This window comes from Lissotriton vulgaris, chromosome 6, assembly GCF_964263255.1.
Source record: "Lissotriton vulgaris chromosome 6, aLisVul1.2, whole genome shotgun sequence".
NCBI classification, from domain to species: domain Eukaryota; kingdom Metazoa; phylum Chordata; class Amphibia; order Caudata; family Salamandridae; genus Lissotriton; species Lissotriton vulgaris.
The window spans coordinates 652,158,563-652,408,184 of NC_141694.1; the positions used below are offsets into that span (position 1 = coordinate 652,158,563).

The 249,622-nt window shown below is 47.3% G+C and overlaps 1 protein-coding gene across 1 annotated transcript; it reads left to right on the forward strand.

Moving 5' to 3' along the window:
• The first annotated feature begins 10,987 nt into the window (after positions 1 to 10,987).
• On the forward strand, positions 10,988 to 179,172 carry UBE2J1 (ubiquitin conjugating enzyme E2 J1). Its single transcript, XM_086926656.1, has 8 exons — positions 10,988 to 11,308; positions 42,502 to 42,575; positions 84,364 to 84,495; positions 84,605 to 84,689; positions 90,207 to 90,312; positions 99,134 to 99,263; positions 139,169 to 139,306; positions 178,147 to 179,172. The coding sequence occupies exons 1-8, from the start codon at positions 11,278 to 11,280 to the stop codon at positions 178,417 to 178,419; spliced, it is 969 nt and encodes a 322-aa protein (XP_086782782.1). The 5' UTR covers positions 10,988 to 11,277; the 3' UTR covers positions 178,420 to 179,172.
• Positions 179,173 to 249,622: the final 70,450 nt, after the last annotated feature.

Below are 249,622 nucleotides of genomic sequence, written 5' to 3' on the forward strand. Positions count from 1 at the left end.
TTTAAACTTAGTTAGGGACCTCCCATAGATGGACACTGTTGGGCACAGCCAAACCTGGGACCTAAAGGCTCAAAACCTGACCTGTCCCTCCAGTAAGCCAAACAGAGGGACTCAGCCTCCAGCTTTAGGTAGCCAGAGGTTGACCCTGAGAGCTCACAGCAACTCAGTCCTGGAAAGAAAGGCACATATGGTGGATAGTGATTGGAGGAAGTTGAGCCCAACATTAGTGGAGTCTTACTTCAGTACTCCATCCCAGCACCAGCCTTCTACTTTGCCAAAACACACCACAGGTAGAGATTCTCTATGGTGGAGACCCTCAGATACCCTTAGGGTGAGGGATTGCTTAGTGGACCATGAGATAGGGGGTAACCATGCCAGTGCATATACCACCTCATATGGCGACTCAGGCAATATAGGCTTACCTGGTCAAGGATAGCCTTATCTCCTTTCGTTTGGGGGGGTTATGTAGGAAGGTGGATATTTGACTATGGTTGCCCCCAACTTTTTGCCTGGTGTTTTGCTGGTTTTTCGACTTAGTTGACCTGGGGCCCTGCTATTCAGGACCCCAGGCCCACTGCGCTCTCTATAAAATGGATTCCATGTACTCTAGGTACATATCTAATTGGATACTGAGTCACCTTATCAGCTCCTGTACAGTGTACCTTAGGTGCCCAGGGCATAGGTGCACCCAGGGCCTACCAGGGGCTGCAGCATGTATTATGCCACCCCTGGCTGGCCATCCAAATCTGACACAACTGGCTGATCAATCAGCTGGGGCAAGGTGGTGTAATCACCCTTTGCTTTAGATATAGTATCCCTATATCTAACCCTAAAATGGACACATATCCTCCTATCAGTCACTCCTATGGCAGGCCTTATCAATCCTGAAGGCAGAGTGCTTGGAATTATGTGAGATGGTGCTCGAGCATGAGCTGAGCCTGTCTGCAGCTTTCGGAACCAAGTCCTTTAGCTGTTTCCATGATAACGCTATACCATATACTCTTAAGTGCATTATAATCCTCGCGGTTATTGCCAACTTTGGTATAGCATTATCAAAACATGTTGAGTAAGGTGTCATACGAATTGGAATACTACCCCCTCGCCAATTCTGGCGACGGGGGTAGCATTCCACCCTTCTAGAGGGACACGACATGTATGTAACTGTGAACCCCGGTTAAAGTTAACTTGAGCCTCAGCATCACAAAATGGATGCTGCCACCACAGACACAAGTCTGACCTCCTGCTGCTGGGAGTCCGTCCAGCGAGGGAGGCTATGACAAAGGGTTTCCTGCCTTGGGAGGTGCTAGCACCACCCCAGACAGGATTTTGTGTATTAGGTAGGACAGGGCTGAAAGGAATAAGACATGCCTGGGGCACACAAGGTGTCCCTGTGCATACACCGGTCTAAACCAGTTCCTGGGGAACCCCAGCCCCAGAGCTGGCGCAAGACCGGACAAAGGATAGGGGGTGTAACCACCCCCCTTCCTGGTCCCACCCAGAGGAGGGACCTAGTCGTAGTACAGCCCCCTTTAGCTGGATAAAGGTAGGAGCTGGTCCCATTCCAAATTAGATTATCGTGAACAACTTTACAAGAAGAAACTCTGGACTTCGACGTTCTGCTCCACAGAAGACTGAAGAAATCTCCCTTGTGGGCAAGGAGTGTCCACCCTGCACAAGCAGGCACCATCAGCGTCCAGCGGCTTCCCTTTGTCGTCTTCCCTCGAGGATCCAGACTTCAGAGCCTGACGAGACCCGGATTCCCAGACCTCTCCGACCTCTACCTACATCTGCAGCACAGCTGAGATCCGTGAGTGCGACGAGACACGTGGGACCGGCCATCTTGAAAGAAGCAGCACTTCGCTCCAGCACGACTTCTGAGGTAACCTCGTCCAAGTGCTTTGGGGACTGAGAAGCCCCGACCCCGAGCAGCTCCTGCACCGAAGACCAGCCCTCCAGCTTCCACGAGATCTGCGTGGGGCCCTTCTGCCCGTTTGCTGCTTGACGCGTTGTCTGGTCACTTGCCGGCTGGCTAGTGACCTCCTAGACGACGAACCTTGAAATCTTCACTGCTGGTCTGGTTGCTCCAGACTGGCCCTTGCTCCCTTCCAAAAGAGGAGCACCCCGGACCCTCCTGGTCCACTCCAGACGCCGTTTCCACTCACCGCGTGGGTTGCCTTTGCCAAGGCCTGTTGACTCCGAATCCGAAGCCGACACCGCCGACAGCGAGAGCCTGCGTGGGACAGCTCGTGCCTCCATCCTGGTCGTCGAAGACACCACCTGGTCCACGTGGCTGCAGAGACAAGCGTCCACCCTCACCTGATCGCGACGACGACACCTGGTTCCCCTCCTGGTTCCACTCCAGTCACTGCCTAGTGACTTTGAACATTGTCCCCTCTGCTTTCAGGTTCTTCTCTTCACTGATCCACTCTTGGATCACCCCGGACATCTTCCTCCTGATCGCCTGCAGCATCTTTTCTTCCAGGCTCCATAGACTTCGACGCCGGAACCCGACACGACTTGGCACCTTTGCACCCGCAGCGTGTGGGTGAGGTAACACGAGCATTTTGGTGCTCAATGGTAGCTGGATTCTCCTAGTGTCCAGTTCCACAGTCGTTTTAGTTCTACCTAGTCAGGATTGTCCGTACTCACCTTTTTCTTGAACTGTACTGTCCATAGACACTGTTACGCATCTCGCGTGTGAGTTCACACTCTGCACACGCGTTCCGTGGGCCTCCTATTACCTACCTAGAGTTAGTATAGCGTGGTCCCAGCGATCCTACAGCCTCTGGACAGCTCCATTCCTTTTATCGACTTTCACATTCCACTTATTTAGTATATGGTCTGTCGTGCCCCTAGGGCACCATTGTAATTTGTGCAACCTAAACGTATTTTTCCTAAGAGATTGCCATGTGCTTAGCCCTCTGATCTCATAAAGAGTTCAGAGGTGTATGTTAGTTAATAAATATCTTGTTTATTTTCATAACAACCTGTGCGGTGTCCTTTCACTTGGTATTCAAGGGGTTATATGTGGTAAAACAGGTTGACTTACAACCAATCACCATAAGGGTTGTTTGGACTGATACAAGGTGATCACTAGAACTAGTGAGCATCATATATCAGGCTAACTTCGCACAGTCATATAACAACAACAAGGTAGCTGCTTATTCAGTATAACCACAGAGCTTCATAACAGACTTCAGGATACATTGCTGAGAACCTCACAGATTTTTTTTATTAAAACTGCAAACAACTAAACAAACAACTTAACAGGTCACAAACAAGCAGCATTCAAGAAGAAATGTTATGATTAAATGTATTGTTCACTTTCTGTAGACAAAATCTAGAGAAATAGTCACTCTGCACTTCAAAAAGTGTTAATGTTTATATAGCAGGAACGCAATCCGAAAGTATTAGCGCAGCTGGCTTTACATAAGCATGCCAGTCAGTACACACAGAGGACACAATCGGTATGAGTCAGTGTCCTCCCTCAAGTCCTCACACACAAAAAGTCAAGCACTGACTGGAGCAATCATGAAAAGCCAGTCGCGGTAATACTTTCAGGTCGCGTTCCCACTCTATAAACATTAACACTTCTTGAAGCACTTCAAAAAATGTGTTAACAAAAAAGTATGTAGTTCGTTTCATCATGGACTTTGCGAACTCACTAACAGTGTTAACAGTGAGTTTGCAAAGTCCATGATGGAACGAACTACACAGGGACTCACTGGAAAGAACTACATACTTTTTTGTTAGGCACAGGAGATGAATGATTTTCCCCAATCCCCAGTATCACAGGATGTTGAGCCAACGAAGCCACGCCAACCTGCTCGAACCACACGTCACCAATATTGAAAAAAAGCGGAAGAAAGTTGTATTTAAAACAATCTGTTCAAGAATCATTTGATGCAATCAGGGCAAGACTCTACAGAAAAGAGCTGGTCTTATCAGGGGGCCCCCCGAAAGTCTGGGGCCCTGGGCCGGAGCCCACATTGCCCATGCCTCAAAAAGTCTCTGGATGGCATCTGACAGTCTTTTTCGGTGCACCCTCCCCCATTTCTTCCTTTTCCATGAACTCCCTCACTACCACTCACCAACAATGCACCTCATCTCTCTATAGCACCTTTCTGACAAACATTTCAATTTTTTATAGCGCTACTCATAGTTTACTCACACTCAGTTCTGTGATGTGCATGGTACACGCTCTTTGTAGCAGGCACATTAACCCTCTGCACTTTGTGGGTGGTAGGAGTACCCATATGAGTGCACTGTGTGTGATGCAACAGTGTGAGAGTAGGGTAAGAGGAGTGACTGCAGGGTGAGTGAGGTGACCATATGAATTTGGGTGCGGATGTAAGTGCAGAGTGGGATGGAAGAATGCATGGTTAGTGACGAGCTTGTTTAAGTGAGATTGCAGATTGAGCAGTGAGGAGGACAGGTGAGTGAAGTGTGACATAAGTGCAGGGTGAGTAGTGTGTTTGTGTGGCTGTAGGATGAGGTACAGGGTGAACAGCGCAAGTGCATTGTGAGTGCAGAGTGATCACTACGAGAGCAGGGTGAGCAGGTGAATGGTGGGAGTACATGGGGATTAAAGTAAGTGCATTGTGATTGCTGTGAGTGCAGGGTGAGCGCAAAAGTGAAGGGCGAGAATGAGGAGTGAGTTGTCTGAATGCAGGGTGCCTTCCCAAACACTTGAAGTAACTCAGCAGGTTATTGACGGCGGCGTAGGGTTTTCAGATATAAGTTAAACTATTGCTATTATGGCGCTAATCAGGGATCGAGGGTGGAGGAAATAAATAATGTGCTGATCCTAGAACAAACTTCCAGTCTTATGATTAGGGTTGCCAGCTCATTATTTTGAAGTCCCAGAAGGGGCAAAAATAATCGTCACCTAAAGCCGTATTTCCAGCATTTATCTGTGCATACTTCGAACAACAAATATAAATAGAAAGCACTTTTAAGTGAGTGCTAGGGCTGCCTGAAGGATCCATGACAGATAATTAAAGTCAAGAAAGATAGAAAAGTCACATAACAAATCAATACATACTTTATTTACAACCCTATTTGGTGTCAAAACTTCAAACAACACATTGCTGGCATTTTTCTTTTGGCAACCTTAATTTATATTCCTTTTCATGAAATGCATTCTCACACTACAGCAGTAAATATAGATTTCAAATGTAAGGAATAGGCAGAGAGGCAGCCCAGGGGGTACTGGCACCAGAAAAGAACTAAGCCTCAGTAACTAGTTTACAAAGGTGTGTAAATATAGAAATGGTCTCTGGCCTCAAGGCAGTTGCCTTCAACCCCCTTGCTACTGGGCCTGGAAGCTGAGGTCACCTGCACCCACCGCATGAAATTTTTAAATTTTAAATTTGAATTTCAGTATCTAAGAACATTTAGCTGAATTGCTGAATGATGGCTCTGTTTCTAAAGATAGACTTATCCCAAATATCTGATAGATAAGTTAATAAATGACAGCCCTTCCAAGTTGCACTCAACAGGCGGTAAACTAAAACAAATGCATTACTATCAGCACCTTCCCACAATAAAAGAAATTGTCATGCAGTTCAGAACATCAGCAGTTGATTAATGTATTCTTCCCACACACATTTCTTGCCAGTGTTACAGTGAACATGGAGACCTGTTCAGGCTGTGTTCATCCAGTGTTCATCTTCCACTGCGGCACTGTGAATATACCCAGGGTAGTGCAAGGTATATTCAGGGTTATTGTCAAGCTTACGGTTTGCCGCCGAACTACTGACAACACATGTCCAGGTGAGGTACATACAGGTGTGGCGGATGCTTGAGGGGATGTAGTGAGGCACCCAGCTTGTACACAAGGGACGTTCACCCCCTACAGATCGGCGCAGACAAGGGGTCAAATAAACCGGAGCGAACCGCTTGTGGTTCTTCACTCAGACCAGGGCAAGATCCTTTTATTGCTGTGCTGTTCACGCTAGGGCAGGGCACATTACAATGCAGACTAGGATGGGTCGTGGCGAATAGTGCCCAAAATCACTGGAGTGCCAGCCTCTCTCCCAACTCACCCATGCAGCAAACCATGGTGCAAGACACAAATCTCTCCTTTCTCGGTGGCCTCATCAGTGCGATGCGCTGCCACGCGCATTTTTAATTGTGCCGAGTGCGATGCGCATGAGAATTGTCACCAGGCCAGCCCCACTCTAAGGGTGAAGACCGTGCAGCCGTGGACGTGGTGGAGACATCTGCGCACCAATATGAAAAGGCCACGGTGAGGTGCTGTCAGCTGGTGTAATGAACGACAGCGATGCGCGTAGGCTGTAGTCTTTTAATTTTCAAATAATTACCTGATGAATCTGTAGTGACACTGCTTGCAGGCTCCGCTGAGGGGGCCCCAGGAGCACGGGGCCCCCGCAATGCAGGGGCCTGTGTTACACCCCTGCTTTATATCCTCCCTTTCTTCCTTCATTCCATCTAGTCCAGCCCTAACTGCATCCTACCTTCCTGCCCAAAACCAGTCTTTACTTTTTCCTTCCTTCATCCTTCCTTCCTTACCATCTACTCTGCCTTCCTTCCCTCCATATTTCCTCCCGTCCTCTCTCCCTCCCTCTATGTAAGTGCTCCATTCCTTTGTCAGTTCTTATTCCCAGAAGTCAGTCCTCATTCCCAGAAGTCAGTCCTCCTCGCTTCCATCTTGCTTCCCTTCCTTTTTTTCGACAGCCTTCTCATCAAGTCCTCCATTTTTAGCCCTTTGTTTGTTCATTTGTTTATTTGCTCCTTCCTTCCTTTCTTGGGTTCTTCCTTTACCGAGTCCTCGTTTCTCCAATAGCCCAGTTCTTCCTCTGTCCTTTGCTATGTCAGTCATCCTTCCTATAGTCCAGTCCTCCATTTCTCCTTAATTCGTCTAAACATACCTCCCTCAATACTTCTTTGCATTACAGTGCTCAATGTCATTGCACCAGTCCCTGAAGCATTATGCTGCAAGAATAATAAACTACAAACCATCACTGCTAAACGATTCTGTTGCAAATCATAAAAACGCTCTGTTCTTGCTTAACAACTTCCCCTTTAGAAGTCTCCCCAGAAGTTAAAAAAAATAATAATCTTAGTCCGAGCACGAGACTGGCTTTAAATAATTAATACTCTTGGGTGCGGATTATTTGTGATAATACCACGATAGTTGTAGAAGTGTGTTGCATCATGGCTGCTGCTGTTCTGAGATCCGAATGCGCTGTTACCTACAAGTGAGTGAGGGATGGACTTGGCAAGAAGAGGGAGAAATAGGAAATACAAGTTTTATAATCAATTTGCTAAATGCCAAGGCAAGACTGTGTTAAGAAGAACGTCAGCGTTTAAATACTACTTCGGCTCATAGGAGATGTGTCTTTGTTCCTTTGCAAAGGTTAATGATATACCTCATGTAGTACCTGTTAAAGCTCTTGCTTGGTTACGACCACTATAAAGTCTATGCCTAGCCTCTGTCTCTGAAGCTAAGGGCCCGTTTTAATAATGGCCTACCGCCCGTGCAGAGAGCCAGCAATTGGAGTCCACGGGCACAGGCCATTGTCATTATTATGACACTCTTCTGCCGAGGGGGCCCCTAGGACCACGCCCCCCCGCACCGCTTGGGCTGCGGTGTTACGCCCCTGAAACAGACCTGGGTTACGATGGGGGGGAAGAGGGAGATTTCCTTGCACCTGAAAGGGCCTGGTCTGCCTCTGACAAAGCTGTCTCCACCTCTGCCAGGAATTCACACCAGAGAAGGTCCAACTGGTCCTGGCCGGACATCGACACCCTCTGCCTGGAACATCAAAGGATTTTTGTGTACAAATACTAGGTCCCAGACCCCTGAACTTTAGAACTCATCTGGATCAAGAAGACTGCACAGAAGAAGAGCCGGAGAAGCTTCTAAAAGGAATGATCGCTTTGCTGCGTGCTTTGCTGGGCTGACCTGCAGTGGCTGCTTCTGTCTTGGGCAGTGAAAGGTCTGGACTGGACTTTCTGCCACCGAATTGGTGAGACTCTCCAAGGGCTGAGGTAGAGCTTGCCCTCTGTTCACGAAGTCACAGGAACAGCAAAGATTTCAGGTTCTTTGACCCGCAGCACTGTGCGTTTTGTGTTGCAACCCGAAGAACGCCACTTGACGACGTCTACGACGACCCTGCCGAACCCGTGTCCTGGAGGCCCTACAGAGGGCATCGCCGCAACGCAACCCTGGTCTCACCGACGACGCTTGCTGACACCATCACCAAGCCGCTGCTCGCACCGCGACCTGTAGGCACTGCACTCCGCACAGCCTTGCTTCACTCTGAAGCTTTGGCACTGCAGTGGGCACCGCCGCCATGCCGCGACCCTGGTCAAACCGACGACGCCTGCTGACGCCATCACCGATCCGCTGCTCGCACCGCGACCTGTGGGCGCGCACTCCGCACCACCTCACTACACGACGACGCCGTAGCCTTCCTGAGGCCGCCACTTCCCGCCAAAATCAACGCCGCTGCTTGCACTGTGGTTCGAGGGCACTGCTCATAAGTCACACGACGCACCGCCCGCACCGCAGCCTTGGCCTACCGATGCCGGTGCCATTGACACCCGTTCGTCAGCTGACGAAAGCGCTTCAGCAACGACAACGCCGCTGCTTGCACTGTGACCTGCTAGCACCGTGACGAGCACCGCCTTCATCTCTCACCGCAACCCTGGTCTCACCAACGACGACATCTGATGCCGCCACCGAGCCGCTGCTCGCACCGCGACCTGGGGGCACCTCTCTCCGCACCGCTGCATTTCACACCTCAGAACCTGATGCCTGTGGGCGCCAGTGCTCCGGATCCCATCAAAAAGGAGCTCGACCTGCATTGCGAGTGACTTCAATGGCCCCATCGTCCTGCATCTCTGAAAGGTACTGTTTGCAGGTCTTCCCGACACCGTAGTTGGCCTGGGACCCCGCGGTCAGCCTGAACTGTTTTTGGATTTGTGTGCCCACGATGCTGTGGAAGCCCGGATGGAGTTATCCACACAAGGAACTTTTTTTAATCAACGTATTTTTGAACTGCGAACTTTTAAGTATAGTTTTTGGTCTTGTTTTAATTGTATAAAAATATTGGATATTTTTCTAAACTGGTGTGGCGTCCTTTTGCGTTGCAGACACACTGTTTTACTGTTGGTTATGTGCAAATGCTTTACACACTGCCTCTAAGATAAGCCTGGATGCTCATGCCAAGCAACCAAGGGGGTGAGCAGGTGTTATTTTAGAAATGTAACTCCTTTATTCTGACTAGAGAGGTGGTTTTTGCCTGGCTCTGGCCAGCGCTTTAGGCTACTAAATATCCAATTTCTAACACTCCCGGTAACAAAAACGGCCCCCCAGGGGCCCAAAACCGGCCCTCATCCTGGCGGCCCACCAGGAAAACACCCAGTGCCCGCTACGGCCAGTCCGGCCCTGGGTACAGACCCCTAAGTTTCATGTATTTCCGCAAGTGTAAAGCTTTATGCTAAACATGTATTCCCATTCAGAAAGAGTTCTACTGGAGTCTTCATTATGCTGACACCTTCTTGAATTTCTGAATTTCCTTAAAACCCCACTCTAGAAACCATCCTTATTCTAAACTTAGAACCTTGATTAGATGACTCTAGGGGGTTGTAAGACGGGACAAGGCAGGGAAGTACTCTGCATGCCTTTACAACAAATGTTTTAGAAAGCATATGCTGTAACACTGCATGCCATTACCATGTATTGTTTTTATATATATAAAAACAATGTATTTGTGGGGGGAGATCCCCCACGCCCCCCAATTTACCTTAAATGTGTGGTAAAAAATTGCGTTGTAAATTCATATACATGGTAAAAAATGTGTGGTAAAGGCGCAATGTGGTAAAAACCTGGTGGTAAAGGTTCCCCTCTAGAGCTTAGTAGTGTTTAGGAGGGAAGATCAGAGTTTCTTTATGCAACATCCATTTCTTGTAATCTGTATTGTCGTGGCTGGGATTATTTCATACCTTATTATTCTGAGTCTGAACCTACTGCGAGATTTTGAGTTTATCAACTGTAATTCTGAACCTCTTTAATATTCCTTCGATATTGTATATATTGTTTTGACCATTAATTTGCAATAAACCATTTAACTTCGATCACTGACTCCTGGTCCTTATTGTGTGGCCAAATGAACTTCTCAGAGGTTGGATTGTTTTATTATTGTTAACTCCTTTGTTGTTTCAGTCAATTTAAAAAGTCCCATCATAGGAGAGATTTTCAATCACAACCCTGCACACTCTCACTCCCAACCCCCTCGGCAACCACCACCGGTCCGGTAGCATCAATGCAGCCCTCGGGCACGTCACAGGCCAAACCTTTTGGCCCCTGGGAAAATGTTTGCGAATACACATGGTTCAGAACCTCAAATATGCAAATGGCTTCCAAATTTGTATGCAAGGAGTTGCACGACCTCCTCTCCAATAAAGCTAACTGAAGCTCTGGGGTCTAGTGGAAACCACTTGTAACTGGTCTACCGCAATATCCACATGGGAATGTGTCCCTTGTATTTGCAAAAGCTATTAAACATACATCATGTGGTTTGTTAAGCTACGAGGTCGTGGAACTAGAAGCATATTTAGGATACCAGATGTTCAGGTGGTTTAAATTAAAATCATAAAGTAAAAGAAAGTGAAAGCGCAGAGAAGCGTCCAGAAATAATGCACATAACAGTATTTGTATGTTGCAGTCATCAAGCACTATAAAAATACGTATTTGTTACATAACTTTCATTAGGATACAATATACCAAAAAAGCCCTCATAGCCCTATTATAAAAATATTATGGGTACTTGAATACTTACTTGTAAAGCGGCAAACATATTCGAAAGTCAATTACAATTATGATAGCGCAGCCAGTAGCGATTACCTAACGCCAGATGCATAATAAAAAAATCCCAATACACTTTCGAGGCGTGAAAAGTCTGTTTTGTCAATTCAATGATGAACAGTACTTGAAGAGGAAACCTCCTTCTCATAAGATGGCCTGAGTGTCTGCGCGCTCGAGGCCTCCGCCCACCCTTCCTGCAGTTTCGCTTGCACTTTCTTCGCCGCTCCAGTCCCTTTTCTATGTCGGCGCTGCATTGAAGGACACAGTCAGCGGCTGGATCTGACGTCACCTCCCCGGGCGCCGCAGCTTGCAGTGTTAGTGTGAGCACCGGGGCAGGGCCACGAACTTGGTGCCACGTCAGGGCTAAAGCTGAGGCGGCGGAACACCGACATGAACCCGGCACACAGCGAGCATCCGTGAGAGCAGCAGCCGCAGGAGCCATGGAAGCCCGCTACAATCTGAAGAGCCCCGGTAAGGATAAGCAAGCCCCTCCCTCACTCATTGTGAGCCTGGCAGGGGGCAGCTGCCCGTGTCACCCAACCACCGCCCTGATAGGCTGACCTCAGGCCACTAGGAATAGGGAGTTTGGGATAAAACAGGATTTAAAGCACTACAGCCCCTTATCTTGATGTACCTCTTGAAGAGATATAACGCTGTACCCCACCTATGATGTGTTGTGAAGTTTCATCTTCTCTTTTCATCTCATTCAGGAAGTAAATTAACACCCCTCGCTGGCCCCCCAAATTAGAGGTAGAGCCCTAAGCGACAGCCTTGAGAAGACATAGTTCCAAATCAGATATTACTCCCTTTCAGATAGTACTCCCTTTCATCAAATCCCTTACTACAATCACGAGTTCTAGTCCTCTCCATATCCAGTACTACGTTATAGATTCGCAGACCCCTTATCAACCTTCACCCTGCAAACCTTTCAAGGCCAAAATGAGGTTCATATTGCTTGAATTTCTGAACACCTTCCTAGAGTCGACACGCCCTGCCCCCCACCATGGGCACTTTGAACTAGTGGCATATTAAATATGTCTACCATATGTATGTACGCAGTATCGAGCCCTGGGTTTTACTTAACAATTAATTGTCTCAAGCGTACGGCCAGTTTTGTTCAATAAAAGCAAACCAAAGTCTCGGACCGGATATGTTGTGTTCATGCTATGGGGCCATGTTGCGTTTTATAAAGACTTGTATAAATCAAGATTTTCCATATACCAATCGGACTTAACTTTTATTTTAAAGAACTATCCAGCAGTGTAGGGATTGTTAACACTGCACACAAAGCAGTGGATATGTATTTCCCACATGTGATGTCTCTTCAATTTCTGTTGAGAACGTGAACATACATACAGGTGATAATCCCACTCAGTTAAACTTAGCAAATACTTAAGCAGCAGTCTACTTATTGTGTTTTCCTTAACACAAGAAAAAAGCTACAATATAAACAGTAAACATGTAGCATCCTTAGGACTTCCAGCTGTTGATACCTAGAATCAGGGCTTTAAGTGGGCCGGGTCTCAAGGGGTCTGAGCACCGGCAGTTTTTTTCAGGGGGCCTCGAAACGGGTCTCTATCGGGCTCTGTTTTGAGCCCTGACACAGGTAGTCCGTTTTTTTCCCAGACTGCAGTGACAGCTGTTTGCTGTCACTGCAGTCCGGAAAAAGTGCCAGGGCGCAAAACAAAGCCTGATAGAGACCTGTTTCGAGACAGCAGGCACATGGATGTGCTCTGCTCACACTGCTCACTTCTCAGTAGTAGAGAAGTTACAGCATGACGTTATGCCAGGTGAGCGTTGTGGGGGAAGGGAAATCCTTTAAGAGTCATTTTCTTTCTGGATTTCCCTTCTCTTTCTGAAACTCAGGAGCAGAAACATTGTGGTAGGTAGGGTCACCAGGGATTTAATTGGAAGCGTTGTCAATATTATATACAAGTCCTAGTTACAGCTTATTTATCTTCTGCAAGTAATAACCATTGACAAAGCCAATATCCCTTGCTTAATGTAGGTATGATGATACTTGTATCAAATATCTGGATGCAATGACAGAAACAGCAAAATACCAGTCGGGCAGCACACTATGCTAAGCACAGATTTTTTGCGCAAGTGATTTTAAGCCACGCCCCGAATTACACTGACCACGCCCCTTTGAGAGACCCCCCAGTTTTTTCATCCCACTTAACCCCTTCGCTGCTGATGACGAGCTCAGCTCGTCATCAGCCATGGGTGGCGTGTGCTAATGACGAGCTGAGCTCGTCATGTAACGCGGTATTATGAAAAAAGCCGCACAGCGCAAAAATCGCCGCAGCAGCGATGCGGTTAAAGCCCTGCCTAGAATATGTGTTACGTTATGAAGATTTGTAGACCACACTAGAGGGTATGCTGGCGCTGAGCAGGTGTGAGTCTAGTCAAACAGACGCCTAGCTGGACTATTCCAAAAGACAGGATTTCAGCTTCCTGCGGGATTCAAGGAATGAGGTGCTGTTTAGCATCAGCTCTTCCCATGCTTTAGAAGCGCTGTAGGAGAAGGCACAGCCACCAGATCTGGTTTTCTGTATGCAAGGAATATTTGCAAGTAGGAGTCAGAACGAGTCGAAGGGTCTGGAAGGTTTTTGAAAGCAGATGCAATTGTTGAGGTATGCTGGGCCAGTGTTATGAATTGCCTTGAAAGTGTGAGTGAGGAGTTTGAATTGTGCTCTTATGTTTATGGGGAGCAAGTGGAACTCCTACAAGTATGATATGATGCGAGCGCAGCATAGGGCATTGAGAGCGACTCTGGCTGCAGAGTTCTGAATGGTCTGCAGCCTTCTGGAGAGTTTTTTGTCGATTTCGGCATAGAGGATGTTCCCGTAGTCAAACTTGCTTCTAATGAGGGCATGTGTGAAGGTTTTCCGGATGCTGATTGGGAGCCATTTGAACATTTTCCTCATCATCTTCAGGTTATGGAAGCATGAGACGGTGACAGCGTTGACTTGAGTGGTCTTGTTGAGTTTTCTGTTGATGATGAACCCAGCGTTCTTGGTATGGGAGTAGGTGTCATTCCCAGCTCTGTTGGCCGCCAGGTGGAGTTCCATGGTGAAGTGCTCTTCCCAAAGGTTACGATTTTGGTCTCATCTTCAGAAGGCTGGGCTTCATCCAGTGAGCGATTTCAGTCATCTAGGCATTGAACTTGATTGGGTACTGGGTATCTTGTCTGTGAGGGAGAAAATGAGGTGCATATCATTGGCGTAGAACAGGACTTTGATGTAGAGAGTCCGGATGATGTTGGCAACAGGGATCATGTATGCGTTGAAGAGGATCCTTCTGGAAATTCGCAGATGAGGTTGCCGGCATTCATAGTGTATGGTGCCAGGCTGACTGTCTGGGTCCTTGCAGTCAGGAAGGAGCAGATGCATCAGAGTGCGTGTCCTTTGATTTCGATGTGTAGGCGTTGGATGAGGATAGGGTAGGATATCATTGCAGGAGCTGCAGAGAGGTCCAGAAGGATGAGGGCTACTGTAATTGCTCTATCCAGAGTTATGTGGATGTCATCCGTGGTAGCGATGATGGCAGTTTTCATGCCGTGGTTGGGTCTAAAACCAGACTGAGTGTTGTCAAGTAGTCATCGGTCCCCGGCTCCGGCGGTAGGGGTCTGCCAAGCACCATGTGACTCCGGGCAATAGCTCATTTAATCTTCTCGATGGCCCCCAGTGCCTTGACACCTTCGGGTAATTGTTCGCGCTTTACAAATACTGGTCATTGGTCATTAAGGTATTCAGTGAGGCATTTGTTCATAATTTTCTCTAAGACTTTGTCCGGGAATGGTAGCAGGGTAACGAGCGATCATTGAAGGGTTCCAGTGGCGTAGTTAGGGTGGGAGGGGGAGGCGGTGGCGGCACAACTTTTTTGGGCAGCGGCCGCCCCCCCCCCCCCCGCTCTGACCTGCGGCCGCATAAATTGGCCTCACCCCCAGCCGGGCTTAATTCCAGACGACGCAGCTGCATGAATAGCCCCGCCCGCTCTACGATCAGACCGCCGTGGGCAGCAAGCGCAGAGGCTACCACAGGTGGCCTAAGGCCTAGCTATGCTACTGAAGGGTTAGCTGAAGTTTTCTCTAATACTAGGAGGACAGTTGCATGTTTCCAAACATCTGGGAAAGTTTCAGAGGAGATGGATGCATTCAGAATAGGTGTGAGCATGAAGCTGACCAGTTGCAGTCCTGTGGAGTAGGTGCAGGAGTCCGATAGGAGCCCCTGAGTGGATAGACCTCATGGTTGAGGGGTTTTTATCTGGGGTGATGGTTTTTAGGGCTCGCACTGCGACGCAATCGCGAAGCGATTGTCGCTGTGGAGCCCTATTGTAATCAGTTTAGCTTTCAAGGACTAACAAGACTTGGGACCAGAGACTGGCGCACGCAGCCTGCCGGAATCGGATCAGGTCGCGCGTGTGAATACGCGCTCCGATTCCGGCAGGCTGTTCACAACACATGCGCAGGCAGGCACACACGCAGGCACACACAACACACACACAGACAGACACACGCACAACACACACACACACACAACACACACAGACAGAAAGACGCACACACACACAGACGCACACACACACACCCCCCTCCCCGCCGCCCCCCACTCACCGGGCTCTTTCAGCGTGTTCCGTGTCCCTGTCTCTCTCGGCAGTCTCGAGGTCCCTCCGCATTGCTGGTCTTCACCCGGGCCCCCTCCTGGGACCCGGGACTTCAGATGCCGCACTCCGCTTTGGCGCCGGGGCTCGGAGCGTGCATGCGCAGGCAGCCCCCGCCCTCTCACTGTAAGCCCGGCTGCTTTTGGTTTCTCTGGTCACGTGCCCGTAGCCACGACAACACTCGGCGCGCGCCTGCAGCGAATGGAATGAAAGCATACTCGGATATGTGTAAAATGCAAGATTAAGGCACCTGTTCTCTCTAAGAAGCTCTCGGGCGCAGGAGCGCTCACTCTCTGAACGGATCGCCTCGGCCGGCATAAGAGGGAGCCCCCTCCACGCACACTCACGCCCCCTCCACGCACGCTCACGCCCCCGTCCTGGTTGTCCATCACTGCCAGGGAAGCTGCCGGTGATTAATGGCGGCGCTGCCATCCTGACCGAGCGAGCAGAGCCTGGCATCAGCCCCCCCCAGGAGCCATCGGGGCACCCGCTGCCCCAGCAGCAGCTCCCCTCCCGCTGCAGCAAAGCACCCCCTGCTGCCCCAGCACTTACCCTCCCCATACCAAAACACCTCCAGGGCTTTCACATTGCCCCCAAGGGACCTCGTTTGTCCTAGAAATTACTTTTCCCTGGCCCCCCTGTATCCTCTTACAGCTTCTCCAAGCATCCAAAACCATTATCCGCTGGCACCCATCCGCTGCCATAGCAACCACTCATGTGCTATAAAAACATGGGTTAACCCAATAAGTCACTGGGACCTGGGTGAATAAGTGGTATAGACAAAGTGGTCCCAAGTACTATCGGTGCAGTCCCTCTTGTGAGTATGACTCTCTGATTACAATTACAACAGATGTGTATGTATCTATAGCGCCTAATGTCACCAGCTGCATGCATTATAACAGGTTCGTAGTATGTGCAGACCAACAGCTCGGTGCAGTCCCTCTTGTGAGTATAAATCACTCTCTGATTACCACTACAACAGATATGTGTGTATAGCGCCTAGTGGCGCCAGCTGCATTCATTATAGGAGGTTCGTAGTATGTGCAGACAACCACTCGTGCAGTCTCTCTTGTAAGTATGACTCTGATTACCACTACCACAGATGTGAGTAGTGCACACTTTTCCACCAGGCAAACACACCAACAGCCTTCAGTGCACGCTTCCAGACACACACACCATCAGCCTTCAGTGCATACTTTCGCGGGGCACAAACGCCACCAGCGATCAATGCAGGCTTCCACCACACACACACACAGCACCAGACGTCAGTGCACGCTTTCACCAGGCACAAACACACATCACCAACCGTCAGTGCACACTTTCCCCAGGCACACCCCATCAGCCGTCAGTGCACGCTTTCACCAGGCACACACACCACCAGTCGCCTGTACACGCTTCCACAAGGCACACACGCCACCATCTGGCAGTGCACACTTCCATCAGGCACACACACCACCAGCCATCAGTGAACATTTTCTACAGGCACACACACCACCAGCCATCAGTGCACGCATCAGTTGTTAACACATCCACAATTAACTATTGTAGCAATCCCATATGGCGCACTTTACTTTTAAACATGTCAGTGCACGCTTTTCCACCATGCACACACACCACCAGCCATCAGTGCACACTTTCATCAGGCATACACACCACCGGCCGTCAGTGCACACTTTCAACAGGCACAAACACCATAAGTCATCAGTGCACGCTTTCACTGGGCACAAACGCCACCAGCCGTCAGTGCACGCTTTCACCGTGCACACACCACCAGCCGCCAGTGCACACTTTCACCAGGCACAGACACCATCAGTTGTTAGTGCACGCTTTCACCGGGCACAAACACCACCATCCGTCAGTGCACGCTTTCACCGGGCACAAACACCACCAGCCAATACCGAGTTTGCAAAAAAATTCATGCAACACATTGTCATATACAATGCCAATAACTCAAACTTGAATGCTGCGAGACCTATTGCATTGCAAATGCTTGTTTCTGGGGTGATCATGGCCATGTGGGTAGCATTGGTTCATTGAGGAAGAGCTACATATAAAGCTATATATGCCACCGTTTGTTTTAAAGTTAGAAATTTTTAACAATAAAAAATAGAATATTTCCTGCCAAGTTCACGATCCCTTTCCAGTAAACATAATACCTGTAATTTAATTAAAGTCACTTTGCAGTGGAAGACGGCACTTTTTGATTTATGCATTGCAGCATCAGCCAGGTTTCCAGTGAATTTCATTTGTTTGCAGACATCATGTTCTAGGCATAGAGTATCCTTGCAAAACAGAAATTTCAGGCTGTCCCACCGAACACTCATATTACCCTGCAACTCGAAGAGCTCCACATGCTTCAACTTCAAAAAACAAGCATTGTTAAATGCAATAGGGTTCACCTATATCATTAACACCTTGCCTGCAGCGCCGATTCTCCCCCGGTGCTGAACATTCCAATCGTAGGTGTGGTCATGACGGAACGGTTCCGTCATGAGCACAGCGCGACCGATGCTCATGATGGAACCGTTCCGACATGAGCATCGAAGGGGTTAATAATAAGCTGTTGTATGAAGACAAGCACAGGAGATGTGAAAATACAAACCTGTACAAGAAATGCCCTTATGCATGCCTGTGTACGAGATGTCCTCATGCACGACAGTGCTGGAGATGCCAATATGCATGCAGGTGCAGCAGCTGTGCAAAGCCCCAGTACACATTGGAGCATGCTGGCTTGGTCTTTGCATAGGTTTACAGAGTCATACTCTTGTGGTTCAAGTCACCCTGTGAGAAATCACAGCGCCACAGGAGTTGGGAGGCAGAAGGGGGCCAGGCCCATCCTGCTTTACAGAAGATGTATAATGTACCACTTAGCATGTGCATGTGTTACTGCAGCGCACTTCGATTCTCGCCATCTGCTCAAAATCATGTGAAGGAAATAACTTAATCTTCCAATACAAACTAACAAAAAAAAAGAAAATGAGTGTCCCTGTGTAATGTAAGTGGTGCACATGTAAAGCACTCCCAACACCTTCAGGTCGCGTTTGTGCTACACGAAAGCTTAAAACAATTAAATAAAAGGCCCTGAATGGAGGTTAAAATTTGAAAAACAAGCATTTGCAATGCAATTGGTCTCGCAGTTGTGAGAGTTTGAGCTATTGGCATTGTAAATGGCAATGGCTTTTATTTTCGTCATTTCGTCATTTACAATGCCAATAGCTTAATCTCTCGTAAATGCAAGGCCTATTGCATTGCAAATGCTTTTTTTTTTTTTACACCTGTTGCACAGCAGCGCTTGTTGCTGTGCAACATGCCTTAAAGTATAAGGAGAAAAAAGAGTTGTGATGCAACCAGCATTGGCCACCTCATACCGCTATTATTTTCTTTACTTAAAGCCATGTTGTCCTGAAGCCCGCGTGTGTTAGGGTCGAAATAAGAGACGAACAATTGTTGCTGGGAAAATAAGAACGTTAATTGCCATTCCATACAACCCACGACGGAGGATGAAAGGAAAGGAAGCTCTGGTAATCTCAGCAGCTAGGAAAAGAATGCTGTTCCCGTGACCAGAGAATCCATCCTACATTCGCCTTCCAGGATGCAATGATGCCATACATGCAAAACTGTACACAATGAATAATACAGTAACATAGCTGTATACATAACTTTACCATAATAAATAACATAAACTATATACATAACTTTACCATACTACACCGTGCAGCTGTACAACATGCCTAAAAACATTGACAAAGTCAATCGACATTGCATAGGCGAAACCTTTTTATTGCCTTTGCCATTACTTGTTCAAATGGTAGTCAATACTGTAAAACCGTGTTAGACCTTGCCTGGTTGAAAACACATGCAACTTACTCTCCAGTCCCAGAATGCATATGGTTGCTAAAGAAAATAACTGCCCTGGAAGAGGCTCGTGTCTCAAGACTTAAAAGTATCAGTCATCCTTCCAGGGTACTAGAAAATACCAGAACTCAAATGGCAGGAATCGGAAACAGGACGTAACCCCTGCACCCCCCACCCCGCCTACCCAAACTTTCTTCACCGCTCTTATAGCCCTTGCCCCGTGTACTCACAGAAAGCAGGCTGCCGGGTCCAGCAAGAAAAGCGGCACAACTCCCCACTAGGGTGCCCGTTTTACCAAAAGAAAAGCAAGTACACCGCTAGCCGGACATACTCCGAAGCCGCTCTGAGGAGAGGCTGTAAGCGGCTGACACAGCCAGCCCAGCACCGCTCACTGCTGCAACTTCCTGGTCACTTTTGACCGGTACGAGATACTGCGTGAGAGCGAGTGAGAGCCTCCAGGAAAGGAAGCGAGCATGTGACCAGAGGCCCGGTTTTATTTAAAAGGGCTCAACCATCCATTAAGTGCTAAGCGAGGCTAACAGGCAGGAGGAGGATTGCTCATGGTGGGCACTATGGGGCCGGCGCAATGGGCTTGAAAATAAGTTTACTGGTTCAGCGCTATACAGCCCTGTCGTCTGTGCTTGTTGGTAATTCAAACCCACAGTCACGTTCTAAACTAAAGGTAAAAACTACACGTCCCAGAAAGCAAGAAGTTGTCGCACAATGGATCTTTGCAGAAAATTCTATACCACATGGCGGCCGTGCAGGTAACCGACACCAATAGGCCATGGGCGGAGCAATGCGCCCGCCTTGGGCCAATTGCGTGCTGTCTTTGTTAAAAAGATGCACGCAAAGTCCAATAGCGTGGGACGAAACGAAAAGCACACTCACAAGCCTGTGCAATTCTTAAATTAGTTTTAGAAACCCCTACATGAGGTCTCTCGCCAGAACAGCGCATGCGCGCTGTTACAGGCTCAACCTAACAAGGGAACCCTATAGTGTATATGTGCAATGCATACAGACTAGTGGCATTGCATTCCAGACTGAATGGATGGAAATTGGGCCTAGTGCCTCCGTGAGTTTAGTAGTGCACCACCATAATGGGGTGCCGTACACCCCTCAGGCCTTTGTCCTGGTGCTTTTGCACCTGCTGCACTAGTGACAGCTACACACCTGACAGGCAGCTTCTGTTGTTTTGCGTAACACACACACACACACACGAAGAATTCAATTGTTTCTAGGAAAGCTTCTCAGCAGGAGACCGTCAGACCAGAGGAAGAAGGAAAAGACATCTGAGAGGTCTGTGGGGGCTTTGAGAGAGGGGACAGAATGATTTAAAGAGACTGTTGGAGATGGGATGGCTGTATGTTTTATTGCATTGAGTGTAATATGCACCCTCCAAACTTATCGCGCAGTAGGTGTGTGTGATTCTCAGGAAAAGAGTCGGTCGGCAGAGGATGTGAACAGGGATGTGAAGAAAGATCCAATGTGACATGTAGTTTCCACACCAGGCATGTCCTTGCTAAAGCAGCAGGCCTTTTTGTGATCTCTGTATTGGCCATCAGCAGCCTTTAGTCAGTTTTGCTGTCATTACTTTTCCAGTATACTCCCATCCTTCAAATTCCGAATGCGGGATTCTTGAGCGGTCTGTAACCTTCTCACTGACAACATCAAAGCTAACATTCTCAACTGCACCACGGGTCATGACAACTTTCAGGAAGCTGAGGCTTGCAACAGAGTGTGATAAAAAGTGCGCTCCATCCGCGATAAGGAGTCCGCCGACGGTTGTAACGACTTCGTACCTTGAAGGGCATCTTGGAGCTGATGTTTAATGTCACCCAACTTGATAAACAACAGATGGGCCCAGTATAAGTTTCCTTGGACGGTGAACTCCATTAGAAAAGCACTGCCCCTGTTTCGACGGTGTCTGGCGCTAGAGATAGTGACGCGTATATTAAACATGGTGTGTGTATATATATAAAATGTGCCATGTAAGGGTGTACAGAGGCAGCCTGTAGCATTCTCGGGCAGAGCCCAATGTGCATTAAATGCATTAAAACAAAAGCAGGAAAGTGCATGTACTTTGAAATATGTTAACTATTTTGTCATTTCCAATTTAGGAGTAGTGTAAAAACACATGCAACATACAAGGGCTCCAGCTGTCACCCAAATGCACCCTTGGCGAAGAACGCATTGACAGTTTTATCACTGTGACAATGAAAGTCCATAATTGGTGATGTACGGTCAAAGCTGAAAAGACTGTCCTGCAATAGTCTGCTCTTATATTGGAGGCAATTCAGTGCTTTACTTTTCATCCCAACAATATGATTGCGTATGTGGCGCTTTCCTTTTTATCCCAAGAAATGTCTGGGTTTGTGCTGGAGAGCAGCATAACAGCAAATCACAAACCAGCAAGGATGGCGGAAGGGGTAGAGGGACGTTGGGGGAGATTGTCAGCAACACAGAGAGGTAGTGGGTGGGAGGGCAAAGAAGCAACCCAGGCAAACCAGCGCACAAATGAAAGTGAGCTGCCAGGGAAAGTTAAATAAAAGCCTAATGAAAGTGTCGGAGAAAGAAAGAAATGTAGCTGTGCGTGCTGGCATGAAAATAATTCTTCATATGTGTCTGGAAAGTATGCAAATATAAGTGAAAAAGAGTCCGATCCCAGCACGCAAACAAATGTGTGCAGCCAGGGAAAGTTAAATAAAGTCAAAATGAAATAATGAAAGTGATGGACAGAGAGCTGTGCCCCACTAGGGGACAACAGTTCCATGGTAGTCATCACCGACTAGAGCAAAGGATCTTATCTAACAATGATGAGTCAGTTGGTTGGAGCAACAGCAGAGTCTGATACTAAACATGCAATGAAAGATGAGGCAAGCAGTTTGCAGTTATTGACAGAATTTCATTTTCCTAAGAGTCTGCATGGTTGGGCTCAGCCTGCACCACGCCGATCTTTAAGCAGCATAGAGAGAAGCATGTGGCCGCAACTCACCAGTAGTGGTCCTGTGAGGATAGCTGCAAGACAAATCATAAACATGTTTCGAAACCTGCAGGTTTAGTGATTTAAATAATCTACTCAACCTAATTATAATGCTCTTGACCCACACACTGGTTTCAAATTATGTGATCCTGGGAAAACATTTCAATTCTTTATCACATATGAGAGCACCTTCAAACGCACAAGTTCAGCATGTCTGCTGTACAAAAAATACTTTTGTTTGATTTAATAGACTAAACTTTTGCTCCATATATAATATAAATCTAGCCACATGTAGGATACACATGACCGCTCACTTGCCTCTTAGTTTATTAACAGCATTGCCATCAGGGCTGGGCAGGAATGTTTCTCAAATCCATATTTAAAAACGATCACTTTTAATAAATACATACCTAAAGCATGAAGTAGTAGTACTCATTTGCAATCAGCAGATTTTCCATTGAAATGGTCTCAGAGTTCCCCCTGACGTGCGGTTTTACGGAAACAATGTTTAGAAATCGAGTTTCTGCAAATATTTGTCATTTGCACATCACTAAGTAAAGTTTTCTTATTTGTTTTGCGCCTATTTAAATATTTGTTTGCATCCCACTTCTGAATTACCCCAAAAATGTGCTTTCGTAATTCCGGATATAATTTGAATTATTTGTACCATTTATTTACAAGGTGTTAAAACGTGTTTAAAAAATCCTGACATCTTGCAACCTTTTCTTTCTCAATGATTGTCAGATGGCTCACTTGACAAAAACCTTTAACTGTAATAAGTGAAAGAAAAGTAAACCCCATTCTCCAGGATTAGCAGCAATCAGTAAAAAGACAAACTATATAGAGTTCTTTCTGTGTCATCAGAATGAAAGAAGGTCTACAATCAAGGTTCCCCTTGCCATTCGAAAACAGGACTGTATTGATGACAATTCTGCCTTCACTATATACCAACTTGTGTTACTTATATTTGTCTGGATTTAGTGTGCTAATTTTCTGCCTGCACACGTTTGTACATTAAAATCGGGCCTGTTGTCGGTGTCTGCCCTTACCGGGACCTCTGCACTGAAACTTCTTCCTTGCTAGAATGTGCTTAATCTCTCTGCCCTTCTTCTTAAAGTTACCCTAAAAGATCACCTTTATATTTGGTGAATCCTCACTTTCATCTATACAGGATCCTCTCCTCGCCAAATCTTTCTCTGTACACGATTTCTTGTTGAGATGCTTTGTTTGGTGTAATAAGTAACTAAATAGCGAAGTTACAGTTGGTTTCTTTCTTTCTTTCTTTCTTTCTTTCTTTCTTTCTTTCTTTCTTTCTTTCTTTCTTTCTTTCTTTCTTTCTTTCTTTCTTTCCAGCACATATGCCAGGTGCGCTCTTGGGTCTCTTTCTGTTGTTCTGCTGCACCTGTTTCTCAAAACACTATTTCTGTACATCGACTAACCACATTCGGTCTCCCCAGGACTACTCTTTTCTCATGTTTCATTTCACTCAACTTCGTCACTTGATCCACGTGCTTCTTTTTTTATGTGGTTATTTCTGTTAAGTCTGTTGCCATGTGACTTTTAACCACCTTGCACACTTGCTTCTTTTGAAAACATTTCCCCACCTTGCATAAAATCTTTCAACGCTGGCATCCATTTTCTCTCCTCTACTCTCATTTTCAGCTGCGGTAGCCTTCTATTAATCTTTGTTTACTTGGAGGCCCATATGCTCTACATCTCTGAGTAGTCCTCTCACAGGTCAGTCTCCCACATTGCTTTTAACATGTTCATTAGTCCTGATGATAGCTGTTTGTGACCTCTGCCCCTGCTCGTTTTCTCATTTTTGCTCTTTAGCTTTTCCAAATAGGTACCCTTTTGATAAGTGAATATCTGAAAACGGGGCCTGATCTGGGAAAATTGTTGTTGTCTATGTTCTCCACCAAACCCAGAAGCCTATGACATGGATGGGTCTAGTGTAGAAAGAAGAAGAGTTGAATCTTGCTGAAAGGCGGAGCAAAACAGGCTGTGGTAGCAGTGTGTGTTGGTGGGGATTTGCTTGAGGAGCGAACGCGGGATCTAAAGGGAAAAAGCACATTTGGGATTGAGCAAGAAACCTTCAAGAGAATCGAAAGAAGATCATGAAGGAGGCAAGGCGAGCTGAGAAATAGCATCTTTAGCGTTAAAGTAAATCCATGCGAGTGGGTCTCTCCTGAGCAGAAGAGAAAAGGTTTGAGCAGACCAAGAATCCCATTGGATGACTCGAAATAGGACTCCAAAATACATCTAGGTCCTTTTCAGTTAGTTTTTCTCTAATCTGGTGTCTTGCAAGGATAATTGTGCTGGGTGGAATTGAACTGTGGTGCATTTGGGATTTTGTGATTGGTGCCCCTTTATATAATATGTATGGATTGTGTCTCCACCGCATCGTGAATCCTAAGGGTTAACATAAGTGGAGCCCATTTCCGCTTTTGCTTAAATATCTAGGGCTCAGTATTTGAAGAGACGGATTCTGACTCACGAGGCTGGCTATTTTTATCTCAATAGCATTTCTATTCATTAATGATAAAATGAATTCACTGCTCCGGATAAAATTGATTCACTGCTGCAGTTTGTTCGAATAGGTTCTTTGGCATTGAATGGGAGAGCCATGCAGCATGGTTATCTAGTGTACATTTAGCCTCTTGCTGAAATGCACGAGTTAGTATATTTGTACCCCCAGGCACTGGAAATATGTTCAGTAAACGCACCACCTCTTTTTTTTCTGAAAGAATGGTTGTAGTTTATAAGCATTAGTGTTTTTTTATGGCAAAGAAACTACAATGCAGTTTCTATTTTAGCTATTAAAAACAGAATGCAAACCATTTACAAATTGGAACAGGCAGATCCTGACCTACCTACAACCATGAACAGAGTTCTTCAACACATCCACGTGTATGTAAAAAAAAAAAGAACAAAAAAACCTAGATTACTTTTAGAATCTTAAACGACTGCAGCAGATTGTTAAAAATGTAGGCATTGTCTGAAGTAAACAATCCAGGACTAATTAGAATTGTATAAAGTACAAAATCTTCTGTATTTATAGTGGGTGTATGCGTATGCACGTACATTTTTATGCCATGTCACGCCACAGACAGTTTCAGGGAGCCTAGGGGCTGGAAGGCCGCTAAACTTACATAGGTTTATGATGAAATAGAATAACTTAAGTACAAAGTGCCACTCTGATTATTAATTGAATTGCAAAGCATTGTTCTAAGAGCTGGGCCTGAAGTTCAGAGCAAACTAGCAGCAATACCTTCCAGTTCACAGGCATTGTTTAGATGTGATTTGTCTACGGCCAGAGGTTTCAGTAATGCAACATGGCCCTCCAGGAGGAGGAGCTTGGAGCTCGAGCAATATGGCCGCGTAAGCACTCGGCTCCTCCGAGCTTCGTCTGCTGGCCTACCATCCTGTCGCTTATCCTGTCCCCCGAGCCCAGGGACCGCTGTCGGAAGCTGCGCTGCCCGTCGGGGGCCGATTTCGGAGCTTCGAGACGGCCGATGGCCGGAGTTTGGCCCGTCTCGATTTGAGGCCTTTGGATCGCCGACGCCGGGACCTAGAGTTGACGCTCCGCCCGCCACCGAGTTGTATAACATCGGAGACCCGAACCGGAAGTCGACGGTTGGGTCCGTCGGAAGGGTGTTTCGGAGCTGCAACAGCCCCCGCAATTAAAGCTGGTGAGGAGTGATTATACCACGTAACGGTGGTGCAGAGCGGGGGTTGGCAGGAGGGCTGGCCCAGTACCTCCCAGATTGCCTGTACCGGTGCCCACGAATGGGGAAGTCGGTGTGACTGTGTGGCCGGGGGGAAGGTCGGATCGGACACTCCGAGGAGCGCACTGATGCTGGAGTAGAACGATGACTGTTTGAAGTGTTTGGAACACTCTATGGCATAATACGGATGGGCAGGGGCTTGTGTTGATTCCCCCACTGGCGCAAGACCGGCTCTGCAGATCCTGCCAGAGATGAGACTGCTTCTGGGATATTGAAGCGCCCTCATTGCTGGCGCTACGTGGCGGGACCCAAAACTGGGCTGTGTGTTCGCTACACGTGAAGGGACGATTTGGCAGGGTGAGGAGAGACATTCCTCCGATGGGCGACTTGCCCCGACTTTTGTGTGGTCCATTGGGTCTCCGGGAGTGTTTACCTGCAGGCTGGGAACTAATGTTTTGAACGCCCGAAAACCCCCCCCTATCCCAAAGATGGCGGTTAAGTTGCAAGACATCATGGCGGCCATAGCTGATGTCCGAATCTCTCTGGATAGGCAATTCGCAAAGCTGAATACTGCACTGGACACAGGATTCATTGCACTCCACCCGACAAGGGCTGTTCCCACCGGGGTCGAGCCCCAGCTAGTAGTGCCATGTGTGCTTGTTGACGGCGTGGTTCAGACGCAACTGGACATGTTCCTACCTACATCTTCCCACGGTCTTGTTCACCATGAGCACAGTAACTATGTAAGCGGGGCCTGGCGACCTGAAGAATGTTTCTTGGGGGTCCCCCAGGGATCACAGGGGCCGATGTCGGATTTATTGTCTTCGAACTTTGCGCAGGTGCTTTGGACATCTTGTCGAACAATCTCCGTTAGGTGTTGTGATCTGCTGTTGCTTATGGCTGGCTTGGAGGGGCAGCCCACCGATCTATTCTGGTTACCTTTGTTGCCCACGTCGACTAACATGGCGGCTGGCCGGTTGATCTCTGCTGATGTTTTAGATCGCACGGGACAGGGTTGAGGTCGTGTCCTGGATTGCTGGAGTCTGATTTCCTGGTGACTATGTGGGACATGCCTTATGTTGATTGAAACGATTGTCGCCTCGGAGCCGAATTGAGCGGCTGGGGTTCGGAAGGGTGGGTGGCTGGGTGCTAGTAAAATACTTTTTTCTCCTCCTCCACTTTCTTTCTTTCTGTCTTACTATATTTCGGGTCTCTTATTTAGGGCGACAGGCACACTGCTGGGGGGTGGGGGTAGGCCATGCCCTTCTGCAGGGGTGCGGGGTGGGGGGTTGGGGGGGGGTTTCTTTCTATTTCCTTGTTTCCTCCTTGGTTCTATGGCCCTTTTATCTTTTCTCTTTTTCTGTGTTCTCGTTCCATAGGGTTCCTGTAGTGTACTCAGTTTTTGTGGGGTGGGGCGTTGGCTTATCGTGTAAAGTGATTGTATTGAGGACTACATTGTTTTGTATACTTCGCCCCTCACTCCCACTCTGATTGAGCTGCTAGCTGCCTTTACACCTTATGCTGGCCAACTGTAGGTCCTGGAACGTTTGCTTGGTATTGATCCTGTGATTCCTAGATTTAAAAACGAACCTTCATTGATCCTGAGTGCCTACACGCACACTTGAATACGTGTAATATCCTGATTTTGTTGGACCACCTGACCGTGGGCTGCTATGTGTGTTTATTAACATTGACTGTTGACATCGTGATTCGTTTAGTGGACGGCCAGGATGGTTGTAGGCCTCTGCCTGTATCTGATTTTGCGACTAATAAAGGTTCTCCAAAAAAAAAAAAAAAAACATGGCCCTCCAGATGTACCACAGTAATCTTTCACTGTTGATGGGAAAAACCTCTATGTCCTCCAAGAGAAAGACTAAAGAAGCACGTTCTTTGGACAATGTAGACTGCAGAACAGGAGCACAGATGTCAGACATTTCAAAATGCAAACATGCACAGCCGGATCAAGGCCACAGAGGAACTTCTCATTGACTCCTTCAGCACGACCACTGCGCCAACGGATGCCAACACCGCAGCATGCAGCCTCTACTGGTGGATTACCAACTGTGCCAACATCATGGCACCTCTCAAGAAAAGACAAGGCAAGCAACTCTCCAAGAAAGCCAACTGGTTCACTCCCGCCCTCCATGAATCCAGACGCACCTGCAGACGACTCAAGAAGAGATGAAAAAACAATAAAACCCCAAAAACCCACGCTACCTTCAAATCCGCCTTCAACACAGACCACCTGCTCCTCAAAACCACAAAGAAAACGGCCCTCCAAGACAGAATCCGCGCCAACACACACAACAGCAAAGAACTCTTTGCCATCATCAAGGAGTTCACCAGGCTCAACAGCGAGACCACAGACATTCCTGTCTCCCAAGACCTCTGCAACAAACTCTGCACCTTCTTCCACCACAAGATGAGGCAGGTCTACAACCCCTTTGGCACCCTAGACCCTGCCACTTTGCCCGCCACCACCGCGCACAACCACAGTGCACCCCAGCAGACCGTGCTCTGCTGGACCCCGCTTACAATAGAGGACATGCTCAAGACCGTGAAGAGCATCCACTCAGGAGCCCAGTCAGATCCTTGCTGGCACCATATCTTCCACAGAGCAGCTGCCGCCATCGCCCCCCCAGCTTTGCCGCACCATCAACTGGTTCATCGAAGCCGCCACCTTCCCCGACGACTGGAAACACTCCCAGGTCAACCTCCTGCAGAAGAAGCCGTTCTCAGACCCGACTGACCTCAAGAACTTCAGACCCATCTCCCTCCTCCCCTTCCCAGCCAAGGTCATAAAGAGGGTAATCAACGCCCAACTCTCCGCGTTTCTAGAAGTAAACTACGTCCTGGCCACCTCCCAATCCGGCTTCCGAAGCAACCACAGCACGAAGACCGCACTCCTTGCCGCCACCGAGGACATCCGCTCCCTCCTCGATTGGGGTGAGACCGCATCCCACATCCTACTGAACCTCCCGGACGCCTTTGACGCTATCTGTCACCGCTCCCTAATCACGAGACTCCATGACGTTCGTCATCTGCGACAAGGCACTGGACTGAATCCACTACTTCCTCAATGGCTGGGCTCAGCGAGTCAGACTACCCCTGTTCCGCTCAGACACTATGGAGATCAGCTGCCGACTTCCTCCAGGGTTCCTCACTGAGCCCCACCCTCTTCAACGTCTACATGGCCCCCTCGCAGCCATCGTCAGAAGCCACGGACTCAACATCATCTATGCTGACGACACCGTGCTGATCCTCTTCCCTCACCAACTAACCCAAAACAGCCAGAACCAACTTCCACAGCGGAATGAAGGACGTTGCTACCTGGATTAAAGATAACTGCCTCAAGCTCAACTCGAACAAGACTGAAGTACTCATCCTGGGACCCACCCCTTCAACCTGGGACGACTCTTGGTGGTCAGCCACTCTGGGATCCCCTCCCACCCCAATGGACCTCGCATGCAACCTCCGCATCATACTGGACTCATCACTCACAATGAAACACAAAATCAACGCAGTTTCCTCAGCCTGCTTCCATACGTTCCACCTGCTTAGAAAGAAATTCAGATGGATCCCCACAGAATCCAGAAAGACGGTCACACATGCACTCCTCACCAGCAGACTCAACTACGGCAAGGCACTCTATGCCGGCGTCACCCAGAAACAGCTCAAGAAACTACAGGACGTCCAAACAATGTCGCATCCAGACTGGTCCTCTACATCCCTTGCCGCAGCCACATCACGCAACACCTCCGACAACTCCACTGGCTCGCAGTCAACAAATCTCTCCATGACGAAAGACCAGCCAGCATACCTGAACCGTGCCACGCATTCCACCCACCCGCCAGACCACTCCGTTCTGCCCAATTGCCCTAGCCTCCGTCCCCAGGATCCACAAGACCAGAACCAGAGTAAGATTATTCTCCTACCTCGCCGCAAACACCTGGAACACCCTGCCCCTCCACCTCCGGCAATCTGCGTCGCTGACACAATTAAAGAAGGACCTCAAATCCTGGCTCTTTGAAGATCCTACACACAAAAGGGCCAGCAAGCCCCTCCTCCCCCAGTGCTTTGAGACCCACGCAGGTGAGTGTCGCGCAATAAAATTCCCGATTTATTGATTGACGCAGTCCCGAATGCAAAGCCATACAGGACTGTGGCGTTTCTGAGAATATGGCAGCCATGCTGTTGTCCCCACGCTGGTTGAAATTCACACTATGCACGCTGCACTAATATGAAACCTGCTGTGCAGTTCAGGAAATTTATGTTGAGGTACAGATTAACAAAGGATGACTTCTGATCTTGTGGTTTGGTACCTCTGTGATCAGGTTTTACTCTTCTTTAGTTTCATCTCCTTCATTATATGGACATCAAAAGGATGAGGGCCTACTCTGCCTTGTTGGGATTTCAACCTGCACACAGATTGCCACAGCGGGGCACTTTAATTCACTCTACTTTACTATTTGTGTTTTTAGATCTCGCCTAGCGTTGCAGTGCGCGTTCGCTGCTCGCTCTGCGAGATATACTGTGAGAGAGGAGTTTTCAGAAGGGGGATTGAAGCCCCACCTCTCATTTTCATTGGATGGCGTCATTGTTTATGGTAAATGGTGGCCTCCGATTGACAATGAGGCTTCTTTGTTACCGCCCTTTCTCCTTTTGGGACGGCCCATCTGGACTGGATCATTTGCTTCACGGCTGTCGTGATGCAATTTCTTATCTAAAGGAGGAGTGTTATATACACAAGCTATGAAGCAAAAGATCCAGTCCGGATGGGCCGTCCCACAAGGAGACAGGGCGGTAACAAAGAAGCAATGTTTGGAGAGCTTATTTATTAGTGCTCCCCTAGTGCCGCGAGACACCGTGAGAAGCGAGGACAAACAAATGTGGGACAAATGAGAACATAACAAACTCTGCTAGTTTTGCTTGTTACAGTACCTGGCTCCAGAATTTTGCATTAATGAAATCACATGCTGGTCAGATTAAATGTTGTGGATTTATTTTTCTGATTGAGCTTTCGAGATGAATAGTTGGCTTTGTCCATGTTTAGGAATATGCAGACTAACCGTTTGCAGCAAAGCGCTAGAAAGAAACATAATTTGGCTTGGTATTTTTGTAATGTTATATTATTGCTGCATGATCACAGCTCTCCACGCCTCATCGAGGTGCTGTGTGAAGAGAAGGCGCTGCATACGCCTTCTTTCCTCCCCTCTAAGATGCATTGGGGGTCGAAAAGATGGTTAGTGTGTCAGAGAGCCGACATAGGCAGAGTCCTTATATGATGGTCCCGCTGTGCGGGTGCTCAAGGCGAGTCCGGGGATAGATCGAGATTCTGCCCGACAGAAAGGACAGTGCCAGCCTCAGACAGATGTAAGGATGTCCCTGAGAGATCGTGGGGGCGGGTATACCTGGGCCGCTCTGATGAAGGAGCAACCCCAAAGATGCAGCCCTGCCCCCACCTCCTCTTCCTTGCAGTGAACAGACCACTCCAATGTCCTCGCAATATCATAACTGACTCACAAGCCCGGGCGGGTCCCTGAATACAGCAGCCCCCACCTCCCACCGATTTAATCGATCTGGATGTAGACCCCAGCCCTCGCTTCCGGTGTGCCAGGTTTTCAGTGTGGACGATTGTCCCTCCCCCCCACCATGGAGCCCCCAACCTACTCTGACTTTTTCACAGAATCGAGGAGCGAGCTCCTCCAAACCGTGTGACGAAGCTGCATTATTAGCAGGTGCTCGGTTGCTGCATACTCGTAGATGAGCGCCGGCTCTGGTCTCTGTGCCCCAGCGCACAGCAAGTTGGGTGACTGGGAACAGTAGGTAGAGCAGGGGAGCTGCACTGGGGAGAAGAGGGATCTTGCACCAGGTGCAGCGTGAGACTTGCAGAAAGAAAGGGGACAGCCTGCTCAAGGTACAGTGAGAGACTTCATAGAACAAGCATTTGCAATGCAATAGGTCTCGCATTTGCAACAGTTTGAGCTCTTTGCATTGTAAATGATAATGCCTTTTATTTATGTGATGGTTTTTAAAACATAAATAAAAGGTATTATAATTTACAATGCCAATAGCTTAAACTCTCGCAAATGCGAGACCTATTGTATTGCAAATGCTTGTTTTTAATGCTGCAACAATTGCACAGCTGATATTCGCATGACTTGAAGTCCATAATAGATATCCACCTTGTATTTTCTAAGACATGGCATTGCTTGAACCGTTGATAGACGTTTGAAAGTAGTGCCGATTTCCATGATTTACAAGTACCCATAGGGCTGCCGTAACTCTGGTGTTTGTTACGGGTGCTGCTTCTACTAGATTCTACAAGTCTGAAATGTAAAATGTCCAGTTTTGTTGCGACAAACGTGGTGGGTCACTCCGCACCAGATAATGTCCTCCGCATGTCAGTAATTCGGTTTGTTGTGAAGTACTTTACAGGAAGGCATAGTTGTTATATTTTATGGGGCATCAATGTGGTGAGGATGGATTGAGGATAAATTAGAGCCCATGTTAAAGATGCACTCAAATATACATACAGAAAAGACTGCAAGTTAAAGTTGAATTATGGTAAGCTTTGATTATCACAATTTAATGTAGATTAACAAACTCAGAAATTCACCAATAAAAGGTTACAGTTACTAAACCAAATCTAAAAATATTTTGTTTGCTGATATCTTTGGTGTTGTATCACTGACCTGTATAAAATTAGGCAGTCCCTTAGCATGTTTAGCTAACTCCTAAAATAGTGAGTTTCATGCAGACCAGTTACACCGGTGGGGGCAAAAAAGTATTCATTTGCTAGTAACATTGGCACTGGTTAAGGAATATAGGTGCTGCTGGCTAGGCTTTTAGCAAGTTGTACCCAGAGCAATCATCTCAGGTTTCCATTTGATCTGACATGGATTGACCAGGCACCATGGAGCACCTGTGGGACTGAAGGCTGTGTGCAGCAGCATTTGGCTACAGGCTTTTAGAAAGTTATTTTCTTACAGTGGTTGCCTTTATACATCAAGCATTTGCAATGCAGTTGGTCTCGCATTTGCGAGGGTTTTAGCTATTGGCATTGTAAATGACAATAGGCAATGTGTATGAAGGAAATTTTGCGATCGCAAATGCCGAAATTCGCATAATTTCTGCGTTTGCGATCGCAAAACAGCAGTGTCATATGTACCCCTCGCAAAATAAGGAATCGCAAATTTTGCGATTCCCTATTTTGCGATTGCATTTATGGAATCGCAAATTGCGATTCCTTAAATGTAATGTAAGAAGCACAGAAAAAGTGCAATTTGGACTTGAGGAATGGCAAATTACCACCAGCTTCAAGTTGGTGGTAATTTGCGATTTCCTTGAAAAATTTACTTTTATGCATTTTTCAAAGTGCCAGGTGACTCACATACATGCCCTTAGGGCATGTATGTGCGCCACATCTGCACCCATGCTCATTTTCTGGGTGCAACAGGGTGCCTTTTTGACACCCTGACACCCTTGAAATTGCATTTACTAATAGCGAATTGCAAATTGAGAATGCGTTTCCATTCATTCCAATGGGCCTCTAGGCCCATAGGAATGAATGGGGAGGTATTCCTTAATTGCGATTCGCAATTAAGGAATATGTAGGATTCTCAAAATTATTTGCAAATCCTACATACATAGGGGTTTGCTATTCTCAAATAACGATTCGCAAAAAAACGCTATTTCAGAATCGCAAATGGTACTTTTCATACATCTGGCCCAATGCCTTTTATGTAAGTGTTGCTTTTTTAAAACAGATAAATTAAAGACATTGTTATTTACAATGGCAATAGTTTTAACCTCTCGCAAATGCAAGACCTATTCAGATGGGAATGATTTTGCAACACAACTGAGTGTTGCAAAGCATTTAACTTGTGTCCCTGCTGTAGCGCTGGGCAGTGGAAATGCGATCATGCGTGCACTACATTTTCATGTGTATTGGTGGTAAAGAAAGTGTGCGCCCATGTTAATGAGAAAGTGGGTGTCCATGTTGTTAATCTTAAATCAATCAATCAACCATATCATTTGTAAAGCGCACTACTCACCCGTGAGGGTCTCAAGGCGCTGGGGTGGGGAATGCTGCTACTGCTCGAAAAGCCAGGTCTTGAGGATTTTTCTGAAGGTCAGCAGGTCTTTGGTCTGCCGTAGGTGGATGGGGAGGGTGTTCCAGGTCTTTGCGGCAAGGTGGGAGAACGATCTGCCGCCTGAGGTCGCTTTTCGGAAGTGGGGGACTGTAGCGAGGGCGAGGTCGGCGGAGCGGAGCTGGCGGGTGGGGGTGTAGAAGCTGAGTCGTCTGTTGAGGTAGGTTGGTCCGGTGTTGTGAAGTGCCTTGTGTGTGTGGATGAGGAGCTTGAAAGTTATCCTCTTGTTGACCGGGAGCCAGTGCAGGTCTCTCAGGTGGGGTGTGATGTGGCTGCGGTGAGGGATGTCGAGAATCAGGCGTGCAGAGGCGTTCTGGATGCGTTGGAGCAGTCGCATGAGTTTGGCCGAGGCTCCTGCGTAGAGGGCGTTTCCATAGTCCAACCTACTGCTGACAAGGGCCTGGGTGACTGTTCTTCTCGTTTCAGTGAGGATCCACTTGTAGATCCTACGGAGCATGCGGAGGGTGTTGAAGCAGGAGGAGGAGACGGCGTTGGCCTGTTTAGTCATGGAGAGGGTGGAGTCGAGGATGACCCCTAGGTTGCGTGCATGGTCGGTGGGTGTTGGAGCGGTTCTGAATGCGGTCGGCCACCAGGAGTCGTCCCAGGCCGAAGGGTTGGATCCGAGGAGGAGGTCCTCCCGTCTTGTCCGAGTTCAGCTTCAGTCGGCTGTTCCTCATCCATTCAGCAACGGCCTTCATTCCTTCGTGAAGGTTGGTTTTGGCGGTGTGGGGGTCCTTAATGAGAGAGAGTATCAGTTGGGTGTCATCGGCGTAGGAGAGGATGTTGAGGTCATGCCGATGGGCGACGTGGGCGAGCGGTGCCATGTAGATGTTAAACAGAGTTGGGCTGAGGGATAAGCCCTTGGGTACGCCGCAGATGATCTCGGTGGCTTTGGAGCGGAAGGGGGGAAGGCGGAAGCTCTGTGTTCTGCCGGAGAGAAAGGAGGTGGTCCAGTCCAGGGCCTTCTCTTGGATCCCAGCGTTGTGGAGGCGTGTTCGTAGTGTGTGGTGACAGACCGTGTCGAAGGCGGCTGACAGGTCCAGGAGGATGAGGGCCCCCGTTTCTCCGTTGTCCAGCAGGGACTTGATGTCATCGGTGGCGGCGATGAGGGCAGTCTCGGTGCTGTGGTTGCTGCGGAACCCGGACTGGGAAGGGTCCACGATGTTGTTCTCCTCGAGGTAGCAGGTCAGTTGTTCGTTGACGGTCTTCTCGATGACCTTTGCCGGGAACGGGAGCAGGGAGATGGGCCGGAAGTTCTTGAGGTCCTTGGGGTCCGCCTTGGGTTTCTTGAGTAAGGCGTTGATCTCGGCGTGCTTTCAGCTCTCCGGGAAGGTTGCTGTCTCGAAGGCATTGTTGATGACTTTCCGGAGATGGGGTGCGATGGATGTGCTGGCTTTGTTGAAGATGTGGTGTGGGCATGGATCTGACGGAGATCCGGAGTGGATGGTGTTCACGATTTTGATGGTGTAATCGTCGTTGATGTTGGTCCAGTAAAGCAGGCGGTTGGTGCGGATGGTGGTCGTGGGGGCGGAGGTCTCAGTGGTTGTCGGGGTGGTCGTGGCGTTGAAACTGTCGTGGATGTCTGTGATCTTGCGGTGGAAGAAGGTGGCCAGCGAGTCGCACAGGTCTTGCGAGGGTGGGACGTCATTGGTGTTGGAGCTGGGGTTGGAGAGTTCCTTCACGATGTTGAAGAGCTATTTACTGTTGTGCACGTTGTTGTCTAGGCGGTCTTTGAAGGAGGTCCTTTTGGCGGATCTGATGAGGTGATGGTGTCTGAGGGTGGCATTCTTGTGAGCGGCGTGGCTGTCTTCTCCAGCTTTCGGCAAGTTTGCTTGGAGGCCTGGAGGTCTTCAGTGAACCAGCTGGCTTTCTTGTTGGTATGATTGTTGGAGGGTTTCTTGATCGGGGCGAGGGTGTTGGCGCAGTCGTTGATCCACTGTCTGAGGTTGTGGGCGGTGGTGTCGGGGTCGGTATGGTCGGCGGGTGGGCTCTGGGCGAGGGTGGTGGTTAGCTGGTCTTCGGTGACTTTGCTCCAGCAGCGGTGAGGCATCTGTTGGGTGCGGTGGTGCGTCGTGGGTTTCTTGAAGGTGAAGTGGGTGCAGCGGTGGTCGGTCCAGTGGAGTTCGGTGGTATGGTTGATGGAGACGTGGGGGCTTGCGGAGAAGATGGGGTCAAGCGTGTGACCGGCGGAGTGGGTGGGTGTTGTGATGAGTTGCCTGAGTCCGAGGTTGGCTAGGTTGTCGATCAGGGTGGTGGACATCATGCTTAAACCTTAAGCGTGACACCCGGGGGCAGGATGGAGATGAGGGGCTACGAGGGCCATTAGTGAGTTTGTGTTAATTTGGGGCATGTCTTAACAGCCGGTGCAGGAAAGTTGTGTCAGTAGGAGGACAAAATAATTAAAGAAAAGTGCTTATAAGCCATAGAGACCGAAACATCAACTAGTTCATCGAAGTCCGTTGGCTCATCTTCAGGACAATGAATTAAAAGTTAATAGTTGACCCTTATATCTGGTCAAGTAATATATTTCTTGGACCAGCTGAACCGTAATTTATTTGATAATTCCAGATAGCTAACGCCGGAGAGGAAATAACAACTCCAAGCTAGTTGAAGAAATCATTAACAGTAATCCAGTGGATTAGCTGTGGATATTGTTTGCTACCGTCGAGCAGTGTACGGACGGCGTTGCTCCCCTCACTAACCGTTGTCACCACAAACTGCATGCTTGAGGATTGTGGTGACAACGGTTAGTGAGGGTAGCAGAGAAAGGAGGGGAAAACAGGGATAGAGATTGGATGGAATTGCAGTCGACCACAGTGCCCAGGACACTAAATTGTACCTGCATAGATTGTTTGTGTAGTATTCTACATAGTGTGCGTTACTTTCTTTTCTTTCTTGAAAGTAAACCACTGGGTTGGACACTTAGTTATTGGGTTCTTGTGTGATTAGTTTCAAGTCTCAAGCTCGAGCACCCCTACAACACCTCCCTGAGAATCCTGTGACTGCCCGCCTTCACTACCACTGAGGGTTAAGTACTGAAGAGGTTGAACCTGGCCCACTTTGTATAGCCATATTATGACGAACGATGGAACATCAGAGGCAAGCAACCTCTATCCTCATGGTTATGGCTCCATATCCCTAGCTCACCTCATGCCCCCAAATGGTGTCTGACAGCTAAGTCCTACAAAACGACAGCTAATTCCTACAAAACGACTTCATGGATTAACTCCAAAGCCAATGCATTTAATTCAGTAAAGTTCTACTTTCATGCTAGGTTTGGTGTAAATTTTCTGCATAGAACAACAAAGAATCATGTGGGAGTTAAAATGGGAAATATCAATGTCCCCTTTTTGACCCCTGCATTGGATCGTTGTGTGATCAAACCACCTATAACTGAACTTCGTTGGAACCAGGCCCTACCACCACATGAGAAATGAAAGCCAAATATTTGTTTTCTACATTTGCTAGGCACAGAAGAATGAGAGGGTCCTTGGGCACAAACGTGCTCAAATTGTTGGCCTCTTTCAGGCTAATTGGAGTTGGTGAATTCTGGGACTTTAACAGTTGTGTAATGTCCATTGGTTGTGAAGTTTGATTCTGTTTATTATTCTCTCCTCATGCATGAGGTGTATATGTATAGCACAAGGCAATATCCCTTAGAAAAGGTGCAAGGCTATTGCTCATGTCCACAACCCTGGTTATTGCCATTAGGCTGTCGTACCGTTTCCACTTTCTCAGTAGAAACTGTTTGTTTTTTGGACAACATAAACATTGGGATGGTGTCAGACTGATTCCATGCACCCCCTCAGGATATGTTGACTCATAGACCTGCTAGCTCACAGTGCCACCATACGTAACCCTAAACCTAGCAAGGTAACAAAGAATTTAGGCAACCTCAGAACATTACCACCCTGACTCCCCAAGGAATCTTGGTAACAGATCTAGAACCTTTTCACTCAGTCAGTCGTGTGCACTCAGAGAGATACACAAGAAATACACAAAGGGGCATTTTCAATATATATTGAACCATCATGAATCTTGTATAAAATATATGCGCTGCAATGATTAATGGAAACGGGTAAAAGTGATAAGCAGTATTAGGACAGTGAAAAGAACGAATGATTCCACCGTTGTCCTAAAACAATGTATTTAAGTTGGCATATAATTCCTAAGTATAGTGTACTCCTACGATGCGCTCCCTAACCTAGTTGCCTAGGGCAGGTGTTCTGCCAAGAATCCACTACTGTATGATCTAGCTCCCCATTACCTGAAAGCAGTGTATGTAGGTCCCTGTCTTGGTCACCAATTGGATATCTCTCCTTGCAGAGGGTAAACCAGAATCAGCTGGGCAGAGACGTTGTTTATTGTCTTTGTGATAGCCCTGTTGCTTCATGGACGAATATTAAACAACAACATTTTCACAATGTGTGTTCACGCCTTGTATGGAATGTTCAAGGTGTCGTGATGGTGTATTTTATTTATTTATTTATTTATAAAGTTTTATATAGCGAGAACAAGATCCCGAAGGATATCCGAGCACTTTACAATAGGCAGAAAGAAACAACAAGGGGGTAGTATAAACAACAATTGGGAAACCTCCGCAAAAAAGAAAAAATTATAATAATACAGTAAATAGGTGTACACATGTGGAGAAAAAAAAAACACAAACAGAAGAGATGATCCATTGTAGCTGGAGGTACCATGGTGAAAAGAACAAAGTCAGATGAATAGGGTGTGCCTCCTCCCCTTACGGTAAGAATTTGCACATTAAGAATCTTTTGGCTTCCAATTTGAAAGCCGTCGTCGAGGAGAGGCTTCGCACTTCAGGTGGCAGAGAGTTCCATATCTTTGAGGCAGCCACGGAGAAGGCTTGGTGACAAGTTCTTTTTTTGTTAAGGACAAGAGGTTTCAAGAGGAATGTAGAGGCGCTTCTTGATGCCCTCTCACCACAAGATAGTTCAAGTTTTTGCATCAGGTACATAGGAGTATTGAGGTGAAGGGCTTTGTGCGCCAAGACTGCAATCTTTAGCTGAATTCGGGTTTCAAAGGGTATCCAGTTGAGAGATTTAAGGACTGGGGATATGTGATTGTTTCTTTTTGCACCTGCAACCAATCTAGGCGCGGTGTTCAGTGATGCCCTAAGTGGAGCCAAGGCATATTTGGGTAGGCCGCATAGAGTAGCACTGCCATAGTCTAACCTTAGCAAAATGAGCGCTTGGACCACCTGCTTGAAATTACTTAGAGGCAGGAAAGGTTTGATATTTCTGAGGGTTCTCAAAAAGTGGTTTGCACCCTTACACACATTGCTGATATGAGTCTTCATATTCAAGTGCTTGTCAAAGGTGACTCCAAGGGATTTGGCTGAGTCAATGATGATCGGAGTGCAATTGAAAGCAGTGAGGTGAGACAGCCAGAGATTCAACTTGGGGATGTGGTTCGGGGGGGGGGGGAAGGAGCATGAACTCTGTTTTGGAAGCGTTGAGTAGGAGATGGTTCTCAGTTAACTCGAAACTCCCGTTTAAGCAAAATTGGTTAAGTGAGATGATGCTTTCCGGGGATGAGATTTTCAGATAGAATTGTGTCGTCAGCATACATGTGGAAGAGAATGTTTGTGGAGTTTAGTGCGTTAGGTAGAGGTTCCAAGAAGAGGTTGAAGGGGATCGGTGAAAGGGCGGATCCTTGGGGGACCCCCATGTGTACTTGAGAGGGCTGAGAGAGAGAGAGTGATTTGCCTTGACTCTTTATATTCAATGCCGAAGAAAGGATGAGCACCATTGAAGCACCCGATCCAAAAAAACCCATTCTGTTTTGTAGGCTGGATAGGAGGATGTCATGATTAACCATGTCAAAAGCTGAGGAAAGTTCAAGGAGGATCAGTAGGCAGGATTCATTTTTGTCTAGTATTTTCCAAATGTCATCCATAACGAGAGTGAGGGCCGATTCAGTGCTGTGTCCCTTCAGAAAACAAGATTGTGCTCACATATAGACTTACCAACTTCTTGACCAGTATCAGAGTTGGGATTTCACACATTTTTCAAGGAGTTTCGCAAGAGTGGGGATATTGGAGTAGGACGGAAATTATTAAGATCAGATTTGTCAGCATTGTGTTTTTTTTTAATGGGCGAGACTTGGGCTGCTTTTAGGCAGTCAGGGACCGAGCCTTGAGATAAAGAAGCATTTCCACAGTGGCCGCATTTAACAGGCTAGTGACACTGCAGGAAACGAGGGAGGTACTCATTGATCTAAATGGTGAAACAGCCTAGCTATGGACTTCTGAGGTAGGTTATGAGCCCATGCAACTCTGTCACCCAGTGACTATTATCCCCTGTAAATGAATGCAACAAGCATGAGAGTACTACAAGTACAAACATGCAAAAAGGCTTAAGGGTTGCTGTGTAAGGATGCAGATACTCCAACATCAGGACGCAAATGCGGATGGCAGGTGTGTACAGGGGCTGAGGTTAAGGAGGTGAAAAAACAATCCTGCACCTTTCCATCTTATTTTCTAAACATTCTGTAATGTTGAAATACATTTGAAAACAAATACAGAATTTAGCTTTATGTACTGCTCTCGTCAGTTATGGCTTCAGAAAATCAGATTCGTGTTTCTTGAATCACAGATTGAAGTGGAATTGTAAGCAATGTGGTTTTAGATAAACTAATCATGCACGGTCATGTAAGCAAATGTGTGTCAAGTCATCGTGTGGAAAAAAAGGTAACTTAAGAAACGCGTACATGTAATATGGCATTGTTTCTTCCTGGGCATAACGTAGCACGTGACCAGGCATAATTTACTCATTTGATAGCATCTCTGCCTTGTTCATCTTGCCAAATAGCTTACTAGGTCCTCTGTGATTGTTGCCCCTCTTTTTTAATGTACGTGCAAATGGCTATAATTATAATTTGTACGCCTCTCACACCGCCTCCATCATTCTTCTAGGCTCTGCGCCCCAAGGCAAGATAAGAACTCTCCTCTAGTTACTCACTTAAAACACCAAAATACCTCCCACCTCGGATCACACAAATAGAGTCGAGAAAGTGTGCATAGATACAAACTGTTGATGAACACGGAAAAAAATAATTAGATGTAAATATGTGAGTGTGATGTGCTTGAGTTCAATTAAATAAAGAAAAATGTTGGTTCATGCTGCCAAACATACTGGCTTAATATGACTCAAATATTTTTACATTTGACTCCGCTCTATTGCAGTTTTCTAACCACAAAATATGTGTTTTTGGGGATGGACAGTTGACTTTGGATTCAGCCTCTGCAGAGTTTGAATATCTACGCCTACCCTGCACGGTTTCAACTGTTGAAGTGTAGAACTGTTGAACTTTATGTGGTTAGCCTTCTTTGGTTCTTAGGCTGTCATGGGAAAGTCCCAGAGTACGCATGTGTATCTGAGCCCTAAGTACTGGTGCGTGATTAATTCTGTAACTGCATCCAGATGTTCAGCAGGCCTTCAAAGTACAAACACCTCTATAGATGTTGTAAAGGTTAGACTTTTTCAGAGTGCATTTAACCCTTCATTTAATGGCATCCTTTTTGAATATGAAGTCCCAGCTAAAATGTAAGACAGAATAATTATGTGCCTGATAATTGTATTATGGGATGGGCATGAAGGAGAAACATTTTTGTCCATCTTGCTTTTGTTCATGCCCACTTCCCTGTGAGTAACTGTTCATGCTGTAATCCATGTGATACTAGTCAGTGGCACAGGATATGTGCATTGACACATAGATGAGCATGCGCACATGTTCTCAGGCCAAAACGTGAAGGCCCAGGAAAGAGACTGGAAGGAAGAAAAAGTGAAATGTACATGTAAGATACGTGAAAACAAAGACATAACATGCATCAATATTTACTAATCATTTAAGCTCACAAGGTATTAATTTGTACATGGTTTTCGGTTTGTTGACCAGATAAGTCCTTGGCCGTTGGCCTGTATTTTAAAAAGTTAGTGATATCTTTTAGGAACTAGACCTTTAACAGTTCAGGGTGTTGCTAGGTTTGTGGACATAAACAAGGAGTGTTTACACGTCTATGATGAGGGCCTTGTAACATCTATGAAGCGAAGAGCAGTGTCACTATTAGTGTAAACTTGTTGTTCTCATCCACGGTTGCAGTTGGGTAAAAACCATGTTTTTTTTCTGTGAGCTACAACAAGAAAACTGTTTTTGCGTTTCTTATTTCCTGCATATCTCTGTCAGAAGCTGCTGTTGTGATGGATATCTGAAAAGATTAATAGATTCCTTCTTTTTTTAATTTTTATCTCTTAGCTGTCAAGCGCTTGATGAAAGAAGCTGCAGAACTGAAGGACCCTACTGACCATTACCATGCACAGCCTTTAGAGGTCAGTAATCCCCACTTATAATGAGTTAAAATGTTTGTTATAGTTTTGGCAGATTGTATTTTAATTTGCGTTTATATAGCGCTTACAACCCCAGATGAGGTGTCGAAGCGCTTTTTCGTCGAGTAGCATGCTACTCCGAGACCCATAAAAGATTTGTGGTAAATTAGTATAGTGAGATATGAAAGCAGTTTGAGTGGTGGATATGTTAGTCGGTTATTTGGATTGAGAAAGATAGTGGAGGGACAAAAGTTGAAAGATTTGGGATTTATTCACAGCTGTCAAGTCAGCCGGCTTAAGGTATGATGAACCAAGTCTTTTTATTTATTTTTGTAAAATCTTTATTTATGGTTGTTTTTACTTTGTTCATTATCACATTGCAATTCAATGTGGATACATATAGTAGAACATGAACGGGAATAATGGAGACTGCGAATGTCCAAAGAAGAATAACGCAAACATGGATGCTTTACAGTAATTTAGGTTGAGGTTAGTACAATACCTCGGTTTTGAATGTATCATTCCCCTTCAATACAAAGCAGTCTCAGGTGAGTAGTTGGAGTCACGTCACTCCAAACCAGATGTATCCGCTATCGAGCCCTCACCAGTTGGGTCTCCCAGGGCACCTTCCATGTATGATGCATATGATCATTGGGGGGAGGGGAGGTGACAATAACCAATGTCTAGCAATACATGAATTCACTCCTAGAATCATTGAAGTGTTACAGAAACCATAGTCGTCTTGACCCTTTTTGTTATTTTTAACTCCCGAAAGCATGGTATATTACTTAAAGGTAAGGTGCTGGTCTTTCAAACGGACTATAAACACTTGTAACTCCTCCCTCTGCACCCTGGTCGGAGCGGAGGTAATATAGCAACCATTGTGCCTAAACCAAGCACCTTTAATGCAGTCTTGTTAACACGTACACATTTAGGTGCACCATCTGGGTCGTTCTGAGCCGTATCTGTGTTGTAGTTAGCAATTCAGAGTAAACGAAGACACATTCTGTAGTAAACAATGTGTTAATTTCCAGACAGATATGTCTTTAAAACGAATGTCAACTTTTTAGCCTTCTGATCAGGACTTAAGATTGGTTAATGCATTCTGCATATACCATTAACTGCTGTTAAGGGGCGGCTAAAAGCCTGAGCCAAAGGTGCGTATTTGGGGGCCTTTATAGGTTTGAGGGGGAGTTACATCTGTTAATGCTCATCTACATTTTGTCAGGAAGACGGCTTCTTATCAGTAAGCCTGTGAGATGCTACTCTTTGAACATGGTCCCACTATTCCCTTTAACCTGACCCAATATCTGAAATAAAACATCAGTGTAGAAGTTCAAAGGGGTTGGGGGGTGTCTGGTCACCTCTATTGGTGAAAGAGACATATATATCCCTCTGTTGTTGGCGAGTTTCTCCCGAGCTGCCAAACCGTCAGTGGTGCGCAGTAACAGCACTTTGCCGCCCGCTTTATGAATAAAGTTTAAGGGCTCCTCCTCTCAACAAGGACTCCAAGGCACTATGGGCAAGGCAAAAGATTTTATTCTGCCAATGCGTTTCAGTGCACACATGCACCTTGGTCACGACGTGGAATATATATATATATATATATATATATATATATATATATATATTTCAAGCTCCGCAACTCTGCTACCGGAGACCGGCAGCAGAAAGCAACAAGACGGCACTCGCAGCAGGTATAAACCAAGTCCGGTTTATTTAGCGCAAAAAGAATAGGATCAGACGCGTTTCAGCACTTGCCTTCGTCAGTGTCAGCTGGCGTCGGCAGTGCAGCAATAGATAAGGCAAAATTCATTGAAACAAAGAAAGGTTCAAAAGGTCAAATGAAAGCGCCATCTTGTAACGATGAAATCGCGCTATTTACAATTTACATTTCACATTTTCTCATTTGCAAGCAATGAAAGTAGATAAACTGAACATTCATAAACATTCTATTAACGTGTTAGTAACTGATTGAGCCCTGGATGGGCTAATTGAACACAAATTCCTACTACAGTGAAACTGTTCATTGCTTTCCTCATCATATCGTGTTGTTGGTATACAGTAGAAATAACACAATCCCCATAAGTTCTTAGTCTATGGTAACAATTGAGGCCTGGATGGCCATACACACAAATACCAGTATTAACAGAACCACACAACATAAACCCTAACTAAAGGAAAGGGGTGTGGAGTGGGGGGGTGTTTGTTCTTCTGAAACCAAGTGATGACTACGCCTTATGTAAAGTGAACGAAGGATATTACTACAGACAGTAACGTGGTTCAGAAACAAGTAGAAGTGTTCATAGGTGTGATAGTAACTCCTCCCCTGCATTAAGTCCTCCTGGTGACTTCGTTTGGAGGCCGATAATATATCGAGACTCCAGACGTCTGAGTCGCCTCTTTAAGTCTCCACCCCTAACATCTTGAGGGATGCAGTCTAAGCTGAAAAAGCTGAGTTTTGTCCTGTCGCTGTTGTGGTGGCTAGCAAAATGCCGGGCCATTGGATAATTTTCATCCTTATTCGCAATGGCTCGTTGGTGCTCCAAGATTCTCAACTTTACTGCTTTCGTGGTGCTTCCTACGTACATCCGTCCGCAGGGGCACTTCAGACAGTATACCACGAATGTGGTTGAACAAGTAATAAACTTGTTGATTTTAATTTTTGAGTCCCTGTGTGGCACTTGATAGCTCAATACCCTCTGACTGTTACTGCAGGCTTTGCATTTCCCGCATGGGTACGAGCCATGCATCGACTGCAGTTCTCCTTTGGATCTGCCCTTCGGTAGATGACTAGTGACTAGTTTGTCTTGTAAAGATCTTAATCTCCTAAAGGTAATCATGGGGTGTCGTTGTAGATCTTTTCCAATTACATTATCGGATTTCAAGATCCCCCAATTCTTAGCCATGATGGCTCTAACCTTGTTAGCTGCCACTGAGTAGTTAGTGATCAGTCTAATGATACCACTTCCTTCTTTTGGGCTGCCTATCTTCTTATCCTGTAGGAGGGTATCTCTGTTGACTTTCTCTGCCTTTTTCTCAGCTTGAAGGAGGGTAGATACGGAGTAGCCGCGAGATTTAAAGCGTTTAACACTTTGTTGAGCGGCCTCTGTGTAATCTCTCTCCAGAGAACTGTTGCGCTTGATCCTCAACAGTTCCCCTTAGGGGATACTTTTAACCAAGGAGGTCGGGTGGCTGCTGCGTCCGTGGAGGACAGAGTTACCCGCCGTCTCTTTTCTAAAGAGGGCGGTCTGGATTTTGCCTGCATCAACGAAAACTCTGAGATCTAAATAGTTAACCTCACTCTTGCTTATTGTACAGGTGAAATGCAGGTTAAGGTCATTCTGGTTCAGAATCTTAATATAATCCATAGCTGAATGTTCCGACCCCCTCCAGATAAGGAAGAGGTCGTCGATATACCTCCTCCAGCATATCACCTTCTCCACCCAAGGGGTTTTATCGTCTGCCCAGGCCACCTGCTTCTCCCACCAGCCCACGAATAAATTCGCGTAACTGGGGGCGAAGCAGGTGCCCATCGCAGTCCCCCTTACTTGCCTATATCGTTGGTTCTGAAAAACAAAAATATTGTTATTCAAGCAAAACGATATGAAGTCCAAAATCATCTGACTGTGTTGCAAGTAACGGGCGGGTCGCAGATTCAAGAATGTCTTAACAGCTGCAATGCCATCATGATGACTGATGCTCGTGTAGAGGCTCGAGATGTCCATAGTGATCATCAGGAAATCCTCCTCCCACTCCACGTCTTGTATCTGCCTCAAGAAATCCTTAGAGTCCTTAGTATAGGAGCTCAATTCGGTAACCCAAGGTGCCAAAAATGAGTCGATAAACTTCGACATATTCTCAGTTAGCCCACCTATAGATGACACGATGGGCCTCCCTGGTGGTTGCGTGGAGTGTTTATGAATCTTGGGGAGGTGATAAAAACTCGGTAGTCTCGGTTGTTTGTTCTGTAGGAATGAGTATTCCTCCCTGTTTAGTATGCCCTTTCCATACCATTGATCAACTAGGGAGTGGTAATTCCGGATACTCTCCTGATACTCTCGTTCCGTTGCCGGCATGTAGTTATTACAGTCTTGTAGTTGAGAGAGGGCTTCCTTGCAATACTGTTCACGATTTAGGATAACAACGTTCCCGCCCTTATCTGAGGGCTTTATTACTATAGAGTCATCTTGTTGTAGACTCGTAATTGCTGTACGTTGTTGGAATGACAGATTCCAATGTATATCCTTCTTCCGTGCTTCTTCAGTTTGCGAAAGCTTTTGTAGGTCCTGGTTAACGGCGTCTGAAAAGATGTCCAAAGCATCCATTGGTGTCTGTGGGAGAAAGCGGGAGGTTGGCTTGAAGTGGCTTGGTTCTCCAATCTGGGTTATGCCCATGGACATGCCTCTCCCAACGGTGTCAGTTGGAGGAGCAGTTTGACTTAGTCCTTCTTCCAAAAGGTCTTCAAGCACCGCTAGGCCCTCCAAGTCATTGATACTCATTTCCGTGGGATCAATTTGAGTTGTAGCAGACTCCCTTGGTGGACCTTGTGCCTTCTCCTTGAGTGCTTTCTGTTTGAAATATTTCCAAAGTTTAAGTTTGCGGATGAACAGGAATAGGTCTATTCGTGTCTGTACATATTCGTAACGGCCTGTAGGGCAGAAAGAGAGTCCTAACTTAAGGACATTTTCTTCGTCCTTCGTAAGTACTCTATCTGAGAGGTTGATGATGTTAAGATCTTCCATCAGTTCCTCTTGGACCTGTTTTGCCGAGACCTCTGTTTCCTGATTTCCCCTTCTCCGCTTCCTCCAGCCGCGTCTTGTGATGCGTCTCCGCTTTTTTCTTTGGTGATTTCCGGGGGGCGCTTCTTCCCTCCCCTTAGCCAGTTGGAGCGGATTAGATCGCATTCCTCGTGAAAAGAAGCCGATTCTTCAGCTTGTGCGCTTTGTTGCGCTCGATTCTGTGCCTCGTCTTCAGATTGCTCTGCACTGGTCACCTCAGATTCAGAGGTTTCTCGTTGCACTGTTGGTTTCTGCCGTCTAGCCTTAAGAGCTCGGCGAGGCGCGTCGTACTTGCGTGCAAAGGTCAAAATTCTTCCCTGCTCATAGTCGCGAGCATCACGTTCAAATTTCTGTTGTTTTCTTAGTTGGATCTTCTTTTCGTAGCTTGTTAGCCTTTTTTTCATGGACTCCTTCTCTGTATCCAGTTGTCCCTGGTCTGCCAGGTCTACAATCTCTTTTTCCAGCGCTTCAATATCTTGTAGAGCCTTCTCCCTATCTTTCCAGGCAAATTTGATTAGAAGGCATAACATCCCTTCCGAAGAGTGTGCTGTCAAGGTAGCCCATTCACTCAATAGTTCTGGGTCGGGATATATATCCCTCCACAAGCAAATGTCCCAGACGGGGGGAGCGAACTCCTAGCTGGCGCTGGCGGCGAGAAGTGGGACAACCTCGCTTTGTTATTTCGAAGCAAACACTCCTCATTCAAGAAGACGCCGCGCACCACTTCAGGATGGTTTAAAGTGCTTTTATTTTACGGAAATATTCTCCCACCTACGCGTTTCGGACTATCAAAGTCCCTGGTCACGGTGTGTAAACATTAGTCTTTCATTTGTGTTGCAAATTTATACAAGCATACCCACATGGCAAATTATGATGCATTGTGGGTGTTGTAGGCAAAATGCAGTTTCAATCGTGTTAAGACACGTGTCAATTGCTGTAAGTCTAAAAAGATTTGATCCATGATTATTGAGGAGTTGAGTAAGGGTTACATTTGCACCCATACTGGTTTATTCGTTCAAATTAGAACAATAAAAAGAGATTTCCGTAAAATAAAGGCACTTTAAACCATCCTGAGGTGGTGCGCGGCGTCTTCTTGAATGAGGAATCTTTGCTTCGAAATAACAAAGCGAGGTTGTCCCACTCCTCGCCGCCAGCGCCAGCTAGGAGTTCGCTCCCCCCGCCTGGGACATTTGCTTGTGGAAGTTTACTAACAAGGGGAGAGACCAGCATTCATCTTTGAATTGAACGTGCACGCGATTGTTCCAATCGGCTCTGTACATCGCCTGAGCTCCGGATAATACGGCGTGTCCTGAACGAACTTGAAAAGCGACCGCTGGCTGTCCAAATCTGCAAAAGCTCAACACGTCGGAAAAGATAACAATTACCAAACAAGGCTGGGAAACGGACCTGCATGCAACCGGTTGAGCGCCGGCTGAGAGTGTCGGAGGACACGAACAGTTACGGGAGTCTCCTGGTAAGTGAAATACGACTTTGCATATGCATGTCCAAACCATTACTTGTCTAGTGCAATGCTGTAGCGAGTGACTTTTTAAATCCCGAGAATCTGACAAACAATCTGGGGATTTACTTTTGCTGTCATAAAGCTTAAGGAACACTCACTTCTTAGTGCTATCGATTGGAGAGAAAAGCACAAAATTAAAAGCCTCATTCACATGAATGTTAAACTTGTCTCCTACAATTAATCACGAGTCAGTTAAATAAATCGAACCACATTTGAGACTGTATCCAAGCTCTATTAAACCCACCAGTCAAATCCACAGCTAGACATCATGAAGAAACGAGCCGCAGACCGTTTGCAAAATGCAGAAAATATGTTTAGCAAACAACAAAGCCAGAAGCAGGGTACAATGAAAACAACCATTGGCACAACCAAAAATGCCACAACCAAACAATTATTCCAGCAATTGGAGAAGCTACTTCGGAAGGAAATCTCACGTGGGTGGGAAATTATCACATTGGAAAAATACTCAGAACTTGGATTAGTACCCAGAGGATTAAGAATCTTTACCTTGCCCAACCATCCTGACACAAGCCCGGAAATGCTTGAAGAGTGGGGCCAAAATAACATGGAGTGCTCAAAAAGGATGATCCATATCATAATAAAGTATGCCAAAAAAAACGTAGATGAGCTACTGATCAAAATTAATGATTTGGAACAACAGATTCAAACCTCAGGTGAAAATGAAGATGTAATCAAAAATCTGAGAATGACAATGGATAAAAATCTTGTTAAACACGATGCTGAAATTCAAGAAAGAAAACAGCGCAAATTCAGGCGCGATGAATCCGATTTTGAAAATGGCACTATTTTCACTTTTGCAAAACGTTTTGAAGCTCTATAGAAACAAAAAATTACAGCACCTCAGAGCTCAGATAGCACAACATTGGTGAGTGAGCCCGAATCAGAAGTGAGTGATGGTGAGCAAATGGCTGCGGGGTTTAGAAAGTTTTCTTTTTTAGAGGAGATGGAGATCCTCTACAAGGATCAGCAAACACCGAAAACAGGAGGAAGAGGTCGAGGAACCCAGTCGACACAAGGAGGAGGAAGAGGTCCAACAACAAATTCAAACCAAGGAGGAAAACCAGGAGAAGTAGGAAATCGAAAGTATCCGTTACGCAACAGAACAGCGTCAAAGAAATACTGAACAGAACCAAAAAATCTACAAAGATGAATCCCAAAGTAATTGTCAACTTATCAGATCATGTTTTGACGCAACATGAAACTTCAGTCTTAAGCAAGGGATTATCTTTTTGCCCTGATAAACACCATGATGATGGCGAAACAAAAATTGACGTATATAAATATATACGTAAACTCAAGTTAAAAAAATTCTTCTCCAAGAAAAACAAAGATGCTAATGAACCCATCACATCACAACAGGAAACCTTTACGGTAGCTGATGCAAACAGTTTGGAGATAGCCTATCAATTGACACATCAGATCGAAGAGACTGACATGACTAATACACAAATGATAAGTGACATGGGAATCCACATAGCCTCACATTCAAAAACAAATTTCAAAAGGAAATCCAAATTTTGTCCAATAATTCATCCAGGCAACCGCATTGATGTCTACCATGATCTGGTAATTGCGAAATTGGAAGCAATGTCAAATGTGAATAATACAAAAGAAAATGTGAGCAAACAAGAACGTTCAGCGCTAAAGGCATTACAACTTAACCCCCTTATTGAAATCAAATCAGCCGATAAGGGGGGAAACATTGTGATTCAAAATAAAGCAGACTATGTTGGAGAAGCAGAGCGGCAACTAAACGATCAAGACAATTACAAACTACTAAATAAGGACCCTGGCCTGGAAGTGATGCAAACGCTACACAAGAAAATCGCTGGCTGGTTTGAAAAAGGCCTATTGAATAAAGATGAAAAAGATTTTTTAACAGTTTTGCATCCAATTACACCTACAATGTACTTCTTACCAAAGATCCACAAGACACTAAACAACCCGCCTGCAAAGCCTATAATATCAAGTTGTGGATCTTTATGTGAAAACATGGCATCTTATGTCGATTACTTTTTGGCACCAATTGTCCCCTCCTTGAGTTCATATATAAAAGACACTGGTGATTTCCTTCGCAACATCATGGACACCCACTGGCACAAGGATTATTGGTTGGCAACTATAGATGTCGTATCTTTGTATACGTCAATCCCGCATGAAATCGGATTAAAAGCGACAACCTATTTTTTACAACAGCGTCCGATTTCTGAGTTAAGGCATACAAATATGCTGATTGAAATGATAACCTTTTGTCTGACAAACAACACTTTCCTTTTTAACAAAAATCTATACACTCAAGTGTGTGGATGTGCAATGGGTGTGTAGTTTTCCCCAGTGTTCAGAAAAATATGAACAGTATACCACGGATGTGGTACTCTGGTTGAGATTTATTGATGATCTCTTCGTCCTCTGGAAAGGTCCTAAGCAGCAACTAGTTGAATACATTGAAGCGTTGAATCAGAATGAAGTTGGCCTGAAATTTACATACAATATTCAGAAGCAGGAAATTGACTTTTTGGACACCAAGGTCTATGTTAAAAACAATAAATTGGAAACAACAGTTTTCAGGAAAAAGACCTCCACAAACAGTGTTCTCTTTGGCTCAAGCTTTCACCCCATGTCTTTAAAACGCAGCATCCCCTACGGGGAATTTCTCCGTATGCGACGCAATTGTTCAGAAGAAGCGGAGATGGAAACAAAATTCACCGAAACAAGAAAACGCTTCATGGAGCGAGGATACAATCATACTGATATTAGACAAGGGGAGCAAAGAGCGAGAAATAAAACAAGAACAGATACATTGATACCCAAACCGAGAGAAAATCCAACAAGTGATAACAAACCACGCATGATCCTGACATACTCGAAAGAAAGTTTTAAAATAAGACAAATTCTAACAAAATACTGGAAGGTGCTTAAAAAAGACTCCGATATTGGAATGTTAATAGGAGAAAGACCATTGATAACTTTCAGAAAAGCCCCTTCAATACAGGACATAGTCGTGAACAGCCATTTTCGAATAACAAAACCATTGAGTTGGCTGGAAAGAAAACAGTTGGGCTTCTCAAAATGCCTAACATGCAAGGCGTGTAAAATTGGTAAAAATATGAAACGTCTGACAGATCCAAGAGGTCGGAAATTTGAAATCAAAAGCAAAATCACTTGTGAATCTCAATTTGTAGTATACCAACTGCAGTGTTTTTGTGGAAAAAAATATATTGGATCAACAACATGTGCTCCAAAAAAGCGGATATTGGAACACATTCGCTCAATAACCAATCAAGACTACAGCTATGCAATAGCTAAACATCTAAGATTGCATCCAGGCAAAACTTGGAAAGATGTGACTTACTCAGGCATAGCTATGATCGATGCGAATGAGAGAGGTGGAGATCGCACTACAATGCTACGCCGTCTTGAATCTAAATTGATTATCGGATTCAAAACAAAGGCCCCACTGGGACTGAATGGGGACGATGAGATGTATGTCCATTTATAAAACTTTAAATTGTAAGACATACATAAGAGACCTTGGCAAATAACACTATGATGACAACGCAAGATTTATGAATTTACATTTACAAATTGAACAAAAATATGTATTCATCGGTTACAGTTTAACTCAATGTGGTAGATAAGCAGAATTAGAATTAAATAAATGTTTTTTTGTTCATATGCTATAAGTCTGTAAGAGAAATCCTAATTGAGGTTAAAAGGCACTCAGCCATTAAACAAACCCAAACATGAAGGAACGTATAAAACAAATTTTGTTTCTTCATGTAAATCTCTTTATTGTAATTTGAACAAATAAACCAGTATGGGTGCAAATATAACCCTTACTCAACTCCTCAATAATCATGGATCAAATCTTTTTAGACTTACAGCAATTGACACGTGTCTTAACACGATTGAAACTGCATTTTGCCTACAACACCCACAATGCATCATAATTTGCCATGTGGGTATGCTTGTATAAATTTGCAACATAAATGAAGGACTAATGTTTACACACCGTGACCAGGGACTTTGACAGTCCGAAACACGTAGGTGGGAGAATATTTCCGTAAAATAAAAGCACTTTAAACCATCCTGAAAAGGTGCGCTGCGTCTTCTTGAATGAGGAATCTTTGCTTCGAAATATATATATATTATATATATATATATATATATATATATATATATATATAATCAACACAAAGGGTAGCCCCGATGAAAGGAAGCATCAGGCAGTTGCAATAAGTCCATTTTATTGAGGCTCGACTTGCCAGCAAAGTACAACGTGAACAAAAAGCTTCCAAGTGTCTCTTGCCAGACACATTTCGGGAACTTCGGTTCCCTTTCTCAATGGCTTTGAAACTGCATCAAGTTCGACTATCAACGTTGCTGTTGGCTGTTCTTCATTGAGGCTTCCTCTGTGTGATTGATATATATATATATATCAATCTCCAAACTGCTTTCTGTCTCTCCCACACGGCACCACAGAAATAACGGACCACCAGGCAGCATAGAGTATTGGGGTAGGTTTATTATCCCTCCTTTCCACTCGGCATGACGCGTTTCGGGTAACAAGTACCCCTGTTCACATAGAAGGCATGCAGTACATATCGGCATATATATACTCATTATATATATATATTCCAAGAACTCCACTGCCAACAGGCCTCTCATAAATTATTTTCCAAAGAACATGGAGCACGGACCCAATTTGGTGCGCAGAATAGTCTTTATTCAGTCGCTTTCTTGTCGGCCATTACGCGTTTCGGCACTGGATATTTTTTTTTTTTTTAGGAGACCGAAAGATGAAACGCGTCTGTCAGGGGGGGGGGGGGTTCTGCACAATAAACACCAGTAAAAAATCAATCTGCGTGTGCTCTCCGTTTTTTTGTTGCGGAAAGGTTGCGGAATATATATATATCTATCTCCTTTAGGATGTCGAAACCCACTGCCCATCATAAATGTGGGCAAGTGAGTCAACCGTGAAATGAATGCATTCTTAGTGAACGCATGTAAAGATGTAGTCTGAGTCACTTAATCTGCAGCCTAAGCATTTGAGCGGTGCAAAAGAGAGCAGGTGCTTCATAGTCATCTTTCCAGAGGGGTCCTTGAGATCTGATCTGTCACACAATGTGGCTGCAGTCCAATTTCAGTTCTGACAGTCCGTTCCTAAATACATAAAGTCTGACACACTCTTACACATACAGTGCTTCATGTTGGGGTTGTGATTGCCTGGGTCCAGTGTTAGCACAGCAGGAAGGCAGTAATAAGCAGCACTTACATTAATGCTGATCCACAGCTCCTGCTCTTTAGGAAGAGCAACTCATGGCTTTATGTCTTCTACCACCATTACCACATGCTCTCTGGCTCTGTTTTATGAATGATCCTTTTCATTGCTTTAATGGTTCTAATGGTCTGCATTCTTTGCAGCTCCACCACTAATTATCATATATGCATATGACACCAGTTACACCTCAGAATGATGGAAAAGTAGTTGCAGATTGTGTTTGGAATATCTATTTGTAGATTACTGCTACAGGACCCCTACTGATCATGTGACCATCTGCAGTGAGCCAGCAGTCTTCTACTGTCTCAAAGCAGTTAGACCGAAACATTTAATGGCATTCCAAATTGACTTGTCCTTTGTGCTGTAAATCCATGTTGCTTCCAGTGTGTCCTTTTTCTGTATAAACCTTGTGAGGGGAATTGTCCTGTTGCCCCTCAATATCGTTATAGGAAATCTGTCTTTTCTGCTTCGTCACTCCAGATTTTTCACCTTTTGCTGGACACTATATTTTTGCTGACTTTAGACCTCTCTGCAATTTACCCCTGCTAACCAGTAGTAAAGTGCCTGTGCTTTACCTTTTTAACATGGTTGAATTGGTGCAGTCCTAATTAATTATTGTTTTTAACTTGCCCACACGTCCCTAGTATATGGTACAAAATGTACCCAGGGCCTGGAAGTTAAATGCTACTAGTGGACTGCAACACCAATTGGCCATCCATTATAATGGCTGTGCAAATATGACTTTAAACCTCCCGTTGTAGCCTGACTGCATAAGTTCAAAACATGCACTGCAACTTCTCAAAGTAAACTTTCTTCCTTTTAAATATTGATAAGTAATCCCTATGTAGGTCTTGTAGCCGACAAAGGGTGCATGTAGAAATTTTATGTTAACATGTTTTCACATAGACTGTCACCCAAAAGCTATTTTTAATGTAGGTGGGCCGGCTGGCCCATGGAGCATCATTAGGAAGCAATATTAATTACCAATATTATATTTTGTGAATGGGACCACCTAGAAAAATAATGAAACAACAATTTTTAATAGTTATTAAACTCCAATTTATTACGGATAGTTTTTTAATAAATATTGAGGAATCCTTGCCTGAAGGCTAATTTGTAAAGGCTCTCTAGCTTCTCCCAGCCAGTGACTATCTTTGAGTAAGTGTGAAATGCCTCCCAGGAGCAAACATTAGGCTGACCTGAATGGGCAGACTCATCCGAACTCCTCAGAATATGTAATGCAAAGGGTGTGGTAATTCTTTTTGACATTACATTGTTACCTCTACTTGAAAAGGTGTTCTGCGTTCACACAACATTTGGGGCACACTTGCAAGGGAGAGACCAGGATGCCAAGACAAATCGTTGTTGAAAGACCCAGTTTCTGTCCTCCCAGACATCTGCGTTTTTGTGGATACAGTACCTGCTTCAAAGGTGGATTTTAGTTTTAGATGTAGGGGTTTGTTAGGATTACCATAGTACCCTCCCCACACACACTGAGTCCTCGGAGCTCACGTTTTTTGTGGCTGAAGTCTTTCCCCATTTTTAAAATGCCTTGAAATATTGCATTTGGGGCCTGTTTGCACTAAGGCAAACAGGAATTACTGATAAACTGGGTAGGGTTGGTCCCGGTAACTTTTACTCCATTCGTTACGGTATGTCCAGGAATCACCCCACTGTCATAACTGTAACCAAGCATAAATATGGCACTACCAACCACCCACTTCAGAATACTTTCTGGATCTGCAGAAGATCATAAGAAAAATTGATAAACTGTGTTTGACTTGAGAGGAGTCCTGAAGGACGTTACCAGCGCCCTCTTGTACCCAGTACAAAGACGGGGATTCCAGGGGGCAGCTGGCTCCAGTATGGCTACATAGAGACAAAAACCTACAAGAGATATTTCCCTGGAAGTGCCTAGCTGACTATTGACAACTAGACCTGGACTGGACCCTCCAGTTGGCTGTTACCTGACATCCTGTTAGTCTCTAGGTGCCTCCTCTGAGGTCCAGTGGGCTTTAGAACTTTATTCCTGTGGAAGTTTGGGACTCAAAAGATTAAGTCAGAAGGTAAAATCTTTTACCAGGATAAACCTGGTTGATGCATGTGACCTACGCTTCATCGTGGTCAGCATCAAATTGTGCCTAAGTCCCGGTCTACCGCTACCATTAGTGCTTTGTGTCATTGGCGCTTTGTGCTTTCTAATGTTATTTTCCTTTAAAACGTTAAAAACTTTTATTTCCTTTTCCCCCGATTGGATTTAAAAAAAAAAAAAAAAAAAAAAATATATATATATATATATATATATATATATATATATATATTCTTTTAAATTTTTCTTTATCATTTTGCCAAGATAAACACGAAACAGCAGTGCAGCACAGCCAGTAGGTGAGATGCATAACAGTGGTATACAGTAATACAGGTATCACTTCTTTTGCAAAAACATAGGTAGGCAACAAAAAGAACCATCTGTGGTTACAATAACATACAGTACGGTTCCTTCCAGTAGTCCAATGCGATCACACTAAAGAGCACAATCACCCAGGCTGCCCTGAGGGACTGCACCCCCTTAATCAAGTTGCATACGAGTTCCATTATAGTCTATATTAGTGCACTAATCAGAGTCCAACCCCGCAGCCATATATGTAGTGTATGGCCGCCAGATATTATGAGGTCTGGATTTCGCTGGCAATTCCTCATAGTAGCAGGTGAGTTGATCACGGCAATATGCCAAGTCCGTCAGCCAGCCTTTCAGAGCAGGTGCCTGTCTCCCTCCCCAACAAACAGCAACCTTACGCTTAGCCAGTTGAAGCGACAGTGTCACCAATGTACGCACTCCAGTCGGTATCTCAGATACCAGTCCCAACAAGCATACCTTGGGATCATGCTCAATCTGAACATTCGTCATGCCAGTCAGCGTCTCGACCACATCGGACCAGAATTTAGATATTCTAGCACACTCCCATGCTAAATGCATAAAGTCAGCAGCTTCAGCCCCACAGCGTGCACAATTATTAGAATCACGCAGCCCGTATCTGTGCAGTTGTGTAGGAGTGTAGTATAATTGATGCAGATATTTATAGTGTATAAGTTTGAAATTGCCATTCGCTGCAAACCTGCCAGTCATGGAACAGCTCTCCTCCCATTCGTCATCTGTCAGTGGCTGCGGGAGCTTATCATCCCACTTATGTTTTGAGCAAGGTACCGCGGCCCCCTCGTCCCGCTGTGACGCCCGATACAAGCGGGACACTAGCTTTGTCCTGTCTTTCGACTTGAAGAGAAGCTGCAGTGCCTCTAGCGTCTCTGGCTCCGAGGGGAAGGACGGAAACAGGCTGCACAGTGCGGCCCTGAGCCTGGCATATATGAACGTGACCATGGCTTCATTACCTCCCTTAGCCAGGAAGGCCTGTAGCGTGATAAACCTTCCGCCCGGAAAGCCGTCTCCCATTTCTTGTAGCCCTGCAGTTTGCATAAGGCGAAGTACCCCGGCCTCACACGTCACCGATATGCCCGCATGGTGTAGGAGAGGCATTGCCGGCGCATATAAGGGAAGTTTTCCCGCCCTTTTCCCCAGTGCATTCCAAGCTCCAGCCGTGCACCGCACTGTGTCCACCTCGTCCTGCTCGTACACCGAATACGGATTTACTATCATGGACCGTAGCGGCAGTGGTGAACCGCTCCAGCCTCTATCGCTACGTGTGGCGCAAACGGCGGGGCCGACTGCCAGTAGGAGGCAAAGTGTGCCTGCGCTCGTACGGCTTCGTCCATGTATCCCAACCCAGTCGGGGTTTCTTGCCTCCCCACGCCAATGTAAGTAGTGGTGAGCGAAGCGTGATGAAAAAATGTGTGGAGCGCGACGGTATGAACCCAGACTGGTCCGGCAGTACCATGACATTGAGTAGCAAACGCAGCCGCGTGGCCAACACCTTAGCCAGTATTTTTACGTCGGTATTCATCAGCGAGAGCGGCCTATAGGACTCACACTGGTTGTGGGGTTTTCCAGGCTTAGGCAGCGCAACAATTAGCGCCTCTCTGAGTGTGGCAGGTAGTCGTTTTTGTTCAAACGACTCCTCATACATTGCCGCAAGGTGCGGTAGGAGTACGTCAGCATATTCTTTATAAAATTCATCGGGAAGGCCGTCAGTGCCCGCTGCCTTCCCGTTCGGTAAAGCACCAATTGCATCTTTGAGTTCGTCGGCCGTCAAGTGATGCATTAAGAAATATTGCTGACCCTTGGAGAGCCAAACTAATGCCACATTATCTAGATATCGGCCTATCTCCTCCTCGCTGGCCGTTGCCCTGTGTCCATACATGCCCGTATAAAATTGAACAAACTGGCTCATGATTTCTCCAGCGTCTGTCACTGGTCGATCATCCACAGTGAGCTCCTGCACATTGCAATATTTAGCCCAAGGTTCAGTGATGGGCTCCGCCAATGCGCGCCCCGGGCGTCCACTCTCCCCATAATACCGGACTCTACGCCTTTTGGACAAGTGGCGCACCTCCTGCTCTGCTAAATCATTATATTCCTCCACTCTTGATCTGATGTCAGCCAAGAGTGACTCAGTTGGGGCAGTGTGATAGCGACTCTCTAGCCCCTTTAGGTCCCGTTCCAGTTGCCCCATAGAGGTTCGCAGCGATTTAAGGACCCCAGCCTGCAATCCTATACAGACCCCTCTTATAGTCACTTTGAAAGCCTCCCATACAGTGCCCATATCATCCACTGACCCCACATTTGCTGTGAAGTAATTTTCTATTGCGTCACGCACTCCTTCCTTAAACACCAAGTCTAGAATGGCAGTGGGTTGCAATTTCCAAGTGAATGGGGCAGGAGAATATGCTGGAGGCACCGTTTCCCGCAGGACTGGACCGTGGTCTGACAGTGTACAGGATAAATGCTCAACTTTAGTAACCCAAGCGTTAACATCACGAGTTGTCAGCCAGAAATCTAAGCGGGACCATGTGTCGTGCGGGCATGTATAGCAGGTGCCTTCCCGTGCCCCCGGGTGTCTCAGGCGCCATACATCCACCAATCCCAGATCAGTCATACCATCATGCACCGCTTTCGCAGCCCTCTTCTCATGCGCAGGGTGACCAGTCTTCCTATCCATGCTCTGTTCCACAACCACATTATAATCCCCCTCGCACACAATAGCAGAAGATGGCAGTGCATAGACCTTATTCCATAACATTGTATAGAAACCCGGGTCGTCCACATTGGGCCCATATATATTCACCATTGTGACCAGTGTTCCACACAACTTCCCTTGTAGTATTATGTATCTCCCCTCCTTGTCAACTTCTTCACTGTTTGGCACAGACGTCACTGTTTGCGATGTTAAGTGAGTTTCCAGGAAGAAAACAACGTGTACATTATGGCGGTTCAAGTACCCTATCACCTTTCTGATCTTTTTGGGACTGTTGAGACCCCGCACATTCCATGTAATCCAAGTAAGCCTACTCTTGCTGGACATCAACCGTAATCAAGCATTTACCTGTGACGTAAAGTTATATAACCCATCTCAAAGTGATTGTGATAGAAGACAGAAGCACCCATACCTTGGCTGTGCACACAAAACTTACCCATCCTGAAACTGGAGAACAATGAACAAGCCCATGCCCTGCCCCTCCCCCATCAGCCCCTCACCCACTTCAGCACACCAAACTTGCCAAAGCCATCCCATAACCTCCTCCGACCTCCCCCCCCCAGTCAACAGTTGGGGTACACCCATTGGAAGGTGCATAGAGGCGTTGCCCTCCCGTAGAAAACAAAACAGGAGGTGATCAAGCATCAATGGTATAACATCCCAGTACAAGCAATACAAGCTAGCGCCAACTGAACTTTAGATTAGGTTCATCCAAGCTCCAATCCAGATGAGAGCAATCCCCCCCTGCCAGCTCCCGTGTAGCCGTAACCCTTAGTGTGGAGCAGGTAGACCACATTCAAACAGCATAATAATATAGGTAGTGTAGACCGGGCTTGGAGCATGCAGTTCCCATCCCCAGGCTCCATGTGGCCCCGAGCTCCAAAGCCCAGGCCAATCCGATGATGGGAGTGAACAGTGTACAAAAATGCCACAGGGCCAAATCAGTCAACTAGTAAACGTAAAGCGTCAAAGGCCCTGGCAGGCAGCCTAACTCTCCTCCTCTGCCAGGTATTCCTCATCGGGCATTCCGGCGGAGTCCCGCTTTTTACGTTTCAACTTCTTAGCATAATCCATTGCTACTTTTGGAGTACTAAATATTTTATTATCTGCAGTAGCACCAATTCGAAGTCTAGCAGGATATAACATGGCATACTGTATGTACCTCCTCCTTCCGTTGAAATTGCTTAACAGTGCCAAATTCTTTCCTCGCCGCCTGCACTGCTACTGTAAAGCCAGGGAAGAACGCCAGCTTGTTCCCTTAATGCTCTATTGTGCCCTTCTCCCTCGTCCCGGTCTCTGTAGTTCAGGACGCGAGCTATTATAGGGCGTGGCGGAGCTCCAGGCACCGGGCGAGCTGTCAAAGACCTATGGGCGCGCTCAATGATAAACATGGCCGACAATTGCTCAGTCCCAAAAATGTCTGTGATAAGTCGTTCCATATATAGTTCCATTTTCCCCACATTCGTAGATTCCGGCAGGCCCGTGACGCGGATGTTATTGAGTCGCGAGCGCGCCTCCAAATCCTCATTCTTCGCTTGGATAATGGAGAGGACCTTTTCCATATTGAGCGCCTTATCAGAGACCGGCGTTAAGCCGTCTTCTGTGGCTGACACCCTCTGCTCCACCTCCCCCATGCGGGCGTTATGCTTTTCTAGCTGTGTGGACATATGATCCAGCCTGTGATTGACCGCTGACATGGCACCTTCGATGGATTGCAACGATTTTTGCATGGCCAGCAACGTAGCCTCTAATTTTGGCATGCCCCACGTCGCTGTCTCTGTGTCCGAGTCAGATGTATTCTTTTGTGTCGTTTGGCCGGCCTGCGGGATTCAAATGTAATTTTTGGCTGCCCCTTATCCAGCCTGCCCATGATGAAATGTGGCTTGTGGGCCCAGCCGATATGCCGCAGATGTCCCTGGGGCCCAGAGTCGTACAATGAGTCGCAAAGCTCTCCGACCTGCCCGTATCACTTCTACCAGCCAGTGCCCCAGGCCCAGAAGGGTAAAGTCCACTCACTGTACCAATTAGCGTGACCCTCAAATATAAAATCAGCACTCTATTAAGGCTCGGTCGGCAGCTACACGCCTGAAGTGAGAGGAGCGCTGCCTCGATGTGCAATAGCGCTTGCTGCGGCAGTATTACACAATTGCCGTTCTCCGTTATTTCCCCATGGCTGGTACTCTAGGTCTGGGATCTGCGGCCTACTCCTGAATCGTTACCGCAGCTGCAGGCAACAGTTGGACGCCCAGCGCAGGCCTTCAGTGTCGGCAGGTCTGGTCGATTCCCCGCCCGTCAACAGCAGCCAGCCCCGCAGCCCGCTCCGCCCGGCACCGACTGCAGCTCGCAGGGGGTATCTCCGTGCGAGGCCCGGTACTGCCTACGCGTCCCCGGCCCACACCAGACCCCAGACCCCAGACCCCAGACCCCAGCCCCCAGCCCCACTCACCGCAGCCAGCAGCTAGGACGTCCCGGGGGGAGCTGCCGCTTCCTTCCCTGGTCCTCCGGTCACAGAAGCAGTACCAGTTTTGTATCCTCTCCGTCGCAAACTGCCAGGTTGCCTGCGTTGTGTCCAGCAGCACAGCCCGGTCACCGGCGCAGGCAGTGCGCGTGGTCAGGCGCTCCGGGGGGGGGGGGGGGCTGGCAGTATAACCTCTTCAGCTGCTGAGCGAAAATAGCTCCCGCCAGTAAAGTGCCGCCACTTCCCATGCATATGCCAGTCGGAGGATGCCGCTCTCCAAAAATGTCCAAGGAGTCGCCTCGGGGACCACGATGGCTCCGCATCCCAGTGGCTCGAGAAAATCATCTTGGATGTTCAGGATATTTGACGGATATTAGCTTGATCCGACAGAGCCTCACAGAAGTGCGGCTATCTTGTCACGCGCCCTCTAGCACCAACCAAAAATATATATATATTTTTAAAATTTCTATCAACATAAATATTTACAACTGGTCACCAGCAGTTTTGTGAAACAAAGTGAGGCAGCAAATCAGCACAGTTTTCATTTACAGGTCTCGTGCATCTCCCCTCTGCTTCAAATTGGCACCACCTACTCTGCTCTATCAGCATTGTTCGTTTCCATTTGTTTTTTATTTTATGTGGTTATATGCAGTCCTTCATAGGTTTTCCAGTTCCCCCATATTTTTGTCTTTTTTCTAGGGCATCATATGCCTTCATAAGCCTGCTTCTCTACCAACATGCATCAATCCATATCTTCCTTCTAGGTTTCCAGAACCGGCGGCTCCCTTGCTCTCCAGCACTTGGCAGTATTGTGTTTTTCTGCTACCATATCGAGTACCCTTCACATCTTTGTATATTTGGGTATATCCCCTCGATTGGATTTTTGATGTTTTGTTGTCATTTTGTTTATTAAATTTTAGTCTGTTTCTCATTTGGTTTGGGATTTTTATTGTTGTGCATTTTTAATGTTGTTACTGATTTGGAACTGTAAAAATACTTAGCCAATGGCTGGCCTCCTAAAAGGCGGCCAGCCATTGGAGAAGAGATCTCAGTGACGTCATTCTCTCCATCCAAGCCCCTTCCTTTTTGGATTGGGGGGCATGTTTTTTAGTTTTGTTCTACCCTTTCCTCTATTGGCTGGAATGGTAAACAACAGTCAAAAACACGCCCGTTGTTTACATTACAGCCAATGGAGAAGAGGGGAGGAAGAAAAACACGCCCCTCAATCGCAAAAGGACGGGGTTAGTGACAAATGGCGAGCGCTTGTTATTTGCGTTAAGAGCCTGTCTGCATCTACTGTACTCGCTTGAGGGGCACCCCTGGTGTATTGCTTGTTTTAATCGGAATTTTGGGCCAAGTTAAAGTTTATAATGTCAGCGCGCTCGATTCTCATGAGGATGGGCTGGGCTCTGCGGACACCTATTTGTCTTCGTGGTTGGTTCGCGCAGTGACGAATAGTTCGCCACAGCAGAGCACGTGCGCCGCTTCATTCCGAGCAGCCGCGTGCATGGTGAGGGGCTCAAGGCCAGCGCGGGTCTCTAATCCCTGCCTGGGGGATGGACGGGAGGCAAAGGGCGAAGAAATGGTAAGAGTGGAACAAGGCCCACGAGGTGCCGATGGTTCTGCGGATTACAGGCACTTCAAATGCGCCATTTAAGGAAGCTCCGCAATCGGAAATGCATGGAGAACAGTCTCCTGGCGAGTCGGGGGGCGATGGAAGATGCGAGCTGGGTTGATTATGTGGTGTTGAAAACCCTCCCCTTAAATGAACCTTCCCCGGGAAGCCTGAAGTCTGCCGCGCTTCTGGCAGCCCCCGTCAGTGCGGCCCTGCAGGATCGTGGCTCATAACATCGAAGCCTCTCACCGGCCTATAGTGGGGCCCCTCGCCGTCCGACCAACTTCCCGGGAGACCGTCATGGCTTCGCTGGGGCCGGTGAGCTGATGCTCCATTCCAGCCAGGGTAGTTGTCTGCCCCCTCTGCAACTGATTGCCCCCACTCCCCAGAATGGTGTGGGCAAGGCAGACTGCGATCTCCCAGACCCCGGGGACAGTTACAGGGCCCGCGCCCTCCTTGGCCTCGGAGCTTTCTCGCTCCAGTGCCCCGTCTTCTCCACAGCAGTCCTGGGGCCTTTGGTTCTCCCCCTCTTGGCAGGGGCTGTGTGTGTGCGTGTGGGGCTCTGTGTGTGTGTGGGACTGTGTGTGTGTGTGTGGCTGTGTGTGTGTGTGTGGGGCTCTGTGTGTGTGTGTGTGTGTGGGGGGCTCTATGTGTGTGTGGGGGGGGGCTCTGTGTGTTTGTGTGGGGCTCTGTGTGTGTGTGTGGGGGGGGCTCTGTGTGTGTGGGGGGCTCTGTGTGTGGGGCTCTGTGTGTGTGTGTGGGGCTGTGTGTGTGGGGCTCTGTGTGTGTGTGGGGCTCTGTGTGTGTGTGTGGGGGGCTCTATGTGTGTGTGGGGGGGCTCTATGTGTGTGTGGGGGGGGCTCTGTGTGTGTGTGTGTGGGGCTCTGTGTGTGTGTGTGGGGGGCTCTGTGTGTGTGTGTGTGTGGGGGGGGGCTCTGTGTGTTTGTGTGGGGCTCTGTGTGTGTGTGGGGGGGCTCTGTGTGTCTGGGGGGGCTCTGTGTGTGTGTGTGGAGCTCTGTGTGTGTGGGGCTCTGTGTGTGTGTGTGGGGGGCTCTATGTGTGTGTGTGGGGGGCTCTATGTGTGTGTGGGGGGGGGCTCTGTGTGTTTGTGTGGGGCTCTGTGTGTGTGTGTGGGGGGGGCTCTGTGTGTGTGGGGGGCTCTGTGTGTGTGTGTGGGGCTCTGTGTGTGTGTGGGGCTGTGTGTGTGGGGCTCTGTGTGTGTGTGGAGCTCTGTGTGTGTGGGGCTCTGTGTGTGTGTGTGGGGCTCTGTGTGTGTGTGTGGGGCTCTGTGTGTGTGTGTGTGGGGGGCTCTGTGTGTGTGGGGCTCGGTGTGTGTGTGTGTGGGGCTCGGTGTGTGTGTGTGTGGGGGGCTGTGTGTGTGTGTGGGGCTCTGTGTGTGTGTGTGGGGGGCTCTGTGTGTGTGTGTGGGGGGCTCTGTGTGTTTGTGTGGGGCTCTGTGTGTGTGTGTGGGGCTCTGTGTGTGTGTGTGGGGGGGGCTCTGTGTGTGTGGGGCTCTGTGTGTGTGTGTGTGGGGGGCTCTGTGTGTGTGTGTGGGGGGGGGGGGCTCTGTGTGTTTGTGTGGGGCTCTGTGTGTGTGTGGGGGGGGCTCTGTGTGTCTGGGGGGGCTCTGTGTGTCTGGGGGGGCTGTGTGTGTGTGTGGGGCTCTGTGTGTGTGTGGGGCTGTGTGTGTGGGGCTCTGTGTGTGTGTGGAGCTCTGTGTGTGTGGGGCTCTGTGTGTGTGTGTGGGGCTCTGTGTGTGTGTGGGGGGCTCTGTGTGTGTGGGGCTCGGTGTGTGTGTGTGTGGGGCTCGGTGTGTGTGTGTGTGGGGGGCTGTGTGTGTGTGTGTGGGGCTCTGTGTGTGGGGGGGGCTCTGTGTGTGTGTGTGTGTGGGGGGGGGGGCTCTGTGTGTTTGTGTGGGGCTCTGTGTGTGTGTGGGGGGGGCTCTGTGTGTCTGGGGGGGGCTCTGTGTGTGTGTGTGGGGCTCTGTGTGTGTGTGGGGCTCTGTGTGTGTGGGGCTCTGTGTGTGTGTGGAGCTCTGTGTGTGTGTGTGTGGGGCTCTGTGTGTGTGTGGGGCTCTGTGTGTGTGTGTGTGTGGGGGGCTCTGTGTGTGTGTGTGTGGGGCTCGGTGTGTGTGTGTGTGGGGCTCGGTGTGTGTGTGTGTGTGGGGCTCGGTGTGTGTGTGTGTGGGGCTCGGTGTGTGTGTGTGTGTGGGGCTGTGTGTGTGTGTGGGGCTGTGTGTGTGTGTGTGGGGCTGTGTGTGTGTGTGGGGGGGCTGTGTGTGTGTGTCTTTGTGGGGCTGTGTGTGTGTGTGGGGCTCTGTGTGTGTGTGTGGGGGGGGGCTGTGTGTGTGTGGGGGGGCTGTGTGTGTGGGGGCTCTGTGTGTGCATGTGGGGCTCTGTGTGTGTGTGGGGCTCTGTGTGTGTGTGTGGGGCTCTGTGTGTGTGTGGGGGGCTCTGTGTGTGTAGGGGGGGCTCTGTGTGTGTAGGGGGGGCTCTGCGTGTGTGTGTGTGGGAGGCTCTGTTTGTGTGTGGGGGCTCGGTGTGTGTGGGGGTGCTCTGTGTGTGGGGGTGCTGTGTGTGTGTGGGGGGGCGCTGTGTGTGTGGGGGGCTCTGTGTGTGTGTGTGGGGGGCTCTGTGTGTGTGGGGGGCTCTGTGTGTGGCTCTGCGTGTGCATGTTGGGCTCTATGTGTGTGTGTGGGGCTGTGTGTGTGTGTGGGGCTGTGTGTGTGTCTGTGTGGGGCTCTGTGTGAGTGGGGGGCTCTGTGTGTGTGGCTCTGCGTGTGCATGTTGGGCTGTGTGTATGTGGCTCTGTGTGTGTGTGTGGCTGTGTGTGTGTGGGGGGCTCTCTGTGTGTGTGTGGGGCTCTGTGTGTGTGTGGGGCTCTGTGTGTGTGTGGGGCTCTGTGTGTGTGTGGGGCTCTGTGTGTGTGTGGGGCTCTGTGTGTGTGGGGCTCTGTGTGTGTGGGGCTCTGTGTGTGTGGGGCTCTGTGTGTGTGGGGGGCTCTGTGTGTGTGTGGGGCTCTGTGTGTGGGGGGCTCTGTTTGTGTACATGTGGGGCTCTGTGTGTGTGGCTCTGCATGTGCATGTGGGGCTCTGTGTGTGTGGGGGGCTCTGTATGTGTGGGGCTCTGTGTGTGTGTGGGGGGGCACTGTGTGTGTGGGGCTCTGTGTGTGTGGGGCTCTGTGTGTGTGGGGCTCTGTGTGTGTGTGGGGGGCTGTGTGTGTGGGGCTCTGTGTGTGTGTGGGGGGGCTGTGTGTGTGGGGCTCTGTGTGTGTGTGTGGGGGGCTGTGTGTGTGGGGGGCTGTGTGTGTGGGGCTCTGTGTGTGTGTGGCTGTGTGTGTGGGGGGCTCTGTGTGTGTGGGGGGCTCTGTGTGCGTGTGGGGGCTCTGTGTGTGTGGGGGACTCTGTGTGCGTGTGGGGGCTCTGTGTGTGTGGGGGCTCTGTGTGTGTTAATGTTAATGTTATATGGGCTTGTATAACGCGCAGCTGCCCCAGCCAAGGGGCGTCCCGGCGCTTTCTGTATGAGGAGTGGACAGATGGTGGGATCGGGGAGGTAGGAAGGGAGAAGAAAGTTTAGCAGAAGAGGTGAGTTTTTATAGCTTTCCTAAAGGACTGCAGATCCTGTATCCCTCTGATCGGATCAGGGAGGTAATTTCAGAGCTTGGCGGGCAAGTATTTGAAGGAGCGGCCGCCCATCCTGGATAGTTTGATACGGGGTACTGTTGCGAGATTTTGTCCTTCTGAGCGTAGGGTACGTCGAGGGACGTAGTTTGACAGAAGTGGGCAGAGCATGGGTGGAGAAGCCATCTTTAGGATTTTAAATGCTAAGCACAGTGTTTTGAAATGAATTCGTTTCTCCATTGGGAGCCAGTGGAGTTTGGTGAGAGTACTGGCTAGGGACGCATGGCGGGGGATACCTACCAGCGCCCTAGCGGCGGCGTTCTGTACTCGCTGGAGTCTAGCTTTTTCAGCTACGTTCGTTCCCAGCAAAAGGGAGCTGGCATAATCCAGCCTGGAGAGGATGGCTGCTTGTACTATCGTCTGACGGGTTTGGTTGTCGAAGAATCCTAGGATGGGTCTGAGATTCCTAAGAATGCCGAAGCAGGTTGCTGCCACTTTTTTTGTGTGCTGAGTGAATTTAAGGGCAGAGTCTACCCAGACTCCCAGGTTTTTGACACAGTCCTTGGGTTCCGGTAGTTGTCCTAGGTCTGCTGGCCACCAGTTGTCCCCCCAAGTGTTAGTCTTTTTACCTACCACCAACACCTCGGTTTTGCCGGCGTTAAGCTGTAGGTAGTTCGCTGTCATCCATTCTGTGATGTCAACGAGAGTGCGTTGGAATTTTTGGGTGCTAAGCCCACTTTCATCGTTTAGTGCCACCACCAGCTGAGTGTCGTCAGTGTAGGATACGAGCGGCAATCCGTGTCTCCTGGCCACCTCAGCCAGGGGCTGGACATACACATTGAACAGGGTGGGGCTAAGAGCTGAGCCCTGGGGTACGCCCTGTTCAATGGGACATTCCCTGGAGAGGTGGGGGGGGGGGGTGTAGACTCGGAAGGACCGGCCTGATAGAAAGTCTCTGAACCAATCAAGGGCTAGCCCTGATATCCCGACCTCTTTTAGCCTGAACAGCAGAACCTCGTGTGACACCGTGCCGAAGGCAGCACTGAGATCAAGTAGAATCAGTGCTGCCGTTCCACCAGAGTCTAAAATGGTGCGGAGGTGTTCAGTCACACTTAGTAGAGCTGTCTCAGTGCTATGACCAGCCCGGAAGCCATGTTGTGACCAGTCTAAGATGTTATTAGATGCCAGGTGTTTGGTCAGGATGGTGTTTACATGGGCCTCTGCTACCTTGGCTGGCCAAGGGAGGAGGGATATTGGTCTAAAGTTTTCGGGTTTGTTAGGGTCCAGTGTAGGTTTCTTAATGATTGGTGATATCCGGGCTTGTTTCCACTTGGAGGGGATTATTATAGCAGTAGAGAAGGATTTGTTAATGATCTCTCGCAGAGGACCCAGAACAATTTCGTCAGCTTCTCTGAAGGTTTCATGTTTGAGAGGGTCTGCTGGTGAACCGGACTTGATTTTATTGCAGATTTTAGAAAAGTCTTCTTGGCTAAGGGCTGGAATGTTGGCGAGGTTAGATTTGTTAGGGTCATTAGAAGGGGTGAGTTCTGAGGTGGGGGAAAAGTGCTGTAGATTTTTCGAATTTTTTCTAAGAAAAAAGAGGCCAAGTTGTCGCATAGTGCAGGTGAGGAATTTAGGTTAGCCGTTGTTTTTTTTGGTGCTGAGTTCTTTAAGAATTTTAAAGATGGTTTTTGATGCATTATGGCTATTTTTGATCTCCGTGGCGTAATAGGCTGCCCTGGTCTTGCATATGCTACGATGGTAGGTTTTTTGAGATTTTGTATATAAGATCTTAAGGGCGGGGTCGTAATTTTTTCCCCAGCATCTTTCAGCTTTTTTGCACTCTTTTTTTAGTGCTGAAAGTTCTTTGTTATACCAGGGACTGGATTCATGGGTACGTGCTTTGATCCATTTTGTTGGGATCAAGGTGTCTAGGCCTTGGCTGATCCAATTGCAAAATTGGTTGTATCCATGATCAGGGTTTTCACTAGGTGGGGGGGCGTTCCACGTAGCAAGGAGGGCGTGGAAGTCCTCAGCACGGAGCTTCCTCCAGGGTCTTTTCCGGACCTGCTGGGTGGGTACATTGAGCAGGATGTTTTTACAGGGAATTGACATGGTTACTAGATAGTGATCAGTCCAGGTCATGGGGATGGGCATTTCGACCTGTGCATTGGTGATATTCGAAAAGATGGGGTCCAGGAGATGACCACCACTGGCTCTGTGGTGTGTGGGGGGGGCTCTGTGTGGTGGGGGGGCTCTGTGTGTGGGGGGGCTCTGTGTGTGTGGGGGGGCTCTGTGTGTGGGAATCTGTGTGTGTGCGGGGGGGAGGCTGTGTGTGTGTGGCTCTGTGTATGTGGCTCTGTCTGTGTGTGGCTCTGTGTGTGTGGCTCTGTGTGTGTGTGTGGGGCTCTGTGTGCGTGGGGCTCTGTGTGTGCGTGGGTGTTATACGGGGACCCGGAGGGTCGGCCGAGCAAGGGGGAGAGGCCTCCTGGCGAGGGCCCTCTCCTTCAATCGTACGGACGAGCAACTACCCCCCCAAAGATGGACGCCACACAAAGATAGGTTCTGTACACTTTTATCGGTATTCTTAGGCAGGTTAACTTGACGATACAGCAGGACCAGGATACGATGATCCCGTCAATTCTAGTCTCTCGGGAAAGGGGGTAGCGGGATAGTCTCAGTACCGGTCCGGTACAGGGGTAGCTGGTGTAGAGCTCTCAATCCTCGAGCTGGAGGGTTCGCAAGTGGGGGCCGCAGCAGCGCCAGCAGGCCTTCAAAGATGGTTCACGAAGAGGATGAGCCGCGGCAGCGCCAGCAGGCCTTCACGATGGTTCACGAAGAGGATGAGCCGCGGCAGCGCCAGCAGGCCTTCAAAGATGGTTCACGACGAGGATGAGCCGCGGCAGCGCCAGCAGGCCTTCACGATGGTTCACGAAGAGGATGAGCCGCGGCAGCGCCAGCAGGCCTTCAAAGATAGTTCACGAAGAGGAGCCGCGGCAGCGCCAGCAGGCCTCCAAGGATGAGTTCGTCTCGGTGTCTCTCGACTCCAGGATACAACTGCCTTCCTGCTCTGGAGCTTCCCCAGTTATAGGTCTGGCGCCCTTCCGGGAGGAGGGAGTCCAGACACCCAGCAGGGGGGTGGAGCCAGCGCCCAGGGAGGCTGGGGGTGATCGAAACCTGGCGGAGGGGAGCCATCGATACTCCTTCTTCCATTGACTCGCCAAGTGGTCTCTTTACCCCCTGGGTGGATGGTGGTGCCTCGATGTCGGGGCTTGGCTGGGCCTGAGGCTGAGGTCGACCCTAGACCACGAGGCCTGGTCGTGGAGGGTCCAAGATGGCGGCTGGGCCGGAGACGGTGGTTCGGGAAGGGACCCGGGCCAGCCGAGAAGGTTATTATTATGCACCGGTGTTCCGTCGGGGAAGAGCTGGGGGTTGACCCGGCAGGTTGCAGGTGTTGTTCTTGTCCGGGGAACAGGGGTAGCAGTAGTCCGCGACACGCCATGCGGGGAGGGGTCGGGCCTGCCACGAGGCCTGTCCAACAGTGGGGCTCTGTGTGTGTGTGTGTGGGCTCTGTGTGTGTGGGGCTCTGTGTGTGTGTGGGGCTCTGTGTGTGTGTGTGGGGCTCTGTGTGTGTGTGGGGCTCTGTGTGTGTGTGTGGGGCTCTGTGTGTGTGTGGGGCTCTGTGTGTGTGTGTGGGGCTCTGTGTGTGTGTGGGGGGCTCTGTGTGTGTGTGGGGCTCTGTGTGTGTGTGGGGCTCTGTGTGTGTGTGGGGCTCTGTGTGTGTGTGGGGCTCTGTGTGTGTGTGGGGCTCTGTGTGTGTGTGGGGCTCTGTGTGTGTGGGGCTCTGTGTGTGTGGGGCTCTGTGTGTGTGGGGCTCTGTGTGTGGGGGCTCTGTTTGTGTGCATGTGGGGCTCTGTGTGCGTGTGGGGCTCTGTTTGTGTGTGTGTGTGTGTGGGGCTCTGTTTGTGTGTGTGTGGGGCTCTGTGTGTGTGGGGGGGGCTTTGTGTGTGTCGGGCTCTGTGTGTGGCTCTGTGTGTGGCTCTGTGTGTGTGGGTGTGTGGCTCTGTGTGTGTGTGTGGTTCTGTGTGTGTGGGGGGGCTCTGTGTGTTTGGCTCTGTTTGGCTCTGTGTTTGTGTGGCTCTGTGTGTTTGTGGCTCTCTGCGTGTCTGTGTGTCTGTGTCTGTGTGTCTCTGTGTCTCTGTGTGTGTGTGTCTCTGTGTGTGTGTGTGTCTCTGTGTGTGTCTCTGTGTGTGTGTGTGGCTCTGTGTGTGTGTGTGGCTCTGTGTGTGTGGGGCTCTGTGTGTGTGTGTGGCTCTGTGTGTGTGTGTGGCTCTGTGTGTGTGTGTGGCTCTCTGTGTGTGGGTGCGGTGCAAATGCAATAGGTCTTGTATTTGCGAGAGATTAAGCTATTGGGATTGTAAATGACAGTTCCATTTATTTATATGTTTTCAAAACCAACACATAAATAAAAAGTTTGTCATTTACAATGCCAATAGCTCTAACTTTTCCGGAGGCGAGACCGTTTTTTTTTTTTAGGTTTAGTGTTGGCCAAGAGTTTTGATCACATTAAATTTCAGCCATCCATTTTAATCCATTAGTCTGTTGTTGTGTCATTCATAGTTTTTATCTTCCACAACAGCATACAGCATGGGGGCAGCGCACTCTCGCCAGTGGCTAGCTTCACTGTGGGTGATGGCATTCTGTTCTTTAACAAGAAACACCTCAAGATTCAAAATAGTTCTTTTGGTGCCAGGGGTCTGCTGTAGCAGTGCGCACTTGTTGAGACCAAAAATTATTTTAGTTTTTAAATATTGGCAAGGTCCCAGCAGCTCCTCCAATAATAACGTTTTACAAAAAACATGACTAAACAAGTACTGATGAAGCCAAAATGCTGACAGTCAACTCGGACATATCTTTCATTTCTTTGTAGATCCAAAATGTAGCAGAACGCAAGAAAGCAACCGTTTGTCATTTCTGTTCTACATACTTCCTCTAATGAAACTGTGGACTTAATTATTCTCTACTGGCATATTAACTGCTCTATGAATGGTCTCTCAAGGGTAGTGTTGCGTTACCTCGCAATAGATTTGAGGGTTGCATTTGAAAGACGCTGTACATTTTTAATAATGGGCCAGAAATGCCATTGAGGTCGAAGGAGTAGATGTAATGTAGACTAATTCCAGACAGGGTGTGCAAAAATATTAGCATTTTACCAGGAAGAAGAATTTTTGTTTTTGTCCTCAGTACCCTCAGGCACATACCCCATAATTCCTAGCTGAACCCTCTGTTGTGGGGTAGCCTTGCGCAAGGGTGTACTTGGTTTTCTTCAAACATACACCGGTATTTTACCGGCAGCACAATACAAGGGGTTTTTGGAACTCACGAAGTTACCCAAAAACATTTCGAGATTCCGTGGAGTTCCTCGAGCAGCAGAATAGTTGTATGTTGCACTGCTCAGGTTGAATTTTAGCATCTGGAACCTGTCCCGCTCTGTAAAATCAGTATAAATAGCACATCGTGGTACGCCAGAGGGTTGTGCTTCTTTCTGCTGCTTGAGTAGATTTTCTACTCCCGCATCAACTTTCTCACCATGATTCGCTGCTGTTCCAGCAGCTCTTCCAGTTTATCAGAGTACCCAACCAAGTTGTTTGTTTTGTGGACCCAGTTTATTACCTGTAAGTACTTGAATTTCGATAGCTTCTGGTCCGTTATCTCTTAGAGTTCATTCCATCTAAGGGGTACCCCCTCGTTCTCAAGTTGATCCAGCACTGTATGCCTGCATTCTGCATAGGAAGGGACAGCATGTCTTTACCCCATCCCGTTGCACCGAGGGAATCCCATATAGGTGCCACACTACTGTAGTGTGACAATTTAGTGCTCTCTCTGATTTGTGCCTATAGGTTTAACATCTTTAGCCTTTATCTTCTTGTAGTATTTAGTGTCACCAAAGTTATACAAGACGTGGGTTCCCACTTCCCTAACATCTTTTAGCATAGCCCTCAGAAGTCTGCCAATATCTTGTTGAGAATCATTGTTTAATTTTTTAACTGGAACGCCTAAGCATAGAATGGTATGTCCGGTAGTGTCAAGAACCCCTTATCACGCTTGCTACAAAGCTTTTTCCAGGAAATCCTTGCTCCCTTCTAGGCCCTTATAAAGCTGCTGATGATACCCTGTAGCTCCTCTAACCACTCCTTCTTCTAGAGGAATTGTATTAGAGGAGAGTGAATTTAGGTAAGATGACCATTTTTACCACAAATGACTCCTAACAAAAATAGTTAACAAGGGGTGGCCCAGCTCTTTAACAGTTTGCTCTCCTCCGCCGTGGCTGTAGTAAAGTTAACGTCAGAGAGCTTACTCAGTCTAGTGTAATTTTTAGCCCTAAATATTTCATCTAATTTCTACTATGAATATCACCTGTTGACACATTCCAGGCCATTATCTCTGTTTTTGAATTGTTGACCCAGTATCCGGCCACTTTTACGTACTCTGTCAACTGCTCTATAGTTGGGAGAGAGGCCTGTAGGTCAGAAGCATAGATCATGAGGTCAACTGCATAAAGGGAGACTTCTTTTTTGCCCACACGATACAGGTAAAAGGCACAATTGCAGACTCCTGCCTAATCTTACTTGCCAAGGGCTCAATATATAAATTGAAAAGGCGTGGAGAGAATGGACATCCTTGTACCTCTAGTTATTTGAAAAAGCGAAGTCAAATTACTGTTTACTTCTGGCACTGGGGGCTTGATATATCAGATATACTGCTTTGCAGTAGTTCTCTCCCAAAAATGTACTGTTTTAGCACTCTTGGCAGGTATTTCCAATTTACCTTATCAAATGCTGTGGATGCATCTAATGTTAGTACTGCTAGTGGAACTTTAAATGTGGTGACCAGGTCAGTTGAACCAATAAGGATATGCGTTTGTTCATGGAGGAATCTACCCCTTTAGAGCCACTTTTGATCCCCATAGATCATGCTGAGGAACGTTTGTAGGTGGGTAAGCAAGGGCCCCGTTGGCAAGGAAACCAAGATAAATCTCCCACTGATACGAGATGCTGCAAATAGATTAACTCACAAAGCGCACTCAGTAAAATACACTACCCAGACAAGCATAGTAAAAGGCCCAGCACCTGACTCCTTCCCCCATGAAAGTCAGAGTCAAAGAGCCAGTTGGGCACCCAGCAGAGAGTAAGAACTACCCCTCTTTAAGAACTTGTTTTAAATTCCTACCTAAGTTCACACCAAGAGTCCCAGAGTCTCTGGTAGATGCACAATCCCCGCTATACAGCCCAATGATAAGGCAGGGTCTCCAGTTCAGGAATTGGTGCTGTCAAAACAAGGTTCCCATAGATATCTGCCCTTGGAAGGTATGGGTGATGGTAGGACAGCAGTAGGCGAGAAGCTGTGGTGGTTGCAGCAGCTGAGCTACAAGAGGTGCAGGAGAGCTCCTCAGCTTCCGATACAAGTCCGATGGGAAGGGAAGGAGGGGGCAAAAGTATAACCAATATGAGGAGCACCTCTGTGGAGTCCATGATTCTAGCCCTGGCAACAGAAATGATAAACCACTTTGCCACCTCAGAGACAAACCAGAGGGGGATACAAGGGCTTGAGAGAGCTTAGAAAGAAAGTTTGATGCTCTGGTGGTCAGGACACAAGCCGTATAGCAGAACATGAAGGAACTGAGGGATCTGGTAGAGCTAACTAAGGTGTAGATTTCAATGTTGAAATCTGGCAACTAGGAGATGCTAGAAAACCTGAAAATAACTCTAGAGATAATAACCTGAGAGTCCTCAATGTACCAGAGGGGGCAAAAGGAGAGGATCTCAAGGCGTTTGTTGTAAGTCTACTAAAAGCGGGCTAGAATTAGAGGATACCCCCAAGATATTGTGGCGGACAGAGAAAGAATCCATTGAGATCCTTTTTGGAGTTTTCCTTTCAATGTCAATTAAAGTAAACCCAGGAAGATTTTAGTTATTTTTTTCATGTATTCTAGAGTGACTACTGTTCAAAGCACTGTAAGTGATGACCCTAAAAATTAACGGGCTGACCTTCGAAATAAGCTAAGATATATGTCCAGGGCAATCGTGAACTGGCAATGGGAGTTAGGAAAACTTGAGGGATTAGAAGAGGTTAGGAGCAACTGCCCAGCTCCCATTTCTGGCTACACTTAGGGTGATGCATAATAACAAGATGTATAATCTGAAATCTCATAAGGAAGATGAGGACTTGGTTGAAAGCATCAAGGCAGGTAGAACCGCAAAGGAGTAAAATCTGGAAGCCGCCTAGTCATTCCTCCATTTTTTCTTTTAGTATTTATGTCTAATTAATCCTTTTTTCTTTCTTTTTACCATTAGAGCCAGGAAAATATTTTATTTTGTCCTATTTATTTTCCTTTTTATGAAAAAAAACCCCTTTCCGGATTCATAGTATTTTTGTGTGTGTCCCGGGAATGTGCTCATATAGAGACTTGGATAGTCCATGAGGAAATCAGAGAGGGTTCTTCTAAGGAGGACTAAGGTGAGAGGTAGTGGGGTAGGGAAGCACATAGGGTGGGGAGCATTCAAGGAGAACATTTTTAAAAAAAACAGACACTCAGGCATGTTTCCAATACTATCGAAAAGCTAATCGTAAGGGAAATAAGTAGGGGCAAAGGCAATAGACATAGGGCAAGGCCAACACAAATTCTCAGTTGGAACGTAAACGGGTTACGCTTTAAAGGTAGGCAAATTAAATATTGCTGTTTTTAAGGGAGGTGCAGGTGCAAATAATTATTCTATGAAAGACCTATCTGAGTAAACAAGAATGCAAGGACATCTTTAACCGCATCGCTGCGGCGGCTATTCCCGCTGTGTGCTGCAGATTGCAAAAACCCGCGTTACATGACGAGCTCAGCTCGCCATCAGCATACGAGCGCCGTAGATGATGACGAGCTGAGCTCGTCATCAGCATCAAAGGTGTTAAGACATAAAAATGGATTAAACAGATGGTCTGCACAGATCATACTTTTTACAATAAAGCAGTAGCAGTCCTAATAAAGAAAGCCATAAATATATTAATCAAAGATAGGATCACTGATAAACAGGGTAGACGGATTCTTATGAACTTGCAAATTCAGGATCAAAATGAAACACTAGTTGGATACCAAGGGCCAAATATAGGTTAGGTTGAGACTTTGACAGAAATCTTTTTAAACCTTTGATTTTTTTCTCCCTCCATTATAATGGCTAGGGATTTTAACACCAGAATGAACATTAAGTTAGATAGATCAGTTGGCAGCAGATTGATAACTGCCCCTAAAATGCAAGCCTACACCAAAATTATGATGGCCCAGTTGGGCCTCTGCAATGTTTTGAGAGAAAGGGCCGGAAGTTGTCAGGACTATACCGTACACAATTAAAAAATATGATCACCACTTATGGATAGATTTTTTTCCTAATACAGCAGAACATAATGGGCCAGGTCCAGGAAGTTAAACGTGTACTGGCGTACCTCTCAGATCATTCTGCAGTACTATTACAACTTAAACCTTGTGGTAGCCCAAAGTGATTGCTGGACCCTGGATCGTACACTATTGTTGGATCAAGAAGTGGTAAAAGACATCCGGGCAGAGGCTGAAGAGTTCTTTAAAGGTAACAAGGGTACTGCTCCCCTACATTTGGTATCGGACTCTTTTAGGGCCAGATGTACGACCATTTTAATTTGTGCCTCGCAAATTGCGACTTAATTGCCAGGCACAAATTGTGAGGCGCAAAATAAAATGTACACCAGTGTGTTTAGCACTGTCTGCTATTCCCAATGGGGTCACTAATTGAGAGGCTCATTAATATTAATGAGCCTCTCGCAATTTGCAAGCCCATTGGGAATGACAGGCCCTCCCAGGGATGGTGGCCTGCTCAGCATTTTGTTTCATTTTTTAAGGATTAAAAATTATTTTCGCATGCATTTGCAAAAGGGAAGGGGTCCCCTGGGAACTCCTTCCTATTTGCGAATGCATTACTACCTACTTCAAGTAGGTAGTAATTGAGAGTGTTTTGCAACCACAATTGCGGTTGCAAAACATTAGTACATGGTTTTCAGACTCGCTATTTGGAAGGGAACGCCCCTTCCAAATAGCGAGTCACAAAACCTATTTAGCGAGTCGCAAATAAATTTAGACTACCTAAATAGGGTTTTTACATGGCCCATGATGATTTTGCATGCGCAAACGGGTTCGCAAACAACGCAAGATATCTCACACATCATATTTCAAAAATAGACAACACAGAGAGGAGGTTAAAGCACTTGATGCGGAACTATTGGAAGCACAAGAACAGTGTTCAGCACAGCCTATACAGAAGAATGAGAATTTAGCCCTAGAAGGAAGGTGTTTGGAACTGAGAGAGAAACTTAACCTTGTTTTGGAGTCTAGGGTAAAGAAAAGGTGGGAAGCCGGTAAGGCAACATAATTTGAGTATGGAGAGAATTGTGGTAAGCTTTTGGTTTGAAATAGTAAAACTGAATGGGACAGAAACACAATCAGGGAAATTAAAGAGAGCATGTCTACTCCTGCATTAAATAGCAAGGATATTGAAAAGGCCTTTCTTATGTTTTTTTAGTGATCTATATACAGAGGATGTGATAATAACGGAGGAGCTGAATAACAAATGGCCAGGCCTCGAGCACACTAAGTAAACTTAGTGAGGATGAAAAGGGGGACTTAAATAGCGGCATTACACAAAGTGAAATTAGAATTGAAATAAGAGCTAGTAAGAAAGGGAAAGCTACTGGCCCAGAAGGGCTTTCAGTGGAATTATACAATGCATTGGAGGACATAGTCTCACCAATAATGCGTGGAAGCAGATTATTGTAAGAGTTAAGCTTAACAGGTGGAAAACCCCAGTCTTTGTTGCTATGACTACAGCAAACCACAAAAATGTGATTGACATGATTTTGAGTCGTCATCCATGTTTAGGTCTGGCTTGACAGCACAGCTGTCTATGTATGTATTGTTACCAATGATTTAAATATACAAGTAGGGTGGGCTTTGGCTGCACCCAGAGTAGTATTTTCCTCTCACCTCATGCTAATAGCTGTTTAGTGTATCACTCTGCCTCCTATGGAGAGCTTATATTGTAATCCGAGTGACCGTTTTACATCTCCAATGTACACTGTATTATCACATATTAAACTATTTATCTCATACATGTGTTCTACACAGAAAGCAGTCATATGTTGTAATATCACTTTAATTAGGTTGGTTTCACATTGGTTGTGCTCTTTTATGAATTTTCCATCATTTCCGTTTTCCTCTTATCCTTTTTTCATCCTCCACCCTTTTTAAGCAAAAACAATACTTTTACCAAGACTATTTGCTCTGGCTTCAAGGATACCAAGGCTATTTGCTCTGGCTTCAAGGAAGCTAGCATAGGTGAATGCAAGCATGTGTAAGTGCTGTTTTTTTGTGTTATTACATTAAAGCCAGGCTTATTGGCTGTGCCAGTGTTTATTTTAGTCTGCCTTCTTAATGTATGTTGGCTAGTTATATTCCAGAGAGACGTGCCCCAGAGATGAATAAATGCAGCAGATTTAAAGACTAATCGGGCTCAAATATCTGACACCCTCATTGTAAAGCCTCTCCTTGGTCTCCCAGTCACCATACATTTTCCTCACTTGAAAATGAGTGAAGCATGGAGATTCATTCTACTAGCCTTTGTAAGTGATTTAAGTGATAATCTATGAAAACGGTAGTGCTCAGGTGCAGATTAAACTGCAGCATTTTCAAGTGCGGCCATAAAAATGAATCACACTACTTACCTCTTCCACTGTCCCAAAATGCACACTTGACTTCTGTCACACCCTTTTCCCTTACTCCACTATTACCTTATACCTGTTCTCTTATCTCTCTTGGAATGCCCAATATCTGTTGCGTTCCAATTCTCCCAGTGCAACACTTTTCTTGAAACATTCGTATATATTTGAATGAACTTAAAATATTCAGTACATGCAGTAGTAACCCACTTAAAAGAAGCAATGGCAAACAAGCATTGGGAAAGCAAATACGTCTCTCCTTTGGGACTTTTGGCAATGCTCTTCAGCATCAGCATGATACTGTGCAGGATGGAAACAGAAAAATGACACCAGCACCATTTTCTGACTTTTTTAGGTCTCGGCGTCAACGCGCGGAAGCGCGTCTCCGCCGAGATCTTTTGTCAGCGACTATCATTCCCAGGAGACAGTCCTGGCCACGCGCATCCTTCCAGGCGATTTGTAACTGGAACGCGCGCTGTGGCCAGGCGCTGTCTCCTGGGAAGCGCAAGCACCACACACGCATGCGCATACACACACACACGCGCCCATGCACGCACGCACGCACGCACATACATACATACAGAGACACCACCCCTGACTCATACACACACGTGCGCACACACACAAGTGCACCGAGGCCCCCCCTCCCCCTCCCCCGCCGTCACCGTCACACACATACATACACACACACACACGAGCATACACAAGTGCACCAATGGCGCTCCAGCCTTTTGGAACTTACCTTACCTCAGCACGCGGCGCCCAACCTCCTGCTGGCGCGGCCCCGGGGCTCTACACCGCTCACAGGAGCCCCGGGCCGCGAGACGCTACGACTCCGCCTGCCTCCTCTTCCGGTGTGAATGTGGCCCCGCCCCCGTCACAGGCGACCGTGCCTGACTTCCGGGGCGGCCGCGAGTTCAATGAAATCGTGAGGGGTGACATTAACTGATGCGCCATCTTCCAACTCGGACACTCTATGCTCCGCCTCTCTAAAACGTTCCTGTGCTGGTCGAGTTTCGCCACCACCGACTCTAGCCTGCTGTTCATGGCGTCCATTTTAGTGTTGATTGAGGAAAGGCTTTGCCGCATCCCTACAAGAAGCTCTGTCCACCCCTCATCTCTTGTCTCCGGCGGGTCCTCATCTACACGTTCCCTCGAGCTGGAGCTGGGCGTTTTGCAGGTGTCAAACGATAATTTTGCTTGTTTAGGTTCCGCTCTTCCCATGGCTGTGTGGTAGTGGCGCCTTTTGTGACGTGTGAATCAGTGGTGTCTGTGGTCAGGGATTTGCACAGGTTTTCCAAAGCCTGCGCTCTCAAACGCCTTGCAGAACAACCAGTAGTTTATGTCCAGCAAACGTCCCCAGGGGGGGGGGGGGTGCTACCAGCTGCAGGACCCTTCGCGTAGCTACCTCTCCAGCAATTAACCGTGTTGTTCATACACGGACAGGAATGTGGGGGCCTGTATCCCCAACAGAGGAGTTTGCGTCTCTTACAGTTGTGAGATTGCTGTTGGTGTCCTATGCGGACACGAGGACGTAATTTGAGGCACACCACTAAGTAGTCTCTGTCGCCAATAGGGAGCCACTGCCCTTCGCGCTGTCCGCTTCACTCGTGGCACTATGCCGCCCGTGGTAGTGGCTCTAGTGGCAACTAACATACAACTCCCTTGCCGGTAATTGGAACAGATAGGAAAGCTGCGCTGCTTATGTCCGGTCCCAGGGGCCTGTAGCAGGTCCTTATTTCGTGCCACCACTCGCCATGCCCAACCCACTCGCGGTAGCTTGCCTCGCTTTATGGCTCTCTCCACACGCCTAGCGGCCGCCACTTCTCACCTCCTTTGCAGAGTAGGCCTCAGCTAGCTTTGTGCTCCATCTACCAGTTCGGGCCGAATTTGCAATCGGCACCCTGGGCAGTTCTTTCAGGGCTTGCGGGTAGGTCTCTGTGCCCCACGGGGGGGTGGGGGGGAGAAACACCAACCTCAGCGAGCAGCTCCGACTTCACCCGATGGGCACACCAGGCCGCAGGTTGCCTCGTGGCACGGCCTACACCTCCTCGGGCTCGCGTGATGTTCCCAGGCGGGCGCTCCAGTCAATCCTCCCCTCACCTCGCCACCAGACTCCGCTGCTCGTCGCTTCCCTCCGCTATCTTTGATCGGCGTCAATGTCGGGGGACAGATGCAGCCCAGTATCCTGCTTCGATCGGTGATGTCGGGGGTCCAAGTTTTGCTGCCCGGATGGGGTTTATGATGAGTGTTTCTCGGAGTACAGCGGGAGCCTCACTACAGTGCGGCCATCACCTAGCGCCCCTCACTTCACGGAAGGTTGAAAGATGACACTTAGTATCACCGGTTCGTGCAACAGAAAGAGAAAAGACCATAGAAATCACTTAATTCGGTAGGTGAAAGTGATACACACCATGCCGATTTATCAGCCAACAGTGTCTATAAGTTTACGCTGTGTGCTGTCTGAGAGGGAGTACAAACTTCCACAGAGACCAAGCAGAGTGGTGAGTGCAGAGTGGTGAGTGGTGCAGAGTGGTGAGTGGTGCAGAGTGGTGAGTGGTGAGTGGTGCAGAGTGGTGAGTGGTGAGTGGTGCAGAGTGGTGAGTGGTGCAGAGTGGTGAGTGGTGCAGAGTGGTGAGTGGTGCAGAGTGGTGAGTGGTGCAGAGTGGTGAGTGGTGCAGAGTGGTGAGTGGTGCAGAGTGGTGAGTGGTGCAGAGTGGTGAGTGGTGAGTGGTGCAGAGTGGTGAGTGGTGCAGAGTGGTGAGTGGTGCAGAGTGGTGGTGAGTGCAGAGTGGTGGTGAGTGCAGAGTGGTGGTGAGTGCAGAGTGGTGGTGAGTGCAGAGTGGTGGTGAGTGCAGAGTGGTGGTGAGTGCAGAGTGGTGGTGAGTGCAGAGTGGTGGTGAGTGCAGAGTGGTGGTGAGTGCAGAGTGGTGGTGAGTGCAGAGTGGTGGTGAGTGCAGAGTGGTGGTGAGTGCAGAGTGGTGGTGAGTGCAGAGTGGTGGTGAGTGCAGAGTGGTGGTGAGTGGTGCAGAGTGGTGAGTGGTGCAGAGTGGTGAGTGGTGCAGAGTGGTGAGTGGTGCAGAGTGGTGAGTGGTGCAGAGTGGTGAGTGGTGCAGAGTGGTGAGTGGTGCAGAGTGGTGAGTGGTGCAGAGTGGTGAGTGCAGAGTGGTGGTGAGTGCAGAGTGGTGCAGAGTGCAGAGTGGTGCAGAGTGGTGAGTGGTGCAGAGTGGTGAGTGCAGAGTGGTGAGTGCAGAGTGGTGAGTGCAGAGTGGTGGTGAGTGCAGAGTGGTGGTGAGTGCAGAGTGGTGGTGAGTGCAGAGTGGTGGTGAGTGCAGAGTGGTGGTGAGTGGTGCAGAGTGGTGGTGAGTGGTGCAGAGTGGTGAGTGGTGCAGAGTGGTGAGTGGTGCAGAGTGGTGAGTGGTGCAGAGTGGTGAGTGCAGAGTGGTGGTGAGTGCAGAGTGGTGGTGAGTGCAGAGTGGTGGTGAGTGCAGAGTGGTGGTGAGTGCAGAGTGGTGGTGAGTGCAGAGTGGTGGTGAGTGCAGAGTGGTGGTGAGTGCAGAGTGGTGGTGAGTGCAGAGTGGTGGTGAGTGCAGAGTGGTGGTGAGTGCAGAGTGGTGGTGAGGGCAGAGTGGTGGTGAGGGCAGAGTGGTGGTGAGTGCAGAGTGGTGGTGAGTGCAGAGTGGTGGTGAGTGGTGAGTGCAGAGTGGTGAGGGCAGAGTTTTATTTTTGATTTAAAGAAAATAAATGTCATGAGCAATGCCAATAGCTCTACCTTTAATGATGCCGAGACCATTGCATTGCAAATGCTTGTTCTTTTAAGCAGAAGACAGATTGGTGGACATTGGGCGTGAGGGGTAACAGAGGAGTAAGGAAAGCAACGAGGAGGGTGATGGGGAAATCTGCACACGAGTGAGAGCAATATTGGGGCTAGGGAGATGCACTTTAGCTATAAAGCAAAATGGAGTGGGGGTGAAGAAGCATATGAGAGCTTGTAACATCACATGGGAGACAGCACTTGGAGCGTTGGGGAGGATATTTGGCGGCAGAGAAGCACACGAAGAAGATAGCTGGAGAACGCATGTACTCTCATGGCTTGCCTATAAATCTGAAGAAGTCGTAGATTTGCAGGGCTTGCTCTTGCACACAGGATAATGCATAAATGTGAATTTTCACATTTAACATTTGTTTCAGGAGCTACCGTTCTGAGAAGGGTGCAATATTTTCAGTGGGAGAGAGGTGACGTTTCTCAGTAGCAAACATACAGTCTACTTTGGTTTTACTATTTTTACTGCATTCCCAAAGCCCTCTCTCAAACCAGACATCCATACTGCTTAATATGTCCAGGTTTTTAATAGGATTTATAGTAGGGGCAGAAATGTCACGTAAACTGATTCTGTGTAAAAATATTTAATAACTCTATTCTTAAAAGTAAACTTTTTCCCCATTGCATTTTCGAAAAATAATTACAATTAGATTATATTGCGCGGTGTTTTTTCTGTCAGTAAAAAAAAAATACATTTATTCCAAAGGATTCGATTTAAATTTGAAAATGATAGGTGCCAACTTCTGTCAGGCGGCAAGAATCGTTAGTTCATTTTTGACTGACACTGCAATATTTTTTTGCACCCTGTCTAATTGGAAATCCTCATTGTTTAGGATACCTATCACATCACAGAAACCCTTAGCCAACGCAATACATCCTAATAGTCAAAGCTTCACTAATACATAATTTTGCCTGACCATCAACCTGTTCCTCCCCTCACCCTATAACAATATTTCATTTCAACACTGTAGCCCCAACTAAAATCCTTTTCCTTCCGTACTCCACATATTAAGCCCACTTACCTAGTACATAACCATACCCACCTCCCTCTGAGCTGGTCTGTCCGTGCAACAACGTAACCAACAGTTTTTTTCAGTCATTCTTGACTAAAATCTGCCCCTTGCACCGTCCCATTAGCAACAACTCTTACATCACATCCAGTTCCTTATACACCTGCTCCAATCAAATGGCATTTCCTTCCCACAGTCCCTGATAATCTACCCTAAAAACCCCTGTTAAAGGGTGGGTGGGAGGGGACCAAAATTAGTCCCTTCTCCCCATCTATCTCCTGGGAGGCGGTTACTAACCGAAAGAGGACCACACCCTTGTCTCCTCACTACCTACCCTGAAAGCCCAACCACCTGTTTTAACCCCTTCCATGCGGCCACGATTCCCCTGGTGTGCTGTAAACAACACGAACAGGGGCGGGCCGTGACGAACCCCAGCCGTCATCAGCACATGAGCACTGTAGTGCACGACGGCTGGGGTTCGTCATCAGCATGTAAGGGGTTAACCCAACAATCCTTGTCCAGGCGCCAAGGTCACTTGCCCTCAAAGCCCCCATTTTAACTCTTGGTCACCATTTTGAGGCATTTTTTTAACATCCCAATTAAAAATATGTTTTTTAGAGAGTTATTCCTTTGTGGTTTGGAACCCTCTCTGGTGAATGGAAAGAACATGAAAACGTTTCTGTTATAAACAATGTTTAAATTATATATTTTGTCCTTGTGTTTTTAGGACAATCTTTTTGAGTGGCACTTCACTGTTAGGGGACCTCCGGATTCTGATTTTGACGGAGGAGTTTACCATGGGCGTATTGTACTGCCACCAGAGTATCCAATGAAACCTCCCAGCATTATACTGTTAACGGTAAGTCTCTTTTGCAAAACTGTAAAAATATCTAAATACTCTTCTACTCTACTGATTCTATTTTTAAGGCCCTCGGTTTATTTTGCTTTTGTCTTGTTTTTTTCTGAAGGCAAATGGCAGGTTTGAAGTGGGGAAGAAAATCTGTTTGAGCATCTCTGGCTACCACCCTGAAACCTGGCAGCCGTCATGGAGCAGTGAGTGATTTTATTGTTCCTTACTGAAAGGCTGTTTTAAGGGATACTTTCACAGTAGGTAATGCATTGCTTAGAACAGGCCATTTTGCTTAGCCAAAGCCACTCCATTAAGACAAGTTATAAGGTGAACAATGTGTATCAAGGAAAAGCAGTGACTTGGACATATTACCTTCTGTCCTAATCAACATACGGCAATTGCTAAGCAGTCGTTTTTTACCCCATGGAGGTGCTTAGCTAGTGGACTCATCGCCTCAAATTGCTTCTCCGAACTTTGTTCCAGTAAGAGTTGTTCATGTGGCAGTCTAAGATCCTGAGGATGGGTTGGCAGAGCAGGTAGTTTAAGTCTAGGCTTCTAACAAAATGTATAGTTGATGAACCTTCTCTGTCTTCCTGCCTCACCCTGTACAGCCGCTCCAAATTTGGAAAAAAGCTTTTTTATAAAAACTTCCTTACAGGCCTTTGCCCATGGGTGCAACTTTAGTATTCTGTGCCTTTATTATTATTATTATTATTGGGACATTTATTGAGCGCTGCGATTACGCACACCGGCGTGTCCACGCGCTGAAAAGTGGGAGTAGGCAGATGACAAGGAACACAAAAACTGCGCGGGCCATTATTTACTGTAAAGATAAGTTTTTAGTTTTGCCCGGAATCTAGCCTCATCTGGTTCCAAACGCAGGTCCGTTGGCAGTTTGTTCCAGTTGGTTGCCGCCAAGTATCTGAAAGACCTGCCTCCCATGCGGGCCTTCTTAATTCTTGGAGTCCTCAGTAGGCCACCCCCTGTTGATCTAAGCGCCCGTGTTGGTATGTACGCTTTGATCAAATTCGTCAGAGGGGCGGGTGCCCTGCCATTCACAATGCGATGACAGGTGCAGAGGGCTTTATACTCCACTCTACTCCTCACCGGGAGCCAGTGTAGCTGCTGGAGGGCCGCCTTAGAAGGCGCCCTTTTGGGCAGTCTGAGAATCAGACGCGCTGCCGCATTCTGCAGCACTTGCAGCCGGGCCATGCTTTTTTCTGGAGCCCCCAGGTACAGCAGGTTCCCATAGTCCGCCCTAGCTGTCACCAGGGCATGAACCAGGGTTTGACGTGCTTCAAGCGGGAGTAAGTCCAGGACCTTTCTCAACTTCTTCAGAATCCCGAAGCAGACTCCCACCACCCGATTAATCTGGGGGCCAAATGTGAGCCCTACGTCAAACCACACCCCCAAATTGCGCGCCTCTAGGCACGGGGTAGGGGTAGGTCCAAGGCAGGAGGGCCACCATGCCGGCGACCAGGCAGACTGGGCTCTCCCTACCACCAGCACCTCTGTCTTGCTGCCGTTCAGCTTCAAACAATTGTTGGCCATCCATTCGGCTAGATCTTTCATGCACGAACGGAAGCCATCGGCAGCAAGACAGGGCGCCTGCGACAGGGAGATCACCAGCTGCGTGTCGTCGGCGTAGGAGACCAGTTGGAGGCCATGGCTCTCCACGATCGATGCAACAGGCGCGACATACATATTAAAGAGGGTTGGGCTCAATGACGAGCCCTGCGGCACGCCTTGGCCCAGAGGCACCCCCCTTGAATAGCAGTCTCCCTGCCTGACTTGAAAGCTTCTCTCATTGAGGAAGTCTTGGATCCATCTCAGCGCGGTGCCAGAGATGCCACCTCTGTTCAGACGCTGTAGCAAGATGTTATGTGCTACAGTGTCGAACGCCGCGCTGAGGTCCAACAAGATCAAAGCCATAGTTTGGCCTGCATCCACGCCCTCTCTCAGATGTTCCGTCGCCATGAGGAGGGCGGACTCGGTGGAATGTCGTGGCCTGAAGCCAAACTGCGTTGCATGGAGCAGTCCCCTTTCCTCCACGTGCTTCATAATTTGGGTATTAACCACCTTTTCCGCCACCTTGGACAGAAAAGGCAGGAGGGAGATGGGCCTCAGATTTTCCAATACCTCGAAGCCTAAGTGGGGTTTCTTCCGAAGCGGGAGCACCACCGCCTGTTTCCATCCGTCCGGCAGCTTCCCTGATCCGAAAGATACGTCGAGGATGTGCCTAATATAAGGCTCCAAGACCTCCAGACTGTCTGCCAAGCGTTTTGGAGACACCGGATCTCACGGGGACCCTGATTTTACAGAGCGGCACACCACTAATAGTTCCTCAGGAGGAGGGGTGCAATAGTGTGTAATATGCCCTGCCGTCTCTGTGTCCCCCATTGCTTCCTCTAGGTCCAGCCCTGTAGGCCGAATAGGGAAGGTCGAGTAAATCTTCTCTACTTTGGCGGAGAAGTAGTCTGCAATCCGGTCACAGGACTCCGTAGAGCAACTCTCCGGCTCTGTAGGTGCATTTACCGAAGTCAGGGATTTATAGATGCCAAAAAGTTCCTTGGCGGAGTTTTCCGCCCCCTGAATTTGTTCAGCAAAGTAGGCTGCCTTAGACTTTTTTATCAGCCTATGGTGAATGCGCCTTTTTTCCAGGAATAAGTCCCTGGCCTTGTTGTCATAGGACACCCTCCAGACTTTTTCTGCCCGCCTACAGTCTGCCTTTGTCAGTCTCAGCTCAGCACTGAACCAAGGAGCTGAGCGATCTTTCCGAGCACCTGTGGTAGTGCGGCAGAGTGGGGCTGTGTGGTCAAGCGCTGCCGTGATGCGCTGATTCAGGTTGAGGACAGCTGTTTCTATGTCCTCACCCCCAGGCAAACCATCCCTAGTTAAGGCTTGGTTAAAATCTTCCACCGAGAATTTAGCCCACTTCCTCCTAAGATAGTTAGAGGGTACCTGGCTAGTTTTGTTGGTATTTCTACTCTGTATGGAGAATGCCACCAGGAAGTGGTCGGTCCAGGGAAAGGGTTCAACACCTGACACCTCCACACCTTCCCAATTAGCATAGACCGGGTCCAGGAGGTGTCCCAGTCGATGCGTAGGGGCCTCAAGTTTCAGATCCAGTTGCAGGGCAAGCATGTCCCGACCAAAATCCTCAACCCCTGTGGCCTCAGGGCAGTTAAGGTGCAGGTTAAGATCTCCTAATAGGAGAAATTTGTCCCTGCGCAGGGTCGCCTTCATGAGGCATTCTAACAGGCTCTCCCTAAACTTAGTACAAGCCCCTGGGGGCCGATATACCAGACATCCATTGAGCGTCATGGCCCCATTAATTTTAATCGAGAAGAGGCCCGCCTCACTCTCCACGATCGGCGTGCGTTCTAAGCAGCAGCCCAAAGTGTCCCTAAAAATAATCGCAATCCCCCCTCCCACCCCCTCTGGCCTATCCTGCCTGACCCAGGAGTAATTCTCCGGTGTGGCTTCAATGATGTCTGAGTCGGAGAACTGATCTAGCCACGTTTCTGTTAGAAACAGTAGGTCAAGTTTTTTTCCAGTAATCAGCTCGAACACATCGAGCCTGTGTTTACGTAGCGACCTGACGTTCAGGAGACCGCAGGACAATGCCTGCTCCGTGGTATCCTGAGGCATAGTAGTCATACGAAAGCTACAATGAGGACATGCCCTGTCGCTGCTCAACATACCGTGCATACATGAGGAGGCGGTGCGGGTGCGGAAACTAAGGAGTTGTTCCCTAGTCCAGTAGATCTTTCGACCAGGGGTTGTCGCCCTAGCCCGCTGTCGGCCGCGGACGGGCGCAGACGGGCTCGACTTTGGCGACACTTCGGCGCGCCTTCAACGCGCCCGCTGCGCTCGTCCGCTGCGCTCCCTTGTTAACATCCGCCTTTTATGCCCCAGCGCGAGTGACCTCAAGAAAACTAGACCGCTAACCGGTCTCCCCCGCTAACCGGAAGTGGCAGTCTCGACCTTCCACGCCCTCCGCGCAACGGTGCTAGTCACCGCGTCGGACCAGGGCGGGAAGGAGAGGAGAGAACAGCCCCGGCGTCCGCTAAGGCAGGTAAGCCTGTCTTGAGCACAAAATAAAATTATTGTTCACACAACAGTCCAAGATAAAAAGCGCGCACACGCTATTAAAACGCTCAGTGCCAAGCAAAATGGATTGTGGACACTGCCACTGCCCACTCACCACCACGCGAGCCGGCTCCTCCGGTGCCTTTTATGCCCCAGCGCGAGTGACCTCAAGAAAACTAGACCGCTAACCGGTCTCCCCCGCTAACCGGAAGTGGCAGTCTCGACCTTCCACGCCCTCCGCGCAACGGTGCTAGTCACCGCGTCGGACCAGGGCGGGAAGGAGAGGAGAGAACAGCCCCGGCGTCCGCTAAGGCAGGTAAGCCTGTTTTGAGCACAAAATAAAATTATTGTTCACACAACAGTCCAAGATAAAAAGCGCGCACACACTATTAAAACGCTCAGTGCCAAGCAAAATGGATTGTGGACACTGCCACTGCCCACTCACCACCACTTTGCGTTTAGGTGTCTGTCATCAGTTCCAGGAAGTGGGCAGAAAAAGTGGGATTACAGCCAGAGGGATTTCAGCTGTCCTTAGATCTGGGCCGTACAGTGTTATGCTCAGCAACTTTACAGTCACAGCATTATAAGACCCTATATTCGCTCTACCATACCCCTGCTAGAATTGCACAATGGGGAGGTAACACGGGAATAACTTGTCCGCGCTGCGATTCAACGAATGCAGACATCGTTCACATGTTCTCACAATGCCCACAATTGTATTCTTTAAAAAGCGATATTGAGATTTTTATTGATGGATCATTGGGTCTAAAGATTAAGCTTTCAGATGAGTTAATACTGCTGGGGGTGCTGGTAGAGACAGTGGGTATCCCCACGGAGTTCATGTTTATGGTAACTGCAGTTTTCCGAATATGCATAGCAACATCATGGCTCGACAGGGTACCACCTACCTTCCAAACTTGGATTGCTAGGCTACTCTCAACTTATAACCTGGAAAAAGCAATATATGACAGAAAGGGACGAAGAGCTAGAATTCTGGGCAGGAAGATATGGCAACCTATAGCAAATTGGAAAAATGTGTTGATTAACCGGGAGGTGGGCGCTCTTGCTATTGTCAATACACCTGCCGTCACGAGTTGAAAAAATTTAATCTTTATCGTCTAATGAATTAACTTGTAAACTTTTGTGTCATGACTGAAATGATATAATTTGTATAAGTGTGCTGTAACATTTATTGGATTTCTTGGGAAAAATGCTATAACATTTTTTCTTATAAAAATAATAAAAATAAAAATAAATCAGTCCCAGGAACTACTTGGAGGGTGCTTATTGTAAAAAACATTGCCAAACATTTTAATAAAAAGCAATACTTTTATTTGGATCGCAATTGACATTTTTGTTGCTTGGTTCCGTTTGGCAATATTTTTGCTTTAGGCTGTGAAAGGCAGGGCTTTGACTCACTGCATTAGCATAGATTAGCTGTTTATCGCAGAGATAAAAGAACTAGCAGATAAAGTGTTTGCCAAGGATCACAAAGGTTTTAACTCCAAACGCTCAACTCCATACTAGCTGCATAAGTTGTAGACTCGCCACTTTTATCCGTTTTGCCAACAAGTGTTTGAGTGAATACAATTGAAAATTACTTTAACTACTTATTTACCCATTTTTAGTAAGAACGGCACTATTAGCCATCATTGGATTTATGCCAACTAAAGGAGAAGGAGCCATAGGGTCCCTGGACTACACACCCGAAGAAAGAAAATCACTTGCTAAAAAGTAAGATGATCTTTTTCCCCTTTATGCTTTCTAGTGCAATGTTCACACAAATGTTTACTTTATATTCTTTGCACATAATCATCCTGTCACTGAAGAGGACCAGGGCTCTGCAACCTTGACCCCTTATCAAATGTTTTTTGACATGTGCAATTTAAGATTTCTCCTCAGGTCCTTATGTCCTGCTTGTGGATCGTTCATAAATACACAGTCCTTTGAATTCGCTAGTCCCCATTGCCAGGATAGGAACGATATTACTATTAAAGAAAAATTAATTTACTAAATTAATACAAGTAAACTATTTAACTCGTCGTGTGAGTCTACCAGGCACTGAGTACCGTGGACCAGGTTGCATAACTCCCTAGAGGTCCTCTTTAGAAATTCTACTAAGGGGGTCCTATAGTGGAGTTATACTATTCTGATAAACGCCATGTACTTCTGAGAAGAACATAAAAAAACCTACAAAAAGTTTCCAGCTCAATCTTTTAGATACCAAACAGATTTCTTTTTGGGGATTATTCTTTCTCCCCAGAATCGCCCCATCTCATTTGCAGCCCTTTGGTTTAGTATATCATTTGAAAGACCTTGCTTCCCACCAACCCAATAACTCTATCTATTGGATTTGGTAGCAACTGGGCCATCTTTAAAGAAGGCTAAAATGTTGCTTTTCAGAATCTATGAATCCTGAGGTCAGAACAAAATATTTTGTGATGACCCTCACATAGTCTGTGTTGCCAAACCCTAGTCTCATTTAAGAGGATTGAGAGAGTTATAAGTCCTTCTCCTATCACACTAAGGGCAGACCAACAAACCTTGTATTCTTTGTCATGAGCATGCCTTGTTCTGTTCCGAAGAGGAATATACCTGGAGTGACCTTGCCATCTGCAAGGAAATCGGAGGCCTAAATGTAAGCGTGGAGCTCTTCACACTTCAGGGGCAAATAGGTGAAAGTTGCTGGTCTCACCCCGTTTCAAGTTGTTGCGACATGTGGCAAGACATTGGAAAAGGACATTGTCTCTACCTTAAACCTTGTTAAAAAATGTGGCAACAACCGCATCTGTCATTCGACTCCAACCACCTTCCTCGTAAATGACCCCTTATCAACCTAGGCTTACTCGTTGACCACTAACACCTAAGCAAAGAGCTAGAGTCATTGACTTTAGGTTTGGAACTCGACAGACTGCATAGACTTTGATGATGACATTAGCAAGATGAGTGTATGAAATGCAAAATTTATTTTCTAAGGAAGCATATTCCTAATTCACAAAGACAATCATTCAGGCCACTAACGCTATGTTTTTCCCTAAGGGACTATGGCAATTGCACCTTAATCTGGCATTGATCATGCCTGTTTGCTTATAGGGTCCTTCTGCCCTGCTCAGGATTTGGCATTCTCTGGTTGCAAAGATGTATCTTTAATCATATTTAGGTAAAAATGATGTCAGAAATCAGACCTATTGCTTATTTCTTTGTGTGAAGCCAGTCAGGGGCTAGCCATTTTCCTATATGGAATGTTGGATTGCGTTCTTCTAAAACAAAGCTGGAAGAGAACTGCAGCACTCCTTTGGATATGCCTCTTCTGGGCAACTACAAAGCTGACATGCCATTAATTCACTAGGCAGTACTGCTTGGAATTGCAGACCAGGAAGTAGCTCAGAGTGGACAAGTAGTGCCCCTGAATCTGTTTCAATACAGGGTGCCCCTTACCAGCCCTATTGTTTTGATATTTACTGTTTGTGATCTCATGCAGAAGCATGTACGTTTCTGAAAGCTGCAGTGCAAAAGGATACAAAGTCACTTATGTTCTTCAGTGCAGGGCTCTTTCATAGGTTCACATGTGGTCCTTTCAGTTCCTAGGCAGAGGCTTGTTGCTTTTTTGGTTTAAAACTGGTAGTGCTTGTATAAAATCTGAATGATGCCTTTGGGAGAGAAGCTGATTTCACCCTACCTTGGTGGCGACCATGAGAACACAAAGTTAAGTACACAGGATAATCAATATCTTTTTCTTTATTAAACTTTTTTTTATTGATTTGTGTACATTACAAAACAAAACAGTTGTCAGAAATTGTGATACAACATCCAGGTCAATATACCATCAGGCATCTACACAGTACATGAGTACTGTTAGGGGGTCAGGATAATGTTGATCTGTAATAACAGGAAGTTAATTATATCAAATGTTCCTAGCATGATTTGGAGAAATAATTCAAAATCATGTAAATATATGACCAGCAACTGTTGTTACTGGTAAGTAACATTCCTTTTTGCTTCTGCCAGATTTATCCAAGTAATTGAGACCATTTGCCATACACAAACGCTTTAGCACCAGTGATCAGCCAAATTCAAAAGCATAGTCTGCCTTCGTGAATCTCTAGTTAAGCTTAAGATTCTTGAAATGAATAGTTAATATGAAAGGAATGTCTTTATTACTAATAACTTTTATCCAGTCTGACAAATCTGCATGATATATTCCATGTAAAAGTATATACCAGTAAGTTTGAATATTTTTTGCACTTTGGTTTACAATAGCTGTGCTCCCCATTTGAATTTCTAATCACTTGACCATAAAAGTGCAAGAGTGATTCATACAAAATTCTCACCTGAAGGTAGCGCCTTCTACAACAATTTGGATTTGGTGTAAATCTGTCCAGCAGTTTTAGAGAAAACATCAAAAATCCATTTGAAAAAAACAGTTTATTAGAGTTTGCACCCTCAACAATTTCAGCAATGTTTGACAGTTTTTTGACTCATGAGTGGAAGTTTGAATGCAAGTACAGCAATCTGGTTAAGAAAAGTTGTTATTGTCTTGCGATTTGGCAAAGCGGGTTTTCAGTTGTATATTGACGTTTAACTGAAAATATTTGGTAGTTCCATGTGGGGGCAGGGTGTCCAGAATCTACCCACCCGCCTCACAAGTTTAAGATCAGGAGCACCGAACACTTATTAACTGATGATTCAAGAGAGCAATGAACTCCTTGAGAGTGGTCTGGCTCCTGCTAAGGGCTCGAGTCCGCCAACCTTAGCAGTCAACAGCCATAGTCCAATAGTTGACCACTCTGAGTCCGCAACTGAGGTGAGAAAGACCTCTGAAATAGGGTTCTCTTATTTCTGGAATCATTGTTTCTAGAGTGATCAACTGGAATCAGTCTCCTCTCCTCTTTCTCTGTTCACCTGCAGAATCCCTAGTGACCACCCTCATTCCTTCTTCGTTTATAAGAAACCTCTCGTAGGTCTCATTTCAAGGCACCAGGAGGTAAATCACTCATGCTGATCATATATTACACCTTGTGAAAGTTAATGCCTCTTCTCCCTCTTTTGATTCCATCTTACTTTGCCTAAATAATGTGGTTACCTGGATGAACTAGGGTTTGGTTTACTTTAACTAAAGAAAAACAAGATTGGTCTCTTAGGCACCCATACTCGAATTTCCAAACTACCACCGGCTAGACATTTGATATTTGATATTTTGTGGGTATTTGTAAAGCGCGAGCGTTCGCTCCCAGGGGAGCATCATGGCGCTGGGCGAGTTACGGAGGAATAACTGAGAAAAGTGGTGAATAAACTAAAAAGTAAGCTAGATGGCAGCCAGGACAGAGGAGTCTGATAGTCTGTAGACCCATGTCTTAAGAAGTTTCCTGAAGTTGTTCTCATTGTTGATGACTCTGAGGTCAATGGGTAAGGTGTTCCAGGCTTTAGCTGCCAGAACATTAAAGGATTTTCCTCCCCTGGTCTTATATTTAAATCTGGGGATTTGGACAAGGTTAGACCCAGAAGATCTCAGGCAGCGCGAAGGATTGTAGCGCTTGAAGCGGTTTACAAAATAGCGGGGTCCTGTATTTTGCATGGTTTTGTGGACTGTGAGAAGCAATTTGAAAAAGATTCTTTTGTGCAGTGGCATCCAATGAAGTGAATTCAGGGCTGCAGATGCAGATGACCTTCTGGGGAGTTGTAGAACCAGTCGGGCTGCAGCATGTTGTAGACTCTGCAACTTCCTGAGGGTGGATTTTTTCACCCCAGCCATAAGGCCGTTGCAGTAGTCAAGTCGGGAGAGTAAGAGGGCTACCGCGACTGACTTTCTGGCTGCAGTTGGGAGGAAATCAAAGAATTTCCTCAGAGATTTTATTAGTCCAAAGCATCGACCGGCAGTGATCTTGACGTGGTCGTCGAAAGTAAGGGAAGAGTCAAATTGTACGCCCAGATTTCTGGCTGATGTAACTGCACTAGGAGGAGCCTCGGAGCCTGTGGGCCACCAGTCTTTGGGGGAAAAAGAAATATTCTTGCCTATTGGGATGATCTCTGTCTTTGCGCTATTGCATCTAAGATGATTAGTGTTTAGCCATACAAAGACATCGGAGAGGCAATTTTTAAAGCGGAGCTCTGCGTCCGTACGCTGTTTGTCGATGGTGACGACCAATTGCGTGTCGTCAGCGTAGGACGTAACCAGAATGCCATGTGACTCTATCACAGCTAAGAGGGGTGCCATGTAAATATTAAAAAATAGGGGGCTCAATATGGACCCCTGGGGCACTCCAGATGTAATTGGCTTTTCGCTGGAAAGATATGGTCCTAGTGCTACGGTCTGGGACCTGTTTGATAGGAATGATGAGATCCAAGCCAGGGCTGAGTCTGTCACGCCGATCTCTCGCATTCGATTGATTAAAATAACGTGCGAGATGGTGTCGAATGCCGCTGTGAGATCCAACAGGATGAGGACAGCTTGCTTGCCCTCATCCTGTAGGAATTTAATGGAGTCAGCAAGCTCGATCAAGGCTGTTTCGGTCGAGTGACCGGAGCGGAAGCCCGATTGCTGTGGGTGCAGAATGTTATGGGCTTCTGTGAAGGTTTTAAGCTCCTCGTGCACTAAATGCTCCGTGACTTTGCCTAGGAAAGGAAGTAAGGAGATAGGCCGCATATTAGTCAGGTCTGTGGGTGGTTTATTCTGTTTTTTCAACAGAGGTTTGACAGTGGCCTTCTTCCATTCGGCAGGTACAATTCCGGATGCAAGGGATTCATTAATGATTCCATTGATGTGGGGATTGACTGTATCAATCAGGTGGTGAAGGATGATAGGAGGACAGGAGTCCGTGGGTGCTCCTGATTTACAGGCGCGGATTGCCTTGCTTGTCTGTTGCAAGGATACTGGTTTAAAACTGGAGAGAGGAAGGTGATTGACTGTAACTTGTGTGATGGTCGTCGGGGGTAGAGGAAAGTCTTTCTGAATGTTGACAATTTTGTCAACAAAATAGTCTGCAATTTGGTTGCAGAGACTCTCTGACGGAGGTATGTCAACGGTAAGAGCTTTCGGGTGGGTGAAGGACTTAACTATGGTGAAGATGGTTTTTTGGTTTTGGCGCGCTTCCATTATGAGATTAGTAAAATAGTCCTTTTTGGCTGCTTTAATGTCAGAGAGATATACTTTTCTCTGTTGAACATAGCGAGTTTTAGAGGCCGTGTCATAAGTTTGTCTCCAGTGTCTTTCAAGTCTCCGGCATTGGAGGTGGCTATCTGCCAGGGTCTTAGTGTACCATGGGGCATTGGGTTTATTTTTCTTGGGTCCCTTTCCTTGGTTGTTTTTGGGTTCCGAGTTAACCGCAACTATTTGGTGCATCCAGGTGTGGAAGTTGCATGAGTCAGCTTCGACATCTCCAGTTAGTGTGGGGGGTAGGGGCAGCGGCTTTGGCTCAAGCTGTATACGTTCAGCCACCTTCTTCCAGTTGACTGTGTAAACGGCTTGGGTGTGTCTGGGGTTGGATGGGGGAGCAGTGGGTGTCGTGATGCCAAAGGGGATGAAAAAATGGTCGGTCCAGATTAAGGGCAGTGGAAGGGAGGTGGAAAGGGTGGGGATATTAGAACAGATGCCGTCAATGGTATGACCAGCACTATGGGTGGCCACATTGATAAGTTGGGGGAGTTCGAAGATGTTCAGGGACTGTAAAAAGGAAATGACATGGGGGTCAGTGGATGATTCCATGTGTAAATTCATATCGCCAAGGAGCATGAAATTAGAGTATTGTAACATAAGTGCGCCGAGGGCCTCATCTAGAGAGTTGAGGAAAGAGGAGGGGTTGCCCGGAGGACGATAGAGAAGTCCAGCCGAGAGAGAGAACGATGGAGTAATTTTAATTGAGAAACCCAGACTTTCAACGTCTTTAAGATGGTATAGGTCGAATGTGTGGCAAGGAAAAATATCCTTGATTATTAATGCTATCCCACCACCTCGACCTGAGGGTCTGTCCCTCCTAAAAATAGTGTAACCTGGGGGGAGGGCAATAGCCAGGTCAGGGTTGGAAGAATCGTTAAGCCAACTTTCCGTAATAAACAAGGCATCCAGCTCTTGATTTAATATTAAGTCGTGTACATCTTGGCAATGGCAGGCTAAAGACCTGGCATTAACCAGACCTCCCTTGAAGAGGGTGGAGCGAGTCTTTGGAGGGGCGTGCATATCGTCGACGCCATTTGTGGGTATAAGGGGAGTCCATTTACAGCAAGGACATGACAGAGGGCTGGAGAAAGGGTCTATATGGGGGCAAGCGTGACCATGGGGGGCGGGTGGAGGGCGTAGGGACAATAAATAATTGTTGTCATACCTGATAACGGGTTTTGGACCGACAGCGTGCCCTGCGCCCAGCGCGGTCTTGGCGCGGACGGGCGCAGACGGGCTTGGCTTAGGCGCGGCTTCGGCGCGCATCCGGCGCGCCCGCTGCGTCGTCTGGCCGGATTGCACATGATATAGGGAGAAAAGGGGGCGGGAGTATAGCGCGACTAGAGCGCTCTCCCTGCCTCCCTCAAGATGGCGCCCACCGTCGCCGGTGTTAGAACAAAGCGGGAATGCCGAAAAAGTAAAGATTTTAGAGTGGTAGCGGTGTCAGTGTGCCTACTAAAATATTTCCCCTTAGCTACAAGCAAGTCCCCCAAATATAGGAATAATAACAAGAATAAAAACGATTAAGTTTAAAATTTGCACAAGGCTTTTTCAAAGTTTCCACGTTGCAGTTAATTAATTCACCACAGTTTCCAGGAATGAAAAGTAGCTCGCAGCCCCAGTTGCCTCGCTGGGGAGAGCTACTGTAGGGCACCGAGCGCGAAGAAGCCTCTGGTTAAATATTCCAGGGGGGCGGGAGTATAGCGCGACTAGAGCGCTCTCCCTGCCTCCCTCAAGATGGCGCCCACCGTCGCCGGTGTTAGAACAAAGCGGGAATGCCGAAAAAGTAAAGATTTTAGAGTGGTAGCGGTGTCAGTGTGCCTACTAAAATATTTCCCCTTAGCTACAAGCAAGTCCCCCAAATATAGGAATAATAACAAGAATAAAAACGATTAAGTTTAAAATTTGCACAAGGCTTTTTCAAAGTTTCCACGTTGCAGTTAATTAATTCACCACAGTTTACAGGAATGAAAAGTAGCTCGCAGCCCCAGTTGCCTCGCTGGGGAGAGCTACTGTAGGGCACCGAGCGCGAAGAAGCCTCTGGTTAAATATTCCAGGGGGGCGGGAGTATAGCGCGACTAGAGCTCTCTCCCTGCCTCCCTCAAGATGGCGCCCACCGTCGCCGGTGTTAGAACAAAGCGGGAATGCCGAAAAAGTAAAGATTTTAGAGTGGTAGCGGTGTCAGTGTGCCTACTAAAATATTTCCCCTTAGCTACAAGCAAGTCCCCCAAATATAGGAATAATAACAAGAATAAAAACGATTAAGTTTAAAATTTGCACAAGGCTTTTTCAAAGTTTCCACGTTGCAGTTAATTAATTCACCACAGTTTCCAGGAATGAAAAGTAGCTCGCAGCCCCAGTTGCCTCGCTGGGGAGAGCTACTGTAGGGCACCGAGCGCGAAGAAGCCTCTGGTTAAATATTCCAGGGGGGCGGGAGTATAGCGCGACTAGAGCGCTCTCCCTGCCTCCCTCAAGATGGCACCCACCGTCGCCGGTGTTAGAACAAAGCGGGAATGCCGAAAAAGTAAAGATTTTAGAGTGGTAGCGGTGTCAGTGTGCCTACTAAAATATTTCCCCTTAGCTACAAGCAAGTCCCCCAAATATAGGAATAATAACAAGAATAAAAACGATTAAGTTTAAAATTTGCACAAGGCTTTTTCAAAGTTTCCACGTTGCAGTTAATTAATTCACCACAGTTTCCAGGAATGAAAAGTAGCTCGCAGCCCCAGTTGCCTCGCTGGGGAGAGCTACTGTAGGGCCTCCCTACTCCCATCTCCATCCCATTTTTAATTAGGCACTCTCGTTTAGGTTCAAGGTGAACTGTGTAATCTGGTTGATATGATATATTACCTTATTCATGAAAGACCAGGCAAATAGTATGGTGGAGATCATGAAGATCTATACCTCCTGCCTCAGACAAATCACTGAGTTTTTATCCGCTATTGTAAGCACTGTACTTGTTTGCATCGTGTTAATTCAGGCTTAGATTACTGAAATGCTTTCCGCCTTGGAGTGGGCACTAAAAGAATTCCCCAGCTACAGAAGGCTCAAAATGCAAAACACAAAATTGTTTTTAGACGTCTAATCATGTTACCGATGCCTGGGTGCACAACTTTGCTTCCAACTATAAAGTATCTTTTATATTCACTAGTGTAAATACAACTGTGTTCTTTTGTAGGTGAGATTAATTAATTAAAAATTTCCATAATTTTTGTTTTTATACAGTTTGCTGGTAACAAGGCTAACTGGCGCTTATTTCTGATTCTAACAATATTAACTGAAGTGTTAATGGTGTCTCTTTTTTGGAGAAAAAAATCTGTTTTATTTTATGAATTGAATATACATCCAGCTTGCCTCTGCACCAAATTGTGACTTTTTTAAATTTTTATTTTTTATGACAAGATCCCAGGACTTCTGTTGTGAAGGCTGTGGTGCAAACATGAAAACAGCCCTTCTTCCATTGTCTTTGGACAGCCAGTCTATCCAAGCAGACCAAGAGGCCAAAGAACTAGCGAGGCAAATCAGTTTCAAGGTAAGTTGATGGTAGTGGGAATAGGAGATGCCAGTAATTGCAGAACATTACTTTGCATAATTTGTTCACACACGCCATCCAAAAATGTTTTTTCAGGCTTAGTATTGGAATCTCCAAATTCTCTTCCATTTAGGTGATCCTTCCACATGAGTATCTCTGTTTTGGGCTGTAGGGAGTTGGCATGGATTTCAATTTTACTCATCCTAGATCTTGTGAGAGTGTCTGGCTTGTGCACAGCCTATGGGGCATTAACAATACTCTGGTAGTTGTTGACTGTGGTCTTGTACACTCAATCTTTGCACTACCTCGTGGAGTGAAGTATGGGGGAGATCTGCATCTCCCACACAACTAATACGTAAGTGCAGAGCATGAGTGGTATGTATTAACTAGGCGTGGTAGGTGAAATGCTTATTTTTAAAAAAAATCTTTTTTTAAATTTTTATTGAGCAGCATAAACCGGTGTTAATAAATTTACAAATACAATTTCATATTGCCACGGACGTTTGCGTTTGACATTTGTTAACATCCACATCCAGAATTCATTGATCCACTACCAGCTAAAGTGGCATCATAAAATAACACAAAAAGAAATAAAGGTTCATAGTACATTGATGTATCTCCTAGTATTAATAAATAATAAAAAAATGCTTACGTTACAAACATAAACTTTAAACCATCTGTAATAGCAAGCTATATTACAAATTGCCCGAATTAATGATAAACAACCTGCCATACTAGTGATATAATACAAAATAGTTTATAAAGTGCCTTTGATCTTCTTTTAGACATCCAAACAACTAGGGTCAGTGTGTCACATGACTTATAATACTGCCAGATGAACTCTTGTATAAACTTGCTAAAAAGAGTCTGTTTTGTGAAAATATGAATTGTTCACTTTGATTGGAACATTGGCAAAAAGAAACGAGAATAAAGGTAAGATCGACATTTTAATCAGACGCTCTGGACACTATTTATAAAGGAAGTAGGTCCCATCAAATTTAGTAGATCTTTGACTTTCCACAGCATGGTCAAATAATTTAATATAAAAAGATCTATAAAGATTGGGGTTACCAAAGATTCCCAAATGGCATACAGGACGATTAAAAGCTAGCTGTGACTGTAAATATTGAGGAATCTTGCTCGCCTCTGCCCGAAACAACAAAGCATCCAATTAGTAATGATTAATCTTGTAACCAGCCGCCACAATAAATTCCTTAATTATGTTGAGCGCTTTTTGGATATTATTTGTTTCTGGTTTAAGATCTAAAATAATATAATCAGCAAAGAGTTTATTCTTGACATCCCCTCCCAATATGCTTGCTGGTGTCCTGTTCCTGCGCCTTTGGTCGCTCCAAACCTCGTGCAGTACTACACAAGGATCCCTCCCACACCACACCCAAAGCATGCAGTCTATGATGTTAATTGGATTTCCACAATTGCTAGCCTACTACGTATTTCAACCCAATTCCGTAATTGATCAAATTAAGGTTAAATGGCACTGCACCCTGTAGGTGAGGAGGGTCTGCTTCTTATAGTTACCCCCAGTTTTTGCTGATGTTTCACTGTTTTCGACTTAGACTGACTGGGATCCTGCTATCCAGGACCCAGCCTAGCTGCTTTCTCCTCTAAGTTGATTGCATGTACTTTAGGTACACTCCAGATTGGATTCTGGGGTACCCATATCATTCCTTAGTATATGGTATACTATGTACCCATGGCATAGGTACCCCAGAGGCACCGCCAGGGCTGCAGCATGACTTATGCCACCCCTGAGAGACCATTCAAACTGACACCACAGGTCTGCTACTGCAGCATGTGTAAGGGGGTACATGCACCCCTTACTTAGATATATGTTCACTATATCTATTCTAAATCACTGCACATATAAACCTATCTGTCACCCCCAGGCAGGCCTTATCAATCCTGAAGGCAGGGTGCTGGGTTTTATGTGGGTGGGTGCCCATGCATGAGCAGAGCCCCTCTGCAGCCTTCAGAATCTATTTTCCGGGGTTGTTTGTGATGCAGCCAACCATATATATTTAAGTGCGTTATAACCCCGCGGTAAATGGTAACTTTAAAACGGCTGCCTAAAAACATGTTGTGTTTGCTGTTAAACACCTTGGAATCATACCTCCATACCAGTAACTGGTGTGGGAGTTATGATTCCTCCCTGGTAGATCCACTACTGTGGATCACCGGCCTACCCAGTACCAGCTTTTTCGACTTGGGCATCACAAAATGGATGCTGCCAGCCACAAACACGCGTCCGCCCTCCTGCTGCTGCGCTGATCTCGAGCAGGGGAGGCTGGACGATAGGTTTCCTGTCACAGGGAGGTGTGACCACCTCCCAGACAGGATTTAGTGTATTGGGGCTGGGTGGGTGCACTCTGAGAGTGTTTGAAGTCTGCACTGGGGGGAGGGGGGTACATTTGGTGTCCCTTTGCATAGTCCAGTTCAAACCGGTTGCAGGAGCCAATGACTCCTGCTCTGGCTCGAAACTGGACATAGGACATGGGTGTAACCACCTCTCTGTCCTGACCCTCCCATAGTTGGGTCCCCAGAGTTTGTCCCTACCCCTTCCTTGGGTATAAAGTAGGAACCTACAGAACTTTAGATTTTAACTGGACTAAACTCTGCAAGCAGATACAAAGTACTTTGACGATCTACACTACGCTGGTTAACTGAAGATTCTCCCTTGGAGTAAAGGAGTTACTCCGCTGCGAAGCAGGCACCTTTAACGCATCTAACCGGTTTGCATCGCCTGAGCTCCTGAGGATTCCGAAGATTTTTGAAACACATGATGTGAGTTCCTGAGCATCCCTGAGGTCGATCTGCCCTCTCAGCAATTCTGAGACCAGTATCCCGCTTGGGGACCGTGCAACCCGAACCCTTGTGCACCCTGTACTTTTGCAGCAGCATATGCTTTTTGGCGATCCCCGAGGCTGTGCTTTGGGCTACGTGTAGTCCTGACCCCGAACAGTAATTGCACCGAAGATTTCCGGCCTACACTCCACAAGTGTTCCGTGGGCTAGTACTTTGTGATTCAGCTTGAGATCCCTTCACGATCCCTGGTCTGTTGGCCTGTGGGTCCCTGAGAAGGTACGTTTGATTTCTATTGAGCTTCCCTGGTTGCTCCAGACATGCCCTGACTCCCCATAGCTTGGAGATTCTCCTGGACCTTGCTGGTACACACTGGGCCTGCTTTCCTCTGCCCCATGGAGCTGCCTTTGCCCAGGCTTGTTGGTGTTCAATCCGGATACTGACCCCCTCAGCACTCGACATCCTTCGTGGGACAGGTCACCTTCCGACTTTGGTTGTCGTCAACGTCTCCTGGTCCCCGTGGCTGCAGAGTCAAGCTCCCCGTCATCTCACCTGACGCACCCGACATGGATGGGCATTCGTCTACTGAGCCCCTGGTCACCCTGAAGTGACCCAGACTCTGTCCCTCTGCTTTCAGGTTCTTCTCACCTTGGATCCAGGCTTGGATCCCTCCGGACACATTTCATCTTCCCGGCAGAAGTACTTCTTTGACTCACGCCATTGAAAACGACGAAGGTTTCCGACATCACTTGACACCTACGCACCGTCTCCCCTGGGATAGGTAACACAGGTACTTCGGTACTCACAAGGGTGCTGGCCTCAGAACCTTCTATGTTCCAAAGGGTTTGCTTGAAGTCCTCTCCGAAGTGTCCTTGATCTTTAATTTTCCAACCGTGACTTTCCCAATAGAGTTGTACGGAGCTCGCGTCTGTGTTATCACACTGCACCCGTTCTCCGTGGGTCCCCTGTGTCACTGCTTTGGGTGGTTCCTTGGGGTCCCAGTGATTCTACGTGCTCTAGGCGCTATGTCTATTTAAGTTTTGGTTGTTATACCGTTTTCTTAGTATATGGGTTGGTCTCCCCCTGGAGCCCACTGTCTATTGTGCTATTTACTGTCGATCTAGTGATTTAGTATTGTGTACTTTGTACTCTAATCTCATAAAGAGGTTAGTAGAGAGTGTTAAGTAATAAATACATATATTTTATATATCTCTTGTGTGGTTCTCCTTTCATTTGGTTATTCAGGAGGTTCTAATCTGGTAAAACAAGCTGCTTTACATTCCTTCGAGACTTAGCCTGACGGCTACGATCCACAGCTGCCACTAGGATAGCTTTCTTTAAAGTTTGTCTTTGACCTAATCATCAATAAGGGTCGTTTGGACTGGTGCAAGGTGCCCACTTTAATTAGTGGACAGCTTATACCAGACGAGCTTCTCCCACACCCCACCCCCATTGTTGGTTCCAGCAGAATTTTATATCTTCGACAAAAAGGCGTGTGTCTCACCCACTTCAGAAAATATATGGAACTGGCCTTTAAACAAAACCTTGAGTTTTGATTATTGAGTCAGAGAGGCCTGAACACCACCAGATCTGAACTGTCTCAGAAAGCCTTGAAACTGTTTTCGTTCTCCAGCTGCTGTCATCATCCTGTTGGAGTAGACATGCCGCTGAGATTTCTCGGAGATGGTAAACTTCTTGCGTTTGATCACTATAGCCAGACTCTGTTCTTGAATCCTGTAATCAGCAAAGTTTACTAAAACAGTAAGTGGGTATTTCATGTTTGGGGTTCGCTGGGTTGGGAGTTAGATCGTCTGCAATCATTTTTAGAAGTCTTCGATCATATTGATAGTTTCCAAATTTCTTTCTGAGCAGTCACTAGCTCTTCATTTTGAAGGACCATTTTATCCTCAAGATCTAAAGTTCTCTGTTGGGCCTCCTGAAATCCAGTGGGTAGCTGCACCAGGATTTCATCTACCTTTAATAGTCGCTGATGTAGCATAGTAGTCTCCATCATTTATGTCCATTTCAGGTCTGTAATTTAATTGAGACTGCTCTCCGAAAGATGTGCTAGGGACTCGGAGTGTTTCTGTGGCTGTGCATGTGACTGCATCTGCAGGATCTGAAAGCAATCTCAACAGGCTGTTTATCAAACTGTACTTGGAATGTAAAGGCAAAGGCCCTTCTACCAGTACGGACGATGAAGCTCTGGATCCAACTCTGTCAATCTCTGTAGGAAGCTGGCTCTTTTATATAGTGGACCAAAACGAGGTACACTGTAAAAAGTCCTGACAAACCCCAATTGGTTTACAGAGGCACACATGATAACACAATTCAATTGCTCTCTTTTGTGGTAGTGTGTTGGCGAGCAGTTGGGCTTGTCAGAGGGTACTTCTAAGCATTTATTGCACATACAAGGGTAGCAAATGAGAGACCTGCTCAAAGAAATCCAATGCCAATTTATAAAAGTAACACTTTTTTAAAAAAATGAATTCAGATACCAAGATCTTTGGAATCGGGCAAATACTTTTCGAATTGTGAATTTTTACATTTGCAAAGTTAACACACAGTGCAATTTCTGGAACAGTAATGTTATCCTATGAGGTAAAAAGATATACTGCATTCAGACACTTGTCAGTGATTTACGGGATCCTTCTCCAGCACTTTAGGATGGGGCAAGGTCCAAGGCAACACCAACAGGTCACCTCGGGTGGCACTGGGGTGGTTTGGTGCTGAGGTGTGTTTCAGTGTCGGGTGCCTTGTTCACTTCAATGGGGAACGGCCTGGTTAAAAAGAGGATGCAGGGCCCGTCTGAGTGAACCTTCAGGGGGCTCAGTCCTGGAGAAGCTCAGGCATGTAGGGACACCATTGGCCCACTTCTTCACGTGCTGTGGGTCTCTGGTGCAGTGGTGCTTTTAGGTGCCGGGTTGTGCTTTAGGAGACACACAGTTTGAGGGGCCCTGCACAAATAGGCTGCAGGTGGCCCCTGGAGGTCCAGTCTAGGCAAACCCACGGGTAGGCTCTGCTTTGGAGGATCTCAGGCCCCCTTGGCACCGTCGCCTCCCTCAGACTCTGGTTGTGGGTTGCAGGTGCAGAGTTACTATGAGGTGTTGCGTGGTGGCGGTCGGAGAATCACTCGTTCTGGTTCTGCAGAAAAGGGGCAAATAGGACTTCTGGGCCACCCTCAATGTGGGTCTCACTGTAGCTTGGCTCCCTCGTCGTATAGGTCGGTCTTCCTCGGTGTTGGTGTCCCGGTGTAAGTAAGTAAGTAAGTGTTAGAGGCATGTGGGCTGCTGAATTCATATCTGTGCATAGATCGCCGCCTAGTGTTGGGTCTGGATGATTGCACATTGTTGTCCTGGAAGAGTCTTCGAAGTATCACGAGATAGGTGGCTCCTCCCCTGGACTACAGTGCGCATGGGCATCCTCTCCATCCTCAGATTGTTTTTTTCCGCCATTGGGTTCGGATGTTACTATCTTAGCTCAAGTTAGGAAAACTTTCTACAAAGCCAAAAGGCTTTCGACAGCGTCGGTATTGTTTTGTTCGGTATCGGTGCCTTTGTTTCGAGAGGACATCGAGGACTCAACCGGTTTTTCTTTCCACACTCGTCCCGATCTTCGATCTCAAATGGAAAGAAGTCCATTCAAGAGGTGTCCCCTTTGCAATGCAAAATACCCGCACATCGATGTCCACCCGGTGTGCAACAAATGCCTGTCCCCAGACCACAACAAAGCCAACTGTATGGCCGGTGCCCGGTTCCGGTCGAAGAAAACTCTTAAGATTCGACGCGCGGCTCGATTGGAGTCAAAGAAGTCAGCGCCTGTTCCCGTGAACATCTTTGGGACCGAAGACGAAGAGGTCGTTGATCTGGAGGATCAGGAATACTGCTCCAATCCGGCTTCGGGCCATGACTCCGAGTATGACGCAGAAGACGAAGAGGTGCAGGTAGAAGACGAAAACGTCGTCGATGAGGTAGGAGACGACATGGAGGCACTTGGGGCCGTAGAAGATAGCTCAGGCGAAGAGCTAAGCCCAACCGGCTATACGGGGGCCGACGATGACAAACTCAATAAGGCTCAGGTCGAGGGATCGCGACTAGGCCTTACCCAAGATCTACAGTCTCGTTCTACAGCCCCGCATAAAGGCCCGGCTTCGAACATTGCTAAAGAGCCTTCGGTTTCGAAACCGCCATCGGTCGACACAAAGAAATCGAAACCGACAGCATCATTGCTAAAACCGAAACCGAAAGTGGCTTTGGTCGGCTCCAAGGCCTCAAACCCCTCGGCGCCGACAAACAAGAAAATGACAGTCGATGCCGGAAAGCTCAGGAAGGTCATCGAGCCGATGGTTGGGGCACCGAAGACCAAGGCCAAGACCGTCGAACCACCAAGGCCGACGCCGAAGGGAGTCGATTCACACAAAAGGCTTGAGCCGAAAGACGGGATCGATCCTCGTCTTTCGACCTCTTGGTGCCTCATAGATTGTTCAACTCGAGGCATAGCACAGTTGTCCATGTAAATTATGTTGTTTGATTTTCTTTGGTCTAAGTTTTCATCTTTTGTATTGTTGCTTTCAATTTTTTGAATGTATTGTTTGTAAAGTCTGTAAACGTTGCGTTGTGTCTTTTGACGCCCAAAAACTTTTTCTAAACCTTTTTATAAAATAAAAAAAGTGATTCAAGACACATGTTTGTCCAACCTAGTAACTAATCAAACTAGGTGGTGAATGATCATTGAAATTCAAGCTGTCCGGCCACTTTGTTTGTTTACTTTATGAAGAGTGGTCCAGGCCGGATAGTGACAGGACCCAAGCCTTCCCCAGTGTCCTCTATCTTCAGAACAGGCAGCACCTCTCATTATTCAGAGTGCCTGCCATTAAAGCTTTTCTGGAAGGACTTAAAAGAGTGATCCCTCCCAGACACCCACCGTCACCAGTCTGGAACCTGAATGTGGTCCTCACCAGATTAATGGGACCACCTTTTGAACCTCTACACTCTTGTGAGATTCAATTTCTGACCTGGAAAGTTGCTTTCCTAGTAGCCATTACCTCACTGAGGAGAGTTAGTGAACTCCAGGCACTAACCATTTAAGAGCCATTCATACAGGTCCACGCAAATAGGGTTGTATTACGCACCAACCCTACATTTATCCCTAAGGTGATTTCGCAGTTCCACATGAACCAGACCATAGAACTGCCAGTTTTATTTCCTAATCCAGAAAATGTCGCAGAAAGATCCCTACACATGTTAGATGTCAAAAGAGCTCTAATGTACTATATAGACAGAACAAAGGATTTCAGAAAAACAAAACAGCTTGTTGTTGCCTTTTCTCCACAACACAAAGGCAACCCCATTTCCAAAGCAGGGATAGCCCGGTGGATCGTTAAGTGTATACAGATTTGCTATGCTAAGGCTAAACGCACGCTGACCATTCCACCACGAGCACACTCCACACGTAAGTTAGGAGCATCCATGGCTTTCCTGGGGAATATTCCTTTAGAGGAGATATGTAAGGCAGCCACTTGGTCCACCACACATACATTTACGAAACACTACTGCGTAGATGTGCGTTCTAAACAGCAGGCAGCTGTAGGACAGGCTGTTCTCAAAACTCTTTTTCAGACTGCTGCAGCTGGCACGGGCAGCCGCCGCTAACAGGAGGGACTGCTATGTAATCTATGCACAGATATGAATTCAGCAGCCCACATGCCTCGAACCGAATATGCTACTTACTAGTATGCATCTGTTCTTGGTATGTAGGGCTGCTGACATTCATATCGCCCATCCTCCTCCCTGGCGCCTGTAGCAGCTGTAGTATTCATATATTTATATGCTCATAGCATGGTCATCACTCACATACTTCACTCCATCTCTGCCACAATGGCGAAAAACAATCTGAGGATGGAGAGGAAGTCAATGCGCACTGTAGTCCAGGGGAGGAGCCACCTATCTCGTGATACTTCGAAGACTCTTCCAGGACAACAATGTGCAATCATCCGGACCCAACACTAGGCGGCGATCTATGCACAGATATGAATGTCAGCAGCCCTACATGCCAAGAACAAATGCATACTGGTAAGTAGCATATTCAAATTTTTATTTGCGTAGTTAATGAAAACCATTGCAATACAACCATTAAAATTACGTCTACACGCAAGAACGTATATCACTACAAACATTAAAATTTCATCTGCATACATAAAATGGTATATATTCTGTTAACATTTTTCTTTTAAATCATAAAATGGCAATTTTTCAGATGATCATTATTAGAATGAGATATGATTTGTATTATAATGTTATCTGAGAGACAATAAAGAGTCAGTTTTTGACATTTTTTTTCCACCACCCTCCTAAACTTCACAAAACTACAGTTCAACTGCGGGTCCTCGGGTGCAAAACAGGCAAGAACTGCTTGTCTTCGTGAGCTTATTCCTCGCTCGTTAAATTGAGATTTTAGCAAACGTTTTCGTTCCTCCAGCAATTTGTCGCAGGAACACAACAGATGCGACATATCCTCAGGCGCCATGCCACATACGCGACGGAGGGATCCCGCCTTATCCTTAAGCCAGTGTGGAAAATGGCAGACACAAGGTAACGGGCCCAATCTATATTTAAGAATTTCAACTTAGTAGTTTTTGAGTAGCCCAAGCCAAGATAGCTCTGTTGTGCTTGTACGGAATAGGAGTTTAAGATCATCCATCCATGAGACCTTTTCGCAAGAGATTCTTTGTCTTCAGTCCATGAGAGATGTTTAATTGTTTTCTTTACCAATTTTGTAACCTTCAGATGGTTGGTAGGGGTATTCCAGAGCTGTTGTAAGCCGAGATTCGCCAGGCTGTCTTTCAGATACTTAGAGGATGGTGAGGCTGGGTTTCGCTCTAGTTCAGACCATAAATAATCGTTTAAGGTTCCCTTTTTGGCGTTTCGGACTTAGTCCCAAACGGTTATGTACGCCACCTGTCTTGCCAGAAGCTGTTTCTGGCCACCAAACTCAAGCCTAATTTGAGCTGGGGAGGTGTGTTTGGGCAGGCTAAATATAATCCTATATGCAGTTGTAACTGTATTGTTCAAAATCATTGCATCTCTGCCTCTCTGTACTTCACTCCCATAAGTAATTGTTGGCAGAAGCTTGGCTCGTATTACTTGTGACAGGGGCAGGAGAGGTGGGCTGGTAAGTTTACTATTTAGTGCTTTTAAAGAAATTGCTACAGCAATGCCTTTACCTCTAATGCTGGCTTTCTGAATAGTAAATTGGCCGCCATTGTCAATTTTGACTCCAAGGTATTTATACACTGACGTATCCTCAATACAGATATGGTTCCAAAACCAGGTGTAGGAATTTTTCCTTTTCTTGTTGATTGACATTGTCTGAGTTTTCTCCAGATTTATTGTCAGTTGATTTGCATCCGAATATCTGTGTAGCATCCACAAGGTGTTTCAGCCCTACTTTTGAATGGCTGATTAGGACTATGTTGTCCACATACAGTAGACTTGGCAATGTTAGCCCTCCTAATTTGGGTGCATGAGAGTTGCAACTATTGAGGATCGGTATAAGGTCACCTAAAAATAAGTTGAAAAGTGTTGGAGCCAAAACACAACCCTGTTTGAGACGTTTATTGGTTGGAATACGTCTTGACGGGTGGGAACCGTAACCCAGCTTTACCTGAATCCATGTCTCAGTGTGCAAGTTAATCAGCAGATCTAACAGTGGCCTCGATATCCCCGACCTCTTCAATTTGGACCAGAAAAGGTTCATATTAATGTGGTTGAAAGCAGCCTTATAATCTATAAAGCAAAAGTGGATGGGCATTTTAGTTGTTTTGGCCTTGTCAATCAGCAGGCCCATGGTTAAAATATTGGTAGTTGTCCCAACCGATTTAGCAAAACCAGTCTGGTTAACCGGAATTAGGGATTTATCTGTGGCCCAAGCCTGCAGTTCCTCTAAAACTATCCCAGCAAAATACTTTGCCTTGTTGTCCATAAGGGAGACCAATCTATAATTTTGTGGTAGAGACTTGTCCCCAGATTTAAAAATCGGAGAAATGATAGAGCTCTTCCAGGAACCGGAAAATCTATTGAAGAGTTTAATTTCCCAAGAAAGTGGCTCGAGTGCTACAGCCCATTCATTTTCCTCCTGTTTGTAGAGAATAGGCGGAATTCCGTTCGGGCCTGGCGCCCCCTCTTTTCTTCCTTTTTTGATTTGTCGCTTAATTATTTTTTTGTAAAATTGTTACTCCTTCATTCGTGGTTGGTATATGGCCTTCTTGATTGCACTGGCTCCTGTGCCCTGACTTTAAGTTGTTGCTGTCAGTTTCTGTCTCCCAGTTGAAATCTCCGTCTTGATTAAAATGTTTTTTTTTTTAAAACATTTTTTATTAGTTCTCACATTGCAAACACAAGAAAACAATCTGGAGCATAAACATGCCTCCCATCCCAGTACATCACTCTCTAAATCATCATGAAGTATCACAAAGCCACAAATATGCATTATTACTATTTTCACAACACCTGAGACCCAACTTCTGTTTTGCCATCCCGAGGCATCTGTCCTCCTCTGGGTCAGATTAAAATGTTTTTTAAGATGGTTTGCCCAAACATCTACTGTGATATTAGAGGAGACTCCGTCAATCCTAGGTTTTATGAAGGAATTTATGGTTTTCCAAAAATGTAGGCCCATCGTTTTGTTTTATATCGACATGTAGTTTTGCCCACATGTTATCCTCCACAGATCTGTTCGCTTCCCATTTTGTTTTTTTCAGTGAAGCCGTTAATTTCTGTAAAAGATCATATTTCGCTGTATCCATTGGGTTACGCCTAAGTTGTCGCATTGTATGATAGATACATTTTTTTGTATACCTGATCTTCCCTTTATGTTCTCTTGTGAAGTATTTCATGTTGCTGCGGGTCAGTCCCCCTTGTAATTTAGGACTTTTACAGTAAGCTGCCATAGTTGTTAAAAAATTCTCCAATTTCTCGACTTCGCTAGATCCAATTTATCCCCAAAGTGCTGCTTAGCCTTTTCTAGCATGCTTTCATCGTTTGCTGCCGAGTACTTGACCCTTTTGTAGTAGATGGTGTAAACTGAATCTTTGGGTACTAAGGATAGCTCAAACTTAAGCTTGCTAATATTCCGAGCGATTTCTTGTGGACAGTGATTGCTGTCTGCTTTTTCCTCTATCCGAAATGTGGCCATTTGATGGAATAAGGATAATGAAATAAAGGTGTAATCCAATATATTATTGATTCTTGTTGAATGGAATGTAGTCGCTGGGGGGCTGTCTCTAATAAATCTCCAGTTTAATGCTCTGGTGTTGAAAGTTTCGAGATTCTCTAATATCTGCCTGTCTAGCTTGGAGTGTTTGAATATTTGCGGCTTCTCTTGGAGTTGTATAACCCAGGCTAAATTTTGAAATAGATTCACATCGTCTGTCGAGTTACCCATAAGATTAAGATTAAAGTCCCTGGTGATCATGAGGTCTGTTGACGGTGTTTCCCTTATACACTCCTCCAGGAACTTGCATAATTCTTTTGCAGCCTTTGATTTCCTTTTTGGATGAATGTAGACATTGGTCAGTGTAAGATTTATTCCCCCATACCTGGTCGCAAAGTGGAGAGATTTACTGCCATTGACTCAGGAGATGTTGGTCCAACTTGTTTGACCACATAGGCCCTTGTGGCTGAAACGTAGGTCACTAGACCACTTTGAAGGTGTCCATATTTTGATTTCCTTATTGCACTGATAAAGAAACGCAAAAAACCCTGAAGGTGTGGAGGCTCTGCTTGCCATGTTTCTTGCAGTGCAACAATATCAAAAGATCTTATGTAGCTGATGAAGTCTGAATCGGACATTTTGGAGGCGAGGCCATTGACATTCCATGAGCATATCCTAAAAAGGTTACGCCCACTCGATCTTGAGTGTGTACTTGTTTGTCAATTTGCATGATTGTTTATGGTTCTGGCGATCCATCCTTGATTGGTTAGTCCTGTTGGGGATGATGCGTCATCTTGAATACTTTCAGTGATTAGAAGATGTTCCGCATGTCTTGCACCGCCTTTCCCTATTGCTCCTCTAAGTACTGATATTCCATGTCTGTTGACTGAGATCTGTACACCGTCTGTTCCTGCTGGAATTAGTAATTCCGGATATCTTGGTTTTACATACGGAACTATTGTTATCCCCCAATTTTTTAAAGTTTGAGCCTCTGCCAATATTTTGTGTGCAACTAAACATGTTGTCCCAGTTGCTTTTGTTTTTTCTCCACTTGTTCCATCGTTAGCTATGAATTCGATTGAAGCCAGGTCAAAGGTTGTCACATCTGCCAGAGAGGGTATATGAGATAGCGGCTGTAAAATATTGCCTCTATTCAGTATATCGTGCCTACCTTTCCAGATCTAGTCCGGATTGAGCCATATAGTGTTTGTTACGTTTCCTGAATCCTCGGGGCTCCCGGTCTTTTATTGACATTGCTTTCTTGTATGAGTTCACGTCCTTGTGTTGCTGTCAGTATTGCTTGGTATGTGGAGGATGCTGCTTCGTCACTCACTTTCTGACAAAATGTTTCTTGTCCTCTTGTGGTTAACTTTTGGCCCTTCTCACCATGCCCGGGGACAACTAACGTAGTTCCCAGATCCATTTTGTGTGCCTGTGTTTCATTTTTCTGGTTTGCCCTATGTGTAGTTGTAGGCCATTGTCTAATGGGAGCCAGTTTGTGTCATTTGTCTCTTTAAAGTCACATCTTGTTGTATTTCCTGGCAGTTTAGGTAGTGTACCCTGGTCGCTTTCACACTCAAGCCTTACTGCCATGGTGTGTGCAATGTTTGTTGTTTTATTGATGATAGAACGAGTCATGGTGTTGCACTTTTATTGTTGTTTCAGGACTGGCTCACTTAATGTGTTTCCTTTTTTAGTTGGTGGTCGAAGCAAGCTGGTCCCTTTCTGATGTAGGGCTTCTACTTCTTCATTCTTATTGATGTCTTTTTCAGGCTTGAGTTCGCCTTGTTCTAATGGCGATGGCGACCCAAAAAGACGCTTGAAACCTTCTTGATTTAACTTAATTTTTTTATTCCTGCCTTTCTGTTTTTTCGCTCGCCTTTGTTTTGTGTTCGTTTGTTTGTCTACCTTTTCTTCCCCTGAGACTGCAGACGTTTGATCGTCTACTGTTTCGGTTACTTTGGCCTCTTCTTTCGGGGTCGTGTGAATCTGTGGATCCTTTATCCCGGGACATACCTTTTTAATGGATTTAGTTAATTCTATATTTATCGGATTGTCTATTTCATTTCCAGTGCGACCCTCGAAGGGATGCTTATATGTTTCGGTTCCAGTGTGTCCCTCAGAAGAATGCTCGTCTGGGCCCTGCGGGGCCTTTTTAATTTGTGTGCATAGGTCTCTCAGCATTAATGGAAGTGAGGCTAGCTTGTCAACAATTGGAACACATCCACAACTCAAAATCATACTTTGTGATTGGTCATACTTATTTTGTAGAAGTGTATTTAATGTGCCCAGCTTCCCGTCGATGGCAACCACAAAAACAGCCAAGGTATCTAGGAGTGTCAGTTGGGTGTCCATCTTATCTAATTGGTAATGGAGGACCTCTACCAAAAGTTGCATTGTTTTTAACAGGCTAGGCCAAGCAGTTCCCTGATTTGAGTTTTTTGGTGATCCCTCCTTAAGTGTTGGATTTGTTGTCTTATTTTGATCTTCTTTTGTTTCTCCCCCCACGTGTGGTTCCTGTTTACATTCAGTTGTCTTTTCCATGGTGTTTACAATGAGCCCGCTCCTGCACTTGTCTTGGGTGTAGGCGGCCATAAGATCTTCCCACTCTTCTTTTACCAGATATGGAGAGACCTCTGTCTCTTTTGTCACTTCTGCAGAGTTAGTTGCTGACATCTCCTCTTATTCTCTATCCCCCCGACATTTGACTTTGTTTTGTAATCTGGCGCTTGTTTGTTTGGTTGTAGAATTGGGGTAGCCAGAGCGAATTCTATCCCTTTCCGTACCTCCCTTATCCTAATTTGGTTGAGGTCGGTCTTCTTAGACAGGGTTTTTGCATCTGGACTTATCTGTTCGTAGAACGTTGGTGCTTCAATTATAGCGCAGTTGCCAATTGTGTTTTTATTGTATGTTGGTCCACTGTCACCAGCTGTATCGTAGCTGTTTACTTGATTTTCTCTCTGATCGTCTTTAGACATTTCAGTTGCTTTGTTCGATCTATGTACTTGGATTAGTTCAACATCAACTGTTGGTACTTTACCTATAGATTCACAAATCATCCCATTTTTATTGTGTTGTGGAGTTGTTGTTACTTGTAAGGGACTGATGTCAGTCATACTAGTAGTACTATTTATGTTAGGACTACTCTTTTTGTGACTTGCTCTCTTTGCACCAGTAAATTGTCCCGGTTGTGTTGGCTGTTCTGGCTGAAGAGGTGATTGAAGGCCTGGTATTTCTCTTGTGTTTGAAAGTAGAGTGTCCCCTGCATATTTTAGAAAGCAAAATTTTGTAAAGATTTTTGGTTGGTACGAGAATTGGCGTTTATTTTGCTTATTTCGTGTCTCCAAATTTAAAGGATGCCTGCTCTTTTCTAACCCTGAAGTATTTAAACCTACAGTTATTTCAATAAGGGGGCAGTCCTTCTGTGTTGCAAGTCTGGTTTTGGGTGGTGGTTCATCCCTGGCCCCCTCGAGCATCTTGGTGGTTCGCTTCCGCTTTTTTGTCACCCCTTTGATCGTTATGCTGCCGCGGACACGGCCTGACCTCATGCTATCCTTTACTTGCTCCAACTATATAATACTTGGCAGTTAGTATCCAATGTAATGCAATTTGGGCTAGGTTTGACATGTTTAAATAATGAATGGCCACGTCAGGCACTCCACCCACACCAGACACTATCACCACCCCACCTACAGTTAGTTGGCTAACACTTATGTCCCTCTTGTAGCGAGGTGGGTGGATTTTGAGAATCGTGGTGAGTTAAAGTGATGGTAATACTTTTGTTATTTTCATAGCAGGAGCTAAGAACTAACGATGCGATCAGGTCCTAATTCAGGCACCCCCGCGCTCTCACTGCTCTCCTCCGTGCACACCTTCGCTGCTTCTTCTTCAGTGACTCGGTGCCGCTGCCTGGGGGATACTCAGAAATTTCTCCGTTCTAGATTTGGAGCTCAAGGGTCCAAGAGCTCAACTCTGTACTTTGCTGTCGGTTCACTGTCATTTCTCCACCTGTGACCACCTGTCCTTGTCGCTGCCTCCTGTCGCCTGTAAACCAGCAAGCAGTAAGCTTATTTCACCTCTTCTCTTTGCTCAACAGGTTCTTCAGTTGCTAGCTAGCTAGCTGGCAGCCACCGTCTACCATCCGTCGCCACTATCCGCTACTGAAAGCAGGGGTAAGACAGCGGTGGTGGTAGGACAGCTGGAGCAGACGCAAAAGCAGCACTGGCACTGGCACTGGAGCTGGAGCCGGGGGTCAGATGTGGAGGCTGTCAAACGTCACCCCGTCTGCCTCAACAGCCTCAGCCACAGCAGCGTCCACTGCCTCAGGCAGGCTGTAAGGGGCTGAAGGGGCTGAAGGGAGTGGGCCAACCAGCTGACTGGCAGCTGGCTGGCGTCCTCCCCGATTTTAATGAAGCGTTATCCGGCTGCAACGCTCCTGCCCCCAAAACGTGGCTCCCCTGCTGGACTGTAAAAATAAGATTTCTCCGCCTCTCCTCGACCACAGCCTCCTCTGTTCCTTTTCTACGCCACCTCTGTACTCTGGCGTGTGGGCAAGTTAGCAGGCAGGGGGGCAGCGTCTCTACTTCTATGCCCCCTCCTCTGTGATCCCTAATCCCATGCAGTGACCACTCACAGTCCGCGGCTCGCCACCTCACCTCGCAGATCTGTTTGCACTTCCGGAGGACTCAGCGACCTCAATGGTGCTCAGCGGCTCTCTCACTCCCATTCTCCTGTCCTCCCTCCGCCGCTTCCTCCGCACTGATCCGCCTGTCACCTCCGCTGCCACTGCACCTGAGCTGCACCTGGACTTCCTGCTCCCGAGCCCGCGAGCCCTCTTGAAGACCCAGAACACTCGCCGCGAGCATTAGTGAAGACCCAGAACACTCGCCACTCCACTCGCCTCCCACGGCCCCCCCATGTGGGTCCTTGAATCCTGAGGCCGCGAAATTGAGACTTCCGCGGCTCCGTGCAGTTGTCGTGATTCGGAGCACCGCAGTGGTTCGGTGGTTTGGGGCTTGTGATATCTCTCTTGGCTCCCAGCTCCCGCAGGCTACTTGCCTGCTGCTGCTCTCTTGCCGCGCACGGGGCCTGCACAAAGACCCGGACTGGATTCGGTACTGAGCAGATAGACAGCAAGGGGAGCTGAGCATGCTGTCTCTCTGTGGACACAGCAAGCCTTGGTTGCTGCAGGTGTCCGGTACCCCAGGTATTGGTACAGTGCGGCTCCTGTCTGTCCTTGTGACCCCACACATGGAGGGAGAATGGATCTGACCTGTGGGAGCACAGCAACCTCTTCCTGGGCGATTGCAGCGTCGGTAGTCCCGGTAAGCAGCAGAGCGGTGAACCAGACCTTGCTTCTTTGGTGCTTGCGGCTGCAGGGGAGTAACTCCTCTACTTCAAGGGAGTTCTCTGGCGATTTGTGAAGCACTGGCAGCCCTTCGGGGCTCTGCACAGCGGCAGGACAAGTCCGTTTCTCCACGAGGGTCGGGAGCAACAGGCAGGCTGGCAGCATTGGCGCCAACTCAAAAGTTGCTCCTGTGTTCTTGTGTTGGCAATCTTCTTTGTCCACTCCTTCTTTGTGTCCATCAAACCTGGGGTCATAAAGAGGGGTGCCACCTAAATACTGTTACAGGGAGTGTCCGATAGTAGCCAATGGGATACCTACCTTTAGGGTGACTACACCCTCTTTATGACCACTTCCTGTGGAAGTGGGCATAACCCTGACCCAAAACCAATGTGGAACTTTGCTAGTCGTGTGCACTTCAGGTAGCCCACATTAGGGGTGATACTAGCCCGAGGATGAACACATCTCCTGACTAGTTAATTTTTCCACCTGTCTTGATTTCAAATGGGTCTTGGGCAGAGGAAAGGCAGGGGCTCATATCAAAGGCGTTGGAGGCATTTGAAACCTCCTGCCTTGATATGCTGATTACTATTCATCCTGCTTGGAGGAGGGACACCTCTGCCAGAGCAGGCATGGTTTTCGACCTTAGAGAGGGTGGGCTCTCATCTACAGGGGGTCAGTAACGCATCTGTGGTGGCAGGCTTGACAGTATCATTCAGCCAACATTAGCACAGGGGCATATCTCCTCATGCAGATATGTCCTCAAATGTAATTTAATGCACCAGGCCCTAGAGCTATAAGGCCTTTAGGGGTGACTTACAAATATTACTTGCAGTGTTAGGGGACATAGCACACAAAGTGTGTGTCATGTTGTGTTTTCAATTTTTAGAGCACCTTGTTATGCAGCCTGCAGTGGCAGTCTGCCTTAGTTTATTGCTGGGTCACTTAAAGTGGCACACGATATGCTGCAGCTCTTAAGAACCCTCTTTAGTACCTATTCCCTAGGTACCAGAGATGCCACTTACTAGGGACTTAGCGGTGCTAAAGGCCTGGCCAATTGAGGATCAATTGACCGGTTATCTTGTTGTGGGGAAAGAACACTGGCACTGAGGACCTGGTTAGCAGCAACCCAGTGCACTCCAGTCAAAGTTGGATCAAATACTAGGCAAAAGGGGGGGGTGATGCGGGGGTGATGCGGGGGGGGGGGACTACTGCCACAAAAACCCAGTATCCTACAATTTCTGACTCAGTAAATATTGAACTGGCCTCTTGGCTAATATTGAGGCTCACTCTCTCGTATCCAGATTTTTGTGATTTAGAAAAAGGGCATATTCCTTAGCTCTTGCCTCCTCGTTTGGATCTGTTTTAGTCTGAGTTATCTGGGTCAATTGATCGACTAATGAACTCGTCAGCTGATCTGCTAGTATCCGTCAGACTAAAGTCCTTCTTTCTGGTGGAGCTGACCCGGTGACCTGGTCGCTTTCTCTCTCATGTGGCCTGAACTTCACTTAGTTGGCTGGCTAGTTCTGCATGCGTGGTCTTCCAGTGGGGAATCATCCTCTATACTTTCAGGACTGTCCACACCTTCTTGCTCCTTGCTCATGTCTGATCTAATTGTAGTAATCTTCTGTGTCCCAATTTTGGTAGGGGGGTTGTTTCTCTCATTTTTTGAGTGCCAGCCTCCACTGGATTACACATTTTCTCCCTCTCTTCAAAGCAGTAGCCATATTATTATCTCGAGGGGACTTGCCAAATTATGATCTCACCATCTGCGTTCTCACCATCTGATATCCCCAGGAGAGAGCCTATGGCTGTGCCATTAACTATTCATAACCATTGGCACACTTTTGGATATTATCCCAAATGCAGTATTCTGCTTCCTTAACTCTCCTTGATGGTTTAGTGAGGTCCTTGGATCGGCCCCTCCGGAGTTGGCAACAGCCATGGCAGAGCGCCTAGAAGACAATCAAACTTGACTATCTAGAGAAAGTAAAAGTCGTAACAAGGTTTCCGTAGGTGAACCTGCGGAAGGATCATTAATGGCGGAGCGCCCGTGGCAACGAACGCCGCCAGCCTGAAACCCTCGGCCGCCTCGTAAACGCAACTCTCCATGAGTCAAGACCGCTTGTGTTAATGTTCAGTATTGTGCTCGTCAGGATCAGTTTCTTTACCAGCAGCGATGCCAAAGAGTAATCAGAATTTTCCTGTTTTAACCATCCACTGCTCTCCCTTGGCTGCAATGTCCAAATGTTACCTCTCTAAGGAAGCAGTCTCTCACACCAGCTTTTATTTTTTTCCCAGTCACGTCCCCAAGAGAGCTGGGTGTGGCGCGGTAGGATAGAAGACAGTCTATAGTGTGGTAGTGGGGGAATGGGAGCTGCTACACGGGGTCAAGATCAAGCGGGCGGTGTACTCCGACGCCTCTGAAATTTGAGTGGGCAACTATGGCCTGAAGCCTGTCTGCTCCCCACCACAGACTGACACCGACCTCACTGACTGGGGCAGGAGACTGCTTCAATTAGCTGATAGCCTAGCAGGTGGTGTGCTTTCTTACGGACTCCACCTATATGAATGTACAGACGCCGCCACCACCCAATGTCCATCACCCAGGTTAGGAGATTGTAGCTTGAAGCCTGCTCCACTCCATCTTACTGCTGACTGACTTTGCTACACAGCGGCTGTGTGCACATCCGGACATGGAGTGAAAATTGGAAAGAGCAACCTAGCAGCCAGGCATACGAACTGCGCCTGCGCAACCGATAAGGAACAGTATCACAATTAAGCTGGGCATCTGCCTGCAGATCAAGGTGAATATTGGTCTGCAATAACTATCTTGCACCTTCATTCAAGAGGGAGAAGAGGCTAAATTAAACTGTAAGCAACTGTTAATTGAGGACTAGCAATTTTGCCTGACTGTATCTTTCCAGGTTGAGATAGCCCACTCGAGAGTCTGCATGTTTACATGAGCTGTGATATGATCCTTCCCCATATGCTGTAATCCAACATTGGAACTGTTAAGTTGCTACAGTAAGCTTGACTGTTCTAGTGCACAGGAGAAAATAAAGTGAAGTGTTGGTCGACATTCCTCTTACATAACCAAACTGCAGCAAATACATCAGAAACTCCTTCTCTGTCCGATTTTCACTTTTTTGTAATAAATAAGCCAGTATGGCTCACCTTCTCTTTTGGATAGTTGTATTGCATTTTTCCTCTGTGAACCCTTCTTATTTCACATTGCCAGCTGATGGTGAGGTCCCAAAAGCTAGATATGTTGACCATTATGCGGTTTGCCTTCTTTTTGCAGGCTCATTTCCAGTATGGGAAATTGGGATCTTTTTTTGCCATCTCTGCAAATATCAATTGTGGTTTACCCCACAGGTCTTGACTTTCACCTGTCATATTTATATCTCTGTTTCTTACTTTATCTGATTCGCATTGTATTGCTTATGTATGTGGATGTTCTACCTGAAGTTGTCAGACCTATCTAAAAGAAACACGTTAGTGATAGATTTCTTACCTAAGAATAACCCCCAGGCGTCATACTGGATCCGGAAGGCTTTTGTCAGAAGTACCCCTGTGCGTCGGTAGACGTCGTCGTACGGCTCCGCGTAAGTCGTTGGCATCGTAGTCTCCGAGATGACGTTGCTGGAGCTACTTAGACACGCCCTGACATCAGTTCTTTTTTTTCCGCGCCAGCAAGCACAGATCCAGAGAGAGTGGTACCCCCAGTCAATTTTTGACTGACTTTTTGGGGACTTTTGTCTCCATTTTTTGAGTTTTTGACTCCTGGTGTGTAGGGATGCCCAGTTTTATTTCCTACACGGCATGTTCCCGCACAATGTCTGTGATGGATCCGCACCGTGAGTGTCTCTACTGTCTGGGGCACGACCCCGACTCTGAGTCGTGCCCCGAATGCCGTGCCCTGGCTTAGAAAACTTTGTGGGAGTGGTCCCGAAGGTTGCTGGAGGCCCGCCGTTCAAGGTCCCGATCCTGTGGGAGGTCGAGGCACCGGTTGCGGAGCCGCCATCACCATCGTTCAACTAAGTCTTCGCACAAAAAGTCGAAAAAGTGGAGTCGCTCTTTGCCTTGCCCTAGCCTGTTGCACAACACAGCTGAGGGTGCGGATAGCACCGCCCCGCGGCTCCGGCGGAGACTACGCAGTTGCCGATGGCCTACCCACCCTTTCCGGGTCCATCGGCGACTCTGGCCCAGCTGCAGGAGTTCCTGTCAGCCATGGCTCGCGTCTTTGGCCCATCGGGCCCCGTCGGCATGCCTTTGGGTCCTCGCTCTTTGACGTTGTCCGCTCCAGCCCGACGTAGTTTACGACTCCAGTCTCGACGCCAAGAGACCCCCTTGGATCTATGCATAGATCCCAGCCGATGTTGGTTGGCCTAGTACGAGCTCCATCGACGTAGATGGCACCACAGACGCAGTCCCCAGTTTCCACCCTGACGTGGGGACGGTGCCGGACCGGTGTTGATCGATGCAGATTCCGACACCAATGGGAAATTTCTATCCCTTTCTCCATCCACCTCGTTCTTTTCTGCCTGCCCAGCAAGTTGTGGTGAACGTGGAGACCTGGCAGGACCCTCTCGCAGCCCGCAGGTGCGAGTTAGACCCAGACTGGGAAGAGGAAATGGAGGATGCAGGTGACCTGGAATTTACTCCAGAACCTGGCACACTGTCTCCTCCTACTGTGGCTACGGAGGAGGGTAAGACCTATTCTGTGGTCTCCACCTCAAGCTCCCTCCAGTGGCCGTCCAGACTACCCTCCTAACAGAAGTGCTTCGGGTGGCGTCTGCTGCCCTTTAATGACGCACTTTCGGACGTTCTTTTGAGCACCTTGTCCAGGCCCAACACAGGGGCTCCTGTGGTTAAGTACGTGGCCCGACGCCACCGCCCGCGCCTGGGCGACCCCATTTTCCTCTCCCAACACCCAACCCCTGAGAGCTTGGTTGTTCAAGCCTCTGTGTCCCCAAGCGAATTCCCCTCTGCACCTTCGGACAGGGAATCAAAGAAACTGGAACAATTTGGGAAGAAAATGTTTGCTTCCGCCAGCTCAGGCCTGCGGTCTGTGAACACTGCATGCCTCTTGGGCCGTTATACCCAGTCTGTAAGGGACACGGTTGCGCGGTTGCGCAGATGCTGTCTCAGTGTCCGGAGGAGGCCCAGACAGTGCTCTCCTAAGCTATTGCTGAGGGGAGAGACGTAGCCAAGTTCACGATTCGTTGTGGCCTTGATACCGCCGACTCGCTAGGCAGGGCGATTTCCTCGACAGTGGCGCTACGCCTCCATGCCTGGCTGTGGATGACTGGCTTTTCCAGGGATGTCCAGAACACTCTAATGGACATGCCTTTTGATGGCCCTCACCTTTTTGGTGACAAGGCAGACAGTGCGTTGGAGCACTTTAAGGACTCGCGGGCAACTGCCAAGTACTTAGGCCTTTCGGCCACGCTCACTCCTTCTGCTTTTCGCTGCCTTTCATGGCCAGGGATGGGGCGCCCAAACATGTTTGTTCCACAGCCACAGTCCTGCGCAGCAATAGTCTCAGCACAGCCACGGACTTAGGACCCGCAGAGGTGGCTCACGGGGCCAGCGGGCGGGTCAGTCCACCACCTTCCCTGCAGCCACGACCTCCAAACCTTCCTAGTCTGCTGTTTCAGGCCCACCACACCCCAGTGGGTGGAAGGATTCGCCATTACCTCCCCCACTGGCGCACCATCACTTCGGAGGGTGGTTTCTGCAAATAGTCCGACGGGGCTACTCCCTCCCCTTCAAGACTACCCCTCCAGCCATGCCAACTCATTATCACCGCATGTCGGGGGATCACTTGGCACTTCTCCAACAGGAAGTTGCAGCCCTCTTGGCCAAGGGGGCCATCGAGCTCGTTCCGACGCCAGAAGTAGGCTGTGTTTGCTACTCCCACTGCTTCCTGGTTCCAAAAAAGGACAAGGGCCTAAGTCCTATTTTAGACCTTCGGAACGTCAATCTCTTCCTCCGTAAGAAGAAGTTCAAGATGCTCAGGTCTTGTCTGCCCTAGACCCGCAAGACTGGATGGTAGCATTGGACTTGCAGGATGCTAACTTCCATCCAGCCCATCAGCGTTACCTGTGGTTCATGGTAGGCCACGAGCACTTTCAGTTCACTGTGCTCCCTTTTGGCCTTAACAGCGCCTCTCGGGTGTTCACGAAAGTGATTGCGGTGGTCCCAGCTCATCTGCGCAGATCAGGGATTTCAGTCTTCCCCTATCTCGACGACTGGCTGTTGAAGGCGGGCTCGCCCCAGGCAGTTGTTTCCCGCCTCCAGACTAAGGCCGATCTCCTGCATTTGCTTGGGTTCTATCTCCATCAACATGCCGAAGTCGCACCTGATTCCCTCTCAGACGCTCCTTTTCATCGGAGCGGTTCTGGACACGGCGCAGTTTCGGGCTTATCCTCCCGAATAGCGAGTCCAGGACATCAGGCTATGATTCCGATCGTTCTGCCCTGGTCCTGGGTTTCGGTCAGGATGACCTTGAGGCTGCTGGGCCTCATGGCCTCCTGCATCCTGCTGACCAATCATGCAAGATGGCATATGCAGGCTCTGCAGTGGGACCTAAAGTTTCAGTGGGCACAGCATCAAGGGGACCTGTCCGAGTACGTCCAGATCTCGGAGGGCACTGCACGACAATTGCAGTGGTGGCTCACGAACCAGCATTGGGTCAGCGGCAGATCCCTCTCCCTCCCCCAACCGGAGCTCACATTGGTGATGGATGCGTCCCTCCTGGGATGGGGCCGCCAGATGGAAGAGGCGGAGATCAGAGACCTCTGGTCTCCGGCGGAGTCCAGGCTCCATATCAACCTTCTGGAGCTCTGGGCGATCCTACTTGCACTGAAAGCATTCCTTCCCTCTGTCAAAGGGAGAGTCGAACAGGTGTTCACATACAACACCACCGCCATGTGGTATTTCAGCAAACAAGGCAGGGTGAGGTTGTGGACCCTATGTCAGGAGACTCTGCGTCTCTTGACATGCCTGGAACGTCCAGGCATTTCCTTGACGGTTCAACACCTGGCAGGTTCTTTGAACACCAGGGCGGACGAACTTAGCGGCTGGTGCATGATGGATCACGAATGGCGTCTTTACTCAGAGGTGGCGCAAGGTCTCTTTCAACAGTGGGGAAAGCCTTGGTTAGATATAATCGCCACCAAAGAGAACCTGCAATGTCCTCACTTCTGCACGTTGGAATTGCAAAGGCGGTACTTGCTCGGTGACGGTTTTCGTCACGAGTGGAGCTGCTGTCTATTGTACGCTTTTCTGCCTATACCACTTCTAACCAGAGTGCTGAAGAAGATAAGGCGCGACTGTGCCCAAGTTATTCTTGTGGCTCTGGACTGGGCTCGAAGAGTTTGGTATTTCGAGCTACTCAGTATGAACATGGATCCCCCGGTCCGACTGCCTCTTCGGGAGGATCTTCTGACGCAGCAGCAGTGAACTGTCCTCCACCCGAACCTGTCCAACCTCCGTAGAGATTGAGCGGCGACAGTTCATTCCTTTTGACTTGCCTCCTGATGTCTGTGAGGTCATTGTGGCAGCCAGGCATCCCTCCACTAAATCGGTATACGCCTGCAGGGGAACAAATGTGTGGCATGGTGCACAGCAAAGGCTGTATATCCCCTTTCTGGCCCTCTTTTAGAGGTTCTACTGTTCCTTCTTTCTCTGGCCCAGCAGGGCTCTGCTCTGGACACTATTAAGGGCTATCGTTCTGCAATTTTGGCCTTTCTCAGACTCCCTGATCAGCCCTCTCTTTTCAAGTCCCCTGTTGTAAATAGATTTCTCAAAGGCATTACTCATCTTTTCCCTCCTATTCCGTTTGTGATGCCAAAGTGGGACTTGAATCTAGTTCTTACCTCTTTGATCCCTTTGAGCCGCTTCACAACTGTCCTCTTCGTTTATTCACATTGAAGACTACTTTCCTGGTTGCCATCACCACCTTTAGGCGCTTGAGTGAGCTCCAAGCTCTTTCCTGTAAGTCTCCTTTTCTGTCAGTCCATCCGGACAAGGTTGTGCTTCACACTCGTCCTTCCTACTTGCCAAAGGCTGTCACTGCCTTCCACATCGGGCAAACTATCACCTTGCCCACTTTCTTTCTGCCTCCTTCCAGAGAGGAAGAGAGGCTGCACCGTCTAGACCCAAAACGTGCGCTCTCATTTTACCTGAATCGCACACAACAGTTCTGGGTGTATGACCAGCTCTTTGTTGGCTACGCGGACACCATGAAAGGCTGGGCTGTACACAAGAGGACTATCTCCCGCTGGGTCGTTTTGTGTATCAAGGCATGTTATTCTCTGGCTAAAAAGGAACCTCCGATGGGGTTGCGCGCCCGTTTCTAACAGGGCGACAGCAGCTACCACTGCATTGGGACATGGTGTCCCCCTGCAAGACATCTGTCAGGCAGCCACGTGGGCCTCACTGCACTAAGCATAATTGCATTGGCAGTCCAGTCCAGAGAGATGGCTTCTTTGGCCGTTCTGTTCTCCGTGACTTTCTGGTGTGAACTTTGTGCGCAGACCCACCACCGGGTTTGGTATTGCTGGGGTATCTATTCTAAGGTAAGGAATGTATCACTAACTTGTTTCTTTCAGATGAACAAGTTACTTCCCTTCGGTAACAATATATCTGTAAGAAACATTAGTTAGTGATGGATTCCTTACCGCCCCACCCATCCTCCCCGGTCTGCTAACTGATTTCTAGGGATAAGGTCATTCCTTTCATGGCCCTAGTTTCAATGCACCAGTGGTCAGTATCTTGCATGGCTCTGCATTCCCGTCGCGGAGAGTCGTGTACAGAACTGACGTCAACACGCGTTGGCGCGTCTAAGTAGCTACAGCGATGTCATCTCGGCGACTACAACGCCAACGACGTACGCGGAGCCGTACGACAATGCCTACCGACACGCAGGGTTACTGCTGATGAAAGCTTTCCGGATCCAGTCTTATTCTAAGGTAAGGAAACTATCACTAACTAATGTTTCTTACAGATATATTGTTACCAAAGGTAAGGAACGTGTTGGTCCAGTTCATTAATCAAACTGAACTCAAGCCTGAGAATTTTCCGTTGCCTGGGTACCAATGAGCTCAAATTGACTAAAGGCAATTCAGAGGTGATGCTTCTGGGACATAATCACCTTTGCACCGCGCAATCGCACTGTGCTCCCTGTAGCCCATCGACTTTTCTTGAAGTTAGTCTCCGTTCTCTGGCACAATAAAACAATATCCGAGTTCTTTGGGATACATACATGTCCATAAATCCTCGGTCCTGATTGACAAAGACGTGAATTACTATTGGTTGATGCTCCTGCAGCTGTCTACATTTCCTTTTCTTCCCAGGGACTCTGTCTCTTTTTGCATGGGCCTCAGGCTGGACTGCCTTAACTCCCTGCAAGGCTGCTCCATCACTGTCAAATTCCCTTTGCTTTGTTCACAGGTTTAATCCCTGCACTGCTCGCACAACCTGCCCTTAACATTGGACGTATGCACTGAAAAATCTCAGCATGCAGAGTGCAGTGACTAAAGCACTAGAGCCTGCTGGAAATTTCACACACCAAGGTCATGTAACAGCAGTCCTCTTTGTGCGGCAAACTATCAAGCATGGTTTCGGCTCTTGTTAACCTGTTCCTCTTGCTTATGATATGGCTTACTAGTTTATAGTGTGCACTCCCCGAAGACATGTACCTAGCTTGCCTGCTCTCCTAATTACTCCTATTCCAATACTCCCTACATACAAGATTGGAAGTACAGCTTGGCTCTTCATGTTTTTGAACTTCCAAAGTTGATGGGAACTTTGCACCCCCATGGGGTTGGTTCTCCAGATGTTGTCATTGCAATACGAATTGAGCATCGTGACCCAGAGGGGGTGCCGGCTGGGTGTCTGGCTTCTAGAAGTACTTAGAGACAACTTTCCCTCTTGAGATTGTTAAAAGGGGTTCAAAGACAACCAGTAACCAAAGACCCCTTTATGTTGCCCGGCGGTGTCGCCTCTATGACCCACCAATATTAATCAATGAAGAAGCAGGCGCTGGAGACTGGAAGGCAGGAAACGAGGATTTTATTCTCTCCGGAGGAGAACACATCAATTCAGACAGCAAGTATCGTCACGAGGTGCTCTAACCACATCTCTGAGGCCTGGCCTCTTATACTAGGGTTTATGACCTTTATTGCACGTAACACATTCTCGCAACACTTTGATATTTGAAAGAACATCCTCGGAATCTCCCCTTCAGGCCCGTTCCCACATACATTTACAGTTGAATTCCCCACCCCGGTCACAACAGGTGATGAGTGTCGCGCAGCAGGGCATTCCGCCGATTCACGGAATGCGTGGAGTTGATCGGATCTCATAGGGTGGGGGCTTTGATCGGCTCGAGGGTCTTTTGATGGGGAGGGGAAGCTTCCTACTGTACGGGGTAATAAACAGTATCCGCAGGGCCAGGTGGCGGCCTGGGAACAAGGAAGACAAACGGGGACACAGGGAAAGGGGGTTTGCATCAAGAGGATCTGAGACCATGAAAGGAATGAAGGGAGGTGTCGCGCTGGGAACAGGATGGGATTCCGTGGTGAAGCTGCGCTGAGGAGGGGTTTATGACCCAAGGCATGAGAGAGCGGGGGTTGTCAGCGTGCGGGGGATGCTTGCGAGGTTAGGAGAGAGAGAGAGAGACGCGCTGGCTATCAGCGAGGGGCAGGGAGGCCATGGTGCTAAAAATGGCTGCCGCTTACGCGCACGAATGGGCTCAAAAGGGGCAAGATGGCGCCGATAATGTTGACGTTTGCAGTCTAATCTTTAACAGTCCTCCCTTTTCAACATATCTTAGCCAATCTTGCTTACTCAATGTCAATCTTCATCAAATTCCTAACCTCGGCATCATATATTGCTCTCATATGTTCGTTTCCAAAGTCCACAGTCTTAGGGCGAATACAATTTACGCATAATGTACACAGAGGTGGCAGACATTGAATTCCTAAGCATAAACCGCATATTACAACTACAGGAATCAGGATAATGGTGAATAGTCTCCACCCCCAGTTCTTAACGGTGCTCCAGAACCAACCACCAAGCGACCATTCTTCTTGTTCTTGGTGGACTTCTGAAGAGAGTCTATGAAGATGTTCGATGGCTTTGTACACTGAGGGTGAGTTGTCCGGTATGTACGTACAGCAGCTGGACCCAATAATGCGGCATGCTCCACCACGATCCGCAAGAACCACATCTAGGACAAGGCGGTTCTGGAGGGCCACCAAGCGGACCGCTTGAAGTTCAGGGGTATTGTTAGCAAGGATACCAGCCGTGATGTTCATTGTCGTCTCAACTGCTTGAGTCAGATGTCGGATGGCACGGCTGTTTGCCATCGGGCCCCAGAGGGGGACAAGTCCCTTCATAGCATCGAGGAACTGCGCTCCTGTTGAGTCGGCTTGTTCAATGTCCTTGGCTCGTTTTTGCCTGTGATGATTTGCTGGTGCCACATAAGTCGGAGGAAGGATGAAGGAAATGAAACAAGTGCCCCCCCAGCCTTTGGGGAGCCAGGTGTAAGCCTTCGTGCCGCAAACGAAATACGTGTTTGGAGATGCCACAAAGGAAGGTGGGTCGGTGGAGTCCAGAGTTCTGGAAAACCGGCAAGCACTGTGGCCTACCAGCTGAGTCCCAAGCCCCTCCATGCACATGTGGCCGGTGACGTTGATGACTGACAGGGCCACAGTCAGAGTGGCAGCCGTTCGTTTTCGCAGGTAGGAGAAGGTGGTTCTGGTTGGATTATTGAACACTTGCATTTCAATTTGTTCTTTAGCAGGGATGTCCAAGTGGATTGTGTTGTTGGTGGTCTGCGGGCAGAAGTGTGTCTTTGTTCTGTTCCGCCAGACCCCGTGGTAGAAATGCGTTACGGTTTTGCTGGAGGTGGCATTGTCCTTAAAGCTTTCTTGCAGAAGCATCAGCCAAGCAAGACAGGAGCCGTGAACTGAGAAAGGTGAAGGGATGAATGGTATAGAGTGTCCAGTGGCGTGGGGTAGCAACCCACAGATCCAACAGTTGGTGGCATTGGTGGCAAGGTTGTGCTGGTGAAGTAGTTGTACGAAAGAGTTATTCCAAAATTCCTTTCGCCTCTCTCTGAGTTGGGGAGAGAGCGAAATCAGATAATGTTCCTTCATGGTGGTAGGCTGAGCAGTGGTCAGGAATGTTTCGTGAGCAGGTGCATTTTCTTCCACAATCCAGAGTGTGGTCATGAGGAGAAAGCAGAAAAGGATTGTGATGAAGAGTGCAATTGTCTTTGAGCTGTGGAGTCTGTCTGCTTTTGGGTTTCTGTGGTGGGTATTTCCTGTTGCCTCCATCATCTTCTTATTTGGCGCTTCCATCATCTTCTTATCTGGCGCTTCCATCATCTTCAAGGAGCTCGGTAGCGGGCAGAACCACAGACTTTGTTTTGCTTCTCTCCGGGTAACCCTTGGTAGTGTTTAGGTCACCGTTCTGAGATTTAACTCAGTCCGTGGTCTACTTAGCCGAAGCTCCCTCCTTTCGACGCAGGAAATACCCTTCTCTCGATGGCACAGTGGGATCGGAGAATTTTGAAAGTTCAAGTGTTTCGGTATCAGGATAGCAGGTTAGTGACGGTCGGTCCTTGTTCAGGAGCTCTTCTTGGTTGTCGATGTTTTCGGTCGAGGTCAGGGTCGAGGAGACCTTCTTACAGTGGTGTGCATGCAGCCAGTTGCGTTTTCCCTCCACTCGAAGTGCTGTTCGGGTGGTGATGAGGACTTGCCAGGGGCCCGTCCACCGGGGTTCCAGACTCTTGGCACGCTGGAAGTTCCGGATCAGGACGAAATCCCCAGGCTGGATGGTGTGTCCGGGACCCCTGGAAGTGTCAGGGATGGCATGCAGCACCTGTTGATGGATAACAGACAGTGTTTTAGTCAACTGGCATAAGTAATCAGACATTAGGACGTCCGGGACGTCATGAATGGAAGTTGGTTTCGGTGCAGACCAGACATTCATTGGCCGGCCGAATACAACCTCGTATGGTGTCAAGTGGTGTTTGGTAGGGGTGGAACGCATTGAGAGCAATGCCAGGGGGAGTGCGTCTGGCCATTTCAGTCCTGTGGTAGCCACTATTTTGGCCAATTTTAGTTTCAGCGTGGCGTTATGTCGTTCAACTAGTCCAGCAGATTGGGGGTGGAAGACTGCGTGGAACTTTTGTTTTACACCCAACCCCTTCAAAATGAGTTGGATAACTTCGGCTACGAAGTGGGGGCCATTGTCGCTCCACAAAATTCGACAAAGGCCGTAACGGGGGAAAAACTCCTTTAACAGTACTTTTGCTGTGGCCATAGCAGTGTTGTCTCGGGTTGGGTATGCTTCCACCCATTTGCTAAATGCGCATATCACAACAAGTACATATTTCAGGCCTTGACATCTGTCTAGTTGGATGTAGTCCATCTGCAGGACTTCAAACGGGTGATTTGGGACCCCAAACCCTCCCCGGGGTACTACAGTTCCTTTCCCGGGGTTGTGTTGCAGGCATATCAAGCATTGTTGGACCAGACGCTTGGCGGACTCTGTGATCTTATCATTGTGCCAAACTCTGGAGACAAGTTCAATCATGGGGGCTGATCCTATGTGGGCAGGGGAGTGTGCCATAGTCAGTATGGGAATCAGATATGAGTCAGGTAGCAACCATTTGTTTGTGTCTTTTGTTCGCCAGCAGCCTTCGTCATCTTTCAATCCCACCCGTGTCCATTCAGTCAGTTCGTGTTGTGTGCTAGCCATTTGAATGTCTCTAATAGTGTCCCTAGCGTCAGACCATTTTTCTGCTTGTGACCTGGTCACGTACATGCGTGTTGTCGTCCTATTTTCAGCTGTCGTTCGGGCAGTGATGTCGGCTAGTGCGTTTCCCTGTCCAATAATGTCTGTCACCCTTTTGTGTGCCTGGCATTTGATGACTGCAAGCTTTTTGGGGAGAAGGACGGCTTCGATCAAGGCGGAGACTAGATCCCCGTGCAAAATGGGGGTGCCGTGTGAGGTCAAGAATCCCCTCTCCCTCCAAAGGAGCCCAAAATGGTGAACCACCCCGAAGGCATACTGGCTGTCGGTGTAAATGTTTGCTGTGGTTCCTGCTGCTAGAATACAGGCTCGTGTCAGGGCAATCAGTTCCGCTGCCTGGGCAGATCGTTGCGTTATGCGGGCTGTCTCGACTACAGTTCGAGCCGTGGTGACTGCATAGGCAGCTGAAGTGGTGCCATCGGGGAGTTTGATGCAAGAACCGTCCACCCACAGCTCTCCGTCGGGGTCGGGAAAGGCCGTGTCTCTGAGGTCAACCCTACTTCTGGTCTGTTCATCTGTGAGGGTCACACAGTCGTGTACAGGGTGCGCATTGGGATCGTTTTCTGGTAAGGGCAGCAGGGTTGCTGGGTTCAGTGTGGTGCATCTCTTCAGAGTGATGTGGGGTGCGAGCAGAGTCAGTTCGTATCCAGTCAGTTTTGCACTCGTCAGGTGTTGCGTTTTGGTTTGGTTTAGGAGGGTGTCAACTGCATGGGGTACCAGTACTGTGAGGGAATTCGAGAGCACGATCCCCTCACTCTGTCGGATAGAGATCGCAGCAGCAGCTACAGCTCGAAGGCAAGCAGGCAGGGCTCTGGCTACAGGATCAAGGGTGGCTGAGAAGTAAGCGCATGGTCGTTGCTTTGAGCCGATGGACTGGGTCAGGACAGATAAAGCGCACCCCTCCCTTTCGTGAGTGTAAAGGGAGAAGGGCTTTGTGTAATCGGGGGTACCCAACACAGGGGCCGAGCAAAGGGCATCTCGTAGTTGCATGAAGGAAGCCTGACACTCAGGGGTCCAAGGGAGTGGGAAAGGGATATCCTTAGCTAGCAGTGAAAGCAGTGGTTTTACTACGAGGCTAAAGTTGGGTAACCACTGTCGGCAGAAGGAGGTGAGGCCTAGTAGGGAGCGGACCTGTTTCTGGGTCCTAGGGATGGGGGTGTCGAGAATGGTTTGGATCCGGTCAGGAGTCAGTTTCCTTCCGTCTTTGGACAAAAGGTGGCCTAGGTAAGTGACCTGGGGTTGGCAGAATTGCAACTTCTTCTTAGAGACCTTGTGGCCATTTTCTGCAAGGAAGTGCAGGAGTTGAATGGTGGCTGTGACCGCTAGTGGAGTGGTGTCGGCTGCCAAGAGGATGTCATCGACATATTGCACTAACACCACTCCATCGGGTAACTGGACTTGATCCAGTTGTCTCTTGAGGGCCTGGCTGTAGATGCTAGGGCTTTCTGTGTAGCCCTGGGGTGCTCGGCAGAACCTATATGAGCGGGCTTTTAGGGTGAAACCGAAGAGATATCGGCTGTCTGGGTGGATGGGGATGGAAAAGAATGCGTTTTTGAGGTCAATGACAGTGAAGGTGGTGGCAGTGGAGGGAATCAAAGTCAGGATGGTGGTAATGTCCGAGACCACAGGGTACTGGGGTACCACCACTTTGTTGATCTCTCGAAGGTCAATGATGAAGCGGTATGCTTTCTCATCTCCCTCTCCCTGTTTCTTAATGATGGGCAAGATTGGGCTGTTGCAAACGTTGCTAACCACTTCCTCTACCACTCCTGCGTCTATCAGTGATTGGATGATTTCTACCAATGCCTTTTCGCCCTCGGGCGATATCCGATATTGTGGAAGTTTTGGGAGTGTTGCATCTGGTCGAACAGTAATGTGCACTGGGTCGATCATCATGCGCCCTACATCCGAATCCGTTTTGGCCCACAGATACGGAGGCAGAGTGTCAAGCAGGGAAGTGTCAGCGTCGGTGATGGAAAACATGTGTCTGGGGGGGCAATGTCTAAGCAGAACGGGATTGTCGTAAAGGAAAACTCGGACTCCATCTTGGGAACATCTAATCGTTGCTCGGAAGTGTTTCAATAAGTCGAGTCCCATAATTGCGTCAGGACTATTGGAGGAAAGCAAAAACGTGGTGTCAGTGGTGTTGTTTTCTAAGTCAAAGAGGATCGGGGCGGACAAAGGGTTAGTGGAGGGCGTTCCATCGAAACCTGTCGATGTTATTAGTGAGCCAGACAAGGGTGCCCTTGGAATCAGTCGTTTAGATAATGCACTACGTGTTGCGCCAGTGTCTACCAGGAATGGTGACTTGGTACCCAAGACCTTAGCAGTGACATAAGGGCCTTGCTGGTCAACATGGAGCTCGACTGGATCCCTCCCTTGCCCTAGGCAGTCCTATGCAAAGTCATGAACATCATCGTAGTCAGATTGCTGGCATTGGTTCTGTCGGGGTCGGTCAAATGTGTTTGGCCTACCTGATCTATCATTAGTTGCGTCGTTTGGGGGCCCTCGCTGTGGTCCCCTATTTCTTGGTCCACTTGCTGTATCCCTAGGATCTCTATTTCTGATGAGTTCCAAAAGAACTGGGCACTGAGATTTCCAGTGGCCCGTTCCTTTACAGAAAGCACACTGGTCCTCTCTAATGTCTGTACGTCCAATGTGGGGAGTCGAAGTACGGTCTTTGGGAGGTGCAGTTTTAGGGACGTTCATCTGATGGTTTCCCCGGTATTGGTCTCGTCCCATAGTCACCCCTTGCAGCTGAGCCATCATCACCCTCTCCTTTAAGTCTTTCTTCTTTCTCTCTGTTGTTCTATCGTTTTCGTTTTTCTGATGTTCATAATGTAATGTAAATGTATTTATATAGCGCAAATCGCCCACATCGCAGGCATCTATGCGCTTGCTTAGGGAACCCGTCCTGGTATTCCCCTGTGAGATACCCCGGCAGGGTATCCACAAGGTGAAAGCCAGGCATCCCGCCGCGAGGGGCCGTTGTGGAGATTAAGCAAGCTATTGCCCAGAGTCGCAGAGTGTGAACCCATGAGTCGAGTAGGCACCGGAGCGAGAATTATCGAGTCCGTGGAATTATTGAGCCCAACCCTCGTCGGGCGGGGAATTGAACCCTGGTCCAGGGCCGATCTCAGCTTCCGGGTCTGCCGCCTCTAACCCCAAACCTAACTCCAAACCTACGGCCATCTGGAGGATAGCCGTAGGTTTGGAGGCTGCCCAACTACTTTCGCTGGCCTGCAGTTTCTGCGAGACCTCCGGTGATAAACCCTTAACGTAATTCTGGACAAACAGATGGTGTCCGGTTGCAGTGGTCAAGTCCTGGCCGCTGTAATCGGAGAACACCGTTTCAAACCGGGAGAAGTATTCCGATACATCCTCCTGAGGTTTCTGGCGACAGGCCGTTACTATCGACCAGTCCACTTTCTTTTCTGGGATCAGGGTTTTTAATTTCTGTACGATTTTATCCGGGAGGTCTAAAATGGCTTTCAAAGGCTTTTGTCCGGGTTCTCGTTGTCTGTCTATGCCATCGAGTTGTGACCAGTTATGTCCAAACAGCTCAGAGTGGTCGACTTTCCGGATTTGCTTCCACACATCAGCTGGTAGACATAACCCGAAAAACAAGTCGATGTCAGCCAGAGTCATAATCGTCGATCCTAGGGCTGTACCCAACTCAGTATAGAAGGCAGTGGGGTTTTTACGTAGGTCAGGCAGAGATTTCCGGAAGGTCAGAATCTCTTGCCGGTCCCATGGTTGGTAGACCCAATTGTACACTACCCTTCCCTTTGCATCTTTGTTGTTTGCGTCATCGTGAGTCCCTTCACCTCGTGGAGGAACCCAGTAAGGGGCAGCCTCTCGTATCGGCATCATGGTGTTAGATTGTTCAGTTTGTGGTTCGGTTGCTACGGATGTTGTGGATTCGATTTTCGGCTTTTGTTCAGTGAGGTGGCGGAAAACCTCAAGCGTACGCGTAAGGAGGTCCGTCACATCACTCTCACTCTCATCCCCGATATCGACCTTCCGGTACAGAGTCGTTAGGCTCTGGGGACCTTTTTCTCGATATCGGTCCTCGTATGCGTTTAAGACGTGGTAACACAGTTGTACAGTAAAGTGTCGTCTGTGACTCCCTGTATAAGAATTAAACACATCCGTGACGGACTCTTCATCTTCCCTCTTCTCTACCAGTATCTTTGCTATCTTGTCGACCCCTGCTCGCTCATTTTTGCTTAGTCTGTATGTTCTTGCAGGACCAACCCTTCGGGCCTCTGGGTCGCCCAACGTTGTCGTTTGCGTAGCATCTAATACAAGGAGTTCAGCCGGCATAGAGGCCATGGGGGCTGAAGCCGTGGTGCTACTCTCGCTTGTACCTGGGGGTAGTGGGTGCTGTGCTAAGGGTTGGGAAGGGGCATATGGAGGGGGCATGTGGATGATCGGAGGACCTAGCAGCAGATCATCGTTGGTTCGCTGTTTCGAGTGTAATTCAGGGTAGAGCGTGGAGGGTGTTCTAACCAGACACTGGCTTGACGTTTCTATTTCTAGCTTCTGTTTGGTATCCTCTCTTTCTTTTATCTCTTTCTCTAGTTTCTGGGCCGCTAGGTGGGCTGCTTTCCGCAGCTCTTTTCCCAACCTACTCTCAGTTCTCTTTTTACGTTGTTCGGCTTCTTTTCGCCACATGCCGAAGCTGTCAAGCATAGTGGGCGTCGTCTTGTTTTTACCAAGGGCTGTTTCTAGTGCGTTTATTTTATCGTCTTCAAAGGATCCTATCAGTGGCCACTGACTTTCTCGATCCTTTTTCGTATATTTATGCCACAGCTGGCTATAGGCTATAGCGATTAATCCATGCTTCATGAACATGTCCTTATTAGGGGTGCCTTCCAGCGGAGCCGGATGGTTCATCTCTAATAAGCGGTCCGGGCTAAACAGGCTACTAACCAGTGGGGAGAAGACAGGCATGACGGATCACAATGGGGATAATAGTCAGCACTACCTATCTTATCACTGCGTGCAAAGACTAGACAGAATATTTCTATTCTACGTTGTTTGCAGGCAGTGAATACCTCATGAACCAATCTTGAGCAATCAATGTTAGGTCAAAAATAAAAAATCAATATGGTCAATGGGGAGAATAAGTAAGCTCGCAAAAGTCCGCGTCACCTACCCTTTCACTATCTGCAGAGAGGGGACCTATTCTTCCCTGTTTGCAGACAGAGAATCTCCAGAAAACAATCTATAACAGTTAATCAATGGGGGAGGGGCAATTGTTCAGTGGGGGAGAAAGATAGGTCCGATGGATGCGTACCTATCCTTCACTGTTTATAAAGGGAGAGCCTGTTGTTTCTCCGTTTGCAGACAGTGAATCTCCAAATAAATTAACAAAAAGTAATACTAGTATTTTCTCATCAATTATCAATCACTTTCAATCACTTTCGCAATTCGTCGTGTTTACACGACCTTACCCGGACCGCATGGACAGTTTCTTGTCTTCCGAATCCAGCGCCCGATCGTCCTCTTCTCTTCGTACTCCTCGTGGCACTCCTGATGGTTCCCAGTCAGGACCGCAGATCACTCGAGAGAGGTCTGTTCGGAACCAGTGAAGTTCGGATGATCGGCTGTCAGACGAGGGTCTATCGGACAGGGTACCTTCCGATCGTTTCAGTCGTTCACTCTGTCGTCAGGACCTCTCCCACTGGATCCACGAGTCGCTGATGGGCCCCACGCTTGGGACGCCAATTGTTAAAAGGGGTTCAAAGACAACCAGTAACCAAAGACCCCTTTATGATGCCCGGCGGTGTCGCCTCTATGACCCACCAATATTAATCAATGAAGAAGCAGGCGCTGGAGACTGGAAGGCAGGAAACGAGGATTTTATTCTCTCCGGAGGAGAACACATCAATTCAGACAGCAAGTATCGTCACGAGGTGCTCTAACCACATCTCTGAGGCCTGGCCTCTTATACTAGGGTTTATGACCTTTATTGCACGTAACACATTCTCGCAACACTTTGATATTTGAAAGAACATCCTCGGAATCTCCCCTTCAGGCCCGTTCCCACATACATTTACAGTTGAATTCCCCACCCCGGTCACAACAGGTGATGAGTGTCGCGCAGCAGGGCATTCCGCCGATTCACGGAATGCGTGGAGTTGATCGGATATCATAGGGTGGGGGCTTTGATCGGCTCGAGGGTCTTTTGATGGGGAGGGGAAGCTTCCTACTGTACGGGGTAATAAACAGTATCCGCAGGGCCAGGTGGCGGCCTGGGAACAAGGAAGACAAACGGGGACACAGGGAAAGGGGGTTTGCATCAAGAGGATCTGAGACCATGAAAGGAATGAAGGGAGGTGTCGCGCTGGGAACAGGATGGGATTCCGTGGTGAAGCTGCGCTGAGGAGGGGTTTATGACCCAAGGCATGAGAGAGCGGGGGTTGTCAGCGTGCGGGGGATGCTTGCGAGGTTAGGAGAGAGAGAGAGAGAGACGCGCTGGCTATCAGCGAGGGGCAGGGAGGCCATGGTGCTCAAAATGGCTGCCGCTTACGCGCACGAATGGGCTCAAAAGGGGAAAGATGGCGCCGATAATGTTGACGTTTGCAGTCTAATCTTTAACAAGAGTACACCACTAGCATAGCATTGCACTCATCTGTGCTTTTGCTTTTTATTGAAACCGATACTCAAAAAACAGACACATGCACATGCATATATGTATTCATTCAGACATTTTTATCAGCCAAAGAAGAGGCACTTTGCATTATAGGCCTGACCAATTGGCAGTTTCAGTCCATCTACATGGTACGGGGAATACCCAAATGACTTTGTAATTTGAAAGCTGAAAGGAACTGCAAGTTAGGAAAACGTGTTACAGGTAAATGACTCGCACTAACTCGAGATAGTTTGGTGATCTTTAGTTGGTGAATCTGCCTAATTTTCTTCTAATGCGTTTTGCAGGAAAGTAAAATGATTAATTAAATCAAAGAGGAAAACCATGCAGTGTTCTCATACATAAACAAGTGTCCACCCACAGAACCTTTAACACTTGCTTGTCTACATTTATTGCTGGGTTGTACTTGACCATCATAGAGGGTGCTGCACTATGTAGTGCACAACTTCAAAGATCATCCCAGTGCCTTCCCTCTTAGTGATCCCTAAGGATCTGGACCACACAGCATCAGTAAAATACATACAACCTAGCCAGTTTGTGTAGCACGGCAACCTTTCATAATTTTTATTGAATAATTCCTGGTATGACTAGATCTCTACTAAACCTGAGAGAGACAGAAGGGAAGCAACAGGATGCTACGGACGTGATCGAAAGAGCGGGTAAGGTGAGGGAATAAGGAAGAAGCTGTGAAGGTTAAGATGCCTTCCCTAAATGCTGGTGTCTCACTGGATAGAATGGATGTGGTCTGAATAACCCTCTTGGGAAATCTGACTGCGAGTGAGAGAGGGGATAGGGAAGAGAGAAGACCAGGTTGTGCTGGCTGAAGAGGAGAAGAGGGAACAAGGTAGAATGGGATAAGGTGTGACCTGGAGGGCACTGAAAGCCTGATAGAAAGAAATTGTGTGAGAGACATTAAGGAAGACCAAGGAGACTTCATTGAAGATAGGCATCTTAAGATCCCTCTCTTTAAAGTCTACAATCAGAACTTGCTTGTAGCCTCTACCAACTAAGTACATTTGCATATGGGCCTAAGCTGAATTGGGAGCTAAAGGCAAGCAAAGGTGTGATTAGTTTTTCTACATGCTCACACAAGGCACAACGATTCTAGGACCACTCCACAGGCTGCTGAAACCTTGCCCCTTTAAATTGCGTAGCATATGTGAACTGGAGTAAGCTTTATATACATACAATCTCCCTCTAGGGCAGTTTCTATGAGCATCTATACCATCAGCCTTATGAATGTTAAAGCTCACATGTGGATGCATGATAGGTGCTTAGAGGATGGTGCAAAAAAGCTTCCCTGTGTTGCTCTAGAATCTTATAGGGTAGCAGTCTATGTGCTACATTTTATCTACGAAACTGATTCTTTATACTGTCTTCTTCTGGCCCTAAATGGCCAAGGACTGGAAGGGTTGGGTGCATAAGTGATTGAGTCAGTGAATGGCCTGTATCTATGGGGGGAGGACCAGTATGACAATTTGTGTGCTGTGTCTCTGTGCAATTCCACTGCAACACCCCTGCACAGGGCTGCTGTTCATGACTGGCTAAGGGAGGATAGTGAGTTGGACTGCATGGACATAGCTTTCATAGGTCAGTTAACATAAATACTGGTTCTGTGTATCAGGGTTTTCGAAATGTAACTGCTGTGTGTGAGTAAGTATGAATGAGAAGCCAGGTGTTTGTGTGGGTAGGACTGAGAATTGGGAAAGGAACTATGTAAGGCTGCAAATTCTGTCCTTGTAGCGTGGTAGCACAGATGAGAGGTGAGCATTTCAAAACAAATCATTCTCTTGGTCTTTCCTTAAATCCACTGATTTGCAGCTAAACCTGAAACAGCAGTTTTTTTTCTGCAGGAAACAGTGACCTCTAGGTTTGAGTTCAAAGCTGGCTTCTGTGTCATTATGTTTAATCGAAGTGTTTCTGTCTTGGGTATAAAGATTGTACCTATCATATACCAAACAACCAAGATGTGAGTATAATTGCTGTAGATAACTCAAACCTCTTAATGTTTAATTCACAATTCTATGTAATCTGTAGGCAGAAGTTAATTCACCAGCAAAGTCGACAAATGAAATTCCTCCCACTCCTGCATCAAATCTTTCTATCAACTCGTCAGTGCCTGAACAGGAGAGCTTTGCTGAGTCAGTCCGGGCTACTAATCCACATGCAACAACGGTATAGTATTCTAGGAGCTTGTAGACTTGATAATTACTAAATATGTATTTTTTTATCTCAATGTATCAGCCTTTTGCTATAGATCTTCTATTGGTCCATACATGTGTGTCTTCTTCGACTTAAAATGTCACCAGAAACGTATATCTGTAGTTCTCCAGTATTGGATCTTTCATAGATTCACATGCTTGAATCATTCCCCATCTTCGGAGTCTCACCGTACTATAATAAAGCAGTATGGCAATGAACAGTACCTTTAACAGCTTGTCTATGTCCTTTTTAAAAAAGCACCATACTTGAACTATAATCAGTCAGGCGATGGCACCCTGTAGAATACTTCTAAGAGACGCTGAATCCTTCAGATTTTCTAGTGCACATCGTGTGAAGGGAATTTCCTTGAGCTCTGCTCAGTTTTTTCTTCTCTAGATTCTGAGATTTATCATCCTGACAACTACTATGTCTGATACTTCCAAGAAAGACCCCTTCAAATCCTGCAAAACCTGTGGAAGGAAAAGGCTACATGTGTGATGCAGCGGTAATTTCTCAATACCAAAACCCCATGCTACCTCTATTTACCCTGAAAAGGTGTTGGGACCTTGACACCATGTATTACCTTCAGGAGACTTTAAACAAACATGAGCAGTCAAAAATGCAATTATAATTTAAGCCAATAAAGAGAGTTGTTGAGTATTTTAAATGATTTTATTTTCTAGTCAAAAGTAAATTTTTCTCTGACCCTTTATTCATTAGTAAAATATCAATCAGGTTACAGAATTTGGAAAACAGGAAAAATAGCATTAATACAGAACATATTACAGTCTGGGTATAAGCATCACATGTAGAAAAGAAAATGTGGCGCAAAATGTCAATCAAACTCTTAAAGAGTTTCTAAGAAAAATAGTCTTGCAAGGCTACTCAATAATTAAATATTTTGCAAAAATCTCCCATAAAGAGAAATAAATGCATAAGACAAATACATCTTTTCAGACCTAATTAATTAGTCAAAGCATAAACTTAAAGTTTAGCATCTAATTCTAAAAAAGCCTTTCTAACTGTTGCTGCTCTCTTCATCTCTGTCTGTGTCAAAAAGAGCGAGCAGACCGCCCTTCACAGACCTCAAAAGAATGTGGCCTGCCGTGCCAAAAATATGACATGGAAGCAAGAAACCTGCCCCTGACTCTCCTCGGACGCAAATTCACTCCCAAGGCTGCACTCGTGATGATCTCGTACCTAACCCATATGAATGAAACAGAGCCTAAGCCTAAAGAGCCCAAAAGCCAAAATGAGCAAAAAGCCAGCCACGCCTCCAAAGAGGTCATTATTTATACTCTAATTCTTGGCAGACTACACAAAAATGTTTCATGTTCAGGGAAACTTGTACTTGATTGGTCAGCCACAATGGCATGAGGTCTCACTATCCTGATTCATTGAAAAATCTAGAGCATACCAGTTTTAACAAAAAAGGAGCACAAATGATTAATACATTCATATTGTTTTATTGCAACATTTCCTAGGAAAAATGTTTCTATCTTTTCTTTCCTTCCTGTCACAACACAGGCTAGAAGGATACTTTAGCTAACTGGTACATTGGCACAATCACAAGAATGTACAGTTCAGTGGCCTTGACTCCTTCTTGTCATGAGGAAAGCTGGCACAGTCTGCGCATGCTATCTTCACTTTAATGCAAGTCATAGCCTTGCTGGATTCACAGGCAGCCATGTTTTCTTAGGCCCCAAAAAGTAAAACAAACCGAAAAGAGAATATTAATTTCATGTAAATCAGCCATTATGTTTCCCTCCCTCATACTAATACCCCTTATAAATGTTTACCTAGCCAAGCTATTAGTTTAAAGCAGCTTTTATGATTGGTTATGACAACATGCAAAATAAATGTGCAAGATAGCATTATTATGCATTAGTGTACATTTTTAAAAGCGCACACAGTTAATACAGCGCACACAGCAACATGCTTTAATGTTTTAGATAGCTTTTCATGCAAAAAAGCATTTAGCCCCAGGTGTAGTGTTTGGTGCATTTGTTAATTCATGCACATTATAAAAAGAGGTGTTTTAAACTAAAAATGTTTAGCCAAATATGCAACAAGCCAAAGTCTTTTAAGACCGGAATAGTGAATTTAGATTACAAGGATGAGCTGGGAAAAGAGAAACACATTCTATTAATCTTCAAAGCTAAAAAGGCCACTTTACTCTACACTGCAAAAACACATGTTAATTCACCAAAAGCATTTCAGACTGAATAGGCCTCATTTCATGTATTATGTGCCATGTGTTTTCACTTGCACCAAAATGTGTGTGGCAATTTAAATGCAGTCTGTCTGAAGCACAATAATAAAACAATCCTGACTGCAGATTAAATCTGCTCCATCATGTGGATGACCCACATGAAGACTGCCTTTATTGCCTCAACCCCGATAAGATGAAGGAATGAAAAATATGTCTCACTTTTTCATCCAAGACCTTGAAGGACAGGTAGGGGAGGCTCCTTCTGTGGAAACAGACGGCTAAAACTTAGAGATCCACCACTTCTGAGGAAGACCGTGACACGTCCACGAGATCATACAAAAGAGCAAGATCCTCTGACCAGGGGACTTCCGAGGAGAGCAGGAAGGCCTTAAAAACCCATCACTAAGAACCTCTGAGAAAAGAGAAAAGAAACTCGATCTCCACAGAGGCAGCCTCTGCTCGACCCAGCACTCCATCTGTGAAGATTGGGGAACGTCAGCAGACTTCGTCTACCGAAACGTTGATGAGGCACATTAGCGTCAACAGCAGTATCGTCGACTATGACTATCACCACCGTCTCGTCTACGAGACCATGGTCGGTGAAGGCGACAGCTGTCAACGCACTCATCCCATTGATGAGGATCCTGCTATGCACAAAGACCCCATCAACGTTGATGCTACTGACAACAATACCATCGTCGACGACACCATCAACAGAATTCCTACAGATGACGCTGAAATTCACAGGGCAGTCGCAAACCTTGTCAGCGATCATCGCCACGACGAAGATAAAAATGACAAAGGTGACAAGAACAAATGCATCAGAAAATAAAAGCGAAGAAGGCAAGATTCCGGTACGTCACCTTCCATGGGCTGAGTGGGATCTTATCCTTTGACCTAACAAGTATCCCCTCTAGACAATCTTTGTACGTGCAAGGAAACAGTGGGATCACATGTCAAATCAGAGCACCACTCTAATAAGAGGGAGGAAAGGAAAAGATCCCTTTATATTATATGACCCTCAACCACTCCAGTAGTGGCATGCTTCACCATCTGGTACATCCTGGCTCCTAAAGGCCAGGGTGCGCTCGACCTTACCTCAGAGAGCTCTTATGTAGCCTGTTAAAAAGGGGGCGTACTATAACAATACCTCATTCACTTCCAAGTATCCCTTTATTGCTGGGGTGGATGTGAAAGATTTAAAAACCATTTTGGGGTTGGAAGGTTACAATGATCCTGTGACCCTAAAACACCAGCATGTTTCAGCTCTATACTGATGGGCTAAAAGTCCTGGGCTTTCTTATGAGGGAATCTTGCTTATATCACCCCCACAAACCTATATAATGTGTGTTTTTGTGTGAGGCATTACATTCAAAGCATGCACCTGCAGTGCTAATACTTGCCAATCTGGGTAGTTCTGAAAGTGAACGCTGACATGGCATGGTGCCAACATGTGATTGCTTCACGCTTTATATACTTTTGTGGAGGTGATATTCGCATGATTCCACCCTGAAAAAAGCTCAGGACCGTTTAGGCCATCAGTATAGGGCAGAAACATGTTGGTGTTTTAGGGTCATATAACCAGTATATCCCTCCAACCCCTAATATAGTTTTAAATCTTTCACATCCAACCTACAAATAAAGGGATACCTGGGAGTGGATGAGTATTTTGTTCATAGTCACGCCCCCTTTTTAACAGGCTACATAGGAAATCAACAACTAATCCAAAATAAATCATAATGTACCTAGGATCCTATATGTATACAATTCAGAACAAGGCTTATCTTTTTCAAGACATACAACAAAAACTAAGGGCCTGATTTAGAAATCGGCGGACAGGTTACTCCGTTACAACAGGTACAGATATCTCATCCACCAAAATATAAATCCTGTAATATACAATGGGATTTAAATTTTGGTGGACCGGATATCCGTCATCGTTGTGACGGAGTAACCCGTCCACCAATATCTAAATCAGGTCCTAAGAATCTGTCAGGCAAATCTAGAACCTCTTGCATGCCTGAAAATTAGACCATTGCTAGTGGAGTTACAAAAACTTGATCCAAGCAGAAGGGTTGTTCAAGAACATCATAATCATCACCCCAAGAATGATAGAAACTCTAGCATGGTGGTCTCAGACCTCTCATCTCTCAAAGGACCGTACTTTTTTTGCCTCGGATACCCGAATTCATCATAACGACAGATGCCTCTCTTCAAGGCTGGGGGGGCCACCTACAGGACCTGCAGATTCAAAGGAAGTGGTCTGCGCTCCAGAAGACCATGAATATCAACAGACTAGAACCAGTGGGGGCCTGTGCATGTATGCACGGTGGGGTGGGGACAGTGAGGGGGTGGGGAGGTGGAAGTGACAAACGACGGACTAGTGAAAATGAAATAAAATTGCATACCTTGTGTAGGAAGGTACCTCCTGACTATGGTTGCCCCCAACTTTTTGCCCTGTGTTTTAGCTGGTTTTGGACATAGTCGACCTGGGACCCTGCCAATCAGGACCCCAGGCCTACTGCTCTCTCTTTAAAATGGATTCCATGTACCCTAGGTACATTTCCAATTGGTACTGGGCCACCTTATCAGACCCCGTAACGCAGGGCATAGGTGTACCCAGGGCCGCCAGGGGCTGCAGCATGTATTGTGCCACCCCTGGCCGGCCTCCTAAATTTGACACAACTGGCTGCATGACAGCTGGGGCAAAGTCGTGTAATCACCCTTTGCTTTAGGTATAGTAGCTCTATATCTAACCATACAATGGACACCCGAGTTCCTATCAGTCACTCCTATGGCAGGCCTTGACAATCCTGAAGGCAGAGTGCGTGGGCTCGTGTGAACTAGGTTCTGGCCTGAGCCGAGCCCGGTTGCAGCTTGCGGAATCAAGACCCAATGGCTGTTCCATGATAACGCGTACCACATCGGTAACTTCGGTGTCGCGTTATCAAGGCATGTCGAGTAAGGTGTCATACGAATCGGGATGCTGCCCCCTCACCAATTCTGGCGACGAGGTTAGCATTCCGCCCTTCTAGAGGGACACGACATGTACGTAACTGTGAACCCCGGTTAAAGTTAACTAAAGCCTCAGCTCCACAAAATGGATACTGCCACCACAGACACGAGTCTGACCTCCTGCTGCTGGGAGTCCTTCCAGCGAGGAGAGCTTGGACAAAGGGTTTCCTGTCGAGGGCGGTGTTCGCACCGTCCCAGACAGGGTTTGTGTATTCTGGGTAGGTAGGGCTTTTGCGAGAAGGTGACTGCGGAGTGGCACCCCGGTGCTCACTACGCATCTGCCGGTTAGAACCAGTTCCAGGGGCACCAGCCCTGGCCTGGGGAAAGTCCGGCAGGGGAGAGGGGTGTAACTACCCCCCTTCCTGGTCCCACCCTTAGGGCAGGACCTAGTCATGTACCCACCCCTTTCTTTAGAATAAAGGCCGGAGCGGGGACCCTTCCAAATTGGATCATCTTTGAATCAAGAACTACTTTCTACGAAAGGACATTCGAGACTCTTCTCAAGATTTCTCCCTTGTGACTAAGGAGTAGTCACCCTGCATCAGCGGGCACCATCTAAGAACTCTGCGGTTTGCTGTAAGTCCTTCCTCAAGGAATCCGACGGCCCAGCTCGACGAGAACCGGCTTCCCTGGCACCTCTGACCTCTACCCACGTCATCAGCTCAGCTGTGATCTGTGGGTGCGACGAGACCTCGAGGGACCGGCCATCATCAGAACCTGCACGCTCTTAACCAGCACGACCATCGAAGCAATTCTCTGGTGAGTGCTCTGGGGTCCGAGAAGCCCCGACCCTGAGCCGCTCCAAGCACCGAAGTGCAGTCTCCCAGCATCTCCACGATCTGCGTGGGGCCCTTCTGCTCGCTGCTCAGCACGTTGTCCGGTCACTAGCCGCTGGCTTGTGCCCTTCCTTGACGACGACCGACAAACAACTCTGCTGGTCTGGTTGCTCCAGATCGGCCCTTGCTCCCTTTTCCGAGAGGAGCACCCCGGACCCTCCTGGTCCATTCAAGACGCCATCTTAGGCCTACCACGTGGCCCTGAGATCTGCCAAGGCTTGTTGCCCCAATCCTGGGCCCAGCAACGCCGACAGCATCATCCTTCGTGGGACAGCTCGCACCTCCATCCTGGTCGCCGACAACGCCTCCTGGTCCGTGAGACTGCAGAGCCTAGCGTCGCCCACTCACCTGGTCGAGGTGACGGCCAACCGGTGCCCTCCTGGTACCCTCTGACTACTGGCTAGTAGTACGAACTTGGTCCCCTCTGCTTTCAGGTATCAACGATCTCTGATCCAGGCTTGGATCTCTACGAACTATTCATCACTGGTCGCCGGCCAGCAACTCCTTTTCTTCCGGCTCCTGGCTCGTCAGCGAAGACCCCCGACGCCTGTAAGACTTGTGCAGCCGCAGCCCTCGTGGCTAGGTAACTTCGGCATTTCGGTGCCTGCATAGCCTCCTTACTCTAGGGTCCTGAGTCCCTCGCTTCCGACTTGCCTTATCGGGTCCGCCCGAGACCACTAAACTTCCCGTGTCTTCGGACACTTGTTTTAATTGTGCACTTGAAGTATTTTCCTAAGAGATTTGGTTTGTGCTTAGTACCCTGTCCTCATAAAGAGTACAGGGCTGTTGTGATTCTTAAATAAATATACCGTTTATTTTCATAACACTTGTGTGGTGTCCTTTCACTGGGTGTTCAAGGGATATATGTGTGGTAAACAGCTGGCTTAACACGCCCTCTCGAGTCTTTAGCCTTAGACTGCTCGTATCCACGCTACTAGGATAGCTGGTCTATAGGTTGACTTACAACCAATCATCATAAGGGTCGTTTGGAACGATACATAGCGGTCGCTAGAATAGCGAACGCTGCATATCGGGCCAACTTCTCACACCTTGCGCCTGTCGCATCGCAGAGTCGCCCCACCGCACTTACCTGCATGGGCTCTTACTGGGTAGAACTGAAAGCCATCTTTCTCACCCTGCATGCCTTTCTTCCAAGGATGGCAGGTTCTTCGGTGCTGACGAGTTCACCAGAATGCTCTATATCAATAAGCAAGGGGGTACCTAGTCATTAATGCTCTCCCAAGAGGCCCAGGATATGTGGAATTGGCTCACAACCCATAAAATATCTGTGCGCCGTGCATGTGTCCGGAGTAAACAGGTACTTAGCAGACGCACTCAGCAGAACCAAAGACAACTGCTGTGAATGAAAACTGGATCAAATGGAGCTGGACAAGATATTCTCACGTTGGGCAAACCTGCATTGGATCTCTTCACAACGGGCAAGACCACCAAATGCCAGTTCTACGCCAGTCAGTACCTGCTCCCAGGGTTGTAATGAAAAAGCCTTTTTGGTCAGATGGTCTGGAATTTATGCTTACAGTTTTCCCCCTTCCCTCTCATACCGAAGGTTCTCAACAAAATGAAAATGGAACACTGTTGCTTCATCCTGATTGCTCCCTGGTGGCCAGGCAACACTGGTTTACGGCGCTCCTCCTGTTGTCTTAATCTTATCTCTTCCTCTTGGCCACACAAGCTCTGTTGACCAGGGCCAGGTCCTACATCTGTAACCAGCCTCTCTCCGCTTGGGTGCATGGCTCCTGAAGTCTACGAGTTCAAAGACCTCGACACTCAACAGTACTGTAGGGATATCCTATCCAAAGCAAGAGCGGAAACCACAAACAAAACATACAAATTGAAATGAAAGAGATTCTGTTCATGGTGTCAACAATCTAACCTTCATCCATTGGAAGCATTACCTGAGCAGATTCTGCCTTGTCTCCTATCGTTAGCTAGATCAGGTTTAGTGCATGCTTCTGTCAAGGCTCAACTCACAGCAGTAACGGTACATACGTTCATTGCACTCTCTCCCCCCCCATCTGTTTCACAAGAATATTCAAACCATTCATGAAGAGATTATTCAGAGCTTTCCCTCCGGTACGACCTCCTTCTCCAGAATGGCATCTCAGTGTAGTTCTCTCTCAATTTATAAAACCCCCATTCGAACCCATCCACAAAGCAGATCTGAAGTTTCTTACTTTGAAGGTCGCATTGCTGTTGGCTCTCACTTCAGCTAGAAGAATCAGTGAAATGCAGGCTTTCACATTGCAGGGGCCTTTTCTATGTTTCACTGATGATTATGTGCTTCTCACAACAAATTCAAGGTTCCATCTCCATTTCATCTCAACAAACTTATCTACTTAGTAATTTTTTCCCAAACTGGATTTGCCAGCTGAAAGGTGTGTCCGTTCTCTACACCAATTGATGTCTTAAATCTATTTACAACGTACTAAAAAATATGGAAAAAAGATCGTCTCTTAGCGTCTTATGGACAAACTCCACAGGGTTCTTCAGTCACAATAACCATTATCGCAAGATGGATTTCTGCTACCATCCAGTGTTGCCATTCAAAAGCTGGCCAACCATTCACGGTCAAGGCAAAGGTGCATTCAACAAGGTCAGTGTTCACTGCGGCAACTCTGTCTGCAGGTGTTCCATTGGAAAAAATATGCTGGTCTGCAACGTGGAAGAGCACCCCCCTCCCCCCACAATCACGCATCACTACTGCCTGGAATCGGCACACCACAGTGATGAAGCTGTAGGACAGGCGGTATTACGTCATCTGTTCCAATAAGGTGAGCCTCTGTTAATGGAGTTGTTTATTGATCTTTATGTATAATATATTCATATAATGTTGTTGTATACTACTTGATTGTTTAATCATATACAGAATAATCCTACTTTTGATATATAGATATGTATTAAGCTGTTACCCACCAGCCTTAATGGGTAATTAGATTACTACAATGCTTACCTACAATAACTGCTTGGTATTCTGATTCAGGCATGTGAATCTATAAACAATCCAATACTGGAGGAGAACATGAGTTACTTACCTGTAACTGCAGTTCTCCAGTATTGGTGTCTTTCATAAACATGTGACCCACCCTTCTCCCATGAGAGGCTCCCCTTCTAGTTCGGGATGATGGTATTCCCACACTTGTGCTTGAAAATCTGGGGGATTCAGCCTCTCTTGGCAGTATTCTACAGGTTGCTGTCGCCTGATTGATAATAGTTCAAGTTTGGTCTTTCTTTTAAAAGGACATAAGCTATTAAAGTGACCGGTCATTGCCAGTATAGCCCATGATAATGCTATATTCTGCTTTATTGTGGTACTGTGGGACTCCTACTTTGACAACAGGGAATGATTCAAGCATGTGAATCTATAACTGCAGTTAAAAGTAAGTACTTCATTTTCTTATTTTGCAATGTGGCTCGTAGACTATCTATTACCTATGGCGTTCCAACAGTTTGTGCAATATTTTTTTTTTTCTCAGAGCTCCAAACAATAAATTCTTCTTTCTTAATATTTCATAAACATGCATACGATTGTTACCTCACTATCTAGTTTAGCCCCCTGCGTTTTTGTTTATTATTTGGCGACTTTAGACACTTAATTGTTCATGTACTATATTTGTCTCTCATTTCGGCTTGTTCTGTAACAATCAGTGTAACAGATGAGTTTGAGTAAATCTTCATCCAAGACAGTTAAAGAAGAATATTTCTTTAAGGGTATCAGTGTGGGAAGCCTATGGGCCTAACACTACACAAATAGCTTGGATCCTCTTTTGATTGTAAAAACTGATTCTGATGGTGTGAAAAGCTTCCTAGAGTATGACAAATGGGGGTTCGATTTTAGAACTACTGACAATTATCGTTTGTGTAGTTTTACTGTATTTGTGGATACTGGAGTATTAATGGTTGTACAGAATATGGGAAATTTGCCAGATTAATACTTTATTTGAATAATATACTTTGAATCCATGTCTATATTAGTTAAGATATGAGGGGGAAAATGCATTTTCTCTTCTGCTTTCGGGAGCAAAAAATGTACTTGACACCAAAGAACACCATAACCTTTTGCTGATTGAATAGAGCTGCAGTAATATGTAGAATAGACTAGTTTAGAAATTCAAGGATACGTGCCCACAGAAGCCGCTGTCCTGCAGTTGTAGCTCTAAAGATTGTGTTTTCCCTTTAATATATGTGTACCAAAAGAAAAGGATTGGTTGTTGATTTTTGATGACCTGTTATTCCATGGCTTGTGTTGAAAGAAGTGGTCTCAAGTCTCTAAACATGCTGATTTAGAAAAAGCCGGACCATAGCAGCGTTGTGGGGTTTCATAAAAAAGATTATTTAAGAGGAATGCAAGGATTCTAACCATTCCAAAACTTAGAATGCTAAATTGTTACCTTGGAATTGTTTGTGTTTAGCGCAAACTATTTCAGGTCAGACATCATGGCCTGGTTGGCTTTACAACAAGATATTGCTTATTGTTGTTAAAATTTCGGGTAGCTTTGAATTTGTGATACTTAAGGGCTGAGAAAGTTAACAGTTTTCTGGATAAAGTGAATAACTGCTCATGTGGGTTGAGGTTCCAGAATATTAATGTTAAATTTTGATTGATTGTCATAATTTTTATAGAATGCGTTGCTAGATTTTAAAACGCTTTTTATAAAATATAAGGCATCGCGATAATGCACTTGTACTTTTGTGAAATATGGAATTTTTAGATGTTGCTTCACAACATTTTTAAACATATGCTTGGACTTGTGATGTAAGGAGCCTTGCTCAAGACTATTATTTGCCAGATATTCTAGAGTCTAGGGCCAAAAGGAAGAAGGGATTTGAACTGATGTTCGGCAAGCAAGGGTAATGTGTGCAGGGGAAGGACAAATAGATTGAGCCCTAGAAGGTTTGACCGGGTGGTGATCAGGCGGGATCTGATGTTTTAAACATTTTGGTGTCTAAAAATTGTATTTTAAATTGTGTCGAAGTTTAAAATGTTATGTATTTATTTTTTAAAGACATTGTCTAAACATTATTAAACTTGAATAAAATATTGCTCTCTAAAAACAAAATATACTGTATTTTTGCTTCAGGCACATTTTACATTTTTGTGCCATTTTCTAAATCCTGGTGTGTCCTCTAAAAGCAACATGCCTAGTTTCAGCTTCTTGCTGCAGTCTGAGAGAAGGGACTTAGGAGTGTTGTACCATCCATACCACAGATCTTCTCAAGGAGGTTATTTCTAATCGGCAAAGGAAGATAAACATCATTGAAACAAGTATGTCTTGTGGTGCTAGGAACATGTATTCCTGTGTGGAGAAACACTTGGCTGTAAGGCCTTTTCTTCTTTGTGGGAGAAGGGAAGACTCTTCAAATTGAAGGACATTGTGATTGAAAGTAAAGTTACGATTACTCAAAGCGACTTAGTCTTTTGGACAGATCATTACATCATAAATTTCGCTATAAGCGGATCTCAGATTCCGATGACCCGCCCAACAAAAATGAAAAAAACCAGGCCATGGAATAAAATCACCATACCTGCCTTTAGCGAATCCTTTTCCCCGCCCTCTACTGCCCAATGTACCAATCTTAGCCAAACCGCCGTGGAATTTGAATCAGCCATTACCACTGCACTTGATGAGATAGCGCCTATGCGCACTTCTAAACCTCCAAGAAATAACTCTCTATGGTTTACACCGGAACTCAAACAAAGAAAATGCGCTACTAGGCTGGCAGAGCGAAAATGGAGACAGACAAAAAGCGCTCAAGATAGACACTTATACAAAGCGGCTCATAGACAGTATATGCAGGACATTGCTGAGGCTAAAAAAGTCTATCTGGGAAACAGGATTGCCCTAGCAGCAAATTCGCAACGAGAACTATTCAATATTGTGAAGGAGTTTACCACACCCCCAGGTGCTCAACAGGCGCTTCCTGACTCCAAAACATGGGTCGATTCTGTGGCCTCCTACTTTCATGATAAAAGAACCGAAATTCATGAACGATTTCCTAAGCAAACAACTGAGGTTGAGGCCAGCACTCCTCCCATTGAAAGGCAAACCTCTCATAACAGCCATGATAACACGTTGAAACGGTTCTTGCCCTTGACTGAGCAGGACGTAAATCACACACTGCTGAAAATGAAATCTGGAGCACCGGGCGACCCTGCTTCGCCACAAGTCTTACATAAAATCTCCCCAGTTTTGATCCCTACCTTGACAAATATTTTTAATCAGTCAATACAACATTGTGCTGTCCCTGACCATTGGAAAAAAGCTATAATCAGGCCCATTCTGAAGAAACCAAACGCTGATCCTGATCAATTTACAAACTATAGGCCTATCTCCCTTCTGCCACTCTTTGGGAAAGTCATGGAGACCCTAATAAATAAACAACTTGTTGCCCACCTGGAATCAAATAAACTCCTTGATCCATCCCAATCCGGTTTCAGGGCATTCCACAGCACCGAAACAGCCCTGCTGGAGGTAGTAGATAATATCAGGCTATCCCTAGACTCAAAAAAATCAGCCATCCTGATATTACTGGATTTATCTGCGGCCTTCGACACCATCTCGCATCGCATACTGTTGGAGCGCCTTGTCGAGATTGGTGTCGAAGGAAACGCTCTTAAATGGATATCAAGCTATCTTGAAAATAGACGATCAAGGGTCCAAATCGGTGACCACACCTCTATCTCCTATAAAAATGATAAAGGAGTCCCACAGGGATCTATTTTAAGCCCGACCCTTTTCAATATTTATGTTTCCCCTCTGGCCAAGATCATCAGAGAATACGGTTTTGGGACAATATCCTATGCTGACGATACCCAAATTCTCGTCACCATTAGCCAAAACAATGAAGATGCTAAATTTAGGTTCAAAAACTGTATGATTAATATACAAGAGTGGATGACTAGAAACTACCTCATGATGAACGCAGGGAAGACCGAAGTCATGCTCTTTGGCAAAGCTGACCAAATCTGGTCACCGGACTGGTGGCCTGACGCCCTGGGCATGTGCCCTGCCCCCAAACCTTACGTCAGGAACCTGGGTGTAATCCTAGATAACAAGCTCACTATGTCCGAACACATAAAAAAAAATAGTTGGAAGTAGCTATGGCCAGATACGCAGTTTGAGGAAGATCTTTAAATGGATCCCGCTCTCAGCACGCATGCCCCTAGTTCAAGGGCTGGTTATAAACAGGATGGACTATGGAAACGCACTGTTCTCAGCCATCAATCAGTCACTACTAAACCGACTTCAGGTTCTTCAAAACACGGCTGCAAGGCTAGTACTAGACCTTCCTCCGCGAACCCCGTCAGCAGCTTGTCTCAGAACGTTGCACTGGCTCCCCGTTAAAAACGCATAAAATTCAAACTCTGCTGTCTGGTTCATAAGGCAGTAAATGGACATGGACCAGTTTACCTAGAAAGGAAACATATCCCACTTAGGACACTACGCTCCTCTACTAAAGCCCTCTTATCCGTTCCCAGAGTCCGAACGGTTAGGAACGGGAACCGAGCCTTCAGCAAAACCGCCCCAGAAGCATGGAACTCCCTCCCCACACCTTTGAGAGAAGAGCCAGATCACGTCAGATTTCGGAAACTGCTCAAAACCTGCCTCTTTAACCCTTACTATCCCATCCCTCAAACTCCTCTGAATCTGCTGAATCCAAGGATCTTGTCTGCTCCTAGCGCTCTGAGACCTTCGGGTGAATTACGCGCTTTACAAGTGAAATAAATGAAATGAAATGAAATTGATGGCTACTAATAATGCACTGAAGAGAGATCGCTCTCGAGAAGGAAGTTGTTCCAGTATTAGAAAATTATTGAAATCTTCAGAAAGTGCAGTAATGTTTACGCCTTTTATAGATAGAAGTGTTGGATTGTTGGTCACAGTGTGTGCCCCAAAGTGAGAACGGACAGATGGGCATCACCAAAGTTAAGGGAACCTTAAAGAGACATACATTAAAATAACACAAGACGCACAGGAGATTTTTCCATCCCTTGTAGAGGAGAACCATCATTAGTCCAGAGAGTAGCAGTTTGTCATTGCAGAGAAGGCTTGGCTTGTATTGTCTGCCCCAATTTCTAATGCTTTCTTGTACCATCAGCCACATCATACATCAAATTAAACTATTCAGTTTCAATAGTGGGATACCCTTCTGAAAAGAATAAAAATATTATTGATCGCAGCTCAAGCTTAAAGTCTTCAACAGAGAAACCAGGCTTATTTCTGTTCCACACTGTCCGAAATTCAGCAGATTTGGAAAACATTTATTACTCTCACTATGAAACGTCCCTATAGGACTAATGTTTCTTCCTAGTTATTAACGTTCCTTGTAGGCCTCCGTTTGAGTTCTTTGTCAGACCTTAAAGTTTTATTGACTTTTGTTTCATTGACTGTTGCTAATTTTATTGACTTGGCGGGGGAAATGTGTGGACAAGTCCTGGAGGACGATGCTGTACTGGAAAGGAATTTAGTATGGGTTCCTTTCAGAGGCTTTACCCCGCAGGTGAGATTAGTGGCTTATGCTTCTTACTTGGGTTGGGTTATGAACAAACTGAGCAGGGCTTTTCATTCTTAACAAACTTCTCTCTGTGCTCAGTGTAGCAGTGTTGTGCGAGCTCAGACCACAACCGAACCACTGCCTGGAACCGCTACAGCACCCCCAGTCTCTCCATAGTGGCATATAAAAAGAGTCAATCAAGTGAGTCAAATGGTTTCTCAGCATCGAGGAGGACATCGGCTGCCAGGACCGTCGGCGAGATCCTATGCAGTGTGACAAATAGTGTGCGAGTATTGAGGGCTGTGGATTTGAGGGGAATAAACCTCAATTGCGCTGGCGAGATTAGTTTCTCCACAATCAATGCAAGCCTTGTCGACAGCATTTTGCCTAGAATTTTTTAATCAAAATTCAAGAGAGAAAGGGGACGGTATGAGCTACATGTTCGAGGCATGTGGGCTGCTGAATTCATATCTGTGCATAGATCGCCGCCTAGTGTTGGGTCCGGATGATTGCACATTGTTGTCCTGGAAGAGTCTTCGAAGTATCACGAGATAGGTGGCTCCTCCCCTGGACTACAGTGCGCATGGGCATCGCCTCCATCCCCAGATTGTTTTTTTCCGCCATTGGGTTCGGATGTGTTTCGGTTCCCTCTGTCGGAATCGATAGTTGTAAAACTTTTCTAACTCGAGACCAAAAGGTCTTTAGGCTGGGCGTCGGTATCGTTTCGTTCGGGTTTTTGTCTGTTCTCAGCTCCGAACTCTTGCTACCCATCCGCGTGCTCTCGGCGCGGACGGGCCTACTCGACGCTCCAGACATGGAACGGACTCCGTTCAAAAGGTGCCCGGTGTGCACCTCCAAGTATTCACACCTCGATGTGCACCCTGTGTGCAACAAATGTTTGTCACCGGACCATGATGAGGCCAGGTGCATGGCCTGCTCGAAGTTCCGGTGCAAGAAGACTCTCAAGATTCGTCGGGCCGCTAGACTCCAGGCCCAGCTATCGGCAACATCGGCGCCCCCGCCGGACGACATCTTCGAAGAATCTGTCAAAGACGACGATGTCATGCGGGTTTCGGACTCTAGCCCCGCGTCTGAGGGGGATGCCTATGACGCGGGAGACGAGGACTTTGACGAAGCCGGCGACGAGGTAGGGGACGAAGATGGGGCAATTGCCACCATGGGGGACAGCTCGGAGGAAGAGCGTCCCCAGACTGACTCAGGGGTCAATCCCCTTCATGCGGCCCAGGTCGAGGGATCGCCTTCGGGCCTTACCCAAGACCTCGTTACTAGTCCAGCAGCCCCGCCTCCGGGCCCGGTCACGGACATTTCTAAGGCGCCACTCCCGTTCACAAAAACGAAAGTGAAGCCATTGGTATCCACTCCTCCGGTTTCTAAACCGAAAGTGAAGGCTGCACTGGTGCAGAAGGCTCTGGAGGCGTCGACTTCCAAAAAATTCAAGATGGCCGACCTGAAGAGCCGTGCCAAGATGGCCGACCCAAGGGCATCGGTGTCGACGCCGAAGACGAAGTCGACCGACGCGGCCGCGTCGGCGCCGAAAATGGTCGAGGTCGATGACCCGAAGAAAGCTTCGAAGAAGCGTCAAGGCGATTCCACGGCTCCGCCCGTCGGGGACAAGGACCGTGAAGTGTCGGCTCCGAAGACGTTGCCTCTCGCCGACCCGACTCCCGACTCGGGGAGATCGCTCGAGCCGGTCAAGCCCTCCACATCCTTGACGAAGAAGGTCGCGGAGTCCCTGCAACGGATTCGGAAGGACGCTGTGGTTCCCGAACCAGAGGATGTGGTGCTGAAGCACACAACAAAGCCCACAAAGGCGCAAACGCCTATCCGCTTCACCCTGCCGCCGAAGTCGACGCCGAAGGCTTTCGCTCCGAAGCATGGGGCAGGTGTGCCCTCGAAGCAGGTGTCGACGCCCGAAGCGGCACTGGTGGTGGCGAAGCCTCGGCTCCAGCCGCTTGCAGAGGAAGAGCGTCGAGAGGTCATCATCGACGCCAATACCGGAAAACTGTCCCTCCTCAAGAGGAAAATCACCACGGAGCCGGTGTTGGAACATTTTCGCATTCCTCTCAAGAATAAGAAGGGTTCTGCGGGTACTTCGGCCCCGATCGAGCCTGCCTCTCCACAAGCTTTAGAACATTCGCCAACGCGTTCCAACGCAGGGGATGGTGACGATGAGGAGGTCGAGTACAACTATCCGGCGTACTCGGATCCGGAGGAGGAACATGAGCCTTGGTCTGCCGGAGGCGACCCGGACGACCCCCAATCGGGTCAGGAACCGCAGCTCTTTGCTGCAAAGACCTCACCGACGGAGGACTCGGCAGCCTTCAACGCTTTGATTGAGCGAGCTGCAGCTAACCATGAGGTCGAGCTGCACTCAGATCCTGTGGATGTGGACTTTTTGTTTGACACTTTCTCAGTGGCTGAAAAGTCAGTCAAGACATTGCCAATGCTCAAGGGAGTGCTAAAGCACGCGACTGAGGTCTTCAAAGAGCCCACCCGGGCGCGTGTCATCAATCCTCGCATTGACAAAAAATATAAGGCAGCGCCCTCGGATCCAACATACATCAAGGGACACTTGCCACTGGACTCGTTGGTGGTATCCAACGCACGCAAGAGGGCGAACTCGCAGACCACTGGTGACGCTCCTCCCCCAGACAAAGAGTCTAAAATATTTGAGGCCTCAGGGAAACGGATTGCTGCACAGGCAGCTAACATTTGGCGAATCTCAAACACGCAGGCCCTACTTGCACGCTACGATAGGGCTCATTATGACACCCTAGAAACACTGCTGCAACACTTGCCTGACCAGTACAAGGAGGCAGGGGAGATGTTAATTCAGGAAGGAAAGCTCATCACAAACGCTTCCATCAAATGTGCGCTGGGCTGACACAGCCTCCAGGGCAATCAACACTAGTGTGTTGCTGAGAAGACATGCATGGCTTAGGATATCAGGTTTCAAACCGGATATACAAACAACCATCCTGAACCAAACAGTTAATCCTGACCACCTGTTCGGCCCTGAGGTGGATGCGACACTGGAAAAAATGAAAAAAGACACAGACACTGCTAAGTCTATGGGGGCCCTCCAGTCTCAGCAGTTTCGGGGTGGTTCCTTTCGCCGCTCCAATACCAGAGGCACCTCAAGGGGTCAGGCATCGCAATCCACACAGTATTATAAAAGTAATACCCAAACCTCATACACCAACAAGGGTAGAGGTGGCTACAGAGGCAACAACATCAAAGGCAGGGGACGTGGAAACAACAGCTCCAGGTCCACCACCGCCAACAAGCAGTGACGCCTTGTCACTGCCCCCCGACCACACAACACCGGTCGGGGGGAGACTCCAGCAGTTCCTGCCCGCGTGGAATTCCATCACCACGTACAGGTGGGTCAAGTCTCTTATCCGGTACGGTTACTGTCTGGAACTTACTTCCACTCCACCAAACATACCTCCAAGAAGCCGTCCTATGTCCGGCGAGCACTTGCACTTGTTGCAGCAGGAAGTTCAAGTCATGCTGCAAAAAGGGGCAATAGAGCTCGTCCCACTGCAAGAAAGGGGTACAGGAGTTTACTCTCTGTATTTTCTAATCCCCAAGAAGGACGGATCCCTACGGCCCATCCTGGACCTCAGGCCCCTCAACTGGTACATTCTCTCGGAGCATTTCCATATGCTCACGTTGCAGCAGGTACTCCCTCTGCTTCAACAGGGGGACTTCCTGGCTACGTTGGATCTAAAAGATGCATACTTTCATATCCCCTTGCATCCTTCCCACAGGAAGTATCTCAGATTCACAATTCAAGACCAGCACTACCAGTTCAGGGTTCTGCCGTTCGGGGTCACCACAGCGCCAAGGGTCTTTACGAAGTGCCTGGCGACTGTGGCGGCGCATCTACGACGCCAGAACGTCCACGTCTACCCTTACCTGGACGACTGGCTCATTCAGGCAAAAACAGAGCAGCAGTGCGCCGACCACGTGTCCCGCACCATTCATCTCCTGCACGATCTGGGATTCTCTCTGAACTACCCGAAATCCCATCTCCAGCCCGCCCATGTACGACAGTATCTGGGCGCGACAATAAACACTCTGGCAGCCACTGCGCAGCCAAATTCAGTGAGAATCGCCAGTATCCAAACGCTGATCCAACGATTCAGACCCCAACACTCGCTTCCAGCGAAAGTGTTCATGCAGTTGATAGGCATGATGGCCTCCTGCATCTCCATTGTCCCGCACGCAAGACTACATATGCGTCCGCTTCAGGAGTGCCTAGCACGTCAGTGGGCTCAGGCTCATGGGCAACTGACAGACCTAGTGTTGGTGAGCGGTCGGGCATACAACTCTCTGCATTGGTGGAATCCACAAAACCTTTGCAAGGGCCGACCATTCCAAGAGCCTGTGCCACAGATTATCCTGACGACGGACGCTTCTCTCCAGGGATGGGGAGCGCATGTACTCCACTACACAGTGCAGGGACTATGGACAGTACAGCAAAGGAAGATGCACATCAATGTGTTGGAACTGATGGCAATCTTCATGGCCTTGAAGGCGTTCAAAGTACATCTGTGCAACAAAGTCGTGTTGATCCGGACGGACAACATGACAGCCATGTACTACATTCAGAAGCAGGGAGGCACACACTCTCCGCAGCTGTCTCATCTGGCTCAGAGCATGTGGAAGTGGGCCATTCAGAGGAACATCTTCCTCATGGCAGAGCATCTCCCGGGCAAGGACAACCAGATGGCGGACCTGCTCAGCAGGCACAGCCATCAAATGCACGAGTGGGAGATACATCCATCAGTACTCCAACCGTACTTCCAAAGGTGGGGTCATCCAGAGATAGACCTGTTCGCCACAAAGGAGAACGCAAAATGCCAAAGCTTCGCCGCCAGGTTCCCACACCCGCAATCACAGGGCAATGCGATGTGGATGAACTGGTCAGGCAGATTTGCGTACGCTTTTCCCCCAGCATCTCTGATACCGCTGGTGGCACGCAAGCTCAGGCAGCACTCGATGACTCTCATCCTGGTTGCTCCAACGTGGGCTCGCCAACCGTGGTACACCACGTTTCTGGAACTCTCCGTGGTACCGCATCAAAGGCTTCATCTCACTCCCAGCCTTCTGACGCAGAGCCATGGCGACATTCAGCACCCAGATCCGCAACAGTGTCTCCCAGACCCGCTGCTGTGCGAAGAGAGTGTCATCACCTGTAAGAGAATTGGTAATTTTCAGGGGGCTGCGAGAAGCGCTAAACGCTGAGCAAACAGACTGATTTTAGAGTCTGTAACATTTTAAAGTGTGTTTTCTCTGTTTTTAAATTGGGCAGACTCACATGTTCCTTTTTAATTAGCTCCTCTCCCTCTGAATCTCCTGGGCTCAATTTCCCGCTTGCCCGCCTCGTTCCGACCCGGCAATAGTGCCGTTGTGCGGAGGGCGGACAGGCAAGAGCCAGGCAGACTGCACTTCCGGTTTCCCCGGAGTTGAGGTTAGCGCTCTAGTGGCTACCTCACTCCGGGCTATTTAGCCACGCCCTTCCCACAAGCGCGCAGCGGTTGCGCGCAGGGGGCGCCTTCGAGCGCGCCTAAGAAGCGCCGAAGAAAAGCCCGTCTGCGCCCGTCCGCGACAGGACGGGACGAGGGGCGATGGACCCTGGCTCTGTCGCACAAACCGTCACCGGTAAGCATTTACAACCCCTTCTATATTCATCCCTGCTCTTACGCAGCCTTAGACCTGTCACATGTTGTAATACAATCATACCCTGGCATCGCATTGAGGCAGCTTATGCTTGCCCTGAGTGTCGACATCTTTCTAACACCAATGTGTCTTTTGCAGACCGTCACACCTCAGTCAAGGGTTTGAAAAGTTTTCTATTAAATGTACGTTCCTTACCCAAACACCAGCATCAGGTCTGGGACTTAATACACTCCATTCAACCGGATATATGTTTCCTTGTGGAAACCTGGCTGAAACCCCACACTATCACAGCCATTACAATGGGGATTCCCTCTGGCTACAAGATCAAACACCTTGACAGAGATATTAAAACCGGAGGCGGTTTAGCAATTATATATAGGGATCATATACACTGTACAATTATTGAACAACACTCAAACGCACAATTAGAAACCCTGCTTTTTAAATTTCATCTAACTAATCATTTTACTTGGAAAGGGGCCTTGGTCTATCGACCCCCGGGAGCAGATCCCACTTTTGCACTTACTCTCCAAGAAATCTTAGCCCCACATATTAAATTAAAAGAAGACTTTCTGCTTCTAGGTGATTTTAATATACATGTTGACCAGCCAATGTTGACCGAATCCATGGCTCTAATTACAGATTTACTGAATTTGGGCTTGGAATTAAAAAACCATGGACCTACTCATACAGGAGGACACATGCTCGATCTTATTTTCTCCAACTCCACTAAAATAAACTGTTCCTTAGCCACCAGTATATCGTGGACTGACCACTCTCTGTTGGAATTCACTCTTCCTACTCCTACGAGACCCATAAAGAATGTCCCCTCCCCCCCCTCTTGGAGACGTCAATGGCACAAAATTAATATTGACATGGCTCATGAGGTATGGACAGATCCCATCCTTTTGCAATCCGATACAGCTGATACTGCATTAGCCAAACTTAATGAATCTATCAAAAAAACCATTGACATTATTGCTCCCCTAAAAAGACACAAACAATACCTAGTATCAAAACAAGAAAAGTGGTATACAAAAGAACTGAGAGTAGAGAAACAAAAGTGTAGACGTTTTGAGAAAGCCTGGAGAAAAACCAAAACTGAAAATAACCGTCTGATTTTCCTTAAGGCCCAATCAGAATATTATAAAAACATTAAGTCAGCGAGGAAACTACAATTGACACAACAAATAGAAGAAGCAAGTAACAGCCCTAAAGAACTTTTTAATATTCTACAAAATTTTATAAAACCTACAGCGTGCGAAAGTTCAGACGACTTTTCACAGGAATTGTGTGATAAAGTATCGCTGTTCTTCGAGGACAAAATCAACACTATCTATGAAAAGATATTAGTTGCCAACAATACCAGCAAAAGCCAAACCAAAACTGATCCCACCGCGACTTCTGTTTCAGACAGTAAAACCTCCCTGACGTTTTTCCCTCCCATTACTTATACAGAGCTTCTTACTCTCTGTACTCATATCAAAACAGGATCCCCCAATGACCTTGTACCGGCTAAAATGGTCAGCCCTTTGATCCCATTACTAGGCCCCCATATTCTCGAAATGGTAAACATCTCCCTCAGAACAGGCCAAGTCCCGGCAGATTGGAAAAAGGCAGTGGTGAACCCAATAAGAAAGAAGGCTTCATCTCCCTGGACAGACCTATCCAACCTGCGTCCCATCTCCCTCCTACCATACCTAGGCAAGATCACGGAGAAGCACGTGAACACCTATCTCTCGAAACACCTTGAAGCGACGGAAGGCCTGGACCACTCTCAATCTGGGTTCAGGCCTAACCACAGCACAGAATCGGCACTTCAAACAGTGACCAATAACATCAAAATGGCACTGGATGATGGATGCTCTATGATTCTGGTGCTGTTGGACCTTTCCGCCGCTTTTGATACGGTGTCTCACAAGGTGCTTCTCCATCGCCTGAAGGAGGTAGGAATAGAGGGAGAGGCTCAGGCATGGTTGGAGAGTTTTCTGTCCGGGCGTTCCCAAGAAGTCAGGCTGGGCTCCCACAAGTCCACCTATCGGGAGCTCAATAAGGGGGTGCCACAGGGCTCCTGTCTGAGCCCGACACTTTTCAACATATACGTGGCCCCCCTTGCCAACCTAGCAAGATCCTTCGGGTTCACCCCTGTATCCTACGCTGACGACACCCAACTTCTTTTTCCCTTCAAAACTCTCACACCTGCAATAAAAAGATCTTTTGCAGAGGGGATGAGAGCCATTGCAGACTGGATGTCATCGAACTGTCTGCAGTGCAATGTCGGGAAAACTGAGGTTGTGCTGTTCGGGCAAGCGACGACACACTGGTCATCTGACTGGTGGCCTCTGGAACTTGGTCCTGTTCCCACCCCCAAGGTTAAGGTCAAGAACCTAGGAGTTTTGTTTGACCAACAACTTACTTTTAAGGACCATGTGAATCAAGTAGCCGGCACCTGCTTCCGGGCTATAGGGATGCTCAGACGTGTTTTTCCCTATCTCCCGGATCACCATAGGAAAACTCTGGTGCAGGCGCTTGTTATTAGTAGGATCGATTACTGCAATGGATTGCTCCAAGGAGCCAATGAGGAGCAAATCAAGAAATTGCAGGTCATTCAAAATACAGCCGCCAGGATCATCATGAATGCTCCTCCTAGGACTCCATCCTGCCCCCTACTGTCTCAGCTTCATTGGCTTCCTGTGAAGAAGCGTGTTCATTTTAAGACTCTGTGCACCATACACAAGAGTCTAATAGGGATGGGCCCTAAGTATTTTACAGACATTTTTAAGCCTTACACCCCAGGACGCTCCTTGCGTTCCAGCGACCAGCTACTACTCAAAATACCTAGAATTAAGAAAACTAGGCAAGGTGGACGTGCACTGGCCCATACCGGACCCGTTTTATGGAACTCATTGCCGCTCGGACTGAGGTCAATCACTAATCACATGGCGTTTAGAAAAAACCTAAAAACCCATTTGTTTCCCAGCTATTAACTGTCCTTCCATCCTTGGACACTTTCTCTGACTCTCTCTATACCTGCAGTTATAGCGCAGAGATACCCCTTCGGGGGTCTAGTCTGGCGCTCTATAAGAATATAAAATAAATAAATAAATAAATATAAAATAAACAGCTCAACCTGGCGATCTGGCTCCTGAAGTCCTAGAGTTTGGCTACCTCAATCTTCCTCCCGATTGCATGAACATCATTCGGGAGGCAAGGAAGCCCACTACTAGAGCTTGTTATGCGGCTAAATGGAAGAGGTTTGTCATCTACTGTGTTAACCACGATATTGACCCGCTAGATGCTTCCATTCAAAACATCATTTGTTACCTGTTCCACCTGTATCAATGCAATTTGGCGTACTCTTCCATCCGCATTCACCTGTCTGCTATGGCAGCATACCTCCAGAATAGGCAACACCTGTCACTTTTTAAGGTCCCTGCTATCAAGGCTTTTCTGTAAGGACTCAAGAGAGTCATTCCACCAAGGACCCCACCAGCTCCGGAATGGAACCTCAATGTGGTTCTTACAAGACTGATGGGTCCTCCCTTCGAGCCACTGCACTCTTGTGAGCTTCAGTTTCTGACTTGGAAGGTTGCTTTCTTAGTAGCAATTACATCGCTACGGAGGGTTAGCGAGTTGCAGGCGCTCACCATCCAAGAACCTTTCTTCCAAGTACATGCTAACAGGGTTGTGCTCCGCACTAACCCTAAATTCTTACCCAAGGTTGTATCTCAATTCCATATGAACCAGACAATTGAGTTGCCGGTGTTTTTCCAAAACCCAGAGACGCTGGCGGAGCGGATGCTCCACACCCTTGACGTTAAAAGAGCCTTGATGTACTACGTGGACAGGACAAAAGATTTTCGCAAAACCAAGCAGCTTTTCGTTGCTTTTGCCACACACCACAAGGGAAACGCTATCTCCAAGGCTGGGATCTCTAGGTGGATCGTGAAATGCATTCAAATCTGTTACGCTAAAGCTAAACGCACTCTCACTATCCCACCAAGAGCCCACTCCACCAGGAAGTTGGGGGCCTCTATGGCTTTCCTAGGTAACATTCCCTTAGAAGATATTTGTAGAGCAGCCACATGGTCTACCACACATACTTTCACTAAACATTACTGTGTAGACGTGCACTCCAAACAGCAGGCAGCTGTTGGTCAGGCTGTTCTCAAAACACTTTTTCAGACTGCTGCAGCTGGCACGGGCGGCCGCCGCTAATGGAGGGACTGCTATATATTCTATGCACAGATATGAATTCAGCAGCCCACATGCCTCGAACTGCAAATGCTACTTACCAGTATGCATCTGTTCTTGGCATGTAGGGCTGCTGACATTCATATCGCCCACCCTCCTCCCCGGCGCCTGTAGCAGCTGCAGTATTCATATATTTATATGCTCATAGCATGGTCATCACTCACATACTTCACTCCATCTCTGCCAATGGCTAAAAACAATCTGGGGATGGAGGCGATGCCCATGCGCACTGTAGTCCAGGGGAGGAGCCACCTATCTCGTGATACTTCGAAGACTCTTCCAGGACAACAATGTGCAATCATCCGGACCCAACACTAGGCGGCGATCTATGCACAGATATGAATGTCAGCAGCCCTACATGCCAAGAACAGATGCATACTGGTAAGTAGCATTTGCATTCTATACATCCTTTCCAGGCTTGGGCAGCTTCTCTGAAGGTAGGTGGAAGTTCTCCAGCCTCAATTGCCTCCTGATACATGTCTATAAGATGGGGTATAAGGAGGCTTTTATATTTCTTATAGAAACAACCCGTGAATCCGTCCAGCCCTGGTGCTTTTGAGTCATCAAAATGCATTTATGGCCTCCGTTACTTCATTTTCCAAAAAAGGCCCAGCCAGGAATTCCTGGTGAGCCTTGTCCATCCAGACAAGTGAGGCCTTGTTGAGGTAGTCACTATAGTCTGAAGGGAGTTCGGTAGTTCTAGGGGTATATAACGTTATATAGTACTTAAGTGCCACCCTTAGTATCCCAACATTACCAGTGATCCGCTCGCCATCTTGTCCACTTAGTTCAGCTGTGTAAGTGGGTCTACGGGTTTGTTGCATCAGTCTGGCTAACGTTCTCCCAGGTCTTTCACCCTTCCCATACCGCGTGGCCACAGTATATTTACCTAAGAAGTGTGCCTCGTGTTCCGCTGCTCCCTGAAATTCTGTCATCAGTGCTGCACGTCTTTGTAAGTCAGGGGGCCTAATATTGGCTGCACTACGATCCAGCTCAATGAGCTGTGATTCAATCTGCACAAGCTTACAACGCAGATCTCTAAGTACCCAGCACTTTTAGAGATACACACCCTTCTAGCATAGTCCTTGAAAGCTTCCCATAAAGTAACCTTGGATTCCACTGACCCTACATTTATAGTGAAGTATTCAAATATTGCTTCCCCCAGTTCTGCTGCGAAAACAGCATCCCTCAAAACCATATCTGGGAATCGCCAAGGGCGTTCTACCCCCCCTCTTCTGGGGATCATCAACCTAACTGACACAGGAGAGTGATCAGACAGTGTGCGCGGCAGGTGAGTGACCGCATCCACCCATATCGCCACCCCAGCAGAGAGGCATCAGTAGTCCAAGCGTGTCCAGGTATTATTAGATGCGGAGTAATCGGTGTACCCTTCACCACATAGTGGTATCTTCATGCATCCACTAACCCAAATATCTCTATAGTGTCCAACACCACACGTCTTGCCCTTGGCTTTGTGGCATCATATGCGCTGTGATATCTTGCTCCGGGTCAAGCAGCAAATTAAAGCCCCCCCCCCCCCACCCCAAGTAGATGCAGTCCGCCCCCATGCAATCTATGTGGGTGTGGATAATGTAAAAAAACTCGGGGTCATCAACATTTGGAGCATACACATTGACAAACAGGACGAAGTGCTCAAGCATAGAGCCCCCCGCATCCCGATAAACCTCCTCCTTCCGAAACAGCACCTGTTTATGTATCGACACTGCAACCCCTCTGGCATATGAACTAAATCCTCCAAAATATTTATGTGCCATGAAAATTTGAGAAAAATCAAGAATAAAAGGAAACAAATGATATTCAAAATAAAACTTTATTGAAAGATGACAACAAAACAGTTCATCAAGTGTTTTTTCAAAACATTATTTATGGAGTGCATTTGGGGACGTTGTTCACGGCATGAATAACGCTACTAGATTCATTCTCTTGTAGAAAGGCAATGCCTTCTTGACATCGTTGCATATCTTGGTCACCTGCTTACACTTACGGGCATTATTTAGGCCCCTAACATTCTCATTATTTCTTACATGTGTCCAAGCCCTGGAATTACATGGGGCATGAAGACCTAACTAATCTGCAAATTTCAATGATTGCCACAAGCCTGCACACCAGACCTCATGTTGGCATATCTTGAAGATGCACAAAGGGTGAAATTTAATTTTTATTTTATTTTTAGTTTACAGAGTTTTATTTAGCGCGAACTTGACCCGAAGGTATCGGGTATCAGAGCGCTTTACATAGCACCAGTTGCAATACATGAGGACACATTCATTTTTTTTTTGTCAGGCACGAGGAGATTTAGTTATTTGCCCAGAATCACAGGATGTTCAGGGTCATTGCCGAGATTCGAACCTAGTTCCCCAGATTCTAGGTCGACCGCCCTAGCCTTAAGGCCAACTCGTCTCACATTTAATTTAATCACAGTAATCAAAATAACCCTTTGTAGCTCTACATATGATGTGAAATACTTCTAATCTACATACAACACGATTTAAGCAAAATTGTGCACTTTATTCCAGCATTTTGCACAGCTAGCTGACGGAAGTAGCTTTGTTGTAGGGCCAAAGCAGCTGCTGGCAGGCTGTTGTAAATGCAATCTAAATGCAGTGATATATTCTTCCCAAATCCCAGCTAAGCTGCATTTTTTAGCAGTGAGGCAGCTGAGGATTGGTAAAAAACGAAGCACGTCAATAAACTACGTCAGACCATCTGTTGTACCTGGCAAAGCACTGCCAAGAACTAGGCGGAAATACAGGCATGTCCTACCCCACCCCTCCCCCTGACAATGTTCAGTAACTTAATAAGCTATTTGACTAGTATTGTTCTGGCTTTAAAATGAATTCTCAACAGTGTGCAACAAACGGTGGAGCTGCGCGCTTTCCAACTACTGCTGGGTTCCCCAGAGAGCTTTTAGCTCATTCTAAATGGTTTGATCGACCAAATCCTTTTTTCATTTTTTTGACATGCCAGAGTAGTAAACTGACTGCAGAAGCATTCACCTCTTCTGATTGAGGGACTGCCATGATTTGTCTCACGTATTTGGCATGTTTGAACTAATATAGCGATTTCAACTTGCTGAATCTGCTCCATGTTTCCGACTCCTGAGTAGAGTCTTGTTTTAAAAGCGAATATCCATTTAATCTTTGGTATAGCATTGTTCAGCATATGCACCTCTAGCCGCTTCTCCCTTAGAGAGATGAAGCTTAGATGCTATGCTGCCATGTCTAGACATACAGCGTAAAGAATAGACCGTTAGACGGGCTGATGATCTGACATGGAGAGCTTTCCTCTACTTTACCTCTAGGAGATGGTTCTGTTTATACCATTGCTTGCTTCTGGCTTACTTTAAGTATTCTTGGCAGTGCTCCACCTCCTCATTTCAAATGTTACCAGTGAGTCTTTTCGTGGACACAGCGACCTGTCAAACAAGAGAAAATGCTGGTGATCAGGTCAGATCACCTGCACTACCCTGTACTTCATATAAAAATTAGCTCTTTGGACAACAGCTCCATCTTTGTTTTCACCCAGATGGCTGCATATCTGCAGTATTTGGACAAACAAGAACTCCAGGACACCGAATGCCAGAGTAAGTCCCAGAGCACACTGAATTTTATTCACATGTAGACTGTCTTGATGAAGGTTGCCAATTTAAAATAATTTAAAAAAAAGGTTCTTAAACTCATCATTTGGGGGTGGACTATTAAACATTTTTCCAACAGGATGGCAGTGGGCATACTTTTATCCCCAGACCTAACTTTCTAGTACTAACTGTAGCCCCTATTCCCCAACTTGTGTTTTAACTCTTGTTCTAGTAGAAGTCACCATTCGCCTTTGAGCACACCACAGGAGCCAGGAACGGGAAATTTTGTATTTTGGTAGCAGGCTGCACATAGCTCAAACCTCGTTTTTCTTTCCACCTTACAGTGGCCTTTGAGCACGTTGGAATGTAGGCACACAGGGGGGTGAGGTGGGCACATAGCCAGAAACAGAACAGGATGTTGCAGTGTTCCGCACTGTGGATCATTGTGAGCAGATTCAACAGAGGACCTGTTGATGGAGGATAGCATTTAAGTCATGATGTTGGCCTGATGTAGAAACATCAAGGTGGAACTGAATCTGGTTGCAGCCTTTTCAGTGGATTTCTGAAGAGGGTGATTGACATTCAAACTGAAGTTAGCAATAGACCCCTGTATCTGTAGCAGCAGCAGCTCAGTCTTTGACCCAGAGCCAGTTCTAATGCATCCATTCCTGCACATAGATGAGACCGCCCATGACTTGCTGACAGTCTGCCGACACTTAGGATACTCGAAGTTTAGCTGGAAATCATCTGCATGCATGTGGTAGCCCCAGTGATTACATGTGTCTATTAGTGTGTTGAACATTAGAGAGGGATTTTTTTGATGCTGATGCTTGATGGACTCCACAGGCAATTTTATTTAGTACGGAAAAGTAAAATTCTAGTTTCTCCAAGAGAGTTCAGTTTGATTGATTGAAGCAATTGGAATACCGTTCCTCTAACTTGCGAGCAGAGAATTGGTGAGAAGGATTTTCTGGTTGGCAATCTTGAATGTTGCTTAGAGACCCATGCCCCCAGTTTGACATGGTGAGTTCAGCACGATGCAAAGGAGGAAAACTAGGGCTGGGACTGTTGCTCCACCTTGTGGTCAGACAACTGAGGTTCACGTAGGTAAGCTTTTTCCCCTAAAGCTCTTCATGTTGATCTCTTCACTCAGAAGAGGTGGAATTCAGATTGGAAGCTGCTGAAGAGATGTTTCCTGGTAGCACATTAGAATGCATCAGCAGCACTTTGACATTTAATAGTAGAAATACTGACGTGTTTTATGTTTTCTACTTGAAATGTGTACAACCCAGGTCAGTGATGACTGTTCTAGCTCCTGCTATAGTATGTGATACGGATATGTAAACTTCTGCTGGCATAGGATGTGCCTGGCTGTTATTACAAAGAGTTGTATTCTTTCAAGTAGGGCCTACTTCTTTTGAGACCGCATTATTTGTTCTATGTTCAGTGTTTTCATCTGGCAAACACTATTAGTTATTTTGTAGTCCTAATGCTCCTGCCTGCCCTGGCAAACCATAATGTCAGTGAACTCACAATGCCATCTTTTCTCCATGGTACGAAAAGTTTTTATTCTTTTCTCAAATGTTATTTCTGTCTAAAGACGACATTCTGTTTGACAGAGGATGACATTTTCCCAACAAAAGACATCCTGCAATGTATGTAGTTTCTGAAGAAGTAACCAGTACGACCTAGAGACTCCTCTTGCAGGCGTGTAGTCTTTGGTATACTTAGATTTTGGTTGAAGAAGCAACCTGTAAACTGCTTGTTTCTAACATGTATGGTAGGGCAAGGATGACATTTCATATTTCACACCATTTTCTCGTTTTTTTTTTTTATTTGAAAAAGACTTGGTATTAACAAAAAATAAATACATTTCATCCAATCATATATCTTTGCTAAAAAACAATCGTGCTTTACAGAAAAGTGGTTTTAAAACAGCAGTTAAAACGGAGGAGAACAAATAATTCATTATTAATATAAGATTATTTAAGGGGAGCAACCCAACCAGTGATTGGTCTCCAGATAGCCTGCCCCCATTCCCTCATCGTTCTACCCAAGCGTAAGTAAAGAGCGGATTCGATATTATAGATCCCCAAAAGCCTTGCCAGCCACATCTGATAGGACGGGGGTACTACATCTTTCCAACCGGCAGCTAGCAGTAGCCGGAGGACTGCTATGGATATAAATATGAAAGCTTTGTTCTCCTTATTAAGGCCCAAGTTGCTGTCGGTTCCTATTAACATTAGGGTAGGGGATAGGTCGATCTTAAAGACTTGCAGCCCCTTCAAAAAAATTTCGATCTCCCCCTTAATTACAATTAGCTTATCACAATAATGAAACATATGTAAGAGATTAGCTGGACCTTCAAGGCATATTGGGCATTTATCGTCCTCTCTTTTCCCCCAATCATACAATTTGGCTGGGGTGAAATACAGATTAAAGAGCGTCTTATAGTGTTGGGCTTTCAAATTTGCAGACCGGAATCAGCTAATTTGATTGCCCAAGACCTTTCACTTTTTTTCCAGGTCGTCATGTAGGCTAGAAACTAGATTACCATAGATCATTTTAATTTTAGATCCACCTTTAGCGGATAATCGATCGTACTGATCTGACCTCCTGAAGTAATCCGGGGTCTGATGTTCTTCAGTAGACCAGAAATTTGCAAGAACTTAAAACCCTGACTTGATGGAATTCCGAATCTCTGCTGTATCTCTAAGAAGCTCAGGAGATTATCTCCTTCATAAATATCTCCTAATCTTTTAACCCCCTGTTGCTCCCACAATGCCCCCATCCTATCATTACTGATTTGTGGAAAGATACTAGAATTCCAATGGGGTGTATAATAATTAATTTTAAGAATTGCTAACGTCTTTCGGATTCTTGTCCAGATTTCCCATAGACTCTCAGAGACTCTCAGAGACCTTATAGCGCATCTTCTTATAATACCGCCTATTATTTTTACGTATCTGAAAGAAACAGGTTAGTATTAAATTCCTTACCTTAGAATATCCCCAGGCGTCAGACTGGATCCGGAAACTTTTGCGTAGCAGTACCCTTGTGCGTCGGTAGGCGTCGTCTGCGGCTCCACGTCCGTCGTTGGCGCCGGGATGATGTCGCCGGAGTACGTTCTTCTTTTTTCTGCGCCAGCAAGCGCCAATCCGGAAAAAGTTGTACCCTAGTCAATTTTTGACTAACTTTTTCGATCCTTTTTGATCATATTTCGAAGTCTCATCGACTCTGACGGTGCCGATAGGGATGCCCGGGTTCAAACCCTGCGTTGTTTGCAACCGACTAATGTTGGTTACCGACCCCCATCGCCGGTGCCTTCACTGTCTGATCCCTGACCACGACAACAAGTCCTGCTCCAACTGCTGGGCGCTGACGTTTAAAGCTAGACGGGAGCGGTCCAGCAAGCGACTCCAGCTCCGGCAGTCAGCCCCGCGCCGCTCGAGGTCCCGGTCCGCAAGTAGGTCGAGGGACTGGTTACGGGGCCTGAGTCACCACAGTTCCGGGAGTCGTCACCAGTCTTCGGGCTCAGATAAGTGGCACAAGAAGTCAAAGAGTCAACATCGTTCTTCTGACTCCCCCTGACGCTCGCGCAACGCAGCTGGGGGTTCGGGCGACACCGCTCCCACGGCTCCGCCGGAGCCGCAGGCGTCGCAGCCTGCTCCACACCCGCCAGTCCCTGGGCAGAACGCAACGCCGGAGGGGATCGAGGCCTTCCTCGTGGCCATGAGGTCGCTCTCTCCTCCGTCGGGTTCCGCGGCGCCTTTGGGCCAAACGGTCCTGACTGGGTCCCCACGCCGGCCGGGTGCTTTGGCCCCGGTGCCGTCTGCGACTTCGGTCCCGACGCCGGAGGGCCCCGCCGGATCCAGATCTGGGTCATCGCCGGTTAATCTTACGACCTCGCCTGCGCCGGCCCCCAGGGTGTCGCCGTCCCAGGACGACGCCGACCCCGGTCCTACCCTCGATTCGGGTCTACTCGGGTTCTACTTCTACACCCCGGCCCCTTCCTTTGAACCTGAGTATCAGGTGATGGGTGACGAGGGGGATTGGGAGGGTCCGAGGACCCTCTGGCACGTCAGTGCCAGTCTTCTCAGTACTGGGCAGGTGAGCTTGGGGAGGCCAGTGGTCTGGACACTTCGCCCGACACTGGTTTTGTCTCCCCTCCTACCGTGGCTACGGAGTAGGGGGCTGCCTTTAGTGTGGTGCTGACGCGGGCTGCCAAGGCCTTGGGCCTTGAGCTCCCCGTCGCGGCCGTGAGGACTAACCTCCTCACTGAGGTCCTTAAACCGCAGGCAAACTCGGCTGAGCCTCTGCTGCCGTTTAATGAGGCCTTGTCAGACGTTCTTCTGGGCACTTGGTCCAAGCCCGCTACAGGTCCGCCTGTAGATAGGAACGTGGCCAGGCGCCACCACCAGGCTCCGGGCGACCCTTGCTTCCTGTCCACCCACCCCACCCCGAGAGCCTGGTCATCCAGGCCTCTAACTCCCAGACCACATTCCCGACGGCTCCCCCGATCAGGAATCCAAGAGGTATAAGCAATACGGGAAAAAGGTATTCTCCTCCCTGAGTTTGGGGTTGCGGTTAGTCAACACCGCGTGCCTCTTGGGCCGTTACACCCACTCTTTGTGGGACACGGTCGCGGACGTGCTGCAACAATGTCCGGAGGGGGTCCGGACTAAACTCGCCCAAGCCCTTGCGGAGGGTCGAGATGCGGCCCGGTATTCCATCCGGTGTGGGCTGGATACCACGGACTCACTGGGCAGAGTGATGGCAATGACGGTGATGATTCGTCACCACGCCTGGTTGAGGTCCGCTAACTTTTAAGCTGATGTCCAAAACACCCTTATGGACATGCCGTTTGATGGCCGTCGCCTCTTTGGCGACAAGGCAGACCATGCGCTTGAGCGCTTTAAGGACTCCAGGGCTACGGCCAAGTCCTTGGGCCTCTCGGCCCCGCGCCAGCAAACGGCTGCCTTTCGCTCCTTTCGTGGCCAAGGAAGGGGTGCCCCCACATGTCCTGCCAGCCACGGGCCGCAGACTACCATCCAGCGCGGTGGCGGACGTGGAAACTGCCGTGGCGGCGGTTGGGGACAACAGCAAGGTCAGTCGACACCTACCCCTGCAACATCTGCCTCAAAACCCTCCTAGTCCGAGCTTTCAGGCCCATGTGACGCCAGTGGGAGGCATGGTTCGCCATCCCCACTCCACTGGCGCACTGTCACATCGGACAGGTGGGTGCTGCAAATCGTCCAAAGGGGCTACTCCCTCCCCTACGAGGCGACCCCTCCAGCCATGCCACCGCAGTACCACCACGTGTCGGGGGATCACTTGACACTTCTACAAGAGGAAGTTACGGCCCTCTTGGCGTAGGGGGCCATCGAGCCCGTTCCTGGGCCAGAAGTAGTACTTTCTGGTGTCCAAGAAGGGCAAAGGGGGCCTATGCCCTATCTTGGACCTGCGGAACGTCAACGGCTTCCTCCGGAAGGAGAAGTTCAAGATGCTGACTTTGGCTCAGGTCTTAGCTGCTCTGGACCCGGGTGACTGGATGGTAGCGTTGGACTTGCAGGACGCTTATTTTCACATCCCCGTCCTGCCAGCCCAGCGGCGTTAACTGCGGTTCACGGTAGGCCATGAGCAATTTCAGTTTACCGTGCTCCCCTTCGGCCTTACCAGCGCCCCATGGGTGTTCACGAAAGTGATGGCGGTGGTCGCAGCTCATCTACGCAGGTTAGGGGTTTGTCTTCCCCTACCCCGACGACTGGTTGTTGAAGGCGGGCTCGCCCCAGACAGTCGTCAGCCACCTCCAGACTACGGCCGACCTCCTGCACCTGCTGGAGTTCTCCATCAATGTGCCGAAGTAACACCTGTGTCCCTCTCAGAAGCTCCTCTTCATCAAAGCGGTTCTAGACTCAGCGCAGTTTCGGGTTTATCCTCCCGAACAGTGGGTTCGGGATATTCAGGCTCTAGTTCCGATCTTTCAGCCGTTATCCCGAGTCTCGGTCAGGTTGACGCTGCAGCTTCTGGGGCTGATGGCCTCCTGCATCCTTCTGGTGCATCACGCCAGGTGGTGGATGCGGGCTCTGCAGTGGGACCTGAGGTTTCAGTGGGCCCAGCATCAGGGCAACTTGTCCGACCATGTCTTGATCTCGGAGGGCACTGCAAGACAGTTGCAGTGGTGGCTCACGGACCACAATTGGATCAGCGGCAGATCCCTCTCCCTACCCCAACCGGAGCACATAGTTGTGACGGACGCGTCCCTCCAGGGCTGTGGGGACCACGTGGGAGAGGTGGAGATCAGAGGCCTCTGGTCTCCGGCGGAGTCCTGGCTCCACATCAACCTTCTGGAGCTGCGGGTGATCCGGCTTGCACTGAAGGCATTCCTCCCCTCTGTCCGGGGGAGTGTAGTGCAGGTGTTCACGGACAACACCACCGCCATGTGGTACTCCAACAAACATGGCGGGGTGGGGTCGTGGACCCTTTGCCAGGCGCCTCTGGCAGTGGCTGGAACATCAGGGTATGACCCTGGTGGTTCAACACCTGGCAGGTTCCCTGAACGCCATGCATGATGGATCACGAATGGCGTCTGAACTCTGACGTGGCGCAAGACCTCTTTCAGCAGTGGGGAGAGCCTTGGTTAGATCTATTCTCCACAGAAGAGAACACGCAATGTCATCAGTTTTGCGCGTTGGAATTTCCAAGGCGGCACTCGCTCGTAGACGCTTTTCGTCGCGAGTGGAGCTGTGGTCTGTTGTACGCCTTTCCGCCTATACACTTCTGCCCAGAGTGCTGAAGATCAGACGCGACCGGGCCCAAGTTATCCTTGTGGCTCCGGACTGGGCACGAAGATGCTGGTATCCCGAGCTACTCAGCATGTCTGTCGATCCCCCGATTCGTCTGCCTCTTCAGGAGGACCTTCTGTCGCAGCAGCAGGGGACGGTCCTCCACCCGAACCTGTCCAGTCTCCACCTCTATGCTTGGAGATAGAGCGGCGACAGTTGAGGCCATTTGACTTGCCTCCTGAAGTTTATAATGCGATTCTGGCAGCCAGGCGTTCCTCCACAAAGTCGGTATACGCCTACAGGTGGAACAGATTTGTGGCATGGTGCACAGCAAAGGCTGCGGATCCTCTCTCTGCCCCCCTTTCTGAGGTTCTCCTCTTCCTTCTTTCTCTTGTCCAGCAGGGCTCTGCTCTGGGCACTATCAAGGGCTACCTTTCTGCCCTTTCCGCCTTCTTAAGGCTACCTGATCAGCCTTCTTTGTTCAAGTCCCCGATTGTAAATAGGTTCTTGAAGGGCATCACTCATATGTGCCCCCCTGTTCCTTTTGTGATGCCCCAGTGGGACTTGAACCTGGTTCTGACTTACCTGATGTGCGCTCCTTTTGAGCCGCTTCATAACTGTCCTCTCAGTCTTCTTACACTTAAGACTGCTTTCCTGGTTCCCATCACCTCTGCCAGGAGAGTGAGTGAGCTCCAGGCTCTTTCCTCCAAGCCTCCTTTCCTTTCTGTCCATCCGGACAAGGTTGTGTTGTGGACAAGACTCTCTTTCCTGCCCAAGGTAGTCACAGCCTTCCACATCGGGCAGTCTGTCACTTTGCCCACCTTCTTTCCGCCTCCGCATCCTTCTAAAGAGGAAGAGCGGCTCCACCGTCTGGACCCAAAACGTGCGCTCTCATACTATCTGGATCGCACACGCCAGTTCCGGGTGGATGGCCAACTCTTTGTTGGTTACGTGGGCGCTAAGAAGGGACGGGTGGTGCACAAACAGACTATCTCTCGGTGGGTCGTGTTGTGCATCAAGGCATGCTACTCTTTGGCTAAGAAGGAGCCTCCTGTTGGACTGAGGGCCCATTCCACTCGGACCACGGCGGCTACTACTGCCCTGGGCTGGGGAGTCCCCTTGCAGGACATCTGTCAGGCAGCTACGTGGGCCTCGCTGCACACGTTCGCAAGACACTACTGCCTGGACAGCCAAGTCCGGAGGGATGGCTTCTTTGACCCTTCCGTCCTCCAGGACTTTCTGGTGTGATTATTGGTTTGCAGACCCACCACCGGGGTTGGTATTGCTGGGGTATTTATTCTAAGGTAAGGAATCTAATACTAACCTGTTTCTTTCAGATGCACAAGTTACTTACCTTCGGTAACGATATATCTGTAAGAAACGGTAGTTAGTATTAGATTCCTTACCGCCCCACCCATCCTCCCCGTTCTGCGAACCGATATCTAGGGTTAAGGTCATCCCCTTTCAGGGCCCTAGTTTCATGGCATCAGTGTTGGTTTTTGTCATGGCTCTGCGTTTCTGGCGCGGAAAAGCTGTGTATAAGAACTGACGTCCGCGCGCGAGGGCAGCGTCTAAGTACTCCGGCGACGTCATCCCTGCGCCGACGACGGACGCGGAGCCGCAGACGACGCCTACTGACGCGCAAGGGTACTGCTACGCAAAGGTTTCCGGATCCAGTCTGACGCCTGGGGATATTCTAAGGTAAGGAATCTAATACTAACTACTGTTTCTTACAGATATATCGTTACCGAAGGTAAGTAACTTGTGCAACAGGAGTCCCAGGGCCTCCCTGCCCAGCAACAACTCATATATAGATGGTATTTCTTGATTATCATAGCGAGTATCAGATATTTTCGTCGCAGGCTCGAATAGTATCGCCATCTGGCTCAACAAGCAGGCCCACTGATAAAATCTGATGTTAGGCATTGCCAGCCCACCCCTTTGTTGAGGAAGTGACATAAATTTCACCAATTGTCTGACTTTGCCATATTGCCAGATGAAATGTATAAAAACGGGCTCAATTGTTTTTAACGTAATTTCATCAATCAGATAAGGAATTGAGCGAAGAGATAAAATATCTTAGGGAGCATGGTCATTTTAAGTACATTTACTCTTCCTATAATGGAGAGGTGAAGGACATTTATTCTCTTGAGCTCTGTGTTTATTGTTTTTATCAGTGGGTTGAAGTTAGTTTTTATTATGTCCGTAATCACAGAGCTAACTCTAACTTCCAGATAAACTGCTGAATACTGATATCTCTGATCCACCCTTAAGATGTTATTTGTACATATTATATGCGTTTTACTTTTATTTAGAAGATACCCTGAGCTCCGACCAAACTCCTTTGCTATACCCGCAATCGCTACCATAGCTTTCTCCGGTTCTGGCGTAATGAGAGCCAAATCATCTGCGTAAGCTAGCAGCTTTGTTTCGTAGCCATTACAGACCACTGGTTTGATTTCTAAACAATCTAATAGATCATGTACCAGTGGATCTATATACATTGCGAAGAGGATGGGTGAACAGGGACACCCCTGGCGTGTCCCTCTTGAAATACAAAATGGTTCAGAAAAGCCTCCCATTAATTGAATCCTAGCTTTTGGCTCGGAGTACATCGCCCTAATTGCTCCCATAATTTTGGGGCCGAAGCCCCTTCGGCCCAATATCCTCCACAAATAATTCCATGCAACATGATCAAAGGCATTTTCGGCATTGAGGAGGATCATGGCCATCCGTCCCCCCGTGGCAGCATGGACATCAAATAATGAGATAGCGCGTCTAATATGGTCCGTGGTCCCACGGCCTGGGATGAATCCATGCTGCCACGGAGAAACCAGACGACCAAAGACCCCCCTCCCCCCCCAGTCTCTTGGCCAAGACCTTTGCATAGATCTTGGTGTCCGAATTAATGAGGGAAATTGGGCGGTAAGAGCCAGGTTTTTCTTTAGGTTTTCCCTTCTTATGAAATACAATGATGTTTGTCTCTTTCCACGAGTGTGGTACCTTGCCGGAAAAAATAATACTATTAAATAAGTCCAGCAGTATGGGAGCAATCTCATTCTGCAGACTTTTGTACACTTCAAGGGGGATTTCATCTGGCCCTGAAGCCTTCCCTGGTGCTAGCTCCTGGAGTGCCTCCATCACCTCTTTAATATCTATATCCTCGTCGAGCCGCATTCTATCTACCACTGCCAGCTGGGGACCTTCGTCCCTAAATTCAGAATCCGAGCGATCAGGTTGTGTCTCTCTTCGGTGTATAGCTTCTGATAAAAATTTCTAAACACTTTCAAAATGTCTTCTGGCTCTGTGTAATTCCGGGTGCCCTCTTCTATGTCAGTTATTATATTCCTATTAAAACCCTGTCGTATTCTCAGCGCTAAAAGTTTCCCTGCCTGTTCCCCCTGTAACCAGTACCACCCAGAGACTCCTCTTGCAGGCGTGTAGTCTTTGGTATACTTAGATTTTGGTTGAAGAGGCTACCGGTAACCTGCTTGTTTCTAACAGAGTATGGTAGGGCAAGGATGACATTTCATATTTCACACCATTTTCTCAGTGCAATAATTTACAAGCAGAGCAAACCACAGAACCACTGTGATAAGTTCAATGTAGTAGCTTGCAATAGAACATAAACTGTCTTCCTTACATCTGCTCTCTTCATTAATTATAATATCTTAGTATTGTAAAGATAACAGCAAGAATAAGATCACATTAAAAGTATGAAGTTAGCCTTGTAATTTTGCAATCAAATGGTATACAATTCTGACATTGGTCCAATAGTTAACTCTTTTTTTTCAAGCAAAAACTAAATATTTCCACACCAACAGAATCCATTTTATATTGAATTGGCACAGTCCAACATTATTAACTTAATTGCACCTTTTCGTTTTCAGGATGAAGTTCAGAACATCGCGGCATCGTCTGTTCCAGAACCGTCTGCACCTACTCCTCCAAACAATACCTCAGTGAGCCCTCTGCAGCGTCGGGCTCAGCAGCAGCAACGACAACCAATCTCCCCTGGGCTTCTTCAGGCTCAGCAACCACGGGTCAACACGAGCAACACGGGGTCCGCTGTGCTTATAGTTCTACTCACATTAGCGCTGGCCGCCCTTATATTCCGGAGGATATATCTGGCCAATGACTATATTTTTGATCAAGAATTATAATGTTTGCTTGTTCCTTCACAACAGGGTTTTGGATGCTTCACTAACTATTATTGTCTATTGGGTACATTATGGACTATTTACAAAGATAACTCATTGTATTTACCATTCTTTATCCTTATAAATGGTAATGTATGTCTTTATGTTCATTCCCTTGACAGGAGTGACATTTGGCATTTGTATGATTATTAATTATGGTGTGCTCAGTGACACTGAGAAACCAGTCAGTTGTTTAGATGTGGAATCTGCAATCTATGCAGGATGTCCCATTCACAACATTCAAAGCATGACCTGTTCGAATTTGATGATGTGACTAATTTAAGGCCTAGAATGAGAAATTGAACTTGTTACAGATTTTATGCACTTTTCAGTTGTAGAACGAAAGCTATTATTGAGACTTACAGTTAATTTTAGCCTTCACATTTTACCTCAGAAAGCTTTGAAAGTGGGCATGAATATTTTTGTTTTGTTATAAAAATGTAATCAGGAGAGAACACACAATGATACCACTTTGCTGCACAGAAAGCAGTCTGCAAATCACCTTGATAATGATCCGAAAGCCACAATAGGGATGAAAAATGGGGCCATAATTTGCTGATTCGCTTTTTGTCTGTAGAAGTTTGTGCAAATACTTTTTCGGCATTTAAATGTTTTCTGATAATGTCAACTGTTTATCTTGCTTTTTTAATTCAAAAGTACATATAATGTATTTATTCCTGCAGAAGTTATAAATATGTAACATAATTCTTTCCTAGACACATTGTCTTTAATTCTTCCTAAAGAAAAGTAAGTATTTGCCGTGTGTGCTTGATACCTAACTCACTTGTCTTCTGTAAACTACTGGCTCTGGAGCAGCGACGAACCTAGGCGATCTGTCTGGAACTGATGCCATAGGTGAGTCATGCATTCGGTGCTTCCTAAATGCCCAAAGCTCATTCATTTATTTTGGTTCCCCCCACTCCCCACATTGAAAATGCACCCTTGGTGTCTGCCTAGTTCCCCTGGATGGGCAATCTGCCTTTGCACAATTGATTCATGAGAAGGCAGAGGGACTTTTATGTTCCAGAACCTCTTCACTGCCACGCCACGCTTGCTTCACTCACAAGGATTCAAGTAGATCACTGTGTTTCGTATTTCTTGGTAACTCCTAAAGGGTTCCGACCTAATGCTTAAAAATGATTTGTAGCTGTATGGTATTGGTTTCTGAGGAGATATAGCGCCCCAGGAAGGACCTCGGGCGTGCTCACTGGATAGTTCTTGATGAGGAAGAGAATCTTCTAATCCTGTAGATTTTACAGAGAAGAGGAAATGCCATAAGAGGGAAGGCTGTGTTTTCTTGAACCAAAATCGCAGGAGCTCCTTTGTGTATTGTAACAGACGGTCTCTGTAACTATTTATTGTCATTGTTATATTTATGAAAAAAATTCTGTTATAAATGAACCTATTCAATCCACAACTCAGAAGACTAGGCAAATGTTAAATTACCAGGTGATGTAAGAGGCATCACCTGTGTGCCAGACTTGCGATAATTCTTCATATTTTTAATAGACCAACATTCCTCTGTGCTCAATTCGTTAGAATGTGTAACTAAGTTCATTAGTATGAATTGCAGCAGTGCTCCTCTCTCTGTAGGAACTGTTCCTTCATTTACCACTGTTCCTTCATTTACCTTTGCCCTGTAAAGCAGGAGGGCCAGAACATTTCGACTACCACTACTCTCAGTTTTGAGATGCCCAAGATATATAGAGCAGACCTACTTGAATCAGTGGCAGAAAGAATTCCACTGCAATTGTTTTTAGCCCAGCTGTTTATACAGAGCGCTCAGCTGCGAGATATTAAATTGCCCGTTTACGTTTGCTGGTATAATGATTTGTGCTTGTTTTCTACGGGTTAAAAAAATATTCCAGTGAGGGCTTAGGATGGTGATAGTCATTATCGTGACTTTGAGCACATCTCATCTTCTGCATCTCCCAAATGCACGCAGTGCAAGAAGCAGGTAAAGAAACCTGAATATATTATGTTATTACCAATCACTGTAACTTAAAAAGTACCTTTACTCTGTACATCAGAAACGTCTTAGAATGTTTGCCTAGAATGTTGAAGGAGAGACAGTCCACCAGTGAGCTTGGGGATAACCCGAACCAAATGTTCTGCAATTGTATGATTGGAGATGGTCGGTTTTGTCTTTGACATCAGAAGGTAGGGTCTAAAGTTAGCCATCCTGATGTGAAAGAGTAACATGAGATAAACTCAGGCTTTCTCTCAGATTAAAAAATGGCTGATGCATTACAAAAAAGTGCTGTTTCCTGTATATTTCTTTCTTTCTTTCGATAACTTTATTTCGGTTTCAACAGACCATAAAAGCACAATTTAAAATATGCATACATACAACAACAATAGCAATAACATAGAACAATACAAATACATCATACATTTGACATTACTGGCAAGTTAAAACTAGACATTTAGGCATCCTGTTACAGTAGTTATCGAAATTAATCATTTCAAAATGCTCCTACGTCTTTGCCACATCCCATTTAAGAAGCGCTAGAGAGCAAAAACAATGGGGGGGATGGGTATCATATTTTAAAACTCTAAAAGCATGGAGACAATGTCTAAAACCTAAGTTTTTACAAATCGGAATCACCCAACGTTTTCTTAATGCAAGATATGCAGGACAGAAGGAAAAAAACCTGAATTTCAGTTTCTATCTTGTGTTTACATGCTGGACACTCAGTACTTTTTTGGCTGTCCCACTAGTGAACGACATGAGAGATAGGGTCCCCATCCTGAATTGCATGTATAATTTCCTAGCCAATGCTGGGGGGATCAGGTCTAGGAACTCCTCTTGTTTATAATCTTCTTTTACACGGAGAAACTCAATTGTCAGACGGCCAATTGTAGAACTTGCATGAAGGGTTAAAAGATTGTGGTGCCTATAGCATTGAACCAAGTCTGTCCTAGATGTTAAAGGACATACTACATCGGGAGTTTCCCATAACCCAGGCCTTCCTAACCTGCTACTAATTGCCTTGATGTGACTCAGCCACAGTATTTTATTTACTACTCTGGGTTAACCACACCTCCCTAAATTCATTTCTATAGCTCACTAATTCAGGGACTGTCCATAGCCTTCTCCAGTACATGAGTGGCCTTAGGGCCTACTTCTTCCTCAATGGGAAGTAACCCTAGATCCATACGAAGGGGCACTAGCTGTGTACTAGGTGGAAGTCCCACCAAATTCCTCATGAATGTATGCTCTACCTTCATGAGGTTGGCAGGCCTATAGTGCCCCCAAAGTTCAGCCCCATGGAGGGAAGCCGCCCTAGCCTGTACTTTGTAAATTTCGATAATAGGGGCAGCTGGTTTAAACTCAGACCCTCTATGCATTTTCAGTATTCCCCCAGCACTTGGGTTAACTTTAGGGATGCCTTTACCAGTTGGGTACCCCATTCCAGATGTTCCGAGAGGGTGATACCTAAGTTCTCAAAAGTCTTCACTCTCTCAAGGAGAGTACCATCCCAAAATGGTTTCGGGCGAGTCAACCTGGGAGGGTTGAAGGTCATAAATTTGATTTTATTTAAATTGATCTCCAATCCTCTCATTTTACAGAACTCAGCAAAGCCATCCAAAGTGCGTTGGATGCCTGTTGATGTCTTGGACAACAACTACGTGTCGTCCATGAACATCAGCGCGGGCACCCTCCCCAAGATTAACCTCGGTGCATTGCTGTCCTTGGTTCCAATTAGGTAGTCTATAAGCCCATTAATATATAGGCAGAACAGGGTGGGGGCCAGGACACACCCCTGGCGCACCCCCTGTTTCACCGGGAAGCGTGCTGACAGCTTCCCCAGCTTCCCGCTGCTGACTTGTGCATAAGTCTCCTTATGCAGCCTCTCCAGCACATCCAAAAGGTATGGTGGGATGCCAAGATCGTACAGTACCCTCCACAGTTTTTCCCTGGGGACCAGATCAAAAGCAGACCTCAGGTCAACGAAAATGAGGTAGAGGCTCCACACTCACCGTTTTCCAATACAAGACCTGAAGTCTGAATATCTGGTCGATAGTAGATTTAATCATCCTGAAGCCAGCCTGAAAGGACTCAGGATCTCTTTTTCCTCAATCCACCCCTGGACTCTGTCTAAAATAACCCGCCCCATCAGTTTTTGGGTGGTGTCAATCAGGCTAATAGGCCTGTAATTTGAAGGTAGTAGAAGGCAACCTTTTTTATAAATTGGGACTATTTCGGCACCACGCCAGGTGTCCGGCAGGTCTTTACCTATTAAAATGGCGTTAAACAAGGTACACAAATATGGAGCCCAGATTTTTGCTCTGACCGAAACAGGTCCCCTGGAAGCTTGTCTAACCCGGGTGTCTTGTTTGGTAGTAACTTGTTAATGGTGGATTCCACTTCGCATAAATTAATCTCCCAAGCCCCTCCCCCCCCAATCGATACTCATGGAGGAGGTTTGTTGGCGAGGTGGAGGTACCGTCATCGTCCATATTTGCATACAAGGCTCCAAAGTGAGCTTCCCAAGCTAATGGTGCTATGTTTGGTTCTACCGCTGATCTACCCTCCCTCCCCCCAGAATTGACTATTGCCCAGAATGTTTTCAAACTTTTACCATAAGGGCCCCTACATAGATTGATTTTTGACTTCTCCTTAACCTTTAGAGCACTTAACAAATCTGTTTTGTTCTTTCGGCAAGCAGCATTATACCAGGGATGAGCAGAGACCCGATTCACCCTTCAAATTCCTGCTGGATAAAATACTTCACGGAGTGTCAAGATCAGCTGTTTATGTATATTTAAAGGCCTGTCCCCAAACCCAGTTTGCAGGTCCGTTGCCCCGACGTCTCCCATTTCTCTTAAGTATGGCAAAACCTGATGATAGATGCTGGCTAATTTAGTTGGAGAGCCCTGAATGAAGGACCATTTCACACTCCGCCTGTTATTAGTTAAAGACAGTAAGTCATGAGTTGTGTTAGGCACTGATACCGGGTTCAACAAACCCAAACTCTCTGGTTTAAGAGTCATAACTAAAGCGTTATGATCACGGTCTTGTCGCTGGTAAATCTGAAAGTCCAGGACCCTATCCCATGTTCTAGATTCAACCATAATGTAGTCCAGGATTGAGTTTTTCCTTCTCTGTTGAAAGTGGGCAAACCTGGTCTATCAGATTTTGTCCTCCCGTTACATGCCCTCAGCGAAGATGACAGGGTGAACGAGTTTATTTGTAAGACCAACGGCGTCCATGCCTTGACTGGAGGAATCTGGGGTTCGGGTATATGCCAGTACTGATCCTCGTCGTCTGGGCCTTCTATGCTTGTGTTAGGGGTTCAAACTGGCAATTGAAGTCTCCCCCTATAACCAGGACAGCTGCTGGGTCGAGAGTCAAAATGAACTGTCTCAGATGTTCGACGACTCCAGACTCCTGCCCACTCTGCACTGGCCTAGAATCACCGGCCTAGCTAGTGGGGGCAGGGGGGAAGGGGGGTGGGGGGGGTGAACGGTCCGCCCCAGGCGGCACCATTTTTGAGGCGGCCGCATTGTTTGAGGGTGCGCAGCTTTCCACAGTGGTCGCATCGCCATGACGTGTCGTGGGCGGTGGCGGCGGCTGGGGCGGGAGCGCAGTGATTAGATGTGGCGGGGCCATGAGCGAAGGCCTGGGAAGGAGCTGGCAGTATAAATGGCGCCGAAGCAGGAGCCCAGGCCCAAATTTACCGAAGGTAAATAGCATTTCGTCTGATTACGTGCACATCACCTAAACAGAAGAGCACTTCAGCTCCAGGGTTGGTGGGCTAATAAATTACTTTGCCTATGTTTCCTCTTTCTATTCTTTATCCTTGTTTTTTTGTCATTCTGATCCGTTTAATTTTGGTCTTTTCGTTACAATGATTCAAAGCCAGTCTTATATTTTCTTTGCACCAATAAGCATAATTTTTCATGTTACGTGCATTCGATTAAAAACAAATTAAAAATCCTATAGATACACCTGCCAACTAGGAAACATCCATACTACTCTATTAAAACTATGTGATGCCTTTTTTTAATATTACAGTTTTATTGCAATCATATGGCCAGTACATTTAGTTAGTGGCATGTTTTCCTTTTCTCTTGTTCAATTTATTTTTTGGGGGATGCGAGTGCAAAAACAAATAAGTATAAATTAAACCTTTTGTTCACCTTTCCAAGGCCAGGCCTGTTGATTTTGCCAATGCTTGTTGTTCTCTGTAGTTGTTGCTAAGCTTTTCATGCTCAGGTCTAGTTTCAGCTGCATTGCTGCTGCGTCTCTGAGAGTATTTTCATATTTTATGCTTGTGGAGTTTCATAGACCCAGGTTGCTGTCAATTCTGAAACCCTGCCACCTAATACTGAATGTGAGAGTGTCAGTACCGGACTTTAGTGTAAAAACAGCACCCCAACAGAGAGACCTCGGAGGCACAAGCTACTCCCTTATGGTGGTCCTTATAATATTACTGAAATTGGAATCATAGGATCCTTCTAGCAAAGTGTTTTATATATATTTTTTATGAACACTTTTTTTTGCATTTACAGATTAAACTCAGCAGTATTGAATAACACGTGTTCATTTCTGGTTCAAGGTTACACATTCAATCTGTTCTAACTGGTGCACCTATAACTCCAAGAAAACACGAGCTTACATGACCACATCAGTGCAACATTATCTCTCATTCACAGCCAGCCAGTGCTATGTGTTAGAAGGTGTCTCTAATCCAAGAATTCCTCAAGACTATCTCGGGGTGACCCCCTGCTGGCTCCCTCGTGCCCAGGGGTTACAGTCCAAGCCCTTTATGTGAATTTCAGCCCTCAATGTTTTGTGATATTGTGGACAGCCTCTTGCCTGGCTTGCTGGAAAGAAATAATCCATTCCACGAGCCCCACTGTTTAGAAGGTCTGCACCATTTACCTGAAGTATCTTTCCTGGGGATAATGAGACCGACATGACGGGGAACCATATGTATCTGTTTATGTCCTAATCTAATCCGATATGGAGTTCACACGCGATACCAACACGTCCGACAGAGACCATGAGAACCCCTTGCAAAAATGTCTGTAGTACGCGGCGTAGGCATGTCATATATATTAAGTCACCGTTGGATTTGCCGCATCTCAGATACATTTAAGAGGAGTTGAGTTGATATTTCAGAGCTTTTTACGTATAAATACATGGTAGATATCTGACCTAAATCAAATCCAACCGAGTTAAGACGGTTGTTTCTGTTGGGCCATCAGAGCATCATGATACCTCCTCTTTTGAGGATCTTGATCATCCTGTCCAGCCTCTTGTAAGGTGGGGAAGGAGTCTGGAGTGCTAATTACTAATGAGCAATATAGAGCAGTAGATTTTATATTTGCCTTTGTTTCCTATGAGGAGTTTGACCTCGAAAAAGTAGAAATCTGGCATGGCATTATAAAAAAAGCTGCCTGCTTTTGAAGGACAATTGCATCAGTGCAAGGTTTTTTAGTAAGGAGACTCCAGATTTATCACTGGTTGAGTTGAGAAGGGAGCGTGTTTTGTGTTTCAGCAAGATTCAGCAGATTCAGAGGGGTGGGTGACTGAGTCTGTGGCTCATTCAGGATAGCTGCCAAGGTTTCAGATTGTTGTGTGGCACTTTCAGAATTTCATTGTAATTATGAGTGACATTTTAACGTCTAGAAGTCTCACTTTCTCAGGGGCAAAAATTAAAATCCCTCCTGCACATGTGCATGTAACTTGCAGGTGGGTACCCGCCCAAATACTTAAACCCCCGATGGTCTCCCCTTGCCCCTCAAATTGGCCAGTATGTTAAAAGTGGCAAAACCTCTCCTCTGACAATCTTCCCGAGCCCACGTCTCCTGGAATAGGCAGACATCACAATTCTCCACAAAAGAACCCCAATCCGGGCAGAACAATTTATTTTTAATGCCGGCCAAATTCCAGGAGAGTATTTTTATACTGCCATTGGCCTGCTGCACTTGTGTTTTAGTCTGACCCCTCATGAGTCCATCATCCCTGGCTAGCGTGCCTTCAATATTCAAACCTGCCCAATTACAGTCTTGCCGTTCCCCCTTGATTCTCTATCAGGGGCCCTTACAGCTACTGTAGGTGATATCACTCTAATTACATCCTCCTATATTGGTGGAAACGGAGCACCCAACAACATTCCCTCCTGGTTGCTACTACTAGCCCCCCTTGTGTTTCCCCTATTCTCATTGGTGGTTCCCTTTTGGGCACTCACATACCTGTGAGCTACGGATGTTGGTGGGCCAGTCATAGATCACAGGGCTTTCCTTGATCTCTATTGGGTCCAGTTTATTACTGAGGGTGGCTAGACACTGGCTACTACTCAGCTGTCAATCTACTAGGTCCAAAACACTAAATCTGTTACTTACAGGAAACAGAGACAGTGCAGGAGTGTAGTTGGTATCTCCTTCACCAAACCCAGTTGGTATTACCTAGCTAGACACCAAATCCCTATCTATCCCAATCACCCCAGAACTGACCTCTTCTCTTTGCATTGGGGATGAAATTATTGGGAGCAGGTGGATAATAATAGGTTAGGGGAAAGGACTGCACTTGGGTTGCTGGCCGAGCTAAAAACCAATTACATATATGTTCGACAGTCCGTCTGCTCCTAAAGTTGATAACGATACAGTCTCCCTCAATATCTTTCTTCCGGTGCCCCACCCAGTCCACTCTACGAGCGAAGAGAATTTCGCTAGATACCTGGGTGGGCAATGGCCTATTGTAATTCAGCCAATGAATGCATTTATTTTTAAGGTCAGTGTAAGCCTCCAGTTTTCCCCTCCTAAGAACAGGAACCCCTACCATCACCACAACATAAGGTACTGACTCTGGGGGAAGATCTATACAAGGGAGTACTTTCATAGATGCATCGTTGATCAGAGCACTTTCTCCCGGAACTTGTTGTCTCGGCATTCCCTCTAGATCTTGCAACAGACCCCCCCTCTTCACACAGCCTTACCGGATGCCTGTTCTCAGTTCCTCTTCACCCAACATTTTCCACCCTTCTACTTGTTGTTGTATCATTGACCACAATGGAACTACTAGATGAAGGTAGGGGTACAGCAGACGGTGGCAGAGTAGGGGGGTGGGGGGGGGAGGGAGGGGGGGGTATTTGAGCTGCAGTGCTAAGAACAGACACATTACAGGGTACATTTGATAAACCAGAGAGCGCATCATGATTTCCAGTGCCCCCTTTATTCCGGGCATCAGTCTTTGACTCATTTGGAACAAACAACGATTCAAGATGCAAAAGTCTGTCTTCTATAGAGTTTAATCTATCATAAAGGGGAAGACATGACTTCGTAAATATGGATTCCATTTTAAGCCAAAAGTCTGCTCCAGAGTCAATTGGGTTGTCAACACCTGGGCTTAATGTAGAGGAAATTGCTTGTGCTGGTGACTAGCTCTGTACTGGGCTAGTTGATATTCCTATTTTTGGCCTTTCGTCCACATTACTACATTTAAAAAATGTTGCCTTTCTATTTTTCAATGGGGCTCCGGCACGTTTCCTTTTAGATGTTGTGGCCAGTTCAGAATTGTTAGCCGCTACTTTTAATATAGGACTGCGAGCAGACCTCGTTCGCGATCTTGAACTTAGGGCGGTACAGTGCTCTTGATTTTGCAAAGAGGCATTTGCAGCACTTGATGTAGCAGCCATAGGGGGAGAATTGCTAGGCAGGCCTTCGACAACTTGGGTTTTTTTTTTTTGTAAAATATTTATTTTGTAGTATGCAAGGTGAAACGGAAAAAAGGGGGGAGGGGAATAGAACAAGAGGATCAAGAAGAGAAAGAAAAGAAGAACAGGCGACAGGTCGCCACAAATCCCCACACAGGGGGAGCAAAAAATGGGGAGGGAAAATGTCCGCAAAGTAAGGGGCAGTAGAACTCCAAATTCCACACCAAGATGACAGTAGCCGGGCAAAGCCACAGAGGCGCGGGCAGGAAGGTCCGCCCATCATAGCGTCCAATTTATGCCTGCTGGTGTTCCAACAGTGGATGCAGTGTCCTTGGCCAGGAGAAGCAGTCCCAGCCCCAACCGAGACCTAATGTCCATCCCAAAAGCAAAGCAAGTCGCAACGGAAGAAGAAGACAAGAAATAACTTCCCCAACTACCCCCCCTCCCTCGTCCCTCCCCAACACCTACCTCCCCCCCAGTGGTGGCGACACTCAATAATAATAATAATAATAATAGGGGCATTTGTAGAGCGCTGAGTTACGCGCACCGGCGTGTCCCCGCGCTGACAGTGAGAAAAACATAAGACCGGGAAAACAGTGCTGGCAGATCAGGATTATCTAGAAAAGAGGTGAGTTTTTAGCTTAGCTCGGAACTTCATTTCCACTGGCTCCAGGCGAAGGTCCACTGGGAGTTTGTTCCAGTAGTTGGGGGCCAGGTGCCTGAAGGACCTACCTCCCATACGGGCTTTCTTTATCCTGGGAGTCCTCAATAGTCCTCCTCCCGCAGATCTGAGCACTCTAGATGGTTCATAGGCTTCGATCAGTTTCTGCAGAGGTCGGGCGCCCTATCCTGCAGAATCCGATGACATGTGCAGAGGGCTTTGTACACAACTCTGCTCTTTACTGGAAGCCAGTGTAATTTTTGGAGTGCCAGCTTCGAGGGCGCCCTTCTGGGCAGCCTAAGAATCAGGCGTGCCGCCGCGTTCTGCAGCACCTGAAGGCGTGCCACACTTTTAATCGGTGCCCCAAGGTACAGCAGGTTCCCATAGTCTAGCCTTGCGGTCACCAGGGCATGCACCAAGGTTTGGCGGGCTTCCACTGGCAGAAGGTCGAGAACTTTCCTTAGCCTCTTCAGGACCCCAAAGCAAACTCCTACCACCCGATTGATCTGAGGCCCGAAGGTCAGAGCCGCATCGAACCAGACGCCCAGGTTTTTGGCCTCCTGACAAGGGGCAGGAGTTGGTCCAAGACAGGATGGCCACCAGGCTGACGACCAGGCTGACTGGGCCCTCCCTACCACCAGCACCTCTGTCTTGCTGCCGTTTAGCTTCAAACAATTCTTGGCCATCCAATCGGCAAGATCTTTCATGCACGATTGGAAGCCATCTGCAGCAAGACAGGGCGCGTGCGACAGGGAGATGACCAGCTGCGTGTCGTCAGCGTAGGTTACCAATTGGAGGCCATGACTCTCCACTATCGATGCGACAGGTGCCACATACAAGTTGAAAAGGGTCGGGCTCAGGGACGAGCCCTGAGGCACGCCCTGGCCCAAAGGTACCCCTTTAGAGTAATGGTCCCCCTGCCTCACTTGAAAGCTCCTTCCTGTAAGGAAGGACTGGATCCACCTCAGCGCGGTACCGGCGATACCACCTTTGCTCAGACACTGCAGCAAGGTGGAATGTGCTACAGTGTCGAACGCCGCGCTGAGGTCAAGCAGGATCAAGGCCATGGTTTGCCCCTCGTCTACGCCCTGTCTCAAATGTTCGGTTGCCATGAGAAGGGCGGACTCTGTGGAATGACGCGGCCTGAAACCAAACTGCGTGTCATGGAGCAAACCCACCTCCTCTACATGCTTCATGATTTGGGTGTTCACTACCTTCTCAGCCACTTTGGACAGAAACGGTAGGAGTGAGATGGGCCTCAGATTTTCCAACACCTCAAAACCAATGTGAGACTTCTTTCGAAGGGGGAGTACCACCGCCTGTTTCCACCCCTCAGGAAGCATGCCCGATTTAAAGGAGATATCCAAGACGTGCCTAATGTAAGGCTCCAGGACACTCAGGCTGTCCCCCAACCGCTTAGGAGACACCGGGTCCATAGGGGAGCCAGATTTTACCGAAAGGCATGTCCTGACCAGTTCCTCAGGGGGTGGCGTGATGAAATTTGTGAGAGATCCCAGAATCTCCATCCCCACTGCCGTGGTTTCAAACTCAGCCCCCGTGGGAGGCGGATTGGGGAAGGTCGAGTAGATTTTCTCGACTTTGGTGGAAAAATAGTTGGCGATGCGGTCACATGTTTCAACCGAACAGCTCTTCGGGTCAGCGGACGAATCGATTGTGGTCAGTGACTTGTAGATACAGAAGAGCTCTTTAGCAGAGTTTTTTGCCCCTAGAATTTTCCCTGCATAAAAGGCAGCCTTCGACTTTTTGATCAGTCTGTGATGCAGCCGCCTCTTCGCCAAGAACGATTCCCTGGCATTAGCATCATAAGATACCCTCCAGGCTCGTTCAGCACGCTTACACTCAGCCTTTGTCCGCCGCAGCTCTCCGTTAAACCAGGGAGCAGATCTTTCCTTGCGGCCGCCCTCAGATGTACGGCAGAGTGGCGCTGTCTGATCTAGCGCCTCGGTAATGCGCCTATTCAGGTTGAACACAGCCGATTCAATGTCCGCACCTCCAGGCTGACCTTCCCTTGTCAGTGCTAGATTAAAATCCTCTAAGGAGAATTTGGCCCACTTCCTACGGGAATAGTTCAGGGGTGCCTGACTACACTTTATTGGTTTTATATTATTTATCGAGAATGCCACCAGAGAGTGATCTGTCCAGGGAATCGGCTCAATTGTAGAGACTTGCACCCCTCCCCAGTTAGCAAACACCGGATCCAGCAAATGTCCTTGACGGTGCGTGGGACGAGAGAGCTTGAGTTCAAGCTGAAGTGCTTGGATGTCCCTACAAAACTGCTCCGCTCCTTTGTCCTCTGGGCTGTTAAGGTGGAGATTCAAATCTCCCAGTAGAAGAAATTTGTCCCTGCGTAGCGTTGCCTCGGTAAGACTCTCTACCAGGCTCTCTCTAAACTTGGTGCAAGGCCCAGGAGGTCGGTAGACCAAATAGCCTTTAATCACCGTCCCCCCATGAGTATGTACGGTAAAAGTGCCTGCCTCAAGCACACAATCCATCACAGTCACTCCCACAATCAAATTTGGAAAAGATGAAGGGTCCGCAGCGCTGATGGACACACTGCCGAAGGCAGGCCTCGGGACAGAAATCTCACAAGTGGGCCCCAATTGTACATAAAGTTCTTAAAATTACCCAGGAAAATGTCAGAGAGACGTTCCATGCTCAACAAACGCCACAACCGGGCATGCCACAAGGAGACAGCAGGGGCAGATGGGGTCTTCCAAGCGGCTGCCAAAGTCATCTTAGCCGCACCCAAACACAACCACATAACACGCTTATCCGCCCTAGTTTGATGCTCGAGCAGTGGGTCCCTAAGGCCTAATAGGACAAAGGCCATGGAGTCAGGGAGTGGGTAACCCAAAATATCCTTTATGTGGGAGAGAATCTCGGCCCAAAAAGGCCTAATGGTGGGGCATTCCCACCATATATGGCTAAAGTCCCCCAACATCCCACAGCCTCGCCAACACCTATCTGATGCTGTTGGAAATATGCGGCGCAATTTAGACGGATACAAATACCAATCAAAGATGAGTTTCATATGGGCCTCTCTGAGGTCAGTAGAGTGGTTATGCGCCGTCACGTCCCTCCATAAGCCCTGCCACTCACAGTCAGAAATGTCCCTCCCTAACGTGGATTCCCAGTGATCCTGATATCGCGGCCGCGGAGACATAGCAGTATCTAATAGCAACCTATACAGAAAAGAGATCGCTCCTTTCATGGTGGAGGTGTGAAGGAGGAAGGATTCAAATTTCGTCAAGGGTCTGGTAGCGGCATCCACTACTGCAGGCGACGTCGCCCAGTGCAGGAGCTGAAGAGGTCTAAATCGCTCCGTTGGCAGAACTCCGTAGTCCCTCATACAGTTGTGGAAAGTGAGGGGTTCGGTGCCATGGAACAGGTGGGTGAGGGCCCTGCAGCCACCCTCCCTCCAAGTCTCAAAGGGACCCTCCGTCAGAGCCGGGGGGAAGGCCGGGTTGAAATGAATCGGGGTGAACGGGGATGGGAATGTGGTCCATCGGTCATCGCCACTCACCGTGTCCCAGACCTTCAATACCGTACTCGTGGGGGTGCTAATGTACGCGTTCCTGGGCCGGTCCATCTTAGGCTTCCAGGCCAGATCCCAGATGGAGCGGCCCGCAACACTCCGATCCATGTGGAGCCAATGCTTCTCCGAAAGCTGTTGGGACCACTCCACAAGAACTCTCAATTGGGCAGCCTTGTAATACAGATGCATGTCCGGAAAGCCCACTCCCCCCTCTAAGCGCGGGCGCCGAAGAACCGCAAACGGAAGCCGCGCTCGGCCACCTTGCCAGACCTATTTCAGCATCACGGTCTTCAATCGGCGAAAGTAGTCCAGCCCTATCGGGATAGGTAAAGCTTGAAAGAGGTACAAGAGCTTGGGAAGAAGAACCATCTTGAGTGCATGAATCCTGCCCAGCCATGAGATGAATTTGGGCTTCCACCGTTCTAGTTCAGCCCGGATCGACGTCAACATCGGGGGGAAGTTAGCCTGGAACAGGGCACCAACTTGGGGTTTTTCACTACCATCACCTAGATTGCCTTGTGCACCAGTATCAGTACTAAATTGTTGCTTCTTAGGCTAGGGCCCCTGGGCCAGCCTACCCAATGAAGACCGTTATTCAAAGGCGGGATCCAGGGATAACCGCGGTTCGGTCATTTCGATTTCATGGGCCAATACGGAGGTCGCCCTGGTTAAGAATTGATCCAATGTGCCCACAATCGAACCTCCAGATATTGACTTCCTGCCCTTTCTAACTTTTGAGATAGTCATAATTAAAAAGGAAATGCAACAAATAAATTGCAACTGAACGTAGGGTAGAAGAGCGCAACAAGGCAGACAGCTACTACTACAGCATATGTGTAATGACCTTCGAGCGTTCTTCGCAATGATGGTGTAAAGGGGGGTGCCCCGTCCCGTGCTCGAAAGGGCTCAAACGGGCCCGCCCTTGGCCCGGGCTTTGCCCGGCGCGCCCGTCCAACGGAGCAGGAGGTAGGAGTGGCTTTTCAAGCGCTTCAGGTGCTGGTGGGAGGCTCCTGGGACCTGTAGTCTTCCTCGCAGTGTCCAGGTGTAAAAACGAAGTGTCTCCCGCAAAGCGTGAGGCGCTTTTCAAGCGCTGCAGGTGCTGGTGGGAGGGCTAAGCACGCCCTCACGGTCCCTCAGGCTCCTGGGACCTGTAGTTTTCCTCGCGGTGTCCAGGTGCAAAAACGAAGCGTATGTATTTCATATATGTGACAAAACGTCATTATTCTTGCATGGCAATATAATCTTTTTGTAGGAGGCTTATTGATGCACCAAACAGCTAATAACATGATTTGAGAGATATGTCATCCTCCAAGTTGATCAGAGATGTGATTGACAGTCTCAGAGCGGTGGCTGGAGGGAGCTGACCTCAAACCCATTCTGTATATTGACAAAAAGCCTACATAGCACTTTCATTAACTCACCTGCCTCGATGAGCATCCTCACTGGCCTGCATTGTTACAGTCCCTCTTCCTTCCTTCAGTGAAATGAAGGTGTTTGCACAGAGGCCCATTTGGAAGAAATTGTGTGCATGCATTTTTTTCTTTCTTGGTCTACTTTCTTCCTGGGGTATGTGTCCTAAACCTCACTGCCCTCTGTGTGCCTGAGAGGCACTAATGCTGTTAGAAATGGTTGGCAGACCCAGCTGGTTTCCTGTTCAGGGAACGAATGCCATGAATCCACTGAAAGTGCTTCACAGTGGTATGGGATGTTGCTCATCAGCAGAATACTCCACTCTTCTGGAGATGAAGGTTCACACATGGTGTACTTCCATTTATAAGGGCAGACTAACCCCCCGCCCAACCCCCCTACAATGCTAAGTAACAAATGGCACTATATGTCAGCTGATTCTAGTTTTAATAGCTAAAAGCCTTTTTCCTTGCTCCCAAGTAAATATAAATGTAGTATACTTGTAAAGCGCACAGCTGCCCCAGCAACAGGGCGTCCCGGTGCTGTATAACGCTGTGGAACCCTTCCTGGCTCTCCCTGTGAGATGCCCCTCCTGGGCACCCCCAAGGTGAAACCAGGCACCCCAGTGTTGTTGGGGCCGTTGTGGAGATTAAGCAAGCTATTGCCCAGAGTTGCAGCATGGGACCCATGATTAGAGTAGGCGCTGAGGCGAGAATTATCGAGTCCGCCGACATTGAGCCCAAGACCCTGCCGCGTCAGGACTTGAACCCTGGTCCTGGGCCTGATCTCTGCTTCAGAGTCTGCCTCTCTAACCAGTGAGCCACACTTTTCCAGTGGGAGAGGCTGCCAATGCGCCTTTCATACTGAAGTCTGTAATCTAACCCAGCCAAGCCATTACTTCTGTAAAATGTATGTGGTTGGTTTACACATTGTGAGTCTGTAAGGAGGTGAGGTACTCCTGCTTAGGGAGGGAGGAAGGAAGGAAGTTAGTTAGGAGGGGGGAAGGTGTGTGTCTGTCTGTCCTGCTGTCCATCCCCTGTGCTTGCACAGTGCACAATTTCTCAGGTTGTGGTTGACTCTATTGGCTTCACAAGAGATGCAATAAAGCAGAGATGAGTCCTTCATGCTCATCTCCCTTATTTGAGATCATGCATGTCAGCCTGTGCATTGCAAGAGGTTTAAAATAAAGCCAAATGCATGGCCACTTGCTCACATCTGTGCCAAAGATGTGCTTTGTTCCTTAATACATGTGCGCCGTCCAGGAATAACCGCTCCAGTTCCAGCACAGCCGGAGTTTGGCTGGGGCATCTAAATGGGAATTAGCATGTATTGTGAGTATTATGGGGGTGTTTTCCATCACCCTTAATTCTCAGACATTGCGATCACAGAGGGCTGGACACCACAGAAAGAAAGATGTTGGTTGGCCCCCTTCAGATGTAGCTCAGCTGTTGCCTTGCCACAAACCTCCGGAAATAAGATTACTTTTATGATAAGAGTATCAGTTCACATTTTACTCTGTGGAAGCCGTGCACACCAGGGCATAAGCAGGACTGGATATGGAACATGGCAGCATATTAGCACCATTCTTTGTAGTGGCAGGAGTCAATGCGGGTGCAGGACCCAACTAAACTCACATTAGGAACCACAAGGACTAGCTGGTTGAAACCTGCTGCCTGTGGGAGGCAGCAGTGCCAGGACCCGAACGTTCTTGGCCAGCCCACCTCCTTGCATTTTTCCCTGCATCTTCGTGTGAGACCTTTGCACCGGCTAACCCTTAATGGACCCAGACATCAGGAAAGGCTAAAGAAACTTCAGGTAAACCACTGCTTTTATTGTAGATTGTCGGATGTCCACCTTTGTCCTTTTACAGCCTTTGCCATGAATGTGTCCCCTCCTAGAGATCCTTCTGTGCTGCCCATGGTGAGGCCTTGAGGGACAAGGGAGTGATGATCTAGATCAATTTTCTTGTAGTGCTAAAATCATTCAACTACAACATTGGCTTAGCCAATATGAAAACCTCTTTTGGATTGCAAAAGGTGGCGGCCCAATACGTGCCAATGACCTATAACTAAATGGAGGCGTTGTGGGGGAGTGGGTGGTAGCTGAATAACATATATTGGCTGATTGAGAAATGGGGCAGGACAAAAAGCACGTTTTCCCATGTTTGCTAGTATGCATGATTGATATCGCTTATGAACCCATTATTCATAGCAGAAAAGACAGAAGAAGCTACTAACAAAACAAAAATAAGATTTACTTTAATAAATGGAAATTGGCTGCCCACCCCAAAAAAGTAATCTAATCACAAATCAAGCAAATATGCTGATCTAATAATTTTACAGACCACACATCTAAATGTAGTAGATGTTGTAAATCCAATGCAACTTGAATTGGGTATGCAGGTTAAAATGATGTATAATGTGTAAATTATATAAATCGGATGATCCTGGTGGTATTCTAGAAGTATATGTAGTGGAGGAGGGATCCTATGTTTAAATAATTAGCTAATTATATATTGTCAGGGAATGATGCACCTTACACATGGAAAAATACAATCATTACATTCATCCTGAAAACCTAGTAAAAAATCAATTTACGTATTAAAGGTATCTGCCTTTTTCGATGCAAAAACATTTTCTCAAGAATAATCATTTTGAGTATGTTAATTTCTGGATTGAAACAAGGGCATCAGAAAGACTATGGCTGGTAGGCCTCCACTCAAACTTGTAATCTCTCTGAGTGGTACGTTCGATATTCAAGCTTCTTGTTTTCGGGATATGTGTAGTTGACGCCCCTGATGCATTTGACAATTGGAATTTTCTTTGGTACATCTTGAAAATATTTGATTTATCATATATGTCTATGACTCCAATTAAGAAATAACGAAGAGACGAAAGGTAGAATAGTTGTAAATTACACCTTAGCTCTACTACATAAGATCGAGGACACCTTATTTTTTGGTTTATGTTATGTTGATTTGTAAAGTGCCCACTCGCCCCTAATGGGATATCTTGATGCTGAGAAAAATTACTGAACTGAAGATGGAGCAGGAAGGACCGGAATAGAGGGTCACAGGTTAAAAAAGGCCGGTTTTAAGGTTCTATTTGAAGTTCTTTGTTATCCGTATGTGCAGGGGTATACGTTTCCAATTGTATGCCGCCAGATAGGAGGAGGAGGGGCATCCTCCTACCCTTATAAGGTGGATATGTGTGGCCTTAAACATTTGAAGACCTTGTAAAAAAGTTTACTTGTGCATCACTTTCATTCTCTACAATGCAGACAATCAACTGATGATTATCTTCCTAGGATACTATGCCAACGCCAAAGGATTTGATTATCCCAGCCAGCATGGTCCTATGTATTTTTATCCCCAAGTTGGGCTAAAAAAAGAGCCTACAAGGAGGCTAATTGGTGTCCAAGTGGTAATGGGAGCACAATAGTTTGATATCTATTGACCAGAAAGAATTTAAACCATTTCATGTCATCGAGACACGTTCTGAGCTTGTGCATGCATTTGAGCAGGTTGGCAAGAGGGGGCCATGTTAACATATCGTTCCCCTTGAACCAAAGCAGTTCTCACATCGGACGAGACGTATAATAGAGAAAACGCCACTGGCACACCATTTATTCTTTTGAGGGCCCTTAGAGGCATTTAAGATAGAGGCCTTCAATAAAATGTAATTTGGAGTATACCTAATCCAGCCTTCTGCATTTAGTAGAGATTGTGCTTTTGGACCCACATTCCTTCAGTTTTTTCCCAGGCTTGGACAACAGCTACATCTTTGCATCATCCAAGGAGGATGATATTTTCAGAGATGCTGCAAAAGTTTTAAAATGCCTACCAACTATGTTATATTCAGTGAAGGTTTTTATTAAACTATTGTAAAGAGGCGCTAGAGACCCCGGAGCAAGATGGCCGTAATTTAGTGCTGCTCTGCTGGTCGGGACTACTATCCGTCTAAAATACACTTAAACTGGCGCCATTCACGGCTGAAAGTGGCAAGTAATCACTCCTGAGGAGAAAAGGAATGCTCTGTGCTCCCTAAATTGGCTGCCTGATGTCCCTAACAGCACAAGCGCCGCAAGGGCGGGTTCGACACAAGATGGTGGCCCCGGAGGAAACCGACTACTGAAATCCTCTCCCCAATGCAGTGATTCTTGCATAGAGAGCCCACCCGGCGGTGCTGCCCTGCCTACCTGCTGGTCTACCCTCGACACGCTACAGAACGCCTGTGTGCGGCGCTTTACTGGCCCGCAACGTGCTGGGCGGCTGCCATTTCGTGCCGCTGGACATTAAGGTGAGTCGTTCCTACTGCCGCCACTACCTGCTTCGGTAGCTGCGGAGTGGTGAATTGCAGTGGAAAACTGAGTGCTGAGGCCGTACTAGCAATACACCCCCACGCACTCAATTGACTGTTGTCCTCTAGTGGCTCATACCGCGTTCTGCGCGGCCGATAACTCCCAGACACCTGTGCTTGGTGGAATCCGCATCGAGGCCTCTGCGTTGCTAGCTGCCGAGCCCCAACTGCAGGTCTGACAATATATGGCTCTCTGCGTGGCATCGATTAGCGTGGCCTCCGGCTGGGATACGACCGTGGCGCCCTTTCTGATGGCATCCATGGTGGAGTGCGGCGCTTGAACTGATTATTTTGTCACTGCGCTTGGTGCCGGTTACAGGCTCAACTGTGTCTCTACCCAGCATAGCGCATCTTCATACAGAGCTTGTTGAAGGCCTGGGGGCGCTGCGGGATGAAGATCAACAATTGCAGAGGTTAGGATACGCATTGTGCTCCTGGTGGCAGTGTGCACTACTTGACACATCTCTCGTGCGGACATAGATTCTCCCTCTGCTGCAGCGACAGCGCATATTGCCAATGATGTACTGACACCACATACCTGAAAAACCACTAGCTCTTGCAGCCCCCATGCCCCCCACCTATTAGCGCTGGGAGAGTAAATAGCTCGGGGCCAAAGCTGCATTCACCGCCATTGACTTGCCCTGTGGCCATCCAGACACACGTGCTCTGCTCTCTGCGAAGTGCCCCAGTCCACTACACTGGCAATTGAAAGCATCTAACCATGGGGAGGACAGACGAGCAGCAGAGCAAATTGCACTTTGATGCCTAAAAGCACACTAAATCTCACACCCCGAATGCTTCTGACAGTAAATCGGATCCTGATTCTGGAACGGCTACAAAGCTGGAGCGCTTGATGTTAACTATGCAACAAAGCTTGCAGTCCATTGACGCTAAGATTGATCACTTCAACTTGCGTATGGATACCATGGCGGCTAAGATCGACAAGCATGGCTCGCAGATCACAGAAGCGGAGCAGCGCATTTCGACTACGGAGGATAGCGTGGAGGTACTCAGCACGTCATGTGCCAACATGGAGAAGCTACTGTAGGTAATAAGGGCAAAGAATGAGGACATTGAAGCCCGCTCACGATGGAACAATCTCCGCATAACTGGAATCTCGGAAACCACCAACACCGGCCCCATGGAGACCTAGGTCGAGACGCTACTTACAATCCTGCTGAGAGCGGAACGCTTCTCTTAGGTGCTCATAGTCGAAAGAACTCACCTTTCTGTAGCTGCTCGATCAGTCACGGGCGCCCCACCGGGTCCCATTATTGCCAGACTTTTGAATTACTGGGACCGAGATACTGCCCTCTGTCTAGCTAGAGAAAAGGGAAATCTCGAATACCAAAGGATGAAGGTGGAATTCTTTCCCGACTTCACCGTCGCCGTGCAACAGGCTCTCCGTGAAGTCCAGACAGTCATAAAAAACTGCAGGCCCTACATATTCAATATGCAATGCGGATTTAGCATGCTGGAAAGGCACGCATCTTCATGGCACCCAAGGAAGCGTGTCAATATACCCGGCGGATTGAGCGGCAGGAGACGCCACGAGAGAGGGGTGTGGACTCAGACTCTGAAGGATGAGCATGTGAGACTTATACTGATCAATGTACCTAATTGTTAATTTACTCCTGGTTTGTGGTGGTATCATTATACTCTTTGATTGTGGAGTAGCTCCTGATTTATGTTGAACATTTACAGGACTTCCTAGTTTTGTGTGAATTTTGCATGCTCACTGTATGTAATTTATGCTGCTGACAAGATGGGAAACTTAATGTTTGATATTGATTCACAGAGGACCTTTTGCCTTGTTACCTTACTAATTGCCAATAGGCCCTAGGCTGGTTAGCCTGTCTCTACCTGTCTTGACCCACCCTGTTCTACGGGGGACCGTTGGCTGTGACCCACATTATGGGAATTCCCCAAAATGTTCTGTCTTCGGGTTGGGCCCTGGTTGGTGCCCCAGTAGGGTTACTTTTGTTTTCTTTATTTCTCATGGCATGTGATTCAGGGATGCTAATGCTTATACATTGTTTAGTTCTATGGGGGGGGGGGGTTACTTGTGGCATGGTTGCAATGCTGAAGTGGGTGGGGGGTCAGTTAGGGAACACTTTTACATTGTGACAGCATTGGTTATGGTATGCTGGCAGAATTTGAATTATATGACACATCTTTCCTAAACAGTAACACAGACTTTATCACAAAGATCTATAGACATAGTTGACCCCAAACTTTCTACAATCTCCTGGTTAAGTTGGAATGTAAGAGGGCTCAATAATGCTGAAATGGTACGGCAGGTGTTGTCGTATTTAGACCGACACCCTATCCAGCTTGCTTTATTGCAGGAGACACATCTTACCAAGCAGGCAGTCTTGCACATATCCACAGGGGTACGATTGGCTGCCTCCTATTCCTCGTATGCGCGGGTAGTTATGATTCTTGTGAAGAAAGGCGTCCCCTTTGTGCCTACTCATGTAGACGAGGATGACAAAGGGAGATATGTTATAGTTCAGGGAACACTTTCTAACACGAAATTGGCCATTGTGAATCTATATGGACCCATTGTTAACGACCCCGCGTTTTTTGATACCTTATGGGGTAAGCTTTGCAAGCTATCTTCCTCAGCTCTTATTTGTGGGGGCGATTTTAATGTGGTTTTGGATCCTGCAATGGATCGGGTGACTGCAGCTGCTCCCCCCCCCCTCCCCAGGAGAGCTGCTGTATTTGGAGATTGAGACATCCAAACACTAGAGAGGGCACATGTCACTCATACGCACGACAGTCCTGGTCACGCATTGACTACTGGCTGGGCACTCAGGAAGCCTGCAAATGGACTACACAGATTAAATATCTACCTCAAACATTATCTGATCTCTCTCCAGTAGTTCTTAGCATGACTCTGCCATCTCACACCCCTCCTCCTTTTCAATGGTGGCTGTAGTCGTCCTCGCTATTAGATCAAGTCTTTCAAGAAGTGATTAGTGAGGCCATAACTGATTACTTTTCACTTAATACTGGGTCTGTCCAAACTATGGAGACGCTCTGGGAGGCCTTTAAAGTGACAATTTGGGGGCATGCATAGGTCTTCAGGCCGGGATTCTGAAATCTCTATGTCGCACCATGGCAGCGCTCGAACTGGAGTTGTCTGACTTAGAGCGCAAATACAGCAGATCCCACTACTCTGGCGCTTATTAAAGAGAAAATTATAGAATGTAATTAATTGGCCGATGAATAGATTAACCATCTGTCACGCAGGTGTAGACCGCGCTATTATGCTGGAGCTGGCCGACCGGGAAGAACATTAGCTAGCTGCATAATGGGTCCTCAGGCCAAAGCATGTATGGTTAAGGCGATTTTTGCAGATGATGACACGCCTACTATATTGAAAACATTTGCGGATTACTATGCCGGTATGTACCCCCATCGACTAACTGCAGATGGGGCAGAACGCGCACAATATCTTGACGATGTCGCTTTAGTGCGGCTATCACGTGGACAACAAGAGTGCTTGATACATCCGATCGCACTAGATGAAGTGCGAGATGCATTCACCGATTTGCTGAATGGGAAGTCTGCGGGCACGGGCGGGTTGCCAGCAGAGTTTTACAAAGAATATATCGATCAGCTAGCCTCATATCTCCTTCAGGTATATGAAGAGGCGTATGCAACTCAATGTCTGCCACCAACCCTACGCGAGGCACTAGTGGTCATGCTCTTGAAACCTGAGAAACCACCAAATAGGTGCGATTCTTATCGACCCTTATCCTTAATCAACACAGACGTAAAAATACTAGTGAAAGTATTGGCAAATAGGTTGAAGTTACTTCTCCCTGTTATGGTGCTTCCTGATCAATCGGGTTTCATTTCAACCCGATCTACGTCCCATAATTTGCGTACGCTTTTCGCTGTGATGCATGTGCTGGAGCCCACTGCCGGCTGTGGCGGTGCTTCTTGACGCTGCAAAAGCGTTTGACTCGATATCCTGGTCATATATGCTGGCAATTTTACATCGCATGGGAGTGCCTTTTTCTTTTACTAATTGGATAAAATTGGTGTATACCAATCCTGTAGCATGGGTTAGAGTTAATGGGCAACTATCGGAGAAGATTCATATACAGCGTGTATCCTATGGGAGCATCATGCTCAAACTGCGTTATGATTCCTACAACATCCTCTTGCAGTCTCCATGTATGCTGAAGACATGGTGCTATATGTTCGCGACCCTGCAAGGTACCTTGCACAGCTTATACAGGAATATGTTCGATTTGAACGATTCTCAGGACAGGGCATCAACTGGTCTAAATCACTTATATTGCCCCTTACAGGACTGTATACATCAATTTGAAATGGAATACCACCTCACAGGGTGCACAGACCCTGTAAAATACTCAGGAATCTGGCTCCACAGGGATCCGCAGGCTGTCATACAGTCCAACTATGGCATGGCCATCACGCAACTTGAGGGATAAGTGAGTCGTTTGATTAAGCTGCCTCTGTCCTTTGCGGATCGTATAGCGCTGATGAAGATGGTAATCCTTCCACGCATTCTGTATCTTTTTAAAAATATTCCTGTACACTTAACACAATTCTTCTTTAACAGGCTCTGCTCTCTTTTGGTCACATTAGCCTGGGGAGGTAAAAAACCTTGGCTTAAGTGGGAGGCACTTACCCTTCCTTATGGCCAAGGGGGAGTTCGCAGAGCCCGACTTCCATCTTTACTAGCTCGGTGCGCAGGCGCATTACACCTATGATTGGCAACACGACCCTGCATATATTCCTCATGTGGTGGTGGGTGCAGTGCACCCAATACCGCTCACAGCCATGATCGTCAATAGACACGTGTTTTTTAAAAAGGGGAGTTCAAGGCTGTACAAATCACATCTAGGGCCTGGCAAGAATTCGGCAAGCGAGCACAGAAATTGCCATTATATGCACCTAAGATATGGATATATCAACCATGGGAGATGTGTTTCCTGGGGGTCAATTCATAGACTCAGAAAATATAAATGCCTGAGGCACGGCCACAGCTATGCAACTATTTGTGTACACTAGGCTGCGCTCCCCTATGCGTGCGCTCTATCCACAATTTCCTGATGAACCACCGGCACTCGAGGCACTACAACTTATATACACTACCACATCTAGAGCCAAGTCTGCTGGATATGGTCTCCAATATTAAGGCGTCTAATAAGAAGCTTGTGGCCATAACACTATTGCTGGCTAAATGCAGGGTTTACATATGCTGGGGGGGCAGGCCTGTGCCAACCACTAAATTATGGTTACAGGATCTGGCTTACTGTCGGGATCAGCTCACATGCTATGCCGAAGAACTGCCTACAAAGTCCAAACCACAGGATATCTGGAGTCCACTCACGTCTTATCTATGATCGATAACTGCCATTTGATGCCCGTTATGCTTTGTAAGACTACCTTGTTTTACACTGCCACATAATGCACTTTTAAATTACTGCCATGTCTATATGTACCTGCACTATGGCGTTCTGTGATACAAATGTTCTGCAAAATGATTTCTATATTATGTCCATGCTGTACCAGTGCTCTGATTTGGATAACTGTATGTTGTTCATTACTTTTGAAAATGCATAAATAAATTTTTTTAAAAACTGTAGTGTAAAGCCATTAGAACCATGTGCCTTAAGAGATTTTGAGAATTTGAATTGCCCTAATCTCCTCTTTAGTCACTGGCTGTTCGTGTAAGTTGACTTAAGATGGAGAGAACTGTTCTCGATTGGCATGTCTCTGCTGTAAGAGTTTAGGCTGACCTTCAAGCTTTGCAACACCTTCTGTGATTGTTACTATGTTAAGTTTTAGCAGTTTCTAACTCTTACCAGCTTTTACCACACTCTCTTTGAAATTCTTTAAGCAAGCCCCCTCAGAAATGAAGCAGCCTTTTAGCATCGCGTTTGGAACACACCTTCTGTTTTTTTAGAACACAAATGCTAGTGTCATTGAATAACAGGAATTCCTTCAACTGAACTACCACCTCTGGTTTAGAAACTGAGTCTTTAAGCAAAACGTCATAAAGCCACCATGAAACATCCATGACCTGACCGGTCAGTGTAGCCTCATCTTGAATATCATTATAGAATATTCTGAGACATGACCTAATGGTCCCCCTTATCTATCATGGACTCCAGCGTGGGGCCTATGAATATCATATTGATTCTAGAATTGAATTTGTGGGATGCTGAGCAATGGGAATAATCAACCAGCTCAGGCTAGCACTTCCTCCGAATGTCTAACCAGCGGAATAGTGGACTTCCTCAGTAAAGTTCTAATTGCCCAAATCTGTACCTTGATTTATCTCTGGACCACTTCATGACAAGATTCCAATCCCCCCTCCCAACCACATACATACAAACTAATGGACCCACAGCCAGTTTCCGAAGTATGGTCCTTAGGAAGGTATTTTATCCAGCATTTTGTGCATACATTAATGCTTTTGAAATCACCATTACCTATCCTGTACCATAAGGTATTTGTCACCCAGTAGATGTCCTCAACTCCAAGAGGAAACTATGACCTTTTCAGAGAAGGAAACTGATAGTATGTGTCTCTCGTCCCACTTCATTATGTGCAAGTGAAGTAAACATCTTAGGACTTAGGCAGATCTGTCACATGCACTCTTACATCTGCAGGTGATATTGCAAATCCCACTCAAGCTGTGAAATTAGTCCAAACGCAAATAATGGCACTTTTTTTAAAGCATTTACATTTAATATGTGCTATTCTTTTGTAAATCGAGCTAAAATTGAAAATGAAAAAAGGATGAAAGCTAGAAGTACCTTAAACTTTGTTCATATCCATTCGAAGCCTATTAATCTAAGTCCATAATATTACATTTAGCTGGCCTACCGCTTGATAGATTAGCATAATATTTATCAAGTGATGTAGTGCCCCTTGTGAGGAAGTGGATTATTAGTTGGAGTGGATGGTAGCTCACCACATGTAATAATGCCACTGTTCTTGTTAGGCCCAGTAAAGGTTTCATTAATTTAAACCTGAGCTCTACCCATGGTAGCTAGGAGACACAGCAGACAGGTGTATCTTAAGAAAATGTATAAAGCATTTAATAAACAGTTAAAAATCGAAAACACGGGGGAGGAGCCTAGCCAGCAACCGTGATGGCCGTCTGAGCCCTCGGCTCCGCCGACCCGTCCGCTTCCCTCCCGTACCGCTTCTTCTCCTATGTGCTATTTTGTGACTGTGGTGCGGTAACGGGTTCGGGAAGCGACGCTGGTTCCAACGATGTGCTCCCCGTCGGTCTCCCTGCGATGGGAGTGACAGGACGCCCTGTTCTCCTGCTGGTGATTGACGAAGGGGACCGGTCCTTTGTTATCGGCTGCGCCCGGCCGGACAACGACAACATCGGCCATTGAGGGCAGGGCGGAATCGGCCGGCGAGACGCGGCAGAGGTTCTGGGTCTTCCGCAATAGCGCAACAATTTTTCTTTGGATTTCCGCGCTTTCACGGCTTCATCACCGCCGCTGCAACAATTGTATCCCTCTCCCCGGATGATCCTGCGAGTCTTCTTGTCTTCAAGCGGAGCGGAGGGGGCCATTTTGGGCGGAGTGATTAGCGCTTGCAATTGACGAGCCTGTCTTTGCCGTGGGCGCCTGCTACGACCGACACTGTGTTGCCATCATACGCGGCGCTGGAATGGAGGGTGCTGCCCTGGTCCCCACGCCCTGGCTGTGCTTGTCGGGGAGCCGATTTGATGACCGATTTAGAAAAGGGGGTGGTGATAAACAGAGTGTCTGAGTTAAACAGACCACTCTTACCCAGTCCAAAGATCAGGGCTTGATCCATCACCATTATTTATCTCACTGCCCCATCCCAGCTCAGAACCTGGCTATATGCAAATCAGTCTGTCCCTGGCCCAGTGCATCATGGGAACAGGGCAGACTAAACTACCAAGCCAATTCTTTACCAGAAAGGAGACAAGCTACCGGGGACCGGTTTCTGGCATTTCAGCCTTCTTCGGCCCGGCTTGCTTGAATCCTGATGGAGCAGTGAGAAAGGGACTCATGTCTGAGTATACCCTGCCACACCTATAGTGGCCAAAAACGATTTAGAAAAGGGGGTGGTGATGAACAGAGTGTCTGAGTTAAACAGGAACAGACTAATTTGCATACAGCCAGGTTCTGAAACTGGGATGGTGCAGTAAGCTAAAAAACGGTGTTGGATCTAGCCCTGATCTCTTGACTGGGTGAGAGCTTTCTGCTTAATTCAGAGACTCTGTCCCTCACCACCCCTTGTTGTAAATATTTTTGTCCACCCTAAGCGTGGAAGGGTATTCTCAGATGTGAGACCCTTGCTCATTGCACCATCAGGATTCAAGCAAACCGGGCCGAAGACGGCTGTAATGCCAGAAACCGGTCCCCGGGAGCTTGTTTCCTTCCCAGTGTAAGAATTGGCTTTTGTAGTTTGGTTTGCCCTGTTCCCATCATGCACTGGGACAGGAACAGACTAATTTGCATACAGCCAGGTTCTGAAACTGGGATGGTGCAGTGAGCTAAAAAACGGTGTTGGATCTAGCCCTGATCTCTTGACTGGGTGAGAGCTTTCTGCTTAATTCAGAGACTCTGTCCCTCACCACCCCTTGTTGTAAATACGATTTGATGACCGGCAGCTAGGAAGGGATGCCGGCGATCGGGATCGAGGGTTGCCACATGCCTGCGAGCCCCATGTGCAGGGAGCTGCAGTATCATCCTCTCCCGAGGCGCCCTTGAATATCGGCGATGTCTTGAGTGCTTTGGCCGGTTTGCGAGATGCCTTGTGTTGCAATGCCCGGGACCTGGAGGGCCGAATGGACGACATTTTGCCCCCGCTCTCCTCGACTGGCCGAGCTGGTGCTCGCGTGCGGAGCATTTCGCCACACCCTGGGCTCGACTGTTGCGAGCTGCCTCTTCAGAGATGCGTGGAGGCGCTGAGGGTGAGAGAGCCAAACATCATTGCGACACTGCCTGTCGCAGCAATGGAGGAAAGTATGCTTCCTGCACTTGTACAGATGCTGGGGGATCGCCTTTGGAAGCCATGTCTGGTACCTCCATCGGGATCTATTGGCAAGACTGGCACTCTTATTCTGGGCATGTTGCTTATGCTTGGGTTGCCTAACTTTGGAGGACTGCTGCTGTGTGCTTGCCTGTACTGTACCTTTATGGATCACATTGCCCTGCGTCGGGTGGATATTGGTGGACGGTGCCTTGTCTCGCTGTGGTCATTCCGGCTGCTTCTCCTGTTCCGTAGGGCTACTTCACTACAGTACCTCAATGGCACACTGGATCGCAAGGGACAAGGTTGACTCTGCTTTTCCCCTTCTTACTCACCGTTGCTTGCATTACTAAGACTGTGATGGATAGACGGGGGAGCTGGACGTTGGCGTCGGGGGTGAGGTGGCCGATAATATTCATGATGGCTGTTTCGGGAGCATATGGTTGGCCCTCCTCCGGTGATACATGTTTCCTTTTTTCTTTCTTCTCTTTTCTTTCTTCTTTATTTCGGGTACTCTTTTTTGGGCGACAGGCACACTGCATGCGTGTAGGGTGGGGGGTAGGGGGGCGGATATTATTTTGTCTGTTTTGGTTTCTATGGGCCTTAATTTTTCTCTTATTTCTACATTCCTTTTTCTCTCCCTTTTTCTTTGGGTCAATGGCGTTAGTTGTAAGTGGGTTGGTAGCAATTGGCACCCAACGTATTCTGCGATTGCCAATCCTTGTGTACTGTTTTGGTGCCGCCATTTTGATGTTGTCTCCTTGCTCGCTGGATTTCTTTGCTGTGCGTCGCCCACTTCAGTTTTGGTTGCTATGCTTGGTCCTTGATCCTTTCTAGTCTTACAGTTTAATATTCTTCATAAAAAACTTTTAAAAAATAAACCTTCACTTCTCCTGCTCCCCAGTAGTACGTATCTCTCCAGTGTAACCTAAGTCGACTGTATTTTGTTTGAAGAACTACTGCGGTGCCGTATTGTTTGCTGATGTGCTCCTAACATTGTCGAGGCCGTCCGGATGGTTGTTGGCCCATATTTGTTTCATGACATTGTGCAATAAAGGTTTTCAAAAAATTAAAAAAATAAAATAAAATCGAAAACACAACACTGTAAAAATTCAGTTTGTCATAATGGAGCATAGTTTAATTAACACCAAAATGACAAAAATCCAATTATAGGAAAAGGAGGTATGAATTTTTAAGGTTTTAAATAGAAAAGCACCAAAAGATAAAGTGCCAACCGCCGGCAACTGGTCGTGCGAGACCGGGACATGGGTAAGGTTTAAGCATGACTGCAATCAGGTTCATCCCGGGCAGATGTTTTACCTCCAGATTTCGTCTCTGAAATGGAAGACAAAATTCTTCAGCGGGCAAGACAGCAGATAGTGGGCGAGATGAGTACTGTGAGGCTGGATAGCTGTTGGACAAGGTCCTTGTGAAGCTGCAGTTATTTTTTTCCCAGGAAGGCTCTAAATGGGAGAAATTCAAAATTTGCACCCAAGGAAGGTCTCACGCCAGCCAGATACTTGTGGCACCCTTACCCAGTGACTAATTTCTACCTTTGGACTTAGCCACTCTCTTGGACCTCAGACTCCTCTAGCAGGGCAAGGATGCAAGCTGTAGGTGAACAGGTCTGTACGGGGCTGGATACTCATTCCACACTGTCCTACTGAAGCAGATCTGCTGCTGCAGAAACGTTCACAGGGGGGAGCAAGCTGAATCTTTAGCTCAGCGGCAATACACCTTTGTCAGATTTACTTAGCAGGTTTGTCCCAGTCTTCTGTCCGTTCTCCATTAAAAAATAAATCTGAAAATGTTTCCAAGTCCCAGGTGTTATGGTTAGGTAGGAGGAGTACACTCTGACACCAGGCAATGGTTCCAGGACCTCAGAAACAGCACTTGAGGGTAAGGATTCAATCCAACAGAAGCCACAAGCAGGGTCAGGGGCAAGGCTAGTTGGAAATGATCTGCTGTGGTTCTTCCAGGAAATTGAGCTTCTTGTAGCTTTTGTGTCCATGTAGCTTAACAGGGTCAGCCAACTGACACTTGGAGTACACTTCTTTGCCCTGGGTACAAGAAGAAGGTCCAGCCCTTAGTATTCTCCTCACAGGTCCCAGCAGCAGATATTGTCTATTGTTGTCTTCCGCAGGTCCAGTAGTGTTCTCAAGAGGATACTAGGGTTGCCACATTATACCCAATGCCAGCTTGTGGGTGAGGAAAACTCCTGGCCACTCCCTTACAATAGGATGCAAGTTTCCGGGTGAGCCCACCCACTTTTGCAGCATGCCCTGTGTGTTTCACTGTGCGCTGTCCCTCTTCCTAAAACCAATATGGCAGAACCTTTCTTCCCTGTGCACCCAGAGGAAGGGCTATGAGAATGGACAAACCCCGCGGGCCTAGTGCTCACTGAAAGTGTTTTTGTGTAGCTTCTCCTCCCATTGGGATTCGATATAGGTTGGCTATGAAGACAAAAGGGGAGCAGACCTAGGTGTGCGCTACATCTGCCAGTTATAGGGTAGGTATCCTTTGAAGTTAATTAAGTTTCTAGGCACAGGCCAAATGGCCATCATGGCAGGGGGAGTCAACCTTTCTCCCTTTATTTCAGATCTGGGTGACACTTCACACCAAATCAAGGAGTCGTTCAGTTCCTGGCTGACAGTGAACACTGACAGAAAGGCACATTTGGTTTAGGTGGAAAAATGACGCTTCTAAAAGTGTAATTTTTAGGGTTGAGCCTGCGCTTGCATGCGCAAATCTATGCACCTCGCTTGCGAGGTAGTGTTGCATACAGTAAAGAGTCCATGCTTACCATTTGTGTGCTTCTACGACAATCTTCTCTGCAGCTATTTTAATTTATCCATGCAGACAAAACGTCACTTCCGCTGCTTGCTGTGGAGCAGGGACCAAGCACAGATTGATTCTAGTTAATCAGTGCCCATCAGCTGCTCCTAACGCGATTCAGGTTCTACTTGTTTTTGGGGCTAGCTGAAATATCTCTTCCCACACTTGTTTTTTTCCTTCATTTGAAGCATCCCATTACAGTGCCTTCTCCAACCCATTTTGTTTGCCCTCTAATCCGCTCCTCCCCGTTTCAGCTTCCCTCTGCGGTGTCATCTTCACGCCCTCCCTCATTGCAGCTTCTGCTTCACCCATCTTTCCCCTATGTCCATTCCTCCTCCTACACCTAGTCAATGCTTGTTTTATCTGGCCATCTTCCATGGCTGAGAAATGTCCTCATTAACAAACATTGGCAAAGCCAGTTGGTCTGATATTTACTACCAGCCTTTTTGGATGTATCAACGCTTATTGTTTTTGTTTTTATAAAACGTTAACAGAACTGCCAGGCTTCTGCCAAAAACGGTCTGAGAGATCACACATTTCTTTAGTTGTCGCTGGCACTGAAGGGAACTGCTTTGTGTACAGATGCTCTTCTTGTAGAAGGACAGAATGCCGTCTATAAATTTAATGTTTCTAATACAACTGATTGGTTGTTTTCTTATTATCTCAAGGATGACCTGTTCCAATCGAACAATTTATTTTTTATCTTTCACACATATAACTTGGCCCATGGCTTAACTTGCTGAGGTGTCTTAGCATGCATGATTTGCATTCCAGTTTTTTTCCCCATGTCACATACATCTTTTTTCTGCCAACGAAAAGCTTTGTGAGTTTCACACATATATCACCCATAACCTTTATATCTCTTTCCCATATGGTTAGTGTTTTTATTTGCAACATTTCTGCATTCGCGTAGCTATGCGCATGAAGCTAAACGCTGACACGGACCAGGGCATTGAACCCATTCAAACGCCCTATTCCTGGCAGAGGTTATTTATTTTTGAGATTTCAGTAAAACAAATGAGGATTCATGGCACTGCCAAAAAACGTCACAAGAGGGCACTTGTGTGCACCAGAGAGGTTTAAGAATGTCCATGTTGCTAGAGGATGGGTGAGTCTAAGTATCACTGTGCCACCAAGCTCAGGGCTTCCAACTTTAATACACTACTCCGTCTTCAATTACTTATCCTTGACTGCAATCCTGGGGTCAAGCAAAGGGGCTACAAAAGGAAAAACCCCATGGCATGGACATCAGGCTGTTCCATGACAAGGCCTCAACAAGCATTGGCGAAACCAATAATTCTTGCTTATGCAAGATCGATTAGCTTTGTCAATGTTTGTCACCTATGTGAGATTTTTTGGCTTTGTCAATGTTTGACTCTACATGTTGCACAGCGTGTGTGCTGTGCAACATGGCTGAAAGCAAAGGAAAAAATTAGCGCTACGACGCAGCGTCCTAGCACATTTTCTGTGTCCTCATGTAATGCAACTGGTGCTATGTAAAGCGCTCTGATACCTTATTCGGGTCAAGTTTGCGCTATATAAAACACTGTCAAAAAAGAAATATATATTTTCTACTTTAATCCATACTGCACAGCAGCTGTGCTGCTGTTCAAAATGGCTCAAAGAAATATTGACAAAGCCAGTGCTTGCTTAAAATAATAATATAAAATCTGACTTGACCAGTAAGTGGATTTTAAATTACTATTAGAACGAGTCCTAGCTACTACCAAACTGAAGTTAATGAGTTATAATGTTACCCGGTGCTTTCCTATGATAGAGCCAGCTTTGTTGCAGTGAAAAACTACTTTGGAGGTTTTCCACTGCCAAGACATGTAAAACAATAAATAAGCATGTTCTATTTTTTTAAATACCATGCATCCTATGGACATTTATGGCCTACATTTAGGGTTGACTTATAAGCATTGAAAAGGTAGATTTAGGCCTGGCAAGAGTTTTATTTTGCCAGGTCGAATTAGCAGTTTTAAATCTGCATTCCCAGGCTGCCAGGGCACGCCTGGGGACATGCTTTGCATGGTCACTTTAGTGGTGGCACAATTTGTGCTGCAGCCCACTAGTGACTTTTAACATAGAGGTACTGGGTATGTTTTCATACCAGGGACTTCTAGGTAAGTTAACTATGCCAATCAGCTGTATACCAATTTGACATGTCCTAGGGGTCAGAGCACATACCATGGGCAAAAGACTGCTGTGTTGTAGTCTGCAGAGTCAAACGGACCAGCAGCAATATCTAGCTAAAAAATGGGGATGACCACACAAAAATTCGTATTTTCCTACCACCCTCGTAGACCTGTATGCCTCAAGTTGGAGTTCAGATTGTAAGCATCTGTTCAAGGCATATGAGCTGTAGATCGTATACATTTGCATAGATCACCATCTGGTGTTGGGCTCGGATGTTCGCACTTTGCTTTTGTCTTAGAAGAAGTATTTGTAGTCACGAGGTAGGTGAGTCCTCCCTAGGATGATAGTGCGCATGGGCATCGACTCCATCTTCAGATTGTTTTTTTCCGCCATCGGGTTCGGATGTGATTTGCTGCGCTCCAGGTCGGTGTCTGTTTCGAACCCCCCTTCGACACGCAATCCCTCTCCTCTTGACAGTATTGTTTCGATCTCGTTTCCCTTCCGATGCGCATCTTTAAAACAAACTCCTCGATCTTCGACGTGGGCCCCGGCTCATAGGTCTGTGATTACCGAAAACCCTCTCCCAAAAACCAAACCTAAGGCTCCGGTAACACCTTTGCCCTCGGGCTCAGGTCGACACCGGCAACATGTCTCAGATGCCCCGCCCTCGGGCCTGGCTATGAAACCTAAAAACAAGCTTTCTGGCTCAGGCTCGAGCCAGGCCCATTCCGGTGCCAAAAAGTCACCTTTGGCACCGAAGCACAAGACCAAAGATGTGACATGCCCTTCTTCATCGACACCGAAGACAGCCTCTAAGCTGAAGCCCTCTGCATCATTAAAGATGAAAACACCATTGGAGACGAAAACAACTTTGGAGACGAAAAAAGCATCGGAGACACAAACTCCTATATTAAAACCTCAGGAGTCCAAGACCCCGCGGAAAGCCTCAGAGACTCGGTCTAAAGTACATTCCGACCCTAAATCTTCGGCACAGAAAAAGAACATTCTACCCACACAGTCTGTACCAGATTTTTCAAAACCAAAACAAAAAACTCTTTATATTGACCCAGAAACGAGTAAAGTTGTTGCCAAACGTCCTAAAAAGAGAATACTGGACACTTCAGAGGAATGTCAAATACCCAAGAAATGAAAGGAAATGAGCACTAACACTTCTCCACCTCCTTCTCCTCCTCCAGCTGATCCAAATCTCCTAATTTCTCCAGCACACTCCCCACAACATATTTTTTTCACCTCAACCACAAGATGATAAGGATGATTATACTGATGGGGTTGGGAATGGAGATCCAGATACGGATGATGATGCACATACCATCCCACACAAAGTAGACCCTTGGGATGACTACAACACAGATCCCGACCCACATAATGAACCGGACCTCTAGCCAGTAAAGACTTTTTACTCAAAAACCTTTGCACCCGCACAAAAGTACACGCATACCCTGCCAATGTTAAAAGGCATGCTAAAACATGCGCCAGAAGTTTTTAAGGAGCCTGTCAGAGCCAGGATTCTCAACACCAGGGTGGACAAAAAATATAAAGCAGCTCTTAATGACCCAGTTTACATTAAAGGTCAAGTCCCTTTGGATTCTCTTGTGGTATCAAATGCACGCAAGAGGGCAAACTCACAGAGTACAGGTGACACCCCTCCTCCTGATGAGGAATCCAAACTGATAGGCGCATCTGGAAAACGTTTTGCTTCACAGGCTGCAAATCATTGGTGGATTGCCAATGCCCAAGCTTTGTTGGCCAGGTATGACAGAGCTCATTATGATGAGCTTGAAAAGCTCATACAACACCTTCCTGACCAATATAAAGAAAAAGCTAACAACCTTATACAGGAGGGGAAATTAATAACACCTCAATTAAATGTGCTCTTGACACTGCTGATATCGCATCTCGTGCAATTAACACTAGCGTTTTGATATGCAGGCACGCTTGGCTCCGAACCTCCGGATTCAAGCAGGAACCGGAATCTGCTATTCTTAACCAGCCCTTTGATCAAGAGCATATTTTCGGGCCCAAAATTGGCACATCTTTAGAAAAGATGAAAAAAGATACTGACACTGTTCATGGGGCCCTTGCAATTACCTTCCCCTAAAGGTTCTTTTCGCCACTCCTTCTACAGGGCTGGCTCCAAAACCATTGGCTCAGAACATCCCTCTTCTTCCTATAAGAGCTCCCCTCAAATGTCCTCCAGAGGATACTTTAGCAGAGGCTACAGAGGCAACAACGGTAAGGGATGATGTTGCTTTAACAATACCCGCAACTCCCCTACCACCAAACAGTGACTTCCCTTCACTTCCCCCCGATCATCCCACTCCTGTCGGGAAACATCTCCCACAGTTCCTACCTGTCTGGAATTCAATCACAACAGACAAGTGGGTAAGCCAAATTATCCAGTATGGTTATTGCCGGGAACTCACCTCTACTCCACCAAATATTCCTCCCAGGTAACATCCAATTTCCTTGGAACATCTGACACTTCTCAAACAAGAGGTTCTCTCTCTATTACACAGGGGTTTACTCCCTCTATTTTATAATTCCAAAAAAGGACGGCTCTCAGGCAAATATTGGACCTCAAATCACTAAACCTCTACATTTAGTCTGACCACTTCCACATGGTCGCTCTCTGACAGGTGCTTCCACTGCTTTAACAGGAAGACTTTCTCTCCACTCTGGATTTAAAGTATGCCTACTTTCATATTCCCTTCACCCAGCTCACATGAAATATCTCAGGTTCGTGGTAGATGGTCAATACTAGCAATTCAAAATCCTCCTATTCGGGGTGACTATAGCACCCAGAGTCTTCACCAAGTGCCTCGCAGTAGTTGTGGCTCACTTATGAAGACAACATATTCATGTCTTCCCTTATCTGGACGATTGGTTCATAAAAGCCAAGTCACACAGCAGCTGTGTGCAACACACACACAAAACAATCCAACCGGTTCACAACTTGGGATTCACAGTGAACCTCACCAAATCCCACCTCCAACCGTCCAGCATACAACAATATCTAAGGGCTACAATAGACACCTCAGAAACTCAAGCATACCCCAAACCAGTCAGGATAAGCACCATGCAAGCTCTAGTAGCAAAGTTTTAACCTCAACACTCACTACCAGCTCGGGTGTTCATGCAGCTAACCGGGATGATGGCCCCTTGCATTCTCATCGTCCCTTATGCAAGACTCCAAATGGGTCCCTAACCTTAGTGTTTGGCACGTCAATGGAACCAGGCTCAGCTAACAGATCTGGTGTTAGTGGAAAGCCATACCCTTCGCTCTCTGCGGTGGTGGAACATACAAAACCTTTCCAAAGGGTGGCTGTTCCTCGACCTGGTTCCACCGATAGTGTTAACAGCAGTTGCATTGCTCACAGGCTGGGGAGCTCATCTTCAAAACCATACCATTTAGGGCATGTGGACCCCTCAGTAGTAAAAACAATTCCAAATAAATTACCTGGAATTGTTAACGATCTTCCTAGCATTAAAATCTTTTCAACTCCACCTAGTAGGCAAAGCTGTCCTGGTCTGTACAGACAACATGACAGCAATGTATTACATACAAAAATAGGGGGGGGGGGGCACACTATGCAGCTTTCATACATAGCTCAAAGCATATGGAAATAGGCTATTCCGCAAAACATATATCTCCTTGCCGAACACCTCCCAGGAGTACACAATCAGATTGCAGATCTGCTCAGTCGTCAAACACAGCAGATCCACAAATGGTAACTTCATCCTCAAGTTCTCTTACCATTCTTTCGGATGTGGGGCCACCCAGAAATAGACCTGTTCGCCACACACTAAAACGCAAAATGTCAAGTTTCGCATCCAGGTTTCCACACCCATTGTCCAAAGGCAATGCGCTATGGATGAACTGGTAAGGCAAATTTGCTTACGCTTTTCCGCCTCTCCCGCTCATCCCGCTAGTGGTTCAGAAGCTCAAACAGCATTCCCTCACAATGATCCTGATTGTTCCAACATAGGTCCGACAGCGATGGTTCACAACCCCCTTGGAACTATCAGTAGTTACTCATCGAAAGCTACGCCTCTCACCCAAGCTTCTCACTCGGAACCATGGAGAGATAATGCATCCAGATCCCAGTCAACTCAACCTTGCAATCTGGCACCTGAAATCTTTGAGTTTGGCTACCTCAATCTCCCGCCAGACTTCATCAGCATCATTAAAGAGGCTAGATGACCTACCAAAAGAGCTTGATATGCCGCAAAGTGGAAAAGATTTGTAATCTACTGTACAAATAACAAAATCAATCCACTAGATGCTTCTATTAAAAACATTATATGTTACCTTTTGCATCTACAATAATGTAACCAGTGTATACATCCATTAGACTACATCTCCAAAACACTTGTCTTTGTTTAGGGTACCAGCTACCAAAGCATTTATGGAAGGGCTTAAAAGAATAATTCCACCTACAGTTCCACCCTCTACAGTATGGAACTTAAATATTATCCTTACCAGGTCATGGGTCCCCCATTTGAACCTCTGCATAAATCCGAACTACAGTTCCTCACCTGGAAAGTAGCTTTCCTAGTTGCTGTCACCTCTCTTAGACAAGTTAGTGAACTCCAGGCATTAACCATACAAGAACCATTTCTGCAAATCCATCACAACAACGTGGTTCTTAGGACTAACCCAAAATTTCTACCTAAAGTCATGTCTGCTTTCCACCTTAATCAGTCGGTAGAGCTCTTAGTGTGTTTCCCTCTACCAGACTCAATAGCAGAACAAGCTCTTCACATGATAGACGTACAAATAGCAATGCTTTACTACATTGAAAGTACAAAATCCTTTAGAAAGACTAAACTACTCTTTGTGGCTTTCCTCCCACCTCAAAAAGGCAATCCTATCTCAAAAGCAGGGATTGCAATTGAGACCGAGGCTGTGAGGCCTGGAATAGTCCGTCGGCTCTCGCGAGCGGAGCTTGGGGCCGGAGCGACCTGCGCGACCCGGTGAGGACTGGGGTCCGGTGAGTGAGGCTGCGGGGCAGGAAGACCTGTGACGGATGAGGCCTGCCCACTCTCTGGAGCTGCGAGTGGTGTGATGGAGATCGGGCCCTGAGGGTGCTGGACAATGGTGGTGCCACGCTGCTCCTCTGTGATATAGGGGACTGTAAACCTCGGGGAGGCGGCCGGAGGTAATTCGGAGGCCCAAGCACAGTGTGGGGATCCTGGACAGTGCACAGCTGCAGCCTGCGCCTAGATGGGGGGCCGTCCACTGGAGGCCGGGCGACTGAGGAGGGACATCCTGGGCCCGGTGTAGACGGAGGTAGTGACTGGGAGGCCCGGCGGTGATCATAGAACCTGCACCAGCGGAGGGGGCCAGGAGTGGAGGTGTGCTGGGAGGCCCGAGTTGAGGGACCGGTGCTTGCGGCTTCGCAGGGCGGTGGACAGCGTCCCCCCCCACAGCTACCCAGGATGGGGAAGAGGGAAACACCGGCTCGGACGCCGAAGCAGGGGACCTTGGATAGGTACGCCAAGGGCCCACCCGCAGCAGAGGCGGGCGCCGCCCCTCCACGCTCAGACACGGCTTTGCTAATGGGGGCCATCCAAGTTCAAGAGATGACATTCAGGCCTCACGAGCGGCCCTTGAGGTCAAAATCGGAGAGGTGGGCTCTGAGGTGACGCTATTACGGCAGTACTTCCGAAATCTGACAGAGAGAGTGACTACTGCAGAGACTCGGCTGGGGGAAGCTGAGGATGTCATCCAAGGGCTCAAGAAGGACGTGGCGGAACTTCAGGCCTCTCATAAAAGCCTCCAGTGGAAAGTGGACGATGCGGAAAACAGGGCCCGCCGCAACAACCTCCGCTTTGTCGGCTTTAGGGAAGGAATCGAAGGGAACAACATGGAGGCCTTTCTGCCCCGTGGCTCCTGAAAACCTTCCCGACGGTACGCTTCTCTAATTGCTTCATCATAGAGAGGGCGCATCGCGCATTACTCGCAAGACCACCGGTGGGGGTCCGGCCGAGGCCCGTGATAGCCCGCTTTTTTAACTTTGCGGACCGCGACACAATTTTGAGAGAGGCCCGTAGACTTGGGGAGATCAGACTAGAGAATGTGTCAATCATGATCTTTCAGGACTACAGTCAAGAGGTCCAGAAACAATGGCGCTCCTTCGACCAAGTAAAAGCGAGACTAGAAGACTTACGGCTGCAATACATGCTCCTCTTCCCTGTGAAGTTGAAAGTTCTTTTCCAGGGAAAGTCGCACTTCTTTACTCATCTGGACGACGTCTGGCAGTGGCTGGAGGAGCGCCCACGGCGACGAGACCTGGAGGTCAGTGGAGAGGCCGGACCGAGTGGGCCCGCGGAGGGGGAAGGATGGAAGCAGCAGAGATCACAAAGGCCCAGGGGATCCTGTGGCACCAGAAGGCAGCAGTCGACTCCTTATCCGGCACATAACACAAACCGAAGGATCCGGAGGAACTCGTCTTCACCGGTACGAAGTGAACACAACGGCTCCAGATACAGCTGTCTGGAGCGGAATGAAAGGTCTGAGGGGGAGGAGAACACAGGTGGACGCTCCTCCAACGACGAGGAGGCACGGACTCCATCGCTGCATCCCCTTGTGGTGGCAATCAATGAGCTGGAGAAGGAGGCGGGCGGAGGGGCCACGGCATCCCCAGACGATCTCTAAGACTCACATTCGTGAAGTGGGAACTTCTGGGACATTGCTGATACAGGCTTGAGACCGGACTACACACAAGTTAGCATACCCCTCCCTGCATTTCCTTCCTTTTTTCTTATCCCTTTGATGCTTTGTTTTGGACAGAACATTGTCTATTGGTGTTAGTGTCTAATTGAGAAGGGGATTCGGGGCTCCAAGTTTTCTTTGGGGTTGGAGTTCTAAAGGGTTTTTTTTGGAGTGGGCGACAGACCCTTTCCTCCTGGCAAGTGCTTTTGTGCCACTAGGCCAGAATGGGACTGACGGGGGGAGGAGGTGGGGTGGGGGGAGTGGGGAAGGGGAGGAGATGTATCCAGTTTTGGGGAGTTATGTGGGGAGAGGGTCTGATTTGTAGTCTCTCTGGGAGGGAGGGGAGTTTGAGGGGGGAACTGTTTTTTGCATGTCAGGTCACTCCAGAGGTACTGACTCTATGGGCTCATATCATGGCTCCTTTGGGACACCGCACACAGTTTGATGAGGTGGGATGATGATAGTTCCACTAAGGGAAGACCCACCCCCCGGAAGGCTGAAGATTTTAACGTGGAACGTTAATGGCCTAGGCAGCAAGATAAAGGGGAATTAGTAAATAACTACATTAAGAGGTTGAAAGCAGATGTGATTTTACTGCAGGAACCTCACCTCCAGGGCACTCATTGTAATTTCCTTGCTAGAGGGCAATACCAGACGCTGGCACATGCAGGTTTCACTTCGGGCTCTAGGGGGGTGGCAGGCCTCTTCCGGAAGCAGCCTCCGTTCCACATTACACAGACATGGGTGGACCAACAGGGGACATACGTGGTGGTGAGGGGGCGCTGGAGGAGGAGAGACTACACGCTCCTTTCGGTCTACGCCCCACCCAAATTGCAAGGGGGCACGTTGAAAGCTGTTTCGGATATCCTATTCGCAACGTCCGACACAATCCAAGTCGTAGGAGGGGATTTCAATGATGTTATGGACCCTGTTAGAGACAGGACGGGAGGGGGATCAGACCACCAACTACTACACTGCTAGCGAGTACAATGGCAACGCTGGGCCTCATGGATGTGTGGAGGTGGCGAAACCCAGAGGCGGCGGAGTTCTCCTTCTTCTCTGGGGAACACAGGGTCTACTCCAGGTTGGATTATATCTTCGTGGCTAGGGGGATGCTGCAAGTCACAGACAAAATCGACTACCAAGCGAGGGGCATATCGGGCCACTCCCCTCTCTTAGCGGATATAGGGGAAGGCAGAGGGAAGCCGCAGTCGCATACGTGGAGGGTGGCGGCCTGGGATCTCCAAAATATGGACATCGTCCGTGGCCTTCGGGTTGACGTCAAGGTGTACTTAGCCGAAAACGAAGGCTCGGTGAAGTCCAGGGTGACGCTTTGGGAAGCGCTCAAGGCGGGTCTGCAGGTCAGGGCTCAGAATAGGGTGGCAGGTGAAAGGAGGAAAGCAGAGGAGGAGGTGACTGCGCTTGAGGAGCAGATCCGGGCGCTGGATTGCCAATACCGCTCCGGGGGCGACTCAGGTATCCTTCGACTATTGTTGGACACGCAATGCCAATATAGGCACCTGGTGACGGGCGAGGCGAAGGCGCAGGCCCTGGCGACGTTGCATCGCCTGTATGATGTCGGGGACAAGTCTGGTAGGCTGTTGGTGTGGCTTAGCAGGAAGGAACGGGATGCACAGTGGGTAGAGAGAGTGCAGGATGGCCTGGGTAATTGGGTGCAGGAGGACGACCGGATAGCTGCGGCCTTCGCGGACTACTATGGTGCCTTCTATGAGGCCAGAGCATTGGGGTCAGTGGAGGATGCAATGCAGTATATGTCCCCTATAGATCTCCCGGAACTTGTCGAGGCAGACCAGGGTAGCCTGGAAGCGGACTTTACAATAGAGGAGGTCAAAGAGGTGCTGTCAAGGCGTCGGGTGGGGAAATCTCCGGGTCCCAATGGTTTCCAGGCGGAATTCTTCAAGAAGACGGCAGACCTGCTGGCCCGTCACCTGCTGGGCCTGTTCGAGGATGCTGTGGAGGATGGTAAACTACCGTTGGACCTCCACCAAGCCACGATTGTCCCTATCTATGAAGAAGGCAGGCCTCCAGAGGACTGCGCGTCCTATAGGCCCATCTCCCAGGTCAAGCTCCTTGCGACGCTCTTGGCTCTTCGCCTCCGGGGTGTTATCTCCGGGCTGGTTCATTTGGACCAGACGGGCTTCCTCCCAGATAGGGCAACTCGTTATAACCTCAGACGGACGCACAATTGGCTAATGGAGGTTTGTGATCGCGAGGAACCCCACCTTTTCCTGTCCCTTGACACTAAAAAGGCTTTTGACGCCGTACACTGGCCCTTCCTGGAGGGGGTTTTAATTAGGTTTGGGTTTGGACCAAAGTTTAGGAAATGGGTGAGTCTGCTGTACACGGACCCCAGAGCAAGAGTCAGGGTACTTGGATACAAGTATGGGGGTAGGGGCAGGGACAGACTGCTCCCGGCCGCGTGGGTCACTCTGGGGGAGTGGACTAAGGCAACGAGGGCTACGGGATGGCAGGGCAAACCCACTCAACAGACTCCCCTGTGGAAGTGTGCTTGGCTCAAGGAACTGACTAAACTGAAGGGCTTTGGGGCCTGGGATGCAATAGGTATCACTACCCTGGGAGACGTAATGAAGAGGGAAAGGCTACAATCGTTTGCGGAGCTGAGGAGGGAGTATGGTCTGAGTCCCACACAGGCTTTTAGATATGCACAACTGAGACATGCCTGGAGGGCAGAGGCGGTGTTGGAGGGCCAACTTCTGGAATATGCCCCGCTAGAGGGTCGCTTCCTACAGGAACAGATCCCGCATAAGGCGGTCTCCCTCACATACAGGACGTTAATGAATAATATGCCTAATGGGCTAGTGAAATTGCGGGAGGTTTGGGAGAGAGATGTTGGGGATATGGATGAGGTAGATTGAGGAACGGTATTAATGCATCCACGTGAAGTAGCGATTAAATCTCGCCTACGATTGATACAATTCAAGGTGCTCCGCAGGACATATTTTGACAGGGTGAGATTGCACAAAATTGGGAGGGGGCCTGACCCCTGTTGTTTGCGATGTGGGTTTGAGAGGGGAGACTTTTTCCACACTATCTGGTCATGCCCGAACATCCATTTTTTTCTGGGGTGAAGTGCTCCGTGAATTGGGGGCGGTACTGGAGACTACCATTCAGTCCGACCCTAAGTTGGTCCTATTAGGAATGACAAATGATGTTGATGTGAGCCGCCCACAATTGATTTTCCTAGTTCTGGCCTTAGTGGTGGCCAAGAGGGATGTGGCCAGGAAGTGGGGAGCCCCAGACTGCCTGACGCTAGAGGACTGGCGCAGTGGCCTGGACTTGTATATGGCCACAGAGAGGGTCACTTATAAAGCACGGGGATGCCCCCAAAAATTTGGGAGAGTATGGGGGAAATGGCGCAAATACCATGGGCTTTATGGCGGTCTCTGAGAACGTTGCTGTGCTAAGGATCTGGGGGACACGAGGGTCTTGGTTTGGAGGTTGCCATATTGCATTTTTGGCCTGCGGGACTACTGTGGAAACAGTATGGACTGTGTTATTCATTTGTGAGCAGAGATTTGGGGTGCTGGGGAGCCATGGGGGGGGGGGGTTCTGGGTTTGGAACTGTGGAGGAATAATGACATGCTTGTTCTATTGTTTTGCACTGAAAGATATAAAAAAAAAACAGGGATTGTAAGGTGGATTGTTAAATGCATCCAAATATGCTATGTTAAAGCCACACGCACGTTAACCATTCCCCCTAAAGCTCACTCCTCACGTAAACTAGGCGCATCTATGGCATTCTTAGGGAACATTTCCCTAGATGACATCTGCAAAGCAGCAACTTGGTCTACACAACACACGTTCACAAATCACTATTGTGTAGACGTGCAAGCAAAACAACAAGCTAGTGTGTGCCAGGCTGTATTAAGAACACTTTTTCAAACCACTGCAACAGATACAGGTAGGCACCGCTAAGAGGATAACCACTGTATAGTCTATGCACAAGTATACGATCTACAGCTCATATGCCTCAAACGGAAAATGCTACTTACTAGTATGCATCTGTTCTTGGCATGTAGAGCTTTAGATTTGTATACGCCCACTCGCCTCCCCGGATACCTCCATCTGTTCCAGTACTATCTTACTTAGATACATTACACAGGGGCATCCTTTTCTTTTTCTTACTAACTCCATCATAACCCTCCATGGCAAAACAATCTGGAGATGGAGTCGATTCCCATGCCCACTATCGTCCTAAGGAGGAGTCACCTACCTCGTGACTACAAAGACTTCTTCCAAGACAAAAACAAAGTGCAAACTTCCGAGCCCAACACCAGATGGCGATCTATGCACAAGCTCTACATGCCAAGAACAGATGCATACTGGTAAGTAGCATTTTCCTTCTCCATCAGAGGGGGAATTTGCCCTACACCGATTTGCTCTGATCTTTTATACCCTTTGTGTGCATTAATGTCTATGGAGCGAAGAAAGGCTTCTCATGTCCATATCCTGAATCTGCTGCAAGATATAGAAATCCATGCCTCACTTAGTTTTTAGGAAGTACACGAAAGCTGCTGTAGTATTTCTCTTAATATTCCTAGCACTGAGCTTGAGCAATATTAACCTGCTTGCAGATCTTAAGCTGCTGTGAAGTAGTACGTGGAACAATCCTTCTCTGCCTTTGCAATGTGAGCAGCACAATTATATGACAAGTCAACACATATAGGGCCATATGTATCATACCAAATTGCGATCGCAAACGCCAAAATTCGCAGAATTTCTGCGTTTGCGATCGCAGCACATCTTTCCTAGTTGATAATGACTTCATTGTGTTGAAGAGTTCCATAGTGGAGTTGCTGGCTGCTTTAATGTTTCCATTAAAAAAAATTATTGTTTTGGATGCAGTGTTTTATATTTTATTTTTCCTCTGGACTATAATTCAGCCTCTAGAGCTGCTCCAGTCGCATACATTTTTGTTTGAGTTCTCTAAGCTCCTGAGGCCTATGGTTTGGCCTGATTTTTAGGGGAGCTAAGTGGGTAACTGCTGCATTTATCCAGTCGACATAATTGGCAGATGCTTGCTCAACATCAGTGTCCGCATTACTAATAGGCTTAGACTCGCACAACAGATTATTTAGTTTCAGATTGTCAATTTTCTTCCAGGGACGGAATTTTATCGCTGCTGATACATTGGTAGTAGAAGACTTTATTGTGTGAATAACCAATTTGCATACAATGGACCTATGGTCTGTCCAGGCAAGGGGCATAATTGTCTTAAACACTAGGGTGCGTATTTACAAGCCCCTTGCGCCACCCTTACGTCACTTTTCCCATGTTAAAAATGATGCAAAATTGGCACAACAGGCCTGTAAATAAGCCTCTAGGTTGGGATGATATGTAAAAATGCCATCAAGCATATGATTGGCTCCATGGGTGGGATGTTTCACCCTTTATAAGAGCTCAAAGCTCCGTAGGTTATCTATCAGATGCTCTGTATCCTTGGCATCTATACGTTCTAAATAGAAGTTAAAATACCCTAAAATAGTACAATTTGTGTATTTTACACAGGATTCCATGAATCCTAGCAATGATTGGGTGAAATTTTCCCTAGGTCCTGGGGGGTGCTAAATCCGGAGATCGTTAAAGGAATAGGTATTGTGAATTTTTATACTGAACATAAAGGTTTCACAGTTAAGATGCGAGAGGGCTTGAAAGAGGCTTTGAAGTGGTTGCGGTAAATAATCACTATTCCACCTCCCCACTTATGTAGTCTATCAACCCTGATTAGGTCGTAACCTTCAGGAATATCTGTTTTAAAATCCGGGTCAGACTCTGAATCGGCCCATGTCTCAGTTAAAAAGAGACATCTGAGTTTGCTTTCTAGCTCTATGAGGTAAGTGAATTTGTGTTTGTGCTTTATGAGTGACCTTGTGTTGAGGAGCAGATAGGTCAACTTGTGATCCGAGTGTCTAAGTTTAGTTTGGAGGCGAGTTGGGGAGTGGTTGGTTTCTTTGCCATAGGTGCAATGTGTGGCTTTGGGCTAGAAATTAATGATTTGCCATTGGTTGGGACCTCATCTCAAAAGGTGTCGCCTTGTATACCGAAGTCCACTTAGACTATTGGTATTTTTTTTTTATTTCCGGGAAAATATTTTGATGATTGTGCTGATTAACCCACAGTAAGGGAGCCATGCTGCAAATTGATTGAAAATTGTTGAAAAAGTGTAATTATGAAGGAAAATAGGTTTTATGCTTTGAGCAGAAAGCACTCCGGTTGTTTTACGTTCTTACCGTTGTCCTAGTGCAGGTGCTAAGCCGTACTCAATCTGGCCATACATTTTTCATAATATTACCCTCCATACTCATTTGACTTATGTCAATTTAATTCATTTATCAAGCAATGTAGTCTAAGCATAGGTCAATATAACAATTCACTTGACCAATACATACCTTGTAAGCACACAAAAATCAATATAACCACATTTTTGTTACCAATGACCACTATGAAGTGCTTTATTACTTCTATTGTTCACATAAAAATAATTCTCAGACAATTTCACTTTTATAGAGCATAAATACAATTTTTAAAGGGTAGCATCATGCATGCACACTTATGTAGCATTACATTATTTAATCTACAACTGACTCCTGCACCCAATTTGTCTGACAAAAATATTTGTTGTTAAGGGGATAATAAAACGTATTATAATTATTAAATGATTTCACATTGCAAGTTCTGTCTCACAAAAAGATTGTGATATGATAGAAAATGTTTCAACTACAATTAATTTGAAATTACAGAGGTACTCCTGTTAAATAATGATAAACTTTGCTTTATTTTGTAACAACATATGAGAAAACGTCCTAGCTTAACCTACTTACCATCACTACATAAAATTAAAGTATTGTGCAAAGTGTGTTACACAAGAAACAATAAAAAAAAATAGCCACTACAACTTTGTAAATAAAGTGGGTCTACCAGATTTATTTGGCTGTATAAGAAAATCGGCATGAACATTTACAAATACATATTGTACAGTAATATCTAAAATAAACATGCTTACAACACTTACAGTTATATAAAAGAGATGTTGTTTTTCTCATATGTATGTGTGTGTATCTGTCACTTAGATAACGGTAACATATTTAAAAGATATTGTAAGACTACACAGGATTACACAACAGAGATAGGTAACTTGTCATTGTAGTGGTAGGTGGTTTCAGTGTTTGAAATGTTACTAGTAATACATCCTGATTTATTTACTGTAATGATGTCTCTTCAGCTCTTTCATATACTGCTTCAGTGTTGGGACAGTTCAGTGGTATATAGGGCTGGGCACCCACATGATGGTTGCTTAGTTTGAGAAATATTTCTTGCAATTTTGGAAAAATGTATCTCTTTTTGTCTGTAACCCGATTGTGCCCTAACTGCAGGTTTGCAAGAGCCACCAGAGATGTTGAACATCTCATCCAGATAGGTGTAATGACCTTGGTGATGTTTTTGTCCGTGAATTATATGGTTCTAAAGGTCTTGCAGGTTGTCAATGGCAGAAATGGAGTCCTATTAAACCTGAGTTGATTTTGTCATACATCTTTAGTTCTGAAGTTTTGTATTATGTGTGTACGATGCTTTTAAAGTAGAACAGTGTCTGTGAAATCTTGATTATCACATACTGGATTTTATTTAAAGATTTAGCCATACGTAGTTATGATAATGCATTGTATGAGTCTCAACATAGTAATGTCTTCAATACAGTTTGTGCATGAAGATGCAAGCACTATTAAATATGTGGCAGGTGATAACACCACACATGAAATTGAGAAATTACCTTCTAGCAAAAAAAAAAAAGAAATGTCCAATCAAACAAGCAACAGCAACACAACCAACTACAAATGGGTTATCTATTTTGGAAAATAAAATAGAACACATGGTCATTGCCAAACAATTATGGATGCTATAAAACACCTTTACAATATGTGGGGGCCATGCAATCAATTGATGAAAATATTACAATTTTTAATGTTGAAGTAAGAAATTGTTGCAAAATGGGTTCTGCCCATTTAGTACACCTGGTTCTTTGCTTTTTAGATCACCCGTTTTGGACTTTTTACTGTGAGTGAGTCTCACTACATGTGTCTCATTCACGGTAATCACATGACAAATGGACTGTGCGTATTTACCACCAATGTCACCCTTTTAAGATAAGCACACAGCTAGGGTAAGGGGCATTTTGAAGGTTACATGGGAACACATATATATGTGTGAGACTACTGCCAGGTGCAACCTGTTAATGGCCCAACAGTAGCCTGGCGCAGAGGGGACTCTACAGAGTTAGATATTGACCTCAAATAGGACTTATAATATTAGAGCTATGCATACAAATGATGGACGGAATGCTGAATAAATCATACATTCACCCCAGTCAAGAGATCTGGGTTAAATCCATTGTTCTTTTGTTCAACTTGCCACCCCAGTTTAGACCCAGCCATATGGAAATCAGTCTTTACCCTGTGTGTAAAGGGAACAGTCCAGACCAAACTGCCAAGCCAGGTCTTTTATGTACCGGAAACAAGCATCCTGGGACCGGTTTCTGGGTATTACCCTTCATCATTGACATTGTTCTGCATTGAATCCATCAATTGTTCTTTTTACAATTGTCACCCCGAGGGGGCGAATGTTAGATTTGGGGGTCTCTAGTTGGCAGACGTAGGTACCTTTGACAAATAGGGATACTTGCGTCTATTCAGGGTAAGGGGGTACACTCCTAAAACAACCCCTGCTCACCCCCTTGGTAGCTTGGCACGAGAAGAAAGGCTTATCTCAGAGGCAGTGTGTAAAGCATTTGTGAACACATACAGTAGCCCAGTGACGACACTACAGATGGACACCACACAAGTTGTAGTATAAAAATAATTATTTTTATATAGACTTACAACAAGACCACAAACGACAAAAATCCACAATACTGTACTTAAAAATGGTAGAATTAGCTCAGTTCTCTTAAGATGTAAACTACAACACTTTGAGTTCAATGTATTTGGATGCGTAACGCTATACAATGAAAGTGTTGCAGGTGAAGGACCAGGTTTTTAGAACCTAGCGGCGCCAGGGAAAACGCCCGATACCTTCGAGTTCCCCTGCCTTGGCAAACAGAGACACGGGACGCTTCTTGATGACGTCAGAGACCAAAGTTTATTGGCTGCAACCAGGAACAGAGATCTACGAAGCACAACACGGGTGGTTCGCTAGAGACTGCACACATTCAATGAGCGGAGCATGGTCTTTTATGCCAAAAATCACATTCCAAAGGTGGCATCAGTTACATACAAACTAACCAATCACATGGTGACATTTCAAACATATCGCATGACGACAATCCCACTTTCCGTTGTCCAGCCCACCAGAAATGACCAAGCACATTTCAATTTCTTGTTCGATCAGGCCGGACAAATCCATCATAAAACTTCAACTCAAATCAGTAATCATGTCGTAAAGGAAGGAGCAGAAACAGATTGGAAACAAGATAGAAAGGTGGGTGCAGTGTGCTGTAAACTTCGGCAGGTCCTGCTCTTTGATCTTTATCTGACCAGCTGCTTAACAAGGAACTGGCTCAGCGAGGTCAGCCTCGGGCAAGGGAGTCAGTTCGGCCAGGTCATTCAGAAGTCAGCTAAGGTGTACGTGTCCCAAGGACTCGCTTGGCTGTAGTCATGGGCCTATGTGAGGGCAACCACACAAAATGGCTGCCGTTCACAAAATGGAACCCGAGGGTTCAAACGAAATCCCTAAATACATAGTGTTCTCATTGATCGATTAATGCGAAAACACTCGTACATACCGCACTCGTGATTTGCGGTCCGCTGACACCAAAATCGTCTATTTCCGACGACCTTTATTGAACGGGTTCAGAACCACCAAACCTCAGACCCACAAACTACGGAACTACAGACCCTCCTTTTGCCCTTACATAGGCAACAGGCACAAACCCATGTCAATCTGAATCTAGGTCTATCATCATCGGATCATCGATATGTTGCTGTAGCATCATCCTAGTACTTAGTATCTCTTTCTGGACAGGTCTCCTTGCACACGAAGTAGAGCAAAGGCCACAAATAGCAGGAGCACACTGTACACAGAGACAGAACAGGAAAAGGATAGCTAAGACCATCTCAATGACCATCAGAATCTTCCATCCCCAAGTGGATATCAATCCCCAGAACCATCCCATCAACGACCAATCTCCTTTATCTAAATGGACAGAATCAGAGATCTTATGTAATTTGGAAATGGCCTGGAAGACTGTTGGAGCGTTGTCTGGAATGAAAACGCAGCAGCTCGATTGAATCAGTTTACATACTCTACCTCGGTCTGCTAGTATGACATCAAGGGCAACTCTATTCTGAAATGTCATAAGTCTATCCGACTGGAGCTCAGCAGTCAAGTTACTAAGGGCACCGGCAGTTTCGACTATGGTGGACTCAACCACTCTCCTCAACTGGCGAATATTCCTGCTGTTTGCCATCGGTCCCCAGAAGGGCAGAAAACCCTTAAAGAATTCTCCCAACTCTTGCCCTGCAGTGTCTTCCTGACTGAAGACACCTCTAGCAACTCTTGTCTTATGGTAATCTGCCGCAGCTGTAAAAGTGGGAGGCAACAAGAAAGAAACAAAACATGTGCCCGAAAAGTCAGGGGGCAACCATGTATATGCTTTATCGTAGCAAACAAATTAAGTACCCTTAGCGGCTAGAAATGCTGGGGAAGTCTGAGACGTAAATACATAGGTGTCAGTACAAACGCTCTTCCCTAGCTGAGCTCTCGGATTCTTGCCATTACCCTGCAGACAATAGCGGCCCTGATGGGGCACTATCCAAATCGGTGGAGAACTTTTCGCTCGCTGGTTAACACTCAGACTAACTCCATATCCAGTAACGTTCCAACCAATGTATGCTTGTGTCTCATCTCTCGGAATAGTCTCATATGAACTAATCCCTATAATCATATCGACTATACCCTTGACCAGAGCACTATTCTTCGCATTGTCTTTCACTGAACGTTGGGGATAGACACTATGGGCATAGATAAACATTGTTCTGTAAGACCAAATAGAACCATTTAAGCTAAAAGGCAAGACCAAGTACGGAATACCTTTATCGGTCGTATGGGGCATTAGACCACAAATCCAACAGTTCGTTGTATTCATCACTAACTGGTGTTGGTGCAAAAGTTGAATAAAAGAATTATTGGCAAATTCCAATCGTCTAACTACCTCGTGTTCAGGCAAAGGGTGAAAAGAATGAGAAAAAATAGTAGGTGGAGGTGTAGGTTGCACAGTGGGAATAAACGTCACTTTGAAAGAGAATGTCACATAACCAATTAAAAATATCATTAAACTCAATAGCAAAAACAAACATAGTATTAAAAATCTTTTCCGTGTGATTAGTTTGTATATCTTATTCTTGAAATTCATTGTCCTTACAGGTCTCTCCAACTCGAAGAAATCCATCCTAACTAAATATGCTTCTCGCGATGGTAGGGTGTTCTATGCTAAGGAATGCCTCTGTCAACTCAGGGCAACTCCCTTAGGCCAACCAGAACCTTCGACTTAGTGTCTCAGGCTTGCACTCCAAAGACTTATCAACCGCGACCCTACAGCTGAACCCGGATGGCGGTTCGAAAAACAAAAATAAGTAGGTCCTCGGTGGAGAGTTAACCTGTAAACAGAAAAATCATAAAAACTTCATTTATTTCTTTATTTGTCCCACGACTCTTGGTCGCAAATTATAACGATCTTTTCCAGACAATGTTTGTTCTTGGAATAGAAGCTCATGCTCAGTAGAGTTCAATCGATTCAAAGGAGGCATAGCTTCTTGCAAGAGATCGTCACTTTCTTTCTCAGAGTTTGTTCCAGTCAGACGGGCATCGCTGAATGGCAAAAATCGTGGTACAGTTTCTGTTTCAGAATCTGGTAGTCCTTCCTGGACCCACCGGTCGTACGGTAAGGGCAATGGAGCCCGTTTGCAGTGTACGCCGTGGATCCAGTGTTTCTTGCCTTGCACTCGAACTGCAGAACGTGTAGACAGGAGAACTAGATGTGGTCCTGTCCAACAGGGCTGATCGTTCTTGTTCCGCTGAAAGTTTTTAATGAAGACCCAATTGCCGGGTTCAATGGCGTGGCCTGGATCTTCAGAAGCTTGTGGTAAACTCTCATAAACCTGTTGGTGTAAGACACACAGTTTAGCCGTCAGTTCGTGCAAGTAATCAAGCAACTCATGGTCACTGAACCTTGTTGGTCTTGGTACACCCCAAATATTCGCCGGGCGACCAAACATAACCTCATATGGAATCAACCCCATTCGTGAATGCACAGTCATTCTTGTGGACAGAAGCACTAAAGGCAAAGCATCTGGCCATTGTAAACCAGTGCTCGCTTGGATTTTGGCCAACTTTAACTTCAGAGTGCCATTATAGCACTCGACTAAACCAGCTGATTGGGGATGATTTGCAGCGTGGAACTTCTGCCGGATACCTAATCCCTCGCATACTCTCTTCATCACTTGACCCACAAATTCACTCCCATTGTCACTCCAGATAATTCTCGGCAAACCAAATCTCTGGAAAAATTCCTTTATTAGGGTTTTTGCTGTGGACAAGGCAGTATTGTTCTTCAAAGGGTAAGCTTCCACCCATCTAGAAAAGGAGCAAATAACCACTAAAACATATTTCAGGTTGTTGCACCTCTCCATGTGGATGAAATCTAGCTGCAAAGCCTCGAACGGATACGTAGGAGGAGCAAAATGACCAGCTGGTGTTGGAGTTCCCTTACCAGGATTGTACATCAAACATACCATACAGTTCTTAACCAAATTCTCTGCACATTTGGGAATTCCTGCATTCTGCCAAACCGGAGCCAACAACTTACAAATCCCTTTCACACTGATATGTGCCATCCCATGAGCCATTGTAACAACCGGAAGTACATACGCGTCAGGCAACAACCATCTTTGATGCTCAGACAAATCAGTCCAACAACCATTCGAATCCAATCTACCCTTACTTTCTCTCCATTAATTCAACTCTTTCTCTGTAGCTTCAGCTTGGATGGATTTCACACTCTCAATCGTATCTTCACACATACTTGTCTCTGGAACCCATCTCGTCGGACCTGCAACATACATTCGGCTCATCACATTTCTCGCAGTTTCTTTTGCAACTTCATCCGCAAACGCATTTCCGCGACCAACATCATCCGTAACTTTCTTATGGGCACTACATTTCACAATCGCTACTTGCAACGGCAAAGTAAGTGATTCAAGAAGCTCATTCACCAACTGCCCATGTTGGATCTTCATTCCATGCGAAGTCAAAAACCCATGTTCACGCCACAAACGTCCAAAGCTATGAGCCACACCAAACGCATACTGGCTGTCAGTGTACACATTCACTCGTTTTCCTTTCGCCAACACACATGTTCTCGTTAATGCAATCAACTCTGCTGATTGCGCTGAATTATGTGGGCTACGTGCAGCTTAAACAATCGTATACAAAGTCGTAACAGCATATGCCGCAGTCGTATCACCATTCGGCAACTTAAAGCACAAACCATCAACCCACAAAGTACCATCACACTCTGGAAGAGGAGTATCCCTAAGGTCTATCCTCCCTTTCGTTTCTTCCTCAGTTCTCAGAAAACAATCATGCTGTTCTGTGTCATTATCTGTCTCAGCTGAAATCTGCAACAACGTGGCTGGATTCAACGTGTTGCATCGTTTAATGTGCACATGACTCCCTAACAAGGTCAACTCGTAACCCGACAACCGAGCACTAGTTAAGTGCTGTGTCTTGGTATGGTTCAACAAGGTATCCACTGCATGTGGAACCATTACGATCAATGTGTTGTCCATAACCAAACCAGCAGACTGTCGAATCGAAACAGCCACTGCCGCTGTAGCTCTCAAGCAACTCGGCAACACTCTAGCTACCGGATCTAAAGTCGACGAAAAATACGCACATGGACGTTGCTTATCACCAAACTGTTGAGTCAAGACTGACAATGCACATCCCTCTTTCTCATGGACATACAATGTGAAAGGCTTACTGTAGTCGGGGGTACCCAACACAGGAGCCGAACACAACGCATTGCGTAATTCGGAAAAGCTCTTCTGACATTCGTCAGTCCAAGGAATAGGATTTGGAGTATCCTTAACAGCAAGAGCTATCAAAGGCTTCGCTAACAAAGAAAAGTTAGGGATCCACTGTCTACAGTGCGATGTAATACCCAAAAACGCACGTACTTCTCTGTGTTGTAGGCACACTCATTTTCGCAATCGCCTGAATTTTTCTGGGGTCAGTTTCCTTCCCTCCTTCGATAAGAGGTGACCTAAGTAGGTTACTTCTTGTCGACAATATTGCAACTTGGACAGAGAAACATTGTGATGAAAATCAGATAAGTGCCGTAACAACGACAAAGTGGCTTCTCTACAAATCTCTTCATTGTCAGCCGCAACTAACAAATCGTCAACATATTGAATAAGGGCAGCACCATCTGGTAAAACCAACAGATCAAGTTGTGTTTTCAAAGCTTGGCTATAGATCGATGGACTCTCGCAATAGCCTTGAGGATGGCGCTTAAAGCGGAAACTTCGTCCTCCTAAAGAGAATCCAAAGATATCTCTACTCTCCATGGCAATCGGGATGCTGAAGAAAGCATTCTTCAAGTCAATCACCGAAAACCATGTGGCCGTGGCCGGAATCAAAGTCAACAAAGCGGTAATATCAGGCACAACAGGAAACTGTGGAACAACAATCTTGTTCACTTCGCGAAGATCGATCACAAACCTATAGACAGGAGGCTGTGAAGAATCAGTTCTCTTCAGAACAGGCAAAACGGGACTATTGCACAAATTACCTCTCGTTTCCTCAATCAAACCCTTTTCGATCAGATCATAAATAATCGCTAAAAGTGCACGTTCACCATCACTTGAGATACGGTACTGTGGAATGCGCGGTAACTTAGCATTCGCCTTCAGTGTCACAACATATGGTGGAATCTCTAAAAGACCAACATCGTTCGGACCAGTAGCCCACAATGAATCTGGTAAAGAAGACAATTCAGGTGGAAGTCTGTCTTTCGATATGTACATCGGAGAGATCACTCTCTCACCCAACGTAAGATGTACTCCTGACGGAGAAGAATACAATGTTGCATACAATCTCTTCAATAAATCTAATCCCAACAAGTTCTCACCACAACCTGTAGTCAAAATGAGGGGTGCTTCAAATTTACGAGGTCCAACAGAAAGAGACAACGGAGCAGAAATCGGATTTGTAACCGGGGCGCCAGAAAAACCTACAGAAACATTCTCAAGGCCAGACAAAGGTGCTCCAGGGAGTTTAGAGTGCATTATAGAACTCTTTTGTAGCACCAGTATCTAACAGAAAAGGCTCTGGCACACCTGATGCAATCACTTCAACATAAGGTTCACTCTGATCTACTGGAACTGAAACAGCTCCCTCTCTTTGTCCATGGCTGTCCTAGTAATCGTTACCATCCACTTACTCACCTTCAACGTAATAATCGTCTGTATAGTACTGTGCTGTCCTACCAGACGAACCTTGCTGCTGATCAAAACTATTCATTGAGTTCTGTGGAGGCAAAGAACGCCCATTCTGTCCGCGACCTCTACCTCTAGGTGCTTGTTGAGCACCTCGACCTCTCACACCAGAAGCGCCATTTGTGCGCTGTAACAAATCCGGACAACTATTCTTAAAATGGCCCTCTTCTTTACAATACGCACACTGATTAGGCCCATACGGAAAACGCTGTTGAGAAGACTCGTTCCTTTGCGAGTTTCTCGAATACTGCTGATTCTGCTGATAATCGAGTTGATTATTAATACGGGGTGGATAAGCTTGTTGTAGAAGAACTTTAGTCTTCAATTCCTTAGTCTTCTTATCCGCTTTCTCTATCTCATCTTTGTGCCTATTTTCATAGTACTGGGCTGTAGCTAAAATCTGCGCTGACGTGGAAACAGCCCAAGCACTCTCAGAATCTTTCAGCTTAGTGCATAAGTCAGGAAGCAAATTATGTACGAATTTGTCGACGAACAATCTCTGGCCACCCTCAGTAGCCATATCCTGACCACTATGATCTACAAAGGTCTCTTCAAACCGCGTGAAAAAGTCAGACCCCATTTCATCTTTCTTCTGCTTACATGCAGACAACTTGTCCCAATTAACACGCACTTCAGGCATCAAAGTCTTCATATAATTAATTATCCTACCAGGGAGTAGAGTAATGATATCTTCAGGCTTAGCACCTCCTACTTGTCAATCATTCGCAGCACTAATATTAACCCATGTATCGCCCAATTCTCGTGCATGATCCGTATAACGAATCATACCCCAAATAGGCTGTGGAATAACATTTCCAAACAACATATCTATGTCTGCTAAATTCATGATACACAAACCCACAGTCTGAGTGAGCTCTTTATAATATCCCGCCGGATTTTTGCGCGGATCAGGCAAAGACTGCTTAATTGCTAAAACTTCAACACGCTTCCAAGGAACATGTACCCATACACGTTGAAAGTGTGCAGGGACAGGTGGATTAACAGTTGCATCAGTAGGTCTCCAGACTGGGGGAACCTCACGCATCGGATATTGATGCGCTACTCTCCTAACTGACGAATCAGGCTCAAACAGTCGCTCAGAAGGAGTGTCACTACGAAATGACAAGATAGTCGCAACTGCTCTCCTAACATCATGAGGACCCACAACGGTCCCTTTTGCAAATTCGGAACGTATACGGTACAACTCATTAGGAGCTTTACCTACTTCTTCAACCCATTGTTCATGGAGGAACACACCCATCATCTGAAAGACGTACCGTTGCTTTGGTGCTTCCGATTGAAGGAAAACATCCATAACACCTTCAAGATCATACTGAGAAGCGTACGTAATCCATTTACGCGCCAAATGATCCAAAACTGTACGTTCATCTGTATCAGGCAACTGACTACGTGATTGTCTACGTTCACTAACAGGAGACATACCCAATTGTCTCAACAAAGGAGAAAAGAAACCAGAAACAGCAGCAGTCATTCTCTGTCTAGCAGAAGGAGAAGGTGAAAGAATAAGAGAAGACGGAACAATAGTAGAAGAATCCAAAGTCGGAACAGAAGGAATATTATAGATAGGCGTAGAAGTAGCAGGCGAAGAAGGAGGCAAAGTTGGCGGCCCCTGAGGAGGCTGCGCCAAAGGAATAGTAGCCAACGGAAGAGGAGCTGGCTGTGGAGGAATTGCAGGTGGCACAACAACCGGAGGTTGTGAAACTACGACTGGTAATGGCGGTGCCGTAGCAGTTTGTGCATAAGGAGGTGGCGAACTCAATAGGGATGTATGTCGTTACAACGCATACTTTTACCACGCATACCATTATAACGCGGTTTTTACAACGCATACCATTACAACGCATAGCGCTTTGGGGAGCTGGATAGTGAATAGTTTAATTTACTATTCCAACTCCAGTCCCCGTGGACACTAGGGAAGGTGTTGGATAGTAAATTAAACTTATTCCCTATCCTAGAGCGCCCCCCAGCGCAATGCGTTGTAATGGTTTGTGTTGTAATGACTGCGTTGTAATGGTAGTGCGTGGTAAAAGATTAGTTGTAAGTGTTGTATACCCACTCAATAGATGCGACATTGAAGGATCTTTTGCAAGATCTTTTTTTTCTTCCTGCTCTTTACGCAGCAAAACTGGGTAGCATTTATCTACCGCTAACTTCCTAACCCTAAGCATCTGTTCGCTCTCTTGGAGAAGTGTGGCTCAGGGGTTAGAGGCGGCAGACCCGGAAGCTGAGATCGGCCCTGGACCAGGGTTCAATTCCCCGCCCCGACGGGGGTTGGGCTCAATAATTCCACGGACTGGATAATTCTCGCTCCGGTGCCTACTCAACTCACGGGTTCACACTCTGCGACTCTGGGCAATAGCTTGCTTAATCTCCACAACGGCCCCTCGCGGCGGGATGCCTGGCTTTCACCTTGTGGATACCCTGCCGGGGTATCTCACAGGGGAATACCAGGACGGGTTCCCTAAGCAAGCGCATAGATGCCTGCGATGTGGGCGATTTGCGCTATATAAATACATGTACATTTACATTTACATTTGCTCTTCCTCATTATCCCTATACGCTATAGCAGCTTGCACCATTGACAAACCTCCTTCTCGTTTATTCTTCTTTGCTAATTTAATTTCTTTCTGTTTGGCTTCTTTGCGCCATATGCGGAAAGAGTCAAACATTGCCGGCCGGGCTTTCTTTTTGAACAGTTTAACTTCGAGATTATCTAAAATCTCAGTTTCAAAGCTACCGTAATGGGGCCACTGTAGGACACCGTCTTTCTTCGTATATTTTACCCAGATGTCATTATAACTAATAGGGCCTACACCATGTTTCACATAGAGTTCATATGTAGGAGTTCCAATCGGAGGAACCGGACACAAATCAACTAACCGGGAATCCTTAGAACAACCACAACCAAATATCTTTCCAAGTCTGCTAAGACCAGGCGTCTTCGCTCACTAGTCTAGCTTCAAACTTCAAGGGAAAATCTGAAAACGATAGTCTCGTGAATACACGAGTCCCTCGGCTTTGGGGCCTGCAGGTACCAAATCAAAGCGATCCACAAAGGGATACCAAAAACAAACTAAGGACTGGGAGACGCTCCACTCATACTTAACTGAAATGTCGATGGCGTCACCAGAAGACCCGTCTATCGTCTCGCTCTACAAATTGTCTATGGCTCCAAGACAGGGCGACAGTCAGGGCAGCACTCCTTCGTAGCCATCGGAAAGCGGGGAACCTCGCAGCAAAGACTTTCGGACCACGACGACATATAGGGGTCAATGAAGTGGCAGGCCTTCCTCCAGAATTTCCACACAAAGCTCTCCACGATCTTCGGGCTTGGACTGGTACCGCTGAAGTCGCCCCACGTGGGCGCCAACTGAAGGACCAGGTTTTTAGAACCTAGCGGCGCCAGGGAAAACGCCATATGCCTTCGAGTTCCCCTGCCTTGGCAAACAGAGACACAGGACGCTTCTTGATGACGTCAGAGACCAAAGTTTATTGGCTGCAACCAGGAACAGAGATCTACGAAGCACAACACGGGTGGTTTGCTAGAGACTGCACAAATTCAATGAGCGGAGCATGGTCTTTTATGCCAAAAATCACATTCCAAAGGTGGCATCAGTTATATACAAACTAACCAATCACATGGTGACATTTCAAACATATCGCATGACGACAATCCCACTTTCCGTTGTCCAGCATACCAGAAATGACCAAGCACATTCCAATTTCTTGTTCGATCAGGCCGGACAAGCCCATCATAAAACTTCAACCCAAATCAGTAATCATGTCGTAAAGGAAGGAGCACAAACAGATTGGAAACAAGATAAAAAGGTGGGTGCAGTGTGCTGTAAACTTCGGCACGTCCTGCTCTTTGATCTTTATCTGACCAGCTGCTTAACAAGGAACGGGCTCGGTGAGGTCAGCCTCGGGCAAGGGAGTCAGTTCGGCCAAGTCATTCAGAAGTCAGCTAAGGTGTACGTGTCCCAAGGACTCACTTGGCCGTAGTCATCGGCCTATGTGAGGGCAACCACACAAAATGGCTGCCGTTCACAAAATGGAACCCGAGGGTTCAAACGAAATCCCTAAATACATAGTGTTCTCATTGATCGATTAATGCGAAAACACTCGTACATACCGCACTCGTGATTTGCGGCTCGCTGACACCAAATCGTCTATTTCCGACGACCTTTATTGAACAGGTTCGGAACCACCAAACCTCAGACCCACAAACTACGGAACTACAGACCCTCCTTTTGCCCTTACATAGGCAACAGACCCAAACCCATGTCAATCTGAATCTAGGTCTATCATCATCCCCACAAACTATGGAACTACTCAAGGAAGGTGATGCATTGGTTCCTTACATGCAAGAACGGTGATGCGTCGGGTCCCTACTGACGCGTAGGGGATGCATCGGTTCTTCTCAACATGGGGAGGTGATGCATCGGTTTCTTACTGCATTTCCGTGGCGATGCGACCAGGAGTGCCGTGATCCGATGAAGATCCAGTGCAATGAAACAAAGATGGCGTCTTCTTCTGGATGCGACACGATGCATGCACGCCTGATGGCCGTGTGGCGATGCAACGATTCTTCTGAGCTGTGACAGGCCCTGCGGCACGCTTCCCAGTGATGTGGCGGCGTCTGATGCGACGTCGATCCACTTCTCCGGCGATGCGAGGCGCTTCGGCGATGTGATGCGACCCCTGCAGCGACATGCTTCTCCGTTGAAGCGGCGGCATCTTGATGCGATGTCGATTCTCTTCTCCGGCGATGCGACAACTACAGCTGCAGCAGCGACACACTTCTTCTTCCTGAGTCGCGCTTCCAGCTCCTTGAAAGCCTAACACAACAGCAGGCACTTCCAAAGAACTCTTGAGGAGCTGGTTGGTGAAGTCAGCTCTATCTCAAGCCCTTGGAGGTCCTTCACAAGTTGAATGAAAGTAGCACATAAGTCCTTTCTCCTCTCTTTGGCAGTCAGGCAACCACTGCAGGCCAATCCCTCACGCTTAGGTTCCTCTCCTCAGCAAAGGTTTCTTCTTGTTTCCCAAAAGTGATCTAAAAATCTGGGGTCTGGGTCCCCCTTTTTATACACAGTTTCTCTTTGTTCTCTGATGGCAGAGAGGCCTTTGCCTAGTCCAAACCAGTACTGGTCAGTCCTGGAGCACTCTGTTTACATGACTCCTTCTTTCCTTTCACAGGGCAGGGACTTCAGACGCACCACAGGAGGTGGAGCCAGAATTATAGAGGGAACGCACAGCCCTATTTAGGTCCCAGGCGCAACTCCTTCCTCCCATATACATGCAGATCTCACTATTCAGCCCTGTCTGATTCACCCTGTCTCCTGGAATCCCCCAGCCTCTGACACTCAAACTCCAGACAAGAAATACACAACCTAGCAGAGGCAGGCTTGGATGGTTAGACAAGAAAAAACCTACTTTCTAAAAGTGGTATTTTCAAACACAGAATGTTAAAACCAACTTCACTAAAAGATGTATTTTATCATTGAGTTCAGGCATACTAAATTCGAATTTCTACCTGGTTCCCTGAGTCAGTTAGGATTATAAGATGTAATAATCAAAATGCCCATTCTGGCCTATGGGGAACAGGTAGCCTTGCAATAGTGAAAAACTCAAATGGCTGTAATTCACTATTAGGACATGCCACACACATCAGAGCATGTCCTACCTTTTACCTACAATGCGCCCTGCCCTTAGGCCTACCATAGGGGTGACTAATATGCAGAAAAGGGAAGTTGTAGGGACTGGCAAGTGGGTGCACTTGCCCAGTCAGCATGGCAGTACCAGATTGCACACAGGCTCTGAAATGGCAGTCCTGAGATACACTTTTAAAGGATGCCTCTGTAGGTGGCACAACCAGTGCTGCAAGCCCACCAGCAGCATTTGGTTTACAAGCCCTGGGCACACTCAGTGCACTGTACTAGGGTCTAACAAGTAAACCAAACCAGCCAATCAAGGAGCCACTAATCCATTCATCAATTTACCGTAGGGAGCACTTGCACTGGGGCACTGGACGGCAGTGGCACAATGCCCAAAGCATCTACAACCAGCAAAAACACATGCAGCAACTGCAAAAAATGGAAGGGAGACCCACGCCATGATGCCAGGTCTAATAGTGAATGTATGACATTGTTCTGCATTCTGTCCATCAATTTTTCTTTTTGCATTTGTCACCCAGAGTGGGACGGGTATGCCCAGACGTGGGTCCCGTGCTCTCCATGGCACTGGAGTCAAGCTATCCTGGCTGATGAGGGCTGAAAGCCCGAAACCGGTCCTAGGATGCTTGTTTCCAGTCCAGGGGGGATCTGGCCTGGCAGTTCGGGTTGGACTGTTCCCATTGAGCGCAGGGTCAAGACTGATTTGCATATGGCTGGGTCCAAACTGGAATGGCATGGTGAGCAAAAAAACAATGGATTTAGGTCCAGATCTCTGTACTGGGGTGAATGTATGACATTGTTCGGCATTCTGTCCATCAATTGTTCTTTTTGCATTTGTCACCCCGAGTGGGGCGGATATCTCCAGACGTTGGTCCCGTGCTCTCCATGCCACTCGGACCATGCTATCCTGGCTGAGGATGGAGGCGAAAGCCCGAAACCGGTCCTAGGATGCTTGTTTACAGTCCAGGGAGGACCTGGCCTGACAGTTCAGGCTGGACTGTTCACATTGGGCGCAGGATCAAGACTGATTTGCATATGGCTGGGTCCAAACTGGAATGGCATGGTGAGCAACAAAACTATGGATTTAGGCCCAGATCTCTGTACTGGGGTGAATGTATGACATTGTTCTGAATTCTGTCCATCAATTTTTCTTTTTGCATTTGTCACCCGGAGTTGGACGGGTATGCCCAGACGTGGGTCCTGTGCGCTCCATGCCACTGGAGTCAAGCTATCCTGGCTGATGAGGGCTGAAAGCCCGAAACCGGTCCTAGGATGCTTGTTTCCAGTTCAGGGAGGACCTGGCCTGGCAGTTTGGGCTGGACTGTTCCCATTGGGTGCAGGTTCAAGACTGATTTGCATATGGCTGGATCCAAACTGGAATGGCATGGAGAGCAAAAGAATTATGGATTTAGGCACAGATCTCTGTACTGGGGTGATTATATGTCATTGTTCTGCATTCTGTCCATCAATTGTTTTTTTTGAACTTATAATATTAGTGGGCACTCATAGGTAAAGTCAGAGTTATTTATTGTTTTGTCTGCAGTTACACTTTATTATACACATAGGGGGAAATCTGCCTTAGAGTGCAGTTTTACTTTCCTTTATCCTACAAAATCCATCTAAATGGGGTGAAACATGGGCGCCAAGATGGATTACGCAAGTCCCAAACACATATCTGTGCATCTTATGGGCCATCCAGAATTGTCATATTTCTCTAGCTCGGATCAGGATCTGAGCCAAGGACTTTTGTCACCCTGCTGGGCCAAGTTAATTACATTTCTCCCCAGGAGAGGGTACAAAGGGCGTCCCACACCAAAGAAATAATTAACCATGCCTCATTGTCTGAGGAGGAAGGGATGGGGATGGAAATCTGAAGTTACCTGTTACACTAGGAACAGGGCTAGGGACTGCCCAGGTCCACAGTACAAAGGAAAGACTCCAGACAACTGGAGGCAACATGGGGGGGGCTCTTTGTTGATGTTTTGGTGGGAAAGGCCCTAGTAGTAATGTCAGCGAGTAGTGGAACTGCGACCACAACAGAAGATGTAACCAGTGATTCCTATATGATGCCACCTTGAGCTGTCCTAGCATGCTGTGCAGGAGGGTTTGGACAGGGGTGGAGAGGTGATGTAGCACCCTAAAATTGGCCATGGGTGGCTGGCTCTTCTAATCTTTCACCCCCTTTTAAAGGGAGAAAATGCTGTTGCCCCTGGGACTGCAACAGCCTTTGACAACTGGAAGGAGAATCCACCTGATGCACAAAAAGGACCAAGGACTGTGCTCCATTTGACCCCAGGACCAGTGTGGGTTTCTCCAAGCGGCAGTGAGTCTGGCACCCATATAACCCATGAGGATGAGTTGGGGGAAGATCTGTACTCAGAGACAAAGACCAGGAGGATAGCTGGCACAGGGAGTCAGTGGAAACAGCTCCCTGCAAAGTACACCACTTTGGAGGTGAATAAGTGTGCTAAAGCTATGGGTGCGTAGACCTCACTGCCAGGAGTAAAACAAGTCCAAGATCATCCAAATCAGCCCAACAAGGGCCGAGTTATGGCATTTTGAAGATTGGTGTCCTCTAAGCCTCTTCAAGACACGGAGGGTGTGGGGCTCCGCAGCACTGTTCTTCAATTACCACCGGGTGGACCAGGTCCTGGGGGTCAGCACAGGATTAATGTATTTGCCCCAGGGAGGGTTGTGTTTGAGGCTCCATCTCCTCATCTTTAATTACCCCCAGGGGCAGATGCAGTGTGGATACTGTCCAGAAAGCTGGGAAACAGTTTTTTTTATTTTTTTTATTAACTTTGTACTTTATTACACCTTCAAGTTGCATACACAGCCGACATCGCCTACAACCCGGAGGCCGGCGGCATCAAAAGGTCACTCTCCAGTCCCCGGGTAAAGGTGAAACACACAGCCGTAAAGACCAACAGCCCGGAGGCCTGGCGGCGTAACTGCAGGTGCAGAAGAAGTGTGCAGTAGCTTCAGTCCATGGGAGCAGCCAATGAATGATCGCAACATATAAAAAGAGAGAACACCCAGCAGCGCCAGCAATATCAGTTCTAATTGCAGTTTGGCGTGTCAGGATGGTACGATCAGTGTAGACCCCCAGGAAGAACTGCGTGTAGACCCAGGGACGGAGTTTCTCCATCGGGGAACCAAGAAAAGGTGTATAAAGGGAATCAAAACCCCCAGACAAACACAAGCCCACCCACCCCGAAAAAAAACTAGCCAGACTACCTAAACCTGTGTCCACCCGCCCGCTCCCACCATTCACACTACTACAAACCCCTCAATAAGGCCATGGGTGTCAATCACATGTCCACTAGGGCGAAATAAAGCTCAGGCGGGGGATAGCGCCTATCGACAGCCAAGACAGCCGTCCCAAACAACCCTCCAACACAACACACCTCTAAGACCAGGCACGATTCACCACTCACTTACAACGCCAAGGCCCTCAACTACCACACTCCTCATCCACAGCTGTCGCAACTCCATCCTCCTGTAGCACATCCAGCTCCTCCCCGTCAGGATCCGACTCACCATCCCCTTGCGCACTCTGAAACGCCCTAAACAACCCCCAGAAGTTTTTGGGGCGACTCTTCGGAGGCAGGAGTTCACTATACACCTCTGATTGCGTGCAACAGTAAAGTAAGTCTGCCCCCCATCGTTTCTTAGTGGGAACTGGCCCCCGCATCCAACACAGTGCTACCAGACGCTTTGCCGTCAATAATGCCATGTCCGCAAGCCGCCTCACTGCCACCGGAAGCGGTTTGGAAAAACCGAGCAATGCGAGCGCCGGACTGGGCAAAATCTCCTCACCAAGAATAGTGCTGAGGTCCGCAAAGACCTCTACCCAGTACTTATGAATGGCAGGACAAGTCCAGGCCATATGGAGAAAGTCTGCCGTGTGAAAGTGGCAGCGCTCACATTCCGCTGAGTCCCTCAGCCCATACCGATGCAGCCTTTCGGGCGTGTAGTAGACACGCTGTAGGAATTTAAAGTGCACCAGGCGGTGTCGACCGTTGAGCGAGATTTTCCTAGTGTTGGTAGCGCAATAACGCCACATGTCGTCTGAGATAGGAGATTGGAGGTCAGCTTGCCAGGCCAACCGGGCCTTGGAGGGGGGACACCGCCGATGTCTATCACCCAGTGTCCTGAGAGCTGTGACCAGTTTGCGAGAAGAGGGGGTCTTGATTATATACGTGAGCTCCGGCACTTCATGCGGTTCAGCCAGTTCTGGGCCCAACACGGCAAGGGCCGCTCTACGAACTCTATGATATTGAAAGCTATGGAGCAGCGTTGCCCCGGGACAGGATTGAAGGACCTGCTGCAACGTCTTCAGGGTGCCGTTTGAGAAGAGATCTCCCATGGTAACAATACCCAAGTCGCGTAGCGCCTTCAGGACGCCTTTCTCCGTCAGTGGGGCCAACCAGGCTGCCCATTCCACACGGAGCAAAGGTGAATACAGCAGCACACTCTCTCGGGAGCCAACCAGTGCATGCCAAGCATGATTCGTGGCAGCTATAGAGTCCAGATTGCCGACCCTCCGATCAGGCGGATAGCATACTGTTGCCGGGAGCGGGATGGGGTCTGCAAAGAGCCGTTCCAGTTTCACATGAGGGATACCAGGATCCCCATGAATCCATGTATGAAGATGTGCTCCCTGAGCGATCCTACAGTACCGCTCCAGGTCTGGAGCCCCAAGGCCCCCCTGTTCATACGGAAGGGTGAGCGTTTGCCACTGCACCCGCGGCTGCTTCCCCCCCCACGCCAGGCGGATGAGCGTCTGGGTAAGTTGCCGGAAAAAGGCTTTGGAAAGGACCACCGGTATATTCGTAAATAGAAAAAGAAACCTGGGGAGCACTACCATCTTCATGAGTGCTATCCTGCCCATGAGAGAAAGCGGGAGTCTGGACCACACTTCGACATCATCCACCAGTTTGGAGTAGGCGACCCCATAATTTTCGCGAATCAGGACCTCCGGGTCAGTATGTATGCGTATCCCCAGGTAGCGGATGGAGTCCGTGGTCCATTGCAATGGGTACTCTGAGTCAAAAGGGAGTGTCACCGGCGTTAGGGGCAACGCCACTGATTTGTTCCAGTTGACGCGAAGGCCCGATAGGGCCCCGAACCTCACCACTTCCCGCAGCACCGCAGAGAGGTTAGTCTCCGGGTCCCGGACATATAGGAGAGTGTCATCCGCGTATGTTGAGATACCAATCTGGTACGTCGGAAAGTTTATCCCTTCGAACCGATGATACTCTCGTATAGCGCAGGCGAGGGGTTCCGCTACCAAGGCGTACAGCAATGGAGAGAGGGGGCAACCCTGACGCGTGCCCCTTCCAATCTCGATAGGAGCAGTGACTAGGTTACCCATCTTTAGCCTCGCTGTGGGCTTGTAATATAGGGCTCCCAACATTTGTAGAAACGGCTCACCGAGTCCAAACTTACGAAGGACCCTCAGCATGAACGACCACTCAACAGAATCAAAGGCCTTCTCCATGTCTAAGAAGATGGCTACAGCCTTGTTTTCGTGCTTGACATGTTGGATCGCGCCCAGTACCGTGCGGATATTATAAGTGAGATTGCGGGAGGGGACAAACCCAGCCTGCTCTGGGGCAACAAGGTCCGGGACCAGCAACGCCAAACGGGTCGCAAGTACCTTGGCATACAGTTTCGCGTCTACATTAATCAGCGACAGCGGTCGGTAAGAGCCACATTGATTAGGGGGTTTACCTGGCTTCGGGGTGGTAATAAGCAGCGCCTCTCTCATGGATCTCGACATGCTGCCCTGCTGACAAATATCATCAAACAAGAGCATCAAGTACGGGACAAGTTTGTCCTGAAAGGCCTTGTAAAAAGCCACCGTGAGACCATCTGCACCAGGAGCACTACCAGACCTCATGCCCTCCAGCGCCTCCGTTATCTCCTCTTATTGGATTGGGGCCATAAGAAACTCCCTCTGCCAGTCGGCCAAGAAGGGCATTTGGATGTCTGGACCACACTTCGACATCATCCACCAGTTTGGAGTAGGCGACCCCATAATTTTCGCGAATCAGGACCTCCGGGTCAGTATGTATGCGTATCCCCAGGTAGCGGATGGAGTCCGTGGTCCATTGCAATGGGTACTCTGAGTCAAAAGGGAGTGTCACCGGCGTTAGGGGCAACGCCACTGATTTGTTCCAGTTGACGCGAAGGCCCGATAGGGCCCCGAACCTCACCACTTCCCGCAGCACCGCAGAGAGGTTAGTCTCCGGGTCCCGGACATATAGGAGAGTGTCATCCGCGTATGTTGAGATACCAATCTGGTACGTCGGAAAGTTTATCCCTTCGAACCGATGATACTCTCGTATAGCGCAGGCGAGGGGTTCCGCTACCAAGGCGTACAGCAATGGAGAGAGGGGGCAACCCTGACGCGTGCCCCTTCCAATCTCGATAGGAGCAGTGACTAGGTTACCCATCTTTAGCCTCGCTGTGGGCTTGTAATATAGGGCTCCCAACATTTGTAGAAACGGCTCACCGAGTCCAAACTTACGAAGGACCCTCAGCATGAACGACCACTCAACAGAATCAAAGGCCTTCTCCATGTCTAAGAAGATGGCTACAGCCTTGTTTTCGTGCTTGACATGTTGGATCGCGCCCAGTACCGTGCGGATATTATAAGTGAGATTGCGGGAGGGGACAAACCCAGCCTGCTCTGGGGCAACAAGGTCCGGGACCAGCAACGCCAAACGGGTCGCAAGTACCTTGGCATACAGTTTCGCGTCTACATTAATCAGCGACAGCGGTCGGTAAGAGCCACATTGATTAGGGGGTTTACCTGGCTTCGGGGTGGTAATAAGCAGCGCCTCTCTCATGGATCTCGACATGCTGCCCTGCTGACAAATATCATCAAACAAGAGCATCAAGTACGGGACAAGTTTGTCCTGAAAGGCCTTGTAAAAAGCCACCGTGAGACCATCTGCACCAGGAGCACTACCAGACCTCATGCCCTCCAGCGCCTCCGTTATCTCCTCTTATTGGATTGGGGCCATAAGAAACTCCCTCTGCCAGTCGGCCAAGAAGGGCATTTGGATGTAGCTTAAATAGTCGTCGATTTCCTCCTCAAGGTGTGCATCCCTCGAAGAGTAGAGTGCCGTGTAGTAGGAGTGAAATTCCGCCAGGATATCATGCTCCTCCGCCACCACTCCCCCAGCAGCTGACACTAACTCCTCAATAACCAATGGGGGCCTGTTGTTGCGCATCAGTTTAGCCAGGAGCGCACCAGGCCGCTCCCATTCCCCATACACACGTGCTGTCGCATATTTGCCCATATGTTTAATTTCCCTATCAGCCTCCTCCTGAAATTTCTCTAGCAAGGACTTAAGTGTGACCGCGTCAGCGGCATCGCCCGAGTCCACCGCCTGCCGATCCAGGTTATTGAGCTGTGATTCAAGCAGTTGCAGCCGGCGCCTGATAGCCTTGAGCACCCCAGAGTGCTTAGCCATAGTCATCCCTCTGATGTACACTTTAAATGCATCCCAAAGCACTTGAACGCTGTCTACCGAACCCACATTGGTTGCGAAATAGGCCTCTATGTCTTCGGCCAGTTCCCCTCTGAAAACCTCGTCTAGGAGGGAATACGGGGGGAACCTCCAGGTGAACGGGGGAATCTTCCTAGGAGGAGCCACCAGCAATAAGAGTAAGGGCGAGTGATCAGACAGCGTGCGCGGCAGTACCGTACACCCCTTCACCGCATCGAGCAAGGAGCGGGAAACGAACCAGTAATCTATGCGCGTATGGATATTGTGGAAGGTCGAGTAATGAGTGAATCCACCCCGCCCCGAGTGTCTATGACGCCACACATCAAGCAAGTCAAGTTTCACACATTCCGACAATAGAAGCAACGCCGAAGCAGCAGGGGATCTAGGGGGGCCCGCAGATCTGTCCAGTTCTGGGTTCAACACCAAGTTAAAGTCCCCCCCCCCCCCCCCACAGCATTCTAGAGCCCACAAACTGCCTGCAGCTGTCGGCCAGCGAAGAATAGAAATCTGGGGAATCGTAGTTGGGGCCATACACATTCACCAGCAAGAGATCATGATCCTTCCCAACACAACGTGCAACCACATACCTCCCTTCCGGGTCCACCGCCACCCGTGTCAGCGACAATTGGGATTTGGGATTAGCCCAGGTAAGGACCCCCCTAGCATGCGTGGTGAACCCCGCAGCAACACAAGCGGGACCAAGACCCCTCATCTGCAACATAGGACTGGAAAGCGGCAGATGTGTTTCCTGCAGCAAAGCAAGGTCAATTCGGTGGCGCTGCAAGTACGCTAAGACCTTCCTGAGTTTGCGGAAATCGTTAAGCCCTCTCACGTTCCATGATAGCAATCGCAGAGAGCCTAGGGCGCTCTCTGTTCCTAGAGACTCAGTGGTCGACATAGCAGGTTAGAGAAAATAGTATGGGAGAGCAGACGAAGCATCAGACACATTGCAGTAGTCGGCAAAAACAGACCCCCCACCCAACAGACCCCGAACCCCATACAACATGTCAGCAACAGCACAAGAACATAGCCAACAACCACCCACCCACAGCCGACCAACCCCAACCCGGTCAGACAGAGCATGGCACTACCCACCCCGAACCCACCCGAAACAACCCACTACAAACCCAAGACCCCCTAGAGAGTCAAAAAGCCGAAAGCGCAGAGGCAGAGGTTCTAGCTAGACTATAATACGCTCTAACAAGGACCAGATACAGTCGTTGCTCCCCGCCCCCACCCCCATTGCTTTCGACACCCCACCTAAGCTCCAGCAGGAAAGCAAGTAGAGTGGTGGATAACCAGTCCCAACGTTCTACAGGGAGCACCCCCCCTAAAACAGAAGTAAAGCAGTAGAAGTCAGAGCCCCGCTCAGTGGCACCACTCCGGGCTCATCAATCGTGGTTTGAAAAGATGAAGGCAAAGAAAAGGCACATCGGGTTCTGTAATGCAACACAAGTATTCACTATGACGTAGCCAAACCTGGCTCTGTGGCGAGGGACAGATCAGCCCTGACCATCCAAAGACACAGCCTCCTCCTCATCTGTACGTTGACCCCTCGGGCTGTTGCGTTGTTCCTTGGCCCATTCCTTAAGCGACTTCTTCAGGTCCGCTGGGTCGGTGAAAAAGTGCGAGTGACCCTGTTTGTTGATCCGGAGCCTCGCCGGGTACAACATGGCATAGTCCAGTCCCATATCTCTCATCTGTTTCTTATAGGGGGCGAAGCGTTTCCGTTCCTCTTGTACCCTCGCCGTGAAGTCAGGATAGAGGGAAATGTTCATGCCTTCAAACTGTAATTCCCCTTTCTCCCTCGCCAGCCGTAGAGCCAGATCACGGTCCCTGTAATTCAAACGTTTGGCAATGATTGGCCTCGGCGGGAGGCCGGGCTGCGGCTTGGGACCCAGAGTGCGATGGGCCCTCTCGACGATAAACATGGGGGAGAAGACGTCCTCCCCCAGCAGCGTGTGAAGCAACTTCTCGACGAAC

Coding starts and splice junctions, on each gene's coding strand:
- UBE2J1 (XM_086926656.1), top strand. CDS start 11,278: ATGGAAGCCCGCTACAATCTGAAGAGCCCCG. Junction 11,309..42,501: donor CTACAATCTGAAGAGCCCCG/GTAAGGATAAGC, acceptor TTTATCTCTTAG/CTGTCAAGCGCTTGATGAAA. Junction 90,313..99,133: donor AGAAAATCACTTGCTAAAAA/GTAAGATGATCT, acceptor TTTTATGACAAG/ATCCCAGGACTTCTGTTGTG.